At 49.4% G+C, this 239,792-nt stretch overlaps 9 protein-coding genes, 1 long non-coding RNA gene, 1 other non-coding gene and 1 pseudogene across 48 annotated transcripts; 7 read left to right on the top strand and 5 right to left on the bottom strand.

Moving 5' to 3' along the window:
- Positions 1 to 4,482: 4,482 nt before the first annotated feature.
- TRAP1 (TNF receptor associated protein 1) lies at positions 4,483 to 54,374 on the top strand. The gene is made up of 18 exons (XM_015104052.3): positions 4,483 to 4,591; positions 34,526 to 34,693; positions 35,458 to 35,540; positions 36,950 to 37,090; positions 40,188 to 40,259; positions 40,578 to 40,738; positions 41,579 to 41,688; positions 42,069 to 42,142; positions 42,840 to 42,995; positions 43,687 to 43,807; positions 44,232 to 44,301; positions 47,251 to 47,398; positions 48,800 to 48,985; positions 49,307 to 49,445; positions 50,001 to 50,086; positions 51,294 to 51,439; positions 53,884 to 53,956; positions 54,120 to 54,374. The coding sequence occupies exons 1-18, from the start codon at positions 4,516 to 4,518 to the stop codon at positions 54,219 to 54,221; spliced, it is 2,112 nt and encodes a 703-aa protein (XP_014959538.2). The 5' UTR covers positions 4,483 to 4,515; the 3' UTR covers positions 54,222 to 54,374.
- On the bottom strand, positions 54,315 to 88,325 carry DNASE1 (deoxyribonuclease 1). 5 transcript variants are annotated; one of them, XM_042239934.2, is made up of 10 exons: positions 88,079 to 88,325; positions 63,347 to 63,775; positions 62,190 to 62,406; positions 56,747 to 56,894; positions 56,326 to 56,418; positions 56,121 to 56,204; positions 55,759 to 55,874; positions 55,252 to 55,406; positions 54,817 to 54,913; positions 54,315 to 54,677 (listed from the first exon to the last, which is right to left on the bottom strand). In XM_042239934.2, exons 2-10 carry the CDS (start codon positions 63,724 to 63,726, stop codon positions 54,630 to 54,632), a joined length of 1,338 nt encoding a protein of 445 aa, XP_042095868.1. In that variant the 5' UTR covers positions 63,727 to 63,775; positions 88,079 to 88,325; the 3' UTR covers positions 54,315 to 54,629. The 5 variants fall into 5 exon arrangements, with proteins under 5 accessions (XP_042095868.1, XP_042095867.1, XP_042095869.1 ...); XM_042239933.2 differs by lacking the exon at positions 88,079 to 88,325 and having other exon boundaries at positions 63,347 to 85,006; XM_042239935.2 differs by lacking the exons at positions 63,347 to 63,775; positions 88,079 to 88,325 and adding an exon at positions 55,492 to 55,604 and having other exon boundaries at positions 56,330 to 56,418; positions 62,190 to 62,297.
- Positions 69,528 to 85,732, top strand: LOC101121905 (G2 and S phase-expressed protein 1-like; annotated as a pseudogene).
- A 92-nt stretch (positions 88,326 to 88,417) lies between the features above and the next one.
- On the top strand, positions 88,418 to 107,430 carry SLX4 (SLX4 structure-specific endonuclease subunit). 10 transcript variants are annotated; one of them, XM_042239916.1, is made up of 17 exons: positions 88,418 to 88,822; positions 90,371 to 90,508; positions 90,832 to 90,935; positions 91,036 to 91,440; positions 92,834 to 93,055; positions 94,795 to 94,984; positions 95,835 to 96,047; positions 96,473 to 96,681; positions 96,794 to 97,110; positions 97,589 to 97,823; positions 98,199 to 98,287; positions 99,120 to 99,266; positions 100,232 to 100,401; positions 101,212 to 103,418; positions 105,000 to 105,102; positions 105,666 to 106,082; positions 106,536 to 107,430. In XM_042239916.1, the coding sequence occupies exons 4-17, from the start codon at positions 91,095 to 91,097 to the stop codon at positions 106,927 to 106,929; spliced, it is 5,259 nt and encodes a 1,752-aa protein (XP_042095850.1). In that variant the 5' UTR covers positions 88,418 to 88,822; positions 90,371 to 90,508; positions 90,832 to 90,935; positions 91,036 to 91,094; the 3' UTR covers positions 106,930 to 107,430. The 10 variants fall into 10 exon arrangements, with proteins under 10 accessions (XP_042095850.1, XP_042095846.1, XP_060261933.1 ...); XM_042239912.1 differs by lacking the exon at positions 90,832 to 90,935 and having other exon boundaries at positions 88,418 to 88,443; positions 90,936 to 91,440; XM_060405950.1 differs by having other exon boundaries at positions 88,418 to 88,443; positions 90,832 to 91,440.
- LOC132658579 (uncharacterized) lies at positions 103,803 to 109,979 on the bottom strand. Its single transcript, XR_009598408.1, has 2 exons — positions 109,867 to 109,979; positions 103,803 to 107,476 (listed from the first exon to the last, which is right to left on the bottom strand). It is a non-coding gene; the product is annotated as an uncharacterized LOC132658579 (long non-coding RNA).
- Positions 109,484 to 140,140, top strand: NLRC3 (NLR family CARD domain containing 3). Of its 12 annotated transcripts, none has more exons than XM_042239920.2 (22): positions 109,484 to 110,111; positions 110,664 to 110,853; positions 114,719 to 114,757; positions 120,221 to 120,313; positions 121,030 to 121,091; positions 121,307 to 121,557; positions 121,648 to 123,397; positions 124,409 to 124,495; positions 126,161 to 126,244; positions 126,880 to 126,963; positions 128,304 to 128,387; positions 129,933 to 130,016; positions 130,578 to 130,661; positions 131,244 to 131,327; positions 131,870 to 131,953; positions 132,500 to 132,583; positions 133,044 to 133,127; positions 135,121 to 135,280; positions 135,673 to 135,756; positions 136,429 to 136,512; positions 136,898 to 136,981; positions 137,283 to 140,140. In XM_042239920.2, the coding sequence occupies exons 3-22, from the start codon at positions 114,755 to 114,757 to the stop codon at positions 137,400 to 137,402; spliced, it is 3,534 nt and encodes a 1,177-aa protein (XP_042095854.1). In that variant the 5' UTR covers positions 109,484 to 110,111; positions 110,664 to 110,853; positions 114,719 to 114,754; the 3' UTR covers positions 137,403 to 140,140. The 12 variants fall into 12 exon arrangements, with proteins under 12 accessions (XP_042095854.1, XP_060261935.1, XP_042095857.1 ...); XM_060405952.1 differs by having other exon boundaries at positions 109,484 to 110,552; XM_042239923.2 differs by lacking the exon at positions 109,484 to 110,111 and having other exon boundaries at positions 110,555 to 110,853; positions 135,197 to 135,280.
- CLUAP1 (clusterin associated protein 1) lies at positions 138,838 to 170,459 on the bottom strand. Of its 8 annotated transcripts, none has more exons than XM_042239940.2 (13): positions 170,383 to 170,459; positions 167,857 to 167,968; positions 166,751 to 166,835; positions 164,397 to 164,576; positions 161,558 to 161,653; positions 159,322 to 159,405; positions 154,836 to 154,969; positions 152,628 to 152,769; positions 150,703 to 150,775; positions 145,747 to 145,854; positions 144,562 to 144,617; positions 144,223 to 144,279; positions 138,838 to 141,842 (listed from the first exon to the last, which is right to left on the bottom strand). In XM_042239940.2, the coding sequence occupies exons 1-13, from the start codon at positions 170,402 to 170,404 to the stop codon at positions 141,696 to 141,698; spliced, it is 1,296 nt and encodes a 431-aa protein (XP_042095874.1). In that variant the 5' UTR covers positions 170,405 to 170,459; the 3' UTR covers positions 138,838 to 141,695. The 8 variants fall into 8 exon arrangements, with proteins under 8 accessions (XP_042095874.1, XP_011959425.1, XP_004020787.1 ...); XM_012104035.5 differs by lacking the exon at positions 144,223 to 144,279 and adding an exon at positions 149,762 to 149,839 and having other exon boundaries at positions 140,765 to 141,842; positions 169,946 to 170,459; XM_004020738.6 differs by lacking the exon at positions 144,223 to 144,279 and adding an exon at positions 149,762 to 149,839 and having other exon boundaries at positions 140,765 to 141,842.
- Positions 156,055 to 156,127, top strand: TRNAG-CCC (transfer RNA glycine (anticodon CCC)). The gene has a single exon. It is a non-coding gene; the product is annotated as a tRNA-Gly (tRNA).
- A 9,565-nt stretch (positions 170,460 to 180,024) lies between the features above and the next one.
- On the top strand, positions 180,025 to 181,511 carry C24H16orf90 (chromosome 24 C16orf90 homolog). Its single transcript, XM_042240668.1, has 3 exons — positions 180,025 to 180,070; positions 180,434 to 180,856; positions 181,252 to 181,511. The coding sequence occupies exons 1-3, from the start codon at positions 180,025 to 180,027 to the stop codon at positions 181,407 to 181,409; spliced, it is 627 nt and encodes a 208-aa protein (XP_042096602.1). The 3' UTR covers positions 181,410 to 181,511.
- Positions 181,512 to 183,174: 1,663 nt separating this feature from the next.
- NAA60 (N-alpha-acetyltransferase 60, NatF catalytic subunit) lies at positions 183,175 to 209,223 on the bottom strand. 5 transcript variants are annotated; one of them, XM_012104033.5, is made up of 8 exons: positions 209,118 to 209,223; positions 208,159 to 208,226; positions 190,394 to 190,509; positions 188,663 to 188,792; positions 187,565 to 187,661; positions 186,607 to 186,841; positions 185,246 to 185,597; positions 183,175 to 184,489 (listed from the first exon to the last, which is right to left on the bottom strand). In XM_012104033.5, exons 3-7 carry the CDS (start codon positions 190,501 to 190,503, stop codon positions 185,441 to 185,443), a joined length of 729 nt encoding a protein of 242 aa, XP_011959423.1. In that variant the 5' UTR covers positions 190,504 to 190,509; positions 208,159 to 208,226; positions 209,118 to 209,223; the 3' UTR covers positions 183,175 to 184,489; positions 185,246 to 185,440. The 5 variants fall into 5 exon arrangements, with proteins under 5 accessions (XP_011959423.1, XP_011959422.1, XP_042096495.1 ...); XM_012104032.5 differs by having other exon boundaries at positions 209,169 to 209,223; XM_042240561.2 differs by lacking the exons at positions 208,159 to 208,226; positions 209,118 to 209,223 and adding exons at positions 198,640 to 198,835; positions 200,389 to 200,492.
- On the top strand, positions 198,039 to 215,029 carry ZNF597 (zinc finger protein 597). The gene is made up of 7 exons (XM_042240667.1): positions 198,039 to 198,246; positions 200,055 to 200,351; positions 200,451 to 200,699; positions 200,788 to 200,845; positions 209,589 to 209,775; positions 210,932 to 211,313; positions 214,242 to 215,029. The coding sequence occupies exons 1-7, from the start codon at positions 198,039 to 198,041 to the stop codon at positions 215,027 to 215,029; spliced, it is 2,169 nt and encodes a 722-aa protein (XP_042096601.1).
- Positions 215,030 to 225,802: 10,773 nt separating this feature from the next.
- ZNF174 (zinc finger protein 174) lies at positions 225,803 to 232,619 on the bottom strand. 3 transcript variants are annotated; one of them, XM_012104027.4, is made up of 4 exons: positions 232,593 to 232,619; positions 231,444 to 232,117; positions 230,265 to 230,475; positions 225,803 to 226,829 (listed from the first exon to the last, which is right to left on the bottom strand). In XM_012104027.4, the coding sequence occupies exons 2-4, from the start codon at positions 231,849 to 231,851 to the stop codon at positions 226,228 to 226,230; spliced, it is 1,221 nt and encodes a 406-aa protein (XP_011959417.1). In that variant the 5' UTR covers positions 231,852 to 232,117; positions 232,593 to 232,619; the 3' UTR covers positions 225,803 to 226,227. The 3 variants fall into 3 exon arrangements, with proteins under 3 accessions (XP_011959417.1, XP_004020780.1, XP_011959418.1); XM_012104028.5 differs by lacking the exons at positions 225,803 to 226,829; positions 232,593 to 232,619 and adding exons at positions 226,837 to 229,798; positions 229,937 to 229,948 and having other exon boundaries at positions 231,444 to 232,509; XM_004020731.5 differs by having other exon boundaries at positions 231,444 to 232,619.
- Between the last annotated feature and the right edge of the window lie 7,173 nt (positions 232,620 to 239,792).

The following is a 239,792-nucleotide window of genomic DNA, read 5'->3' as shown; positions in this document are numbered from 1 at the left end:
TGGCCAGTGGGAAGTCTCTTAGGTCATCCTGGAGTCCCAAGCTCTGTACCAACCTCATCCTCTTGGAAGTCCCATGCAATCTTGTTGCCAAAGGATGCAGCCGAGGGTGTGGTCCGGATGCTAACCCGGCATTTGGCGCAAGGAAGTTTCTGTGTGAGCTGGGGAGCCCTGACACGGTATCTCACATGCTGTCTACTTAAAAGAAGATGAAAGCCCTATATTTGTGATCAAAAAGAGGAAACTTGAAATGTGTTGGTGTTTATAATAAAAGCTGGTAAAACTGCTTGGATTCAAAGATGGTTCCAGTTGGCTAATGACCCTGAGAATTAGCTTAGCAGCCACTCATAAGATATAGGGGTTCAGTTGATTTTGTCTAGTCATGTGTTTATGTTTCTGAGAATTGAGCATGTTAAAAACAGGAGTTGGCTGCAGTGTCTGGGTAACAAATGGTGAAGAGCCTTCTAATATCTCCGGCTGAAGACATATAACTTTCTTTTGATTGCCATTAAGTGGAACCAAAAATTTCATTTGAGCCAAAATATGCTTTTAGAACTACATGAGAAAATAAGCTACTTTTAGCAATTGCCTGGTCAGTGGTTAGGGCTCCCCATGTCCACTGCAGGGGGCACACGTTTGATCCCTGGTTAGGGAACTAAGAAACTGCAAGCTGTGCAGCATGGCCAAAGAAAGCTACCCTGAAAAAGCAAAACTGAGTGAAGGGGGCAGCCAGGAAGCCCTTGACCCAAGGCCAGTGTTGGGAAGTAGACGCTGTGTGTATATGCATAAGCGGGTGGGGCTGGGGTCAGTGTCCGCCTGGGATCACGGAGCCACACTGTTACTCAGTCAAGAGCATGGGAACTGGTCAGTCGTTAGATACTAACATGAGTGTAGCACCCAGGCTGACGCAGACAAGGCTGAGAAACTGACAAGGAGCTGGTGGTGCAGTGGTGACCAGGGAGTGCTCCCCTCTATACAGAGGATGGACTTGGATCTGGTGACTAGATTGTGACTGAAATTACTTCACTAAACTGAAGGATTCAAAGGGCACTGACAGAACACCCTGAGGAAGCGGTGCAGGTGTCAGGGGGTCAGGAAGAGACCTCGGGTGGGAGTTCCCTTGGCCGTGAGCAAGCCCTTCTGCCTTCCCAGCCTCGTGAAAGGTAGCAAATGCTATTTAGGTGTGTGTCCACCCCTCTGTAAGGTGGGAGAACAGAGGCAGCATCTGGCCTGAATTCATGAGCACCCAGGGTGGACATGAGCCCCAGTCAGACTCATGCCTTGTGCTGGAAAGGAGCTTTTCCAGCCTTGAGAATCGTCCCATGACCGCCCCCCCCACCCCGCCCCTCCTATTCCACAGGTTCGGTGTGAGCCCACTCTGGGGTACCCTGGCAAAACGGGCACTGTGGTACAGCATAGCCTCTTGAACATCACTGACTGGTAGGTGGTCACAGGTCCTCACAAAGGACCATGTGGCTACTTTGGCACCAGAGAAGAAATGATGACTGCTAGTCAATGGTAGTGCCACAGCTTCCAGTTCCCGGTGTAGATGACCCCCAACCTACCTCCCACCTGATGCCTAGACAGCGCTTAGGTGTGGAAAGGGGTTTGATGTCTGATCATGGGTCCCCATGGCTTGTAAGCTCTTTATAGTGGTGATATATAAGCAGATCAATGATATGGATCCAATAAAGCATCCTCAAGGAAGGTGGTGATATTTAGGGAATGTTGCAAGTGAGTTGAGGGCCCTGCGTCCCACAGGTCATTCAGGAAACTGTCCAGAGAGGATACTCCCGGAAAGGGTGGCAAGGGGCCTGTGGGGTCCTTTGAGCCCACTCAGGCTCCCCTCACACCTGGGCACAGGGTTGGAGCCACAGAAGCCTAGGGGTAAGGCCACAGAAGAGGGCTGCCTCTTGCCACTGCACGGAGGAGAGTCCTGGGGACCAGATGCCAACACTGCAGCTGCGCTCCCAAAGCCAAGAGATGTAGAGAAAAGAGCAGGGGGCCAGCGGGGCCACTCAAGAGGCACTCAGAGCTGACAGGAGCTCAGCTGCCAGAAATGGGATCACCGTGAGAGTGAGGTCTCCACCATCGAGAGCACTGGGGACTCTCGGGTTCCTGCGGGGCCGTTTCTCACTGTTCCCTGCCCTCCAGATACTTGAGTTCTGAGCTGTGGTTTTCTGGGTGAGGAGGAGGGGTCCTCACGTGGGAAGCGGGCAGTGGGTGGCATCGAGCCGCAGCCCCTTTCCCCCAGGAATGAGCATGCCTGCTGCCTCCAGCTGATGTTGAGAAGCACTGGTCTGTCCACTCAGGAAACGTTTATTGATTGGCTTCTGACCAGCAACAAGTGAGGCAAGGCTCAAAGACGGGTCCAGTTGGTCTCTGTCAGGTCGAGGATCGCAGGCTGTTCCACTGTTGAAGAAGCACACGATCCTCTATTGCCGTGTGTCCGGAGGGACAGTGCTTCCTTCTCAAGCTTAACGTGCGTGCAGATAGATTATCCGGGATCTTGCTAGCATCTTGATTCTTACTGGTGGATGGGAGTGTATGTCAGAATTTCCTTCTTGTCTAAATAATATTCCACTGTACGTATAGAGCATGTTTTGTTTACCCATTCATCCATCAGTGGACACTTGGGTTGCTCTCACTTGGCTATTGTATTGAATAAAAATGCAGTGGGCATCTTTCATGGCCCTCAGCTTACCTCTAGGGGAAGGCAGTGACTTCTGCGAAGGAATGAGCAGCCTCACAGTGGCCACAATGACGGAGAGAGATCGAGGGGTCTCCCTCTGCCTACCACTCCCTCCATTTCTCTCTCTGCTCTCCCCAAGCGACTCCCCACCGGTCTCCATCAATGCAACTCAAGTACTTCTGCTTCTACTCATTATTTTCCTTCTTCCATTTTTCTTATTCGCGTAGGGCCTGAAATCTGATCATGACCTCCTCAAGACTGGCTTGGATCCCTGAGCACTTAAAAAGCCACAGGTCCCTGGGTTACCAGGGGACTCAGTATCACAAAATCTGTGACTGAGGGTATATCTCTGAAGGTCACAGGCCAAGAGAGGACAGAGGGCCCTGGTAGGTGTGTCTGGAACCTAATAACTTTGCCCTGGGTCCCCCATGTCTTGGCAGAGGCCGGCCCACCCCCACCCCCAACTGAAGCCTAGGTTTCCCTCCTCCCTTTGCTAAATACCACTTCCTCTTTTTGTAATAAGAGGGCTCCCCAGGCTAGATACATTGCCCCATCGACCAATGTGTCAGCACTTATCAGAGACGGTTTCCTGAGTGGAGTGAACAACACATGAAATGTGAGGCTGAGATCCCTCAGTTCAGTGACTTCCTGGGAACCCTATGTCTGGGACTAGCTCTGTGTCTGGAGTGTAGTGAGGGAGGGATCAGGCAGGGGTCAGGTTATGCAGGACTGAGGCTGAGGGAGGAGTTTGGAATTGATATGTGCAGGGAAATCCTTGGAGTGCCCAGATTGAGGAGTCTACCATCTGTGGCTGTGCAGAGAATGGGGGCGGGGGCGGAGGTGGGGTGGTGGGGGGCGGGGTATGGTGTCAGTGAGGAGGCTGCTGGGGTCTCCAGGTGAGCAACCTCCGGCTCTTCCATCCAGATGGGCCAACATCTTCATAGTTCCCCTTCTCAGCTGCTTAAGCCTGGAACTTGGCAATCATGCTTGACACCTTCCTCGTGTGAGTATTCCCTGTCACATCCCCTTCTGCGCGGCCTCAGCTACGTCCAGGCCCCACTGGAAGACACTCTCCCAGCTCCTGTCCTTTGCAGATCCTGTCACAATCTCAACTCGTTTCTGTGCAGTTATTTACCCCTCTTCAGTGTACCTCAGTCATCAGGGGGCCGCCTGAGCCCCACTTCAGGTGTTACCAGAGAATCTGAGTTTTACATAGCTTGGAGCTCTGTGACCCTGGCGGTCCAAATCCGCAACCAAATTCACCTCCAGGAGAGCAAGAGAATTGGAAGGAATGCATAAGCCCAGTTTTCCTGGTGGGCCTTGGCTCCAGAGTTTTGGTGTAAGCAAGCCAAGCCTGAAATTCTCCTTTTTCACTCTTTTTGGCTATCTGGCCTGACTTGGATGGAAGAGACTGACTTCCAGCGGTCTGGACCAGAGGCCGGGGACAAAGACCCCGAAGATGTTAACTGCTTCTGCCCCGGAGCTGCCTTTTCACGGTGTTCGCGGTGGGTGCGAATATCTGCACCGGGTTTCTGGGACGCACATACGGAGGCCCGGTTGGCGGGCTAGTGCGCGGGCGGCCCCGCGCGCACGGCCGTCGCCCTTGACAACGTGACACAAGGTCGTGGGGGTCCCGCCCCCAGGCCCGACTGTCCCCGCGCGGGCCGGCCGCGCCCGAGCCACAGAGGGCCCCGCCCACCCGCCAGCGCGGGCGGCGGACGGGCAGCCGGGCGCGCGCCGTGACGTCACCGCGCCGCGCCCGGAGAAAGCCCCGCCTCTCCCCCGCCCCCGGCGCGCGTGGCTGCCCGGGACGCCGGAGGAACAACATGGCTCGCGAGCTACGGACGCTGCTGCTGTGGGGCCGCCGCCTGCAGGCGCCGGCGCTGGCGGCTGCCTGCGGAGGTGAGGGCGACCGGACAAGGGCGGGTGGGAGGTGAGCGGGGGCGGGGACGCGCGGAGCCTCCGGGTCCCCACAGCCCCTATTCTGTGTGGGACGCGCGGTGGCGGCTCTCCCTCACGCGGCGCGGGAGGTTCTGTGAGGATTATGCTCCCAGCACGCGGCGAACGCTGGGCGCTCGGTGCGTCCTGGGGGCACCTAACTCGGTCCGAGCTGCGGGTTTCTCCGGAGGTGAAGGGGTTGAGCCCGGGCCCGCGTGACTGCCTGCTGTAGAGGCTGCTCCCCAGCGAGCTGGTCAGGCCGGGTTGAGGCGGCGGGGCCGCCGGCAGTTTCGGGGAGTTGAAACCAAAGGGCGCGTGTGCGCTGGCAGCGGGCTTCACCCGGGGGATTATCTCAGCCCCTTGGCTGCGCTCGGTTCCTCCCCTCCCCCAAGTGGAATGGCCCCTTGTCCCATCGACACACCTGAGGGCCCGCTTGGCCCGGCGCGCGGCGGCGAACCAGAAAACCGGCCCCGGGCCCTCGCGCAGCCCCGGACTCTGGGTTGTTGACCTCCGTAACCCAGGGCTTGAAATTGGGAGGTGCTCAAATCAATGTTGGGAAAAAACCCATGACCGCAATCCCTTCTCTCACTCCCCACTCGAAAGTCACGGCGGGTGAACGTCTTGGCGTACCTTCCTGGTTCTGCACACTCAGTTACACACATATAAATACACACATCTAACGATTTTTACGTAAAATGGCCTAAACCGTTTATGCTTTGTGCTACAGATTTTTTTTTAAGCTCCAGGATGGCTTACATATGTTTTCTGTTTGTATGTATCAGTTTACAACTTTACAAGGCCGCGTAGTATTCTGTGTTACGGAGGACGTATCATCGTTTACTTAACATTGTGCTGTTGGCAGACGTTATAAAGATGATTTCTGAGGGTTTGGTTTGATTGGCGGGTTTTGGGTTGTTTAGGTGTTTTTTTGTTTGTTTGTTTTTGCTCTGGTCATTACAGTGCTGTTTAGAATGGGCGAGTTACCATGCATGGCATTTATTTAGAATTTTAGAATTGATGGTTCACAGCGTGTGCATATTTAAAATGTTACCTGATATTGCCAAATTACTGTCCAAAAAGGCTTAAGCAATTTATATTCCCATTAGCAGGGAACGAAACCACCTATAGCAAGGCATCTTCTCCAACACTGGGTATTAGCCCTTTTCCAAACTTGTATTATATATTGTTTAACATATTTGCATGGGTAACAGTAAGAGTGTTTTCATCTGTTTTACAGCTTTTTCTGTTACCTGAGTTTAAAATGTTGCAGTATCTTTTTTTTAAACAATCATACATTAACAGATAAGACAGCTGTAGTTTTATGACTGTTACTTAATATCCAACATCTTCCTTCCTTTGGAATTTATTTCCTGTTTTACCAGAGTATACCCTTGTGTTAGTTTTGCAGAAAAAGACAATGGGTTGTATATTTTTTTAAGCCCGACCATGTCTAAAGTTATTTTTATTTTGCCCTCATACTTATAGTTTGGATGGGTATTGCATTCCAGGTCAAAATAATTTCCTTCAAAGACTGATAGTTGTCTGTTGTCTTCTAGCATCTTCATTAAAGGGGAGCAGCCTTGTCAGTTTGATTCTTGCATTTTATGGTAGCTGACTTGTCTCTCCACCCCGCTCCCCTTGGGAGAGAAAGAAAGGGATTTTCTTTTCTTTTTACTCCTCATGTTCTAAGATGTTCTGATCATGTGTGTTTATAATTCATTCTCTGTACCATTCTTTTTTTTTAATTTATTATTTATTTACTTAGGTTGCGCTGAGTCTTTATTGCTGTGGGCAGGCTTTCTGGAGTTGCGGTGAGCAAGGACTTCTCACTGTGGTGGCTTCTCTTGTGGAGGTTTTAAGTGTGCAGGTTCAGGAGTTGTGGTGCAGGGGTTTAGTTGCTCCGTGGCATGTGGGATCTTCCTGGACAGGAATCAAACCCGTGTCCCCTGCATTGGCAGGTGGATTCTTAACCACTGGACCACCAGGAAGTCCTGTATCATTCTTACTCTTTTGGTTCGCATTGCAAAAACTAGACTGTGAGGCAGCCACAGTAAGAACAGTTGGTGCTTAAGTTGACTTTTCTATTCTCTACCATCTGGAGCCTTGGCTGGCATTGGCATTTTTCTTCACAAGAGTTCAGGCAGACTTCTGGAGTTCCAGGCTGTTTTCAGGATGTAGGGAGTCACTTGCCAGTCAAATTTCCCTCTCTCAGTAAAGCAGCTGTGTGTGTGGCTAATTTAACATGATGATAAAGGTGTTGATGGTTAACTGCTTAAACTCTGAATGGCAGTACCATCTGTTTAAGGTGCTGGGGCTTAGAGCCAGCACCAGAGAAGCCTGTGGACAGAGGAGGGATCTGTGGCCCACTGTCCAGAGGCGCCAGGTGGTCTTTATCCAAGGGGGACTTGGTTAGGATGAGGGGCCTGAGTGGTCTGCAGTCTGCAAAAGAGCAGACCAACCCAAGTGTAATAGATGAGCAAAGACCTAGTTAGTTTCTGGTGGAGGAATTGATCAGAACTAAGAAGGAAGATCCCCAAGCTTCTTGTTCCTCCTGGGCATACAGCTTCAGGCTGCAGGAGGTGGGAAGTTGGGGTGGTGAGTAAAACACTGAAGGAAAAATGAACAGTTCTCACGCCCCACTGTCAAAATACCAGGTTGTAACAGGACAGAGGAGGGACTGTTTCAGAGACCAATGGTGCTCCTCTAAAACCAGGATACCAGCTCAGGATCAGTGAAAATGTGTCCACTTCACTCTCAAGTGAGATGCTCAAGTTCAAAGCCAGAGGGTTTTCCTCTCCTGCATTCTTGGTACGTTCAGTGCAGCAGCTAGATTTTTTTTCTTTCTTTTTGAAAAATTTAATTATTTCTTTTGACTGCACTGGGTCTTCATTGTGGCATGTGGACTTAATTGCAGCATGTGACATTCCCCAACCTGGGGAAGTCCCCAACTCCCTGCGTTGGAGTGTGAAGTCTTAGCCGCTGGACCTCCTGGGAAGTCCCCTAGAATTTTTCTCAAACACCCTCTAATCAATCAGTCTTGATACAGAACAGTAGCGTTTTGCTAGGAAGCTGCTGTTCGCTTAGTCCACACAGAGATTTACCTGTAGTTCTGTAGCATTTAGTAAAAGTAGATTTCCGGATGTTTCTGCCATTGCTGGTTATATCTGCTAAAGCCACTAGAAATTAAAGGTGATGAAAGTTGTAGCTTGGAGAGCCAGTGTCTACTTGGGCGCATTATTTCCACTTGATTTTTGTTGCTCAGAGATCAGGTAAATTGAATTTAGGAGTACCTGAGTCGTGGGTGTAACTAATTTTGAAAGAATGGCTGTTATTTAACAGCTGTACAATCAAGAAACGTGATTAGGATATTAGGAATTAATTTGAGATAGCCAAAATGAATACCAGATTTGAGAGGAACAAGCTGAGGTTAAAGAAGGTGGCGCAGTGGTGAAGAAGTCACCTTGCAATGTAGGAGAAGCAGACCTGGGTTCGATCCCTGGGTCAAGAAGATCCCCCGGAGTAGAAAATGGCAACCCACTCCAGTATTCTTGTTATGGAGAATCCCATGGACAAGAGGAACCTGGCGAGCAGGCTACAGTCCATGGGGTCAAAAAGAGTTGTGCGTGCCTGCATGCACGCGCGCACACACATATAGCAATACTGTTGAGGACAAAATAGTTGGTGCGGGTCTTCCTAAAGAGCCGGGGTAGGGAGGTAGCGGACGTGTGCTGGGAAGGTGGAGTGAGCAAAGCCTGTCCTATGGTCCTTCTGAAGTTTGCACACACCGACATCCCAGCATTTGCAGGGAGTGGAGTCCTGGGGGGATTTTCCGTGAAACTTACTTGTAGAGTAGTAAAACATTTCATTTCAACCTTTGTGATGAGAAGTCTTTCTAAAAGACTTAATCACAGATGCAGCCTAACAGAATCTTTGATATTTTCAGGGTCGTTGTGAATGTTAATTTAGGGTCCTCTGTTGTAACACACAGACCCCTGCAGGACCACTGGGCTGTGACATCTCCTCTGTCTAAAACGTCCCACACTGAAACTGCGTCCTGCGTGTTTCTGATACTCATTTGAACTTGCCAGGCCTCTGGAGCTGTGTTCCCTGCTACTCTCCATTTTCAGGTGAGGGTTGGAAAGCTAGATCAAAAATTTGTGAGCAATTTTTTTTTTTAAAGGAGAGGAGAATTCTAGGCAGGAACAGGATATTCTTGTTTAACTGAAGCTCAGCATGTGGATTTTATGTGTTGTATTTTGGCTGTTCAGAAATGCCCTTCCCTTTTGGTTTTGTTATGTTTCTTTGTATTCAGCAGTCGATGTTTCTTGATAGTGTCAGTATTGCTTAGTAGTGAATGATTAGAACAGGTCATGAAACAGTAAGAAATAGTGAAAATGTTCAGGAGTGCTAGAGATAAGAACTAGAAAATTTTAAAGGAAATAAATCTTTATTTGATATATACATAGAAAGTGAAGAGATTTCTGTCTAGAATATTGATACACTTTAAACAGGACTTACCTCAAGTGGTTACAGAACTTAAGAAACAAAATTCAGTTGTGAATAGCTAACCTGAGTTATCTGGTGAAATTTGAGAGATAATGGAACCATCCAAACCAACTTACTGAAAAGCAGAGAATTTCATGGTTACAAATATAGAGCTTAAAACTATGGTAAAATAGTTGGCGGTGTTATGGAAAAAAAGCCTGAGGCTACATTCCAAAGAACTTCGTTTTTCCAGTATTGTATTTTCCCTTTTGGGAGAGGGTTAATTCTTCTTTTCATTGATCTGGAAGTACCTTTAGTTTGCAGAAGTTTAAACTTTACAAGTAAATTTATTAATTTTTCTTTTTATAGAATCTGAAGCTTTAACTTAGAAATGTTACGTTGATATTAGATGAGTGGATTTCAAACATTTTTGTCACGTTTTCCCAGTAAGAAATGCATTCATATCATGACCTACTGTACAGGTATCATATACTGTACAAATACATGTACATCCTTAGCTGAAAGAGTTTTGTAAATACTTAACTGTATTATGCTATGTGTTCTTTTAAAAATTTTTTATTAGAGTTTTATTTATTTATTGGCTGTGGTGGGTCTCCATTGCTCTGTGGGCTTCTTTCTAGCTGCAGCGGGCGGGGCTGCTGTCTAGCTGGGGTGCACAGATGGCTCACTGCGGTGGCTTCTCTTGTTGCGGAGCGCAGGCTCTAGGGCAAGCGGGCTTCGGTAGTTGTGGCTCACGGGCTTCCTTGCTCTGAGGCAGGGGGATCTTCCCATATCAGGGATCGAACCTGTGTCTCATTCATTGGCAGGCAGATTCTTTACCACTGAGCCATCAGGGAAGCCCTATGCATTCTTTTACTTTCTGTTTCATTAAACAAACAAAAATTCTGACCTAGCTCACTGAATTGGCTTCATAACCAATAGTCTTGACCTGCATTCTGAGAAACACTGTGTCCTGTGGCTGTACCTTCAGAGGAAATGACCGCGTATTTATCCAAGGGCTGTGACCTCAGACCGTCACGGCCACTGCAGAGTGTGCCGGCAGTGTGGCAGCAACAGTTCTGAACACACCCGCACAGTGCCTGCAGTGGGCCTGGGGCTGCCCGAGTGCTCTGGGCACCCAGGAGACGAGATGGGCGGGAGTCTTGGCCTCTGCAGTGCCGCCGTGGAGTGCGGTCAGCGCGGATGGGAGCGTGCTGTGGGGATGCCATGCGACAAGCCCCGTGAAGAGACCGGAGTGGGAAGGGGGTCCCAGTAGAAGGGGCGGTTGCGGGGGGTCTCACGAGCAGGGTGGCATTTAAGCAAAGCCTGGGAGGAGGTGTTGGTGTCTTGGGAAGGACATTCCAAGCAGAGGGAGTAGTCGAGGCCAGGGCCCTGAGACAGGACTGGGCTGGCGAACAGGGGGGCAGGGCACTCTTAACGAGGGGGTTAGCATCTCGCTGTTTTCCTCAACTGTACAGGGGAGATGCAGGCAGTTGGTAAGGGGAGGTATGGAGTTAGAGTTCAAGCTAATGTCATAGTAGTTTCCTGAGAAAACTGCTTTCTGTTTTTATTAGTGAGAAGGTAGTGATGGTTTCTGTAACAGCCTGGAACAATGAAAAATCTTCCATCTGGACTCTTAGCTCACTGCCCAGTGGTTCGGAAAAAAGTCTCTGTGGCAAAGGGGTGTCCACACCCCGCTTCCCTCAGGAAAGAAGAGGGGCTGCCCCAGGCAGGACCCTGTGCACTCAGCCCCTCCCACTTTGTGCTTGCTGGGTCTTGATGCCCAGAGCCCTGGGGCCATCATGTGGCGCCCTTTCCTTCACTTCAGTCTGTTCCATTCAGTGGCTCAGTCGTGTCTGACTCTTTGCGACCCCATGGACTGCAGCACGCCAGGCCTCCCTGTCCATCAGCAACTCCCAGAGTTTCCTCAAACTCATGTCCATTGAGTCGGTGACGCCATCCAACCGTCTCATCCTCTGTCATCCCCTTCTCCTCCCACCTTCAGTCTTTCCCAGCATCAGGGTCTTTTCTAATGAGTCAGCTCCTCACATCAGGTGACCAAAATATTGAAGTTTCAGCTTCAGCATCAGTCCTTCCAGTGAATATTCAGGGCTGATTTTCTTTACGATTGACTGGTTGGATTTCCTTGCAGTTCAAGGGACTCAAGAGTCTTCTCCAACACCACAGTGCAAAAGCATCAATTCTTTGGCAGTCAGCTTTCTTCACAGTCCAACTCTCACATCAATGCGTGACTACTGGAAAAACCATAGCTTTGACTAGACAGGCCTTTGTTGGCTAAGTAATGTCTCTGCTTTTTAATATGCTGTCTAGGTTGGTCATAACTTTTCTTCCAAGGAGCAAGCGTCTTTTAATTTCATGGCTGCAGTCACCATCTGCAGTGATTTCGGAGCCCCCAAAAATAAAGTCTCTCGCTGTTTCTATTGCTTCCCCATCTATTTGCCATGAAGTGATGGGACCGGATGCCATTATCTTAATCTTAGTTTTCTAAATGTTGAGTTTTAAGCCAACTTTTTCACTCTCCTCTTTCACTTTCATCAAGAGGCTCTTTAGTTCTTCACTTTCTGCCATAAGGGTGGTGTCATCTGCATATCTGAGGTTATTGATATTTCTCCCAGAAATCTTGATTCCAGCTTGTGCTTCTTCCAGCCCAGCATTTCTCATGATTACTCTGCATTTAAGTTAAATAAGCAGGGTGACAATATACAGCCTTGATGTACTCCTTTTCCTATTTGGAACCAGTCTGTTGTTCCATGTCCAGTTCTAACTGTTGCTTCTTGACCTGCATGCAGATTTCTCAGAACACAGGTCAGGTGGTCTGGTATTCCTGTCTCTTTAAGAATTTTCCAAAGTTTGTTGTGATATAGTCAAAGGCTTTGGCATAGTCAATAAAGCAGAAGTAGATGTTTTTCTGGAATTCTTTTGCTTTTTCGATGATCCAACAGATGTTGGCAATTTGATCTCTGGTTCCTCTGCCTTTTCTGAATCCAGCTTGAACATCTGGAAGTTCAGGGTTCACATATTGTTGAAGCCTGGCTTGGAGAATTTTGAGTGTTACTTTGCTAGCATGTGAGATGAGTGCAATTGTGCGGTAGTTTGAGCATTCTTTGGCATTGCCTTTCTTTGAGATTGGGATGAAAACTGACCTTTTTCCAGTCCTGTGGCCACTGCTGAGTTTTCCAATTTGCTGGCATATTGAGTGCAGCACTTTCACAGCATCATCTTTCAGGATTTGAATTAGCTCAACTGGAATTCCATCACCTCCACTAGTTTTCTAGGTAGTGATGCTTCCTAAGGCCCACTTGACTTCGCATTCCAGGATGTCTGGCTCTAGGTGAGTGATCACACCATCGTGCTTATCTGGGTCATGAAGATCTTTTTTGTGCAGTTCTTCAATACACCTTCTTCTTGCCACCTCTCCTTAATATCTTCTGCTTCTGTTAAGTCCATACCCTTTCTGTCCTTTATTGTGCCCATCTTTGCATGAAATGTTCCCTTGGTATCTCTAATTTTCTTGAAGAGAATCTCTAGTCTTTCCCATTCTACTGTTTTCCTCTATTTCTTTGCATTAATCACTGAGGAAGGCTTTCTTACCTCTCTTTGGAACTCTGCATTCAAATGGGTATATCTTTCCTTTGCTCCTTTGCCTTTTACTTCTCTTCTTTTCACAGCTATTTGTAAGGCCTCCTCAGACAGCCATTTTGCCTTTCTTGCATTTCTTTGTCTTCACGTAACCCTCTCCTGATGGACCTTTAGGTGGTTTGCTAGCTTCATTCCCTTTTTTTAAGTCACTGGCAGCACTGCCAACAGTTTTTTGCCCTTCACCGGTGCTAGCACAGCAGTACTTTATAAATGTTTGTCAGTCTGACAGTGAAAATGTTACTGGTTTGACTTATTTTTCTAAAACTTGTTTAGTTTTGGCTGTGCTGCGTCTTCATTGCTGCATTCAGGCTTTTCTTGGCTGCGGCGCGCAGGTTACTCCTGAGTTGTGTGCAGGCCTCTCACTGCGTTGGCCTCTCTTGCAGATCACGGGCTCTACGGCGCACGGGCTTCCGTAGTTGCCGCGTGCCAGCTCAGTTGCCCGGTGGCGTGTCCCTCCCGGGATCAAACCCGCGTCCCTCGCATTGGCAGGTGGATTCCTAACCACTGGACCACCAGGGAAGTCTTCTATCTTGCTTGAAAAGGCAGTTTCTTAGTTACGAGTGTGGTAATGCATCCTTTTCTATGATTCAAAGCTACTGATGTTTCTCTCTTTTGTGAGTTGCCATTCTTCTCTTGCGCTTGGCCTTCTCCTTGTGGGTCTGTTAGAGCTCTTGTTTATTAAGGAAACTAGCCCTCTGCCATGTGTTTCAGACTTTTTTGTCTCTAGTGTGTTTGCCCACTGACTTAAATTTTTTTAAAGTGTGGTTATTGCTAATTGATTTTGTTTATTCATTAAAATTTTGTATTTTTTTCTGTTGATATGATTGACATATAATCATATAATTGTTATATTAGTTTTAGTTGTACAACATACTGATTTGATATTTGTATGTACAAAATAATCACCATAATTAGTTAACATCCATCACCTCACACAGTCAAAATTTTTTTTACCCCCTTTTAAGGTCTACTCTGTTGACCTTAATTTTCATGTTGTCCATAAATGTGTGGGCTATGTGTCTTTTTCTTGGGCTGTGTCTTATTTAGACAAATTTCCTTACTGTCAGGTCATTAAGGAAAACTCTCAAATGGTCAGCATCGTTAGTCATTTGGCAGGGAAAGGCAAGTCCCTGTGCAGGGAGGTGGCGCATCACACTCACCGTGGTGGCTGTGATAAAAAGCACAGCAGAAACAAGCACTGACAACAGTGTGCGGAAATTGGAAACTTTGCCCACTGCTGGCAGGAATATAAAATGTGCAGCACTTTGGAAAACCAACCATCTTTCCGTCCCTCAAATGATTAAACAGGGGTTACCCTTTGACTGGCAAGTCCACTCCTGGGTTTACATCCAGGAGAATTTAAAAATTGAAACTTGTACACCAGTATTTATGGCAACATTGTTTATAATAGCCAAAAAGCAGAAATGGCACCATTGCTCATCAGCTGATGAGGTAAACATCATGTAGCCTATCTGTATAATTGATACTATTCAGCCATAAAAATGAACGACCTGTGCTGTGCCCTCCAGCATGGTTGAACCTGGAAGATAATCACGTTCAGTGACAGAAGCCACAGACAAAAGACCATGTATGGTGTGATTCCATTTATGTGAACTGTCCGCAGTAGGCAGATCCATAGAGGTGGAAGGTGGTTGCCAGGAGCTGGGGGCATGGAGAACGGGGAGTGACTGCCGATAGGTGTGGAGTTTCTCTCTGGGGTGATAGTTATGGTGATGATGGTTTTGTAAGTATACTAAAAGTCATTGAATTGTGCACTTTAAGTGCGTGAGTATCTCAATAGGGCTTCCCTGGTGGCTCAGAGGTTAAAGCATCTGCCTGGAATGTGGGAGACCCAGGTTTGATCCCTGGGTCGGGAAGATCCCCTGGAGAAGGCAATGGCAGCCCACTCCAGTGCTCTTGCCTGGAGGATCCCATGGAGGGAGGAGCCTGGTGGGCTGCAGTCCACGGGCTCGCAGTTCTTTTGCTTGCACACATGCTCAGTTGCGTCTGACTCTTTGTGACTGAATGGACTATATCCTGCCAGGCTCCTCTGTCCATGGAAGTTTCCAGGCAAGAATACTGGAGGGGTTGCCATTTCCTTCTCCAGAGGATCTTCCCGACCCAGGGACTGGCCCGTCTCCTGCATTGGCAGGCAGATTCTTTACCGCTGAGCCTCCCAGGAAGCCCAAAGCTATTTTAAATATTTCTTCTAATTACTTCTAGTACTTTTAGCTTTTATTTTCCCTTTTATAGTTCATCTAGAATTTATTCTGATATAATAAGTGAGGGGAGAAATTAATACTGTAGCTTGAGTGTGTTTTACCATTTTATAATGTTTCCTCATGTTTTTCAAAAATGTCTTGGCTGTATGTGCACTTTCATTTTTCCATATGAATTTTAGAATTTGCTTAAATAGTGAAAAAAATCCTGTTTGATTTTTCAGTGGGATCATGTTTTTAAAAATAGACTAATTTAGAGAATTGGCACCTTTAAATACTTACTTTTACTATTTAAGGGCATTTCCCCAAACTTTTTATATCCCTTTATAAATGTGTTGTATGTCTCTAGTAACTTCTTTTTAATGTTTTCTGTGATTGAGTACTTTTTATAAAGAATGTTGTAAATAGGTTATTTTGTAAATAGGTTATTGATACACATAGCACAATTCAAAAGATACAGAGGAGTGTGCAGTGAAAAGCATCTCTCTTCAGCTGCTACCCTCAGCCACCAATTCCCCTCCTGAGAGCAGCCCCCTCAGCCCATTTCTTGGGTGTCCTCACAGAGACACGCTTGGGGTATGAGAAGAAACATACACACATACGTGTATTTAATCACCATGGTAACAAATGTAGCCCACTGTTCTGGACCAGGTGTTTTCTTAGTATTTCAACCCACGTTGCCTCATTGTTCTGTGTTTCAGACTATTCTTTATATATATATTATAATGTATTTGCTAATCCTTTACTGATGACACTCTGCCTGGTCATTGGCCCCTGACTCCTGGGGGGACCCCTACCCCAGAGTCTCATCTGGTATGTCGTTTAGGGGCCTTCTCATGACCCCGACATTGACACTTGGTGGGAGGGGGCTACCCCTTTTTGACAGCCGTATTTTTTTAGTTTACTGTTTTGAGTAATTAAATATTTGATTAGAAAGATGCTGCTTGAGAAGTCTTGCTCGCAGTTTTGTCCCCCTTTCCTTCATTCCCCTCTTCATAGGTCATCACAGTCGTCCGCTGTTTGTGTATCCTTCGTCCACCCTGCCAGTGTCAGATGCAGAGGAGGCTTCCCAGGTGGCCCTAGTGGCAAAGAAGCCCCTGCCAGTTCAGGGGGCATAAGAGATGCAGTTGGATCCCTGGGTCAGGCAGATTGCTTGGGAAGGCATGGCAACCCACTGCTGTGTTCTTGCCTGTGGACAGAGGAGCCTGGTGGGCCACAGTCCATAGGGTCGCAGAGTCAGGCACGACTAAAGCGACTTGGCGCACAGCACACGTGCAGATACACGTTTTTCTTCTGTCAGGATATGCACTTCTCCATGTTCTGCTGTTCACGTCATAGATACTGGAGAGCATTCTGTATCAGTACACAGTTTGCTCAGTCTTTTTTTTTAATAGCCACATTATAGTAGTGGGCCCGTGTCGGGAGGCACCATCACCTATGAGCCCTCCGTTGATGGACATTTAGGTGGTTCCCAGGAATTTGCTGTAGTATATGGCCTTTCATCTCTCTTTGTATTCAGGTTCAGCTGTATCCACAGAATAAAGTCCCCAGATGGACTCTCCAGATTAGAGGTTTGTACTCTTGACTTGATGTGAGAGTTGGACTGTGAAGAAAGCTGAGCGCCGAAGAATTGATGCTTTTGAACTGTGGTGTTGGAGAAGACTCTTGAGAGTCCCTTGGACTGCAAGGAGATCCAACCAGTCCATTCTAAGGAGATCAGTCCTAGGATTACTTTGGAAGGAATGGTGCTGAAGCTGAAACTCCAGTACTTTGGCCACCTCATGTGGAGAGTTGACTCATTGGAAAAGACTGATGCTGGGAGGGATTGGGGGCAGGAGGAAAAGGGGACGACAGAGGATGAGATGGCTGGATGGCATCACTGACTCGATGGACGCAAATGTGAGTGAACTCCAGGAGTTGGTGATGGACAGGGAGGCCTGGCGTGCTGCGATTCATGGGGTCGCAAAGAGCCAGATACGACTGAGCAACTCACCTTCCACTGGCCTCAGACCGTTTCCCACACCCTGAGTGCTGTCCCCACAGGGTCACCAGAAGTACGGTCTGGAAAAGTAATAGCTCTGCGGACTTACTGTCATCTGAGCTGGTGAAGCTTAACCGTGGTTTGAAGTAGAGCAAAATGCCAAAGTGGGGGCCTTCACTCAGGAAGTATTGATTAGGTTGTTCAAGGCCTGCCAGATTCCCTTTCCTGCCGCTCCTCCACTTCCCACCTGCAGGCCGGGCTACACTGAAGGCTTATCCTGCCCTCCCAGCCTTCAGGGAGAGCTGGCCCTGGCCCTGGCCCCATTACATCGCACAGGCCTCGGGGAGCTGCTCTGCTTAGGCTGGTTTCCAGAGGCTCGTGTGCATCTGTTTGCAAGTCCAAAGTGACCCAGCGGGGTGGAAGCTGGTGGTTAGCTCCCCACCCCAAAGTCTCTCTGCTTCCCTCCCTCCTTCCTTACCCTCTCCCTCCCTCTCCTCTTTCCTTCCTGCCAACCTCCCTTCCACCTCCCTCCTGTCCTTCCTTCTTTTGGTGAAAGGCATGCCATCTAAAAAGGAATGCATGTTTCTAAAAGCAGCATAAAGGAATCCCCGCTGCCCACCTCAGGAACAGATGCCACCTTCCCTCTAGGGCACTGTGCGCCCTCCCGATATGTCCCTTTCTCTCTCCCCGCGGAGGTGACCGCTGACTTGAACAATCTGGATCTTATTCCCTTGCCTTTCTTCTTTCTTCTGCATGTGTGTTTATGGATAGATGCACATACGTACACACACAGTTTGTTGAAATCATCCTGTGTATATTCTGCTGTGACTTTCTTGGGGCAGCGTTGTTTTCGTAGCTTTATCCGGGGTAATGTGCATCGCCTGCTTCCTCGGTTGTGTTACTGTACCTTCACTTCTTTAGGTGTGATTCCTGCCGGAAGCGTGTGTGCTGTTGGATCGTTTGGTGTGCTCCAGGTGTTGGCTGTAAGATGCGCCCATGGCACGTTCTGTAAGATTCCCTCACGCGAACGTGCTGCCTCTGGTTCCTCCATCCTTGGCACAGGCATGGGGCTGCTGCTCGCCCAGGGCTTCTGGGTGTGTCCTTGTGCAGGCATCCTGCCCGCGGGCGCACGGGTGCGTTTCCATAGGGTGCGTGACTCATGTGGAGTTGCTGCGTTTAGGGTGTGTGTTTTTAATCCGCACTTGACTTTTTCAGAGTGGATCTGGGTTTACATTCCATCAGCTCTGTGAGACTCCCCACTGTGCTGTATCCTCACCAGAGCTTGGCATTTCCAGATGTTTTAAATGTTTGTCAGTTTGATGGTTATGAAATGATATTTCAGTTGTGATTTTTAACTGCCTTTTAATGGATTGCTAATAAAGTTTTTTCTATGGTTTATTAGCCATATTTCCTTTTCTGTGAAATGCTGTTTTTATTTCATGCTGTTTTTTTTTTTTTGCTTCTGTCTTTTTCTTCTTGATTGTAAAGAATCTACCTGCAGTGCGAAAGACCCAGGTTCAATCCCTGGGATAGGAAGATCCCCTGAAGAAGGGAAGGGCTACCCACTCCAGTATTCTTGCCCGGAGAATCCCCATGGACAGAGGAGCCTGGCAGGCTATCCAGTCCACGGGTTCGCAGAGAGTCAGACATGACTAAGCAACTAACACTTTCACATATGTATTTCCTATGGGTGCTGACCTTTTATCAATAATACCCTTTGTCAATTGTTGGACATGTGTTCTCCTAGTTTGTAGCTCACCGCTTCATTCTCGGCCCGATGTTTGTTTTTCAGAGGGAGATGGAGTTTTTGTTTGTTTTGATGAACAGAAGTTCTTAATTTTAACTTTGTTAAATACCAGTCTTTTCCTTTATGAATTATCTCAGTGTTCTGTGAATGAAGGTGCATGGGTCAAACTAGACTTACTATTTTTGTAAATAAAGTTATATCAGAGCATGGGTATGCCATTCTTTCATGTGTTACCTGTGACCACTCTCCTGCTGCAGCAGCAGAGTTGAGCAACAGGGCTCAAAACTCCTAAAATATTTACTGTCTGGCCCTTTAAAGATACCTGCTTCTTCTATGAGAGTTGTTCCCTAATTTCTACCAAATGGAAATGGATGAGCAAGTCTGTCAGCACCTTTTTCCCATCAGCACCTTCTTTTTTTAATATTTATTTTTGTTTCTTTTGTTTGGCTGTGCCAGTGCTTAGTTGTAGCACATGGGAGCTTTGCTCTTCCTTGTGGCATGCGGGGCCTTTAGTTGCAGCATGTAGGATATAGTTCCCTGACCCAGGCCCCCTGCGTTGGGAGTGCAGAGTCTTAGCTACTGGACCACCAGGGAAATCCCAGAAGCCTCTTATTTGCAGCTTTTATATTTCTCTCTTTTGGTAAACTTGCTCATGGATTTCATTTTCCAGATTAGCAAAGAGTTGCAAAGTAGCTATCACAGGCTAATTCTGGTTATAAAACAGTTATGTTTGGTTCAAACATTTTAAAAAAGTAAATGCAAGCGTTTAAAGTCAGATTTGACATGAATATTTGAGTTTCTGATTTCTTTTGAAAAATTAAAAGTTCAGAGAGTCTGGGCCTGCGTGCTACAGTGGTGACGCTCTCTGAGGGCGGAGGTTGGCTGCCTCTGCAGACGCCGTCCTCACAGCTGTGCTCCCAGTCGCTCCTTTATTCCGAGCCCGTTACTGCCATTTCTTTTGCTGCGTTATTTTTTGTGTAGTAGAGTTAATTATATTGATTGACTGTTTACAGGCCTACTTCACATTATAGTGCTTTGCTTCATTGCATTTCACAGATAATTGCATTTTTTACAAATTGAAGATTTGTGGCAACCCTGCGTTGAACTAGTCGGTTAGCACTGCTTTTTTGATAGCATCTGCTCACTTCATGTCTGTGTCTCCCAGTATTTCAAACCTTTTCATTATTTTTATATTTGTTACAGTGATCTGTGATTTTTGATGTTTTTGCTCTTGTGATCGTTTTGGGGTGCCACAAACCACAACCTGTAAAAAGTGTGATAAAATGCTATCAAATAGCATCACATACTACAGAGAAACCTTTGTGAAAGGGAGAGATTGAGAAATTGCCACAGGCACTCCAGCTTTCAGCACCACCACCCTTATCAGTCAGCACCCACCAACATCAGAGCAAGACCTCCACCAGCAGAGAGATTGGGACTTGCTAGAGTCTCAGATGATGGGTGGCATTTTTTTCTTCTTTTTCTTTTTCTTTTTTTTTTTTGATGGGTAGCATTTTTTAGCAATAAAGCATTTTTCAGTTAAGGTCCATACCCTGTGTTTTTAGACGTAATGCTGTTGCACACTTAATAGACCATAGTATAGTGTGAACATAGCTTTTATATGCACTAGGAGACCCCCAAATTTGAGTGACTATATCTCGGTAGCTGCTTTATTGTTGTGGTCTAGAACTGAACCTGCAGTATCAAACCAGCCTTGCATCTTTGAGGTAAACCTACTTGGTCATGATGTAGTATCATTTTTATATTTTAATGGGTTTTCCTTGCTTATATTTTATTAAGGACCTCCATGTCTGTGTCCATGAGGGATATTGGTGTATTATTATTATGGTGTGCGTGTCTATGTGATGTCTTTCTCAGGCTTTGATATCCTCAAAAATTGAAGAGAAGCAATTTCTTGTTCTATTTTCTGAAACTTTGTGTAAGATTGGTGTTATTTCTTCCTCGTAACTGATAGAATTCAGTAGAAATTCAGGGCTTCTTAGAATTTGTGACAATACCCTTTATGGTATTTATGATGGGTATTCTCTTCTTTCTTCATCAGTCTAGCTAGGAGCTTATCTTCTGTTGATCTTTGTCAAGAATCAACTTTGGCTTTGTTCATTTTCTCTATTACTTGTCCATTTTCTATTTTATTGATTTCTGCTCTTTGTCATTTCCTCCTTTCTCCTGTGTTTGGGTTTAATTTTGTACTTCTTCTTTGTTGTTGTACTTTAAGGTGATCTCTCAGGCCATTGGTTTTAAGCCTCTTTTCTAACATAAGCATTTAAAACTATAAGTTTCCTGCTACATGCTTCTCTAGGTGTATCCCACAACTTTTAATATATTGTATTTTCATTATCATTAACTATTAAATGTTACCTAATTTCCCTTGTAATTTCTTCTTTGACCCATGGATCATTTAGAATGTGTTAATTTTCAGATAATTGAGGTTTCCTAGATATTTTATTTTATATATATATGCTGCTGCTGCTACTAAGTCGCTTCAGTCGTGTCCAACTCTGTGCGACCCCATAGACGGCAGCGCACCAGGCTCCCCCGTCCCTGGGATTCTCCAGGCAAGAACACGAGTGGGTTGCCATTTCCTTCTCCAATGCGTGAAGTGAAAAGTGAAAGTGAAGTCGCTCAGTCGTGTCTGACTCTTCGCGACGCCATGGACTGCAGCCCACCAGGCTCCTTCGCCCGTGGGATTTTCTAGGCAAGAGTGCTGGAGTGGGGTGCCATCGCCTTCTCCGGTATATACACACACACACACACTTTTATTTATTCATTTTTGGCTGTGCTGGGTCTTTGTTGCCGCTCAGGCTTTCCTCTGGTTGCAGGGAGCAAGGGCTCTTCTAGTTGTGGTGCGTGGGCTGCTCGTGTTTCGGAGCGTGGGCTCTGGGGTGCGCAGGCTTCAGCAGCTACAGCACGTGGGTGCAGTCGTGGCTGTTCTCCGGCTCTGGAGCACAGGCTCAGCAGTTGTGGGGCACAGCCTTAGCTGCTCTGTGGCAGTGTGGGATCCTCCCAGATCAGGGGTTGAACCCATGTCTCCTGCATTGGCAGGCAGACTCTTTACCCCTGAGCCAGCAGGGAAGCCCAGTATTTTATTATTATTGATTCTAAATTAATTCTGTTGTATTTAGAGAGCTTACTCTGTATGATTTCGTTCCTTCTAAAATTTATTGAGACTCTGGCCCACTTTATGGTCCATCTCAGTGAATATACCATGTGTACAGGAAAAGAATGTTTTCAATAACTGTACTTTGCAGTTGCTAGGTATATAGTACTGGATGAATACCCATCAGGCAAGTGTTTCCTACTGTAACTCGGATGATCTGTGTCCTGATTTGTTTTTTCGCTCTAGTTCTGCCATGTATTGAGCCAGGTGTCAAAATCTCCAGCTATGATTGTGCAATTGTGCTTTTTCTTTTGATTCTTTCAGTTTTGATTTCATTTATTTTGAAGGTGTTATTAGGCAAATATGTTCATGATTAAGTTTTCCTGATGAACTACATCTCTTTAAAATTTATTTAGTTGGAAGATAATTACTTTACAATATTGTGATGGTTTTTGCCATGCATCAACACGAATCAGCCACGGGTGTACATGTGTCCCCCCATCCTGAACACCCCTCCCCGCTCCATCCTCACCCCATCCTGCTGGGTTGTCCCAGAGCACCGGCTTTGGGTGCCCTGCTTCATGCATCGAGCTTGCGCTGGGCATCTGTTTTACGTAGTAATATACATGTTTCAGTGCTGTTCTTTCAAATCATCCCATCCTCGCCTTCTCCCACAGAGTCCAAAAGTCTGTTTTTTAACATCTGTGTCTCTTTTGCTGCACTGCATGTAGGATCATCATTACCATCTTTCTAAATTTCATGTATATTTGCTAAAATACAGTGCTTGTGTTTCTCTTTCTGACTTCACTCTGTATAATAGGCTCCGGTTTCACCCACCTCATTATAACGGACTCAAATGTGTTCCTTTTTATAGATGAGTGATATTCCAGTGTGTATATGTACCACAGCTTCCTTATCCATTCATCTGCTGATGGACATCTAGGCTGCTTCCATGTCCTAGCTGTTGTAAATAGTGCTGCAGTGAACATGGGAGTATGTGTCTCTTTCAGTTCTGTTTTCCTCAGTGTGAAATCCTCATTGCCCAGCAGTGGAATTGCTGGGTCGTATGGCAGTTCTGTTCCCAGTGTTTTAAGGAATCTCTACACTGTTCTCTGTAGTGACTGTACTAGTTTGCATTCCCACCAGTAGTATAAGAGGGTTCCCATTTCTTCACACCCTCTCCAGCATTTATTGTTTGTAGACTTTTTGATGGCAGCCATTCTGACCTGTGTGAGATGATACCTCATTGTGGTTTTGATTTGCATTTCTCTAATAATGAGTGATGTTGAGCATCTTTTCATGTGTTTATTAGCCATCTGTATCTCTTCTTTGGAGAAATATCTATTCTTTTGCCCACTTTTTGATTGGGTTTTGTTTTTCTGGTATTGAGCTGCATGTATCAGTTCAGTCGCTCAGTCATGTCCGACTCTCATGCAACCCCCTTTGCAGCACGCCAGGCTTCCCTGTCCATCACCAACTCCTGGAGCTTATGTCAAACTCATGTCCATCGAGTCGGTGCTGCCATCCCACCATCTCATCCTCTGTCGTCCCCTTCTTTTCCTGCCTTCAATCTTTCCCAGCATCAGGGTCTTTTCCAATGAGTCAGGTCTTCGCATCAGGTGGCCAAAGTGTTGAAGTTTCAGTTTCAGCATCAGTCCTTCCAATGAGTATTCAGGGGTGATCTCCTTTAGGATGGACTGGTTGAATCTCCTTGCTGTCCAAGGGACGCTTAAGAGTCTTCTCCACACCACAGTTCAGCTGCTTGTGTATTTGGGGGATTAATTCTTTGTCGGTTGTTTCGTTTGCTATTGTTTTCTCCCATTCTGAAGGCTGTCTGTTCACCTTGCTTACAGTTTCCTTCATTGTGCAAAAGCTTTTAAGTTTAATTAGATTCCATTTGGTAATTTTTGTTTTTATTTCCATTACTGGTGGATGGGTCATAGAGGAGCTTGCTGTGAACTGCAACTTTTATTATTCTGATACAGTCTTCTTTTTCTCTGGTAATACTTTTTATTTTGCAGTCTACTTTGTCTGATCTAATGTGGCCACGCCCACCTTTTTTATCCGTATTTTTACCTGACTTTTTTTTTTTCATTTATTTCCTTTCCAAAAGGAAAATTCCGCCATACAGCATGTGGGATTCCCAACCAAGGATGACACCCACACACTCTGCAGTGGAAGCCTGTAGTCTTAACCCCTGGACCACCAGGGAAATCCCTGTTTTATATTTTAAGTGATTGTTTTGTGGTGGTGGTTTAATCACTAAGTCTTACCCAACTCTGTGACCCAGTGGACAGTAGCTCACCAGGCTCCTCTGTCCATGAGATTTCCCAGGCAAGAATCCTGGAGTGGGGTGCCATTTCCTTCTCCAGGGCATCTTCCCAACCTAGGGATCGAAGCCGTGTCTCCTGTGTTGTAGCCAGTTATTTTGTGGACAGTGTATAATTGGGTCTTCCTCTATCAATTCTGACAGTCTTTGCCTTGTAATTGGAGTGTTTAGTCCATTGACTTAAAATGTATTTATTGATAACATTCAGGTTTATCTCTATTGCTGTTATTTGTCCCTCTCTTCTACCTTTCCTGTAGGCTTTTGGATCAAGTAAATATTTTTTAGAATTCCATCTTGGTTTACTAATGCTTTTTTAGCTATACCTCTTTGTATCACTTTTTTTGGTTACTCTGGAGAGTGTAATGTTCACCCATAACTTCTCATAGTCTATTTAGAATTAGTATTGTAATACACCATAGTGAAAGTGAAGTCGCTCAGTGGTGTCTGACTCTTTGCGACCCCATAGACTGCAGCCTACCAGGCTCCTCCGTCCGTGGAATTTTCCAGGCAAGAGTACTGGAGTGGGGTGCCATTGCCTTCTCTTGTAATACACCATATAGACTGTAAAAACCTTGCAACTATATGGGTGCATTTCCTCCTTCCACCCCATCCTTTATGCTACGTTTGTTACATGCAGTACATATGTTATAAACCCCACAAGACAGTGTTTTAATTTTTGGTTTAAACTTCGGTAAAACAGTGTTTTAATTTTTGTATGTATTTTAAAGAAACTAGAGAAAACTTCTTTAGTGTTTACCTAGGCTACTATTTCTGATGTTCTGCATTCTCTTTGAAGATCCAGGTTTCCATCCCATAGCATTTACATTCAGCCTGAAGAACTGTAGCGTTTCTTTTAGTTCAGGTCTGCTATTTATGACAAGATACTGTACCATTGTCTTTCAGCCTCCATCATTTCTGTTGGAAAGTTAGCTGTCATTCAAATTATTGTTTCCCCAAATAATGTCTTGTTTTTTTCTAGTTGCTGCCAAGATTTTCTCTATTTATTTTGTTTTCAACAGTCTGATTACAATGTGCCTAAGTGTTTGTCTTTGATATTATCTTGCTAGTGGTTCATTGAATTTTTGATTCTGTAAATTTGTCTTTGACCAAGTTGGGGGAAATATTCCAGTTATTATTTCATCAGATATTTTTCCTGCCCTATTCTCTTTCTCCTCTCCTTCTGGGATTCCAAATGTTAAACTCCTTTCTGTTGTCCCACATATGTCTGAGACCCTGTTCATTTATTTGTAATCTATTTCACCTTGAATAATTTCTGTAAATTTATTTTCAAATTCATAGACTTTCCTTTGTTGTTTCCATTTGGTTGTTAAGCCTCCTAGTTAATTTTTAATTTTCAGATATGATATTTTCTATATGCAGGATTTCCGCTTGGTTTTTCTTTTATAGTTTATGTCTCTGAAATTTCTCATCTTTTATTTTGAGCATATTTTAGCTTATGACATGTAGTATCATTATGATGGCTGTTTTAAAACCCGCGTCCACCAGTCTCCATTGACTGACCCTTCCCTTGAGCAGGGGTTCCATTTCCTGTCTCTCTGTTTGCTGAGTGACTTTTCATTGCATCCCGGACATCGTGAATGTCGCCTTGTGGAGTTTCTGGGTTCTGTTGTGTTCCTCTGAAGGGTAGTTATTGTTTTAAAGGTGGATATTAATCTGGTTGGCCCCAGCTGCTAACATTTTCTCTTAGGCAGTGTTTGACCCAGTTTTCCTTAACTGGACTGCTTGCGGTTTGGACCAGAGGTCAGCCAGAGACTTGGAATTATTATTCCCCAAATTGGAGGCTCCCTCTTTCTGGGCTCTCCCCCCTGCACTGTCCATATTCTGTGGTTTCCAAATCTCTCCTCTGGCTCTTTCGGCCAGGAAAGCACACATCGTGTGTGTTCTCTCTTAGAGTGTCCGCCACCCTTTGTTGAACCTGCGCCTATTCTGTGCTCTTACCTTTGACTCCAGAATCTCCCTGCTTTGTTGACTCTCCTGGGCCTTCTGTAGTCTTCTTGTTCCTAAGTTCATGGTTGATAGGATACACGTCAGCCATACAGGAAGTGGCACTCCACGCGGTAAAGACAGAAGTGAAATTGTCTTAGCCACATCACACTTGAGAAAGTGGGAGATTTGGGGATATGTAATTCCAGAAAAACAATCAGTCCATTTCTCACAGCTTAAAATAGTGTGCGTGTATCTAAAGTATGTAACTTAGAGGCCATTATGAAGCAAAACCATAGTGAAACTATGGCTGATGCATAAGAAAGATAGATTTTTTTTTTTTTAAAGAAAACAATGCAAAAGAATATACCCAGTGTGTTTTGACTCACGTGCCTCGCTTCATGAACCCCTGCTGGCAGGTGCATTTTCAGTTGCTGCTTACTGGTCGGAATGGCCTTGCAGGATCACTACCGCCATCTGTTGGCTGATTAAATGTGCTTCTGCTTGACTATAGTCATGTTTTTGTTGATAAAAAGTTTCAAGACTTAAAAAAAAAAATTCTTCTGCATCTGGATGCTTTGGCCTATAGAGAAATATGGATGTTCTTGCCTTCAGAGAGTTTGACACTAAGCGATATAAGCTTGTTCCTGCCCTAATTCGGTGAGATGTTATATATTACGAAAAAGTTGATAGAAGAACTTACACAAACTGGCTTGTAACAAGTTTTAAATTAGTGGCATGGAAAATAAGTGCTCTGATTTATAGTAGAGAGAGATTGCTGTGTACTGGGAGGGAGGCCTGATGAAAGTGGGGGGCCTCACACTGCGTCCTGAAGCAGTTTAGGTGGAAAGAAATGGCAGGTAGAGGAGGCAGTGTGAGCACTGGCAGATGTGTGTCAGAGTCACACCGTCTGTGCTTCCCATTCGGTGATCCCAAACCACCAAACAGATTCAGATGTTGTAGCCTGACACTGAGGTTTGTGCTTTTTCCCTTAGGGTGTAGGGGGAGCGTGAGGACAGAGTGTGTTTGTATCTGGTTCAGGCAGGCTTATTGCACTGTTGGTTTATTCTTAAAATCACTGTAGAAAGTTCAGTTCAGTCAGTTCTGTCGCTTAGTCATGTCTGACTCTTTGTGACCTCATGGACTGCAGCTCCCTGTCTGTCTCCAACTCTCGGAGTTTACTCAGACTCGTGCCCATCGAGTTGGTGATGCCGTCCAACCATCTCATCCTCTGTCGTCCCCTTCTCCTCCTGCCCTCAATCTTTCCCAGCATCGGGGCCTTTTCCAGTGAGTCAGTTCTTCACATCACGTGGCCATAGTATTGGAGTTTCAGCTTCAGCATCCGTCCTTCCAATGAATATTCAGGACTGATCTCCTTTAGGATGGACTGGCTGGATCTCCTTGCGCTTCAAGGGACTCTCAAGAGTCTTCTCCAACACCACAGCTCAAAAGCATCAATTCTTCGGCGCTCAGCTTTCTTCACAGTCCAGCCCTCACACCCATGCGTGACCACTGGAGAAGCCTGAAGAAAGTTCAGTTAACCTGAAATCAGACCTGCTCTTGACAGCACTGTAATCTTGAGATCTAAGGGAAAGTCTTAGAATCCTGGTTGAATATATGGGTTGCTTTTTTTTCTTTTTTCTCTTTTCTCAACTCTGAGGATTTATATTATTCCAGTCATAAACAACATATTAAATACTCAAAAATATTCTGAATATTAAGTGGAAAGCAAAAGGAATAGGAAAAATAAGACATGGGAAATGTAATCTTGAAATAAGGAAGTCCTTTCCTTTTTTTTTTTTTATACTTTACAATACTGTATTGGTTTTGCCATACATCAACATGAATCCGCCACGGGTGTACCCGTGTTCCCAATCCTGAACCCCCTCCCTCCTCCCTCCCCTACCATCTCTAGGTCATCCCAGTGCACCAGCCCCAAGCATCCTGTATCCAACCTAGACTGGCGATTTGTTTCTTACATGATATTATACATGTTTCAATGCCATTCTCCCAAATCATCCCACCCTCTCCCTCTCCCACAGAGTCCAAAAGACTGTTCTATACATCTGTGTTTCTTTTGCTGTCTCACATACAGGGATATCGTTACCATCCTTCTAAATTCCATATATATGTGTTAGTATCCTGTATTGGTGTTTTTCTTTCTGGCTTACTTCAGTCTGTATAATAGGCTCCAGTTTCATCCACCTCATTAGAACTGATTCAAATGTATTCTTTTTAATGGCTGAGTAATACTCCATTGTGTATATGTACCACAGCTTTCTTATCCATTCATCTGCTGATGGACATCTAGGCTGCTTCCATGTCCTGGCTATTATAAACAGTTCTGCGATGAACTTTGGGGTACACGTGTCTCTTTCAATTCTGGTTTCCTCGGTGTGTATGCCTAGCAGTGGGATTGCTGGGCAAGGAAGTCCTTTTCAAACAAAAAGACTAATTCCCTTAATATATAAAAAGTTCTTACAAATCAATAAGGAACAATGTAGTAGAAAATGATCAGAGCGTATCAACAGTCCATTAATGAAAAAGGAAATAGAAAATATTTTAAAATATGAGTAGATGTTCAGTCTTACTCATAAGAGAAATGTAATAGGAGAGAAATAGAAAAACTACATTAAAATTTTTACCTGACTAATAAGCAAAGATCCAAAAGTTTCATAACAACGCCATCTTGGCAGTAGCATTTTGAAATATTTTGTACTTTACAGAGATGTTATAGAAATAGTACTCAGTCTTCCCCTAGTTTCCCCTAATACTGGTATCTTTGATGGCCATGGTGTAATTATTGGAAACTGAAATAACATGACACAGTGCTACTCAGCCATACGCCAGTCTCACTGGGCTTTCGCTGGTTTCCCATCCATGTCCTTTGCTGGCCCAGGACCCTCCATACTGTGTACTTGTGTCTCTTCAGCCTGTGTTGTTCCTTCAGGATCGCGACACTTTGGAAGAGTCCCGGCCCGTTACTTTAGAAGGTTTCCTTCTATCGGTGTTTGGTGGTTTCTTGATTGGCTTGAGGTGTGGTTTTGGTGAGAACACAACAGACAACAGGCTGTGCCCTCTCACGCCACCAGGAGTTGCTGTGTGGACACGTCTCATTCCTGATGGTGACGACGACTGTGGCCACTCGGTTAAAGCTGATCTGCCACTTACTGCACCGTGAAGTGCTGTTTCTGTCTTCGAAGCCGGGGCGGGCGGGCACGCTGCGATCCTGCAGGTTTCTGCTTGGTGGCCGCGCCTCGCCATCTGTACTGTCACCTGCCGGGCGGCGGTGGCCTGCTCCCATGATTCCTCTTACTTCTGCTGCTGTCAGGAAGAGGGCCTCTCCTCCGCTGACTGTTTCTGTGAGTGCGGACTCGCGTCTCTTCAGTTCGCCTGCTGCCAGTCCACCGTCACTGCTGTGTTGCCCAGGTTGTCCTGGGTTTCAGCACTGGGAGCCTGTGCCCTCCTGGCGTGTCCCATCACCGCCTCTGGCGCCCCAGGCATTCCAGGCTCATCCAGTGTGTTCTCCAGTGGCCTCGGTTCCTTCTGTGGGCGAAAGGCATTGCACACTGGAGGTCTGAGTGCCAGGGAGGGCGGCCGCCCGCCTGTTTGCCCAGGCTGCAGCGTCTCCTGGGAGCAGGCCAGGCTGGCCGCTCGCGCGCTCTGCGGCACGGTGCCGCTGCCGCTGGGCCTGTCCCTGGACAGAGTCAGCAGGTGCACGTGTGTGTGTCGTCACACACTTGTATGCACCGTGACGTTTGTGTCTACGCTACACTGGTGCTTCCACTTGCAGCATGACAGGCTCACCCTGGCTTCCCCGCCCTGGACTTGTGCTCCGCGCTTGGTCTGCGGCTGCTACAGTGATTGTATGCTGTCCTTTGTGAGCCTAGCTTTCCAGTGTACGCTTAACCCTTGAAGAGCCCCCTTTGAACTGCGAGGGTCCCCTTGTGTTTACCCGTGAGTAGGTACTGCAGTACTGCACAGTCCGCAGCTGGGTGGAATCCACGAGTGTGGATGTGGTTGTGGTGGAGGGCCAACTGGAGGGCCATACTTGGGTTTTCACCTTCACGGGGTGGGGGTTCTGTGCCCTTAGCCCCCCGCCACATGGCTTAGGTGGGCGCTCTCAGGGCGGCTATGTTAGTCATCGGACAGCTGTGCGCACTTGTTCCTGTTTGCATTTCATTTCATGTTCTCCACACACTCTGGTTGCTCTTAACTATTTACTCTTTGGGTTTGTGAAACACGACCGTGGTTCTAAGAGTCAGGAGGGAAGAGGATGCTCAGAAATGTCATTTCCCCTCAGCTCTGCTCCCTCATCCCCACCCTTCCTTTCTCCATTCTAGTCCCACACATCTGTTATGGGTCAAATCGCAAGTCCCCCAAAGATGATGAAATTCTGACCCCAGGACCTGTGAACACGATCCTGGTTGAAAGTGGCGTCTTTGCCGAAGATCCAGTTAAAGATCGCTAGGATGGGCCGTGATCCACTATGATGTGTCCTTATAAAAGGGAATTCCAACCCAGGGGCAGACACGAGCAGAGGAGGACACCGCCGTCTCCAAGCTGAGGTGCCCTGAGGCCCCTGAGGCGGGGGAGCAGGAAGAGCGGGTCCCCCTCCAGCCCCGCCAGCGCTTGGGCTTTATTCCTTCAGCCTTCAGAGCCGGGAGGAGGTAGACTTCTGTTGTTTCCGTGGCCTCGTCGGGGTGCTCTGCCACAGCAGCCCCAGGAGGCAAACAGCCCGGGTACCCAGTTTCTTGTGGTTTAAATCGTGTGCCCCAGAGATGTGTGCACGCCCTCATCTGTGAGCGTGACCTTATTTGGAAAGAGGGTCTTTGTCGATATAATAAGATGAGGTCATATTGGGTTAGAGTGAGCCCCAAACCCAGTATAACTGGCAACTCAGGAGAGAAATTTGGACACGGAGGAGACCCTCAGGAAAGAGAGGCTGTGTGAGGACAGAGGCAGAGATGGGGGCGTGGCAGCCACGAGCCCGGGGGAGGTGTGGACAGACTGCCCTTAGGGGCCCCGGGAGGACTCGGCCCTGCCGGCACCTTGGTTTTGCACTTCTGGCCTCTGGAACCAGGAGAGATGAAGTTTCTGTGGTTGTAAGCCACCCTGTCCCTTGTTATGACAGCCTTAGGAATTGAATACACAGTCTCATTAGCTTCTGGTTTATCCTTCCTGTTGCTTTTGCACAAACGAGTGGAAACATGGATATTTCCCTGTATCTCTTTCTTCCATGAAGGGTAAATGTGCGATAGATAACTCTTGATCACCTGGAGCATTGTTTTCAACAGCACAAGACAGGAAACAGTTTAAACATCCATCAGTTGAACACTAGTTAAATACTCATTCAGTACAGTGGATTATTATTTGTTCATTAAAAAGAATAAGCAGCTTTATATGTACTAAAACAGAGCAGTTCCTAAGATGTGTTCTTTCTTTAAAATGTCATTGTTTAGTTTTGGCTGTGCTGGGTCTTTGTTGCTGCTTGGCTTTTTCTCTAGTTGTGGAGTGCGGAGGCTACTCTAGTTGTGACGTGCGGGCTTCTCATTGCAGTGGCTTCTCATTTCAGAGCTCGGCTCCAGGGTGCGTGGACTTCAGTACTTGTGGCACGTGGCTCAGTTGCGACTCCTGGGCTCTAGAGCACGGGCTGAATAGTTGGACACATGCTTAGTTGCCCCTTGGTGTGTGGGATCTTCCTGGACCAGGGCTCAAACCCATGTCTCCTGCGTTAGCAGGTGGATTCTTTACCACTGAGCCACCAGGGAAGCCCTAAGATGTGTTCTTGGTAAAAATATTTATGCACAGAAGACTGGGAATAAAGTGTGCCGGTCATAGTCCAACAGCCCCTTCCCCCGTCTGGGAGCAGGTTTAAAACAGGTAGTTCCTGGGGGTCTGAAAAGGAGAGGCGCCGTTACCCACTGAATTGTTCAGGTTCGTGTGATTTCTGGTTTTCTTTGGGGGTGAAGATGGCTTACAACTGGGCGTGAGGGAATGTGACCTGTTCTTTCCTGACAGGACCAAGAGGCAGATGATGAGAAAAGGACTGAGAGTCCTTTGAGCGGGGGGTAGGACAGGAAGCAGGGCAGGGCTGTGGCCAGGGCTCCTTCCCCAGGGTGGGCGGCTGCAGGCCTGCAGGCCGGGACGAAGGGGTGCGCCCTGGAGGTCTTGGGTGCTGCTGGGTGGGGTCCTGGAAGGCCAGCCTGAGGCCCTTGGAGTTGGTGGGGTTGTGTTCAGGAATGAGTCCCCTGAAATCAGAAATACCGAGATGGAGTTGGTGTCAGAAGATGAAGATGTTGAGTTTAAGAGATGGGACAGGTTGCATGGAGCAGTGTGCAGGCAGGGGGCCACCTGGAAGGCCAAGGACCCTGGGTATGCCAGGGCAAGGGCGGCGGAGGAGCTGGGGAGGCTCGGGCCAGGGTCAGCGCGCCCGCGAGCCACTGCTGGAAGGAGGCGCCCTGGGACACCACACATGTGCACGCACACACACAGCCCTTTACACACACACACACACACACTGTCCTTTACACACACAGACACACAGACACAGACACACACACACTGTCCTTTACACACACACAGAGACACATACACAGACACACACACACAGCCCTTTACACACACACACTGTCCTTTACACACACAGACACACATACACACACTGTCCTTTACACACACACAGACACACATACACACACAGACAGACACAGACACACACGGACAGACAGACACACAGGCTCTCTCATTCTCTCTGTCCTTTCCTGAGGCCCCTGAACAGGGAGCGGTTGTTTGATGTAAGAATCTCTAACATACTTTCAGTGTCCTCGGGCTTACGTGGGAGCATCAGGAACACTGCCAGTCTGTGCTTCCGGGGCTGCCTCCCGCCTTCCTCTGGGGGCCTCCCTGTCACTCCCAGTTTCAGTGGTCCAAGTGCTCGTACGTGGAGGGCGATGCTCCACGGAGAGCTGAGTCCACACTGCATCCTGAGGCCCAGCCAGGTCTCGCATCCCTCACTGATTTCAGCCTGAAGTCCCCTCAGTTTAAAGCAGAGGGTCCCCAGCTTTTGTGGGGAGCCAGGAGCACTGTCCCGGGAGGGGAGGCGGTGTGGGTCACACAGTCTGCTGGCGTCGTACGTCTTGCGTCAGCGCCATCTGGGACCACGGGGACCCCAGCAGCCCTGCCTGGGCTGGTGCAGACTTGAATGCTATAACCAAATGCCACTTAATTCCAGAAGAAATACCCCAGTTTTTTAGGGGGAACAGGTTAGCTGTATGGAGTAAGTGAACAGTGCAGCTAGGCCAGAGAATTAAATATTCAAACTATCTGGAAACTGAATGTTTTCTAAATTAGGCTGGTTTTAAAGGTATTCCTCATATAGGTAAAGGCTAAAGTGTGTGTTATCTATAAATCCAAAAATAAGCTTAAACAGAAGGCAGATATTTACACCTTGTAGGAATGTGGAAGCTGATAACATTGATTTTGAAAGCCACGAGTTACTTCTAACTCATTCCTCCCTGAGCGCCACACGTGCGTAGTGTGTAACCGGCAGCCGCAGCTTGTCGTGGCCTAGACTTTGACACAGGGTGTCCTGTGTTAGGAGCCTTCAGAGTGCTGGGCAGTGAGCCCCTCTACACAGCGCCGGCCCCCGGCCAGTGTCTTCAGGGTGCTGGTGAGGACTGGCTGAATTCTGCCTGTTGGGTGGAGGGGCCGTGTGTCTTTCTGTGGCGCCGGCAGCCACGCCGGGCCGGGGTGCAGTGTCATGGGGGTGGGTTTTCCTTCTCCCCGCGCAGTGGTTCCTCGATCCACTGTGCTGAAGGGAGTTACTGAAAAGTAACTGGAGAGACACTGAATCCCATTCCTAGTTATGAGGCAGAGGAGATCATGCCCTGGTTTGCAGACTTTAAATGCACTAATTTAAAAGACTCTTGTGGACAGGAGAAGAAAGGACTCAATGAAGATTTTTTGGAAGATGACGGGACAGTTTTGGAACATGCACATCTAAAAATTTGTCTCCTTCTTAGGGAGTATTTTTTCTCCTTTTTCCATGTTAGTTACACAGTAAGGAAGGCTGGCCTGTTGTTATTTCTGGCTCTGGGAGGGGCTGCGAGCATGGAGGCACATTGAGTTTGGTAGGTTTGTGCACCAAATCGGGGCGCACGTGGGAAGTGGCGTCATAAGGTAGCTGCCTGTTCCTGCCGTTCTGCCCCGAGTTCTCTGCGTTCTCGGTATTTGCCATGTGTGGGGCGGTGTTAGCAAAACTACCTGCCGACTACCGGCTAGATGCACGGAGCTTGTCACTTCCGATTTCTCCAGGGTGACACTGGTCTCTGGAGCCGGCTTTGGTGTGAACAAATCAGGGTATTCTGTCCTGATGTCCTGTTAATTCTTTCTTCCTCATGTTTGTCTTTTCAGGAAAACCAGTTCTGTGTCCCTGGAGGCTCCCAGCTCAGTCCTGGGGTCCCCAGCGAAGCCTGGCCTCGAGCTTCCACGTGGGACGGCCTTTCAGCTCCCAGGCTGCTGAGGACCAGGCGGAGGCGGGGCCCCTGCACTCGGTCATCAGCAGCTCGGAGACCGTGCAGGGTGAGGCTGGTGCAGGGTTGGGGCGTTCGGTCAGGGGCCCCGGAGAACGCTGGCTCCCGCGGGGGTACTGAGGCAGAAGCCGTGCTTGAGGGAGCCACGCACTCACTTCAGACGAAGGAAGGGCTTGGTTGGAGGGAGGGGTCCCAAAACAATGCCTCCTGCATTTCCGGCTTCCCCGGCGCTTCTGACTTCCATCCTGGCGCGTTTGGCGCCCTCTGGTGGTCACCGGGAGTTGGCGCAGGCGCCTGCACATCTGCTAATGATCACCAAGCGGACGGAAGCTCAGCACGGCCCTGCGTTCCCGGGACGTGTGGAGGGCAGGCTCTGGAGCCGGTCCTGCCGCGAATCCGTTTCTGGCTTTCAGATGAGACAGCAACAGAGTATTTAATGCTTGGGTTAAGAGGAGTGAGGTTTTCTCCTTTGCTTTCTAAATGATTAATCTGGAAACCACCGCATTCAAGAATCGAATCCGGGGTCTGGTTGTGGAGGCAGGTCGGCAGCTTCTCCAAGCAGCGGGACCTGAGGCCTGCAGGCTGCGGCGGGGAGGGTGGGTGCTGGCTTGTCGGCGCTTCTCGGGGAAAGGGAGCCCCTGATCTGCTCTTCTGTCTGAGCCCCAGATGGTTGGGGTTTTTTTGTTGTCGTTCACTGTTTTGAAAAATGTTTAAAACTCCTTATCTTAAAGATTTTTTTGAATGTTGCAAAGCATGTTCTTCTGTGAAAAAAGACGTTAAACTTCCCTGGTTGCGTCTGTGGTTCGTTACTAGGTTCTGCTACCAAACACGAGTTCCAGGCTGAGACGAAGAAGCTCCTAGACATTGTTGCCCGTTCCCTGTACTCAGAAAAAGAGGTGCGTGCCTGCTAATCACTCCCAGCGCTGGCTGGTTCTGTTGGCAAGACTGTTTCTGTGCTGTCCTGGGGAGATGCCAGCTAGTGGGTTAGCAGTGAGAAGGCATTAAATTTGGACAAGTACTGATCTTGGCTACCAATGAGAGTATTCTTACCAAAATCCATTGGGGTTTATGGACAGATATATCCAGGTAATTCTTTGAGCCACACTGAACCTGGGAAGTTATGCATTTTGCTGTTAATTTTAAAGTCTCAGGTGTTGGCGTGGGGCCTTCCCTACTGAGGTCCATTTCTGGGGTGTTGCCCACGGGCTCTGGACCCCAGATTCACCTCCCTCGTCACCTGGCCTCACCAGCCATGGTCTGTGGGGCTGAAGGAAGAAGACCCCCCTGTGTAGAGCAGAGCAGCAAGGAGCGCTTGGGGCCTTTGTGAGGAGACAAAGCTGCTCCAGGCTGATAGGCTGTGGTTCCATGCTCGTTGTTGCTAAAATGCAGAGAATTTGAGAGGGGTAAAGCGCAGCTTGGAGAAGGCAATGGCAGCCCACTCCAGTACTCTTGCCTGGAAAATCCCATGGACAGAAGAGCCTGGTAGGCTACAGTCTATGGGGTCGCAAAGAGTCAGACACAACTGAGCAACTTCACTTTCACTTTTCATTTTCATGCATTGGAGAAGGAAATGGCAACCCACTCCAGTGTTCTTGCCTGGAGAATCCCAGGGACAGAGGAGCCTGGTGGGCTGCCGTCTGTGGGGTCGCACAGAGTCGGACACGACTAAAGCGACTTAGCAGCAGCAGCAGCAGCAAAGCACAGCTTTCCAAAATGAAAAGACTTCCAGGAAGTATTTCCAGGTCTCGTCCTGCTCAACTCCATCCCCAGGTGGCCCCGTGACACCCAGCTGCTTCTCTCTCGGGGCCAGGTCAGCCCTCCCATGTGCTGCATCTGACTGTAAGTGGAGCTTTATCAGAGAAGGGCTGTGCACACCCAGGTCGGTCGTGGGGCCTGAGGCCCCCTTTTCTCCTGAACATGGGAGGTCTGGTTTGTGGCAACCCACTAGATTAAGTGAAGCTGGTGAGCCCTTCATGGAGAAGAGAAAATATGTTTTGAGGATATTTTGACATCCCTGGGCAAGAGTTGAGAAGTCGTCTCACGAGTCCCTTGCAGTTGGCAGTAACAGACTCCTAGCTCCAAGCTGATGCTGAGGAAGGGGCAGTAGAGTCAGAGGTGACAGAAAGCTGGGTCAGGGGAACATGATCCACCTCCAGTCATCCTGTGGGCGGCTCTGGAGAAACTGGCTTTGAGTACAGCGGGAAGTCTTTATCTGGTTAAATGCTTCCCCCCAGCTGGTAACACTGCTGCAGAGGCTGCTGACAGATAGGTCCTGCAGCACAGCGTCTCATCTCCATTTCCATAGGTGTTCATTCGTGAGCTCATCTCCAACGCAAGTGATGCCTTGGAAAAGCTGCGTCATAAGCTGGTGTCTGAAGGCCAAGCGCTGCCAGACATGGAGATTCACCTGCAGACTGACGCCGACAGAGGCACCATCACAATCCAGGTGCCTCCCCCGATGGGCCGGGAGACGGGCTGCCTGTCTGTCACGCCTCTAGGCTCCCAGTGGCCTGCTGACCACCTTGAACTGAATATAGTTCCCTGTGCTGTATACAGTAGGCCCTTGATGTTTGCCTCCTATATATTCCCATTTGCATCTGCTCACCCCAAACTCCCAGTCCTTCCCTTCTGCACCTGCCCTGTCCCGTGGCAGCTGCAAGTCTGTTCCCTATGTCTGTGATTCTGTTACTGTTTCATAGATAGATTTGTGTCTTATTTTAGAGTCATATCTAAGTGATACTGTGTGATAATTGTCTTTCTCTAGTCTGTTAGTCCATCCATGTTGCTACAAATGGCATGGTTTCATTCTTCTTCATGGCTGAGTAACACTCCATTGTGTGTGTGGGGGGGGGTGGGGCACACACGCCACATCTTTTCCATCCATCCGTCGATGGACATTTAGCTTATTTCCAGGTCTTGACTGTTAGGAGCAGTGCTGCTGTGGGCATGGGGGTGCGGGCATCTTCTTGAGCTGGAGTTGTATCTGGAGATATGCCCAGGAGTGGGACTGCTAGATCATGTGGCAACTCTAATTTTTTTTGAGGAACCTTCATACTGTCTTTCATAGTGGCTGCACCAACTTATATTCCCATCCACAGTGTAAGAGGGTTCCCTCTTTGAAGAGGAGCCCCATCGTTCAAAGATAAGTACTGTTAACATTTCAGTATATGTCTAATAGGGTTTGTCTGCATATCCAGACAGGTTAAAAAAGTTTTTTTGACCACTCTGCGTGGCTTGTGGGATCTTACTTCCCCAACAAGGGATTGAACCCAGGCTCTCAGCATTGGGAGCATGGAGTCCTAATCACTGGACCACCAGGGAATTCCCTTAACAGATTTTAAACCACGTAGTATTTTTTATGTAAGGTGACCCTTGAACAGCACTTGGGTGGGGGGCAGGCCCTCCTCACAGTCAGATCCACACAGAACGTGCAGTCTGTCCTGTGAGCACCCAGTTCCTCCACGTCTGCGGGTCTCGCTCTGTGTCCTCTATACCCACAGTGCAGAGTGGAGTTGCATCCCCAGACTCAGCCAGCTGCTGCTGTTCCGGGGTCAGCTGTGCTCTTCCTCGCATTCTGGACCGTACTTTTACGGCATGTTATTGTATATTCTCTAGTGCTGTATTTTAATTACAGCTGTTTGGATTAACGGTCTTACTGTAGACACAGCAATACTTTTGGTGGCTATTACAGTTTAGGGTCAGAAAGTTAGAAAGGCAGAGGTGGGTTCATCAGGCGGTGGACCTGAGGGCCATGTTCCCGAGGTAGCTGCTCTAGGCCCTGCTGCCCGCGTCTCTGGGGGGCGTCCGTCCCTGTGGGCCTCTTCCCAGCAGGCCTGGCTCTGCTTCTCAGAACGACCGCTGGTTTGTGATCTTTGGTCTGCTCCTCTCTGCTCTGTGCGTGTGTGCCTTTCTTGCCGGCCGCTGCTGCTGTTTTAAAAGTATGTTTACGTATGATCAGGTCCCTCAGGTTCACGTGTTCAGGGAGTTTGGACTAACACACACAGTAGTGGGCCCACCATACCACTGGGGTCATCACCCAGCATTCCCCACCCTTCCTAGCCCTCGTCAGCCACTGGCCTGCTTTCTGTTGCTGCGGTTTCCTATTTTCTACAATTTCACACAAACATAGTTGCACAGGAGGTGGTCTCTTGAGTTTGGAGTGTCTCTTGTCACGGTGGTTTTGAGAGTTCGCGCAGTCAGACGGATCAGTAGTTTGGGCCTTTCTGTTACTGAGAAGTGTTCTGCTGTGTGAAGGCACCACAGCTTCACCAGTCTCTCCACCAGCTTCTCCAGCGAGCGCTGGAGATGATAGGGATCGAGCTGCCATGAATATTTCAGTCTTTGTATGGACACACGTTTTCATTTCTTTTGGGTAAATACCTTGGAATAGGACTGCCGGGTTGTAAGGAAAGTGTCTATTTAACTTTAGAAGAAACTGCCAAGCATTGCCAAAAGCTGGTGTCCCATTCTGCGTTCCTCCTGGCAGCACGTCCTTGATGCACTCGTCACTGTTGGTCTTTAAGGTCAGCCATTTTAGTGAGCGAGCAGTGTCTCAGTGTAGGTTTAGTTTTCGTTTCACTAATGGTTGGGGACCCTGGTGGCTCAGAGGTTAAAGCATCTGCCTGCAATGCGGGAGAGCCAGGTTCGATCCCTGGGTCAAGAAGATCCCTTGGAGAAGGAAATGGCAACCCAGTCCAGTATTCTTGCCTGGAGAATCCCATGGACAAGGAGCCTGGCAGGCTATAGTCCATGGGGTCACACAGAGTCGGACACTACTGAGCTACTTCACTTCACTTCACTTCCCTAATGGTTATAAGTGTTTGCCATTCATGTATCTTCTTTGTGAAATGCCTTTCAGGTTTCTGCTCATTTTTACTCAGGTTGTTTGTCATTTTTTTGCATTGTAAGTTCTTTGTATATTCTAGATTCGAGTCCTCTATCAGATATACTTTGCAAATATTTTCCCCTAGTCCCTGACTTGCCTTTTAATTTTCTTAGGTAGTGGCTTTTGAAAACCATAAGTTCTTAATGAAATGCAGTTTATCACTTTTATGTTTCATGCTTTTAGTGGCCTATTAAAGGAGTCACTGCCTGTTCCGCAGGGATAGAAAGGCTTCTTCCTGTCTTGTCTTTTTTTTTTTTTTTTTGTCTTCTCTTTTAGAGGTTTCACGGCCTCGGCTCTTACACGCAGCCCTCTGATCATGTGGTGTCTGCGTGAGGGAGACGTGCTGGGTGCTGCTCCGCCTGTGGCTGCTGCTTGTCTCGGCACCGTTTGTTTTTCCCATCCACAGTGGTTTGTCTTGGAACCTTTGTCACAAATCGTGTGACACTGTGAAGCTCTTCCTGGACTCGGTTTTGTCCCTGTATCTAAGTTAGTCTGTCCTCTGGTGAGGCTTCCCCAGTAAGGCCTGGCTGGTGTGACTGGAATCCGCCTTTCCTGACAACCCTGTTGTGATATCACGGGCCGTGAGCAGGTCCGACTTGGGTGCTTGTGCCTGGCGCTCCGCACACGCACCCTGGTGTTCAGCCTGTCTGTCTCCTAGGACACCGGTGTCGGGATGAGCCAGGAGGAGCTGGTGTCCAACTTGGGAACCATCGCCAGGTCCGGGTCGAAGGTGAGGCCCCCGCCTTCCCTGGGGTGCTACCGCCACTCCCCTCAGGTCAAGCATCCTAAGGGCAGCTCTGACCAGGGCTGGTCCCAGATGCTCTAGATGCCAGCTTGAGAGGACTGTCCACCAGCGCGTTTGTGCCATTGGGGTCCCTCTGTCCAGGATTTCCCTGCATCATCATGGGGCCCTCAGAGGTAGTTTGTTATTTGTTGGATGGACCGGCTGGAGTGGGTACTTTTCCCACAGCTAGAGACTGGCTGACCCCAGGTTCAAAGCCAGTCCATCCCCGCCTGACACGCCCCTCTGACCAGCCTCACCCTGCAGGCCTTTCTGGATGCACTGCAGAACCAGGCGGAGGCTGGCAGCAAGATCATCGGCCAGTTCGGTGTGGGCTTCTACTCGGCCTTCATGGTGGCCGACAGAGTCGAGGTCTATTCTCGCTCGGTGGATGCAGGCAGCCTTGGGTACCGGTGGCTTTCAGATGGGTGAGTGAGTGAGTGGGTCCCATGTCACCCATCGAGTGTCCCCCAGGCCCTGGGGCCACCAAGGCAACTGTCACCCGCCACGCAGAGTGGGACTCCAAGGCCTGGTCTGGAAGCCCCAGCAGCTTCTTGGGCTTCTGTGGGAGGCCTGAGCCCCCGCTCAGGGTCTTGACTCCTTTTGCTGCTGGGTCCTGCGCTGCTCCAGGGCACGTGCCTCTTCTGAGGACATGTCCTTGATTCCTCGGGAGTGTCAGGGTCTGGCCCCTGGCCACCCTACCTCCTGCTGGCTCACCACATTCTGGGCTTGCCTCATGGGTGGATGTCCAGGAGCATCTCAACTTTTCACAGAGGCTGGCACCTGCCATGGCTGAGGTCAACTGTGTGTTTCCTAAACACCCAGACTTCATTTCTGAACCTGCATTCCTACCCTGCCGGGGCACAGCCCGTGTCCCTCATCAGAACAGAGATTTCTGTTTTGTTCCATGAAAGTGGGGCCAAGTCACTTGGGATGTGAGATGACAGGGTGCCCCCTCCACTCCAGCCCCCACGTGCCCCTGCTCTCCAGAGGCAGCACCCAGCCGGGGCTCCGGAACGTGGAGGTCTCACAGGAGGAGGTCTCCCGGGGTGTGGCGCTTGCCGGCCATCACAGGGTACTTGAGGCCCAGAGGTTGTGCTCATGAGCAGGGACCCCGCACCCCAACCCCAGCACCACTGTCCCCGGGGGAAGGGGTTGCAGCTGGGTTCGGAAGCAGCGAGGCTCTGGCTCCCTTTCTATTCGAGTCCTGGGGCCACACGGGCCTTGTCAGCACTGACGAATGGACTCACTTCCCCTCTCCCTCTCAGCTCTGGGGTGTTTGAAGTTGCTGAAGCCTCAGGAGTTAGAACCGGGACGAAAATCATCATCCACCTCAAGGCTGACAGCAGAGAGTTTGCCAGCGAGGCCCGGGTTCGAGGTGAGCATGAGCCTGGGCCTCCGGGACAAGCTTGGTGGGGGCTCAGGGTCACATCTTCGTCCCACTGCAGTGTGGTGTCGCTGGCCACCTGCCTGGCCTGAGTCCAGGCTCCGGACAACCAGAGTGGACGCAGTGCCGGGTACACCCTGCTGTCCGGGTCTCACTGATGCTACTGAACGTGCCCAGTGCCTTCCAGTGGTCACGTTACCCCGTGAAACCCTGATTAGGCTGCCAAGAGGTGTGGGTGTCTCACGGTGGCCTAGGCCCCCTGACCCGGTTCTGGAGCAAGTTCTACTCCCCGTGGGGGAGGGCAGGGATGAGGCCTCCTGGAGCTTTTGTGTCTAGAAGCTTCCGGTATTCATTGTTTCTGTGTCTTCCAGATGTGGTGACAAAGTACAGCAACTTCGTCAGCTTCCCTTTGTACCTGAACGGAAGGCGCATGAACACCCTGCAGGTGAGGCCAGCTGCCTGCGTGCTCGGCCGCCATGGAGCTGAGCCGCTGTCTGTCGGGTCGGCCAGGCAGATGGGCCTGCGGTGGCTGTCCGAGCCCCAGCGTGGGATGTTCTGGGCAGGAAGGACAGTGAGACCTGTGGGTGCAGGTCCATGTGCGCCAGGAGTCACCTTCACGGCGCACGCCCCGCGCTTCTGGCTGTGTTCAGTCACTCTGCCCTCAGCATCGTCAGTTCTACACCGTCAGTTCTAGAAAAGGTCACCCCTGCCCACCCACCCCAGAAAGAGACCCCCACCATCACCAGCCCCTTCCCTGAGCCCCCAGTAACCACAGTCCACTTCCTGGTTGCTTATTCTGGACGTTTCATAGAAATGGAATCAGACATCACGTGGCCTTCTGCATCTGGTGTCTTACTGTGTTTTCAGGGCTCGAGCTGGTGGGAGTGCCTTGGCGCTCTCTCCCTTTCCGGCTCAACCGCCTTCCCTGAGCCTCTCACCCCCCAGCAGTTGGTGCTGGTCATGTGCAGCCTCGTCCAGGTTTTGCCTCCTGCTCGCTCTTCCTGATACTGCTGGGCACGGGGCACTGGTTCCAGAGCCGTGTGTGTGTCCATGTGTCTGTCCAGCACTGGGCACCGCAAGCTCCGCCCACACGTTGTTGGGAAGGTGTGTCTGAAACAACATCCCTGTTCCTCCATTTCCAGGCCATCTGGATGATGGACCCCAAGGACGTGGGCGAGGGGCAGCACGAGGAGTTCTACCGCTACGTCGCGCAGGCCCACGACAGGCCGCGCTACACCCTGCACTACAGGACGGACGCGCCGCTCAGCATCCGCAGCATCTTCTATGTGCCGGACGCGGTGCGCACCCCCACCTGCCCTGGCCCAGCCCTCAGCTCGAACCCAGCCTTTCTGGCTTTGAGAGCCTGGAGCCCGTTTCTCTCTGCTGAGTGTGCACGCGCGTCCCCGGGACCTGTCAGGAAAGCAGAGCCCTGGGCACCCCCTTAAGCAGGTCCCCGCAGGGCTGTGTGCAGACTGCAGTCCTGGTTGGGAGTAGGCTCGGCAGACGGTGACCCTCTGGCACGCGCTCCACTGCCGATTCAGTGCAAGGGCCCATGGGCCACACTGAGACAGGCACGTGGGGCTGGGTTCTAGAAGCTGCAGACGTGGAAACTTGAATTTCTCTTACTTTTCACATGTCATAAGGTGCTCTTTTTTGCTTTTTTCCTGCCATTAAAAAATGGAAGGAAGAACTGTTCTAAGCTGCGTGAACAGTTGATTTGGCCTGTGGGCTCTAGTTTGCTGACCCCTGGCCGCAGCAGGTTTGGCTCTGTTCAGAGGATCAGACCAGTCATCGTGTTTATGGGGGGGTAGCAGCTGTCCAGAGAGGCCCCGCCTGGTCCAGAGCCTTGGTGTCAGGGCCAGCCTCTCTGGGCACCACATGTACGCTCCAAATCTCCCGGGCCAGGCAGCCTCAGGAAGGGCCCCTAACTGTGGCGCTCCACCTCTGCGGGGCCTGCTCCTCCTGACACTGTCCTTGCTTTGCCTCCAGAAACCATCCATGTTTGACGTGAGCCGGGAGCTGGGCTCCAGCGTGTCGCTGTACAGCCGCAAGGTCCTCATCCAGACTAAGGCCACAAATATCCTGCCCACGTGGCTGCGCTTCGTCCGAGGTTCGTATCTGTGCCCAGCCTGTGGCTGAGGCCCTGCAGCCCTGGGAACAGCTCCTCCTGGGAAGGCTCACCTGTGCTGAGCTCGGGGGCGGGGGGTGGGGGTCAGTGGGGGAGCCGCATTCTCACAGCCCGGGGCCTCTTCTTGAGCTCCCCATCTCCAGACACTGGGTTCAGTTGATTGATCCATGACAGTTTTATGATTTTGAGCAAAAAACCTAGGAGGTGGCTTTCAGAGAGTTCAGTGGATGCTGAAATTGTAGAAACTGTCCCGGCAAAGGCTTGCTGGCCTTGTCTGCTTTTCTTCCGACCCCATGACCCAGGTCATGACCTGGACACAGTGTGGGTGAATTCTGGGACGAGGGGTTGGGCAGGGACGCCCCTGAGTATCCGCTGCTCTCACCCACGCGTGGCCACCTGTGTCCAGGTGTGGTGGACAGCGAGGACATCCCCCTGAACCTCAGCCGGGAGCTGCTGCAGGAGAGCGCGCTCATCAGGTGAGTCAGCAGACGTGGCGCCGCCTGGGCAGGCCTGCCTCTGCCACCAGAGGTGTGCTGGCTCGAAGCTGCCCAGCCTGGAGCACAGGTGCCCGCGGAGCTGTGGCGGGGGCACGTGCAGGTCGCCTGTGCTCTGCCTCGTGGTTCCCTTCGGTTTTCGTGATGGGTTTGGGGACCGACGTGCGGAAGCGCAGCCACTACGTGTCCCTCCCTCAGCCGAGCCCCGGCCCCGGGGTGGCCGCAGCAGGGAGGCTCCAGAGGCTGTCCTGGACGGATGAGGCGGAGGACAGGCCCAGAGCCGGGACGTCTGACCTCAGTCCAGGAGGTCACTGATGGTGGAAAGGAAGCAAGGGCTGGGCCTGGGACCCACCTGGAGACGTTGCTGTTGGAATCCATGTGGGCAGGGGTGGCCATCCTTCTCATCTCCCATCCTGATGGCAGCCACAGCTTCGATCTGCTGAGTGTTTATTCTCCCCCAGACCGTCCTGAGCCCCTCCTGGGTGCAGCCCCTGTCTCCTCGGGGGTGCGACCCACTAGGTCTCCATGTCACAGTTGTGGAAACCGAGTCACAGGGAGGTCACTGCCACCAGGGAGTGAGCCTGGATTTGAGCCCATGTCTTCTGACTGCAGCCACGTACACAGCCGGAGCTGGGCTGACCCAGACGCTGGCGGGACCAAGGCTGCAGGCGCGGGCGTGTCCAGCCATTTGGTCACTGCTTGCAGTCTTCCAGGGCTGGGTTGTCATCTTTACCAGCAGAGTCAGCCTTAAGTGAAATTTTTTTACAAGAAGCATGACACAGAATCCATTTTCCCTAAGCCCTGGGAGAGTCAGCTGTCCGCCGCGTGCCCACTGGCCCCGCGTCTCAGGTGCGCTTCTAGAGGACGCACGGCAGGGTGGACCTGCCAGGTCTCCACAGACCGCCCACGCTGCACACCCGTTGTATCCTCTGCAGCGAGAGGGTCCTGTCCAGGGTCATGCACACCTTTAGCTGTGGCGTTTCTCTGGCCTAGAGGCTGGCTGAGCTCCAGTCATTCCCTGACTCTCGAGACCTGTGTGTGTCTGAGGTCCCCGGGATCTCCCAGGTGGCCCCGGCATGGGTCTTGATGCCCCACGTGCTTGGGTGCAGAGGGAGCACCGTGTGCATCCTGTCAGGCGGCGAGACGGGAGCTGTCCCCTCACTGGCGCTGACATTTGACTAAGGGGGTGTCTGCCAGCCCTCGCAGGTGAAATTCCTCTTTTTTCCTCTATAATTAGTAATGATATGTGGGACTGGTATTTTGTAGCTGTGGGTTCATTTCTTATACTTTTCTTAATATTTTTACAAATTATTTGCGTGATTGGATTTCCGTTTTACTCAGGAGTTGTGGTCTGCTACTGTCATTGATGCCCGAACTGCCCCAGGTTTAGCGGGAGCTCGCCCGGGCTGACTCCTTTGCCACCATTGTGCTTTGTCTTCCACCTTCCCATCTGCTCCCAGCGGTGTGGAATCTGCCTGATTATCCCCAGAGTGTTACCTCTCCGGTCCTCCCCTTAAAAAAGCCTGCCCTCCCCAGCTCCGCAGCTCCCTCACTGGCTCAGGCCCTGATGCCACCCGCTGTCCCCAGCCTGTGCCCTCTTTTGGGGTCCTTGGGCTCTGACACTGCACGCCAGGCTTCCCCAACCCTTGCCCTGCACGGACACCTCTTCGTCCCATCCAAGCTGCCGTGGCTCCCCTGACAGACGCAGGCGCTGCCCTGTCCCATTCTCCCCTGTGGCTGATGGACTGAGTTATTCAGGATGAGAGGAAAAAGAGGAAAAGCTGAAATGAACGTTAAATGTTACTGTTTCCCTACCCTGAAAAGCAGATGGTAATTTTACCTTTTTAAAGGACGCGCAGAATACTGTTTAACCACGTGCTCTCTCGGTCGCGGCCGCGGCGCACAGGGTCTTCTGTTGCAGTGCGTGGGCACACAAGTTGTGGCTCAGGCTCCGCTGCTCCATGCCATGTTGGGGCCCAGCTCCCTGACCAGGGGCTGAGCCTGTGTCCCTGCACTGCACAGTGGGTCCCCAGCCACTGCACCACCGAGGAAGTCCTGAGGCATAATATTAAGGAAGTAAAAACACCCCCTAATCCCACTAAAAAAGTTGTTCAAAATTTTATGCCATTATGTAATGTTCTGGTAAATATCCAGATGCAAAAATTACCAATTTTGTAAAACTGTAGGCACGTATAGTGTGTCCAGGATGAAAAGTGAAAGTATCAGTGTTCAGTCGTGTCTGACTCTTTGTAGCCCCAAGGACTGCAGCCCGCCAGGCTCCTCAGTCCATGGGATTCTCTGGGCAAGAATACTGGAGTGGGTAGCTGTTCCCTTCTCCATGGGATCTTCCCGACCCAGGGATCAAACCCAGGTCTTTGCACTGCAGGCAGATTCTTTACCATCTGAGCCACCAGGGAAGCCTCTATCCAGTATAAACCAAAATTAAAATATACACGCGTGGATCATAATTATGAAAAATATAACGTACAGCAAGTAGTTTTTTGCATACTTAGTACATATGTGTACTCTGTAATTTATCCATACTGGGATCTTTCTGGTTTTTCTTTCAACTCAGGCACTTTTTCATGTCATTAAGAATCATGTTGAGGGTGTAATTTTTAATGGCGTGCAGTTTTCCATCATTCATTTCAACCTGTTCTCTCCTGTTGAACACACGCTTGTTCATAATTGTGTTTTATATGCTATGGTGAAAATCCTGGTCCATAAATCTTTACCAGCTGAGCCACAAGGGAAGCCCTAGGGGTTCCTGCCTCTAGGGGGCGCCTGTCCCCTTAACTGGAGTTGACCACAGGTCACCCTTCCTTTCTGGGATGTCTTCACTCTTCTGATTATTAGGTGGCTAAAGTCCTTCTGTTTGATGGTATTCCGTGAAAGTTGCTTTCTTGTAATAAGTGCTTTTCTGTTCTGTAGAAAACTCCAGGGCGTTCTGCAGCAGAGGCTGATAAAATTCTTCATTGACCAGAGTAAAAAAGATGCTGAGAAATATGCCAAGTTTTTTGAAGATTACGGCTTGTTTGTGAGAGAGGGAATCGTGACCACAGCTGAGCAGGAGGTCAAGGTAGGGTCTGGGTCTCAGGCCTTCCTCTAGGTGGCCTCGGACCATGACACCACTGAAGAGCAGACACCTGCTGGGACGTGAGGATGGCCAGCCGCACTCCCAGGGGTCAGGCCTCTGGACCCCACAGGTGGTCCCGGCAGGCCCAGCTCCGCCAGGGCCCCTGCCTATGGCCAGAGCGGTGGAGGTGTGCACCGCCTCCTCCCACCAGGGCCCAGGGGACCTGAGGTCACAGAAGCCGGGACAGGCCAGGCGCCTGGTTCACGGGTGGGGAGGGCAGCTCATGCGATGGGGCAAAAGTCCTTCAACATGGGCCAGGGGCCAGTTAACTACATAATTACTTAAAAACAGTAAGATTGTTCCATAAACATTTTGGGGCCACTTTTAAGTTGTAATACAAAAGAAGGAGGGTGACTGACTGCCTGGGGTCTCGGGTGCTTCTGCAGGCCAGTGAGGGTGGGACGGGCTGAGTGCCCAGGCTGCCAACCTGCGCACCCCCCAGCACCCCGGTTGTCCAACAGCTCAGGCACCACCTGCTTGGGCTCCACATGTGCCCTCTGTGTCCGTGGGAGCGGCACCCAGGTGGGGCCAGAGGCTTGTCTAAGCCCTTTATTGGTGTCTCGTGTTTGTTAGGATCTGTAACGAGTACCAGAGCATGAACTGAGCCTCTGCACTTAGTCTGGCTTGCTGGGGGGGGCTCCGCGATCCCTGTCCGCTCCCCTGGCATGTCACCCTCGTCTGGACTGTGCCCTTTGGGCACCGTGGTTTGTCAGATGAGGCGGTAGTGTAGACATGGCAGGGTTTATCATCAGGACACGACCAGCAACTAGCCTGTTGCTGCTTCTCCGTCCTCATCGATGACTCCACCCGCGGTCACATACACGTCTCACCCAAGCAGAGACAGACACACCCCTCCTTCCAGGGTCTGTTCTCCGAGTCACACACCCACTTCGGTTTGCACACTGCTGTGAGGAGGGCTGGGGAGCATGGACTTCACACCCACGTGCCCTGCTCCGCGAGAGAGGGTCTGTGATTCGGGACAGAGGGAGGCTGCTGGGTCTGAGAGTAGCTCTGTCACAGACAGGGCCCAGCCACTCCTGCGACCGTGCACGCAGCTCACCCAGAAAGGCCCGCTCACCGAGGCCCTGGGCCAGCTGGAATGGCTGGTAGGGGGTGCCCAGGGCCCTGCACTGGAGTCCCCAGGTCCCCCAGACCCCGGGTCAGCCCAGTGTGCCACCCCAGGCCGGGCTCCTGCAGCAGCTGCCTCAGCTGCAGACACGGTGGGTTACCAAGCCGGCCAGAGCCGTCCTCTTACTGGAGGGCCCTGAGGTCTGTGCCCCTCAGTCTGGCGGCTTCCAGAGCCAGGACCCAGAACTCCAATGACCCAGCCTCTGGCATGTGCAGGAGGACATCGCGAAGCTGCTGCGGTACGAGTCGTCAGCACTGCCTGCTGGGCAGCTGACCAGCCTCCTGGACTACGCCAGCCGCATGCAGGCCGGTACCCGCAACATCTATTACCTGTGTGCCCCCAACCGGCACCTGGCGGAGCACTCGCCCTACTACGAGGCCATGAAGCGGAAAAACACGGAGGTGGGTGAGCCGGGCCCCACCTCTGTACCTGCCCTCCCCTCCAGCCAGGTCAGAGGGCGGGGGCCCTGAGCCCTGAGCCCTGAAGGAGGGGCGTGCTCACAGGGACCAGGAGAGCCACGCGGTGAGCCGTCCACGGGCAGAGGCAGGCCGGGGCCGCCGTCTGATCCCCTCTCTAGGAAGTGACACGAGGGTCTCTCTGTGAACATCCTCCGCGTTCCTGCTTGCTGAGGGCTGTCTCTAAACCACTCACTTTATCCAGGAGCCCTGCTCCGTCGCGGGCGGAGGCTTGCCCACCTGATGACGCCATCTCGGCCCGGACAGGTTCTCTTCTGCTATGAGCAGTTTGATGAGCTGACCTTGCTCCACCTGCGTGAGTTTGACAAGAAGAAGCTGATCTCTGTGGAAACGGACATTGTCGTCGACCACTACAAGGAGGAGAAGTTTGAGGATGGCGCCTCAGGTCAGCTCGCTTCCCTGCCCTCTGGGCTCAGGTGTGGCTGGTGGCCTCGGGGAGGGTGAGGCCGAGCGGCCTGGGGAGCTGACTGTTGGCCTCACGGCCTCTTCTGCTGCAGTAGTGGGTGTGAGAGGTTTTCTTTTCAATGTGTCTTCATAAGACTGATAAAGCTAATATGCATATGGGCCTCAGGCACCCAAAAAGCATCCTTTCTGAGGTATGAATCTATCAGCTGGTTTTATTTTTTAGTATTTATTTGGCTGCACCGGGGCTTAGTCGTGGCACTCAGGACCTTCAGTCTTCGTGGCGGCATGCAGGGAACTTGTAGTTGCAGCATGTGGGATCTGGTTCCCTGACCAGAGATTGGACCCGGGCCCCCTGCATTGGGAGCGTGGAGTCTTAGCCACTGGACCACCAGTGAGGTCCCTCATCCACTTGCTTTCAGATGCAGACCGTTTTGGTAGCTCCGTGGTTGTGCCGGTCGGTGGCCAGCAGAGTGGAGAGAGCCCACGGGCAGAGGGTTGCGCAGACAGCCCGAGCTCACCCTGTGCTTGCCTGTAGCAGGAGACCGCCTGTCAGAGAAGGAGACAGAGGACCTGATGGCCTGGATGAGAAACGCGCTGGGGTCCCGCGTCACCGACGTGAAGGTGAGGCTCTCCGATGGGCCACCAGCCAGCCGCCGTGACCCTCCATGACCACACAGCTGGCCAGCCTGCCATCTCTGGGCTGCTGGCCTGGCGGGTGCTCTCCCAGCAGTGGTTGGAGCCATGGTGTGAGGTGGAGACCAGGCATGTCACTGCCACCCCTGCACTCCTGTGCCCTCTGTCTCACGTGTAGTCACGAGTGCCCAGGGGTGCTGCTGATGCGGGATGAGCAAGCTCGGCTTTGCCTCCACTTTGTAGAGTAGATGGAACCAGGAGTGGAAGGTGAGCAGTTGAGAGCCTGGTGGGCAGAGAAGAGGGCTCCCAGTTGGTCTGCCTGGTGCAGGCCTAAAGGGGCTGTAGTGGCTGAGGCTACGAGAGCATGCCATCCTGCCTGGGCTCTTAGTGGGGGTCTGGGTGGGCTCTACTGAGCTAGGGACCCACCAGCCCAGCACAAGGCTGCGGGAGAGTCACCAGAGAACAGCCATCCCTGGCTGAGGGACGTGTCCAGTGCGGCCGCAAAGCAGGGCAGGAGTCCGGATGACCGAGAGCGGAGGGCAGACCAGGGCCCTGTGGGAGGCGGCAGGGGGCCTCTGGGCCGCTGGGCAGGGAGCAAGGCTTCTTGACACAGCACACGTGTCGTGCCTGTGCTCTGCAGCAGCGGCTCACTGAAGGTGGCCTGTGAGGGAGGCAGAATTCTTGTCCGTTTCCTATGAAAGAACAGGCACGGTGCTTCCCTAGGTCAGCAGGCTGTGAGCCCAGCAGGCCCAGGAGTCTCTGGTATAAGTCAGGAGGCCTGTAGCCTGCAGGGCTGCTGGGAAGAAGGTGTATTTGATGAAATAAAGGCCAGAGGGAGCCACAGGGCAAGGCCGGTGAGAGCACTGTCTCTTGGAAGGACAGAATTAAGAGAGAGGGGCGGGGTCTGGAGATACAGGGTCGCTGTAGGACTTGGCAGCAGCCCCTGTGAAGCAGAGATATACAGGTAGCACCAGGCAGGATGGACCTTGGAGGCTAGTTGATAGGTTAGAATTTGGCAGCTTTGGAGTGTAGATAAGGAAAGTTCCCAAGCAGTGTGCAGTCAGGCCTCCTCTCCTTAGGGGGTGATGGGGAGACAGGGAGGAAGGCACGCGACTGCCCTGGCTTGTCACCTGAGGAAGCCTCATGTCTGTCAAGACCCTGCCAGGGCTCCCCTCACCTCTGGCTGTGCCTGCAGGTGACTGTCCGGCTGGATACCCACCCTGCTATGATCACGGTGCTGGAGATGGGAGCCGCCCGGCACTTCCTGCGCATGCGCCAGCTGGCCAAGACCCAGGAGGAGCGCGCACAGCTGCTGCAGCCCACGCTGGAGATCAACCCCAGGTGAGGCCGCTGGGGCCTGTGTCCCGCTATGCCCAGGGAGCGTGCGTGCTCCTTTCTGACCCACCGGGTAGTCTTTGAGTTGTATGAATCCGTGTTCTTTCACTTATAACACATAGAGAAGTACATGAGCTAATGAATAGTTTGGTTAATATTTGTAAACAATCATGTTTAAGAAAATTAGACCTTGCCTGCGCCCAGAAGCTCCTGTTTTCCTCCCACTAGAATTGTTCCGCACCCCCCCCCCCCGCCCCCCGGCCAGGGGGAGCTGCAGTCCTGACTTTGGGTACCTGTGCATCGTTACACAAGAGCTCAGTTCTCCGTTTCTGAGCGGCGTGTGAAGGTCAGTCAGCCCGTGAGCCCACCCCGTGGTGGGGGGGTGACTGTGGTTTGTGTTCACAGCTGAATCGCATTCCAGGTACAAGTCTGCTCGGCACAGTAACTGTTCTGACAAACGCTGGGGTAGTTTCTGTTTAGAGGCTGTTGGGAGCAGGTTGCTCTGAACGCCTGTCCTCCACCTGGGGCGTGGAAGGGCTGTGTCCTAAGCTGGGCTGGACCAAGCCCAGGGCTTCCAGAGGGCAAAGTGTCAGAACCTGGTCCTGCGAGCGAGCCTTGGGCTTGGCTTTCTCTCAACAGTGCCGCCTTTGTATATTTCATCAGCTGCAAATATCTTCACTTACTTTTCACTTGTCTGAAGGTATCTTCTGAAGAGAAATTCTTTATGTAATTAATTTTAATATAATCAAATGTATGCATGTCTGATGCTTTCTGGGGTCTTAGGAAATCTCTATTTCAGACATGTTTCTTCCCCTGTATGCCTTTCGTGTTCGTGGAGCCTGTCTGGGATCCATGTGGGGGGTGGGCAGGGATACACTTCAGGTTCATGGAAACATCTGTTGCCAGGACTGTTAACTGCTTAATATCTCCACTCCTGCTGATCTGTGCTGCCTTCTCAGAAGAGTATTTTTTTCATTAGCATTCTTGTACATTTTTTATAGTTATTTGATGTCTTTTTTTTGGGTATTTTGAAATTTCATTTTCTAACTGGTGCTGTTGTATATGGAGGCATTTTTTATTTGGAAACTAACTTTGTACGCAGCAGTAATCTTTTAAATGAAGTACTTAAGTTACCAAAAATGTTAGAAAAAGTTTCTGACCACCACAGTCACTGCCCTATTTGGTGTATTTCTTTTGGACTTTAAACTATGGGAGCTTTGTTTTTTAATATAGTATGTGTCTGATTTTTTAATTTACCACCTTAGCATATTTTTCCTCCTTTTTAAGCATTAATTTCCTTAAAACTATTAGGGAGTAGGGGAAGGTGCCTTTTCCAGCTTCTGAGCCAAATTACTAGCCACACAATTACTAAGTGGAAGATCTGAATTGGCTAATGGCTGGCCACGCTAAGTGTCAAGGGCCTCTCCACAGCCACCCCCGTTGACAGGTAGGCATAAGTGATACAGGCCTGCGTAATGGGTGTGTGGCTCCCAGCTGAGTCCAGCAGAGATGGGCACTGACTGGACACCCACTGGCTTTAGCTAGTTCTGGCACAAATGTGGTTTTATAAGATAGCTGTGCAGAGGGCTCATTTTCTATTGCCAGAAGACTTTAACGCATTTGCTCTAAAATTTGTTTATATGTTCCTTGAGTCTTTAGAATTCTCAACCATATGGAGTTCGTGGTGGGACACCTCCAGTGTGGGGTCCTCACCTTGCAGATATTGCTGCTGTGAACAGCGCTGGGAGGGAGGGAACCGCAGCATCTCAGACGGGGCACCACAGATACTGCCGTCCTCGGTACCTTCCCCCAGTGCCTTCAGTTTTATCAAACACACACCATTTCTGCCATTCAAAAAATGAAAATTATACCTTATAATTTTGATCTTTCCTATTTTCTGCAGAAAAAATTTCAATTGTTATGTAGCCAAGAGTCTTTTCTTTCTGACTTCTTTGTATTTAGTCTGAAAAGGCTTTCTTTCCCCTTTGAAGATTATCAAACACTTCTTTCCTGTTTTCTAGTATTATACTTTGCTTTTAGTTTTTACATTTAATCCTTGATTGGTCTGGAGATTATTTTGGTTCTTGGTTCAAGGAATCACACAGGAAGAAACTTGCTTCCTGGGTGCTGCCCAGTTATCCTGTCTTATCAGGTACTAATAAAATTGCTGTATGGATTTGACCATTTATACATTGTCCACTTTCTTTACCTCAGGAGTATATATAGTTTTTATATTAATAGCAAAACTTTTGCCAGGTTTTCTGGGTATAATCTATAATCAATTATAGAAGTTTTTGTGTTTTTTGACACTGAACTATTCTTTATTACCGTTATTGTTGATGCAATGTTCTAGTAACCCCAGCATTTCAGAAGAGTCACTCCAGGTCACAAGCCCTTGTGCTTGGTGTGCACCCCAGCTCTGGCTAACGTGTGGTTTCTGTGTGTTGCAGGCACGTTCTGATCAAGAAGCTCAGTCAGCTGAGAGACAGTGAGCCTGACCTGGCCCAGCTGCTGGTGGATCAGGTGAGGCTGCTGGAGCGGGCGAAGAGCAGGCTGAGGCTTTGAGGTTTCCTCTAGAACCCTGTTTTAAATAGAACTCTCTTCCCTTCTCTTTGCATTTGAGGTCCCTGGGTTGGACCCAGGCCTTGCTCCCCCTCCCACTGACAAGGTCTGCCCTGCCTTTCAGATCTACGAGAATGCCATGATCACAGCGGGACTCGTTGACGACCCTCGACCCATGGTTGGACGCCTGAACCAGCTGCTTGTCAAGGCCCTGGAGCGACACTGATGGCCGTGGACAAAGGGACAGATACAACCGTGGGGCAAGGCGGCCTGCAGCCAGTCACTAGGGAGTAGGGACACACACGGGAATGACTGGGTGTGCAAATGACAACACCTCCTTTTGAGCTTTATTTAAATTAAAAGGCATTTCTTAGTTTTACACTTTCTTCCCAGACTGAGGAAGTGGGGCGCTCTGGTGACACAGCTGCCACACTTAACAATGGAAGTGGGTCAGGTGAGGAAAAGCCTGTCTTCCATCCCTCTCCTCAAATTCCAGCTGCTGCAGGGGGGTTGGGGACACGGGGAGGGACGGCACTGGGTTCCTTAAGCTCCACCCTCCGCTCTTAACTGTGACGAGTCAGTTGTCGTCTTCAGCTCCTGGCGTGGGACAGAGGTTGTGGACCCCAGAATGGACTTATGTCAGCGTCACCTCCACCGGGTAATGGTCACTGATGGCCAGGGCCTGTGGGAAGACGGCAGTGAGCGCAGGGACCCCAGACACCTTTACAGTCGTGCGCCTGAGGTGGGGTCAAGACTGGCCCAGGGCCATTGGTTTTCTCAAGTCAACAAAAAAAAGCAGTGTGTCCAGGACAGATACTTACCATCTCGTTGCTCAGTCCATATGCAGCTTGGAAGTCAAAGGGAACAGCCGAGCCAGGAACCACAGAACTCTGGAGCAGAGACCCTGCGACTACGATCCTACAGCAGCAGACATGAGAGGGCGTCCCCTCGAGCCCAGGGTGCGGCACACACTGCACTCGCACCTTGGGTCCTGGCCTGTCCCCCCAGCTCATCTGGGTCTGCTGAATGTCACACAACCTCAACCACGCTCAAATGCCACTGTGGAGTTGGTCGGGCCCCAGCTCAGTGTTGCCCCAAACTGCACACCCCTGACCAACCTCCATTATCTGCCAGTGTCATATTCTCCCTAAATGTGCTCCAACCCAAAACTAAGAAGTGCCTTTCCTAAGTCAGGAGGGTGAGTGTCTGGCCTTGGGAAGCACTTCTGACGCTAGTCGCAGAGGCACCCCGCTCACCTGTCATAGGCGCAGTTTGTGGACGTAGCCGTCGTGTCGGCACTGTCAGGAATCAGCCACTGGAAGGTAGAGCTTGTGCGCAGGCGGATGGATGACCACTGCGAGGAGGTCACGTAGCTGCAGTCAGCGTTGAAATCTCCCATCAACATGATGTCCTGCCAGGAGACAGCCACAGGTTGGCCCAGGGCATGATGCATGATGGAGGCCCCAGAGCCCAAGGCAGGGAGCGGGGGGGCTCACATTCAAGTCCCACTTCTGCTGGACATCCAGATAGACGTCGTAGAGAGAATTAATCTCAGCCACTGCATCTGATGGGGCCGAGTGCAGGGGAACAATGGCAAATGCCTTGACCTCTGTGGAGACAGCAGAGCGGGTGTTGGCTGGGGTGGAGGACAACTGAGACACCCCCCCCCGAGGGTGGACGTCTTCCTAAGCAACTTCAGTGCAAGACCAAAGGGGCTGTGGGGTGCAGCGCAAGGCCAGTGCGTCCGGGGCGGGTGCACTCACTGGTGGAGGGGGATGAGAACTTGACCACAGCGGGCTCCCGGCTGAAGCTGTCGTTTCCGCAGGACTCGCAGCCGTCGTCGTACTGGTAGGTGTCCAGCACGGACACCTTGTTGGGTCTGCAGAAGGCCAGGCCGGAGGGTGGTCAGCCTGGGCTCAGGCAGCACGCAGACCCACTGGCACAGAGCTCCCACCAAGGCCTCCTGCTCTGCATGGGCTCAGGCCTCGAGGGGCACAGCCCAGCTCAGACCCCTGCTCTGGGGGCCCCAGTTCCTGCCCCCAAACCCGAGGGGAGGGGCCCACAGGCTCTAGGCGACATTGCAGCCTCCTGTGTGTGCCCACGAGGCAGAGGCCTGCAGCGTTACCTGAACACAAAGAGGTAGCGCTCCTTGTAGCTGTTGCGGCCCAGCGGCTCACTGACCACGTAGTGGTAGGAGTTTGGGTCATCCCTGGATTGAGGAGACAAACGTCCCAGTCAGGAGTCTGTGGTGGGGTGAGTCCCAGGGACCTACCCCACACCTGTGTCCCTGTGGCTGGGCTCCCCCCGGGCCTCCTGGGACTCCACTTCACCCACTGGTTGAGATCGTCCAGGAGCTTCCCCACGGCCACCAGGTGGCTGTCTCTGACCTCCTGGATGAGGGCGATGTCGTAACGACGCAGGATCTGGGGACAAGGCCACGGTGTTGCTGAGCAGGCAGGCGGAGACCGATGTGTCCGAGCCTGCCTGCTGTGGGTCCCAGGGCTGAGCTGCTGCCCTCGCCCTGGACACTCCCTGTCACAGCCTGGCCTGGGACCCTAACACCAGCCAGGAACACCACAGCAATAACAAGGGCCTGTCCCCCGACAGGTGGGCTGAGACCTTGATGCCCCCATCACCACCACTGCCAGTCACCCTCAGGACTGACCACCGGCCCAGGATTCCAAGGGCCTGTTAGACGGCCCACCTCCAGCTTCCCCACCCTGAGGGCCCTGGGGACAGATCTGGACTTACCCGCACAATATAGCTGGAGAGCGTAGCATTGGACATCTTGGTCTCCCCGAAGGTGCGGATGTTGAAGGCAGCTATCTTCAAGGACAGGCCCAGCTGCAGCAAGCCAGCGAGGGCGAGCAGCAGCCCTGTCAGCCTGGTGCCCCTCATCCTGGAGCAGGAGGGAGAGCCACTTGTGGGCTGGGGCGGCACACTGGGCACCCTTTCCTCCCTGAGCCCAGCTGGACAGAAAAAGACCAGCGCGAGCGCCAGATAGTAAGGACCACGTAATGGGCCCTAGAGCTCCTCATTCCTCACCAGCCTGCAGATGAGCTCCACGAGGGCTGCCAGCCCAGCAAGCCCCTGGCAGTGTAGTGCCAGCTCACTGCCCATAAAGGGCAGACACCCCCTCCACGGGACTGGCTAGGGTTCTCACGGTCAGGCGTCCTCCACCTATGGACCACAAGTCACCCAGCCTTTGGGGCACCGGGCACACTCACCTGAAACCTTTCACAAAGAATTCTGCCAAGAATTGGTATTCTTCAGTACCAATTTTCTCCTTTGGCTGCTTAAATAATATTCACGAAGTGTTAAGAAACACAAGCGGGAGCTGCTGCAGCTCTGCACAGGAATGTTCATCCCACCTGGGGTTTTAAAGGTTCAGGCAGCTGTGCCCTTTCCCAGGGCATCACCTGGAGGACACGGAACAATAGCCCTGCCTGTGTGCCTTTCTCAGCACGTGGGTGACTGGCATGTGTTTATTTTGAGAGGCACAGGTCCTTGCTTCTGTAAAAAGCACCTGATATTTGCACTTGATTTTAAAAAGTCATTCAACACAGCCAAAGGCTCTCTGGCTTTTGCACATGTTGCTCTCCCAGGGATGGAGAGCAGGTGCCCTCGCGGGCAGGGCCCCAGGAACACTCCAGCTGCAGGATCTGAGGTGACCTTGGTGCCAGCACAAAGCTCAACTGTGCCTGTTGCAAATGGAGCCCATGGCGGCGGCTCTGTTCCATAAACCCCTCTCCCCAACTCCAGCTTTCCCTGTGGGGGCTTCAGGGCGGTGGGCACCAGGAAGGGGCAGGGGCTGCAGAGCCCACCTTAACTGCTAGCAACGGAGAGCCTGTGTGTCCAGCAGCAGGTGACAGGAGAGGTCACAAGAACACAGTCAGGCAGCAGATCAGGGTCAGGCCTTGGGTCCAGACATTTCTTCTTGGAATCCTTTGCCTTCCTATTTGTATTCACTTCCTGTGGCCGTTGCAACAAGTCACTACAAACTTGATGGCTTAAAACTGTAAGAAACTTACTGTCTAATAATTTCAGAGGTCAGAGATCCAAATCACTGCCCTGAGCTGAAATCAAAGTGTCACAGGCTGCACACCCTCTGGAGGTTCTGGGAGGCCCTTCCGCCCTCTTCAGCTTCTGGAGGCTCCTGGTGTCCTTGGCTGTGGCCGCATCAGTTCACTGCCTTCTGTGTCAATTCTTCCCCCTCAGAGAAGTAGTTGAGTGAGTGTAGGGTCCTCCCAGATAATCCGGGACCATCTCCGTATCATGAGATCCTTTTTTGCTGTGTGATGTTTCCAGGGATTAGGACATGGGTGTATTGGAGGGAGGGTGGCATATTCAGCCCGTCACCCCATCAATGGGGGCTCTGCCCCATTAGGGAGAGGCTGTGGTCTCCAACAACAGCTCTGCAAGTAGGAAGCCTGGGTCCCTCCCTGGAATGGAAGGGCCTTGCTGTGGCGGGCGTGTGAGGTGTGTGTGTGCAGGGCTACAGGGGACTGGGGTTCAGGGAGCAGGAGTAGCCTGAGAAGAGCGGTCTTCAAGGACCAAGGTCAAAATCACAGAAGTGTCATGAAGGAGGAGGACATAGGGGATTAAAAACAACTCAGAAAGTAAACCAAGACCAGAACTCCCTGAAGTAATGAGAACATGCTGATGGACAGCTCTGGCCATCAGCAGGAGTGCTAGTCAGCTTGAATCGGCATCTACAATGCAGGTCACATGGCCTTGCCCTCAGGCTGCCAGGAGCCCCCCTGTAGCCTTATGCAAAGGTTGGATTGCTGACTCTCCTGTTTAAAATCTCCAAGACTGCAAGAGGATCAAAATCAAGATTCTAACCACTAACCAAGACCATCAATGCATCCAGAACAGGTGCCTTCCTTCCATGATTTCTTCCCTGGACACACAGGTGCAGATCTTTGAGGGGAGCATGGGAATAAACCAGTAGGTGGCAGCCATGGCTCACACAGAGGGTACCTGGACCCCCCCCAGTTTTCAAGGACACAGGCACCTCATCAACCAAACACTGCCCCTTACGTGCCAAGGAGCTGCCCTCCCTCACCAACCTGCCAGAAAAAAGGTCCCAACTATGGCCTCACTTGCACCAAGTGCCCAACTCCGCTGCCACACCAGTGGCCCTCAGTTAGGCCCACAAGAGAGGCAGGCAGCTCAGCCCAGGAGGAGCCCAGCCAAGAGTCAGGGGTGTGGGGCCCAGTCCAGGCTCACCCACTGCACCTTCAACCACTTTGAACTTCAATATTTTCAACTCTAAATAAAATGGGGATAAATCCATCACTGCTTTCCTCTTAAGTTTGTCTTAAGGATCAATAGAACAAAAACACCATCTCACATCTTAAAACTTCATCCTATCCTAGACCACCACTTCCCTGGTGGTGGTGTGGCTAAGACTCCACGCTCCCCACATAGAGGGTCCTGGTCTGATCCTTGCATGCTAAGACACGCAGGCAAAAAAAAAAACCACCCAGTGAGCACCCCCAAGAACTTGGGGGTGGAGGGGCGTGACTTGCACAGCAGCATGTGGCCCAGGAGACGAAGGTCCACAGGCCCAGGGGCAAGAAGCGCACGGAGCAGCAGGGCACGGAGGCACCCGCAGTGAACCTGCAGGATGCATTTTACTTTGGGGGAAAACGGTGACACTAACCATCTCCCAACACTCCAGCGTTTCAATATGACATCTTGAGACATTGCTTTGTGTGGTTTCATGTCTGCAAAGCTAGGTTTCTGGCAGTTACTGAAAAGGCAATTACTGTGTAAGTCAATACGGAAAAGGCAACGAGGGTAACCATGTCCAGTTTGATTCCAAAATTCAAGAAGAGCCTGACAGGCAAACGTTCCACTTCTAAGTAATTACGGTTACTTAAAAATGCAATGAAAAAGATTTATGTTTACATTATTTTCCAAATATCTATTATAAGTTGTTAAGATATAAATACTGTACTTAAACTGTTTGGACTTAACTATTTAAAAATGAAACTGTTACTTCTTTGGCCTGTGGGTCCCTTAAAACATTCGCTGACCTAACCAGGGGCACTCGCAGAGCCTGGGCACTCTCAGAGCCTGGGCCTCTAACACACACCGCGGGCTGCCCCTCCCGCGGTGACCCTCGCCGGCCCAGACGCCAGACGCCTCAGGCTCCCCTGGGTCCCTGCTTCCCCTCAGCTCCACCCACTCTGGTTCTGCAGTGCCTGTGCCTGCCCTTCCCCGAACACAAGCAAACCCGCCCACTGGTCTCCTCGCTCCCAGGTTCCGCTCACAGTGCCACCTCAGGAAGGTCGCCCTCCCCGGACCTGACCCTGCCACCAGCATGGTCCCAGTGTCACCTTTTCCGTGACCCTTATCACTGGTTTTCTTTGTTTTAGTGTGTTTGCTCTTACCTGCTTATACTCACTGAAGGCCAGCCTCTACTATTAATAGAACATAAGATGCACAGGAGCAGGGACCTCGTCTGTCTCATCCCCGAAAGATGCCTGAAGGGCAGAGGCCCTGTGCTCGCCTGCCCCCCACCTCCCACATGAGAGAACATCCCGTCCTCACGGACCCCCCCCAAGAGAACCTGGCAAGGCCTCCTGTCCTGAAGCACAAGGGACACTGCAGGGCGTCCAGGCGGCTTCTGGATGCTCGGCCTGAACTCATCAGAAGCTCCCAGGAGCCAGTGGCTGTTGTGCCCGCCCTCAGCCAGGTCTGACGTGGATCCCTTCTCTCCTCTCGAGAGAGGTGCTTGCCGGCTCCAAGACAGCACTCTGAGGATGAAGGGGCTTCCGACTTTTACCCGAGACAGTCAGTGTCTCTGCTGGGACACTGCTCTAATCGGGGTCCAACAGAATCGGTGTAGCTCAGCAGTCATCACTCAGCTCAGCCACTGGCCTTGGCCCATGACCCCACCTTAGCTCACCATCCCTCGTGAATTTATTTCTGTTCATTATAAGGAAACCATTAACCCAGGACGGAAAGTTTCTCAGAACAGCATGTGCATGAATTGCTATCATCCACAACAGTTTCAGAGTCACGCTCAGCACAGCCCCGACCCTGCCCCCTCACCCAGCTACGCCAGTGCCCACTGTGCCACTGCCACAGGCCACACCTGGGCTCCGCGGCCCACCGGCCTGGGGGCCAACGTGCGCACCTTCTGCACGTCACAGACAAGCCTCCCCTGGCTCCTCATCCCACCAGAGGCATCGTCCAGGGTGTGTGCTGTGAAGACTGGCATACCTTTAGCCTGAGCCCACGAACAAACAGGTTCAGGTTCCAACGCCTGAGGCCCTGAGAGATTTAACGAGAGTCACGGAGCTCCACTGACCAGATGCCCAGTGAGCTGGTACCATTTCCAACAAGGCAGAGTGAAGAGCGTCCCCTGAATGTCCAAGCCCCCTCAGTCTCTCCCAAGCACAGAATGCCTCCTCAGCAGGCTCTCCCCCATCCAACGGGTCTCCAGAAGGGTTCAGAGTCCAGGACAGTGTGGGTAGTAGCGGCCAGTCATGGCAGGGTCTAGAGAGATTTTCTACTGATTTATCTTCCAGTTCACTGGTCCTTTCTTCAGCTCTCTCTCATCAACTTTTAAATCCACCTAACTGAATTTTAAATTTGCTACTGTACTCTTCTCTTTTAGAATTTTCAATCTTTTATGAATTCTAATTCTCTGTGAATCTCTCCATTTTACCTGCTTCAATGTTAATCAGTTATTTTAAACTCTATGTCTGCCAACTCCAGCATCTTAATCTTCCATGGGTCTCTCACTCTTTCCTTTCTGTCCCATTTATCAGGGTATGTAACGACTAGACGCAGAGTCAGGCGCTGTGTGTGACATGACAGACCGGGGAGGCCGGGACAGTGTCTCCCTCCAGGGGGCAGCGGAGAGGGCCGGCCACTCAAAGTCTGAGCAGAGAGACTGGCATTTTTAGGGCTGTTCCTCCTGGCAGGCTCTCAACTCTTCCTGGCACCATGAAACTGCCAAAGACCCAGCTCTGCTCCATACGCACCTTCTGCCTCTCTGGCCTGCTCCCTCTCAGGGATCTCTCATAGATCCCACTGCCTCCACAGCTCCCAAGCCCCCAGAGCTCAGTCTCCCCAACCCCACAAGATTACCTGGAGCTTTGCTGGGTTCTCTGCCTCTGGGCAGCTGCCCCTGCCCAGCCCCCAACAGAGAGGCTGGTGTAGGAGGCAGACTCACCTCTTCAAGCTCCCCTCTGTGTTGCGGGTCCCAGGGTGGCGCTCCAGTCCTTTGAGCAGGTGCCTTGAGTCCTCGGCAGGACCGGTCTTCTGTGAGCAACTCCATAGCCAGAAGCAGTCTGTTTGCTACCTGGAATGCGTCACTGAAGTAGAGAGCTGGAGGCTCTGGTGGGTAACTAGGCAAGCTGGTCTGACTAGCAGGCTGTGTGTGGACATCTCTGAGGTAAAAAGCAAGAGAATGCAAGCCAATGAGAGAAGATCAGAAGGAAACAGACCATCCTCTCTGCCCAACCACGTCTTTGGGACTGAAGATCTCTGTATCCTGTTTGAAATCTAGAGTATTTGTTCTCATCACCCCAGTCCTAAAGGTGAAGATGGCGCAGGGCGTGCGCTACAGGCTGTCCTGCAGCCCTCAGAGAACGGCAGCACCTGTCCTGAGCTGAGGTTCACCACCTCGCTCCTAGAGAAGGGGCCTTGGGGCCTGCAGGCGGCCAGCTCCAAGCCTCTTTCCTCTCTGGCAACTCGGGGGCAGGTGGCGATGCTATTTTCTGAAAACTCCAAGTACCTGCTGTGCTTCTCCTGGGACCAGCCTGGGGCTTCTCTACAGACACTAGAGTGTTTCACACTGACGGTCTCCACACAGGTGTCCCGCGGCTCCTGCGTCAGGGCCTCTGCACTGCTCCTTCCCTCAGACCACAGGGCTCGCCCCTCCCTTGACTCGAGCCTCTGCCCAGACGCCACCCACTGCGGCACCCCACTCAGCAGCAGGCTTCATCCCATCACTGTCTCCCTGCTCACTCTCTCCTGCCCATGGTCACAGCCAACAACCGCTGTACACTCAGCCTCATCCCCTGGGGCCGACGCAGCAGCACCTCAGCACAGCCTGGCTAAGTGACGAGATGAAGGCCAGTCAGCGGCCTGCTGGACAGAACCAGGGCTGTAGCTGCTGCAGCCTCTTCAGCCCACTTAAGTGTGAGCATCTCACCCAAGAGGAACCCAACGTGGTCCTCCCAGACGACTGAGTAAAGGAAGCTTCTGCACTGGGCCAGGCTCCTCAGCCTGGCAGAGATGTCCGCCTCCTCGGGAACTGCAGGGCTCTGGGCAGTGGCACTGATCTCACCCCATGTCTATACCAGCATAGAAAACACGTCCACTTACCTGTGAGGCTGGCTTTCCAGACGCTTTCCCCCAGGGCCTGCATAAAGGCACAGTCGCGGGTCAAGGGACAGGGTCTCAGGCAGGAGCAGCGATGACCTCAGGAGACCAGGAATGAGTCCAGTCCGGCTCATTCCGGCCAAAGCCAGAGTGGCCTGAGGTGGGTGGCCTTGTCGGTCTGGGTCCCCAGTGCCCAAAGACTGCTGAAGTCGTAGCAGGCCGCAGAGGCAGCCTGTGCAAATGCCTTGATAACCGGTTGTTTCCTCACTTGGGCTCCTATGAGGAGACACTGATCTTCGCAGGAGCCTCAGCCCACAAATGACACGGCACAGGAAGCTTCTAAAATGCAAATCTGCTGCAGGAACAAAGCAAGCTGCCACCATGTCACTCCCTCACGGCCTGTGCCACCTCGCTGGTCCCATTCACACGTGACTAGTTTAAAAAGAAGGAAAAGGGGAGCGTTAATAACGTCAGCTGAGCGACAGGACACCCAGCTGTCCTGAAGCTTCATCAAGCTCCTGACAGGCTGTTTCATGTGTGTGCTTCACTCACCTTTTCAAGACAGAGTAAGAGGGGCCCCTAAACATCAGGAGGCCGGGCAAGAGGCAGTGTGATGTGTCCTCAGCCAACGCATGAGCGCGAGACAAGGCTCTGAGAGGGGAGGGAGACCAAGACCCCGGGCCCAGCGGCGCAGGGTGGGAGGGCCCGCGCGGGGCACCCATGCAGCTCGAGGGATCTCAGCTCCTTTGAGCAGGGAGCGAGCCCAGGCCCATGGCAGTGACGGTGTCACGTCTTCCCCACTGGACCTCCAGGGAGCTTGAGGCTCCGTGACCAGCCACAGCCGACGTGGGTTCCAGGCTACAGCGCAGGGAAGGGAAACAGACCCAGCTGTCCTGTGCGTGGAGGAGACACGGGGAGGTCAGGGAGGCCCAAGCGGCTAGAATGTGTGGAACAGAATAGTGGGGAGCAGGGACTGTAAAGAAAACAGAGCTCCAGGATCTACAGGGCACCCCCTCAAGTCTTCACCTAAAGACAAGTTTGCACCTGTGTGAGAAAAACTGAGGAGGCTGGAACAAGAATCCCTGGAAAGGAGCGGACAGAACCACCTCCGGAGCTCACACAGAAACAGGAATAAACTGTGCCCCCACAAGCCACCAGGGAACGGCTCCCGCATTCACACAGTACTGCCTGGCATCCCCAGAAGGGCTTCACCCTTAGTAATGAGGCTAAATTATCTGTACACCAAAGGCAGCTCTGGATCACCCTAACACAGCTCAGGAGCACTTCTCCAAAGGATCAACTGATGACAAGGAACTTAACTGCGTGCCAGACCAAGATAAATACTCTTTGAAGGAATGCGACAAAACAACATAAATACATAACGTCCAGCATCCAAAAAGGAAATGGGCAGGCCTATTGGTCAGGGGACAGAAACCACAAGGCATTCTAAACAAGGAGAGTTTAGCATAAAGAGCTATTAACTATTCATAGGAACTGACTAAAATGAACCAAAAGGGTGCAGAGAGGATTCAGAGCTGGGAGACAGCAGTTTACGGGATGGCGAAGCTCACCAGGCTGAGAACCATCTGAGACGCTGCCAACACAATCAGCCTGGAAACTGTCGGCAGAGTTCTGCACAGCCCCAGGGTGGAAGGGCTGATGAACTCACCAGAAAGCTGCCAGGAGACCAACTCAGGTACCCACGGAACATGCCTGGCAGTGCCTGTTCCCTTTCAAATATATGAAGAGCCTCATCACTGGCACTCAGGCAAGTGCTGCTGAGTTGGTCGCTAGGACACTGCCTGAGAAGGTGCCACAGAAGCTCTCTAGGGCTCAGCCGATGTCACAGAACAGGAATGAGCAAAGCGCAAAGGACCAGGACACAGGCCCTTTCTCCTTCAGCCCCTCCAATGACAAAGGCTGGCATCAGGCTAGCTGGCAAGGAGGGTAGTAACGCTCCACTAACACAAGCAGGCAATGAAGGGCGGATAGACCAGGCATGTGAAAAAGAAGAAAACATGACTCAGGACCACAGGAAAAAGCAATCAACAACAGCTGACCTGGAAGTGACAGATACAAAGGCACTATCAGACAAGGACACGCTCCGTATGCTCAGGAAAGCAGAGGGGATGTGCCCATAAGTGAGAAACAGAAACTACAGAAAGGCCTAAATGGAACTTCTAGAGACGATAATAGTGTCTGAAATGCAAAGCACACAATCTGGGATGAACATCAGATCAACACTGAAAAAGATCATACAACTCAAAAACAGCAACTGCAAACTGTTCAAATAAAGGCCATAGAGGAAAAAACGGCATCAGACACTGACAAGCAATCCAATGTACATGAGTTGGAATCCCAGAAAAAGGACAAGGAGGCTCTTTAGTTCTTCATTTTCTGCCATAAGGGTGGTGTTATCTGCCTATCTGAGGTTACTGATATTTCTCCCAGAAATGAAGCTTCTGCTTCATCCAGCCTGGTATTTCACATGATGAACACTGCATATAAGTTAAATAAGCAGGGTGACAATATACAGCCCGGATGTACTCCTTTCCCATATGCTCACTACAAAAATGTACACAAAAATGTATCACTACAGAAAATCAACTAAAGGCCAATCAACACACGAAAAGATGCTCAACATCAGTCAGGCATTATTAAAGAAATGCAAATCAAAACTACAAGAGGTATCATCTCACACCAGTCAAAAAGGTCATTATCAAAAAAGTCTTCAAACAGTAAATGACAGAGAGGGTGTGGTTGGTGGGAATGTAAACTGATACAGCCACTATGGAGAACAGCAGGAAGATGACTTAAAAAACTGAAACTATCCTATGGCCCAGCAATCCTACTACTGGGCATACACACTGACAACACACAGTTCAGAAAGACAGGCACCCCAGTGTTCACAGCAGTCAGGACGTGGAAGCAACCTAGGCGTCCACTGAAGGGTGAATGGATAAAGAAAACTGGAAAATCCACAAATATGTGGAAGTTAAACAACATGCTCTCATACAACCAATAGGTCAAAAAGGAAATCACAAGAAAAATTAGAAAGCACACTGAGACCAATGAAGACACACACACCAGAACTTTGGGATGCAGCAAGAGCAGGGCTAAGAGGGAACTTCAGAGCTATTTATGTTTCCATTAAAAAAGAAGAAAAGTATCAAAGCAGTAGTCTAACTTGTACCTTAAGGAAATAAGAGCAACTAAACCAAAGCTAGCAGGAGAAAGGAAATAATAAGAGTACAGCATCAATAAACAAAGAAAAGGAGAGTCCAGTTGTATTTCTACACACTAACAGTGAAAAGGCAGAGGAACCAGAGATCAAACTGCCAACATCCGGTGGATCATCGAAAAAGCAAGAGAGTTCCAGAAAAACATCTATTTCTGCTTTATTGACTATGCCAAAGCCTTTGACTGTGTGGATCACAACAAACTGTGGAGAATTCTGAAAGAGATGGGAATATCAGACCACCTGCCTCTTGAGAAACCTATATGCAGGTCAGGAAGCAACAGTTAGAACTGGACATGGAACAACAGACTGGTTCCAAATAGGAAAAGGAGTATGTCAAGGCTGTATATTGTCACTCTGCTTATTTAACTTATATGCAGAGTACATCATGAGAAACGCTGGGCTGGAGGAAGCACAAGCTGGAATCAAGATTGCCGGGAGAAATATCAATAACCTCAGATATGCAGAGGACACCACCGTTATGGCAGAAAGTGAAGAGGAACTAAAAAGTTCCTTGATGAAAGTGAAAGCGGAGAGTGAAAAAGTTGGCTTAAAGCTCAACATTCAGAAAACAAAGATCATGGCATCTGGTCCCATCACTTCATGGGAAATAGATGGGGAAACAGTGGAAACCGTCTCAGACTTCATTTTTGGGGGCTCCAAAATCACTGCAGGTGGTGACTGCAGCCATGAAATTAAAATGACCAACCTAGATGGCATATTTAAAAGCAGAGACATTACTTTGCCGACTAAGGTCCGTCTAATCGAGGCTATGGTTTTTCCTGTGGTCATGTACGGATGTAAGAGTTGGACTGTGAAGAAAGCTGAGCGCTGAAGAATTGATGCTTTTGAACTGTGGTGTTGGAGAAGACTCTTGAGAGTCCGTTGGACTGCAAGGAGATCCAACCAGTCCATTCTGAGGGAGATCAGCCCTGGGATTTCTTTTGGAGGGAATGATGCTGAAGCTGAAACTCAAGTACTTTGGCCACCTCATGCGAAGAGTTGACTCACTGGAAAAGACTCTGATGCTGGGAGGGATTGGGGGCAGGAAAAGGGGACGACAGAGGATGAGATGGCTGGATGGCATCACTGACTCAATGGACGTGAGTGTGAGTGAACTCCGGGAGTTGGTGATGGACAGGGAGGCCTGGCGTGCTGCGATTCATGGAGTCGCAAAGAGTTGGACATGACTGAGCAACTGAACTGAACAATGAACAATCCTGAAAGGAAATTAAGAAAACAATTCCACTAAAATAGCATCAAAAGATTTAAAATACTTGGGAATAAACTTAACCAAGAAAGTGAAAGACTTAACACACTGAAAAGTAAGCATTGTTGCTGAAAGGAATTGAAAAAGAACACACGAAGACACAGAAAGACGCCGTACCTCACCGGCTGGAAGCTTTAATCAGACGTTCAGCTCAGTTCAGTCGCTCAGTCGTGCCCAACTCCTTGTGACACCATGAATCGCAGCACGCCAGGCCTGCACTACCCAAAGTGATCTACCTATTTATGCAATCCCTATCAAAATCTCAGTGACTTTTTTTTCACAGAAATAGAAAATCCTATCTTATCATTTTCCATATGGAATATCAAAGGAACCCCCCCCCACCGAAGTATTCAAAACCACCTTGGAAAAGGACACAGTTGGCGGTCTCACACTCCGTGACTTCAAAACTTTGTCCAAAGCTACAGTAATCAAAACAGCGTGATACTAGCATAAAGACAGGCGCACAAAGTGCGCAACGTTGGGACTGGCAGGGATTTCTTGGGTATGACACCAAAATCACCCACAAAACAAAATACAGCTAAATTGGATTTCATTAAAATTAGAAACTTTTGTGCAAAGGACCTATCACAAAAGTGAAAAGACAACCACAAAAGGGGAGAAAACACCTGGAAATCATTTATCCCATTAGAGTCTGGTATTCAGAATATACAGAGAACTCCTACAACTCAACAACAAAAATCAAACAACCAAATTTTTTAAACGGGAAAAGAGAAAAACTTTTTGTAACGGGCAAAGGACTTGAATAGACATTTCTCCAAAGGTAAGCAAATGATCAATAAATACATGGAAAATGATGAGAGAACTGCAAATCAAAACTGTGACGAACTATCACTATCTTCCCATTACAATGGCTACTATATTTAAAAATTATAAGTTTTATAAGGATGTGGAGAAACTGGAATCCTTACGCACCACTGATAGGGATGCAAAATGGTACAGCCAGAGCAGAAGACAGTATTGAGATTCTTCAAAAAAATTACCCAGAATTACTATGATCCAGCAACTTCACTCCAAGGTACCCAGAAGAACAGAATGATAAGAAAGTTCTGAAAATGGATACTGTGCGGGTAGTGGTGATGGTGGTACAACAACGTGAAAGCATTTAATGTCACTGAACCGTACACTTAAAAATGGTTAAAATTGTAAATTTTATATTACATAAATTTTATCACAATGAAAAACCATACAGCTAACAGTATACTTAATGGGAGAAATTAAATGCTTTCTCACTAAGATCAGGAAGAAGGTAAGAATGTCTATTTTTACCACTCCCATGCATCATCATACTGGAAGTCCTAGGTAACACAACAAGAAAAGGAGATAAAAGTTACACAAATCAAAAAGGAAGAAATAAAATAACATGACATGAATTATCTATGTAGAAAATACCAAAGAATTAACAACAATTAAAAAAAACCTCCTCGAACTAATAAATTACTATGACAAGGTTGGAAATATAAGATTAACTGACAAGGGTCAACTACTTTCTTATCTACCAGCAACAGGACTTCTGGTTTCTAGTTCCGCACGTAAGGAGGTTGGACGTCACCACTCTGTCCTGACAAGTAGTAAAAAGCTGAACTGACTGAAAATCAACAACTTTTCTTGGATCCATAAAGAGGAAGACACAGGGCAAATCACTGTCCCCAAGTCTGAGAGACAGACACAGGAATACAGGAACCTTAAATGCACATTACCAAGAGAACAAAGGCAATCTGAAAAGCCCAGCTGCCTGCTTCCCTGGTAGCTCAGATGGTACAGCATTTGCCCGCAATGTAGGAGACCCAGGTTCGATCCCTGGGTCAGGAAGACCCCCCTGGAGAAGGAAATGACAACCCACTCCAGTACCCTTGCCTGGAAAATTCCATGGACAGAGGAGCCTGGCAGTCTACAGTCCACTGGGTCGCAAAGAGTCAGACACGACTGAGCAACTAACACACACACACACATCTGAGTGTGATCAAGGGAGGGCGGGGGACACACACACACACACACACACACACACACACACACACCCCATCTGAGTGTGATCAAGGGAGGGCAGGGGACACACACACCCCATCTGAGTGTGATCAAGGGAGGGCAGGGGACACACACACACACACCATCTGAGTGTGATCAAGGGAGGGTGGGGGACGCATACACACACACCCCATCTGAGTGTGATCAAGGGCGGGCGGGACACACACACACACACACACTCACCATCTGAGTGTGATCAAGGGAGGGCGGGACTCCCGTATTCTGCCCAGCCCCTAACTCAGAGGTGAGCTGAGTGGACCCCAGGCTGCTGCCTTCCCTCTCCCAGCTTACCACTGTTCTACCCACAGCTCTATAGCCCTGGCTTAGACATTTTTGCCTGGGGTAGAAATAGGCCAGAAAGCACTGACTCCTAATTTCCTCCAAAGGAACTGATTTCATTTGCAACAGACAGGGAATTAGTTCAAGCTCAAAGGTGCTCTCAAGAAAGTAGAGGGTGTAGTGAAAGGCAAGGGACAAAGACAGAGGCTAAACCACAGACGACGACACTACACACTGACAGCACCAGATAGTTAGTACCTAAATCAGACTGATTATAATCTTTGCAGCCAAAGATGGAGAAGCTCTATACAGTCAGCAAGAATAAGACCTGGAGCTGACAGTGGCTCAGATCATGAAGTCCTTACTGCAAAATTCAGACTTAAAGTAAGTACTAAAAACCACTAGGTCATTCAGGTATGACCTAAATCAAATTTATGATTATATGGTAAAGTGACAAATAGATTCAAGGGGTTAGATCTGACAGAGTGCCTAAAGAACTATGGACAGAGGTTAGTGACACTGTACACGAGGCCATGATCAAACAGTCCCCAAGAGAAAGAAAGGCAAAATGGTTGTCTGAGGAGGCCTTACAAATAGCTGAGAAAAGAATAAAAACAAAAAGCAAAGGAGAAAAGGAAAGATATACTCATCTGAATGCAGAGTTCCAAAGAATAGCAAGGAAAGAGAAGAAAGCCTTAAGTAAACAATACAAAAAAATAATAATAATAGAGGAAAACAACAGAATGGGAAAGACTAGAGATCTCTTCAAGAAAATTAGAGACACCAAGGGAACATTTCATACAAAGATGGGCTTAATAAAGGACAGAAACGTAAAGACCCAATAGAAGCAGAATATACTAAGAAGAGGTGGCAAGAATACAAAAAATTGTACAAAAAAAGGTCTTAATGATCCGGATAACCAAGACGGCATTGGTCACTCACCTAGAGCCAGATATTCTAGAGTGTGAAGTCAAGTGAGCCTTAGGAAGCATTACTACAAACAAAGCTAGCAAAGGTGATGGGATTCCAGCTAAGCTACTTCAAATTCTAAAAGATGATACTGTGAAAGTGCTGCACTCAACATGCCAGCAAATTTGGAAAACTCAGCAGTGGCAACAGGAATGGAAAAGGTCAGTTTTCATTTTGATACCAAAGAAGGGCAACACCAAAGAATGCTCAAACTACCACACAACTGCACTCATCTCACATGCCAGCAAGGTCACGCTCAAAATCCTTCATGCCAGGCTTCAAACAGTACGTGAACCAAGAGAGAACTTCCAGATGTAAAGCTGGATTTAGAAAAGGCAGAGGAACCAGAGATCAAATTGCTAACATCGATGGATAATCGAAAAAGCAAGAGAGTTCCAGAAAAACATCTACTTCTGCTTTATTGACTAGCCAAGGCCTTTGACTAGGTGGATCACAACAAACTGGAAAATTCTTAGAGAGATGGGAATGCCAGACCACCTGACCTGCCTCCTGAGAAATCTGAATGCAGGTCAAGAAGCAACAGTTAAAACTGGACATAGAACAACAGACTGGTTCCAAATGGGGAAAGGAGTACATCAAGGCTGTATACTGTCACCCTGCTTATTTAATTTACATGCAGAGTACACCATGTGAAATGCCAGGCTGGATGAAGCATAAGCTGGAATCAAGATTGCTGGGAGAAATACCAATAACCTCAGATATGCAGATGACACCACCCTTATGACAGAAAGTGAAGAAGAACTAAAAGCCTCTTGATGAAAGTGAAAGTGGAGAGTGAAAAAGCTGGCTTAGACTTCAATACTCAAAAGAATAAGATCAGGGCATCCATTCCCATCACTTCATGGCAAATAGATGGGGAACAATGGAACCAGTGACAGGTTTTATTTTCTTGGAATCCAAAATCACAGTGGGTTGATTGCAGCCATGAAATTAAAAGACGCTTGCTCCCTGGAAGGAAAGCCATGACAAACCTAGACAGCGTATTAAAAAGCAGAAATATTACTTGGCCAACAGAAGTCCATTTAAGTCAAAGCTAATGGGTTTTCCAGTAGTCATGTATGAATGTGAGAGCTGGACCATAAAGAAGGCTGAGCGCTGAAGAATTGATGCTTTCCAGTTGTGGTGCTGGAGAATATTCTTCAGAGTCCCTTGGACTGCAAGGAGATCAAACCAATCAATCCTAAAGGAAATCAACCCTGAATATTCATCAGAAGGACTGATGCTGAAGCTGAAGTTCCAATACTTTAGCCACCTGATGCCAAGAGCCCCCTCATTGGAAAAGATCCTGATGCTAGGAAAGATTGAGGGCAGGAGGAGAAGAGGACAATAGAGGACGAGCTGGTTGGATGGCATCATCAACTCAGTGGACATGAGTATGAGCAAACTTCGGGAGACAGTGAAGGACAGGGAGGCCTGGCATGCTGCAGTTCCTGGGGCTGCAAAGAGTCAGACACGACTGAGCAACAAAAACCATATGCTGGCTAGTTTACAAGAGACAATGAGGGAACAGCACAAGCGGGGAGGAGCCATCCCAGGGTTATAAAAAATATCAATAAAATATATCACCGACTTTACAACCTATCCCTTTAAAGAAACCAAAATTTTGTAGGATTAGCTGGTAGAGCAGTTTGGGTATCCTAACTGTGTTTAGACCATTGCAAACAATGGCAGGAATATGGCTGGTGGATAAACAAGGCCCATAAGACAGAAATGGGCCTCAGGGGAAAGAGTTGCCAGTCCAGGCATTATGAGATGAAATTAATTCAATTTTAATGAGAAATGGGATTCAGAGGAACATAATTTAGTAAGTAGAATTAGCAGATTAGAGGGAGTTCTCCTGCAGAAGGAAAGCAAAGGATGGGCATCAGCCTGGAAAGATATAAGACTATAGCAAAGTGGGCCTGGCCAATCCAACAAATAATTTGGGATAAATTCAACATCAGGACCAGCATGGATGGGCCTCTTGACTACTTTAATACAGATGGAGCGGAATAGGCCATGGGACAATGGCCCTCCAAATCCATGGAGTTCTCTGGGAGCACTTATTATAACCCTGAAATAAACATTAATAATAAATAGCACATAAAAAACCCTACAAGCCAAACTCAATGAACATAGATGCAAAACATTCCTTTAAGAATTATATATGCAACTTCAAACAACAGTTCATTGAAAGATCAATAGTTGGGCTCTGAAGATGGCTGTAGTGGTTGCATACTTTCTGAGTGTTAGTCGCTCAGTCACGTCCAACTCTTTAGAACCCCATGGACTGTAGCCCGCTAGGCTCTTCTGTCCATGGGATTTTGCCAGGCAAGAATACTGGAGTGGGCTGCCATTTCCTTCTACAGGGGTCTTCCCGACCAAGGGATCGAACCAGGGTCTCCCACGTTGCAGGCAGATTCTTTACCTTCTGAGCTACCAGGTAATTCCTTTCATACATTCTGGTTCTTCCCAAATTACTACATAACACAGATTTGAAAAACAAATGCTTATGAAACATTTATAGGCCCCAAAACACAGGTAGATTTATTTTGTATACCTACAATACAGTGTCCACTATAGATAGATACATAGCCATACCCCACGTGTGTTAAGTGCCCATGTTAGAGAAAGCAGAGATAAATAACAGCATGTCACAATAAATCTGAGATGATGAAAAACCCAAATAATCAACAAGTGTTCACCGAAAAGTATACTGAGCCATTTTGAGAAAAGCCCCTGAAACTGGGAATGATTTTGCCTACTCCAATCTGCAGTATAAATGCAAGGGGCCAGTGGAAAGGCCTAGAAGGGTCTAGCATCTATGACTTCTCAAAATTGGTCCACCAAGGGCTTCTGTCCAAGAAGGACCCCACACTGAGAAGAAACTACTGGCAATGGAATAAAAACAGGGCAGGAAGCAGACAATAAAGATGAAAAAAAAAGAGAGGGTCCAGATAAAAGTGGGCGAGGGAAACAAAACTGAAATCTCAGAAAGTCACTATTTTTCTTTTTAACAATGCCTGAACACAACAGAAGAGAGAGCTCTGAAAAGAAAGGAAAGCTATCTGAATCAAGCTTCCTTCTAACACTTCAGGAAAATTGAATATACCCAAAAATGAAGTATAATGATGTGAAACACCATATAATATTACTATAAGGAAAAAGAAATTGAAGAGCAAAATAACATCCCTGCAAACAAAAAAGCATGTCAGGAGGAGGACACACTCCAAAAAAACAGATCAGAACTGTAATATACTATTTCAAAATAAGCCTAAAATCACTAAGAATATTATACAACCCATGAACGAACATCATAACTCAGGTTTTCAAAAATTCAGAAATGAAAAGACAATTTAAGAATTAGAAACAAAAGGAAAAATTCATTTCAGAAATAAACGTTAAAGTAGAAGAACAAGAAAGCAAACACAATGAACACTAACTCATGAGGAACAGCCAAGAGTTTTCCCACAGTGGAAACCCTCGTGGCTCAGCTGGTAAAGAACCCGCCTGCAATGTGGGAGACCTGGGTTTGATCCCTGGGTTGGGAAAACCCCCTGGAGAAGGGAAAGGCTACCCACTCCAGTATTCTGGCCTGTGTAGTTCATGGTGTTGCAAAGAGCTGGACACACCTGAGCGACTTCCACTCACATGAGGAATAGCAGGTTTAAAAAAAGGAAGACTTTAATGAAAAACAAAAATAAACGAAGAAAGATAAAAATTATTTAAAAGAAAGTGACAAATGTTGAAGGCAGGCAAAGAAGAAACCACACACAGACAACAAGTCGCTGGGGAGGAAGCTGAGGCCGGAGCAGAGTTAAACGCTGGGGACAACAATGAGTGCATGACTCAGAAAGAGATTACCTGCACACATTTCAAATAATTTTCATCAGAATTTCTGTTAACATTTTATGCAAGAAAATGGAGTCACAGATTTAAGATCTCAAGGAAAAAACTGTGATCTAAGGATTTTCTATCTAGCAAAAGTGACCTTCAAGTATCCACAGCACCAACTGTTCCCAATATGCCAAAACTTAGGGAATATTGTCCTCTTGAGTCCTAAACAAAGACAATACTAGAGAACAAGCAAGAGTGAGTAGAACACATCAACATAAGGAACTGATGAGTCATATATGTTCCTTGTAGATCTAAGACTAAATGAGGGTTAGAAGAAAGATAATATTATATAATGGCTACATAATCTGACAATGTAGATAGAATACTTTGTAAGAAAAAAAAGCGAGACTGGAAATAGCACATGCAAAAAATTTCTGTAATGTTTTCAGTAATCATAACCAGTTGTGGTAGCATTTTATAAATAAATGCTGTACGTGTAATGTGGGATAAAACTAATAAGTAATTCCAAAATGTCTCATTCCTATCCACCCCATGTCCTTGAAAATCAGGATTCCTAACATGGAGATACATATATCAGAAGTTGTTAAGTAAAAACCTTGTAGTCCTGAACTTAGAAACAGCATGAAGAACTCACAAGGTATTTTATCTTAGATATACTTCTCCTCTCTAATCACTAAAAGGTCAGGAAACAACGGCCAGCCCAGTAGCAAATAGCATGCCTTATACCAAGATTGAGGTCTTGAAATACCATTTCCTACTAAATGAAACCAAGGTTTCTTAGAGAATTAGCTGATTCCAAGTCTGGAAGCAAGAAATGTGTAACATGAGTCCAAACATCTAAATATATGTGGAGGAATTCAGAATGTGCCACCCAAAAAGAAGCCACATTGGCATATTGGATATTTTGAGTTAAAGGCATTCGAAAACATTAAATAGAAGAAAAACACCCTGACCTTCCTTCTTTTTCTTAAAAGCAGGAGATGAAATTCCCATATGAGAGATGGCCTCCCTATACCAGAAGGAAAAGTAACATTCTTTTTTTATTTTTGGAAAGTAACATTCTTATTCTCAAGGACAAGAAGTTGAGACAGAATTCTACACAGACAGGACTCTTCAAAAATAACTCTCTTTTAGCCTCCCCATAAACTGTAGTCATCTTTCTAAATCACCTCCCTTTGTTCAACTTAATATAAAAGCAAGTTAAATTTAATAATTTCTTTGGGTCGTCACTCCCTAGGAGGGCTCCAGGGTCGCATAAAGTTTATATTAAATAAATTGTGCAGACTTTCCTCCTGTTCATCTGTCTCATGTCAATTTAATTCACAGGCCCTGCCAAAAAAAACCCTAAGAGGATAAGGGTAAAATCTCCCTCCTCTACAACAGATACAGGAAGCGATCAATGACTATGAGGACTGTGTCAAAAGGATCCAGGAGTCAAGTTAGAGAGGCTTCCACTGGCCAAAGAAGAAATAATTTGAGTTTCAATAAGGATAGCTACTTCAGTGAAGTGAATGAAGTCCACCAAATAACGAATCTATAAAGTGATAATGGTATTTTAAAAACAGGAATCACAAGCTGGATGAATCACAAGCTGGAATCAAGATTGCTGAGAGAAATAACAACCTCAGATATGCAGATGATACCACTCTAAAAAAAATGAAGAGGAACTAAAGAGCCTATTAATAAGGGTGGAAGAGGAGAATGAAAAGCTGGCTTAAAACTCAACATTTAAAAAACTAAGATCATGGCATCTGGTCCCATCATTACACGGCAAATAGAAGGAGAAAAAGTGGAAGCAGTGACAGATTTTATTTTCTTGGGCTCCAAAAATCACTGCAGATGGTGACTAGAGCCATGAAATTAAAACATGCTTGCCCCCTGGAAGGAAAGCTACGGCAAACCTAAACCGTGTATTAAAGAGCAGAGACATCCCTTTCTGTATAAAGTCTGTATATTAGAAGCTATGGTGTTTCCAGTAGTCATGTACATATGTGAGAAATGCACCATAAAGAAGCCTGAGTGCTGAAGAATTGATGCTTTCAAATTGTGATGCTGGAGAAGACTCTTCAGGGACCCTTGGACTGCAAGATCAAACCAGTCAATCCTACAGGAAATCAACCCTGAATACTTATTGGAAGGACTGATGCTGAAGCTCCAATACGTTGGCTACCTGACGGATGAGATGATTTCCTGGAAAAGACCCTGATGCTGGAAAAGGTCAAAAGGGAAAGGTTAAAAGCAAAAGGTGAAGGGGATGACAGAGGATGAGATGGTTAGATAGCATCACCGACCCAATGGACACGAATCTGAGCAAACTCCAGGAGACAGAGGACAGGGAAGCCTGGTGTGCTACCGTCCATGGGGTGGCAAAGAATCAGACACAACTCAGTGACTGAACAACAAAAAAATTTTAAAAAGAAAACTAACTGGTAATCTTCTGAGAATGACAGAGAACCAATTCATTAATTTGAAAACTGGATAAAGAAAATAATCAAAGATTTATCCTGCCTTTCCTATATGAACTATAGCACAAAGAACCCAAATACTAGCAGATAAGGCTGTCCTTACAAAATTATTCCAGACAATATAGGAAACCAAAGTCATAATCAGAACATCACCACTTCTTGTGGTTATGGTGCAGCTGGCTTAGCAAATATCAGCGTTATACAATGTCACACGAGGCAGAAGCCTAGGCACGGAGCACGGAGGGCTGCTGTCATCTAAAGAGACCAAAACCCAACACTGTAAGCCTTCTGATAAATAAATTAGCTATGATACTAGGAGTTAATCTATTGGCAAGACTATAAAGTCTCTGGATCCAGCTGGAAATTTGCAGGAACTATATAAGACAGAGCAACATGTCAAACTATACTACAAATATGCTAATAAGCAAAATCCAAACCTATGGAAAACTCCACAAACCAACCATCTAATGTGCTTCAGCAGACACATTATAAGGAAAACAGAGCAACTGAGGGGGAAGAGGTAGACTGAGAAACTGCGAAGTCATATAAGGGTCTTCCCTGGTGGCCCAGTGGTTAAGACTCCATGCTACCAACGCAGGGGTTCCAAGTTCAATCCCTGGTTAGGGCACTAGATTCCACATGTTGTAACCAAAAAAGTTAACATGCTGTAACTAAGACCCGGTGCAGCCAAATAAATAAATACATAAATATTTTTTTAAAAAAGATGAATATGATGTAATGGTTGGAAAAGGTCAAAGAAGATGCCTAGGACATAACTCATAAATGTTCTTTTCTTCCTAGAGGTAAATTCAGTGTTTATTTGGGGCCAGTTCAGGTTCGAAATTAAAGGTTCCTTTATTAATCACATGGAGCTTTCAATCTATGAAAATGTTACCCAGTCACATGAATGTGACTTAATGTGATAAATGATATGACCGAATGAATGTGACATCATGTGACAATATGACATGCGAATTTTTGGAAAGTCATATTCATGAATTTTCTGCATATTTATTACCAATCTACCTGATGAAATATGAAGGCAACAAATGGAAATTAGAATTTTAAAACACTGAAGATAATGCTCTATTTCTTAGGTTGGATGGTAGATACACTTTTATTCATGAACATTCTTTAAACTACTTATTTTCTTAGAAATGCACATCACAATAAATGTTTTAAATTGAAGAACTGGCCTTCAATCATTAGTGCTTTCTCCTAAGAACTGAAAGTTGATTCTTATTACATCAACTGGGCAAACTTTTAAAATTAAAAGGTCTATTAATATAACCATCAAAAATAAGCAAATATACACTGTAACACGTATTCTATTATATGTATCACCTGTATAGTCCATATTTTGTCCATCCATGCATCCACTGATGAGCATTTGAGTTGTTTCTACCTTTTGGCTATTGTGAGCAGGAGTACACATTTTTGATTTAACACCTTTTTTTTTTTTTTTTTCCAGTTCTGAGCAAAGACCAAAGAATAGAATAACTGAGTCATAAGGTAATTCTATGATCACCCTGTTAAAGAACCACCAAACTGGTTTCCACAGCACCTGTACCATTTTGGACCTCTAGGAAAGAATGAGGGTTCCAGTTTCTCCACATCCTCACCAATATTTATTTTCTGTTTTGGAGGTCTTGACTTTTTTTTTTTAATTTTTTATTGAATACATCAACATGAATCCGGCACAGGTGTACAAGTGTTCCAAATCCTGAACCCCCCCTTGGCTGTCCTAGTGAGTGAGAAGTGGTATCTGATTGCAGCCATGAAATTAAAAGACGCTTACTCCTTGGAAGGAAAGTTATGACCAACCTAGATAGCATATTAAAAAGCAGAGACATTACTTTGCTAACAAAGGTCCGTCTAGTCAAGGCTATGGTTTTTCCAATGGTCATGTATGAATGTGAGAAGAAAGCTGAAGCGCCGAAGAATTGATGCTTTTGAACTGTGGTGTGGGAGAAGACTCTTGAGAGTCCCTTGGACTGTAAGGAGATCCAACCAGTCCATTATAAAGGAGATCAGTCCTGGGTGTTCTTTGGAAGGACTGATGCTAAAGCTGAAACTCCAGTACTTTGGCCACCTCATGCAAAGAGTTGACTCATTGGAAAAGACTCTGATGCTGGGAGGGATTGGGGGCAGGAGGAGAAGAGGACAACAGAGGATGAGATGGCCGGATGGCATCACCGACTCGATGGACATGAGTCTGAGTGAACTCAGGGAGTTGGTGATGAACAGGGAGGCCTGGCGTGCTGCGATTCATGGGGTCGCAAAGAGTTAGGACACGACTGAGTGACTGGACTGAACTGAATGACTAATGATGTAAGCATCTTTCTATATGCTGATAGCCATTTGTAATTTGTATATCTTCTTTAGAGAAATGTCTATTCAAGTTCTGTACCCATTTTCTAATTACGTTGTTCCTTTTTGTTGTGGAGTGGTAAGAGTTCTTTGTGTATTATGGATACTAGACCCTTATCAGATATGTGATTTTAAAATGTTTTCTTCCATTCTGTGGGTTGTCTTTCCCATCTCTTGACAGTGTTCTTTGATGCACAAAAGCTTTAAATTTTCATGAAATCCAATTTATGGATTTTTTTTTCTTTTGTTGCTTTTTTGTATTTTTAGTGCTCTATCTAAAAACCAACTGTCAAATCCAAGGTCATGAGAATTTATCTGTTTTCTTCTAAGAGTTTCATGGTTTCACTCATAGATTTAGGTCTTTGATCTGTTTTGAGTTAATTTGTGTATATTCTGTTGTAACACCATCCATTCAAGAGATTCTTCTTTCCCCACTGAATGGTTTTGGAATCCTTGTCTAAATCAAATGTCCATGATGCATAGGTTTATTTCTGGGCATTTAGTTCTATTTCACTGCTCTGTATTTCTATTCTTATGTCAGTAGCAAAGTTTTGATTACCATAGCTCTGTTGAAAATTTTGAAATCATCCCCCAACTTTGTTCTTTTTTAAGATTGTTTTGGCTATTTAGGACCTCTTGCAATTTCATATGAACTTCAAGATCAGTTTTTCTGTTTCTGAAAAAAGAATATTGGGATTTTTGTCAAGTATTACACTGATCTGTAAATTACTTGGGGGAGTATTGTTATCTTAACAATATTATGTGGAAGATGATCTGACTTAATTTTAACATCAAAATTATCAACTTTATTAAGGAAAATGTTGTTTTGCAGCTGAAGCCGGTACATCTGCATGGAATCTCCCCTTAAATTCATCAAGCAAAATTAATAGAAACATGTGTCACACAAAAAGATAGCAGTGGTAGACAGAAACGCAGTATAACCTAGAATGACTTTAGTATACTTTGACGTGTAAAGCAATCATTTCCCCTCTGGATTTCAACAATTTTGGCAGTGCAGCAAACAGGATTATGCAATAGCAAATAAAACCTTATATGGGGACTTCCTGGTGGTCCAGGGGTTGGGAATTCGCCTGCCAATGCAAGGGACACAGGTTCAATACCCGGTCCAGGAACTAGGATCCCACATGTTCCAAGTGTGCCACATACTGAGCCCATGTACCCTAGAGCCCATGTTCCAAAAGAAGCCAAAATGAGCATCCCCTGCTCACCACAACTAGAGACAGCCTGCGCACAGCAATGAAGAGCCTGTGTGCTGCAAAGACCCAGCGCACCCCAAATAAATAAAATTTTAAAAAGCTTATATGATCAAAGAACTGAGAATGCAGACAACTCTTCCCTTGTTCTGCCCTCTCCCTAACCCCTGCCAAGACAAATGAGAGGAAGCTATGTAGGTTTGGGGATTTACAGCCAAACCACAGACCTGGGAAAAGAGCCTTTCACTTCTTCCACAGAACTGTTTAAAATATTAACTCAGTGGAAGATGTCACAGTTTCCAAAAAGGAACATATTCCAGGAGGGTAAGAAAGTGATAATCATAGCATATTCAACCTTCGCCTGTTTCCCCTGGATCCCAAAATTATCTACTCCTATGGGCTTAGAAAGCAGCCTCTCCTTGGAATACCAGTCCTTTCACTGGCTCTACATTTTCCCACAAACTTCTGCACTTGCTCTCTTTCTGATATACCTTGTAAAGTTTATCAAACATAAGGGCAATTCTGACCTTTTAATATACTAAATGTCCTTTCATGACCCTGGCAGTAAAGTTCTGCCACAAATGCTAGCAGGGAACAATCACAAAGTATTACCACTGAACGAACAGGGACCCAGTAACATTGTTTTTGGACACTGCCCCTCAGCTTAGTCACACTCGGGGACTCCTGCCTCATTTCAGTGGGAGACTGTGAACCTCAGAGCTTCTGCTAGAGCTAAGTCACAATTGGGTCCAGGTCAAGGGGGCTCCCATGGTTCATCTTGGGTCAAAAAAAATTTGCCCCAGAACTTTGTTTCTTGAAGGGAGGAATCATGTCTAACCCTAAATTCCAATCACCTCCTTGCTCAGTTTTTGGCATCTCTTTTATGTTTAGCCAATAGGATTTGCTCAGTAGGTATTGGCTAACCATAAGAATCATCTGTGAAACTTTCAAATGACAGGTTGGGAAACCTATCCAAGACTAATTTAGCAGGTCTAAGGGTGGTGTCCAAGCATTCCAGTTTAAAATATTCCACAGGTAAATAAGTTGAAAAGCTAAGGTTTAAGGAACACTCTCCTCTCTAAACTACACTTTGATAACTCTTTTGTTTAAAAGAATAATATGGCCAGACTTGAACAGGCGGCAGGAGAGAGAAAGGCAGGGGGGTTTTCTTTCCCAGGCTTCCAAGAGATTTAAATCCTAAATGAAAAAATAGGTACCACCTTCACAATTGTCCTTTCTTCACATCATGCCAGCCATGTTCCCATGCATTTATCATTTTTTTCCTCAGTATAGTATGATGTTTTGCCATCTTAAAAATCTTGCTAGGAAAAAAAAAAAAATCTTGCTGGGGGAGGGAGAGACTATCCTTTCCAAGACTAGCTAATTCCCAGTGATAGTAATCACTTTCCTAGGGAGCAGTCTCTCATATGCAAATTCATCAACACATTTATCTCTCAAAGATGAAGTCAATATTGTCCCTGCCTTGGTCATCCCAGGCCAGGTGCTAAGCAACTAGAGACCATCTCTATAGACCAATACAGTCCATGGAATTCTCCAGGCCAGAAGACTGGAGTGGGTAGCCTATCCCTTCTCCAGTGTATCTTCCCAACCCAGGAATCAAACCAGGGTCTCCTGCATTGCAGGCAAATTCTTTACCAACTGAGCTAACAGGGAAGCCCACAGCCCAAAGTCCACGGGGTTTATTCAAACTGGCCAGTCCTAAACCCTCTACCCTGCTCTGCTTTGCCTTTTTCAGGTAATAAGGCTCCAACCTAGGCTTTCCTCTCATTCCTGCTTCTGACCCCTGACCAAAACCTTCCCTATGTGGCATGACATGTCCTCTCATCTCTGGAAATTAATAAATTTTTCTTTCAATGGCCCTGGCTTCTCCTTGTTGTCACCCAGTCACCTCTTACAAATCAAAATCCCTCTAGTACAAATGAGACACTCCACTGCTACCACATTTGCGATGTCTACTTTACTAATTCAATTGGAACCTATATTACAAACTAACTTAGGTTTCCAAAAGCAGACAGCAAATACCACCTCCTAACTCCTTCATATGGAGAAAGTTCTTGAAAGCCCTATTTGCATTTCACATTTGAAACTCAACACTCAGAACTAAATGTAGTATGACCCAGCAATCACACTCTTAGGTACAAACCCAAGAGTTCTGAAAACACACATACATACATGAAATGTTCACACGGTCATTAGTTATAGTAGTTATAGTATAAAACTATAGTTATTAGCGGGGTGTCGCGGGGGCTCTGGGCCGGTGCTGCAGCGGCCCGCACGGTGGGGGCTTCCCTGGGGGGCTGGGGGAACCTGGGCTCCGACACCCGCCCCGCTTCTGTCTCCTGCTCCTTGCTGTGACCTCTGATAGCCTTGGCCGTGGAAGGAGGAAGCGACATGCCTTCAGCCTGCCTGCCCCTCACAAGAAGCGGAGATGGAGGCTCCCAAGAAGGAAGACATTCTTCTGTTGCCTGATGAAAAGTTTGACTGCGACCTTTCGTTGTCTTCTTCAAGTGCCAATGAAGATGATGAAGTCGTTTTTGGACCTACTGGCCATAAAGAAAAATGTATTGCTGCCAGCTTAAATTTAAATAATCAGCTTCCCGAAGAACCTCCTCTGCCAGCTTCTGAAAGAAACTTCACCTGGAGTCCGCTCACGGGGGAAAAGTTTGTGGAAGTTTATAAAGAAGCTCACTTACTGGCCTTCCAGATACAAAGCAACGGCAGAACCAAGGCGGCCCAGGCTGCCCAGTCTAAAGACCCTGGGAGCCAGGAAGTGGAAGGATTCATACAGGAGTCTAAACTCAAAATAAACCTCTTTGATAGAGAAAACGAAGTGAAGAAAAGCCCCAAGTCACTTAAGCAGGAGACATACTGCCTGTCCGACGACCTCTGGAGGGCATCCCTGCTCCGGGGCACTCAGCCCGCCTCCAGCGCAGCCCCACCAGCCGCTCCTGCCCAGACCAGCTGCCCTGAGACGTCGGGGCCGCTGCCCACCTCGTGCCCTTCTCTGCCAGCAGAGCCCAGTGCTGTTCAGCCTCCGAACCAGGCCGGGGCTCAGAAGAAGGTCATCAGCAAGTTACTGCCGCCCCAAACCTCGTCATTTCGAGGAAAGAGCCTTCACTCGGCCGTGGAGAAGCCTGCGAGACAGAAACCAGCTAGTCCTCCCAGGATGAAAATCCAAAATGAAAAGGACACCCTTGGCAGCATGCCCCTGGACAAGCTCAGCACCACCCGGGACGTCGCCAGCGTGCCAGCCAGTGGAAGCCACTTGGTCCCAGGCAAGCGGTTGCTCTGTGTTCCAAACAAGTCTGGGCCAAAGAAAACCATGCTAAAACCACGTGGGTGTGCTGGCGGCCTGGCAGGAAGGTCCTTGTCAGGGTCTGTCTCGGGCCTGAGCTCTGCTGCGTGTGCTTCTCCTGAGACTGGCAGAGCTAAACCAAGTGAACGTCCAGGCATCTCTGCAGACAGTGCCCGGTCAAGCTCCAGCCAGATGGGCAGAATGGGGCTCACCCTGCCACGGCCGTCCCTGAAGGCGAGCCCCAGGGGCATGGCCTGCAGGCAAAGCCAGAGGCCAGGGGCTGTGGAGTGGACAGCGGAGCAGCCCAGGGGGGCCCCCAGAGCATCTCTTCCCCAGCCCCAGACCCCGGAACAGGGAGGCTCTGGGCTGAGCTCTCACTGTGGTTTGTCACAGTCTTCTCAAAGGGATAAGACCGGGAGTACAAGAAGGCGCGATTCCTGCCTAAACTCCAAGACAAAGGCTGTTGCTACCCCTATGAATCAATTTAAAATTCCCAGGTTTTCTACTGGTGAGCCCCCGGCTGGTACGACACCAAAGTCCTGTCGGGCACAGTGGCCGCAGTCCTGCACGTTGGTGGGGAGGGTGGCCCATAGCACTCCCGTGAGGTGGTCCTCAAGCCACGCAGAGCCTTGTCAGCAGCGTGAGGACCCCCATGAGCACGAGATGCCTGTCGGCCCTGCCCACGCCTGCCGGCCACTGGCTCTCCAGCCTCTGGCAACCCCGACTGTGGCCAGGCTTCTGGCTTCTCCCCTGCCTGCATCTGCTCGGCAACTCTCTTCTGAGCCCCAGAAAAAATCCATAGTGAGAACTGCACCCGCCAGGGAGGGCGACAGCCAGCCTGCGTCCAGGCGCCCCGACTTGTCCCTTGACGGCAGCTGCTCACCATCTGCTGTGCCACAGGCACTGGACTTTTCTCCAGAAAAGAGTGACTCTACTTTTTCACAAAGTATCACCACAGAAGTCCCTGGACGAGGAGCAGCCCCCTGAAGCCACAGCCCTCAGTGAAGCTCTCCTCGTGGACCTCAAACTGGATCAACTCAGCCTCGCCGGGGAGGCTGTGGCCACAGCCCTGAACGGCCGCCCGCTCGCTGACTTCTACAGGAGCCCCGAGGCAGCCGTGGCCCTGCGGTCTGAAACTGGGCCCCTAGTCGACCTCCTGACAAACACCCCAGAGGCAAACAGGAAGGCCGTGGCCAAGCCCCCAGACAAGGTGGGACAGCTCACAGACTTGGCTTCCCCTCTGATCCTGCTGAGCCCCGAGGCGGACAAGGAAAACATGGAGTCTCCGCTCCTCAAGTTCTGAGTGGAGTGAAACAGTTCTTTGCACTTCACTCAGTTACAACCACAGTCTTAAAGTGGTATTCAACTGTCAGAGATAAATTTTAGAAGAATTTGTGTTGGAAAAGTTGTAAAATGAAACAAAAAGCTAAAAGCTAAGTAAAGTTACTGTGCCTGGAGCAGGCTATGGGGTTGGGGGGCGGTGTCTGGCCACCTGAGGTCGCTGCAGGCCACTGGCCTCCATCCTCCCAGCCCCGCTTGCGTGCTGGGTGCAGAGTGAAGAATGGGTACGCTCCAGATGAGTCTGGATATTTTGCATGTAAAATAACAAGTGACCATCTTTAAAGTTAAGATTGTATGAAAAGTTAAATATTCTAGTTTAAGTTAAACGGTAAAGTAAATGAAAACGGATTAAACCACCAAAAAAAACCAAAAAACCTATAGTTATTAGTTATAGTAGCCAAAATGTAGAAACAACTGATAAATGGATAAATACAATGTGGTATATCCATACAAGGAAATACTATCCGGCCTTCAAAAGAAATGAACTGATTCATGCTACATGGATGACCCTTAAAAACACTACATTCCTTAAAACCCAGTCAGAAGGCTTATACGATACAATTTACATAACATATACACAACAGGCAAATGCAGAAAAGGAAAGGAGATTGGTGGTTGCCAAGGGAAAGAGTAAAGGGGAATGAGGCTCATGGGTACACAGCTTTCTATTTGGGGTTATAAAATGTTCTAGAATTAGACTGTAATGACAGTTCCTGCCTCCTGAAAAATTTGTATGCAGGTCAAGAATCAACAGTTAGAACTGGACATGGAACAATAGACTAGTTCCAAATGGGGAAGGGAGTACGTCAAGGCTGTGTATTGTCACTCTGCTTATTTAACTTATATGCAGAACACATCATGTGAAATATCAGGCGAGATGAAGCACAAGCTGGAATCAAGATTGCTGGGAGAAATATCAATAACTTCAGATGTGCAGATGAGGCCACCCTTATGGCAGAAAGGGAAGAACAACTAACTAAAGAGCCTCTTGATGAAAGTGAAAGAGGAGAGTGAAAAAGCTGGCTTAAAACTCAACATTTAGAAAACTAAGATCACGGCATCTGGTCCATTCACTTCATGGCAAACAGATGGGGAAACAACGGAAACAGTGAGAGACTTTATTTTCTTGGGCTCCAAAATCACTGCAGATGGTGCCTGCAGCCATGAAATTAAAAGACGGCTTACTCCTTTGAAGAAAAGCTATAAGCAAACTAGACAGCATATTAAAAAGCGGAGACATTACTTTGCCGACAAAGGTCCGTCTAGTCAAAAATATGGTTTTTCCAGTAGTCATGCATGGATGTGAGAGTTGGACTATAAAGAAAGCTGAGCACCAAAGAATTGATTGATGCTTTTGAACTGTGGTGTTGAAGAAGACTCTTGAGAGTCCCCTGGACTGCAAGGAGATCCAACCAGTCCATCATAAAGGAGATCAGTCCTGAATATTCATTGGAAGGACTGATGCTGAAGCTGAAACTCCAATCCTCTGGCCATCTGATGTGAAGGACTGACTCACTGGAAAAGACCCTGATGCTGGGAAAGATTGAAGGCAGGAGAAGGGGATGTCAGAGGATGAGAGGGTTGGATGGCATCACCGACTGGACAGACATGAGTTTGAGTACGCTCAGGGAGTTGGTGATAGGCAGGGAAGCCTGGAGGGCTGCAGTCCATAGGGTCACAAAGAGTTGGACACGACTGAGCAACTGAACTGAAGTGACGGTTCCACAACCTTGTGAATATACTAATAACCAACACTGTGAGAGTGAATCTTATGATATGTAAATTATAACTTAAAAAAAAACAAACCTAACTGTATCAGTTTCCCAACAAAACTACTCCTGTATTCGTCACTTCAGTAACTGAAACCACGTTCCCAGAAACTTAGAAATTCTTTTCCAGAAACCCACAAGTATTAACAACTAATTTGGTCACGGCAATTCAAACGCCTCAATATTTCTCCTTTTCCCCAGCTTCAACTCCTAAATCCAGGACGCCCTCATTTCTTGCCTGCATCACCGCAGGCTTCTGATGAGCCTTCAGGCTTGCCTCTCCAGACCAACTTCCACACTGCAACTAGAAACTCCTTTAAAAACAGTATCTATGTCGGCTCCCAAGGACCCCAGGTTGAAGTTCGAACCCTTAATACGACTTAGAAGGTCTCTCAGACTTCAGTCCGCGGCGAACCTCTCCGGCTTCTTGAGCTCCTCAAATCCTAACAACGTGCACCTGGGAGCCTGGAGAGGGTGGGCATCGCTTCACCTTCCCCGCCCGCATGAGAAAACCTGCCCCTCAGGCCTCAACCTGCTCGCAAGCGTCTCCGGGAGGAAGCCCGCGCTCGGTCGCTCGGCTCCCGGTCTGGCGCCCGCGTTTACCTGTCGGCTCCTGACGCAGATGCGCTCAGGGGCCGCCAAAGAACCGGCATACATTTCCTGTGTGAACCGTGGTGCGCCCAAACTTCAACTTCAAACTGCGGCGGAGCCCGAAACTCTTCCTCAGCACTTAGTAGACTTCGCCGGGAGCCGCCTACATAACCTCAGCCGCGCGGTCCTCTGGCGCCGCGCTCCGCCTGGTCCTGCCCCGCGCGCTTCAGGAACGCTCTCAGTCGCGCGCGCCGGCCGCAAAGGAGGATGGGACGCGAGCCTCAAGGATCCCCCTGCGCCCGCGCAGCCGCAATTATCCGCCGCGCATGCGCAGGGGCTTGGGTCGCCGTTGAGAAGGTGCTGCGGCCGCGCCAGAGGTAGGAGGAGTCGGGCTTTGAGGCCGGGAGTCTGCACCGGGGAGAGGAGGTCCGGCCGCCTCAGGCCTTTCTCGGTCTCCTGAGAGAAAAGAGCCTTCCTCGCCCGCTGCCAACCGCGGTTAGAGGCAGGAGCCGGGCTTAGGTAGAGGGGGCCAGGGCTGTCTGAACGGAAGATGGGTGGGGGGATCCGGATACCCATGGGTCACGGCCCGGGCGTCCGACTGGCGATCGGAATTCGCCATCTGCCTTTGTAGCCGCCAAAGTCCTTCGCAGCCCCTCCCCAGATGGCAACCCGTGTGTCGCTGGATTGGGGGAGGCGGGGGGTCCGCCCCGCACCTGCCCATTCATTCTTTCCGCGTCTGCAGTGAGCCTGGCCGCGGTAGGTACCAAGCTGAGTAGGCAGAGTCCCCGGCCCTCTGGAAAGTTGCCGTCTCGTTCGGATCTGTTACTCCTTAGCAAATACCGATAGAGCGCCTATGGCAGATACACTGCTTTAGACTAATACCGGCAGAGATGTCGCGACTCAGGGCGGTGTGGAGGCTGGAGTTTGCTCCAGCTACCACGTCCAACAGTTTGCTTGGCTTGATGTTCCAGGCGCTCAGACACGCATCTCTGCTTCTCTGTGCAGTCTTTGCTCCCACCACTTTCTCTGGTGCTGTCAGTCGTACCAAACTCAACAGATTACTGTCGAGCACTTAAGTCAGGCACCATGTCAGCCAAAGAGAATACAAAATGAGTGCGTGCCCTCCTGAAGTTTTGAGCTTAGTAGGGGACACAAAACAAGCTACTGAATAAAAATATAAGAGCTAATGCCCTGGAACCGCACTGCCTGGGTTTGATCCCAGCCTGCCTCTTGAAAGGCTGTGAGAACTTGAGCCAGTTTCTCATTCTTGTGCTTGGTTCCTTGCTGTAAAGAAGGGGTGTCAATAGGTCCTACCTAGTAGAGTTGTAAATATTAAACTAGTTAGACTTGTAAAGCACTTGGGACGGCTGCCTGCACAGTAAGCATTCAATAAATCTATTACATGCGATTATAACATGATAAACGCCACTGTGAAAACAGTGTGTGATGCTAGAAAATAAATGGGAGTGGAGAGGGTTCAATTAGATAAAGACTGAGAAAACAAGCTTCTCTAAGGAGATGGAAGATGAAATGAGCTAGCCATGCAAAGTAGATTTTAGGTGTGTGTGTCTGCCCCACTCTGGAAAACTAGATGATCAATGGATTACCTGGACCGTGGAAACTGCCTTATGGTATCTGAAATGAACACTCTACCATTGGGTTATTCAGTTTTGATTTTCAGAACTCCACTAAACTGTGTCAATATAAATAATCATGCCGGTAAGGCCCAGCCTTTGCACATGGACAGCGTTCTGGTCACGTGAGTTAGGAGAGTTGCTGGGGTGAGAATAGAGAAAAGTGACCTTTTTCTGATTTGGAAACAGTGGTTCTGTCAATGAAGGATGAGCCTGCTGTATTCCTGTGTTTGGTTTCTTCCTGAGCGTTCAAGTGCACATTCCGTCTTTCTCTCTGTTATTATATTGCTTGCTGATAGAGCCTCTGAGAGCTGAAGGCCTTGGACCAGAGATAGTTTTTCTGGATTCAGGGACCATCTTGATTCTGTGGGTGACCGCTCTTCATGGGATTCATTCCCCAGACTCTGGTTACTCTTCCAAGATGCACACATTTTTCTGCCCATGGAAGAACACGCTTTGACAGGTCTTCAGGTCCCTCTCCCCTGTTGCTTTGTGGTAGCCTGTAGGATGATTAGTTTGTGTTAACCAGGCTATAGCTGAGTATTTGACAGGGCTATTGTTACCCTGAAGACTTTTCCATACTCCACATGCTCTTGTACCTTCCTGGGAGAAATGGCATAAAATGACAATATCTATCTAATTACACTTAAATGCTTTTGGTTTTTCTCAGGTGAAAACTTAAATGGACCAAATGTGCTTTATCACCATGGAGATCCTGGAGAATCACCTGAGCACCAGGGCCACGTGTATTCTCTCTGGGAGGTGTCTACTGGACAACAGACCCTTTCAGATGTGAACTTTAATAAAGGTAAGCTTTCAGTGTGCTGAACAAAGGTTCATTTTGAAGAAAGACATTTTTAAAAATTTATTTATTTATCTTTCTTGGTTGTGCTGGGTCCTCACCATTCTTGGACTTTCTCTAGTTGCTGTGAGCCAGAGCTACTCTTCATTGCGGTGCATGGGCATCTCATTGTGGTGGCTTCTGTTATTCCAGAACCCAGGCTCTAGGCTCACGGGCTTCAGTAGTTGCCGCATGTGGGCTCAGTAGTTGTGGCCCATGGGCCGAGTTGCTCTGCGGCACATGGGATCTTCCCAGACTGGGAATCAAACCCATGTCCCCTGCATTGGCAGGTGGATTCTTATCTACTGGACCACCAGGAAGTCCAAGAAAGACATTTGAAATCATTATGGAGAGAGGGAACAATACATCCTGCTCAACTGTGCAAACTCTCCAGGTACTACAGTGAGAAGCAGCAAGGAACCATAATGAAGCTTCCAGTGTGAATGAGGCCTGGCGAGGCTCACACTCGGGTTCACTTTCTCACCTGTGCACAGGCCCGCACATCGACCCTCACTTCTCCGAAGACCAGCCTGAAAACCTTCAAACCCGTCAGATGATGGATGAGTCAGATGATGACTTTCAGGAACTCTGTGCCAGCTTTTTCCAAAGGGTGAAAAAGAATGGCCCCAAGGAAGTGTCAAAGGAAAAGAAGACACAAAAGGCCTCCAACAGCACCCAGATAAGAAGCAAACCAAAAAGGACCAAACCAACTGCTTCTAAGAGCAAGACCCCACAAGGCCCCACTGAGAGGAAAACTTGCCCTGGCAGCCAGGTCCCGCGGACTCAAAAGCACAGGGCACCCAAGAGGCCAGAGACTGAACCAGCTCCCCCTGAAAACACCGAGGGAGGTGTACACACTTCTGCTGTACTCCAGGATAGCGCATGGAGCACCCAGACAGGTAACGGTCAGAACCTCTGCCAGAGAGGACACCAGAGGTGATTTGTACCATTTTAAACCAAGGATCAGAAAACTTTCTGAAAGCTAGTAAGTTTCTTTGGCTTTGCCGGCCATACAGTCTCTGTCACAAACTATTTCTTAGACGATGTGTAATTGAATGGGCTGTGTTCCAGCAAAACTTCATTTACAAAAATAGGCAGCCTGCCCAAGACCATAGTTTGCTGACTCTTGTTTTAAACAATAGTCATTAAGAAAATAATCATAACCGTTGTATGAATTCTCTACATGATATATTTGGGGCCATCTGCTCTTTCATTTTCCTATTAACGTTTACATCATGCAGTTAACATGAGTTTGTGGTGGTTTTTTTTTTTCATGAACATAAAAATAATGCTACTTCTCTCATTTTCTTGGGTTCATTCCAAAGTGGGTAAGTTACAATGGGTGAGCCAATTTGGTTAGACTGCTGAGAAGGTAGAAGGCATATGCTATGTGGGTTTAGAGTCCCAGGAGACTCTTCTTGTCCTTCCTATCTGTTCCAAACACCTTTTATTCTTCTCTGTTTATTTGTTTAAAGCAACTTGCTCACCCTGCTGCCCTGGTGTATTAAACCACATGCTCAACATATATTCTTCATGCAGAACTGAAAACCAGCCTTGCGTATATAACACAGCGCAAGATCTTTGGACTCCTGAGTTCTGTTTCTAAATTTTTCTCACCTTCACTTCCTGATCTTAAATAATGTTTTTTACCTATGTGGTCAGCAAGGCCTCCCCAGTGCAGTGGTGGTAGAGCCTTAGCTCACAGAGACTGTTGTAAGGCTTCATTAATGTTGCCGAAACGTTTTGGTCTTTCACGCTTCCTTTGAGAGTATAGTGAAAGCTATGCTTGATTTCCCCCAGAACACTGCACTGCTCCCCCCAAAAACACACCTGCGAGGGTGACATGCAGCATCAGGGGCTGCATGGGTCCCCCCAGAGGTCATCTTCAGACACCAAGTTAAAGGAGAACTTCTGACCTAGAAAGATATGTGTCTGTCATTAATAACTCTTTAATAACAGCTTTATAGGGATATAGTTCACATTCTATAAAATTGACCCCTTTCAAGTGGATGGTTCAGCGACTTTATTCACAGAGTTGTGCAGCCATCCCCACCACTTAATTTTTAGAACATGTTTATCACCTCAGAAATGTGCCCCCTCCCATCACAGATACATATGGCAGGGGTGTTTTTATCACCACAAACAGTGAGGCTACCAAAAAACAATCAGTACTTTAGAGTTACACCTAATGTAGTCAGTAAAGGACCCATTTGAAATCTGAGGTCTTTGACACTAGAAGAACCTTCGGTTTCTCCTGCTAGAACTGATGCGTGTGAATGTTCTCCTTGCCAGAGGCCACCACGGACAGCCTCTCGCAGCCCCCTCCTTCCTGTCTGACTGCAACGGCGCCAAGTCCCTCCAAACCCAGGGCGGCAGAGCTGGTGCTCCAGCGAATGCAGCAGTTCAAGAGAGCAGACCCCGAGCGCTTAAAACATGCTTCTGAAGGCTGCTCGCTCGAGGCTGCACCTGAAGAAAATGTCCCAAAGGGCCCTCAAGATGTGATGGCGGTGAACGGTATGAAGGAAGCGCTGTCTTCCCAACAGGGATGATGTTGGGGGAAAGGGGTCAGGAAGGAGCCTGCCTTCTCAGCCAGGGGTGGGCCTTCTGCCCCACGCTCTGCCTTTGCCACTCTGGCCAGAGAACAGAGGGTCCCCTGGGTCATTTCTCACTTAGCTTCTTTGAGAAGGTACCACTTCCTCTTTTTTCATTTTGACTTATTACAAAAATTTTCCCATTCAAAAGAATCAGAAAAATATATTACAATGAAATCCCTATGCCCTCAACCTAGATTTAACAAACAGTGGACATTCTGCCACACCTTTTCTTGTCTCTATAGATGGACACTTCTTCCGTACCATCAGAAAGCAAGTCACAGACATCATGATGCTTCACCCCTAGACTCTCCTACATAACCGCAATTCCATAAACACACGTGGGTCCAGAACACTGCCTGCTCACATTCACATTTCCCCGGCTGCCCCAAGGACTGCTTCTGTAGCGAACTCTTCCTGAACGAGGGTTCGTCACACGCTGCTTATAGCCGTGGCTCAGTAGTGTCTCTGGTCTAGACTCTGTAACAGTCTCTTATCTTGTCCTTGTTTTTTGTGATACTGACTTCTTGAAAAATCCAGGACAGTTGTCTTTTAAAACTCCCCACTTTGTGGATCTGCTTGTTTCTGCCTGATGTCATTTAACCCTTTCCTGCAGGGAAGTGCCATCTGCTGCACATTGTACCATCCCAGGAGGCTCGTACTGTCAGTGGCGCTTTATCCCCTAAACAGCAGGAATCCTCACCCCTGGTGAAAATACACAAAAGGAAAAGAAATAGGAAGAAACCATTGACAGACCTGCAGCCAGTAAATCCATAGTTTCCCGGTATTTACTTGCAGGTTTCACCTCAGGACTACTGAGCACTGTCAGGCCCATGCAGGTGACACAGTGATGTGGCATCAGTCCTTGGTCCACGGGGCACCAAGGGGTGCAGAGGGGTCACTCAGCCAGTGCATGAGCCCAGCCCCTGCCCTGCATGTGACTGAGTTGTTTCCATCAGTCTTCTTCACATCATACCCAGTAATCAGGAGAGAGAAACCATTTCTTTGTTTAAAAAAAGTACTGGACCAAAATGAAGTGTGGTGCTTTTCTGGCCTTGTTCTCAGGGCACATCCCGCATGAGTGCCAAGGGTCTGCTCCAGCAACATCAGGTATGACAGGGCCACAACAGTGGGCACAGCTGCCTTGGGCACCATCCCAAGATTAGAATCAGTCCATCCTCTGGTCTGATGCCAAGAAAAACCAAGAGCAGCATTTGGCTCTGACCTGGAGGGGCAAGAAAAAGTCAGAGCAGTAGGAGAGGTTGAGCTTTAAAGAGGAAACCTAGGATTCCTTGCAGTAAGAGCCTTACAATCCTGGGATGCCCAGGGTTGCCACTTTAGCAGAAATGGGAAACCAAAGGCAAATTCTTCAGGGCTCTGGTGCTCAGAGAGTGGTCCTGGACCAGCAACAGTGGCCTTGCCTGGAAGTTGGCCGAAATGCAGAGTCTCAGGCTCCACGTAGCCCCCCCAGAGTGTCAGCCTCCTGACCTGCACTTTAACGAGCTTCCTGGGGGTCCTTGCGCCTGTTACAAGTTTGGGGAGTACCCTGCTTGGTGTCCAGTCTCCCTGGGCTGGGTCTGGGCTCCTCACGCCCCACCCAGCGTCCTTGCCCTGTGAGGTCCAAGGACGAGCTGGTCCTCATGGGTCCTTGTGTCTCCACAGGGTGTGGACCCGGGCTCCCCGCCACAGAAAGCGACACTGCAGTGGCCTTGGCCCTCCAGCAGGAGCTTGGGCAGGAACAGGCATCCGCACCCAACGACAGCCTGGAGGAGACGGGGTTGTTCTTTTGCCAGATCTGTCAGAAGAACCTCTCAGCCATGAACGTGACACGGAGGCAGCAGCATGTGAACCGGTAGGAGCAGCTCGGCCGTCACCTGACTGTGCTCACCTCGCCCGTAGATGTGACCAGCTCCAAGGCTCCTGTGGAATCTCCTGGGCTCCAGGGGGGAGTCTTGAGATTAGTACTTCAGTATCAGGGTTGGTCCAGCCTTGCTCTTTTTTTAAACAACAGCTTGAGAGAGAATTTGTGTGCCGTGCGATTCAGCCATTTAAAATGAGCAGTGCAGTCATGTTGACTTAGTGCATTCAGAGTTGTGCAGCCGTCACCACGGTCAGCCCCAGACCCATGAAGCAGGCACCCCCACTTCCCTCTTTTCCTCAGCCCCTGGCAGCCACTCACCTGCCTTCGGTCTCCAGGGACTTGCCTGTTCCAGACATAAGTGGACTCACAATCTGCGGCCTTTCGTGTCTGGCTTCTTTCACTCAGCAGAGTTTGTGCCGTCCGTGGTGTGCTGTCTCAGTGCTTTCCTCCTTTTTATGGTTTGATGATATTCTGCTGTATGGATGGACTGCCTCTTGTTCATCCATTCATCCACTGATGGACATCTGTCTCCACCTTTTGGGTTTTGTGAATAGAGCTACTGTGAACACGCTTTTCATGTATTTGCTTGAGTATCTGTTTCCGGTTGCTGGGTCATATGTTGACTCTGGTGACTCTGTGTTTAATATATCCTAGCTTTCCTCAGGCATCTCTGCTCACAGAAACCTAAATGCAGTGTCTGGAGGCCGACTGCAGGCTGTGGGGAGGGACCAGCTTGTGGGGGGAGCAAGCCTTGGCCCACAGCACGACCACACTGACCTGAGCCCTGTCTGTAACCACATGGCCAGGGAAGGGTGGTCCCACCTTTGCTGTCTTCCTCCAGGTGCTTGGATGAGGCTGAAAAGGCACTGAGATTCCCCACGCCTCAGATCCCTGAGTGCCCCCTCTGCGGCAAGCCATTTCTCACCCTGAAGAGCAGAATCAGTCATCTGAAACAGTGTGCGGTGAAGATGGAGGTCGGCCCGCGGCTCCTGCTCCAGGCTGTGCGCCTGCAGGGGGCTCAGCCCGCAGGCACCTCAGGCACTCCAGCACCCAGGTAAGTCAAAGGAAGAGGAAGAGAGATCAGAGTATGTTGATTTTTTTTAAAAAAAAGAAAAAGGCCTTTTGTAGTGGTGGAGGACAACAGAGCGCTGATTCTGGAGATGAAACGCTTCAGAAGAAAACTGGGCACAGTCTCCACAGGGACCGGGAGGGGACAGCGCTCCATCCTCAGAGGCTCGGGAACAGACCAGCTGGCGTGGACTGGTTTCCACGAGTCCTTCCTGAGATCCCCCTGTCCCTAACAGTTTGAGCACAGAAACTGCTGATCCTTCTGTATGTTGAATCCACGTTTACCCATCTCCTCTCATTCCCCCCACCGAGGAGAAGGGGTCCAGCCCTCCCAGGTCGAACAGGGACCCTCAGAGCAGGAACTGCTCACCCCTCTAGCTCATTCACCTTTCGGTCTGGTTGCCATTTTAGCCTCAGCAATGGAGCTGGCTGTCTGAAGCGGAAGGGAGCCACCACCAAGAAGGAGCCACGGAAGAGGCGGAAGGTCCCTGAGCCCGAGGCGCCCTCCGAGGACCTGTTGGTAGCCATGGCTCTGTCCCGCTCAGAGACGGAGCAGCAGGCGGTGCCGGCCGCGCTCAGGCTGGGGAACGCTTTTGCAGAGAGGACAAGGCTAGGAGCAGGTGCGGCAGCTGAGTGGGGTGCTGAAAAGCCTGGCTGCGCGGCAGCTGCCAAAGCTTCCCCTGGGGTCCCCGGTGGGAGGACGACTCCGTGCTGCTTCTGTTTTTTCTCCAGAGAAGAAGACCCACAAGAAGAAAGCCCCCACGTCCCCCCCACAACTGTTAGTCCAGGATGCGGAGACCACGGGCCGGCAGATACAGGACCGCCTGGCCCAGCTCCTGTCGGAGGAGGTGGAGCCGTCCAGCACGCCGCCACTCCCCACCAGCAGGATTCTAGAGGAAGAGCTGGCCAGGGGCAGCCGGGTCCTGCGACCCCCCAGGGGGGCACAGAACCTGCTGTGGGAGGCCAGTGCCCTCACCGGGGCTAGGGCCCTGGAGTCCTTCTACACGGCCAGCCTGGTGCCTCCTCTGGTGCCCCAATGGCCTGCCAAGGTGTGCTCCCTTCCGGTGGGGCAGGTGGGCTCAAGGGGAGAGGGTGGCGGCTCCAGCTGCGGCACCAAATGCAGAGGGGAGGAAGCCGGGTGCCATGGTGTGGACTCTAGTGTGTTGTCTTTGCAACAACCAGATGGTTCGCACAGTAGGAACAGGGAGGCCCACAGGTTTCTAAGCGTTAAGATTCTGGAGAGTTCAGAATGCAGGGTCCCAGGTCCTGCCCCGGACTGGTATAATCTGCCTGTGATGGGACCCAGGAACAAGACAGGCCTGTGTACAGGAATTGGCACTCACCTGCTTGAAGCAATTTAGATGCCACTAGGAGGGCGGGGGCGCTGCCAAGACAGAGGTGCCTACTGACGGGTAACAGGGACAAGCTTCCCAAGTGGCTCTGGCTGGGGCTCGCTTCCCAGGGACTCTCAAGGTGGTGGTGGCTGTGGAGGCCACATGCTCACTCTGGTTCACCTACTTCTTTCAGGGTCTCACACAGGAGCCCATGCGGCTGCCACAGCCACCCAAGCTGCCAGAACTGAGTGTGGGAGCACCCGCTTCTGCCCCTGGCACCCACCCCGTGAGCCACAGCCTCCGGAGCCCAGCACCCTCCGCCAGCCAGAGGGAGCGCCAAGCCCTGCAGGATCTGCTGGAGCTGGCGGGAGAGGGGTTGCCTGCCAGCCCATGCAGCAGGGACCTGGCCAGCTCAGGGGGGGCTGCAGGTGAGACCCCGACCCTCAGGGCCTCCCCTCCCCGGTACCAGGGCCGCGATGGCCACTTGGGTCCACAGTCCCAGTTCACCCTGTCTGACGGGAGGAGGTGGTCTCTCTGGGTGCTTTCCTGTCTCCTCAAAGGTGAATGTGACTCAGGCGAGTCCGTCAGTTTTCCTTCAGCTTTGACTGAGGACAAAGCCTTCTGCCAGAGCGAGTGGTCGTGAGGGTTGATTTCGGCTTTCTCTCCAGAGTACAACTCTGTTGGGCAGGGGTGGCGGTGCAGGTGGCCTCTGGACAGTTCGCCTTCCATGACGACATCCTCGGGTCGGCCAGGTGATGCTCTTTCCCAGGTGGTTGATGATTTTAACCTGCAAATCCTTTTAGGGATGGACTTGTCGCTCGGTGGCCTTCCACTGACTGGGTTTGTCCTGCCAGCCAAGGAGAAGTACCCGGAGGAGGGCGGCCAGGCTTCGGTGAGCACGTCTGGTCCTGCTCGCGGCTCCGTGGTCGTGGCTGCAATGCTTGTTGTATGTTCAGTGCGGCTGGCTCACAGCCAGCCTCCAGGCCCCTGCAGAGTCCACGGGCACCCCTTGACGGCCTCTGAGCTGAGCCAGGTTCTGTCCCTTCCGTTGTTGAACCCCAGGGGCACCTCAGTAGGCTCCCAGGGCCAGGCCCAGGGAGCACCCTTGCTCTGTGAGGGTGCTTCATCCAGCCAACGGGACTGACCAACTAACTCGTGAGAATCCTGGAGGCCTCCAGCTAACAGTTCGTGTTCTGTACTGGTGACTTTCTGGGTTAGAAACTGGTTTTTCCTTAGAGAAGGTGTCATCCCGTGAGCACATTGGTATCAGCCGAGCGCTTGTCACCAAGTTCTCCCTGGGGATGTGGCACCTGTCAGAGAAGGGACATGGACTCCTAGCCAGCCCCACAACTGCTTGGGCTCAGGTCCCACCTGTCACATCCGGCTGGGCTGATGGCTTCCTCACGGAGACCTAGCAGCTGCTGACCCTGCCACCGCGTCCTGGCGAGGCTGTCACCCACGCCTCTCCACGCGCCGGGCCTCCGTCTTCACGGGCCAGGCCTCCTGTCTAGGCCAGGGAATTGGGTGTGACAGAGAACTTGAAAAAGGACTGGGTCTTGCTGTTCCCTGTCTCTGAGGGCCTGAAGGTAACCTCAGGGTGGAGCCCGACATTGGACCTGGTGAGGCAGGAGGCCCTCACTGGCTGCCTCCTCCCCTTGAGTTGGGCACCTGCATGGTTCGGGGGCCCACAGGTGGGAGTGGCCGCTCTCCCCCTCTCGTTGCAGCTCGCCCTTGGTCTGCTGGTGGCCGACTTCAGTGCCATGGTCAACAACCCTCACCTGAGTGACGTCCAGTTTCAGACAGACAGTGGGGAGGTGCTCTATGCCCACAAGTTTGTGCTCTATGCCCGATGCCCACTTCTCATGCAGCATGTGAGTGCGTGGCCAGGCGGCCTATTCCCCCTTTGCTCTTGTCCCTCCTCCCTCCCCTCCCACTCACCCCTCCTCCCCCTCACCCTCCCCTCTGTGCCCAGCCTCTCCCTCTCTTCCTGCCCCTTTCCTCCCCACACCCCCACTCTCCGCCCACTGCCCCTGACCTGTTCTTCCCCTGATGCCATAAAGGTTGTACTTCCCTGGAGAAGACAGGTTTGAGGTCAAGAAGTGCTATGAGGAGATGAGCTCAGGGCTGGGAAACATCAGATTTCTTGTTCCGTTGAATAAAAATCCTGTTTTCCCTAGAACTGTTTCCTTTTCCTCTATTTACATATCAGTAAAGTCTTATGGAGAAGGAAATGGCAACCCACTCCAGTGTTCTTGCCTGGAGAATCCCAGGGATGGGGGAGCCTGGTGGGCTGCCGTCTGTGGGGTCACACAGAGTCGGACACAACTGAAGTGACTTAGCAGTAGCAAAGTCTTATAATCACCTTCTGTTTTTTTCTGCCATGCTGTGTGGCTTGAAGAATCTTAAATTCCCCAACCAGGGATTGAACCCTCACCCTTGGCAGTGAGAGTGTGAAGTCCCTAACTGACCTCATTAAGGCTGAGCTGCTATGACATTTCTGTGTTGTCATATCTTGACTTGAACGTGTCATGGACTTGAACGTGGCATCACAAGAATCCCGGAAACTGCTGTCAGTCTCGTCAGAAAGTTCTAGTGCCTTTGATAGGCTTGTCAACAGAGGACTGACTGGCTCCTTAAGCCTCTATCGCTGACTTGACTTTGGAAACAGACAGGTTTTGTGCCCTAACCTGAAGAATTCCTGGTCAGCTAAATGGAGCGACTCTGGCTAATGCCCGTCCTAGGACGAGATCCAAGGCACCAGAACCTCCTGAGTCCTGTTTTGCCCCAGGTCACGGCTGTCCCGTCAGTAACTCTTCCATGTGCATCTGTCCCTCAGGTAAACAGTGAAGCCTTCCTGGCCGAAGAGGATGGTGACTTGAGGCGCCAGCGCGTGCTGCTGCGTGACGTCAGCACCGAGGCCGCCCAGGCATTCCTGCATTACCTCTATGCTGCCGACACCATCCTGACTCCCCAGCTGGCCCCTGACCTGCGCTCTCTGGCCCAGAGGTCCGGGCTGTTCTTTCCACTTACTTCTCGGTTTTTGACAGTAACCGACAGGGATTATCTGGTTGATGGCCCATGAGAGGTCAGGGCTGAGTCCTTCCTGTACCTTTTAATCCCAAGTTTATGGCCAGTGGTGACCTTGAACAGGGTGTACTGACCAAGATTCTGGCCACAGGGAATGCTTGGAGGGGAGCCCAGTGGCTTTCACTCGCTGGGAGTGACGAAGGGGTGGTCTCAGGCCCCAGCCCCAGCAACACCACCCCTCGGCAGTTCCGCCACCAGAGCTGCCCAATGGCCGCCCCTCCAAGTCTGAGAAGGTGGACGTCGGCAGGATGCTTGCTCTGACGCCCCTGACGCTGCAGCTGCCTGGTCTCTCCACCCCTGTGTCCTGCTCCCACCTCTGGGGTGGAACCTGGGGAGGGGCGGGCTTGGCCTCCGGGGTCTCCAAGGTGCCGATGAGATGGCAGAGCTCCAGGCAGGCCGGCGCACGTGTCCGGGCTGACCCAAACCGGCCTGGGCGACCCCGTGTGTGTCAGTCCCGGTGCTTTGGGTCCGGTCACAGAACCACCCAGCCCCGCGCTCCCACCTCAGCTCACGCTCAGGCTGCACAGTGAGGCTAGTGGACCCTCCCCAGACGCTGTTTCTAGAGCTGAGTGGCCTGGGGCATTGCTGGGCGTGGACATGGGCACTGTCTCTGCAGGGGATTGGGGAAGGGCCAGGGAGTCACGGCTGTGGGGACTCCTGCCCCGAGCCTCCCGAGCCAGGGCGCTGCCTCTGCGCAGGGGGTGGTGACACGTGACTTTCCTCTTGCAGGTTTGGGGTGAGTGAGCTTGTTTACCTGTGCGAACAAGTGCCCTTTGTGATGGATGCAGAAGGTGGACAGGCAAAGGAGCAGGAAGACGACGCTGACGGCAGAGTGGAGACTTTCCGAGAGCTCCTGCACCTTGTGTGGCTGGGTGAGGAGGAGGGAGCAGAGGCCCTGCTGAAGCCGGAGGGCCGCGAAGAAGACAGAGAAAAGGTCAACGAGGAGGAGATGGAAGAAATTTATGAATTCGCAGCTACTCAGCGAAAGCTGCTCCAGGGGGAGAAAGCTCCAGAGCCAGAGGAAGAAGCTGACCTGCTCGGGGAGGATGGTCCAGTTTCGGGGGAAATCCTCACAAGTGAACAGGATAAAGAACAGCCAGAAAATGCAGAGCAGGTGGAATCATCCGGGCAAGGAAGAGATGAGACCCCAGCCAAATGGGGAAACACGAGACAGTCCACACTCCTGCCCCCCAGCGACCAGGCTTTGAACGGGGCAGAGAGAGCAGAGGCCCCAGAGGGAGCACTGGCTCCTCCCTGCTCCTCCAGCCCCGCCCAGGGCCAGCCAGAGAGGCAGGAAAGCGCCCCTCTGTGCTCAGCTGATGATGATAACGTTCAACAGCCTTTTTCATCACCTCAAGCTGGATACTCTGAACTCTCCCGGGTGACGAGCGATTGGGAAGAAGGAAACAGGACCATCCAAGAAAGGGAGGTAGAGGGGTTCCATCCCCCTGCACACCAGCAGGCACCCCCCTCACGCTCATGCTTCCCACCGCAGCCCCATCAAGGCCAGAGTCCTCGCCAGCCACGTCCTCACACTCGTTGCCCCAATGACCTGTCCCCACCAATACTCCAGTTGCAGGCCACAGCTTCCAGCATGGCCTCCCAGAACTTATCACTGAAGCCAAAGAAAGCCAGGCGCCTTCCCTCGTCACGTGAGGATCCAGGCCAGAAAGACAAGGAGTGTAGTTCCGCACTGGGATGCAGAGGTAAAGGGGTCCTGATCTTCCCAGAAAAATCTCCACCCATGGATCTAACCCGGTCAGGACCTGGCCGCCGGAGCTCCAGGCCTGAGACCTCTCCCCGCAGCATGAACAGAGAAGACGAGGTGATCCTGTTACTGGATTCAGATGAAGAGCTGGAGCTGGAGCAAACCAAAGCAAAGTCATTTCTGAACAGTCCCTTAGAAGACAAGAAAGTTCTGGAAGTCAGCGCCAAGTCCTCTGAACTGTTTTCCATCATTGACCTTGACGCGGAGCAGGAGCCTCCCCAAAGCCCACCAGGAAGCCAGGCCCTGCTGCCGCAGGAGGTGGAGGGGCGGCTAGGGGCCAGCACCGACGACAGCACCACGGACACCTCGTGGCTCGTGCCCGCTACCCCGCTGGCCGGCGGGAGCTGCGACTGTTCCTCGCAGACCCAGATCACAGGCCTCGGGGCCAGGCCGCCAGCAGACCCGCTGGCTCTGCCCAAGCCCAGGGCCCTGTTAGAGAACAGGGACGAACCCGAAGCCACGAGTAAGTTTTCGGTCATCATACCCCAGATGTCGTCCCCACACCTGGGACCCGCCCCTCCTGGAGGCTCTGACGGGAGAAGGCAGGCCTGCAGCAGCCCATCCAGCCCCCGCCGCAGACTCCTCCCACGTGCTTCTCCTCTGGCTCCCCGGCCCATCTTAGGAGGCCTCGCCGACCTCCCCAGGCAGCTCCCGAAGTGCCTGCCTCCTGTGCGGAGCCCGGCGGCTCAGGCTCCCGTGAGTGAAGTGGTGGAGGTGGAGGACAGTGAGGACGAGCAGGAGGCAGCCTCCCAACAGGCAAGCAGCAGCCCCCTGCTGGACGGTGACCCCCCGCTTCCAGCCGAGGACTGGTGCTGGCACATGGAGCCCCTCTCACCGATCCCCATTGATCACCTGAACCTCGAGCGGACAGGGCCCTTGAGCACCAGCAGCCCCAGCAACAGGGCAGAGGGTGCCCCAGACAGCAGAGACTGCCACTCCCCGGCACTGCTGGGCACCACCCCAATCCGAGGGAGCTACACTGGCCGGAGGAAGTCTCAAGAGAAGTCCTCTGGGGCTGGCTCCCCTGGGAGCCACCAGCAGAGCTTTCTGAACTCAGCTCTGTGGGATGACTGGAACGAAGAAGATCAGAGGTCCTCAGAGGCAGCTCCTCTGCCCCAGACGCCGCGCACAGATGGAGCCCAGAGGTCATACAAGTTACAGACGCCAGGTGAGTAGTGGGAGGGTGTTTGTCTCTGTTTCATGCTGAGGGGCATGAAGTCATAATGACAGCGAGGGGCGGCCAGCCCTCCCCTTGCCTGCCTGACCTTCTCCACGGTTAGGGAGGAAAGGCCTGCGGTCAAACATACACTTCTTAAGCTAGTAAGTACGGGGGCGTCCTAAAGCTGCCTGGATTCTGCACTCACCTGGGCACCTATTGAGGACCCCTGTCTGCGGCCCCGCTCCAGAATACCTCACCAGCACTTCAGGGAGACTGTGATGAGCCTCTCAGGTTCATCTTAAGAGCAGACACGTGTGGCTCCTCAAATAGTCAAACAATTGCCATTATCACCAGGTCATTGCACTCCAGCATTCAAAGACTTGAGATCGGGACTCAAACACATCCTGCACACTCATGTTCACAGCAGCACTATTCACAACAGCCAAAAAGTAGGATCAACGCAAATGTCCATCAGCTGATAAGTGAATAAAGGGGGTCCATCCCGACAGTAGAGTCTTCTCAGCCATACAAAGCTCTGACACAGGCTACAACATGGACGAACCTTCAAAACATGGTGCTCGGGGAGAGAAGCCAGACTCAAAAGGCCACGCCGTATGATTCCACTTGTGAGCTGTCCCGATGGACAGGTCCACAGAGAGCGAAAGTAGATGAGTGATCGCCAGGGGCGGTGGGGGCGGAGAACAGGGACAGACCGGCATGGAGCTTCCTCTGGGGAGTGAGATGTTTTACAACAAGAAAGAGGTGGGGGCTGCACAATGCTGTGAATGGTCTGAGTGCTACCGAATGGTTCACGTGAAAAGTTACGTGACCGTCATCTCAAAAGAAAACCAGGCCAGGTTCCACCCCAGGGCTGCTGCTTCAGGAGATCTGGGGTGTGACCAAGAATTTGCATTTCTAACAGGTGCCCAGGTGGCATGTGAGAACCACTTCGGGAGACTTGAGACCTGGGTATCTTAGAATCTGAGGGGAGATTCACGGGGGTGATAGACTCTCTGAAATTGTATGATGAACCTTGTGCATTTTTCAGGAGACAGAGCCTGTTGTTTTCATTGGTGTCTCAAAGGGCTCCATGCTCATAAAATGATAAGAACCAAAGTCCAGATGTACCTAAATTGTCCCTAAGTTGTCTTTTAAATATTGATTAAAAAAAAAAAAAAAGAGCATTACTAAGATGTTATTCACATACCATAAAATTCACCCTCTCAAATGTACAATTCAGTACTTTTAATACAATATTCTACAACTGTCCGATTTCCAGGATGTTTGTATCATCACCTGAAAATAAATCCTGTCCCCATAAGCAGTCAACCCACTGCCCCTTCAGCCTGACCCCTGGCCCCCACTTACCTGCCTTTGAGCCCCTAGCAGCATCAGCACCACGGAGCCCTGGCCTTCCCCAGGTTCTGTGTGATGCTTCCTGACGGGAAGGCAGGATGCCAGAGTCAAGCGGGGAAGGGTGGACATCCCCGCTCTCCCAGAGCGAGGGCAGCACGAGCAAAGTATCTGGGTGACACTCCCAGAGTCAGAAGAGGCCCTCCTGCTGAAACGTGTTTCTTTTGTTCTGTCCAGAAGGTGCTGATCGGAAGAAGAACTTGCCCCCGAAAGTGCCCATAACCCCAATGCCAAGGTACTCCATCATGGAGACTCCAGTGCTGAAGAAAGAGCTGGACAGGTCAGTGTCCTTCTGGAAAGCTCGTTCCGAGCAGACCCTCCCTCCCATGTGTGTCCAGGCTCAGCGAAGTGGGAAACAGGAGGGTCTGCTGTGGGGGTCCGCTTTGGGCTCTGGTGGCAGGAGCCTCTGATTGGTGGGGGCTGTGCGTGACTCCTGGCTCTTTACCTACTGTTCCTCATGTGACTCAGGGCTGAGAAACATGCTCCTCCAGGTCACTCGCTGGGGACAGGCCTCCACTTGCCACGTGGGTGGGAATGGGACTCTTGCCTTAATGGTCTGAGGATAGAGACCCGGTTTTTTAAAAGAACATCACAATTATCACATTCCAGTGAATTCCGCTGTTCATCCTGGGTCCCAGGGAGGTCCTTGCTACCCCGCCACTCACAACTCAGAGTGTGGTCCTTCTGGAATATTCCTGAGTCTGCTCTATGGGTATTCAGGATGGATACTGAGCTCTGAATGCTCATGAGTCAGGCATTTAAGATTCAAGTACACAAAGCCACCAGTTTAATTTGTTGATAACTGTTTGCTCTTTGCTGAAGTGCACCTGTTTCCCCATTAAGGTTTGGGGTCCGCCCTCTGCCCAAACGCCAGATGGTCCTGAAACTGAAGGAGATATTCCAGTACACTCATCAGACGCTGGAGTCAGACTCCGAGAACGAGGGCCAGTCCACACAGCTGCCCTTGGAGGCTCCCTGCAGCCAGACCTACACCACCCAGACCGCTAAGGCTTCAAGGGCAGCTGGCCACACCCAGCTGGAGGCCCCTCCTGGCCGCGTTCCCCAGAGGTCCAAGGGACTTGCCAAGACCAAGGGCCCCCAACATCACAAGCAGCAGCCTGGTGGCAGCATCTCTGCCCTGAGTGTGTCACCAGCCAAGGAGGAGCCTTTGGACCCTGGTGGGGACGCCCAGCTCCCGGCCTCACAGGAGTCCACGGCCACGTCTGTGGACAGCGGGGACAGCTGCTGCAGCTCGCAGAGGTAACCGCATGAGAACACGGCCGGCGTTCATAGGCCCTCTGACCCCGAGCCTTGAGAGTTGGCATAAGTGAGGCTTGACAGCCAACACTCAGAAATCCCAGTGGCCTTCTGGCTTTGGACGACAGGAGACTGCGGTGGGGTTAAAGGTCAGCCCCCTGGGCCTCCCAGGCAGACCTCTGGGGCTCCCACACACTCGCCCACAGGTGGGGCCAGCCTAGTGCAGCTGCCCTCGGCATGAGATCCTGGCTGAGGGCGTGGTCCCGCTCAGGCCAGCAGCTACAGTGCCAAGGACATAGCAGCCTGGGGCTTCCTGCCGCCCCAGGGTTGTCCCTGCCACATGCTGGGCTCGCAGGGGACACAGACACACACTCCTGCCCTCAGAGAGGCTCCTGGTCTTGGGGTGGAGGTGGAAAGAAGGGGTGTTGCAAGGTGTTACCGTCTGGTGCTTTTCAGCTCATCCTGTGAGTTTGGAGCGGCCTTGGAGTCTGTGGGAGAAGAGGAGGCAGGCGAGGAGGTGGTCAGCACCTCACACGCGGCCGTCCAGGCAGTGGCCACAGAGGAGGCCGTGCGGCGCTATATCCGCTCCCAGCCGGCCCTCTACCGCAAGGTCCTGCTGTACCAGCCCGTCGAGCTGGCGGAGCTGCAGGCTGAGCTGAAGCAGCAGGGCATCCACGTGGCCTCGGGGAAGCTGCTGGACTTCCTGGACACCCAGTGCATCACCTTCACCACGGCCGCCACCCGCAAAGAGAAGCTTGGGAGGAAGAGGCGGCAGCCAGCGGGCAAGAAGAGGGGCAGAGCCCGCAGGCCCGCCCCTCACTCCCCAGTCCCAGCCGTCAGCAGCCTGTGAGAGCCTATGGCCCCTGTCCATCCACAGGCCAGGCCCCCGCGGTGCTTCCGGGTCTTCTGACCACACTCTTCCCCTATGAGTGACTGTCCTGGAACAGCCTGCTTTCAATATCCTGGAGTGTCCTCAGAGTGGTCTGCTAGATTTAGGCCCCAGCCACCCCCCTCCATTGGTGCCCACTGTTTGTCTCCACGTGTGTCAGGAGGGGTGATGGGCCACTGCCAGCTGCCAGGGTGAGGCCTGAGTCGGGCGTGTCGTCCCCTCTGTCCACCAGTCACAGGTGTCCGTGTCCTGAGACAGGCGGCAGGTCTAGCCTGCCCCAGCTCTATCTTCCTTCTCAGTACTTGGGCCTCCACCAGCAGACCGACTGTCCACAGGCTCCAGGTGCTCTGCTGGCCCAGCTGTCCTGCCCAGTCACCTGTCATTGTCACCAGCAGCCTCCAAACCGAACAGTCCCGAAGGCCAGCACAGCGTGTAAGCCCCCAAATAAACAGTTCTTTGTTACCTGGTTTTGCCAGTGCGTGTGGTAGCTGCGGAACACAGGTGAGGGCTGAAAAAGAAGAAAAGTTTGGTCTCTACGTCCTTGTGAATGTCTCATCTGTTTCAAGTACAGTGTGGTTGATTTTATATGATGTGCAATAAAAACATAAAGGCTTTACTGAAAGCTTCTAGATGCCACACTCCAGTAACGGGCTGTGGGGAGGGGCCCCCAGCACCCCCACACGTCTCCATCTCTGGGGGACCCAGGCCTGCTGGTTATTACTAATAGAGGTTTGTTCCCTCACTCACGCACACACTGCCCACCCACACGCCCACAGTCAAGAGTCCTCAGCAGGCGCTGAGCTCTGCCCTCTATGCTCCCCCGCTGGTTTGTTACCTACAGGCTCAAGCCACCCACCTGCAGGGTCCTTCCCCCTGGGTCGGAATCTGCATTTTAACAGGGTGTTTGTGAAGCTTGCTCTGGCCCAAGTGCTAGGCCCTGTGGAGAAGTGGGAACAGGCCAACACCTCTGGTCACCTAGGGGAGGCCTGTCCTGTGCTGGCTGTGATGGTCAGCGCTTGGGGCGGCCCAAAGGGACAGCTTCCCGGAAGAGGGGTTTATGAGCTGGGCCTCAGCAGCATGCAGCGTTCGGGGAGGTGAAATGGGGCTTCTTGAACATGTATTGTGTGTCCTAATTCATGACCAGGCAGAGGGGGACCTGGCCTTCCCCGTGTCTGCTGCCTGGGGGTGGACAACGAGAGAGAGGCCGGGGCTCAGATCCCCACTTGATCAGACCAAAGAAGCTACCTTGTGTTTCCTGTAAGAAGGGCCTGAGGCCTCCTCCCCTGTGGGCTGTGTTAGGAGAACAAGATGAAGTCGGGCAGGAGGGAGCTGACCAGGTCCTCACCTGGGTCGCTGGATGGCTGGGAGACCCTGAGGCTCAAGTGCACAGTCCAGGGTCGGGGATGGGGGTCCTGGGAGCCTCCCTCCTCAGACAGCATCCCAACTCACATAACACTACCAACTCCAGGTGGATAAGGAGGCATTGGGGGAGGGATTAAAGTTGATAAAAAGCCACCAGCTGGTGAAGCCAGGGAAGGTGGGCCTGGGGGCCAAAGACCCTTGAAGACCCTGGCCTATGTGGTCTGGCTGGGGCATCCCTGCAGGCCAGCAGGAGTCAGCAGTGGGCCTGGCCAGGCTCAAGGCACAGACTGAACTGAGTGCAGAGCATGGAAAGGCGGGTAAACCAGCCCCTACAGGAAAGACCACTACATCCAGATAGTCGGTGGCACCTGGGACAGCATGACATTCAGGCATGAGGGACTAGGTCCAGCTAACTGACTGAAAAGGAGCCAGGGATGAGGAGCTGTCCTCTCCCACCGCCCACAGGGAGCCGAGGCCCGGCTGGCCAGGGCACAGGAAGGACGCACATTGAGCTCCAGGCAGCGGAACGTTCGCCTGTCGGAGGAAATGATGGGACGCCCACGCTGCACTGTGATGTGACCTCCCGGGTGGGTTCCACTTCCTGCGGCCTGGCCTCGGCCTGGACAGGGCCACTCACAGCAGTCGAAGGAGGCCCACAGCCCAGCTTGAGCTGGGCCCAGGCAAGGGGGCCCTGGGGGCCCGCACAGCCCCAGAGAGGCCCCTGCAGGCAGGAAGCCTCAGGCTGTGGGCAAGCTGGGAAGGGCCCGTCCGGTGGACCTCAACTCCAGGTGGATGGAAAGCCCCAGAGTGAGAACCACCATGGGAGACGCCCACCCCAAACACACAAACACCCCCAGGAGAGCCAGGAGAGGGCCCTGAACTTGTCAGAGCAGCCAGAGGAGGCAGCCTGGGGTTCCAGCCCTGCCAGTCACGTGCCATCCCTTCAGGGGTGGGTGGGGGATGGGGGAAGGAAGTCGGGGGGCAGTGCCTACGCAGGGTGATCCCGAGATCCCCACAGAGGATGGTGTTTCCACCTGCCTGTGCCCAGGATCCTGAGCGGTGGAGGGAGGAGCCGAGCAGCCTCCCGGCCTCTGCCGCGTGACAGGCACCCCCAGGCCCCTGTGGTCCCCACATCCTGTGGGCGCCTGCTCTCAGACGCCTGGGCTGCGCCGCCGGACGAGGCTGCAGCCGCCAGTCTGCACTCTGCCTGCCTGCACCCCAGGGGCGCTTCGAGGGCAGCCTCTGTGTGTCCCTCCAGCACCCAGCTGGCATGTGAGAGGGAGGGAGGGAGGGGAAGGGTGGCCAGGAGGGTGTCCCTGTACAAAGCACTTCCGATCTGCCGCCCTGGTTCCCCCTCTCGCCTCCATCACCCATGCAGCTCTTGACAACACATGCCCCCTCCCACCTCCCCTCACACACAACCTGCTGCGCTTATCTCAGCCTACCACCCTCCTGCTCTGCAACCATCACTGGCTCCCACCTGCTCGCAGAGGGAAGCTGAGGCCCCCTCCCGCCACTCTGCCCCCACGGCATCACCTGCTGCTCTCGGTGGCTTCCCATAGAGTGGTTTGCTCCCTGTCTGTCACCAGAGGGTGTCTTGTATTTCTCCTCCTTTGTAACTTTCTCGAGTTCACGCTGGGCCGCGTCCTTCCCCATCGAGGCAGCACGTGTGCTGAGGTCCACCTCCAGGGGCCTGAGTGAACCGCCACAGCCTGGTGTTTCAGGCGCAGCTGGCCTGCCTCGGGGACAGGAAGACACCGCGGGGCACGGCTGAGGCAAAGGTGCTTGTCGGGTGCTAGAGAGAAGGAACGTGGGTGGGGGTGGGGGAGGAGGGGTGACCGTGCGGCCCAGGGCAGGACGCAGCTCCAGCCCTGGCCCGTTGGCTGCCTGCCATGCGGCCTTGGGCAAATCCCTGAATGCCCCACACGCGCCTGGTTCCCTACCCTCACCCCCCCACCCCACCAAAGGCAAAGGACTGCTGCTGTGAGCCTGTCTCCTCTATAGCCTTGGCTGGACCACTTTCCCCTGAGCATCAGGTCCGCAGGGGCACTTGGTCCTCGGAAGAAGCCTTGGCAGAAACCCCTGCCTCTGGCTTTTGGGGTGATGACGAAACCAGAGAGCTGGCCAGAGGCAGCCACGACTCACTCATTTGTCTATGAGGCCTGTTGGCTTTTGAAATGAGACAGGAAGGAGGGTTGAGGTGGAGCCCCGCACAGGAAGAGGTGAGGAGCGCTGGCTGCCGTGACAGCCGGTGGGCTCGGAGGAGTGCAGGAGCTGGCGGGCCACGTCCCCGCTGCCCTGCACGGTCAGCAGTGCCTGATCCCTCTGGACAGGGATCACTCCCGCCCTGGACGGATTCTGTCGGCTGAGGAGCCCGGCTGACCGGCCGCAGAGATTTCCAGGACATCCTGCCCTCCACCCAGCTGCCTCAGTCCACTGGAGCAGGGTGGAGCCCAGAAGTGCCAGGATGGAGCACCCCCAGTCCCCCAGTCTTGGCCTCCCTGGGGAAATGAGGCCCGGCAGGTAAGTTGAGTGCAGAATGGGGGAAGAAGAGGAGACAGCTGACAGGAAGGACCGTAACTCTTAAGGCCTGAACTGCCCTGCGGAGGGCTGGCTGGGGCAGCCCTGGGAAGGTGTCCCTGCGGGTGCCAGGAGCTTCTGGTCAGGATGAGATCAGTGTGGATAAACAAACACATGCCCAAGGGCAGCCCACCACGGGCGAAGGGGACAAAGCCCAGCTCCCCAGGTACCAATGACAGGACGCCAGGAGGAGCAGGAAGTAGCTGGAAAGCGCTGCAGACAGGCAGAGGTGATGCTGAGTAGGGCAGCCCGTAGTTAAGCTTGAAATCAGCGGACCTGGGCCCCATCCAGGCAGCCCTCTTCCTCCCTTAAGATGGAGGGGACAACACCAGACCTGCCCGGTGTCCTGAGGACCCAGGGGGGTGGTGCAGGGAGGATGGGGTCGGTCACCCAGAGCCTGCTTCCTAAATGTCGCCCTCATGTTGGGTGAGCTGCCTGCAGGGGCCTCCCCCAGCCGCGCCCACGGATGGAGACGAGGCTCATCATTCTGAGAGGGACAGTAACCATAGACTCCTTCTCAGAAGAGGCGCCACGGAGCGGGTTCGGGGTGGCTGTTGGCCTGGGGTCTTTTCCATGGCCAGGCTCCTGGGCTCGGGGCTTCCTCCCTGTCCCCTCAGTGCAGATCCCTACTTCCCCAAGCCCTGGGGCTCACCTTTAGCCATTGCAGGCCACCCTGCAGCGAACGCCCCTCAGCAGCCACTGCTGCTGGCCCTGGGAGGTCCTGGGAGTGGGGTGGTTCCTGGGCTGCCTGCTGGGCTCCCCTCCTCTGTTCTTACTGGTCCAAAGGTGGAGGCCAGGTTGCAGGGGGCTCTTATCTGAGAAGGGGTGCCAGATGATAGAACAGTCTATTAATTTTGAATCTCAGATTATACAATGAGGTGTTCTGCTCTTTTAAAGTTTAAGTATGTCCCAAGTATTACATAAGATATACTAAAAGAATTATTTGGGGACTTCCCTGGAGGTCCAGTGGTTAAGACTCTGTGTTCCCAATGCAGGGTCACAGGTTTGATCCCTGGTCAGGGAACTAAGATCCTGCATGCTGCTTGGTGCAGCCAAAACCCCCCCAAAAAATTGAAAAGAATTACTTGTTTAGCTGAAATTAAAATTTCACTAGGTGTCCTGTATCTTAATTTGATAAATCTGGCAACCCTAGGCAAGGCTTAGTGGGACAAGAAGGATGGGTGTCTGATGAGGAGGGAGTATCTGCCCTGGCGACTAATGGGACCCAGAGTTGGGGAGCTCACCCCGCCACTTTCCCAGGTACACGCGGCCAGCCTCTTCCTCCCCGCTCACTCCTGCCTGCTGGTGTCCCTTCTTTGTCACTTCCCCAACCGCTCTCTGGCCCAGGGGTTCTCCATTCTGGCTGCTCATTAGAATCATCTGAGCAGCTTTACCATGTGTCCACATAGGCGCCCTACCCTAAACCAGTGGAGTCTCTGTGTGGCCGGACTAAGCAGTGGCTTTTCTAAAGCAGTGCTGCAGAGAATAGCCATGTAGTCCAGCCACCCCACTTCTGGGTGGACACATGGAAGAGCTGAAGGCAGGGCCCTGAACCGCTCATCTGTCTTCCCTTGTTCACAGCAGCATTGCTCACAAGAGCCAAAAACTGGAAATAACCAGCGTCTGCCTACGGGTGGAGGCCTAAACCAAATGCGGTCCGTCCATGAAATGGAATACATTCTAATACACATTACAACATGGATGAGCCTGGAAAACATTATGCTCAGTGAAAGAGGCCAAATATACTGCGTGATCCCACTCACATGAGGAGCCTAGAGTCATCAGATACACAGGAACAGAAAGTGGCCTGGTGGCGACCAGGGGCTAGGGAAAGAAGGATGGGAGCCAGAGTCTCCATTTGGGAAAATGAAAAAGTTCTAGAGGTGGATGATAATGATGTTTCACAACACTGTAAATGTACCCAATGCCACTGAATAGAATGCTTTAAAATGGTTAAAATGGTAAATTTTATGTTATATACATTTTGGTGGTGGTGGTGTAGTCACTAAGTCATGCCTGACTCTTCGGGCCCCCAGGCTTCTCTGTACATGGGATTTCCCAGGAAAGGATGTCGGAGTGGGTTCCCATTTCATTCTCCAGGGGATCTTCCTGACGCAGGAATCGAACCTGGGTCTCCTGCACTGTAGACGGTCTCCTGCGTTGCAAGCAGATTCCTTACCACGGAGCCACCAGGGTACACTTTACCACAATAAAAATTTTAAATTAAAAAAATATACAGTGCTCCAGACAATGTTCTAGAGGCAGTAAGCCTGGCCCTTCTCCCACCTGGTGCTGCGTACTCCTGGCCACCACCCCGTCCCCACCAAGGCAGTCAGTTACCCGGTAAGTGCACCTGGACATCCAAAGCAGGGGGGCTGTGTCCAACCTGGGCATCACCCTGACATCACACCGAGAGCAGGACATGGGCCTGGGTGTCCCAGCTCGTGTAAGAAGAGGCTGCAGGAGCAATTGCTTTGTTTTGGTTTACGTATATTTGAACTTTTAGAGAGCTGCTAGCATAGCCGTCTCTAAATTGAGGTATAACTTACCAGTAAAGTGCGCTTGGAGAAGGCAATGGCAGCCCACTCCAGTACTCTTGCCTGGAAAATCCCATGGACAGAGGAGCCTGGTGGGCTGCAGTCCATGAGGTCGCTAGGAGTCACACATGAGTGAGTGACTTTACTTTCACTTTTCACTTTCATGCATTGGAGAAGGAAATGGCAACCCACTCCAGTGTTCTTGACTGGAGAACCCCAGGGACCGGGGAGCCTGGTGGGCTGCCGTCTATGGGGTCGCACAGAGTTGGACACGGCTGAAGCGACTTAGCAGCAGCAGCTGCAGCAAAGTGAGCTCGGGGCTTCCCAGGTGGTCTAGTGGTAAAGAACCCACCTGCCAATGCAGGAGACATAAAAGACACTGGCTCGATCCCTGGGTCGGGGAAGAACCCCTGCAGGAGGGCATGGCAACCCACTCCAGTATTCTTGCCTGGAGAATCCCATGGACAGAGGCGCCTTGCGGGCTACAGTCCATAAGTTCACACAGAGTTCACAACTGACGCAACTTCAGCATGCACGCACAAAGTGAGCTCAGGGGATTTTTACATATGTGTACGCCTGTGTGTGCTCTGTCCGAATTAATAGGTGGAGGTGTCCAGCACCTTTGAAGGCTCCCTCACACCCCTGTCCAGTCGGAACCACCTCCAAGGGTAGCCACTGTGTTCACTTCTATCTTTTCAGATTGGTCTGCCCTGATTTTAAACTCCCTACAAATGGAATCACAGAGGGTGTCTCTTTTGCATCAGATTTCTTTCTCTCACAATGTCTGTGAGAGTCAGCCATATTGTTGAGGATATCAGTAGCTTATTCTTTTTCTTTATTATGTAGGATTTCATTATACGAACGTTCAAAAAAAAATTTCATTCTTATGTTGATGGACATTGGTTGTTTCCATTTTTCTGGGACTTTGTGAACAAAGCTGCTGTAAATATTCTGATCTGTGATTTGGTGGACATAATCACTCATTTCTGTTGGGTTTATACCTCAGGGGGAAATTACTGGGTCACAGAAATATGCATATTTAACCTTATTACTAACAAACATTTTCCCAGAGTGATCTTAACTTGCATTTCTCTAATGACTACTGATATTCTCTTTTGTGACATTCTTCAAGTTTTTGGCTCATTTTATCGTTGGGTTTTTGTTTCTTACTGATTAATTAATGTGTTTGGGATGTCGTCTCCTAGTCAGTGGTTTGCTTTCTTGCCCTTTTTATTATGTCTTCTAACAGAATTTTATTTTATTTTATTCAGATATTCCTGAATCCCAAAATACTGCTCTTTCCTTTCATGGTTAGTGCACCTTATGTTCTGTTTACTCTTGACCTAGGCCAAGTTCATAAAGATATTCTCCCATGTTTTTTCTAAGGCTTGACTGTGTCAGCATTCACACTTAGATCTATGATCCAGCTTAAATTAATGTTTTGTGTATGCTGTGAGGTAGGGGTCATGGTTCCTTTTTCCCACATGAACATCCCATTAGCCAACACAGTTTAATGCAAAGACCACCCTTTCCCCACTGAACTGCAGTGGAGCCCCATTATAAACCCAGTGATCATATATGACCAAGTGATCATATATATGTGGGTCGGTTTCTAGACCCTCCATTCTACTGCACTGGTCTATTTGTCTGCCCTTGTACCAATATCTATAGCTTTTGTGCTTTTTTTAAAAAAGAAGTTTCTTTAAAAATTATTTATTTTGACTGTACTGGGTCTTTGTTGCTGTGTGCAGGCTTTCTCTAGCTGCAATGAATGGGGGCTACTGTCCAGTTGCGGTGGGTGGGCTTCTCACTGCTGGCTTCTCCTGGCTTGAGGGCTCAATAGCTGTGGTACATGGGTTTATTTCCCAGTGGCATGTGGGATCTTACCAGACCCGAGATGGAACCCATTTCCCCTGGATTCGCAGGTGGATTCTTAACTACTGGAGCACCAGGGACGTCCCTATACTAAGTCCTGATACTGTGTACTATTAGTCCTCAGGCTTTGTTCTTCTTCGAAATGATTTTGTCTATTTCAAGGTTTTCTGTTTATGTTTTACAATCAGTTTGCCTCTCTTCCCCCGCTCCAAAAAGTCTGCTGGGATTCTGATTGAGATGTCAATCTACTAATCTATTTGGGAAAAACAGACATCGTAATAATATTAAGTCTTTCGATCTATGAACATAGCAAATCCCTAATTTTAAGTTTTCTTGATTGTTTTATAGTTTTCAGCATAGAGGTCATGAAATTTTTTTTGCTAGATTTATTCTTATATATTATATATTTTTATGGCATTTCAAATTTTTACTTTTGATTTGAGTGTTACTTAGTAAGTAGAAATATAACTGATCCTTTTTGTGTATTGATCTTGTGTCCAGAAAACTGAAGTTCATATATTTGTTCTAACAGTTCTATCGTAGATTCCTTTGGATTTTCAATATATACAATAATGTCAATTATGAATAATGATCAAATACATTTATCTTTTCCTTTTCTAATCTTGATGTCTTTTCTTTCTTTCATTTGCCCTATTGCACTAGCACCTACTTTATTAAAAATAAAAAATAAAAAAAAGCAACCATCAACCAGGATAGGTTACCCCTGAGGAGTAGAAGTGAGGTTTATATTTTACTTACTTTGGTGTTACTTCCGTGATTTTAGTGTTTTACTTTTATAATTCTATAAGCGATCTTTTTAAATGAGGGGAAAGCAATACATATCAGTTAGCAAATTCTGAAGCAGTTGAGATTCACAAAATAAGAAGCACTTCCTTAATCCCACTGTCATATATTTCCAGCTATCCTCTAGCCAGACAAAAATGGTATCCTATTTTTTTTAAGTATCTTATATTAATTCTCCTTTGCACATTGATTTTTTTTCCCACATAGAAATACACTGTAAAACATACAGGAAGTTCAACAAACTCCAAGTCAGATTAATTCAGAGACCCACATCAAGACACATTATAATCAAACTTTCAAAAAACAAAAAACATATTGAAATCAGCAAGAGAGAAGCAAATCATCACATACAAGGGATCCTCAATAAGATTATCAGTAGACTTCTCACCAGAAACTTTGGAGACCAGAAAAGAGTAGGCTGACATGTTCAAAGTGCTCAAAGAGAGGAACTATCAACCAAGAGTCCTAAAACCAGCAAAACTGTCCTTCAAACCTTAAGGAGAAATTTTGTATTTAATGTGATGTACAATTCAAAAAAATTTTTTCATGGGCTGGCCAAATCCATTGACTTGAAATGTTATTTTTGTCACATTACCAAATCCCTTCCTATATAAATAATATAAATATATACTTGTTCCTGGATCCTATATCATGTTTTATTGACTTATGATTGTATTTTTGTGCTATCCCACCCTGCTATATACATAGCTTAATAATAATGGAAGATTATGTTCAAGAATGCAAGTTCTGTTGGGAAGAAGGTGGGGAAGGGATAGTTAGGGAGTCTGAGATGGACATGTACGCACCACTATATTTACAATGGATAACCAACAGGATCTACTATATAGCACAGGGAACTCTACTCAATGCTATGTGCCAGCCTGGATGGGAGCGGGGTTTGGGGGAGAACGGATACATGTATATGTACAGCTGAGTCCCTTTGCTTTTCATCTGAAACTACCACAACATTGTTAATCGGCTGGACCCCAATACAAAGTGAAAAGTTTACAGTCTGGAAAAAAAAAATTATGGAAATCTAAATAAAGTATGCTGCTGCTGCTGCTAAGTCGCTTCAGTCATGTCCGAGTCTGTGCGACCCCATGGACGGCAGCCCACCAGGCTCCCCCGTCCCTGGGATTCTCCAGGCAAGAACACTGGAGTGGGTTGCCATTTCCTTCTCCAATGCATGAAAGTGAAAAGTGAAAGGGAAGTTGCTCACTCATGTCCAACTAGTAGCGACCCCATGGACTGCAGCCTACCAGGCTCCTCTGTCCATGGGATTTTCCAGGCAAGAGTACTGGAGTGCGGTGCCATTGCCTTCTCCGAAATAAAGTATAGATTTAGTCAATTTAACAAAAAAAATGCAAGTTCTTGCCACAACAAACACCCGAAGCAACCAAAAGAGAAAAAAAGACTGCAAGTTCGGTTTGAAGTTAGGAAATCCACAAGTGCAGCTCACAGTTTAAAGGCAAGATCAGTCATGGCACTCCCTCCCGTGGCTTCACACACTCACTGAGATACGTCCACACTCCTGAGGACCAGGGCTCAAGCCCCACTGACCTTGCCTCCTAACCCCGTGGTGAGCCTACTTGCTTGCCGACTGTGCTCTGGCAACTGGCAGGGAAGTCCACACTGGCCTCGTCCTGCCTGCTAGTCTCCTGGTTCTCTGCATGACTCTCTCCCACCTTTCAGCTCTCTGGCCACTGGGACTCTCCCTGCCCTCTCCCCGGACCCTGACCCTCTCCATCATGTGCACGGTTTATTTTATTCAGGCACTAACTGCCATCAGAACTGCCCTGCTTAGTCACTTGTTTTCTTCTTGTGCCATTATCTTCCACTCCCACCACACTCACAAGGTAAGGACTTGGTCTAATTGTTCACCGTGACAGCGCCAGTGCCTACAGCACACATCAGGCTCCCAGCAAACATCTGCTGGCTGGAATGAATGACTGGAAGGATAATAAATCGTGCGGTTAGATCAATGCCGCTAAAAAGTCATTTGCTCATTTAACAGACAAGCCTAAAAGTTTTATAAAATGTGGGAACATACCTTACGAGGCAGGTAGATTATACAGCGCAAATCCTATTGTCAGCGAAACCATGGTTTTTAGTCCAATTCAACGGCTTCCTGGTCATGCATCCCTGGGCAAAGTCGTTGAACCTCTCTGAACCTCTATGTTCTCCTCTATAAAATGGGAGAAACAACGGTAATGAGAATTCTTACAGAACATAAGGAAATGATGTGCGTCCAGTGCTTAACAGAAGGTCAGGAACACAGTAAACCTGCAACAAGTACGACACAGTGTTAACCTGAATGGCGAGAAGAAAAGAGAAATTGAAGGAATCTTTTCCCAAGAGGAGAACTAATTAGAAACTGGTCATAGGGACTTCGTTGGCAGTCCAGCACTTAAGATTCCACTGCACGGGTTCCATCCCCGGTCGGGGCACTAAGATCGCACATGCCGCTCGGTGTACCCAAGAAGTTTAAAAATAAATAGAAACTTTTAGTTAAAGAGAAATAAAAGAAACCAGTCAAAAACATCAGGTCTAACAGTTTGGCCTAGAACTCCTCCTGGGAGAGTCAGGAGTCGGACAAGGATGCCTGCAACAACTGCTGTCCTTCAACACTTCTGGCAGCAACAGTGAGGTTTGGCCACGCAGAGCAAGTGTTCAAAATCAGAGTTGTTTTCAGAGAAGAGATGAAATTATTGTGTTGCAGTCATTCAATAGCCTAAAGAGAGGGGTTTTTTTTTCTGGTTTATAAATCATTTATTTTTGGCCATGCTGGGTCTTTGTTGCTGCCTGGGCTCTTCTCTAGTTGCGGTGAGAAAGGGCTGCTTTCCAGTTGTGGCTTCTCACTGCGGTGGCTTCTCTTGTTGCAGAGCAAGGGTTCTTCGGGCTCACAGGCTTTAGTAGTTGCAGCACAATCACCCAGTAGTTGTGACTCACAAAAGGGTCAGGAGGCAAGGTCTGAGAGGCTCTAGAGCACAGCTCAACAGCTATGGGCACACGGGCTTAGCTGCTCCTCGGCATGTGGGATCCTCCCAGGTCACGGACGGAACCCGTGTTTCCTGCATTGGCAGGCGGATTCTTTACCCCTGAGCCACCAGGGAAGCCCCTCAAAAGCCTAGAGAGAGTTAACTGAGAAATGATGAAAACTCCTGGGAATACTTAACACCTGGATGGGATAATGAGACTAAAACACACGAAATCTGTCTTCTTTAACACCAAAAAAATTCATAACAACAACAAGAATTATTTAAAAATACTCAACACAAAGAAGAAACTGGCAAGATCTAGATAAGGAAAACTATAGTTTAGCAACGGATCTAAAGGAAAACCTCAATAACAGCTCCATTAATCCATGCACATTAACACAACTTAAACCAGTATCCTAGCCAGTTTCTTTTCCCCTTGGTTCTTAACATTTAGAAAAATGAAATAAAAGAGCCAGAAGGGACCTGGAGAAGTAGAGGGAGTGTGGCCTTGCCCTGGCCTATTTCTGAAGTCCCAGCGTAGTTCAGCCCAGTTGGACACTATCTACCTCAAGTTGGCTGCACTAACTCTTCAGTGTCAACATGAACTGAATGCTTGGAAAATACTGTTTTACATATTGCCAAGCTTCTTTTGTGCTTCCCAAGTGGCTCAGTGGTAGAGAATCTGCCTGCCAATGCAGGAGACTCAAGAGACTCAGATTTGATCTGTGGGCTAGGAAGATCCCCTGGAGGAGGAAATGGCAACCCCCTCCAGTATTCTTGCCTGGAGAATCCTATGGACCGAGGAACCTGGCAGGCTCCAGTCTGCTGGGTCACAAAGAGTTGGATGCAACTGAATACACACACACACAAACTTCTTTTAGTATTTTCCAGGTAGAAAGATCCATCCCAAATAAAATGCCTGGGAACCCCAATTCAAATCCAAGGTAGAGGAGTATGTTGGATCCTGGGGTCTATTGCCAGTGGATCTCTCTTAAATGAACCCTATCAGGACCCAGAGAGCTCCAGGGCTGGAGGGTGTGGGTCAACCACTGCCTCTGCCACCCAAGGCAGCAGGTGTAGCCTTTGCCCAGCCTCACGTCCTGTTTTCTCTCCTAGGCCCATGGACAAAGGATGGCCGACCCCTGCCCGCTGAGCGCCTGGGGCCCTGTTGGAGGGGCTGCTGAGGGCTGGACACCCTGCCCACTGCAGGTGAGGAGGGGGTCCTCCGGTGCCCTCCTTGGTTGAGGGAGGGACACACGGGGGCGGCCAGCTTTGGCCATGGGATCCACTCCAGTCCCCAGGGAGGAAAGGGAACGTGGGCAGGTGGGGCTTTGCCTCTCAGCACCTGCATCGCTGTCCCTGGCAGAAAATATGCAGTTCAGGAGGGGCCCCTGTGCTTCCCGGAGACAGGACACGAAAGGAGCTGAGTGGCTGCTCTGAGAACCAGTTCTCCCCTCCCTTTCATCTCCTCCTTTCTTCTCTTCTTTTTAAATTAGCAGACTTTAGTTTTTAGAGCAGTTTTAGGTTTATAAAAGAACTGAGTGAGAAAGACCGAGATTTCCCCCTCCCCGCCTACACACACCCACCCCACCAGAGGGGCACATTGGTTACAGTCGGTCACCCACACTGACACGTCACAGTCACCCAGAGTCCAGAACCGGCATTGTTCCTTCTACGGCTTTGGATGAGCACATACACCGCTGCAGTATCACAGAGTCGCTTCCATGCCTCGGCAATCCTCTGTGCTCTGCCAGTTTGTCCTCCCCAGACCCCTGCCAGCCACTGTCTGGTCACTATCTCCGTGGCTCTGCCTTTTCCAGAAGGCCATGGGGCTGGAACTGTACCGCCCGCAGCCTCTCCCCGTCGGCCTCTTCCACCCTTCCCTTCTTGCCAGTGGACCTGTTCCTAATTAGCCCCATTTCCAGGTTACAAATGAGGACACCACAGCACAGAGAGCTCAGGCGGCCCGTTCAGTGTCGCACAGACGGTAAGTGGCAGAGCTCGGATTCCAGCCTGGGGCCCCCTGCCCCTGGCGATGCTCCTGGCAGCAGGGCCTACTGTGGCCACGCAGGAACAAACCGCGCCCCCCCGTCCAAACCCGTCCTGGAGGCCAGACCGAGGGCCGGCTGCCCACCATCTGGGGAGGGAGAGAGAGTGGGCCTTCATCCCACCCGGGCCCTGAGGCTCTGTCACCTGTCCCAGGCCACTGGGCGGGACGACAGAGGCCGCAGGCCCAGGCCTCTCTCCACAGCCCCTGGCCGCAGTCCCCGACTCCATGAGGAAGCAGGAGTTGCGCCCAGGCGGGGAGACCGGCCAGGGCCACACCGCCAGCTCCCCGGCCGAGCAGGTGAAAGCCCTGGTGGACCTGCTGGCCGGGAAAGGTGGTCAGGGCTCCCAGGCCCTGCAGCCCCCCAGCAGGACACCAGAATGCCCACTGAAGCCCCATGGCAATGGTAGGCCTATGGATGGGGATCCCCAGGCCTTTTCCCCCTCCCCTTTCCCCCTCCCCTGTCCCACCCTCCCCCATGGCCTCTGTCCCGCAGACTTGAGGATACAGAGGCACCGGGAGGCCCTGCTGAACAGGACTGGGGTCAGCCCCGAGCTGGGCAGCCCCTCCCCAAGGCTGACCAGCCTCCTGCTGGTGGAGGGCCTGACGGACCTGCAGCTGAGGGAGCACGACTTCACACAGGTGGAGGCCACGCGCGGGGGCTGGTGCTCAGCCAAGACTATCGCCCTGGACAGGCTCTTCCTGCCCCTGTCGCGTGTGTCCATCCCCCCCCGCATCTCCATCACCATCGGGGTGGCCGGAGTGGGCAAGACCACCCTGGTAAGGAACTTTGTTCACCTCTGGGCCCGGGGGCAGGTGGGCAAGGACTTCTCGCTGGTACTGCCCCTGACCTTCCGGGATCTCAACACCTACGAGAAGCTGTCTGCAGACAGACTCCTCCGCTCAGTCTTCCCACACGCTGGGGAGGCGGGCCTGGCATCAGTGGCGCTGAGCAAAGTCCTCTTGGTCCTGGATGGCCTGGACGAGTGTAAGACACCCCTGGACTTCTCCAACACTGTGGCCTGCACGGACCCCAAGAAGGAGATCCAGGTGGACCACCTGATCACCAACATCATCCGGGGCAACCTCTTCCCGGAAGTGTCTGTCTGGATCACCTCCCGTCCCGGCGCGGCTGGCCAGATTCCGGGGGGCCTGGTGGACCGGATGACCGAGATCCGGGGCTTCAGCGAGGAGGAGATCAAGACCTGTCTGGAGCAGATGTTCCCCGAGGACCCTATCCTCACGGGCTGGGTCCTGAGCCAGGTGCAGGCTGACCGGACCCTGTATCTCATGTGCACCGTCCCGGCCTTCTGCAGGCTGGTAGGGGCAGCGCTGGGTCACCTGCACCGCAAGAGGCCGGGGCCCCCGGACGCCGAGCTGTGGCCCCCGAGGACCCTGTGTGAGCTCTATGCGTGGTACTTCAGGATGGCCCTTGGCGGAGAGGGGCAGGAGAAGGCCAAGGCGAGCCCCCGCATCGAGCAGCTGGCCCACAGCGGCCGCAAGCTGGTGGGCACGCTGGGCCGGCTGGCCTTCCACGGGCTGGTCAGGAAGAAGTACGTGTTCTACGAGCCTGACCTGAAGGTGCTGGGCGTGGACCTCACACTGCTACAGACGGCCCTGTGTGGCCGCTTCCTGCAGCGGGAGGAGACTCTGGCCTCCGCAGCCGCCTACTGCTTCACCCACCTGTCCCTGCAGGAGTTCGTGGCGGCCGCGTACTACTGCAGCACCTCCAAGAGGGCCATCTTCGACCTTTTCACGGAGGGTGGCGTGTCCTGGCCCCGGCTGGGCTTCCTCACACACTTCCGGAGCGCGGCCCAGAGGGCCATGCAGGCCGAGGACGGGCGGCTCGACGTCTTCCTGCGATTCCTCTCAGGCCTCTTGTCCCCGAGGGTCAACGCTCTGCTGGCTGGCTCCCTGCTGACCCAGGGCGAGCACCAGGGCTACCGGGCCCAGGTGGCCGAGCTCCTGCAGGGCTGTCTGCGCCCCGACGTGGCGGTCTGCGCCCGGGCCATCAACGTCCTGCACTGCCTGCATGAGCTGCAGCACACTGAGCTGACCCACAGCGTGGAGGAGGCTGTGGCCAGCGGGGGCCTGGCCAGGCTGACCAGCCCCCCGCACCGCGCCGCCCTGGCCTACCTCCTGCAGGTGTCCGACATCTGCGCCCCAGAGGCGTCCCTGCCCCTGTGCCTCAGCCCGGGGGTCCTCCAGAGCCTGCTGCCCCAGCTGCTCTACTGCCGGAACCTGAGGTGGGCGCTGGGGGCAGGGCAGCGCAGGGGGGGCGGGAGGAGGGTACAGTGAGGACTGGGCAGGCTCCTCCCACCCAACGCCCCACTGTGTCCCGTCCTGGGGCCGCTGTCACCAAGGACCACAACCCAGGCGGCTTCAAAGGACAGAAACTGCTTCTCTCCTAGTTGCGGAGACTGGAGTCTAAGAGGATGTCATCAGCAGGGCCGTGCTCCCTGGGAAACCTGTAGGGACGGTCCTTGGGTCATTCCTGGCCTTCCCAGCCTGCGGTGTCTGCCGGCAGTCCTTGGCTTGCAGACTCAGGCTCTGCCTCTGAGGTCACATGGCTGTCTCCTCCATGTCTGTCTTCTTGTCGATCTCTCTCTCTCATGGGGACACTGGTCCCCACGCTGGGTTACAGACCACCTCACTCCGCTATGACCTCATCCTCACTCATTATCTGCAACGACCCTATTTCCAAAGAAGGCTGTATTTCTGAGGCACAGTGTTGGGGGGCTATAAACACCAGTATGTCATACAGGGGGACACCACTCAACCCACAACACCCCATATAGCACCTCATTGCTGACAGAGGCCACGCCCATTCATCCACCCTCAGCCTGTTGTCCTCGGCCCACTCTCTGGACTTCGGTGGTGGGGAGGGGAAGGCTGTAGGACCAGGGCCACTGCAGACCTCAGAATAGTTTCTACAGTCCTTAAAGGAGGGCAGCTGCTGTCCAACTGACACACACAGTGTGGGGGCTGCAGGGAAGACAGCCCTGTGGGTCAGAAGCCCACCATTTATGCCACTGAACCTCCCAAGTCGCCTGGTGGGAGAACTCTGAGCACGCGGGTGTCCTGGCACAGATCTGTGAACCGCTCAGCTGGGGCTTCGCTGGGATGGAGAGGAGGGGGCGGCAGAGGGTCTCAGCTTAGGTGTCTGAGCTTAGCCCCTACTCCGGTGCCAGGGGCCTCATCCCACCTGCCCACGGGCAGCGGTAGGACCACTCACTACTGCTGTTCCTCCTGACCAGGCTGGACACCAACCAGTTCCAGGACCCCGTGATGGAGCTGCTGGGCAGTGTGCTGAGTGGGAAAGACTGTCGCATTCAGAGGATCAGGTAACACAGACCCAGGAGACCCCACGTAGGGTGCTCACCTGTCTCTCCAGGTCTGGGGCTCTTTTCACATCCTCCTCTCTGCTCAAGTGGCCTGTGATACTTTCCGAGAGAGGTATCTACGGGGCATGTGGCTCAAGGTGCAGACTGCTTGTTTCCACCCATTCCAGAAAGTTCCAGAGGCCCAGGTACCTCACTTGTAAGGAGAGAGAAAGGATACGGCAAGAGTCCAATGCTACCGTAGATACATTTTTCCCAGTACTGTATGCGCGGATGTACTGCCAGGCCGGATCCACTCTACATTCCCCTCAGAGTTTGCCCTCAGATGGTATTCTGAGCACAGGATTACAGCTTTAAAAAAAAAAATCCAAACTTTTAAATTAAAAAATTCATATTAATTAGAACAATTTTAAACATCGCATCTTTACTAATTAATGACAGTTTATATACTAACCGCAGAGCAGATCTATATGCTCATGAAATCTCTCCTATAAATAACATAGCCAAGTCTGAATAACACCTGATTTGAATCAATGTGATGACCGGCAGCTGGCTTTGGGAGAACTAGGGAAGTGGATTTAGTGAAAGTAAGACTCAGAGAGTAACTTTTCATAAGCCTGACATAAGCTTCCAGCTTTTGAAATCATCTTTACCTGAAAAGACAAAAATATGGACTGAGTCCAGACTAAAAGTAAGCCATTGAGGATGGTGGTCAGAGTGGCGAGTTCTGTGTGACCTTCAACCTCTGTGTGACATGTGTGACCTTTGTGCCTAAGGAGGGTAAACAGTAGGGGTTCAGGGTTCCCTGGACCACTCCTCAGTGTGTTCGGGGTGTACCCTTTCCAGGTAGATAGAGATGTACATTTTGTTAAAGTCAGCGTCATATCTCAACCATTTTCCTTCCTTGCTTTAGAGGAAGGACGGGGGCCACGGGTGTGCTGGAGCCACAAGCTCATGAGAGCCACCAGGTCATGAGAGCTGACTGTTAACGTTCTCAGGAATTTTTACATGTTGACAGTGCTAGAAATTGGCCACAGTGGGAGTATGTACACCATGGAAATTAGCCAACACAACAAATCAGGGCTTTTGTTATTTTGCTTTTGCCTGAGAGGTGGTTCTCCAGCACAGCCCTGGCTGGAATCCCCGTGGTCGTCTGCAGTCCCATCCTCTCTGCTGCACTGTTTGTGCGGAAGCTGTTGCACTCAATTCTGGTCAAACTTCTCCCTGGGGCCCTCTGCTGGGCTTCCCAGATGGTGCTAGTAATAAAGAACCCGCCTGCAGGTGCAGGGCACATGAGACAAAGGCTAGATCCCTGGGTCGAGAAGATCCCCTGGGGGAGGGCATGGCCACCCACTCCAGGATTCTTGCCTGGAGAATCCCATGGACAGAGGAGCCTGGCGGGCTGCCGTCCATAGGGCTGCGAAGAGGCGGACACGCCTGAAGTGGTGGAGCACCCACACATGGGGCTCTCTGCTAAAGTGGAGGAAAGGCCACCCACTCTGGCCCTACCATGCCCATCTGCTGGGCCTGGCTCATCTGGTCTCCACCTGCGTCCAGGCCCTGCTGATGCTATGGTGCCTGACGGGTTTGCATCACAGGCCTGGAGCTGCAGAAGAGGTGATGAGGTTACAGACCTGCATTAAGCACCCTCTCCTTCTCTTCGGGCAGCTTGGCTGAGAATCAGATCAGTAACAAAGGGGCCAAAGCTCTGGCCAGATCCCTCCTCGTCAACAGAAGCCTGACCACCCTGGAGTAAGTAGGACCCTCATCACTGGGATGGGGGGAGCCTGTGAGCCGTCGTCTGAAGCCCCCTAGGCAACACTCTCCCCAGGGTGGGCCGGAAGGACAGCTGAGCCAGCCAAGTCTTGGCTCCTGCTCAGCGGCTGGGACTCGCTCACGGAAGCACCAGAATATCGGCCTTGAACCTGGAGTTATCATCTCCTCTCCACACTCAGCCCAAGCCCACTAGTTCATCAGACCCTGCTTTCTTCCCCCCTTCATGTGGGGCCATCACAGGGAATGCCTCCCTCATTTGCCTAAACAAAGATCTCTGCCCCAGTCCCACCAAACAGGGCTTTCCTGGTGGCTCAGGCGGTAAAGAACTCCTGCAGTGCAGGAGACCCAGGTTCGATCCCTGGGTCAGGAATATGCCCTGGAGAAGGGAGTGGCAGCCCACTCCAATATTCCTGCCTGGGGAATCCCATGGACAGAGGAGCCTGGCGGGCTGCAGTCCATGGGTCACAAAGAGTCAGACCCGACTGAGCAACTAACACGACAAACCCTGGCACATTCTCTTCGAGGAGCATGGATTTAAAGATCTGAGTAACTTCTGTTCTGCCTTCCCTCCCCGGGAGCTGGATAACTGGTCCTTTCTCTTCCTCCGCCAGTCTCCGCAGTAACTCCATCGGACCTCAGGGGGCCAAGGCGCTGGCAGATGCTCTGAAGATTAATCGCACCCTGGCCTCTCTGAGGTACGTGTCACCTGCTTGCTGCCTCTCTGCACCCAGGAGGTGGCTCAGAAAACCATCTCCTCAGGTGCCACCCGTGCAGCGGGAGGTAATTCCCAACAGCAGCCCCAAGATACTGGCTCCCATCCAGTGGATGCCAGGGCATCCTGTGTGCTGAGCAAGTTTCCAAGTCTAGCTCTTCACCGCGCCTGTGCTCAGGGTCTGAATGGGGGAGGGAGGAGAAGAGGGGCAGAGGTACGAGGAGGTCTGACAGGCAAAACAGTCTTCGAGGAAAAGCGCTTGTCTCCATGAGTGGGAGGTCCCCAAGGCCATGACATCAGGATGATCCCTGAGGTGCCTTCCAAGACACTGAAATCCCATCTTCCAGATGCTTCCCATGGCTTGCTGAGGTTTGCTGGGCTCCTTTAAGGGGCCAGTGGCTGTATCCATCCTTAGTTGATGGATACAATGCCTTGATGCCTACTGTCTGTCTGTTTTGCTCATTTCCTTCTTTTTACTGAGGCAAAATTCACATAAAATTTACCATTTTGGAGTGTACAGTTCAAATGTACATTCAGTTCAAATGCCACCAACACCTCGATCTAGTTCCTAAGTATTTACATCCCCCTAAAAGGAGTCCCTCTACCCATCAGCAATCATTTCCCATGCCCCCGTCTCCCCTCAGCCCCTGGCAACTACCAATCTGCTTTCTGTCTGAAGATTTCATGTAAACGGAATCAAACAGTAAGACTTTTTGTTCCTATCTTCTCAACACCCGGTGGAATGTTTTCAAGGTTCATCCATGTCGAAGCATGTGTATTCCATTCCATTTTAAGGCTGAATAATATTCTACTACATGGACCACGATTTGTGTATCCATTCGCCAGCTGCTGGACACGGGTTGTTTCTAGCTATTGGCTATTGTGCTGTACGTATTTGTGTACAAGCATTTGAGGACCTTTTATTCAGGTCTTCTGGGTGGATACATAGCAGTGGGATCTGCTGGGTCACAGGTGACCCTGTGTTTAACCTTTTGAGGAAACAGCCCGGCCTGCTTTCCTCAGAGGCCACACCGTCTAATGTTCCTACCAGCAACCGGGATGAGGGCTCCAATTTCTCCACGTCCTCACCAACACCTGGCTGCTATGTTTCAGCTGTAATTCAGACTATCGATGACCTTTGGTCCAGTTATCAGGGGCTCCTTGTCCACAGCCAGCAGGCAGGTGCCTGGAGAACCCAGGGAAAGCCTGAGGCCAGAGCAGTGGCGGGAAGGGCCAGTTCCCCCACTGCCTGGGTGTGTGGGGTGAGGGCCTGCCAGGCACCCTCCTGGGCTCCACCAGTGATGCCTCTCCTTACCTCCACAGCCTCCAGAGCAACAGGATCAGGGACGACGGTGCCAGGTCCATGGCTGAGGCCTTGGCCACCAACCGGACCCTCTCCGTGCTGCAGTGAGTGGGCATGCTGGCTGGCAGAGAACAGCTTTCTCTCCTCTCTTCTCCTCCCCCAAGGGCCTCTCTGTTTCCTGCACAGAGGGGTGGATGGGACAAGGCCCGGAGGCTTTCTGAGCCATCTGCATGGCCCCTGGAAAACCTGACATCCACTGCTTTTCTGGAGAATGGGTGTTGGGGGAATAATTACAAACAGAGCCTCCCACCAAGGTGGGAAATCCTCTCCACAAAAGCAGAAAAGTACGAAACAGCTTAGTTACTGGAGTAAGCACTCAGCTAGCCTGCAGTGAGCATCCCAGGTGATCCGCCAGTGGGATGGCAAAGACAGAAAGGAATCTCACCCTTTCCTGCAGCCAAGCAGACACAACCCTTTACATGGGGGTTTTCAAAGACCATAGCTTGTCCTCAAACAAGAGAACTGGAATAGCACCGTTTGTCATACTTAGTTATCCTAAATTTGCCTGTCGTTTGGGAGGGGGAGCCGTCCATGCCTGCCTCCTGCCTTCATGCTGAGGAAAATGAAAACACCTGCCTTTATGACAAGCAGGCACTTACAGCCAGACCAGGTGTTCCCTTCCTTGATGCACAGGGTTCAAAGAGATGGCACAGAGGCCCTTACCAAAGACATTCCTAGGCTGTAAGTCTGGCAAGAGGCTAACTTCTATTAATAGCTCTTAAAAAGATTTACATACTCTCAAAGGGACAGGGAAAGGATTTATAATCCCTAGTTTCCTCAAGGAAATACTCTACGGGAGGGGAGGGTTTTTTCTCCCCCTGCTCTTCTGGGACCAAGGAAAGTTCCATTTTGTGTAGATCGTAGTTAGCTTCATACAGATGAGGTCCTGGCCTGCCTGTCCTTCCAGGATGAACATAGGGCTCCTCCTGAAGTGTCTTCCTCCTCCAGAGTTAGTGTAAGAGGAAGTAGCTTCTGCAGACAGGAGCCTAAGCCAGGGTCTGCCCTCAGGAGGACTGTAGGGTTGGGGGGAAGGCTGCTGGTTGGTCTGAATGGAGGCAGACTGCTGAGTGTTGAGAAGGCTGGTCAGGTGAGGGGCTGGTGGGACTTGTATGTAGAAGTCTTCAGAAAGTCTCCAGTTTAGAAGTTGATGGATATTGACAGTGTCCGCTGGTCACTGCTTTCTGGCCCCTCAAGGGAAGGCCCAGCTGTCCTTGCCTCTTTTTTGTTGTTTAGTTGCTAAGTAGTGTGTTACTCTCTTGTGACCCCATAGACTGTAGCCCGCCGGGCTCCTCTGTCCATGGGACTCTCCAGGCAAGAATACTGGAATGGGTTGCCGTGCCCTTCTCCAGGGGATCTTCCTGACCCAGGGAAGATCGCACCCGCATCCCTGCATTGTTAGCAGGGTTCTTTACAACTCAGCCACCAGGGAAGCCCCCACCAGTAGCCTCTTACTCTTCACATCAGTCTATTAGCAACATTTTGGCAACAATCCAAGGACCCCTCCCCCATGCTGCGGTAAACTTGAACCAGACTGTCCTTGGCCTGGGAATGCCTGTGGCCAGCTTTACCGAAGGACCCTTCTCCTTCAGCCTGCAGAAGAACTCCATCGGGCCAGTGGGAACCCAGCAGATGGCAGATGCCCTGAAGCAAAACAGGAGTCTGAAGGAGCTCATGTGAGAAATGCAGAAGGGCCAAACTGGTACCCTTCGTGCCTGGCACAATGCTGAGCTTATCACAAATATTTGTGAGCATGGGGTGGGTAGATGGATGGATGGCTGGCTGGCTGAATGGGTGGATGGATGAGTCAGTAAATGGATTGATGGATGAATGAGTGGGTAAGCGGATGGATGCGTGAATGAATGATTGACTGCATGGGTACTAGATAGCTGGTTTTGGACTCCAAAACCCTGAGCCAGGAGAATGGAGATCCAGATTCCCAGGAAAGAGTGACGTCCAACTGTCTCAAGCTCACCTTTACTGACATCCCAGCCACATTCATATAAAGATCACAAATGCCTCTCACTGAAGAGTTGGCCCTGTCCCCGTCAAGGAGTCAAGGACATTGCTACCTTGATCTCTTACAAAGGCCACCTGCCAGCCGGCCTCAGGCAGAAGAGACTGTGTACTGGGCACCCTTGAGACCAGAGACAGCCCTTCCCTGGAGGGCTCCCGGACTCTGACCCCTCCTGGCCTCATCCCGCCCAGCTGCCCCACCCATGTCCCTTCTCTTGCAGGTTCTCCAGTAACAGCATTGGCGATGGAGGTGCCAAGGCCTTGGCAGAGGCCCTGATGGTGAACCAGGGCCTGAGGAGCCTGGAGTGAGTCCCCCGGGGTTGGCTGTGGGCAGAGGATGACTCCCCGCCCAGGTTCCCTGGCCAGCAGAGGGGCGGGTCCTGGTAGAAGTCAGTCAGAACCCACCAGCCCCCAACCCCAGGCACTCTGTGCTCCGAATGTCTCTCCATCCAGCCCAACCGGCCAGCTCCCTCTCCCTGGACAGTAGGTTGGTGTTGGTTCTAGAGTTCTCAGAGTGACAAGCACCGAGTGCCCTTTAGGAGCTGGCCTAGGTGGCTGTGGAGGGGGCTGGCTCCCAGGCCTATGGTGGGGAGTGGGGACACCTGGCTGTGCCGCTTTCTCTGGGGGCTGCAGACACATGTACCCTCAGAAGTCATGCGGAGCCGCCCAAATCAAGGCGACATCTAAACTCTGGCACTGGTGGTGCTGCACCCACCTGCCCTCACCTGGCAGAGGCTGGACTGAGGGGCACGGGAGAGGAATGAGGAGGGCATGGGGGTGGCACAGGGCTCCCAGCCCCCTGCTGCACTCAGTGCCCATGACCCCGGCTGGACTCCCCCCGAGTCCTGAGGCGGCCATGCCCAGGGCACCCTGTCCTCTGTCCGCAGCCTGCAAAGCAACTCCATCAGCGACCCGGGAGTGGCAGCGCTGATGGGGGCCCTCTGCACAAACCAGACGCTCCTCAGCCTCAAGTAAGCCCCGCCCTTCCTTCCGTTCCTTGGCTGGGGGTCTGAAGGGACTCTGGGTTATGGAGGGAAAGGCTGGTGTTGAGAAGTCCCCACTGCCACCCCCACCCCGAGGGCCTGGGGGGAGGAAGAGCCACGGTTGGGTAGCTTGGCGCTGGAGCCCGGCCGCCTGCACCCCTGCTCAAGGGGATGGGGGAGGAAGGCAGCCTCAGTGGGCAGGTCTGCCACCCCCTTCCTGAGGGCAAGCCTACACCCACCAAGCACTCCAGCCTGCCCCTCCCCTCACACCTCTGAGGTCCTGGCATCTCATCCTCTTCCTCCTGGACTGTCTGTCCTCCAGTGGACACTCCTGGGCAGGGGAGCACGTGGCTGGCAAGCCTTGCAAGGGGGGCTTCCTGGAGCGGGCTCTTCCCACCTCCAGCCAGGGCCCACCTGGGGTTCCTGGCTTCTAAACAGCCTGAGTTACCTGGGTGCTGCGCCACCCACCCCCCAACCCCACCGAAGGCCTCCCCTGTCTATCAGCAGCTCAGGGTCTTCTCTTTCCTCAGCCTTCGAGAAAATTCCATCGGCCCGGAGGGAGCCCGGGATCTGGCAGGTGCTCTCCGCACCAACAGCACCCTGAAGAGCCTAGAGTGCGTGAGGGGCAGGAGGGGCTTCCTAAGGCTCTCTTATGCCACCGGGGCCCTGCTACCCCAGGCTGGGAGCTGATGGGAAGGCCCTTGGGAGAAGGGTGTGGTTGGGGGCGTGGCCGGGAGGCCTGGCGGTGACCCTGACACATCCCCCTCTGATGCCGCAAAGTACATAAGGATGGAGTGAGTGGTGACGGTTGCCCTGCCCTGAGCCTGCCCCCCTGCAACAATATAGGAGCGGGGTGGGGGGCTCCCAGCACAGGGGCCAGGAGTGAGTGAGTCACCAGGCAGCTCTGCCACCTCCTGGCAGGTGACCAGGCATGGAGGCCCACCAAGCAGAGCCTGCTCCCTGCCCACCCCCAGGACGCACGGCAGGCGCGGTGCCCGGGAGCGCATTCAAGTGCCCCGAGAGCCTGAGCCGCAATCTTGGGGGACAAGACGCAGCCCTGGGGTGGGGCTGGGGACCCAGGAGTAGTCTGGATCCCCAGGGAGCAAGGATGGGGGCTGCACTGCTGGCTCCAGCTCACTTGTCCGCTCCCCTCTGCCCAGCCTGACAGCCAACCTACTCCACGACCAGGGCGCCCAGGCCGTCGCAGAGGCAGTGAGGGAAAACTGCGCCCTCACATCCCTTCAGTGAGTCCACGGCACCCCCAGCCAGCCCTGTCCTCCCAGAGCGGCAGGGCCCCACTCAACCAGGGGAGGCAGGAGGCCAAGTCGGGCGCAGGGTCCCCACCCTGGCACGGCTTCAGCAGGTTGTGCCCGGCCCCCTGCTCTGTTTCCTGGGGCCGATCCATGGAGAGGCCAGTGGTGGGAGGTGGGTGCCCATGTCATACATACACAGCTGTCATACACAGCTGCGCTGTGTCATACGCTCCATGCAAGGGCCCCTTCACTTGCCGGAGTGCACACTGACCCCCTGGGACCAGCCTGGGTGGGGGGCTGCAGGAGCTCTGCCCACCCTGGCCAGGATCCTAACCCCAAGGATTCCACCCCCTCTGGTCACTCTCCTCGGAGAAGCCCCTTCTTTCTGGAGCTCTAGGACCTCCTGGCTCTGCCCTGGGCCATGTGGTCATGTGTGTGTGTGTCTGCCCAGCCTGCAGTGGAACTTCATCCAGGCCGGCGCTGCCAAGGCCCTGGGACAAGCACTACAGCTCAACACAAGCCTGACCAGCCTCGAGTAAGTGGGGCCTCCAAGGGGGTGGGAGGTGCAGAGTCAGCCACCCTGCTGCCCACCAGCTCTCCTGCCCTCAGCACACAGCCTCCTCTGCTCTAGGGCCAGAGAGCATGTTTCCATCTGACTTAGTGTTATGTGTGTGTGTGTATATATATATATATATATATATATATATATATATATATTCTTTTTAACAAAATAACAGCTTTGCTGAGATATAATCCACTCTTTAAGGTGTACAAGTCACTGGTTTCTACTATATTTACAGAGCTGGGCAACCATCGCTAAAATCAATTTTTGAACCCTTTAGTCACCCCATGAAAAACCTCATGCTTATCAGCACTCACTCCCCACTTCCTCCCCAGCCCCCTAGTCCTGACAAACACTGATCCAGTCTCTGGATTTGCTTATTCTGGACACTTCACAAAATTTAAGTCATAGAATATGTGATCTTTCTGACTTAGGTCTTTCATTTAGTGTAACGGTGTCAAGGTCCATCCACACTATAGCATGTATCAGGGCTTCGTTCCTTTTCATGAGTAAATAATACTCCACCGCATGGGCAGACATGATGCTTATTCTCTCACCTGCTGATGGACATTTGGGCTGTTTCCACTTCTGGGCTATTATGAGTAACACTGCTGGGAACGTTCATGCACAAGTTTCTGTGTGTGGATACACGCTTTTAATTCTCTCGTGCACGCCTGGGAGCAGACCTGCTGAGTGAGGTGCTCGCTCTGTGTTTAACCTTTGAGCTTCACCTGCTTTTCATGCTCCCACAGCTTCCAATATATGCCATCTGGCAGGTCCTTCTGTTTGGCTCTGAGCATGCTATTCCTCAGGGTCTTATCCTGGGTCATCTTCCCCTGAATGATGTCTCTTTCTAGAAGCTCCTCCTCACCCAGGGCTCCAATTCCCCTTGAAGTCCTCTCTCTTGAGCTTCAGACCCCCATGTCCACTGCCCACTCAACTTCTCCCTGGGGGGACCTGGTTTACCTCCCCCACAAGCCTGCTTCTTGGTTCCTCACCGTGTGAGGTGTTCTGGCCACCAACTGTGCAAGCTAGAAACGTCACCATCCTCACTTCCCACCACAGCTCATCTCCCAAGTCCTGTTGCTTCTCCTCCCAACATCCCACCCAGCCCCCTCCACCCGCACAGCCGCTGTCCAGGCGGCTAGCGTCACTCACCTGCCTCACCGCCGCGGCCTCCACATCCAGTCGCTCCTCTCACACTGCCAGCCAAAGATCTCTCCCAAACGTCAGTCTATCCCGTCCTGGACAAGTTTAGCTGGCTGCCCAGTGCCTGCAGAGTGAAGTCCAGCCCTCAGTGTGGCTCCCACAGCCCTGAAGTTCTGCTTCCTCTGCATCCCTGGGGCCTCACTCCACACTCCAGCAACTTGACCCAGTTCCTCTGGGTTCCTTGGATGTGCCAGGCCCGCCCCCATCTCACCCGCAGGCTTGGTCTAGACCTATTTCTGCCGAGCAGCCTCTGTGGCCACGCTGGGGAGGGCACCTCACGCTTGGTGACTCTCATCTCACACGTTCCCCCACCTGAGTTCCAAGAGGCCAGGATTGGGCTTGATGGTCCCCAAGGCACTTAAATGTTTGCTAACATTGTCAATGCAAACTGCTCCCTCAAATGTGCCAATGTCCACTTGAACTGAACTCTTAGTCATTTATTGCTCCAGAGCCTGCCACTTTCCTCCAATGTGGAAGAAAAATGAGTGAGGGTGGGGGTGGAAAGCTGAAAACACTGACCAGCAAGAATGGCTTGAGGACTAAGGGCTTTGATTTTGGGGATGGCTTTGAAAATCACACCAGTTTCTTGTGGACAGTATTTCCATGTGTCTGTTTCTGTTTTGCCTAATGGTCTAGACACGTGCAGACTCCAGACCACTGAACAGTCTTAGGCGGCTATGGGGCAGTGGCCACACAGGAAGTGCAATGATCCCCAGAGATCATTTACTATGGGGTGTGTGCTCTGATTTAAATCTAGAAGGTCCAAGTTCAGCACATCCTGCCAGAGCGTTGGCTCGGGTCCCGTGCACCCAGGGGTCAGGCTCTGCGTTCAGTTTACAGGAGAACGCCATCGGGGACGAAGGTGCTTCTGCGGTGGCCAGCGCGCTGAAGGTGAACACAGCCCTCACTGCTCTCTAGTAAGTCCTGACGTGCACAGCTGGCCCTTAGCCATCCTTCCACACTAAACATCCCTGTTTTCCCCAGGCAAGGCAGGTGGGTTTGATTTTCTTAATGTTAGTGATTAAGACATCAGACATCTAAAAAGTAAGAACTAGGGGTTCCGGGGGTGTCCCCCAAACTCTCCAGAACACCTGCACTTCCTGTGTCCAGATCTCTGCCTGGCATCAGTGTGGGCAGGAGATGCAGCATTCTCTGGACACACCACAGGCCATCAACTTTCAGCGCCATTTCACCAGTTTCGGCCCTAGGTCAAGGGGGTGGAGATGAAGGGTGAATGCGGATAGAGCTGGGCCGGCGGGTGTGCGGGCTGGGGGCTACCCATTTGCACTGACCGCATCTCCTCTTACAGTCTCCAGGTGGCCTCCATTGGTGCTCCGGGGGCCCAGGCACTCGGGGAGGCCCTGGCTGTGAACAGAACCTTGGAGATTCTAGAGTAAGTATTCCAGTCCCTGGCTACAGCCTCCTGCTCACGAAGTCAAACTGTTGACTCAAGAGTGATCATATATGGAAGGGGGACATGTATGTGGAAACTCCCAGGTCACTTCAACGCCTTCAGAGAGATCAAGTAGCCCCGGCCTCTCCAGCCCCGTCACCCTCTTTTCCTGGGGGTCACTTGTGGGTCCTCTTCTCCTTGGCCTTGCCCAGACTGAACATGTCCCCAGGCCGTTTAGGGGCCCTGGGGAGGGGGCAGTGGCCACTGACCCAGCCTGAGAGAAGATTCGAGCTCCAGCCCAAGCTCTGTTGGGCTCTTGGGCATGTCTGGTCCTCGCTGCTCCTGCAGTGCTGGGGTTCCAAGCGCACGTGCGCCTCCGGGTGGAGGGCTGCGTCTCTGGTCTCCGCCCCTTTCTTTGGAATGAACATGGAGGACGAGGGCTCCAACAGACCCCCAGCTTGGGCTGGCCTCACCCCTCCCACGTCCTGCTCCCCAGAGCCAGTGCCTGCTCTGTGCCCGGGAGCGAGGGAGGAGCAACCTCACCCCCCACAGTTGCTGAGTCCACACTGCCTCCACCCAGGCACCTACGCTCACCTGAAGGGGTGCCAGGCTCCCCTCTCGGCTGTCACTGTGCCTGAGATTGCGCCTCAGGGTTCCCGCCTTTCTCAACAGCTTAAGAGGAAACACCATCGAGGTGGCTGGAGCCAAAGCCCTGGCGAATGCTCTCAAGGTCAATTCCAGTCTCCGGAGACTCAAGTGAGTGGCTGCACAGATGTACCTGTGCCTCAGGGCAGCCGGTTTCTCTTCTGGACTCCCCCTGTAGCATAATACTTGCTTTCCGCTATAGCTGCTCCCTTCAAAATACAAACAGCTGATACTACAGTCATTATTAGTCAGTACTGTGGATGGGTTTGTTCCCTTTCGCGTTTTTGGTCATACGTCCTCTGTGGCACCTGCACGAGACAACCTGGCTGCGTACAGACTTGGGTCTTGAGGTTAAATGCCACTTGGCTGTTGCTATGGCACCTGAGGACCAATGAGGCCCAGACGGGTCCCTCCAAGAGAGTGCTGTGCTGCTTCCTGGGCGTGTCCTTCTGTCCTGAAGGGCTCACTGTGGCATCTCCATCTCTTCTCTGCCTAGTCTTCAAGAGAATTCCTTGGGAATGGAGGGGGCAATATGCGTTGCCACTGCACTGTCTGGAAACCACGGGCTCCGGCACATCAAGTGAGTGGGGCTCAGCGGCACCTGCCCTTTCCCACCAGCTTGGTTCACCCTTAGAAGTGCGTCCAGGTCAGGCCCTGCCTCCCCCCTGAACCTTGGAGTCAGCTGACCCCAGTCCGCCAGTAGCTCTACAGGGAACTCCGCATACAAGGGGGCCATTTGGAGCCTCGTCCATGGGACAGTGGAAGCACGGAAGTTTCACCTGGGTTTAGTGTTTCAGGTAGCGGCCACCTGCTCCTTACTGATGAGGACCTTCAGGCCTCCAGCCAGTTTCTCAAGCCCTATCCTGATCCTTCTCTTCCAGTCTCCAGGGAAACCACATTGGAGAATCTGGTGCCAGGATGATCTCGGAGGCTATCAAGACAAACGCTCCCTTGTGCACTGTGGAAATGTGAGCAAAACAAGTTCCTGGTGGATCCGGTAGACACACAGCTGAAAGCTTTCCAACAAAAGGACCATTTCTCAAGGGTGCCCTCCTGCGGTCTGGGAATGATGCTGACCCACAAGAGCGCTGGTCTCCTGCAAGGAGGCAGGAAAGGTGCTGCCAGAGGAGCATACGAGCCCCTCTCCTGGTCCAGGGTCAGTCCAGGCAGGGGAGAGATGGGACGCTCCGCTACAGCACGGAGAACAGACGGTCTTCTGCAAGGGACTCGGGGATGGGTCTCAGAGCTCAGCAAGAAGCCAGTCAGCGCCTATTTATATCCTGGGGTCTTTAACGTGCCCCTACCTTTTCTTATCATGATTGCCCTGGATAAAATCACTCCCTCACTCTGAAATGAACTGCCATCTTCAAGCCCACGAAGAGTGTCAATTTGGCATCAGTGACAGAGGGAACGTCTTTTTTCAAAAAGAAAAGGCTACAGGAGTATGATCTTTAGAGTCATATGGAAAAAAAATCTGAAGAGAAAGGAAGGCTTTAATTATAGGATTCTGGAGCACAGACAAAAAAAGTTATCCAAGGTTTCTGTCATCTTTCACCCATTACCAAATCTCTCAAAGGCAGAGATTATGTCCACTGTATGTCACCTGGAATCTGGCATGGTGGTTATCAATAGCATGTTAAATATCGATGTCTTCATACTATCTTTCTGTATCAGGTTCCCCAAAGCACTTCTGCATCTACAGCTTCCCCATGAGAGCAAGACAACTGAGCTTCCACGTGGCATAAACTCCCTCAGATGCCTTTCAGTGTTGGAAGGAAAACTATTCCAAATGAACATCAGGGGTTCTTCAACTACAAAACCAAGGAAAATGGTTATGGAAGCTATAATTATCATTTTTAAATTTGAACAGGAACGATTGTTCCATATGTTTCTTTAAAAATGAGTACTTGGGCAAGAAACATCATTGGATGATATAACCATGAATGAAATCCTATTAAGGGAGGAAATCATACAGTCTCTGAGTATCACCCCAGAGAGGTATTTACAAAGGCTCCATAAAAATGGAGCCATTTTGGGGATTTCCTTGGCATTCCAGAGGTTAAGACTCTGCGCTCCCAATGCAGGGGGCATGGGTTAGATCTCTGGTTGAGGAAACTAAGATCCCACAAGCTAAAAAAAAAAAAAAAAAAAGAATATGCTGGTTAATATTTTTTTTAATGGAGACATTTTGCAAATGTCACCTTGTCAGTGATTAAACGCCACATCACTGATGATGGGGAAATGGACACCCTGTGCCCCCAGTGTGACGGCTGAGAAGGACGTGTCACTGATGTACTATTCCTGCCAAAAGTATTTATCTGAATCTAATCATGAAGGAAGTCAGACAAAATCCAAATTGAGGGGTGTTCTGGGAAAAACTAGCAGGGCCTCTTAAAAATTGTCAACATCATGAAAAAAACAAAAAGGCTGGGACTGTTTTATTATTAGAGAGTCTTAACAACTTAAGAGCTTTAATTGGATCCAAGACTAGCGGGGAAAGAATCAGCTATAAATAACATTATTTGGAAGGCAGGGACATTTGCTGTTAAGTCTTATATAATCTTCACTAGATTACTGGTTCTGAAAGGTACTGTTTCTGGGTATAGAATTCCAGGAGGATAGCCTTCTCTTTCAGCACTTTCAAGAGGTTGCTATACTGTCTTCTGGTTTGCAGTTTCTGGCTGAGTTAAGAAGGTGATGGACAAGAGTCACAGCAGTCAAGTGCTGGAGACAGCTGCGCCTTGCAGGAAACTAGCCCTGGAGAAACCTCAGGGGCTAAAATGTGCTCTCCAGGGACCTCAACACAAGTCACACTAGAATTGGAAGGAGAGCCCCCTCCCTCCTTCAAAGTCTCTCAAGCATCCTACTGATCGTGCTTAACATGTTGTCCAGTCACCAAGTTGTGTCCAATTCTTTGCAACCCCACAGACTGCAGCATGGCAGACCTCCCTGTCCCTCAATATCTCCCAGAGTTTGCCCAAGTTCATGTCCATTGAATTGGTGATGCCATCCAACCATCTCATCTTCTGTTGCCCACTTCTTCTGCCCTCAATCTTTCCCAGAATTGGGGTCTTTTTCCAATGAGTTGGTTATTCACTTCAGATGGCCCAAAGTATTGGAGTTTCAGCATCAGTCCTTCCAATGAGTATTCAGAGTGGATTTCTTTTAGGATTGACTAGTTTGATCTCCTTGCTGTCCAAAGGACTCTCAACAATCTTCTCCAGCACCAGTTTCAAAGTGTCAATTCTTCAGCACCTGGCCTTCTTTATGGCCCAACTCTCACATACATACAAGACTACTGAAAAGACCACAGCCTTGACTACTTGGACCTCTGTCAGCAAAGTTATGTCTTTGCTTTTTAATACAGCCTAGGTCTGTCATAGCTTTCCTTCCAAGGAGATTGACAAGCAATAGCTTCACCAGCATAGAGCAGACCAGAAGGTGAGTTTGAAGCTGAGGCAATAAATGGATAACCAACACAATGGGACTTGGGGGGTCTTTTTGTATTCCATATTGGAAAACCTGCCGTGTCTTCAGGGTCAGCACGTTTTCTTCTGCAGTGTCTAATCTGCTCTTATCTCAGTGTGTATGGTTTCCCTCTTGGTTTTTAAACCTCCAGTAGCTCTCAAAGTCTAGAGACTTTCCATCTTCCACATCTCACAGCCTGCTCACGCTTTCCTCTGTTGTCTGAATATACGGAATACAGTCATAATTGTCTGTCCTTTTCCACTGCCTGGCATTTCTGGGTCATTTCTTGACTTTTCTTACACCTGGTAATTTTTGATACCAGACATTGAAAACATTCTCTTGTTGGGGACTGATGATTTTTATATTCCTTAAAATATTGTTTTGTCTTGAGCTTCATTCTGGGACACAATTACCTAGAAACACTGGACACATCCTCTGTGACTTGGGCAGGGTTCCCATGTGAGAGCCCATCAGAAGAAAGAATCACATGAGGGAAACAAATACATTTTTGTTTTTTTAAAAATAGAAGTCAGGTCAGATTCAGCTAAACCATAGCTGTAACATCCAAGAAGATGCAACTTGTGCTTAAAAGCCATGGCCTCCAAGTAGGTTCATGTGACTCCCAACACACTTACTCCCCAGTCAGCTTATCAAAGATGGGATAGCTCAAATTATTGGTGAATCAATTGAACACTGAATGTTTAAAAAAAAAGAGTAATCTCTTATGTAAAATTTAGGGCAAGACAGAAAAAAAAAGCAAAGACAGAAATAACTGTCACACTGTCTCCTAAAAGTCACACATCCAGTAATAATCCATGAACTTTTCTTGAAGAAGTATTTATATGTTACAGGTACAAATAATTATACTTTCAAATAAAACTTAATAGTATAAAAATATGGAATAAAATACATTTATTGAGATAAAGAACTTCACAAGTCTTCTGACTTTATAATTGAAAAGTAAACAAAAATTCCTCTGTGCTTGTTCTCTGTATTAACAAAACCAAAGCAAAGCAAAATCCACATACCTGTCACTTCTCGCTCCACAAAAGGGAAATTCTTCTAGTGCCATTCTATTAAATTCAATATGGTTTATTATTTTAAGTCAGAAACCTGAATACGTACCAACACTCTTCCCTTAATTTCCTCCTTCCTAAGGAGGAACGTCAGCCTTCTGAAAGAAAATGAAGTGTGTGTGACCTGGAGCATGTCTCTGTTGCCTGATTTTCAAGGAAAGCTGGTTTTCATCTGAATTAACTACTTTCTTCCCGAAAACTTTAGTTAGGAAAATACATTTAAAGCTTGGAATTGTGAACGTGCAGAAGGAGGAAAATAAGACTACAGAGTGAATTAAAGCCTAGACTCAAAGCTGATACAACGTAAATGTCCTGACTGCCCTCCAGTTCCTGAAATGAGTCCTGTGCCGAGTTTCAGCCCCAGGTCTGGGAAGGTCCCACTGACTTTTAGAGAAAAAGTGCGACAAACATAACAGCCAAGACTTATATGGTGTTGGCTGTTATTTCTCAAAAGCTTTTGCCCTGTGGATGTGAATCACTAGGAAGACATGCATTTCCAAAGTTTTAGGAGATAGAAAAGGCAAAAAAAAAAAAAAAAAAATTCTCTGGGGGGCTGGGTCTGGTTCTTGTTTAAGCTTTGGAATGTGTGAGCAACACCCAGGAAACAAAACCAGAAGCAGGCTTTGCTTCATTAACAACAAGTCCAGCTGGCTTGTCCAACAAATGCCTGTTTTCTTCTGCCTCCTTAATCCCCCCTCTCCCTACAAATCTGAGGGCTTTTTAATCTGCCTAGGTCCCTTGGCACGACGGTCAGAAGTCACTGTCACTCTCCTCCAGGGGCTCGGGTTTCCGGCCTCTTCGACTGGGCTTGGCTGCTGAGAGCGCCACGCTCTCGTCCTCCAGGTCGTCGTCCTCTTCGTCATCCTCCACGTCAATCTCACTGTCCTCCAAGTCTTCCTGCAGGAGAGAGAGTTGAGTACAGCGGAGGGACCCCTCCAGTTGCTGATGTCACATCAGCAGAGACCCTACCTTGCGTTTTCACTAGCAGCTCAATAACCAGCAAAACCTATGCGAAGGGAGAGCCTGGAAGAGAAACAGTCAGACTGTGGGGCATAAGCACAGGGCCAGGATCTACGGACCGCTGGCTGGGACAGTAACACATACGTAAGGGTGTCCTGAAACACCAGCATGTGAGCCGAGGCTGCTGCTGCAGGTGGCTTTCCTGCTTCTGTCTCAGGAGCAGCATGGAGCTCCTCCCCAGCGCCCCTCGTCGCAGCAGCCAGCCAGGAGGATGGGGGCTTGGGAGACAGGCGGCGGGGCTTACTTTGGCTTTTGGATGGAAAGCCACTCAGGAAATGGGTGTAAGGAGCAAACTAAAAGAAACATTCTCTCTCTCTCTCATCATCTGGGTAAGGGTCACCAACTCAGCCAGCTTGTTCAAAGTGCAGGTCCTGTACCCCTGGGGAAACCAGAATGGTCGGCCACTCCATACAGACCATTCCCACCAATGCACAATTTCCCTCTTTAAAAACATAAAACACCCTAACGCGTCGCCCGTCCTCCTCCGCAGCTACTCAGCCCTGCTCTCCTGTGGCCTCACAGCAAGCCCCTGAGCGAGTTCTGAGCTCACACAGGCCCTGCTCTCTGCCCTCTCAGCACCCTCCAGCCACACTCTCCCATCGAGGCCCCCAAGACTGAAACAGTCAATGGACTCAGATCCTACAGGTAATTAGTTCTCCATTCCTGACCCGAACACCAGACTGCTCCCTCCCCCGAGACCCTCTTCTGTGCTCGCCCCGCTCACTCTCGAATCTTCTTAGTCAAGCGTGCAGACCCGCTCTCCCTCCCTGCCCACTGCGATACAGAGGTGGCTCAGACCTCTGCTCTTCCTCGCTACCTCCCTCCCCAAGCAATCATGTCCCCCCTCATGGTGGTCTTAAGGAGGTTCCCAAATTCAGTCTCCAGCTTAGACCTGAAGTCCAGACCTGAATACAACTGGCTTCTCAGCACCAGCATGTGGACGCCTAGCAGGTGACTGACTCAGAATGACCAAGCCAGACCTCCTGCCTGCTCTCCAGGCCCGGCCCTGAGGTCTGCCCGCCTTGGGAATGTGAGAACTACACTTTCAGCCAACGAAGCCACAACCAGGGCATTTCTAACACTTCATGTCCAAGTAACAAAACCTGACGGCTCTAACCTCAGAAACACCGCTTCTCAAGTCTGCTGCTACCGCCACCCTCACTTCTGAATAGACCCCTGCAGATGCCCTCCACCCAACTCCTCACAGGCCCTCCCAAGCGCAACCCTCCCCTACCACTCAGTCAGAACCCTCATCCCTGTTACTCTTTTCCCTGAACCTGCTTTATTTTTCTTACCACAATGACCCCTGATGTATCTGCTTGATGACCATTAGAATATAAGCCTCATGGAGGCAGGGATTGGTTCTGTTCACTGCTGTATTCCCCAACCCCTAACGGTGCCTGGGATGCAACCAGAACTCAACAAGGACCTGGCGAGTGAATGAGTGGGACAGACCCAAGGTGTTGCATGGAAACAGCCTCCTTGAAATTAACAAGCAGCAATAGGCACAGAGGAGACTTTAAACTATAAAACAAGGTGATCACTCAGAAAAGTAGAAAGCTAAAAAAAAAAAAAAGAAAGAAAGGAAAGTAGAAAGCTATACCAACGATCAAACAAATCCTAAGAAGGGGGGCCAGACAGTGTTCCCCAGGCCACACTGCTGGGACCCAATCAGGGCATCTTTTGAAGAATATCGGCCTAGGCTCTGTGCTAGAGCCAGGCTCCAGACACACGCAGCATTCACCTGGATAGAAGGCCTCTGACTCCATCAATCTAATCACCCTTCACCTCTTGGGCCTCACAGCCCTGCCAGGGACTCAACACAGCAGCAGGTCCAGAGCAGTGAAGGGTGCAGCCCCAACAACCAGACCCCATTCCGTTGGCCCACAGTCAGTTATTCATTCAATAACGCTGAGGGCACCGGCAGCCTCATGTCACAGCCTCTCTGGGCCCTGGTCTCGGGAGAGCCTGCCTTTTATGTCCTCTCCCAAGAATGGAGCTGGTCTTGACCCCAGCCCTCAACAGCAGCCCTTCTTTTCTAGGATACGGTTCAGAGGCCTGATGACCTTTCATGGCTCAGCATCCACCCCCCCACCCTCATTAACACAGGGACCTTTAGGTAACTCCACCACCCACTGTGGAAACCACATAAGTGGCTTCCTGCCCTGGACACCAGGCGTCACTCTTGGGGGAGGTTCTCTCTGGCCCTGAGCAGCTCACACACACACAAATGGATGAGGCAAAAAAGGAAACCAACCTGCTTCTTGGAGCTGGAAGTCTTGCATTTACCTAAGAAAGCTGGTGCTACTTCCATCTTTGGAAAGCAAGAATGGAAAGAACAATGAGAAGGAAAAAACCAAAGTAGGGCAAGCAAGTTCATTTGAAAAGAAAAGAAATGAGCCATCAACAAGCAAAGATGAGAGGTCAGCTCCGTGGGAGGCCAAGCTCTGCCACAGACCCAGCAACGTGCCAGGTTGAGAAGCAGCTCTTTATACTAAACTGGTGAGATGCATTCAGCTCCTTGGTCAACCTAGTCTACAAGGCTGGCCCAGGACCACCAAGACCAGGGCTGCTCAAGGGGCTGGTCAGGACTCACATCATCGTCCGTGTCTCCACCCTGCATCGTGCCCACGACGTGCTTGCTGGGTTGTCCTGAGAAAGAGAAGTGCGAAGAGCATGAGAACCTATGAGACAGGCAGGAAGTGGGCACCAAGATCTGCTTTCCTTTCAGAAAGTGGAAAGAAGAATTCACACTAAAAAGTTGACTTAGGGAGCATCCAGCTACTCAGAAGCAGACCAGGAGCAGATCTGCTGCATCTCCACTTCGGAAAAGAGGAACAAGGCTATGAAATCTGAGCATGAGTTGTGGATTGGAAAAATAAACATGCATCCTATAAATGTCCCAGGGGGAAAAATAAAATCCCTGAACCCTGTCACTAGAATACATGGAGGTGTGTGCTCTCTGCTGAAGAGACAAGTTCTCGCTTTGTGGGCCAGAGTCACTTATACTGGGATCCACACCTGGGCTTCAAAAAGTAAAAACAAAAGTATCACTCTATCTTATCCTTCAAAACAGCATCATTAACCAAAGTGGTTCTCCACTCTTCCTCTGGAAGTCAATGTCACCTACGTGTGACTTCTGCAAAAACTCAAGAGCCATCCTTCCCACGTAGAGGCAGAGAGCTGCACTCCCCTGAAGGCTGAGAAAGGCCCCTGGTGATGGGTGTATGTGTGTGATGTGTATATTTATGCGTGTTTGCATGTGCAGAAAGGCAATTTAGAAGGACCCAGCCCCAAGCCACAAGCCCTATACGGTAGGCAGTGGGACATGAGGAAGGCCCCGTGGAAGCACCCACATTCACTCCACATTATTTTACTCCTTGAATCTTTTGCAGTGAGAAGGCAGAAACTAAAAACAGGTTTTAACAGCAGAGATGCTCATGTAGGTCCCTTATCTGTACATTAATTCTCTGAGCATAAAGGACGTAATTGCACTGAGACCAGTTTGGACCCAAAAAGGAAAGAATTCAGCTCCTCGGTGGAGGCAGTATGTTCCGTGGCCTCTGTGAGAAGCACCAGACTACAAGCCTGGCTCTTCTTGGGGCCAAAGGTAAGAGTATCAGCAGCAAAGATGATCACTAGGCAGGTTAAGAGCAAGATCCTGATAAACAACAGGGCAGGTGCTTACGGGCCTGGAGACCCAGCAGCCCTGACCACAGTCCGGCTGTGGTTTCCTGGGCCCGGGGGCAGGGCAGGGGGTGAGCGAGCGAGGCTGGGGTACCTTGCATGAGCACCTCCATGGCCGTCCGCAGCTTGGACAGCCGTCTCTCTTCCAGTTCACTGTCGGATTCATCGTCCTCCTGGATGTCAATGTCAGAGTCATCGTTACCTGGCAGGGACACAAGGAGGCAAAACAAAAGGGCAGCTCCATCATCCCTCTAAAGCAGCCCCTGTCCAGTGAGGCTCTTGTGAAGAGCCATCTGTGCTGCTCAGCTTTACCTGGGATGCATCTGACTCTACAAGTCTCTTGGGAATTGCCTATAGCTCCTTAGGGAAGGGTTCATGCAGACAAGGATAGGCTAGTTTTTTTAAAAAACAGTTTTTTCAAAACAAGAAAATAGTGGGTCAGTTATATCAGAAACACTATTCCAGCATGTAAAACTAAAACACTGACAGCCATCTGTCAAGGGAGTTGGAAGTTCTTTGTTAGTTTGCGGGTTGGGGGGGGCACCATTCTCTGTTCAGCAAAACAAGCCTGGAGGCAAGCCAGGAAGGGCCTGAGTGGCTGCCTGGGACAAACGACTGCCTGGTAACTGGCAATGAACACTGGGGACTGTGATATTCTTAACTGGAGAAAATTCACTACAAAGATAAAAAGAGGTGGTTCTCAACGAAACAGTCTTTTACATTAATCTCCTAAACACCCCTCTGGAGTCTTGTGCAGGTCGAACATTTCCTATAAACCTACAGGAGTTTCCACAGTGGGGAGGAAAAGACGTCACTGCCCAGCCAGACTTTTTTGTGCCCAGAGAGTGGCAGAGGTTTCAGAAGGATGGAACTGGAAGAATGCAGTTGCTGTTCTGATCACTGACTCTTAAGACACTTTGGAAGTAGAGTCACTGTTCATCTGTGATAATGCTTTGTGTATGAGGCCCTGCCGTAGACAGTGATGACACGGCAGCTGCATCTGGGTGGGCTCCGAGGAAACGCTTTCTGCTTCCATCCACCCTGGAGGAAAGCGCTGTGCTCTACAGCACGGAGGCCAGGGCCAGTAGCTGTAGAAAGTGTCAGTAAGAGCATCCTGAGAAGACCTCAGCACCATCAATCCAAAAACTACCCCCTTATAAAAGCCATTACAGAGAATGGGATTAGACATTAATACGAATTAATGAGCGTAATGTGAAATCACTCCTCAGATTATTTCACTTTTTACTTCCTCCAGAAAAAATGTGACATTAAGTCTTCACCCCATACAATACAAAGCAAATGATACTATGGATTTTAACCCAACATTAAAACAAGCACCTCAGACTCAGTATGATTTCTTCTGACAACTCACAGCAACGGACTGAGGGTCAAGCACGTAAAGTTAACAGCGCTAACACAAAAATCACTGAAGTCGAGTTGTCAGCGACACATTAATATGAGTACAGCCAACAAGCGTGCTGGGAAGATTCACCAGGGAAAGAACACACTTCGCTGCTGGGACAAGTAGACAGCCACGTGCAAAAGAATGGAGCTGGACCCCTACCTCATACCACACACAAAGGATTAAGCTGAACTGGGTCAGAGGTCTAAATGTAAGAATTAAAATGATAAAATACCTAGGAAAAAAACACATGGGAAAATCTTGGTGACCTGGAATTCGGCAGTTTCTCAAACATGTCACTAAAAGCACAGCAATAAAAGAAAAAAAAATTAATAAACTGAACTTGATTAAAGCTCTGTAACAACAAAGGGCAGCATCTAGAAAGTGAATGACAGAAAATATTCACAAATCACATAAGGGTCTACTATCTAAAACATATAACTCAATAATAAAAAGACAACCCAGGGACTTCCCTGGTGGTCCACTAGTTAAGACTCAGTGCTCCTAATGTAAGAGGCCTGGGTTTAATCCCTGGTCAGGGAACTAGATCCCACATGCCACAATCAAGACCCAGTGCAGCCAAATAAATAAATAAACATTAAAAAAAAAAAAGATAACCCAATTAAAAAATACACAAAGGTCTAGAATAGATTTCCCCAAAGAAGATATACAGACAGCCAAAAGCAGACAAAAAGATGCTCCATTTCATTAGCTATTTCAGAGAAACTCAAATCAAACCCCCAGTGATTAAACTATAGGCAGTTTTTTATTATAGGTTTCTTTTAGATAAGCACTGCCCAACAGAAATATGCCAGCCCCAGACGCAACTTAAAGTTTTCCAGGAAGTACATTAAAGCAAAAGGAACAGGTGAATTAATTTCAATAATGTTCTATTTAACTCAATATACCTAAAACATCATTTTAATAAGTAACCAACATAAAAAAATGTTAATGAGTAATTTTACTTTCCTTTTATATCAAGTCTTCAAAATCTGGTGTGTATTTGCTACAAACAGTGCATCTCAATTTGGCCTAGCCATGTTTCAAGCGCTCAAGAACACGAGCTCAGGGCCAGGAACAGCCAGGGCTTCAGGACAGGGCGCTCCCTCGGCGCCTCCTCCATCGCTGGGCGCTGGGGCAACACCTGATGCGGCAGGCACCCGGGGAGTGTGCGCACCGTGTGTGACTACCTGCTCTCCACTTCATGGCAGGGCTACTCAGCTATGTTCAAGACATTCCTGGGTCACTTTTATAAAGTCAGAGGAGGCCTTCAGTCCTAATGCTACAGTGCTTGAATTCTAAGAGGATCCAGTTAGACACTTAACCACCAGGAACAAGGTTTAAGACGCTGCTGGGGAGATGAAGAGTCACCCTTGACTTTTATTACTGGGCATCTGAACAAAGTACTTAATCTTTTTAATCTCTGGGGCCTGTGGCACTTTTCCATCTCTAATTACTCAGCCTTTCTCTCCCTCAAACCCCTCACTCCAAACCCCAAAGCCAAACCTGAGGTGACTTCCCTTCTTGCTTAACAGAGAAAACGGTCTCCATTGGATGTGAGCCCTCAAGCACACGACCCACCTTGAGCCCTGTGTGTTCATATGTTACCTGGCTCAACGAAACTCACCCCTGACCCTAGGCCCGGCTTGCCAGCCTTTCTGGACTTTCCCTCTCTGGTAGCTCCCACCTTCCCAGCTCCTCTGATTTAATCTTTGCTTAAACAGAGTCTCCTCGTGGTCTCCCCTGACCCCTCTTTACAACTGCAATTCTGTGACGCCCTCCCTACGTCCTGACCTGCTCCACTTCCCCCCAGTGGCATTCTTCACCTTCCACAAACAGCTTGCTTGTTTGTCCCCAAGCATGTCGCCAGCCTGTCAATTCATTTAAGGCAAGGATCCCCATTTACTGCCCACTGAAACGTCCTCAGCACCCAGAATCTATACTCAGTAATGCTTTGCTGGGTTAAATCAGCTACCCACAGAGTAGCCTGAACAAAATGATCTCATCCAGATCTTGGATTTTGCTCATCCTCACCTCCGATTCAAGTCTATGTACTATTGGATTGTTCTGTTCAGGAGGACTTTTTCACAGATAAAGAAAAGTTCAGGAAGTCTTCCTTTCTAGCTCTCATTTATATCCCTGGTGGGCTTCCCTGGTGGCTCAGATGGTAAAGAATCCACCTCCAATGCAGGAGGCCTGGGTTCAGTCCCTGGGTCAGAAAGATCCCCTGGAGAAGGGAATGACTACCCACTCCAGTATTCCTGCCTGGAGAATTCCATGGACAGAGGAGCCTGGAGGCCTACAGTCCATGGGGTTGCAAAGAGTTGGATACGACTGAGTGACTAACACTTTTAGTTCCACTATGGGCAATGTTCTTCACATGTGTAGAAAAGCAAAGACAGACAGGGAAGCTTAAGTAGCTCAGGATGAGCGGAACTGAGAATGGCACTTCATAAGTTATTTTCCTGACTTCTTTGCTTACCACAAACTAATTAAGCATTACCCTTCATTAGGCTGGTTTAAACTGAAAATTACTTTACCAGAAACACTAAATCACACATACGCATGAGAATCTCTTTCATAAGATGCCAAACCTATGAATCACAAACTTAAGGTCTGAGTTCAGAAGAATAAAGCAGGCTCAGTGAGAAAGGTCTCTATGTGCTGGTCCAGGGCGGAGCGGGATGCAGGGGAACCAGGCTCTTACCTGTGCCGGGCCTCTCGGAGGGGGACACACTCCACGCAGGCTTATCACCGAGGGCCGCGTCAGGCACTCCTGGCTGACCTGGAACCATAAAGGTGAGCAGCTGCTTTGGCTAGAGAAGCCCAGGGAATTTTCTAAGCTCACCCCATAGGATTCCCCAGCAGTCCCCTATGCTTCTTCCAGACAGAGTTTCCTAAGATTCAGGAGAGAGAGGCACATAACAAGTACAATAGCAAAGAGATACAGAAGGAAAAGACACAGAGAGAGAGCACACATGCCTGCTGTCCCGGGGACACTTCCTGTGAGCACGCGAGAGAAGCCATCACAAGAAGAGAGCAATAAGTGAGAAGAGAGTCTCGGAGATGCAGTCACCAACCCCACATGACAATCGGGTGCTGCTACTGTGCCCAGGGCTGGCCTGACACCCTGGTGAAGTTTGTGGATGAAGCGGGCTGACCAGCCTCGGGGACAGCTCCTTCCCAGAATCTAGGTCTTACATGCAGGTCGCCCCCATTTCTCTGTAGGTGAGGGCCTAGACAAAGGACTCTGGACTTTGGGGGGACATGTGCTGGGGGTGTGGTGGGGGCTACCTTCAAGCAGATGCACTTGTACCTCATCACAATACTTGCTGCCCCTCAGTTTGCCCTAAAATAAGGAACCCTACAGACTGCTGAAGACAAGATTCCTTCCATAGTTACATATAACTCCAACTAATAACTATCATTTAAATAGGGGAATATAAGATTTTAGTTGGTGTGAAAACCAAATGTGCTTTAAATGGTAAGTAGTTTTTAACACACTCTCTTAAGCTCCTGAATTAAAATGGTACTGATATAAAAGTTGTGAGGAAATCACCTTTTGAAAAAATAAAATGTGCATGTTAAGTTTCCCAAGGCTGAAAACTAGTCCAGAAAAAGCACGTCTGTTTAAACGTGTGGACTCACTTCCGCTCTTGAGCAGGCGTTTTCCTTCTTCCTTGAGCTTGTTCTGCATCAGACGGAGAGTGCTCTCAGTTTCCTGTGGAGCAGGAGAAACAAGAGCCAGGAGAAAGGACCCTTTTGGACTGTTTTATTCTGCTTTACCATGTAAGTACTGCTAGACTTGTGATGCAAAAGCAGAAAAGACTGAGCTACAGGAAGGGGAGGGAAACTGACTGCAGAGGAAACCTGATACCCCTTCTCCGTCATCACCCCCGGAGCCGGATGGAAGTGGGGGGCTCCCAGCAAGGACACATTTGGCCAAGACGGGCCTGTCCAGCCTCCAAACCCATGCTCCTTCCATCACACCCAACTGCCTCTAAAGAAAAGTGATGACACAACGAAATGTCTGCCACCCGTGCTGGTGTGGGATGTGGACACACAAACAGACGCATCAACTCTGGGCCTTTTACTAATAAAATAAAGCATGAATTTTACCACTTTCCTCCCCTGCACAATTCTAGCCCTGAGAGGTGCTAAATGGTGGAAGTGATCAAATAGGAAAAGAAAGAAAGAAATACTCATCTTCATTCCTAGGATATTTTTTTAAAAAGCCAATACTTGAGTTAGGTTATAAAATGTGAACCTGATTATTCTCAAGAGAAAATAGGAGAGGAAATCGGCTTTAAAAAAGGTGCTGTTGTTCTAAACATTACAAAGGAAGCAGTGTTCCACGATGAGATGTTCCGAGGGACAAGGTACCAGAAGCCCAGGAGCAGGTGTGAGCCGGCAGGTGTGAGCCGGCAGGTACTGCTGAAAGGACGGTGGGCAGGGAGGGGCCCCTCAGAAGTTGCCCCAGCTGCCCACTCGCATCCCAAGGCGTGTTCTTCCTTACGTTCTCCGAGCCCGGGGTGGCCCAGAAACAGTACAAAATGGTCAGCTTATTTTCACTGTCTCTTTACTGCTCTTTCCAAGACGCTTAGTGTTTAAGATTTCCAGAACCCCAGGGGCTTTTCACTGTCCTCAAAATGTGCCTGTCCTGGGTCCCCCACTCCTGCCTCTGCCGGAAGCAAGAGTGGTAACAGGTTCCCTGTCCAGATAAACGTGATAAGCCACACACAGCCAGCTCTCTTGGACAACTAAGTACCGTCACCTAATTCAAATGTCCAGGTTTGTAAGAAGGCAAGGATGACCTTTATACCAAAAGTTGTCAAGGACAGCAGGGGAAAGGGAGGTTGCAGACCAGTTTCACTGTGAACACAGATTTCAAATGATGATTCCTGGGTTAAGGAGAAATATTCTTAGGGGATAAGGACAATTCAAAATGACAGCGATCCAACTTCCTTAGTTCTGATTCCATATTTATCAACTGAGGCTGGGACCTGAAATACTCTTTCATAAATGACTTTACACACTGGGATGAGAGGAACCTGTAAAACAACTGGTCAGGTTCAAGGTCATACCTATTTCCCACAATACTCAATAAACTACAATTCTTTATAAAGCAGTTTCTGAAAAGCCAGTCTTGGATGATTCGATTAACCAGGGCTTGAAAATCTTCCAGTGAATTAACCAAGCAAGTTTTTAGATCTTTCCTCAGGATATGTTACATAATTTGTGGGACTCAGTGCAAAATAAGATGCAGTTTAGAATTATTAAGAATTTCAAGACAACACAGCATTAAAGCCAGCCCAGGAATTTCTAAGCCCGCACACGTGGTGGCCCTGTCTGTAGCCCTGACTGACCAAACCTGCCATCAAAAACCTGACAACTTTTGAGTCCAGGCTATACAACCAGGAAACAGTAGAAACACATGAGCCTGATCAGGGAGAAAAAACACTCATCCCATATTTTTTTTTCATGATGCTCTTTATAAATCGGCAAGTCAACAAGTACAAAGCAACACACCGGAACCGAACCAACGGTCTGCGCAGAAGGGACTTGGCACTCACCTCAAACCTCTCCTGCTCCATCCTGTGATGATCCTCCAGCTGCTGCTCCAGATAAGCCAGATTCCGAAACTTCTCGAGATAAATTCCATACTGCTTCTGCAATTCCTCCTCGATCTTCTCATATTCATCCATAAACGCTGGCCTAAAACAACAAAATGAAAAAAACACAAAAACGGAACGGTTAACCAATACCCAAACATACAGTAGTCTGAAATGGGTATTCAGAGCTCCAGATTCCATCCTGGCTTTCTCTGGAAAGCCTTTAACTAGGGGAGGTTCTTCATTCCTGTAACAAAAGCTAATTTCTCCTTTGCTCTTCCCTCCCCACAAAAGGAAGATACATTTAATCAAAAATTAAGATGGGCTCTTTGTAAAAGCTAGAAAAAAATCCTGAAAATACTAAGAATAAAATTAAAATGATGCCTAATTTCATCACTAGGTGTTACCACTTAATATTTGACATTCATCCTTCCAGACTTTCTGGTGCATAGGTATGTACAGAAATGCATTTCTCTTTAACAAACATTAAGTATATCATCTTTTTTTTTTAAAGTATATTATCTTAAATGAAGCTCTGGGGTCTTTTTTTCTCACTCGGTATGGCACAGATTTCAATACAGAGTTAAAAAATAATCACAAACTGTATACATCTCTAAAAATCAATAAATTAAAGGTATGCATTATCTTGTGCGTGCATGCTAAATTACTTCAGGCATGTCTGACTCGTTGCAACTCCATAGACTGTAGCTCGCCAGGCTCCTCTGTCCATGGGATTCTCCAGGCAAGAATACTGGAGTGGGTTGCCATTCCCTCCTCCAGGGGATCTTCCTGACCCAGGGATCGAACCCCTGTCTCTCAGTCTCCTGCACTGACAGGAGGGCTCTTTACCACTAGCGCCACCTGAGAAGCTCCATGCATTAACTTAGCTGGGCACAATACTCTGCTGCCTGCATGTTCCAAAATTTAATCAGTCCCCTATAAAAAGAAACAAAGGTTGCTACAAATTAAAGCTAAGTGTTAATTAAACCAAAATAAAGAAACTTAAAAACAGTGACTTCCCGGTTACTAAGACTCCCTGCTCCCAATGCAGGAGGCCTATGTTCTATCCCTGGTCGGGGAACCAGATCCCACAAGCCACAACTCAAGATCCCACATGCTGTAACTAACACCCGGTGCACCCAAACAAATAATACTTTTTAATAACTTAAAAAAAAATGTTTAAACTGGTTTGCTGAATTTTCTATTTTCTATTGTTCATCTTAAAGAGAAACCTCTCTTCTTTTAAAACTATAAACAGATAAACTAGAAAAATTATTCAAAATCTCTTGGAGTAGAGGAAAACAGATCTGAGGCTTAACAAAACTGAGTTTAAACTTGAAAGGCAGAACTTCTAACGAGACAAGTCTATCCAGCGACCCTGAATCCGGAGGCAGAAGGGGCTGGGTGTGCCCTGGGGAGGAGAAGCCTGGTGCTCTCGGGGCTGCTGGCTGCTGTCCCCAGGGGCTGCCTTCCCCCAAGTCTCAGGACAGCAGCCCGAGTGCAGACCAGATGCCAGGTCCCAAACAAGGAAGGCATGCTTAGAGCGGACGCAGCAGCTGGACAGAGGAGGAAGGAGAGAGAAAAAGAATGGAAGAATGAACAGGGACGAAGAGCAACAGGGCAGAGCAAGGAAAAGCAGATACAGAGCTGGGGGGGAGGGGGAGGGAGGAGGGGAGATGGAAGCGGGGAGGGAGGCAGAGAAAAAGAAAGAGGTGGGAGGAGGAGAGAGTGAACCCCAAGAAAATGTGAGGCACACACTGGAAAGGGAAGAGGATGAACTACCAGTGAGGAATTACAAAACTCTAAAACCAGCTCTAACCAAGAAGCATGAGTGTTTCTGTTCCCACCTAATTTATGGCAGGACACAGGTCTGGGGAGCCAGGCCTTGTATAACAACTTCCACCATCTGGATTTACTTATTTTGCCTTGCATTCCAAGAAGCCAGAAGGCTACAAGTGGGGGTTCAAGAATAAAGCAGTTTTCCAGACATATCGAAAGCAGCCAACAGACGGAGCCCAACAGTGTGCTTGTTGGAACAAGAGACACACGTACATTCTGCAGCAGAAGCGTCCCGCGGCCTGAAAGGCTAACACCACTGACCGCACACTCCCTCGATCTGCTCTGACTCCCAGGGGCAGCCCTCCACTCGTGCCCGGTGTTCACACCTACCTGACGCTCTGCAGAGTCTGCAGTCGCTTCCGGTTTCTTTCCAGCTCTAATTTCCTCTTTTCGATTTTGGCTTCTAAGTTAGCTTCGTCAGAGGCCACGTTATTGAGCAGGTCTTTTGTCTTCTGAACCTGTGCCTATATTTAACAGGACATGAAGGAGACAAGGTCCAGTAACGACCTCGACCCGACTCTGAAAGAGAAGGGCTTCTCAACTCCTCAGGCCCAGCAAGACCTCGGGAAACAGAAACAAAGGGAAGCAAACAGATCAAACCCTCCCTCGAGCCATCGCTCACTTAACCCACCATTTCCAGGAGGAACATCACAGAGGCCCAGGAAAAAAAGTATCCATTTTTCTTCCATGAGAAGGTGTTTCTGCCCAGGGAAACAAACGCAGGTGGAAAGAATCCTGCGTAAGAAAGTATCCTATGCAGAGCCTGAGACCTGTCGGCTCACCTGTTACACCTCACCTGCAGGCGATGGTCTGCCTTCATCTACCTGGTTCAGGCTTTTCCCAAGCTACAAAGAACTGACTTACAGAACAGATGCACAAACAAGCTTTATCTCAGCTTCACTTCCCTGGAGTTTGCTCAAATTCACGTCCATTGAGTCAATGATGCCATCCAACCATATCATCCTCTGCCACCCCCTTCATCTTTTGCCTTCCATCTTTCCCAGCATCAGGGTCTTTTCCAATCAGTTGACTCTTCCCATCAGGTGGCCAAAGTACTAGAGCTTCAGCTTCAGCATCACTACTTCCAATTCAGGGCTGATTTCCTTTAGAATTGACTACTGGTTTGATCTCCTTGGAATTTATACATGTGTAGTCTGTTTACCTGCAGGCCTCTGAAATGCTATGTGGTCCACAGAGAAATTGCCTAAGGAGACTAGACACATTTCACGACTCTCAAGAGTCAGCACACACTTGGAAGCAGTCACTTTCATTGATAATTTATGGCTTAATTTTTTTTGTCTAAGTTCACTAACCATTTCCAAGGTACCTTCATGAAGACTAAATCTCATACCTAACCACTAAGTTGTTGAAGGTACTCACAAAGCCCAAGCAGGGATCCAAGTTTACTCTCAGAGGAAGATAAGGTGGGTCTCCGTTTTGAACAAACTACTCAAGCTAATGGCAACACTTTTCTGAATCAGTCAGATTAAAACCTAGTAAATCATCTATCTGACCTCAAAAGTAAAGTTTTGTAAAAGGTTCTGGGACGTCCCTGGTGGTCCAGTGGCTAAGACTCTTTGCTCCCAATGCAGGGGGCCCAGGTTCGATTCCTGGTCAGGGAACTAGATCCCACATGCTGCAACTAAGACCCAGGTCAGCCAAATAAATATATATATATATATATATTTTTTTTAAAGGCTCTTTTTTTAATAAATGGCCTGTATTTTAAAATCCCTTTTAAGTGTCCAGGTTGTTTCATTTTTTTGAATATCAAATATCATGGATATTTTCCAACAATGAAAAGACACCTTAAGAGATTTTCACCAAGAAATGAACTGTGCCCTCATTCAGCAGCCTCAGTAGGCTGCCCTCATTGTTAATACACTTAGTAGAAAAGGCACATTTATGCCATGCTAACTTGATTTAGCCAGAACACTGACAAGCACAAGAGTATTATCATTAAAATTTTGTTTTAAATTAACAATTACAAACTTACAAAGAGCTGAAGTATAATAAAAAGCATTTTTCCCTGATCTAGATGAGAGTGAGCCGCTGACTTGATGCTCCATCACTTCAAAATACTTTAACGTATATTTCTTGCAAATAAGGACTTCCTCCTAAACATCCAGACAGAAGATGAACCCTGACACAAAACCTCATCCAACCCACAACCCACTGTGAAGGCCTCAACAGCAGACAGGAGTGACCCTGGGCATTCATTCAGTTACCAGGTCTACCTGGTCGCCTTTGGTCTGGACAGCTCCTCAGCCTCTCCTGGATGTTCAGGGTCTTTCCACTGCTGAAGAGTAGGGGTTGGGGAACTTCAGAATGCCCCTCAACCTGCCTTCATCTAATTAGCTTCAGATGATGCACCCTTAGCAGAACAGCACAGATTATCACTGGCCCCTGCCTTTCAACAGGCACACATTATTCTGACCTGCTCCATCACCGAAGATGTTCCCCCTGATCGCTGGATTAAGGGAATGTCTGTCAAGCTTCTCATATATCACTCTCTTCTTCTTTGTAATTAATGAGTATCTTGTAGGGAGCTACTTCGAAACCATGTGAAAAATCTGCTTTTCATCAGTTTGCAATGCATTCATTTATCTTTTGTATCTGTGAGCATTCATTCAACGGTCTATAATCCATTACTGTATTTGTTTTGACACTTAAACTGTTTCTGATGTGGCTGCGGGAAGCTCATTCAGGCTGGCTTGTGTATCCCTTTCACATTCTTTGAGTACTTCCATGCTTTCTGGCACAAGAAGACCTTGCATTTTCTTCTCCCAGCTCTGTAATCAGTCATTTCTCCCAAGAGCTCTGCTTCCCTTTAGTGGAAAATGGCATTTAGAAACCAAGATCTGGGGGGGCTAGGTGTGCTTGGAGCTAAGAAACATATGAATCCATGTGTGGGTATGCATGTGTATGTATATAAACGTCATACATAAGGTATATGTGCATTAAGATTTATTCTCATAACTATCTATCTATATTGAAATGCATTTAACCATCAATCAACACCTATCTCAGGGTTCGCTCTCATTTTTTCCCTTTCCATATCTGTAACCCCGTCTCCAATGGTGAGAACCTTGGCTTCCGCATCTTTAATATATTCCCTCATTTGGTCAAGCTGCCGATAAGGAACCGTCTCCCGTCTCGGCTGCCCTGCACCTCTCCCCCTGCTGAGGCTCGGCCTCTCTGTGCTGGGCTGACCAGGGAGCATCACTGTTATATGACAAGCGGACTATAAAAACCAATCCATCTTGGAGTTCTGTACAACTCTCAGCAAATTTTGTTTTATAACTACTCCTAATTTACGTAATGCCCCTCATCTCTGTATACTGAATAAAATGAATCTCTAATAATGACTGAATACCTACTATGGAAGAAACACAAGCTGGAATCAAGATTGCTGGGAGAAATATCAATAACCTCAGATATGCAGATGACACCACCCTTATGGCAGAAAGTGAAGAGGAACTAAAAAGCCTCTTGATGAAAGTGAAAGAGGAGAGCGAAAAAGTTGGCCTAAAGCTCAACATTCAGAAAATGAAGATCATGGCATCTGGTCCCATCACTTCATGGGAAATAGATGCAGAAACAGTGTCAAACTTTATTTTCTTGGGCTCCAGAATCACTGCAGATGGTGACTGCAGCCATGAAATGAAAAGACCCTTACTCCTTGGAAGAAAAGTTATGACGAACCTAGATAGCACATTCAAAAACACAGACATTACTTTGCCGACTAAGGTCCGTCTAGTCAAGGCTATGGTTTTTCCTGTGGTCATGTATGGATGTGAGAGTTGGACTGTGAAGAAGGTTGAGTGCTGAAGAATTGATGCTTTTGAACTGTGGTGTTGGAGAAGACTCTTGAGAGTCCCTTGGACTGCAAGGAGATCCAACCAGTGCATTCTGAAGGAGATCAGCCCTGGGATTTCTTTGGAAGGAATGATGCTAAAGCTGAAACTCCAGTACTTTGGCCACCTCATGAGAAAAGTTGACTCACTGGAAAAAACTCTGATGCCAGGAGGGATTAGGGGCAGGAGAAGGGGACGACCGAGGATGAGATGGCTGGATGGCATCACGGACTCGATGGATGTGAGTCTGAGTGAGCTCCGGGAGATGGTGATGGACAGGGAGGCCTGGCGTGCTACGATTCATGGGGTCGCAAAGAGTCGGACACGACTGAGCGACTGAACTGAACTGAACTGAACCAGAGTCTCTGTAGGACAGACTGTCATAATGAATGCCCATGACGACCCCACGTGGCAGGGACTGCCATTCCTCTTGTTTTATGGATAAGGAAAGTAAGGCACAGAAAGGTTAAGAAACTGGCCTAACGTCACACGGTGGGGGGTTCAAGGCCAAGTAGTCTGAGTTTCCGTCTCTGTCTTCCAAATGAATGATTCAGATGCAATGAGCTTATAACAACTAACCATGGATGATCAGTAAAGGATGACGATCATTCTATTTATTCAGTGTTTAGAATTAAGATAACCTAGAAATAATCTAGACGCCCAACAGTGAGGAACTGGTTAAATAAGTTGTAAAGAGTCCATAAAAAAGTATTTACTGAAAAACTTAAAAGAGAATTATTAAATTAACAAAACTGACAAAATTTTGGTAACACGAAAACAACAACAAGAGGAAGACAACAGTAAGTCACCCAGCTATTCCAGAACGTGCTCTACACTTTTCACTCCCCACTGACACGCTCTATCTTTGTTACGAGGCCCAGCTTGCTCTGTCCTGTAAAACCAGGAACTCACTATTTTCCAGTTCTAGGCACAAAAACTTTAAATAAAAGTAATCTTACCAAAATATCTTTTATTGCAATTCTCATCACTTTTTCAGTCTCATTTATTTCCAGAGGTCTGGCAACTGCTTCTGTTCTCAGTTCCTATAGGAAACAATGAAACGAAAAAAATTTTTTTTTTAGAAGAGGAATTCTCAAAACCAATTCCCAGCTCTAGATATGGCTTATGGACTAGTTCTCAAAGCTTCATTATGACGTGGGTCTCCTAGGCAGAAACACTCCTGCCACCACCTCCTCCAAGTATCGTCTATGACTCTCTGCCAATCTGGCCTCTCTCCAGAGCTCAAGGCCCCACTCTTCAGCTGTGGGCCCCCAGGACCCCAACACCATGGGAAGCAGAACTCACCACTCAGAATCTTTTCTCTCCAAACCTGCTTCTTTACCTGCATTCCATTCAGAGACCCCAAACCAAGTGAAAGTGAACTTCCTGTCTGAGTCCTCTGCCAGCCTGTACTATTTTCCCTATGCTCACGGCCCTCTAAGTTGCTTATCACTGACAACTGTACCCACTGAGAAGAGTCTACGCGGCCCTGCCCCAGCACTGGCCACTAACTGTCAAGGGGGGCATCTGTGCCTATCACGTCAGTACTGGACAGTTCCGAAAGCTGGAGCTTTAACGTGCATGCGGTTATGGGGGTCCGGGAGCACCTCCTCAAACCCTGTCCTGTACTTCTTTTAATCCACGGTGCACCTTGTCTCCCCGCCGGGGAGTAGCACTGAGCACAGGGACGCGACCTCAAGGACACAGAGCACAGAGCCTTCCTGGTCTGAGGCTGGAGCTGGCCCTCGGTGAATGTCTGCTGAGTGTACTGGATGGGAGCTTCTGCAGATCACAACTACATGGAATTTGACAAGTCCGACACCCAGGGCCTCATGGCTCCCACGGCAACAGCTCAGCCTCTGCTTCATCAATTCACTACAGGTTGGAGTGGAAAGAGCCCCTCAGAATTCTGGTGAAGCCTCATAATGAAGCCAGAAAACTCTGCTGGCGAACAGCGAGTGACCAGCTCTCGTCTCTGGGTCTGCAAGAACACGATCAGACACACAGTCACTGCACTATCAACAGAAAACATGGGACGCCTGGCACTGCCTTGCTGCTTATCTAAACCAGCTGTCAGACACCACTGGCAGGTTTGTTCTGCCAACCACATGGCACCAGGTGGCAATGCATCCAGAGCCGGGATGGTGAGCTGGCACCAAGTCCCCGCATCCAGTCTGCCTCTAGGGCAGAAAGGGACAATACCATCACACTGAGACAGCAATGCCAGGACACGGGCGAGGCAGTGAGAGCAGCCACAGATGACGCACCTGACGGGAATGCAGTCAACTAAACGCATTTAATTCAGAAATATTAGATGTGAGCCTCTAGGCTGCACATGCCATAAATCCTCACAGGGAAGAACCAACCAACACTCCCGTTTCTTCTTCAGTCAGTAGCTAGGTCCCAAACTCTGCTGCACACCGGGATCGCCTGCAGAGCTTTAAAAATCTGGCTCTCACTTGCAGACATTTCAATCCACTGGTCCAGGGGACGACCTGGATGCCGGGTGATTTAAAAGCTCTATAGGAGCTTCAAGAGCGTTTTAGGAACCCACTCTTCAACAGCTCCTTAAACACAGAGGACAGAGCATCCACCTTGACTGACAGGGGCTAAAATAAGGACTGCAAATAAATTTCAACTGTAACATCAACTTCAACTGACTGCCTAGATTAGTGACTGGTTCCCAAACTGGTAAGTGTTAGAATCACCCAGGAGACTTAAAACTCATGATGCCCAAGTCACATTCCATATCAATGACATCAGCATGGAAGCCAGTTATCAGCAGTTTGTTAAGATCCCCAGGTGATTCCACTGGGCGGCAACAGGATTCGGGAGCCACAGGCTGGGGGGGGGGAGCATTTTGTTGGGAAGCATGCCGAGGCTGAAGGCACCAGGGGGAAAGCATCGTGATCAATAAAGTCTGCCACAGGAACAAGAGGGAGAGCTGAGGCAACATGGCACACGTGCGCCATTCCTGAATCAGATGCCAAAGGCATCAGAAACACACCCAAGGCCACCAGGCAGAGGAACTGCAGCTTATGGACTGTACTTTCCCGCACAGTATCTCACTTTATCAGGTATTGTTTAATAAAACCAAGAGAACGGGAAAAAACTTAATTGGTAAAGAAACCCTGGAAGTCTGCTCAGCTGAGGAGGTAATTAGGGAGGTAACGGAGGTATCTGAACACCACTCACCCTCAGCTCCACCTCCTTGCCCAGCAAGTCATACAGAGACGCTCCTTTGGAAGTGATTTCAGAAGCAAGCTGCCTTGCTGCTTTTAAATCTGCAATCTAGAAGGAAGACATCAAAAACAGAAACCTCACTAACAGGTTCTCGGCCTGCAGAAAGAGCCAATCTTCTGCTGTCATTCCTTCCTCCAGTCAGAGTACTGATCTAACTACAGAACGTGTTCCCCAAGAGACACATTTACACCCCATAGAAGAGCGCTCCCAAGACACCAGTTTAGGAGACACTGATCTAAGTACAAATTAGATCAATTCCAGGCCCCCTGGGTCTCTCTGAAAACCCCAATGTCAAGTCAAATGTACTCTGCAAGCAGGAGGTGTGTGGGGGCGTGAGGCTGGCATGCCTCCTACAATGAGGGGCTCTGGCAGCGGCGGGGTGCAGAGGAGAGGCACCCTGAGGACACAGCCCCACGCAGCCCCGAGGCCCCGTGTTCACCCTCCCGCCCCGCACTCAGGGTGCACTCCACGGGCTGCCGAGAGCCTCAGAGGAGCTCACTGGCACAAAGCGCTCACAGCGAGCCGCTGCCACAAGGCTCTGCCGTGAGGATGGTGAGGACGACTGAGCGCTCAGCCCGGGGAAAGCTTCTCTCTTAGGGTACGCATGCCACAGCCTCCTCCGTGAATGTGCTACATTTCCAAAGAGCCAAGTATTTCCCAGTGCTGCTCTCTTCCCCTCTCCCCCAGTCAACAAACTCCCACTGCCTTTCAAGCCACCTGCGACAACGCTCCTTCTTCACTCACAGCGGGCGACTTGTCCGTTTCCTGAGTCCTCAGGACTCCGCTTCCACCAGCAGCAAGCTTCCGGCTTCCCCTGCGGAAGCCTTCTCACCAGCCCCCTCCACTTCTCAGCACTAGAATCAGCAGAGTTCAGCCCCTAACCTCTTCCCCTCACACTCCCCACAAGCTCCTGGCTCGGATGCTGAGATCACAGCTGCGAGCTGAGGCTCCATGTCTCCACTAGGACACCTCAGAGGTGCTGCACAAGCAACGTCCCAAACCAAACCCCTCATCTTTCCTGCCAGACCTGCTCCTTCCGAACTCTCCTCCGTTTCAGCGGATGGCAACCCCGTCCTGGCAGGAACTCATACCCACACTCTAGAGCTGTGACATCTAACACATGCCCACCAGTCACGTGCCAGTTTCAGCGTTAAACCGTTGAAATTAAGTAAAGCTTAAACTCAGTTCCTGAGTTGTACTGGTGAGACGTGGCTAGTGGCTACCGTGCCGCGTAACACAGACCACATCCACCAGCACAGGAAGGGCGACTGAGCCGTTTCAGACCTTCCTTCCAGCGTCCACTTTCGCTCAACCTTTTGCCTCCTGGAGCAAGCTGCCCCCAACACCAGTGCCCCCAACACCAGCCTCTGAATAGAGTTGCAGTCAAGGACCCAGGCCCTCTGGCCAGTCATGTTCTTATTAAGAAGATCTGCACCCTAGGTCTCCTTATCCAAGACCTTGGGCCCGGGTCCTCTTCAGTGCCTCTGCCGAAGCCTCCTGACTTGGGAAGGCGGGGCAAACACCTGATGACCCTCTCTCCCCATTCAGTCCCCACCATGTTCCCATGCTGAGCCTCCCACCCCTTGGTGTGGCAGGGGGGCCGTTAAAACTGCCAGAGCAGTTCTATGAAACAGGGAGTCGACACTCCCTCTGGGTCTAGCCCCTTGCTTACACCACACCAGCTAGTGATTAAAGACGCAGCTTTCACATTTGGCTCGTTGCTTTAACCGGGTCCTCCGACACCTCACAGCTCCCACTCCCTCCAAGCTCAGCGGAGCGCTCACTGGCCGCTCAGAATCACAGGCACCATCACCTCGGGCTTTCTCATAGGTCTCTCTGCTCCCACCTTTGCCTCCCCACTCAGTCTGACTCAATCCAGCAACCACAGGGATCCTTTTAATATGAGGCTTCAAATGATGGACTTCTCTGCTCAAAACTCGACCACTTTCCACCTCGAAGTCTTGGCAGTGGCTTTCCAGGGACCCCAGGACCTGTGCTCTCATCACGTGGCCCTCCTCGCATTTCCTCACACCCCCAGAACACACCCTCCACTGAACAGCTTGCTCCTTCCCTCCCTCAGATCTTTGCTGAGACATCACGCAGTCCCTGAGGCTGTCCTATATCCCCATTTAAGGCCCTCCCCCAGCACCTCAGCCCCTCCCTCTTCACCATCCATCCCTCACTCAGCCCATCTGACGTGCTGCTCCTTCTGCTGCTCCCCCAACGGAGCCGGAGGAATAGGGGAGCCTGTGCTTGCTCACGCCTGTACCCCCAGCACGTGAACAGTGCCTGGCAGACAGCAGGCTTTCAATAAATAGCTGAATTTATTGTCCCTTCTGCTTTGATCCAAATGCTGACAAGCACAAAACTGGGTCTTCCCTGGTGGTTCAGTGGTTAAGAGAATCTGCTTTGCAATGCAAGCAACGCGGGTTTGATCCCTGGTCGGCAAACTAAGATCCCACAGGCTGTGGAGCAACTAACCCCGCACCCTGCAACTACTGAGCCCACGAGCTCTGGAGCCCAAGCGCCACAGCTAGAGAGTCCATGCACCACAATCAAAGATCCTGCTCGCCACAGCGATGATCCCCTGAGCCACAGCTGAGACCCAACAGGGCCCAACAACTGAAGCTTTTCAGTAATCAAAAAGCAATGCTGACTAATGAGCACAAAACTGACAAATGGCCCTCGGTCAGGGAGTGAGGAAAGAAGTGCTCCTGAATTGCTATATTCCACTTCTGAGTCTGAGAAAGAAACATTCCATCTCTCACTACAAGCCCTGCACTGTCCTCACCTTTGAGCCAAGATCAAACTTGAACTTGCTGACATCTTCCTCTGCTAGTTGAGAGCCCTCCATGCCTTTGGTCTTCATAGCGTTGTAGAGGACAGAGGTGATCTTCAGTAGTTCTTTCACTGCATACCCGTCTGCCTGATAAAGCTTCTTGGTATTGAGTTTTATATGTGCCTTGGTGGCCTATTTTCAGACAGAAAAAAAAATGCTGAAGATCCTTTCCATGTAAAATTAAACCGAACCCCATGTAGGTCAATTGAAAACGTCTCTGCCAACAATTGGTATATAACCAAAGCATATTAAGAGTCAAACTTTCAAGTCACTCACATTGTGAGTGGGTACATAGACTGGTACAATCCTAATGGAAAGCAATTTGGTAAATGACAAGATTATAAACGCACATATCTTTTGACTAAGAAATTCCAATCCTGAGCACTTATGACAGGAATACATGTTGTCACACACAAAACTATGTGTACAGGTTATCTGTTACAGAACTCTTTCTAAGTACAAAAGTTACCAACAACCTAAATGCCAACCTGTATAAATTATACAACTTATGGTATAAACAGGCAAGCAACACTACTCAGGTGTAAGAGAGAATGAAGAAATTCTATCTTCATTTGAAAAGTTCTCCAAAATGTACTATTAAAGACAAGATTCTAAACAGAGGTGTAGAGTATGCCACCACTGGTGTAAAAGGAAGGAAAAAGAAGATATATCCTATTTGCTTAAATATGCCTAAAGAAACTGAGAGATATTAAAAACAGTGATTAATGGCAATGGAACTGGGCTGATGGCAGACAGAATAGAAAGTCATTTTACTCTGTATTGTTTCATGATTTAAAAAAAAATTTTTGAGCCATAAAATATATTGACTGTTCAAAATAAGTAAATAAAATTCTTTTTAAAATCTGCATGCTATTTTAATCACATTAGAAAAATATTATCTGGCAGCAGTTCTTTACCTGTCTGCTCTCCCTCTGAGAGTGTATCCTTGCTTAAATCAACTATCACTTTACTTTCTTAACCTCTCCAAAAGAAAAATATCTGTATAAAATTTTGGTCCAGTTTCTTCTCCTTTAGATCTACCATTCAAACTTATATAATTTTATTAAGTAAAAGCAGAGGCATATAGTATCTGACATGAGAAATAAATACTCCACGTCACTAAATTAATAGAGCTTAACTGAATTAGGTGTGGTCTTTATTATTTCTCAGAAACAGTAACTCATCTTTCCTAGGTTATTTTCCTTTACTTTTATGTATCTAAGTAACTATGTAACATGCGTCTCTTTTCCCATACCCAGTAATACAAATGTTATGTAAGCATAATTTATAACATCAATCACTAGATTTATCATGAGTCTTCATGTTCAGTTCCTCTTATCATATGGTATTTCCGTAATAACTTCATCTATTTCAGTCAACCTTATGCTTTCCAACAAAAATTATAAAAAATTAAGACGTTAATTTAAAAACATTATTAAAATTCCAGACTGAATAACACTGGGCCCATCATTGGGAGTGACGTCACGAGATGCCCTTGGACATCACGTCACATGAGGCCCTCGGACAGCTACTGCTTCAATCTCAAAACAGCTTCCTTTGGGCAAAGCAACAACCTGCGAACCTTCTCTTACAGAAAAGCTACCCTGGAAAAATTATTTGCAGGTGTCACTGACAGTATGGAAGTCACTTATGTCAGTCGGCCAAACAGCTGTTTTTACATTTGAGAAATCACAGGCTGCTGCTCCCAGGATTTTACCCGTTTGTCAGAGCATGCCCAGCCTCTTCTGCCACCCCTCTCTGGCAGACGCTGTCCACCTGCAGGGCACACATCTAGATCCAGCGGTCCTGAAATGTGTCCTGTCCTGTCATAACACAGCCCGACTGTAGGACGAATGGCCTTGGGGCTTTCGCAGCGCTGATCGCCCTTCTGGTCAAGGGTGACATGGCTAATCCTTTTCTCTCACTGCCCCTCTGAGACAACTACCCTGTATACTGCCACCACTGGTGTCTCACGGGACTCTACAATTCTTAACAAATCATGAGTTAAAAACAAAAAACTCAGAAACCTTTGTTGGTAAAACGACTCCACAGATAGTGCTTGCCATCACTAGATGAGAAGTTAAGAAGCAGCCTTTCTGTAGAGAGTAAAAATAATTGAATACAGAGTAGAGAACTATCCAATTATGTGATAACCTTTGTGTAGTAAAAATTGTTTAAAATTGTAAAAATGGCTCCACAGAAATCTGGTAACGGAGAGTGTTAAGAAAGCTGAAGGTAGCTCTAATTAGGCTCCATCTCCTTCTGATGTATTTAATTTTACAACTCCATCAAAAAACTGAACTAACCATGAACTGGGCAATTGCCTTAATGAAGAAAACTCGGTCTTGTTCAGTCTCAACATCAGAAGGGATGTCATTCTGAGGTTCGTACCTGTCATAGAGACAAAGAGAGAGAAAGACAAGTTAATTAAGCTGAAAGTTTACAAAACAGAAAGTAAACTGGGAGGACAGTGGATCTGTAACAGGAAGCTCTCTGAGTCCCCAGCTAAGGTAGTAAGAGTAAGAAAGACCTCAAAGGCAACACAAAATACCAAACAACCAAGAGAACAAATCCTCACCAAAAAATAGGTTTCTTCGCTCAGTTGTGTCCGACTCTTTGCGACCCCATGGACTGCAGCATGTCAGGCCTCCCTGTCCATCACCAACTCTCGGAACTTACTCAAACTCATGCCCATCGAGTCAGTGATGCCATCCAACCATGTCATCCTCTGTCGTCCCCTTCTCCTCTGCCTTTAATCTTTCCCAGCATCAGGGTCTTTTCAAATTTCAAAACCAAATCTGGGGCTTACAAAATTAAATCTATATCAGACAGCAAAGTTTAATTAAAATATCCAGAACTATTACTCTGGCTGACAGCCCTTGACTCAGCAGAGGGGCCAGAGTTCCTTTCTTCGAGTTTCTGATGACATGCCGGGGTCAGCAACCTGCAGCCCTCGGCCTTCTCCTGTACAGCTCGCAAGCTAAGAAAGGTTTTTACATTTTTAAAGGGCAATAAACAGTAAAACACAAGGAAGCCTGACAGAGATCTTATGTAGCCTGCAACGCCTAAAATCTTGATCATTCCCTTAGTAAAAAGTTTGCCAATCCTAAGCCAGATGCTCAGCAGGATGTGTGAGGAGGTCCTGTCAGTCCCTGAGGAAGGGGAGGGGATGAGTGTGGACCAGCACCCCTGTCAGCTTCCCGCTGAGAAACAGTCTTTCACCACCTCCTGGTGTACTCCCTTTTCCCACAGCATTCCTTAACACTCCTCTGACTTCTAACAGGTCATGGCCTATTCTGTCCAATTTTGTTGAACTTTTCCTTTTCCTTCACAGAAGTACCCTGTTTCTAGGTGGCTAATGAATAACATCTCAGATCTATTCTTAAACCACAGTAAAGTGCCCAGTTCTAACCTTTTCACAAGCCAGAGAAGCACTTCAGATACAAGCCCAAAATTGGGTGTGCGGAAGTTTTCCATGGAAATGTGTCGAGGGTATCCCAAGGCTCTCATCATCTCTGTAAAATCTGTCCAAGGTAAAAAAAAAAACACAGTGCGGTCAGCTCCTCCTCAAACATCAGCTATTTATCAACATAGATACTTCCTTCATTTTCCTCTTCTTACTCCCAACCTACTGACACGTTTATGGACTATTTATCACTCTCTAAGAGAAAAACAAAAAGGAGATAAAATTGCTAACCTGCTTCCTGAAAAACATTTATTTGAGTTCAATGGAAGAACTGGAAACTACGTTGAAATAGGGTTTAGGGATTGGCTGTGAATTTAATTTCTCTCTTGGGTATCTCAACTATCTCCTGCATATCTTTCTCTTCACTACTCAAAATGTCAAATATCTGGTCTTACAAAATGCCGTAAAGAAAAATATTTTAAAATGTTAATCTTTTTTTTTTTTTTGCGGAGGTGAGTGGTAGGGTAAAATTGATGTGTCTGTGTTACTTAGAGAGATGTTCAAGAGAATGATTGAACTACAGAGCAATACTCAGCTGTACTATGAAACAGACTAAGGAATAGTAATACTAACACTTGTTCTTAATACTGCAATCACTAAGTTTTAAGCAAGACTTGCAAGTAACATCCTTTTAGTTCCCATGATGTGCCAAGAACACTTCCGACTAAATAACGTCTGTCTTCACTCTTCTTGAAGGTGGATATTCAAAATGTCCCAGTGACATTCACAACAAGCTACCTGGTCATTGGAGAGTAGGCTGAATTTCACCAGACAACAGAAGAGAAGGTGTAAGCAGCGGAAAGAGCAGCAGAGAGCCTCTGCCATTGTTTGGGGGTATATTTAAATAGAGCAATGGAAAATAAAGCAGCAGCCTTCCCACCACACGGTGCCGCCTAAACACGTCCTCTCACTAAGTAGCAGCCAAATTCTGTTAATTCTGCAGTATCATCATCAAAAGGAGACAAGTAAGATTGTTATCATGAACTGCCTAAAGTAGGCATTCATTTAAGGTCAAAAACGTTCAGAAATCCTTTTGTATGCTTTTCCCAAAACAACTCGATTCAGTGTCCCTTAGCAGAAGGCTGACCTCCCTCAACTGTGAGGGAGGAGAAATGTGTCTCTACAACACAAGATCTCCAAGAATGTCCAAGTCCCAGAGGGCAGAGATTCACACAACAGTGCTGCTGCTACTGCTGCTGCTGCTAAGTCGCTTCAGTCGTGTCGGACTCTGTGCAACCCCATAGACGGCAGCCCACCAGGCTCCCCCGTCCCTGGGATTCTCCAGGCAAGAACACTGGAGTGGGTTTTGCCATTTCCTTCTCCAACAGTGCTAGTAGGCATCAATAAACTGTGATGCCTCTTCCTATATATTTACATTATAGAAAGAGCCCTTCACAACTGAAAGGAGTAATCTTTAGTGGGGAAATTTCAGGCACTGGCAATTATTACAAAATTGGCCTTAAAGAGGCCCCGCAAATCACACTAAATTGGCTACACCTGCTACACCTGTGCAGGTGGAGCCAGTTCCCTGAACTGCTTCAGATTCAGAAAATGATAGCATATAAAAGGCAAGAGATTGATTCACACAGTCCCACGATTTGATCCTGATTTCCACCCAGTTCCAGCTGTATGATCTAAAGCAGCTATTTCACCTCCCTCAAAGTATTCCATCCAGGAATGACTCATCTCACTGTAACAGTGGGGGCTAAAATAAAATATTAAATGTAAAATATTTGCTTTGTAACAGATGATCCCCAAAGCGGTGATAACTAGTTCTCTAATCCACATTTTTCCACTTCCCCACGCTCCTCGCAAAGGTACTTGGGTTCCCTTCTCACCAGCCTCTTTTAGAAAGGCTGCAGGCTTTGGAGGTTAGACAACAGGATTTCATACTCCAGCGCCAGCTCTTACCACCTATGTTCCCTGACCGAGTGACCGGACCTCTCTGTGCCTATTTCCTCACCTAAACATAAGAGAATTGCTGTTCAGAGGAGTAAATGAAATGAAGAACACACATAGGATAGTGATTAACTACCTGACAGATCACAAAAACTCGAAAAATTTTAGCCTCAATCATTATTCACCAGCCCCCTCTTCGATTTTCTTGTTCGCTTCTCGGAACACTAAGCTAACCCAGCTCAAAAATGGTCGCTTTGGAAAACGGTGTTTTGCAATACAGTAGCGAACAGACCCGAGTCAATTAAAATTAGATAAAATTAAAACTTCTGTTTCTCAGCCGCACTAGCCGCATACACATCCACAGCCTCTCATCATAGCAGAAAGCGCTATGAGACAGACTGGGGCGCTCAGCCTGGCGGGGGGCGGCTCGGGTCAGGGGCGCCCCTGAGTTGCAGAGGCCCCGGAGGGGGACTTCAGCGCGAGAGCCTCGGCGGGGCTCAGACAGGGAGCCGGCGGGCCGAAGCCCCGAGTCTCGGGAGGACCGCAAGGTCACAGAGGGCAGGGATGCCTTACTGCGAAGATCACGGAAAGACATGGCGCTCAAGTGCCCAGGATCCCGAAGTCTCCACCTCTAGCTCCTTAGCTCTTCTGGGTTTCTATGGCAACGCACGGACTCCCCGACGGCGCGCAGCCGGGGCCAAAAGGACTGGAAGAAAAGCAGACCGGGCCGTGTGCGCATGCTCTGTATGTGCCGGAGCGAGGGCGGCCGGCAGGCGGCGTAAAACGCGACGCTGAGGATGTGGGTGTGGCGTCTAAATTCCCTTCAGACACTGCAGATATTTGCACTTGCCGGCACGTTCTGAGCACCTAAGTGACTGTGCAAGGCAGTCTATACTACTTTTCATTCCCGCCTAAACTCCTCCAGAAAGGATGTACAAGATGTCACGAAGCCAGGCCTCCCTTTTGAGTCCTACGCCCGGCACTCTTTTTTCTGGCATGTGTAAAATGGCTGGCCGCACCCAAGCGCCTGCAGCGTGAAGCAGTTGAGGCCACGGACTGCAAAGCGAAGGCCAGAGCGGACAGAGGGGCGGCGAGTAGGCCGAGCCGCAACCCGCGCGTGCGCAGCGGGCTCGGACTTTACGACAGGCCGGAAACCGGCGCGCCGTGGGGTTGTCCTGGCAACTGTGAGCGTAGAAGTTTGGAGCTGGTTTTTGCGCGCGGGGGAGGGAGGGGGCCGATCGGGGGTGCACCGCGCCCAGCCCTTGGCCAGATCAGCTGTGGCCTCGGTTGGGAGCACTCTCTACCAGGCTGCCACGGCGGGGACAGGCAACCGGAAGGGCTGGGGAGGTGAAGTGAGCTGAGCCCAGAATGTGGAAGAAGAAGAGAGACTACCAAAGCTAAGATGCCCTCCGCCCCTGTATTGGTTTTAGTGAAGTAACAGGCACATGAATACGCTGACCTTAAAGATTCTCAAAATAGACCCGCGCATATATGGTCATTAGGATAAATAAAGCCCTTTAGTAGAGAAAGAATAATCGTTTTAGCAAATTATCTTGGAACAATTGGAAATGCAAACAAATGAACTTGCATCCTTACATGTAAAGGGTAAAACCTAAAAACTGACTTTTCTGGAAGAAAACTTGGAAAGCTTTGTGACTGGGTTAAACAAGAGTCCTTAGATACAATACACTAAAAGTATCATCCTTTGAAAAATGTTTTTTGATGAATCGGACTTCATCAAAATTTAGAACTGCTCAAGACACTTTTTAAGAAAATGAAAAGTGTAAGAAACGCCGCGGGAAGAAGGAGCCACCCCTATGGACTGTTGATCAGGGCCTTTTATTGGGCGGTCGCTCTCGGGCAGAACTACCGGGGGCGGGTAAGCAAGGAAGCAAGGGGGGGGGGGGGGGGGGGGGGGAGCGGTCTGTGAAGCAAAGGGAGTCTGGGGGGTAAAGGGAGTCTGCAGAGTCTGTGAGGGTGGGGTGGGGAAGGGTTTTATAGCCCGGCCGGGCCTCCCATATAAGGAAGAAAACGCGGGCTCAGTGGTGATTGGTGTCCAAGGGCTCCGTGTCAGCTCCTGATTGGACGGCGAGGGCTTCATGTCGGCTCCTGATTGGTCGGCTTGGTTGCCGGCCCATCTCCCGGGCTTGTCTGCACCGCCCTCTGCCGGGACATGTCCCGACATGCCCAGGCATGCCTCAACACGCCTGACCTCGCCCTGAACCTTTCATCCTAACCTCACCCTGACCTTACAAAAAGGTAAACCCACAGTCTAAAAGAAAATATTCACAAAACACAGCTGATTAAAGACTTCTGAAATACATAGCAAACTTTCAAAACTCACTGAAGAAAACAATGAGAAAGCAGATCCCAAAATGCTGGGGTCCAGCCCTGGTGGATCCAGGGAATTCGAAGGGTGGACAGCGTTGGTGTGAGAAAAACTTATTTATTGATTGATATAAGATTAGATTAAGAAACGATAGTGTAGTAGGAAAATTAAGTGGAAGAAGAGGGCTGAATAACTTGGATTACACAGAAGACCAATAAAATTCCAGACAAGGAATTTGCACCATCTACGTTGGGCCACCAGCGCTCGCTTGAATATCTAAGGGTGCCTCACCTTAGGCTCCGTTTCGCGCGGGTCTTAACAGCCAGGGCAAGTAAGTAGACTTGGCGAGCCTCTGCGCCACAGATGGGAATTCAGCCTGAAATTAGAGTGGAGAGGAAAGAGAGAGAGACACGGGGGAAACCAGTCCAGCAACTAGCTCCGTTCTCTATTGTTCAGAAGGCCTTTTATACTTTTGATAAAACATGGAGATCAATGGGCAACACAAAGTTATGCAGCGTTAGCAGTCCAGACTCTTATCAAAACCAGGCTTTTCTTTCTGCACACCTAATTGTATACACAAGTCTTAGGTAATTTACATCATCTTCCAGCCAAAAGGGCCAATTAACATTTTACAGCCTTTTTTCTGATAAGGGTTTGTCAACCAGAAGACTTATTTGTGTTGATCTTCCCAAGGTCTAGTGCCACTCTCAGAAAGCACTAAATAAAGTTACATTCTTACACAGCAAAGATACAGCAACTTATAACAAGTAGAGGGAGTACAGTGATTTACAGCAAAAGAGAAGCAATTAACTCAAAAGTCTAGTGTTGCTAACATCAAAACTACAATGTATCTTTTTCTACATCCTGCTTACATTGAGTAACATCCTTCCAGGTGCCTAAAAGATAAAGAATATGGAGGTCTGGCAGCAATCCTTGAGTGAACACTGAAAACCCGTCACCAATATGATTTTTAACTCTTTAGAAAAGGCTCTGTATCTTTAAGATGCTTTCAAGCTTTGTGCCTCTCACAGTTGGGGGGCTGTAAGCAATTCACAGGCTGTAAGAAGTCTGGGGAACCTGTTAGGCAAGCTAGAGAGCTATCAGAGGGGTTTTAACTGAAACATCCCTTTCAAATGCAGAAGACTAAAGCCCTGATTTGACTTTTTCCAGAGAATATCAGAAGAGTGGAAAAGCAGGCAGATTCTTATTTTTTGGGGGGTGGATGCTCAGGAAATTCCAGGGGGAAAACCTGAGGTCTGATTAGCCTTGCCATCAGAGCTCTTGCCGCATGACCTTGTCACGGGTGGAATTCCTCACGTTGGCTCCCGGCACGAAAACTTAGTTCACAAAAGATATGGCAAATGTCAACCAAAAACTAGTCCAGCTAAGAAATGCATAAGTTTATTCGAGCCAACCTGAGGATTATAATCAGGCAAGGAGTCTTTCAGAAAGCTCTAAGGATGGTCCAAAGAGGAAAGCGGTGAGGCTAGTATCTATGTGATCTTAAGTAAGGGGTAGGTGCAATCAAGGGTACAACATTGTAGAGGTTTATTGCTATTAACAAGGAACAGATATTTTAGTTAATGGTTGTAGTTCTTTTCTAAGTAGGCAAGATATAAGAAACTGAATTCATACAATTTCCTCCTGAAAATACCTAACTGTCTGAGGGCAGTTCTGCCAGTCTTCCGAGAGCACAAAATGCCTCGTCCTGATCTTGGCCCTGAAGTTCCTTCGCTGTGTGTTGTATGTAGGTCAGTGACTGTAGTGGCAAATGACTCAATTGTCGTAGAACTGGATGGTGGGTAACATTCTTGGTTTTACAATCTCCTCTCTTTCAGTTTTAATTTCGACCAAGGCTTGGAGACATTTCATGACCAGTGTGTCACACAGCAATAGGAATGTTCACACCCAGGTCAAACAAGGATTTCACCGACAGGCCACTCAATGTGCTATTATTGGACTGTTGACAGCAGCCAAAAGCATCTGGACCATCTTGCCTATCTCTCTAGTCTGTTATGGTTCAGCAAATGGTTTTCTTTTATTGCTTCTTCCCATATCTAGAGTTACACTATTAAAGTCATCAACTTTGGGAATTCCCTGGTGTTCCAGTGGCTGGGAACAGAGGAGGGAATTCCCTGGCGGCTCAGTGGTAAAGAATCCACCTGCCAATGCAGGAGACATTAAGACTTGGGTTTGATCCCTGGGTCACGAAGATCCCCAGAGAAGGAAATGGCAACCCAGTCCAGTATTCTTGTCTGGAGAACCCTATGGACAGAGGAGCTTGGCAGGCTACAGTCCATAGGGTTGCAAAGAGTTGGACATGACTGAAGCAACTTAGCATGCACAAGTAAGTATTTAAACCAAGAACTTCCATTAGGTGTGGCCCAGTATCTCCCTAGGTTGTCTGACCCAGTCTGTCGGCACAAATCGCTGTCTTTAAAGGAACTGTTTATATTGGCCTTGCACATAAAGTTCACCAAACATACCTGCATAGTGATCCCTGACAGGACTAAGAAAGGAACGTTATCTCCTAAGGAGTTATGTGGCTGGTATTAGAAGGAGAAAAATGAATCTTTATAGTTGAGCAGTTTTTCTGCTGCTGCAGAGGTCTGGTTAATGCATAATGTAGACACATAACGCACACTTGAGGAGAGAAGAGGAAGCACAAACGGGGAAAAAACTTATGTTTAAATTTTCTTGCCTTAAAATAATGAGTCTTATTTTCTTACAAGTAATAAACAAAGGAAAGGATGCTTAAGATTAGTCATTAGAGAAATGCATATTAAACTATAAGATATCACTAGGCAGTTATTAGAACAGCTAAAACAACAAACCACCACAAAAAAACCCTGACAGTGCTAAGGGCTTGTAAGGATGGAGAGCACCCTGGACTTTCATACCTTATTGTTGAGAATATGAAAGTGTACATCCACTTTGGAAACAGCTGGTACTTCTTACTAAAGTTAAACATACACTTAACATACAGTTCAGCAATTACTCTCCCAGGTATTCACCAAAGAGAAATGAAAACTACTTATGTTCACACAGAAACCTATACACAAATATTAAGAGCACCTTTATTTATAATTGCCCCAAACTGGAAACCACTTGGGTGCCCCTCAACTTAGAAATGGATAGACACACGTGGTACGATGGATTACCATTCATTTAAAAAAGAAGCAAACTGCTGAAATACACAAAGAAAAACGATGGCTCTCCAATGCCTTATGCTAAGTGGAAGAAGACAGACTCAAAATCCTTCATACTATTTGATTCCATTTATACGACATCCTGAGTAAGATGAAAATATAGAGATAGAAAACAAATTAGTGGTTCCCAGGAGGAGCTGGATACATAATAATGTAATAATGTGTGGGGGGAGGGAGTAATGAAACTGTTCTGTATCTTGTGGTGGTAATTACGTGACAGTATCTGTTTGTCAAAACTCATAGATCTGGGGCCTCCCTGGTGGCTCAGTGGTAAAGAATCTGCCTGCCAATACAAGAGACATGGGAGATGACGGTTTGGTCCCTCATCTGGAAAGATCCCATGTGGTTTTTAATTATAGGCATCGTCAAGTTGTGTGAGGTAGTGGCTTAAGTTTGCATTTCCCCAATGATTCAGGACACTGAACATCTTCTCACGTGCTTATTGACCATTTGTGTATCTTGTTTGGGGAAATATCTATGCAAGTTCTTCACCCATTTTTAAAGCTGATTGTCTTTTTGTTGTTGAGTTGTAAGAGCTCTTTTTGTGTTCTAGATACTACGCTCTAATCAGATACATGGTTTGCAAGTATATTCTCTCATTCTGTAGGCTGTCTTTTCACTTCTTTAGAGTTTGTGCTTTTTTGCAGCACAAAAATTTTCAAATTTTATAAAGACCAATTTATTCTTTTTCTTTTTTTGCTTGTGCTTTTGTTGTTATATCTACGAATCCATTACCAAATCCATGGTGATGAAGATTTCTTCAAAGAGTTTTAATTTTTGTATGCGGTGTGAGGTAGGAGTCCAGTTTCATTTTTCATTCATATATTTTTTAATATTTTCAATTTATTAATTTTTTAATTAAAGGATAATTGCTTTACAGAATTTTGTTGTTTTCTGACATGAAAACAACATGAATCAGCCATTCAGTTCAGTTTAGTCGCTCAGTCGTGTCCGACTCTTTGCAACCCCATGGACTGCAGCACGCCAGGCCTCCCAGTCCATCACCAACTCCTGGAGCTTGCTCAAACTCATGTCCATCGAGTCGGTGATGCCATCCAACCATGTCATCCTCTGTCATCCCCTTCTCCTCCTGCCTTCAATCTTTCCAGCATCAGGGTCTTTTCAAATGAGTCAGTTCTTCGCATCACATGGCCAAAGTATTGGAATTTCAGCTTCAACATCAGTCCTTCCAATGAATATTCAGGACTGATCTCCTTCAGGATGGACTGGTTGGATCTCCTTGCAGTCCAAGGGACTCTTAAGAGTCTTTTCCAACACCACAGTTCAAAAGCATCAATTCTTCAGTGCTCAGCTTTCTTTATAGTCCAACTCACATCCATACACGACTACTGGAAAAACCATAGCTTTGACTAGACAGACCTTTGTTGGCAAAGTAATGTCTCTGCTTTTTAATAAGCTGTCTAGGTTGGTCATAACTTTTTTTCCAAGGAGCAAGCATCTTTTAATTTCATGGCTGCAGTCACCATCTGCAGTGATTTTCAGTTCAGTTCAGTTGCTCAGTCATGTCCTACTCTTTGCGACCCCATGAATCACAGCATGCCAGGCCTCCCTGTCCATCACCAACTCCCGGAGTTCACTCAGACTCACGTCCATCGAGTCAGTGATGCCATCCAACCATCTCATCCTCTGTCATCCCCTTCTCCTCCTGCCCCCAATCTCTCCCAGCATCAATCTTTTCCAATGAGTCAACTCTTCGCATGAGGTGGCCAAAGTACTGGAGTTTCAGCTTTAGCATCATTCCTTCCAAAGAAATCCCAGGGCTGATCTCCTGCAGAATGGATTGGTTGGATCTCCTTGCAGTCCAAGGGACTCCTTCTCCAATAATGCAGTGATTTTGGAGCCCCCCAAAATAAAGTCTGCCACTGTTTCCAGTTTCCCCATCTATTTACCTTGAAGTGATGAGACCAGATGCCATTATCTTAGTTTTCTGAATGTTGAGTTTTAAGCCAACTTTTTCACTCTTCTCTTTCACTTTCATCAAGAGGCTCTTTAGTTCTTCTTTGCTTTCTGACATAAGGGTGGTGTCCTTTGCATATCTGAGGTTATTGATATTTCTCCCGGCAATCTTGACTCCAGCTTGTGCTTCATCCAGCCCAGCATTTCTCATGATGTACTCTGCATATAAGTTAAATAAGCAGGGTGACAATATACAGCCTTGATGTACTCCTTTCCCAATTTGGAAGCAGTCTGTTGTTCCATGTCCAGTTCTAACTTGCTTCTTGACCTGAATACAGATTTCTCAGGAGGCAGGTCACACAGTTTGTTGTGATCCACACAGTCAAAGGCTTTGGTGTAATCAATAAAGCAGAAGTAGATGTTTTTCTGGAACTCTTGCTTTTTCGATGACCCAGTGGATGTTGGCAATTTGATCTCTGGTTCTTCTGCAGCCATAGGTATACACATATCCCCTCCCATTTGATACTCCCTCCCATCTCCCTCCCCATCCCACCCCTCTAGGTTCATACAGAGCCCCTGTTTGAGTTTCCTGAGCCATACAGCAAATTCCCATTGGCTATCTATTTTACATACGGTAATGTAAGTTTCCATGTTACTCACAACATACATCTCACCCTCTCCTCCCCTCTTCCCATGTCCATAAGTCTATTCTCTGTGTCTCTTTCTCCACTGCTGCCCTGTAAATAAATTCAGTACCATTTTTCTAGATTCCGTATATATGCATTGGAATATATCTAATCTAAGACATTTATCTTTCTTGTTCTGACTTACTTCACTCTGTATAATAGGCTCTAGGTTCATCCACTTCATTAGAACCAACTCAAATGCATTCCTTTTTATGGTTGAGTAATACTAAAAAGCAGAGACATTACTTTGCTAACAAAGGTCCATCTAGTCAAGGCTATGGTTTTTCCAGTAGTCATGTATGGATATGAGAGTTGGAGTGTGAAGAAAGCTGAGCCCCGAAGAATTGATGCTTTTGAACTGTGGTGTTGGAGAGGACTCTTGAGAGTCCCTTGGACTGCAAGGAGATCCACCCAGTCCATTCTAAAGGAGATCAGTCCTGGGTGTTCTTTGAAAGGAATGATGCTAAAGCTGAAGCTCCAGTACTTTGGCCACCTCATGCGAAGAGTTGACTCATTCATTGGAAAAGACTCTGATGCTGGGAGAGATTGGGGGCAGGAGGAGAAGGGGACGACCGAGGATGAGATGGCTGGATGGCATCACGGACTCGATGGACGTGTGTTTGAGTGAACTCCGGGAGTTGGTGATGGACAGGGAGGCCTGGCGTGCTGCAGTTGATGGGGTTGCAAAGAGTCGGACACGACTGAGCGACTGAACTGAATAGAATATTCCATTGTGTATATGTACCACAACTTCCTTATCCATTCATCTGTTGGTGGACATCTAGGTTGCTCTTCATTCATATCTTTTTATGTCCAGTTATCCCAGCACTCTTTGTTGAAGTGACTGTTATTTCCTCCATGGAATAATCTTGATAATACTGTTGGAAATAAATTGTCCAGTGATGTACGACTTTATCCTGGGCTCTCTATTCTGTCCCATCGGTCTAGATCTCTAGTCTTGCGCCAGTTCCACACTGTTTTGGTTACTGCAGTGTTGAATCGTATGTAAGAAGTTTTTAAATAGAAAATCTTAGTCTTCAAACTTTTTAAGGTTGTTTTTGGCTTTGGGGTTCCTTTGTAATTCCATATTAATTTTAGGATCAGTTTTCCTGTTTCTGCCTTCGAGGCTGTTGGGATTTTTACAGGAATTGCATTGAATCTGTAGATGACCTTGGAGAGGACTGCTGTCTTAATATTAAGACTTCAATCCACAAACATGGTCTTTTTCCATTTAAGTTTTCTTTTTTGTTGTTTTCTAGTTTTTTAGGGCTGTCTTGCCCTTCCATGATTGATTTTATTCTTTTTGTTCTTTCCTAGTGTATACAAATATAGTTCATTGTGTGTTGATCATGTGTCCTGAGACTGCTCAACTAACTTATTAGCTCTGATAGTTTTACTAGCTCAAATAGGTTCTTTTTTTTCCCCTTTGAGTGTGAATTAATTTCTCTATATAGGACCATGTCATTTGTGAACAGAGAGAATTGAAAAGTTTAACTTTTAAAGAAATTGTTTCCCAAACTGGTGGTATCATTTACATCCCCCCATCCCCAGCAGTGGTTTCTCCAAACGCTTCCTCACACTTGGTGCAATCCACAGGATACTCCATGGCCTACTTATGGGAAAATGGATGGAAGAGTTAAGGGACCTGCCCAGTCACCCAGAACCACCTTCTTGGCATGCTCAAACCACTGATACAGGTCTCACCATGTCTGTGTCCCTAAACATTCATTTTCCACCCACAGATGAGGAAAAGGACACCCCAAGAGGTCAGGTCACCCCAGGGAGTGACTCCCCAGACTGCAAGAGCCAAATTTGTTTTGCGTGCCTGTCCCAAGCCAGAGGGACCAGGGACCTCCCCAAGGTTGTGCCCCGTCCCCTTGCCCACCTTCCACCTTGCCCCTGCTCTGTACATCATCCCTGCCAAACCTGGAGGTCCAAGAGATGAGGGAGTCTTCCCTGTGACATCACAGAGCTGGTTGCCAAGGGAGCCCTGCAGACCCGCCCGCTAGGTGGCGGAGAGCAGAGCCCTGCTGCACATGAGGCCCAGCCGCTCCTCCCCACCAGCTGGCCCTCCATGGAAGCCTTGGTCTGTGCGTTCTCTGAGCTGCGCATAAGAGAAGGTGCCGGGCTGCGGGGAGGAGAGGCAGGAGGAGAGATGCCCTCCTGTCCTGACCTGGGCCCAAAGCCACCAGGGTGGCCCCAGGGACAAGCGTGCTTGGGAGAAGGGAATGGCCATGGGTCCAGGCCACTTGACCCTGGACACTAGAATGCTCTTTTTAGGGCAGGGGACAAAAGTGGGTGGCAGAAAGAGCCTGAAGTCCTGAAAAGATCTTGGTGCTGAGACCAGGTTTCTCAGCCCTCCCTATGGGCTGGGAGGGAGGAGTGCTAAGTTGGATGAGGGGGATGGGAGGCAGGGGGCGGAGTCCACATGACAGACAGGTAAGCTGAGGCTCTGCAGGCCAGGGTGGGGCTCATCCCACCAGCATGGGACTGTTCTCCCCTCACGGGCACTGGGGCCCACCGGCCACACCCTTCTGCTCTCCCCTCCACAGACGCAGTGAGCTGGGCCCAAGGACACACCAGTCACCCCGACACACCACCCAATATCTACGAGGCGGGCCTGGGGGCCCAGCAGCAGCAGTGCCCCAGTGCCCAGGGAAGCAAGCCCAAGAACTTCCGGCTGCGCCACCTCCGGGGCCTGGCTCTCTACCTGCCAGGCCACTTGCAGCCTGCTGGCCAATGTGAGAGCCACTGGCTGGGTCGGCTCCTGGCTGGGGGCTGCCTGCCACAGCCCGAGGGCCTCGTCTGGCCCCTAGACTTAGCACAGGGGACTGTGGGCCAAGGTAACAGCCACCACTCAGCCCTTCTGGAAGCTCAACTGCCCAGGGACAGCCGGGGAAATACAGGTGAGCCTGTCCAGGTGACACAGAGCTAGGGCAGGAGTGCCAGACCCAGGGCAGGGGTGGGCTAGGCACTCAGACGGACCCAGGTAGTCCCCTCCACTCCTGAGCTGCCTGGGTACCTGTCCTAGCTCTCCACTCAATGAGGGACCTTAGGCTGCTTTCCCCCACTGGCCATGCCTCAGAATCCTCATTTGTAAAGTGAGGGGTGTAAGTTACAGAAGGGTCTTTCCTGCTTGAACCATGTCTCCCTCTTTCTCCTCCCCTGTGGGGTTTTCTTTAAGGAGAACTGCCCCCCTCCCCTCTGGCTTGGAAGGATGCCAGGTTCAGCGGTCACAGGGTGGGCTGACAGCCTCCCCTGGGTCCCTCTGATCGACTCCTCTCTCTCCCTCTTTTCTCAGCTTCCAGTTCCAGCATAGACCCAGCCAAGGGTGCCCACTCCCAGTCTGGTTCCCCTGAAGGCTTAGGGCTCAGGCCTAAGAGATCCTGGGGGACCCCAGAGGAGACCACATGTCCCTTGTGCAAGAGAACCCGCTCTGGGGGCCTGGAGAGGCCGTAGGGATCCGAGTGCCAGGGCTGGTTCTCCCAGCTCAGGACAGGAGGGGAGAGGGTGGCACCAGGAACAGGAGGAGACAGGTCCGGGGTGGGGGGGAAGGGCACAGCCCCCACCAGTAGCACCCCCACACCGAGACACCCGGGCAGCTGCCCAGCACCAGAGCCTGGGCCAGCCTTGGGAAAGCTTGAGGGTGGAGGGAGGGAGGAAGAGGTCCCACGAGAGGGACAGAGAAAAAGAAAGCAGCCAGGGCATGCCCCTGCAGCCTGCTTCAACTCACGTCAGCCACGGGTACTGCGGAGGCTGGGTGGAGTGGAGAGCTGGGCTCCCGAGGGGCCGGGGAGCCTACAGATCTAATGTCAATAAAAGCCAAGGCCTGCGCTTCAGTCCCTGGGTTTGTCTGTCATCTGGCCACTTGGGTCAGAGAAATGGCCCCTTCGCACGTGTGCTCTGAGAGCTAAGTTCGGTGTCGCTCCCAGGAGAATCCGAGGTGCTCCCACCCCAAAGAGGGTGCCGTCCTCCTCTGGGTGGGCAGGGTCCCGGCAGGCCTACCAACAGGGCGTGGTGTTCTGGGTGAAGAGGGCAGAGGACAGAGAAAGTTAGGTCCGGCTCAGGGAGGATGTCGGGAAGGAAAGCAAGTTCCCAACCCGGACAGAAATGTTGGCCCTGGCCCCACGCCACCCACCACTGAGGCCACAGTGGAGCTCACACTCCCTGGGGACCCCGGCCACCCTGATTCTCCAGGCAGAATGGGCACAGCCCTTCTCCCCGCAGGGCGAGACTCCAGGCACCCAGGCATGGGGTTGCTGTACCGGGAGGTCCTCACCCTGGCCCTGCTGCCATCTGGGCTGGGCCACTCTCTGTCTTGGGGGCTGTCCTGTGTGCTGTCCCTGGCCTCCATTCACTGGATTCCAAGAGTACCCTCCTCCCAGTGCGGCAACCACAGCCTCTGGGTGGTCTCATGTCCCCTGGGGGGGCAGAATCACTCTGGCCAAGACGCCCCGCTCCACATCACTGGGCTTTGGCCTGTGGAGATTGGATGGGAGGATCCGGGTTTGCCTCCATGATCCTCGCCATCTCTGGCTTCCTGTCCTGGCAGCCCGAGCGGGGCCAGCACCTACCTGCCCCTCTCATGGGCCTCTGTCAGACCACACATGATGGTGTCAAGCACATTCTGGACGTCGGAGAGCAGGCACCCTTCCAGACACAGGGGAAGGCTCCCTCAGGCCCTGCCCTAGACCTGTATCCTCGGACGGCAGATTCTGGAGACGCTGGTCCCTAGTTGTGGGGGGGTGGGGGTGGGGGTCCAAGTTGGAGCCACCAGCCCCAGGCCCTGTCCCACAGGAGGGCCATCTGGAGGAGGACCAGCTCTTGGGGACCAATGCACCCAGGCTGTGGAGGGGCCCGACCTCCACAGGCTGGGCTCTCAGGCCCACTGCTCACAGCCGTGTGGCTCCTGGGCAACTCCCAGCCCCTCAACCAGTTTTCCTCATTTGTCTGATGGAGGGACAAGCATGACCCCTGTCCCCAGGGAGGCCAGAGGCAGAGCCCCCGCCTGACCACTGCCTTGTCATCAGTTCTAAAGCCTCTTCCAAGGCTACATTCCTTAGCAGGGGAAGTTACAACTAAAATTGTAAAAAAAACAATTGCCCATTGAGCTGGAAGCTGGCCTCGGGACTTGCCAGGGGACAGGCAGCTCCTGGGCCGCCCTCAGCCTCAGGGTGGGCCCAAGGAGCAGGGCCAGGAGTGCAAAGAGCTGTCAAAGACCGAATGTGACCAACTGAAGTCTATTTATTTGTTTGTAATGAGAAAAAACACTACAATCTGTTCAACACTGGGCTGGACACTGCAATGATTAGGGGGCGGGGATGGAGGGGCAGGGCAAGGCCTCTGAGCTCATTACCAATGTCCAAGGTGGAACCTTCTGGAAGACTCTTCCCTTACCCCAAGAGCCAGGAAAAAAAAAAAAAAATCACATGGTCATCGTTGATTCAGATTAGGGAGGACACCTAGCTGGGCCTCAGCGTGAAGCTTATGTCAGCTCAGAGGAGGGGAGGCCAAGGCCCTTCTGCCCAGATGCCCTTCATCCCAGGAGCCCTCAGGCTTGGAAGTTCCAAGGGAGGGAAGGACGCGGTCACACAGCCCCACCTGCCGTGTTCCCTCTCCAGCTCTTGGGCCATGCACAACTCTGCACCACCCCATCTGTTCCAGAAGGCAGGGCGGGCAGCGAGTAGCTCTGGGGGATCCGTGCACACTCCTCCCAGAGTTTCTGCCCCAGAGGCGGAGGGATCACAAGGCACGTGACTGCCCCCAGCCTCAAAGGCCGGGTCTCACTTGGTCAACGCGGTGTGCAGCGTCGTCCCGTCCCTTCTGTACCCAGCCAGGTCTCGGAGCTGCAGCTCACAGGGCTGGGGGCCTGGGGGGCGAGGACCCTGGAGATCCTTGTCAGCACACATCCTCAGCCTGGCTCCCCATGGCAGCTCAGGTGAATGGCACGTCCACCGTCGGCCGGGCAGCTCCGGTCACCCGGGACAGAATGGAGCCAGCCCGTGGGAGGACTCATCCTCCAGGCAGGGGTGTGAGCATCCAGCCTGTTATCCTGAAGCCCATGTGGGGAGCAGAGCCTGAGAGTCGGAGCTCAGGCTGTGGGTGAGGGGCCTCCCTGGCTGTCCCCCAGGAGCCCCAGCCCCAGGTGAAGGGATCAGATTGCTCCCAGCCCCCGGGCCTCTGGGGGCTGGTTCTGGACGAGGGGCTGGTGTTCCTGCTATTCGACCCCTTGTTGTTCTCAGGCTCCTGTGTCTTTAGGGTCAAGTGTGTCTGTAACACTTGGGTTCCTCCCTCCGAGAAGTTAGTTCTGGCTTTGGAGGAAGGAGCTGGAAGGAACGGGCTGAGTAGTGGGGGAGGCCGGTGAGGGGCACAGAGAAGAAGCCCCTTCCCAAGGCCTTGCGCCCCGGGGCAGCGGAAAAAACAGACCACAGTGAATGCTGCCACCAGAGCCGCCCGTGAGGCCGGTGTGCACACGCAGGGCCGGGCCAGGGCTCAGCGGAACTGAAGGTTTTCAGAGCAGGTAGGAGGCCTGGGAGAGCCTGTGGGGTAGACAAGAAGGGAGCAGGGTGAAGGCCAGGGCGGAAATGCTCTGCCCCTACCCCGGGGAACTGGCCTAGGAGCTCCAAGCCAGGCACTGGCACTCCTCCAGGCCCAGAGTCCCTTCCAGGGACCACCAGCTCCCCTCGGCCCCAGCACAAACCATGGCACCAACAGGGGTGCCAGCCCAGGAGGCCGCGGAGCCCTTCTGTGTGGGCTCGGCCCCCATCACAACCTGCTCCAGGTCGTGTCCACGCATGAGTGCACCCTGGTGTTCCCATGGTTCTCAGAAGTGGCCGTGTCCAGACTGGGCACTCAGCCAGAGCTCAGAGAGTGCACGGGTGCCACCGGCGCTGTCAAGGTCACGTGTACACCCAGGGAAGCACGGCCGGGGACACGGTGGCACCACGGCCCTGGGAAGAAGCTGAGCACCCGGGGCCCAGGGGAAAGAAACTTGATCTTTCGGTAACTTTTCAACTTTTGAACTGTGTAAGTATGTTTTTTTAAAAAAGAAGTTTAGGACGTGAAAAGACAACGCTCTGGCCAGGGCTTAAGGACTCTGCTTTTCCTCCACAAGTTTCCGAGAAGCGGTCAGGGACCCCCCTGGCCCTGGGCTCTGTCACCCATGACCTGTGTGGCAGATGCCCACCTGGGGCTGCCTGTCCTCACTGCTGACGGCGTGGGACCCCCCCCCATCATTTCCCTGACCATCACCCCCTAGGTTTTGCTCCGCTTCCCGCACCCCCTGCTTGGGGTACCTGGGGAGACAGGGCATGCCCCACGTTGCTCTGCTCCCGAACCCGCGTAGCACCGGCCTGCAGCTGGAGCGGGCCGACGGGCCCGGCAGGTGGCCGCCAGTTCCTCTGCAGAGGACAGCCGCAGTCAGATGGCCAGGAAGGCGGCGTCCGCCAGATGCCGGGGGGTGGGGCCCGGCGGAGGCTGCCTGGCTGGCGTCACATGGTCCGGCTGTACTCGATGCCACCCTTGGCGGAGATGCTCGACCATGGCAGGAAGCTGCAGAGCAGGCTCTGGGCCTGGCGGTAGATCCTGTGTGGGATGGAGCAGGGGCTCAGGTTCGCTAGCGCGGAGCCCAGGTGCTGGATGTAGTCCGTGCGGCTCCGTTAAGGAAGATTCCACCTCGCCTGCCCCAACACCCTGGGCCACTCGGTCAGCACGGTGACCCGCAGGGGCTGCCTGCACACAACACACCGCTGCTGTAGGTGGCCATAAGCCTGCACGGCCTCTGCAGGGCTGGGAGCCCCACCAGATGGAGGGGGCTCTGCTGTGCAAACACAGGACCTTCTGAGTGCAGCCCCACACACCCAGACCTGACTGAGGCTGGACGTGACTGGGTGCCGTGGGCGGGGTCTGGTGGAGCAAGAGCTCCTGCTGCCCCTAGCAGGGCCCTGTCCCTGTGACGAGGAGGGGTCTGCAGTCCTGACCCCGTGGATGCCTACAGAGAGCTCCCCGCTTCACGTGAGCCAGGCCTGCAGGCTTTTGGGTCACCCCTGTCTTTCCCGTTTATCTCCCTATGAGATGGATAAAGCCTGGACTCATTCGTTTCACTTCCGTCTCTCACATACACACATTATTTTGTGGGCCGCTCCCTGTGACTGTTAGGAAGTCTCCTGGCCTCCATCGAATCTGTCAAGGGCCAGAGAGAATTGGCCCTTGAAGAGGAAGGTTGAAGAGGAGGGTGGAGGGCAGGGAAACCCAGCTGGGTCACGCACCCGATAAGGAAGGTTTGAATCCAGAGTTCAAAATCAACAAACAACTCTTTTCGCCTCCCGTGCTTGCTTTCTCCCCTGTCAGCACTAGAGCGGGGGTTTCTGTCTGCCTTAGTCACTGCTGTATCCCCCTCGACCTCAAATAGGTGGCTCTCAGGAGATACTGGACGGATGGATCTTGGGCCAGGCTGACGTCCAGGAAGCACCTACTTTCCCAGCATCCACACCCAGACCATTATATCCTGTCAAGAGGTGCTGGTCAGAGTTGCCCACAACACTTGGGTCCCATGAACTTGGCCCCAGGGATGCCACGTGAAGGCAACCGTGGCTTCAGTTGGCTCACAAACCCCACTAGGAAGCCACCACCCCTCACCCCACAAGAGAAAGGATATAGGATGGTCCAGGGCGGGTGGCCGCCGTTGATGTAGAGGACATAGGTAAAGCCATCTTTGAGGACCCCGCGGATGGAGTAGTAGTAAGGGAGATAGTGATGCTGCTTGAAGTCTCTGTTCTCGTAGAAGCTTATGGCTGTGCTGTTGGTGGTGAGGACGTGCAAGTAGATGGCTTTGCAGTGGTCCTGGGCAGTGGTTGATATGTGATCCTTTAGACTCTCAAGTAACAGGGACCCTGAGGGGTGAGAGGAAAGGGGTGGTCGGGGGAAGGGAGCATGAGGCAAAGGCTGACCTTCCAGAACCACCCATCGCCAGAGTCCCTAACATCTGACCCCCTGGTGGGGCTTGTCGGGTGAGGCTCGAATGTCCCGGACAAGGATGTGAGCCGGCCATGGTCCCTCCCAAGGGCTGGGCCTACAGCGAAACTCACTGCCCTCTTAGCCCAAGAAAGCATGGAATGGATGGGCCTGGGTTACGAGGGAAGACCCTGACGCTCACTGGCAGCGTGGGACAGGAGTTTGGAGCTGTGCTGGCGGCAGGGCCCTCAAGGGTGGCAGGCATCCGATAAACCATGGTTGGGACTGTTCCTTCAATTACACTTCTACTCTTAGTCAAGAAAACCCTGGGGCCGGACGTGAGCTGGGGGTGTGGTGAGAGGGCACGGTAAGAGGGGCCCACTGTCTAATGAGGATGCCCGGGAGGGGTTATTCATCTGATCTCACCGGATCTGGGAAGGAGGCCACAGCAGAAAGACCCGGCGAAACGGGAAAAGAAGACAGGCTGAAGGCTGAGAGAGGTGGGGCCGGCAGACTTGTCAGGGGCAGGGAATGAAGGAAGGGTACGAGTCTGGGCCTGACAGAAGGCCAAGGGATAGAGCAAGAGAGAGACCGAACAGGTCTTATGAGAGAGTCGGCAGGGAGCAGGGGTGAGCCGGCGGGGCTCACAGGCCTCCCCTTACCTATCCCGTGCTTCCTGAACTCCTTCACCACTCCCAGGCTGAGGATGTACGCGACCTGTGTGTCCACGGAGAAGCTGGAGGCCAGAATATCTCCGTCCTAGAGAGAAAGTCAGAGACGGGCGGGTCAGCAGTGGAGGCCCCGGTCCCGCTGCAGGACACGCACAGCTCCCAGGCCGACTTCCGGGACACACACCCAGGGGAACACCAGGGCAGGAGACCCCAGGACAGGGGACAATGGAGAGCCACCCCACCCCCATGGAGGCGAGAGGCTGTGGGCCCTTCCGTGAGAAACCGCTGCTAACAGAGCACGTGCAGAGCTGCTTTTCTTGGGGCGGGTGGCAGACCACGTGGGAGGGTTAGCAAAGCCGGACCAGAGCTGTCACGGCGGGAAGAAGCGCCGCTCAGGGGGCCCTCGGTCCGTGTCAGTCCACGTGCCAAGAGACAAGGCGGCCCCATGAGGCGCGGGCGCTGTAACTGAAGGACCCCACACAGTCCCATGGGGTCCTGGAGTACAGGGGGAGGCAGGCGGGGGCAGCCGAGAGACATGACAGCCCACGTGGCCTCTTGGTTCCAAAGATGGACCACCGGACTGAGAGTCACGCCTCTGACCAGGACCAGGTTCTCATGTTCTTCTGCCTCACGAAGAACCGGAAGGCTCTGCTGTGTGTGTGGTTTTCACTCCTTCACTGGAAAGGACACTTGTGACTCGGCCTGTGTCCCATCCCGTGCTTACTAAGTGGCTCCAGGTGCTGGATCAGGGGCGGCCAGGCCCATTCTCACCCCAGCCTCCGCCCCACAGTTAACCTGGATGCAGGCGGACACGCCTCCGGCCTCAGGGAGGAAGCCTCCTTCCGGCTCTTGTGACTCGAAGCCACAGGAAGCCCGGGTACCGATCACCCTCCTCCCTACTTCACAGTGGTCACTGTGAAGCCCACGGTCAGGTTGTGCAACTTAATGCATGTATGACTGTGTCACAAACACACAGAATGAAACCAACCACTTAGGACTCTCACACGCTATCTAGGCTCCCGAGGATGGGGCCCAGAACAGGCAGCGTCCAGAGGTGTCAGCCCCTAAGCCATCACTGCAGACACTCACCTCCTTGTGTATCTTGGTCCGATTCTTAATTTCAGCTACAATCATCCCCACGATGTCACCCCTGTAGGTTGCGGCGAGGGAAAAGAACTTCTTGTTGGAGGTGATATCACGATACCATGAGTCTGGGTACCTGAGGAGGAGACAAACGCAGGTGGACCAGCCGAAGGTCAGGTCCAATCACCGCTGTGCTTCAGAGAGTGGAACCACGGGGGACCCTTGGCTGCTCCGTCCACCACTCAGGGTCTGCCCACCACCCAGTCTCCACCAAAGTGCATCACCCTCAGAGGTGCAACTTCTGATAGCCGTTATCTGTCCAGATGGGACCGTTCACTGCTGAGTGGCCTTTGAATTTTGGGCACACGAGGGTAAGGTGTGTCCAGAGCTGCTGGGGCTGCTCAGCAAGAGCCCCAAGGGCAGCAGGGAACAGAGCAGCGAGGCAGTGCTGAAAAGGCAGAATCAGCTGCAAGCCAGGAGACTCAGACAGGTGGGAGTGAGGGGTGGTTTCCTGATGGGCTAGGTTAGCCCGGGATTCGTTTCTTGGGACCAAGAGCAGAAGAGGGTCTCGGACCCCCCCTGCAGACCCAGGGAGGTGCTCTGCTCGGGTCTGCTCTGTAGAGGCCACTGCCCCCTCCCCCCGTCAGAAAGTTCCACAGAAGCTGAGCATCACCCTGCCTCCTCTCCTGGTCCCTGTCAGTCCCACCTTCTGACCAGCAGTGTCAAGCTGGCACAGTGGCCAGGAGTGAGCCATCACACGGCCCGAGGGGACTACAGTTCTGTCCACCGTCTTTAGAACCTGAGGCCTCCAGCCCAGCCATCTCCAAGGAGGCAGGAAGGCCGGGCTCCTCAGAAGCTCAGAGACTCCGGCCGGTGAGGCTCCAACTGCCCCAGGTCACCCTCAGCAGGGTCTACTCCACAGACTTGCTGGATTCCTGTCCAGTGGTGGGACTGTTGGGCTGATGGTCACTTTCTATGAAGCCACTGCTAGCCCACAGCACACTCCCATCAGGGAAGTAAGGGGTGGGCAACCGGCTTCAGCAGGTCTGAGGCTGAGACTCATGGAGATGTGATGCTGGCAGGATCGTGTTTATTTTCAATTTTTAAGAGTTTGTACTATTTTTCCTCACTATAAATGCAGGAAACAGAGACAAGCAAAACCAGACAAAACTTGTAGTTGCTAATCACCCAGCCAAAGAATTACCAAAAACATTTGCTACATGGCACATCTCCTCCTAAGCTTTTATCTTGCACATGCTTTCAAATAAAAGAGGGATTGTGGTATATTCTGGCTTCTGGTCTGCTTTTTTCACCTACTATCTCACACATACACACACAAACATATAAACCTCGAGGACAGGTTTCTTTGCCCCTGGCTGGATAATATTGTACTTCTGCGTGTACATCCCCTGATGTAGGGAACCAATTCCTTTCTGTTAGGACACTTAGGTTGCTTCTCGGTTTTCTGAATGTCATAAGCAGCACTGCATGAAGCTGTCTTGTAACTGAAGATTCTCAGCAAGGCCCTTCCCGATCTCTGTATAAGAACACGGTGAGGGCCAGAGAGACCAGGGGCCCCAGGGAGCAGGGCCTGGGGCCCCGACGCGTGAGGGGGCTCTCGGTCACCAAGGCACCAACATAGCGAGCCCCCCAGCTTCAGCACTCTGTCCACAGGACCCCTGCCACCCCCACCCCAATCCCCACTCCAATCCCCACCTGCAGACCCGCTGGACTTACTCGATGGGGAACCAGTCGCCGCACAGGTGCTTCACGGTGTCTATGTCATCGTGGCAGAGGAGGCGCAGGCTGACCTCGCTGAGCGCGCTGGACGGCACCGCCTCTGTCATTCACACCTGTGGGGGAGGGGCGTCAGGAGGGCGGCGCACCCCGCCGAACCTCCTCCTCAGGCAATCTGCAAGGCTGGCGGGATGGGAAGGCTCACAGCGGCCCCACGGGTGGAGGCCTCTCCCTTCCTGAGTGTTCCTGCACCAGGCATCACAGACACCCCACCCTGCAGAGAAGGCCTGGGCGGATAGGGATACCCAGCGGCCCCCTCCCTGCTCACCGGGGACGCTCCTGAGCCCCGTGGAGGGCAGCTGGCCTCTGTTCTCTCCTGCCTCAGCCCCACTGAGCTGCACACTGAGTGCCCACACCCACCCCGCTTCCCCTCACCCGCTGTTCCTCCACTGGGAGGGCACACGGCCCCGCCTCTCTGCCTGGGTCAGTGGTATCCTATGACCCAGAGCTCAATGGCCCCAGGCCTGGGCATGGGGGCCCCAGGGACCTGCTGGATTCAGAGTGGCACTTATGGGGTGGGCTGTTTCTCCTCCCTCATCCAGGAGATTTAAGATTCATGTACAGAGAAAGACTTCGAGAGATGCCGAAGTTCAAGTCAAGGGCCACGAGTTGCAACGACGAAATCAGGAAGCTACGCTCAACCCAGACAGGAGGGTCAAGCGTGGGCTCTGACGAAGCACCTACATGCCCAGGACAAAGCAATCGCCAAGGAAAAGCCGAACCCTGCGCCCCCTGAGATCCTGCAGCCACAGGACCCCCAGGGATGGAGGCCAGCTTGCCAGTGCCTCTAGTAAAATACACAAAGCCCTTAGGGCCCCCGCCTAAAGTGCTGGGTCTGAAGCAGATCAAGCCTCCAGGCCACCCGGTACATGGGCACCATGACCTCTGACACACACAGAATGGGTGGCATTCTACATGACAGCTGCCTGCTCTCTTCAAACACTCAATGTCATTAAAAAAAACAGAAGTAGAATGAAAGAGACAGGGAGACCTACAACCAAACATGATGTGCAAACTCCTTCTGGAAAACACAAAAAGTCAAACAACATTTGGGAGAAACTTAAACATGGGCTAGACGCCAGAAGATGAATTTATTATGAAATGATCATGAACCTGTTACTGTCTCAGATGTGGAAGGTGGAGTGCTCCTGTAGACCGTCTTCGAGATGCTCTGCTGAAATACCTGAGAGCGAGGCATCATCGGGTTTAAAACTAAATAACTCAAAATCTTTTCAACTGCTTAGGAAGCAAATGTGACAAAATGCTGTTAGCGGTTGCATCTAAAGTGGCAGGTTTATATAAAACAAGAACTGACTGTTTATTCCATTTTTCTATGCATTTGAAATTTTCCTTAACAAAAGTTGCAGTTGGGGCAGGGGAAATGACAGTTCTGTGCAGGGGACACCATGAGGGCCCAGGCAATGCCAGAGGCCAAAGGGTGCCCAAGGCCAGAGCCCTCCTGCTGCTGGAAGCGCCACACCCTCCTCTTCCCTGAAGACCGGCTCCAGGAGGCTGGTCTGGGGTTTGATGAGCACAGGCCAGCCTGAGAAATGGGGTGACAAGACTGCCTGCCCGCATCACCCTTGACAGAGCTCCAGGTGTCTCACTGGCTGTGCCCACCAGGCTCTCGACCAAGAGCTGGGGTCCTCTGAGCTCTGCAGGAGGAGCTGCAGGACAGGAGGCGTGGGCTCACCCTCCGCAGTCTCTCCCCAGAGTTGGCAGGACAAGTGCCAGCGACCAACAATCTCAGTTGCAGAGCGCGGCCGCAGGCAGATGCTGGGTACCTGGGGAGCTGGTGCCACAAGGAGCACCAGGAAGCAAGGCTTTGACCTGTGGTACCTGCACCAGGGGGCTGACTACAAAGAGGCTGGAGTGGGCACTTCCTGAGAGGACGGAAATGTTTTGCACGTTGACGGTAGTGGTTACGTACACAAACGTATATACACGTATATTGAGCTCATTGGGTATATTCTGTTGTATGTATATTAAACGTCAATAAAGTTGGTTTTAAAACATTTTAAAGGTTGAGGAGCGACAGCAAAGGGAGAGACTGACAATAAGTGAGCAACTTGCCCGTCCTGGGATTTACACGTTTTCACCCTAGTGTCCTTGTGACAATGCTCTTGACCAAAGGGGCAGGATTCCCCTGTTCAGTGTTCACGAAGAACACTGGCCTCAAAGACACACAGCTATTTGTGGATTCTCACATCCCTATTAAAAGTACTTGGATGTTTTCAAAGGCCGTTCTTTAGATGTCTCGATTTAAAAATAGAGACATGTCACATCTAACTAAGGGGAAATGTAATATATTATTGTGCCTGATCTGCCCGAGCCCAACCGACCGGAGTGGAGGAGGGAGAATCCGGCACCCACGTGCCAGAAAGAAAGGGATGTTCGGGGGGTTGGGGGTGGTCAAGATGGAAGGGGTACGGTGGGCAGTGCTGGTCCACCACTGGGGGAGAGGCCGGGAGACTGACATCTGACACCTGTGGGGACCCCCCTTGTCCACCTGGAACCTTCAGCCAAGCACTGACCTCCTGCTGCTATGTGCTGCCCTACGGGCTTAAGGGACAAGGACTCAGAAGACTCACTGGAGGACAGAGGCGGCAGGTGAACCGGAGCAAAGCCCCCGAGTCAGCCCTTTGTCCCGAGCCCCAGGGGGCTGGAGGCACAGGTACACAGGCCACCTTTCTGTGCATTTCCCTACGAAGACACAGACACACAGATCCTACAATAGCAGGGACACGCTGCGCAGAAGACACAGTTCAGGCCTGCAGCAAGAGTTCTCCTGGGCTTGCCAGGTCTGCCTCCTGCCCTTGGCCTTCGGGGGTGGGCGAGAGGAACATTTCTAGAAGGGACAGAAATTGGATTCTCCAACACGATGAAGGACCAGCCCTCTTACCTCTCCATCTGTCCTTTCTCCTTCCCTAAACCTCGTCCCCATGGGCTGTCTGCAAGAGTCATCTTCCTTCTGAGCTGAAATGACCTCTCGGGTCCCTGTGTTGACACCACGCGGTGGCTGGGGATGATGCCTGATCACCTGGGCGTGAGCTCCCAGACCCCACTTCCCAAGGGACTGCGCGTGCCCAACCAGAAGACAGAATTAACTCCAACATCTCAGGCGTATCTTCCACCCTACCCCCCAGCTGCCAAGTGCTGGGGATTCAGGACCTGGGGACTCGGGATGGGACTGCTCTAGTTTTGGGAGGGGTTTCCTGGCACCATCACAACGCCCATGGGGCAGAGCACCACCCTGGCCTGTCCCTGTACTCTGGGCCCCTTCTCAAACAAAGCACGGCAAAGATCAGTGCATACTCGTCCATGGTACAGAGTTAAAGACCACCAGGGCCCTCCAATGTGAAATTCTGCAGGCACCAGGCTTATTGGCTCGACAAACCCAACAGATTCCAAGCTCTTGCCTTCAGGATGGATGGCGCAAAAAAGCAAAAATAAGCCAGTGATGGACACACGGCACCACCCTGCTCATCAGTAAAATGGGCTGAAGGGCTCAGAGCAGGGAGTGAGGGAAACCGTGAACGCTCAGCTCAGCTCATTTGTTCAAGTGAGCAGCCATCTGGGGGCGGGGGCGGTGGGAGCTGTCTCTACAGCAGCCTGGGAGCCTTTCAAAGCCTGAGAGTGGGAGGAGAAATATGAATAATTTACGGGAGACAAGACACAAACACCCAGCACAGTGGGTTCAAAGCACCTCCCTCTTACAGCCCGCCATATGACGCCCCAAGGGGAGCCCACAGGCCCCTCACACACAATTTAAGACACATCACTTCACCCGCGAACTGTTAACAGTGGGGGATGCCATTTGTGTGATATTCTAAAACTGGCTAAAGAAACTGATGGTAAGGGCAATGAGAATGCGGTGGGGGACAGAGGACCTCGATGGGGGGGCATAGGTTGACTCGCGGGGCAGGTGACAATGTTCCCATGTCCCTTAGGGTCGTCAACCACGTTCACCTGCACACTTCAGATCCGCCAGCTGGGCAGCACGTGAACCATCTCTCGACTTAAAAAACAAGACAACAACCAGTGGTCCAGAGCAGTCCCAGGGTCAGCCCGTGCTTCCCTCTGGGCCAGAGGTTTTATGACCACTGCCCCCATCGCAAAGAGAATCCATTCATTTTTTTATCAAAGTTGTACTGAAAACCCAGGCCCTGCACTAGACACTGTGGTTGTAGTAAAGAGCAAAGTGTGATCTCTGATCACTGGCGGGGCTGGAGCGGGTGGGGAAGGTGTGTGTTTTCTTGCTCTTTTACCTAAATACTCTCAGAAACACTTCCTTTGCTTGAGGAATTCCGAGGCAAACAGCACATCAGTGAACACAAAGAATGCCATCCAGCAGGCTGGGCAGGGAGGGGTTAACACACCTGTCAGAGGGGATGCTCCCCTCCCAAGGCCTCAGGAGAAGGCAGGAGATCCCCAAGCATCACTCAAGGTGTTTTCCTTGACTATTTGATCCGCCTCCTTGAATCAGGAGTTCCAGGAGGAGAAACAGAGTCCTGAACCCTCCCACGTGCGTCAGCTCATGCCCTCCCTGCCAAAACCAAGAGGGATCACTCGCTCACAGTATTTCTTACAGCAGCGGAGTCCAAGGGAAAGGCAAGGCTTCAAGGCCACACACGTCCGGTGCACACACACTGTCTGGCTCCCCCTGCCACGTGCGGGCCCTGGGTCCTGGCAGGGCTGTGAAGCGGGGACTGAAGTCCTCACAGGACACGTGCAGAGCACCTGCCAGGCGGGTAGAAGTAAGCCCTCTGCAAACGGTGGCCGTGACTGCCAGGTGCCAAGTTCTCTTCCAGGGACTAGTGAACGTGCGGGATCCGCACTTGAAACTTGGGCCGTCACCAGATTCTCGAGGATGAGAAGGAGAATGAGTTCTTCCAGAGACAGGCCCCCTCAGCATTGCCCGGGTCTGGGGCTGAAATGGACGCTGCTGGCAGCTCAGTTTGAAAGGGAAAAGCACAGCCATGGCAGTCTCGGGTTCAGAAACCCTGCCTGCCTCTCACCGCTGCCCCTTCAGCAAATCAGCTCCCCACCAGCCCTTTCCAGCACTTGTGCTTTTTCCACCTGACTCTGCTGGGCTTTGTTGTTTTACATTTGACTTTTTAATCTCTGCGTCCCTGGGTCTGTATTTAAGATCCTTCAAAATCCAACAGATATTAAATGTGAAAGTGGGTCAAATTAGGTATAAATTAATACTAGACCATGTGGTTAACTTTCATAACAAAAATTATTTTTAAAAAGAAATTCAACCTCCTCTCAGCATTTGCCTGTGGAATTAAGGCAGACGTCTGTTTTACATCACTCACTTCTGCCTCATATGAGTTTTTTTCCCCCTAAACAATGAGCTTGTTTTTATTATCAGAAAAAAAAAAAAAAAAAGACTTCCAGGTGATATGTGAAAATTCAGAACACATTTTTTATATTACAATAATCTGTTTTTAATTGTAACAACTTGGGAATTTTATAATGTCTCTTCAAATTATAAGTAGAATGGTTATCCATTTTGCCCCAAAATAGACTCTCAGTGCCAATGTTTAAGCCCCATCCCCTTGGAATAGCACGGCATTTATGCACTGATGCCAGAAATAAACATTATAAACACAGACCCATACCTGTAATGAAGCAAAGAGGAGGCAGTTGTTGGTAAGAAAAATATTTTAAAGAGTTCCTGTGCAATTATTACAAAGAAAATTCAGTGGCCATATAAAAATCAATTTAAAAAGTATTTAAAGGCTTCAGGACAACCATCTAAAAAGACCGAAAAAGGTTTGAAAAAGAACATCCCCCATGTTAAATGCTGTTTAAAACTCTGTTCATGGTAAAATGAGAATCAGCACACAACATGAAGCAAAAGCTCAGAAGCCCACTCCTCACTTCATCCTCAGTGAAATGAAGGTGAACAGATTCTTGAGTTTCCTACTAGAAAGCAAACGTTTTAAAATAGGAGAGGGCTTAGTGGGTACGGGGCCCAAGGGGGCTTCTGAGGTGGAAGTTTCACTGGCACACAACAGCATGACCAAATGCCAAGCAGAGTACTTTTCTGTATGTTTCTGAATATTTCCACAAAGAAGTGAAACACAGGAGGCCAGAAGAGAAACAATACTGTAATTTGAAGCTAAGAGTAGAAAGAGCAGCAAATATCTGGCCAGCAAGACCTTCTGAATAGTTTACAACTAGGGTCACAAGGAAGCATCTAAAAAGAAACAAGTTGTTAGGAGCAAACAACTCAGTGCTACCGGAACTACGGAAACACTGTTGTAGCAACACTGTCCAGATAAAAATCCTTTCAGCAGCTAAGGGACAACTACCCAGAGGCTATTTTAGAAAAAGAAATTGCTTTCTTTTCAGTTATTTTTAAGATGGGCTCAAATTTCACTACTTTTCTGCCCAAATACTTTGCTGTCCTATTTCAAGAATGCAGGAAATAGAGGAACACAATTTACTGTTTAATAACAACAAGAAATAGAACTGGAAGAATTTCTTTTTTCAGTATGGTCTGTGTTCTCCGGTCTTCCTGTGGAAGCAAGTGCACAAACATTTGTTCTGAGTCCTTTTCCCCAATCAGTTCCTCTTTACTTCTTTACAAATGCAAATCTTTTTTAATTTGGCAATGTGGCATATGGGATCTTAGTTCCCTGACCAGGGATCGAACCCACGCCCCCTGCATTGGAAGCTTGGAGTCTTAACCCCTGGACCGTTAGTAAAGTCCCTACAACTGTGAATATTATTAGAATGTTTATGTCTGGCATCAGTGCGCAAGAGCTGAGTTATTTCACAGGTATAGACCTTAAACGTTGACACTAAGAGAGTCTATTCACTGGAAGAGGCATTTTAAGGTCTCTATGTGGTCACACTCATAGGTGCCTCTCATCATCAGTATTCCAAGTATTGGCCCTGCCTGAGCAGGAAGTCAGCCTCAGGTGAGGAGATGGGGAGTATGAGAGGCCCTCAGGACGGGACTAGGGACTGACGGGCCCTCATGTGAGGTGACACCCTGACCATCCAGACTCTGCTGTGGGTGCCTCGAGGTGACCGTCACATGTTGGCCAGCCTCTGCAGAGCGGCACTCAATGGACCACTGGTTCAACTGTGACACAGACCCCAAACCACTACGTGCAGAAAGCCCTGGCTCCCTGTTCAGATGTCCTCCCATCAACCAGAGGCACTGAGCAAACATTTCAGGTTCAGAGCAGTGTCAACCCTACTATGCATGTGCTTACTGGGTTTTTAAACACACAGGTCTCTCTTTAGCCTCTCTTTAATCAGCACCAGGCTTCAGGGAACCCTGACCTGGCCCGCCAGCCAGCCTTGATCAGAAGTCACGCTAAAATCATCATATTTCGGAAAGGAGGTCTGATCCCAGAATTATCAAAGACACTTAGAAACATTTGTTGAATGAAATTCAACCTTAGAACTTGGCCAGAAAGAGACCCAGGAGTTCCAGCATCACTTTGCAGATCAGTATTTTACTCGAAAGCGCTGCACGTGGACGGAAGCAGGATGCACGATCTAGATCCTAATCTTCATTTCGGCAAACGAGGAACTGAGGTGGAAGAGCTAGGAGGACTCCATGGGTTTCTTCCAGAAAAAGAAGTCAGGGGAGGAGGTGGTGGAGGCGAAGACGTGGAGAGGGAGGAACCTCCATTTAAAAGGCCTGGCAGCTGACAAGCAGCCAGCTTTCTGTTCAGGTAGGAGAGCCATCAGCAGCGAGCAGAGAACTCGAGGCATTTTGGCAGAGATCTGCACTGCCAATACTCAATACCTGTGGCTGCTGCCAGGTAAGGATTCTGGGCCCACCTGGTCTAAACATATCTCAGCTGCTAGAAGACAAACTGCTACGAGCCAGTCCACTGAGGCTGGGACAGTCTGTGGGGCAGAGCACCAGGTGAGCAATGATGGCCCCACCCTTCTTAGTTCTAGTGTCTTCATTTCTCTAACATCCAGGACTTTTCTTCCAACACAGGCAGAGGCCAAGTTGCCAAACAACATCAACAGGTCACATCTGAAGTCTGAGAGTGGGTGCGGTTAAAATAAACATGGTGATAAAGTCACTGTAAGTGACAGTGGGGAGAGGCTAAAGGTAAGACACACACACAGACCTTTTAAAATAGTGTGTGTATTTTTTATTTTGGCCTGTGAACATCACACCATGCACTGACTCTGTTACTTACAGGTTTTAACCATCTTCATAGAAATCCAGCTCTTCTGGAAATACAGTGAGATGGAACTTCAGCAAACTGTGGCCCAAAGGAGGAGCCCAGGCACACTGCTTCTCAAAGGGCCAAGTGAAGTGTAAGTGAAGTCACTCAGTCGTGTCCGACTCTTTGTGACCCCATGGACACCAGGCTCCTCCGTCCGTGGGATTTTCTAGGCAAGAGTACTGGAGTGGGTTGCCATTTCTTTCTCCAGGGAACTTCCCGACCCACGGAATGAACCCAGGTCCCCCACATTGTAGACAGATACTTTACCGTCTAAGCCACCAGGGAAACCCAAAGGGCCAAAGTGCGCAACAGAGGAGATGAAGACCTATGTCATGCTCAGCCATGACCACTTGTTAAATGACAGGGACTTCTATTTCAGCCACCCTTAGAGTTTCTTCTGGCCTTGAATCCTTTCTTCTCAAACTGAGCTTAAAGCAATTCAGGGATTTTTGCAAGAAGAGAGGATTTGTTTTGCTCCAGCTGCTTTTAATTCAGTGCTGTCCAAGACTACCCTTTCTCCCTGCCTCACAAGCCAGTACTGTTGGCCAAAGGACTTCTAACACTTATCTGTACATACAAAGTGCTTCACAGAATGTGGTATTTCTACCACTGACCTGCAGTCATACTGACTTTCCCGGTCCAGGCAGTTAAGCGTTAACATTAAATTTTCTGCTTTCTGTGCTCCAGTAAAATATCTGCACCCAGCAAAGTTCTCTTCAGTTCTGACTCTCTGATTACAACCAGTCCAGGTACCAAAGGGCTGTAGGGCTGTTATCCTTTTCCTTCAAGAGAAACTAACAAAATGGTATGGCTTAAGGACTGGGCAGAGTGAAAACTGACCAAGAAAGCAGCCAATAGCCACGTTTATGGCGGAGTGACTCCTCCTCTCATCCCCAGACCCCGAGGTCCATCATTTCCTGAACACACAGATAACTGCTGTTAGTGGTCCAGGGAAGGCGCTCAGCCTCCCTGAAAACCTTCCCAGGGGAGCAAACCACAGAGGCTACAGAGTCCCTCTGTTACGTGGGAAGCGCCCAATCAACCGGGCAGAGGTCAGAGGTGGTGCAAGGGTCTGCACGGCCAACCTTTAAACTACCCCAAAACGTAAGGAATTGAGCTGTCTTAACCAACATATACAGCTTAAGGAGTAAGAAGTGGAGACGACTGAGAAAGAGTTCCAGAGTTTCCAGAGTTCACGGGAGGGCAAAAAAGTCGCCAAGTAACTACAACCCATGCAACAAGTACCAAAGCAGCGGTGAGGCCCGGCGAGGCGGCAAATCGCTGGACTGTGAAAAGGACGGGCCCGGCACCTCCCGCGAGGCCCGGCGGGCAGCAAGGGGCAGGCTGCCCTCTGCTTCCAAATCTCCCCGCCAGCTCGTCCCGAGGCCTGGCACGGAGGCAGCCCAAGCAAAAGGATCGGGATCGCGCCCCTGGGGCGCCCCGAGACTGGGGCCTCGGCCCCCTCCTCGCCCCGGGAAACGCGAGCTCTGTGATCGCCCAGAAACTCCGCGGAGATGTCTGGGTGCTGGCTGGCGGGGGCCGCTCCCCGGCCTACCTCGAACCGACGGGACGTCCCACGCACCGCCAGGGCCGCCTCGGGCCCCCTGCACCCAGGCAGAACCCCGAGACGGCGCTGCCGCCCCGGGCCGGAACTGCTCCCCTGCCTCCCTTGACCGGCCCAGGCGCTCCGCCGCAGGCCCGAGCCCTGGGATGCCTCACCTTGGGCGGGAGCCGGCGGCAGCGGACGGCGTTCTAGGGCTCAGTGCATCCTTGGTTCGCAGGGAGCCAGGAAGTGGAGCCGCGCGGCGCCCGCAACCAGTTATGTAACCGGCAGGGGCCGCAGCCGGGACGGAGGCAGCGGCCCGAGGCACTTCCGCCTCCCGTGCCGGGCCGGCGGCACAAGCGGAAGCCCATTGGCCAGCGGCGTCCACGTGGGGCGGCACCTCGCGACGCCGACGCCGCCATCTTAAGAGCGGGCGGGCCTCGCGCGAAGCAGGACATCGGAGAGTGGACACTGGAGAAGCTGGGACGTCAGCGGTGGAGCAGCGGAGGCATCTCTAGGGGGCGCGTCTGCTAGAGGCTCGCGAGGCTCTGAGAGCCGGCTGAGGGGCTGGACAGGTCGGGCCGACCCTCGCGGCTCGAACCTGGCGGGCGTGGACGCCGGGGGCGCGGTCCGGTTGGTAGCCGGCGGGCTCGGGTTCTTGGGCTGAGCGCTGAGGCTCGCAGCCGTCCACTTCCTGGCCAGCGGTCCTCTCGTTTGGTTTGGGGCTGGAGCTTTTCCATCCGCAGCGTCTGACGGGGCTTCCAGCTAGGGAAGCGTGATCCGGTGGCCAACGGCGGCTGGAGGGCAGCACCACCCGGCTCAGCGCCGGACGTCCGCGGCAGCCAGAGTCCAGTTTCTCCCGTGTATAGTGGGAGAGGGGGGCAGGGGGAGGAGTGTCAGTTGCCCTCAAGTTGGAGGAGGCTCTACTCAGCGGTCCCCACCCCATTTGGCACCAGGAACCGGTTTTTATGTTAGACAGTTGTTCCACGCACCAGGGATGGGGTGGTTTTGGGGTGACTCAAGCATATTTTTATACACTTTATTGCTATTATTATTACATCAGCTCTACCTCACATCATCCAGCATTAGATCCTGCGGACTGGGGACCCCTGGTCTACATCACAAAACCTAACTCAAACTTTGTTACTAAGGGACTTGTGTTGAGCAAAATCTGATGTTAACTTTAAAGGATATATTTATCCTTTGCCTTCAAATACCTTTCACTGGTAATATGGCCAAAGGATGGAGTAAGAAGGCTAAAATGATCAACCCTCAAAGGACCTAATTCACACCCAAACAGACATTATGACAGATTAAAACAGTCTAAAATCACACTATCTTATAAACGTTAAATGCATATTCTTTAACATTTTGACAATGAAAAGGTACCTAAAGAGATTAGAAGTCTGAAAGGTAAGTAAACAGATCAAGAGTAGTGTAACAAGGGGATATGTAACAACCCAGAAAGTCTACTGTCTACACAATAAGATGTTAGTGGCTGGTGGAACCTTGATTTGTGTAAAGCAGCTTATATAATATTTATATTTTCTTTTAGTAACAGTTTCTCTAAGTTCCTATTTTAAAAGCTGAAAAATTATGGACAAAATGAAAATATAATACAATTTACAACTCTGTAGAGTTACAGTTTTAAGTACAGCAAACATGCTGTTGTAAGCAAAAATGCTGTGGTTAATGTGTTTTGGTCCATTCAGGGCATTTCAAGCATTCTATATATTTAGTGTGTCGTTATTAACTTATAATCAAACTTGTAAAAAAAAAACTTTAGTGTGTCTATTAACTTATAATCAAACTTGTTAAAAAAACTTCAATAAGTTTAAAATAACTATAAACTTTAATATAATCAAACTTGTAAAAAAAAAAACTTTTAGGATAGAATAATCAACAGTGAGGAGGGTATAAAATGCATACTTGAAGTCCTACACATTTTCTAGAGATGGGCTGCAAATATAGCTGCAGTCTTTCCAAAATTCACTTTGAAGTGAGTACTGGTTACAAGACCCAGCAAGTCAGTGTGTCAGAGTAATTGTCCCCTAGTATCCACTGTCTTCCTCCTCTTTTTTTTTTTTTTTCCCCCTAATGTAGACCATTTTTTAAAAGTCTTTATTGAACTTGTTTACAATATTGCTTTTTATTTTATTTTATGATTTGGGTTTTTGGCTGGGAAGCCTATGGGATCTTAGCTCCTCAACCAGGGGCTAAACCCTTCCCTTCTGCCTTGGAAGGCAAAGTTTAACTACTGCATTGCCAGGGAAGTCCGTCCTCTCCTTTCTTTTTTAAAAACAACTGATTAATCACATCCTCATGTAGTAGTAGAACAGTACCCGCTTTAGCAGGCAAAGAGCTAACAAGTTAAGCTTGTACTTCTTAGCCTCCTTTGCAGCAAGATGAAACCATATGCCAAAGTTTTTACCAGTGAACAACAGTGGAAGTGATGTGAGCAACTTAGGTTCTCAAGCATGTCCTTAAGAGGAAATTGTTTAAATATTAATAACTGGTGATGCTAGGTGAAAAGTACATAGGTGTTTACTGCATTATTCTTTCAAATATTCAGAGGTTTGAAATTTTTAAATTAAAAAGATGAGATTTTAAAAAAGGAAAATTGCCCGTTTAGGGCTTTCTTGGTGGTCCAGTGGTTAAGAATCTGCCTGCCAACGCAGGGGACATAAGTTTGATCCCTGCTCAGGGAAGATCCCACATACCGCAGGGTAACTAAGGCCACGTGCTACAACTACTGAAGCCTGAGCACCCTCGAGCCTGTCCTCCCCAGGAGAGAAGCCACCACACCACACCTGGAGAGAAGCCCCACTCGCCACAACTAGAGAACGCCTGTGTGCAGCAACGAAGACACAGCACAGCTATAAATAAATATTTTTTTTAAAAAAGAAAAGTTGTTTATTTTCCTCATCCTTTCTCTTGCCTTCCATCAGTTCATATCAACAGAATGTGGAGACAGTAGTAAGCCCTTTCAGTTACACAGGAGGCAAACCCTGCCAAGGTTCTTGCTACTCAAAGTGCTGTCTTGTGGTCCAGCAGTATTAGCATCACCTGGGTGTACTTAAAATGCAGGCTCAGACCTTAGAGACCACAGGCAGGAAGGGGCATCTCCTGACCACAGGAACTGGCTCAGGGAAATCTGATTGGCACTGAGCTCAATATGGATTGGTCCTCTTAAGTCTCTGCCTTCCTGGTTTCTTTTTCTGTTACTGGTGTGTTTTGAGATATTTCTTCCAAGTGATCTAAGAGATCACTGGCTTTAAGATGATCATTCCCTCCTTCAATTTAGTTACTGAATGTAAATTTAAAAACAAAACGTGCTTTTCAGTTCCAGATTCATTTAAAGCCATGATGCACTGGGACTTCCCTAGTGGTCCAGTGGTTAAGACTCTGCCTTCGAAAATAAAGGAAAAAACAAAAAAAAAGAGAAGAATCTGCCTTCCAATGCAGGGGATGAGGCTTCAATCCCTGATCGGGGAACCGATCCACATGCTATGGGGTAACTAAGCCCGAGAGCTGCAACTACTGAGTCCACACACTCTAGAGCCCAAGCTCCACAGCAAGAGAAGCTCCTTCGCACCCCAACTAGAGAAGTCCCTGCTCAATGCCCATGCGCAAACCAAAATAAATAAATGAATAAACAAACTATGATGCATTCTCTTGGATCACAACCTTCCTGACACCCAGGAAAACAACTGGGTTTCCAAAACCAGACTTTCCAGGTAGACCTCAAAAACATTTTTTCAGGATCCCAGAAACAGAGCATGAAGAAGCCACTTCATGGCAAGTTCTACACACAGCTTGTTGACCAGCATCTGCTTTGCCTGAGAGGACACGGGACTATCCTTGGAGCACTCCCAGGAGAGGAGAAAGGCTCCAGGAGACTGGCTTGAGGTGAAATGGATTGTTCTGACTCATGGTTCTGATGGGTTTATTAACATTTGCATGGATCAAACAGAAATCCACTGCATTTCTTCACACTAACAATGAAAGGGAGAGCAAAATAAAAAAATCCCTTTTGAAACTGCCCCCCCCCCAAAAAAATATTTAGGAATAAGTCTGACTAAGGAGGTAAAAGGCTTAGATGTTGAGAACTATAAAATAATGATAAAGGAAATTGAAGACTATTCAAATAAATGGAAAAGAGATTCCATGCTCTTGGATTAGAAGAATTAATGTTAAAATGCTTGGGCTACTCAAAGCAATCTATGGATTTAATGCAATCCTTGTTATTTAATTGTGATATCTTTCACAAAATTAGAAAAAGTAATCCTAAAATTTATATGGAACCATAAAATACCCCAAATTACCAAAGCAACCCTGGGGGAAAAGAACAAAGCTGGAGGCATAATCCTCCCAGCAACAGTAATCAAAACAGGGTAGTATTTGCACAAAAACAGACACATGGATCAATGGAACAGAACAGAAAGCTCAGAAATAAACTATATAACTATGGTCAATTACTCTTCAACATAGGGGCAAGAATATACAACGGAGAAAAAACAGTCTCTTCAGCAAGTGGTGTTGGGAAAGTTGGACAGCGGCATGTATATCAATGAAGTTAGAACACACCTTTACACTATACACAAAGATAAACTCAAAATGGCTTAAAGACTTAAATATAAGACACAAAACTCCTAGACGAGATCATAGGCAAAACATTCCCTGACATACATCGTAGCAATATTTTCTTAGGTCAGTCTCCCGAGGCAATAGAAATAGAAGCAAAAATAAAAAACAAATGGGACCTAATCAAGCTTACATGTTTTTGCACAGCAAAGGAAACCATAAACAAAATGAAAAGACAACTAGGAGAAAATATTTTAAAATTATGTGACTGACAAGGGCTTAATTTCAAAAAATTTACAAACAGGGACTTCCCTGGTGGTCCAGTGACTAAGACTCCATGTTCCCAATGCAGGGGGCACAGGTTCCATCCCTGGTCAGGGAACTAGATCTGGCATGCCACAACTGAAGACCCCTCATGCCACAACTAAGTCCAAGCACAGCCTAAATTTAAAAAAAAAAAATTTAAACATACAAACAGCTCATACAACTCAAGCCACAACTAAGTCCCAGCACAGCCTAAATAATTTTTTTTTAATATACAAACAGCTCATACAACTCAACAACAACAAAAACAACCCAATCAAATGGGGAGGAGATCTAAACAGACATTTCTCCAAAGAAGACATACAGATGGCCAATAGGCACATGAAAAGATGCTCAGCTCTGCTAATTATTAGAGAAATGCAAATCAAACCTACGAGGTACAATCTCACACAGGTCAGAATGACCCTCATTAAAAAATCTACAAATAAAAAGCCAAATAATTGCATTTCTAGGCATATATCTAGAGAAAACCATACTTCGACAAGATACATGCACCCAAATGTTCATTGCAGCACTATTTACAATTGCCAGGACATGAAAGCAACCTAAATGGTCATCAACAAAGGAATGGATAGAACTTCCCTAGTTGTCCACTGGTTAAGAACTGGCCTGCCAATGCAGGGGACATGGGTTTGATCCCTGGTCCGGGAAGATGCCACATTCCATGGAGCAACTAAGCCCATGTGCCACAACTACTGAGCCTGTGAGCTGCAACTCGTGTGCCTGTGTGCTGCAACTACTGAAGCCCACGCAACTGGAGGCTGTGCTCTGCAACAAGAGAAGCCACTGCAATGAGAATCCCATGCTCTGTGACGAAGAGGAGACCCTGATCACTGCAACCAGAGAAAGCCTGTGCGTGGGCAATGAAGACCCAGCACAACCAAAAGTAAATAAAAATTTAAAAATTTAAAAACCAGAGGAATGGATAAAGAAGATGTGTACCATATATACATTGGAGTATTATCCAGCCATAAAAAGGAATGAAATTGGGTCATCTGTAGAGATGTGACTGGACCTAGAGATTGTCATACAGAGTGAAGTAAGTCAGAAAGAGACAAACAAATAGCATATATTAATGCATGTATATAGAATCTAGAAAAATGGTACTGATGATCTTATTTGCAAAGCAGAAATAGAGGCATAGATGTAGAAAATAAATGTATGGACACCAAGGGGGATGGGAGGTGGGATGAATTGGGAGATTGGGATTGCCCATATATACACTATTGATACTGTGTATAAAATAAGTAACTAATGAGAACACTGTATAGCTCAGGGAATTCTACTCAGTGCTCTGTGGGTGACCTAAATGGAAAAGAAAGCCAAAAAAAGAGGGGATATATGTATATATGTAAAGCTGATTCACTTTGCTGTGCAGTAGAAACTAACAACATTATAAAGCAACCATACTCTAATAATTAAAAAAGAAAAGATACGTGCAGCTCAGTGTTCACTGCAGCACTGTTTACAATAGCCAAGACATGGAAGCAACCTAAATGTCCATCGACAGACCAACAAGGACCTACTGTATAGCACAGGAAACTCTATACTCAGTATTTTGTAATAACCTATATGGGTAAAGAACCTGAAAAAGATTCAGTGTATGTATAACTCAATCACTGTGATGTATACCTGAAATTAACACAACATTGTAAATCAACTACACAATTTGAAGTCTTGTTAATTGTCATTGTTCAGTCACTAAGTCATGTCCAACTCTTTGGACTGCAGCACACCAGGCTTCCCTGTCCTTCACCCCGGAATTTGCTCAGATTCATGTCCACTGAGTCAGTGATGCTATCTAACCACATCATCCTCTGCTTCCCCCTTCTCCTTTTGCCTTCAATCTTTCCAAGCACCAGGGTCTTCTCAAGTGAGCCGGCTGTTCACCTCAAGCAGCCAAATAACAAATTGGAGAGGGTGTGTAGAAAAGCAGAACCTCCTACAATGTTGATAGGAATGTAAATTATGCAGCCACTACGGAGAACAATATGGAGGCTCCTTAGAAAACTAAAAATAGAGTTGTCATATGACCCAGCAATCCTAGTCTTGGGCATATATTACCAAAGGAGAAAGGGAGTGGTGGAGGAATAATTTAAGAGTCTGGGATTAGCAAATACAAACTACTATATATAAAGTAAATAAACAATAAGGTCCTACTGTATACGACTGGGGAATATATTCAATATTCTGTAATAAACCACAATGAAAAGAGAAAAATCCATAAAATAGATTTACATGGGCAAACAATCTCCCTAGGGAATTTCTGGTGATCTAGTGACTGGGACTTGGTGATTTCTCTGGGTTCAGTCCTTGGTCTGGGAACTAGGATTCCACAAGCTGGGCGGCATGGCCAAAAAACAACTATCACCACCACAACAAAAGAGCAACAAAGAAGCCCCCACAACTCTCTGGATACACGTAAGTCTAAAGAAGCAAAGACTTTATCACATTTGTATTGGAAAATAAGTGAAAGGGGAAAATTTGCATGGATCAAAGATAGTTCAACCAGGAATCAAGTAAGTTGCTTCCAAAAAAAAATTCCTTTGGCTGGAAAATGATGCAAGTGTATAGTTGGATGACAAAGGATGATACTGATTTCTGCAATTAAAATTGAGACAGAGTCACTTAGCCTGGACTAAGAGGGTCAGGACAGTATATTGGGAGGATCTGATTCTCCATTTTTCTGTCAGTGTACCCTGAGACTGGGCTTACCCACCAGAATCACAGAAGAGTGAGGTTTAAACCAAATTCTGGCTTACTTTCTGATAGTTAAGAGTCACTGGACTGCTCCTATTCCTGCTCCAGACACCTCTTCTCTTAGTGTTCCTGGGAAACTAAATCGATAACCAGAAACTTGGTAAGCAGGTTATAAGAGGAAGGGAAACAGTCTTTAAAAAAAAAAAAAAAAATTAACCTGGGGCCCTGGCTTTGGGAGTGTGGAGTCTTAACCACTGGACCACCAGGGAAGTCCCTCAATACATTTTTAATTATGTTGGCATTTTATGTACAACTTGGTATCACATTTTTAAACTTACATTGGAAACATTTCCCCATGTTATCAAAAACTTCTATATAGCATCTTAATTGGCTGCAATGTTTCCTCCTGCAAAAGAGGAAAAATACTTAGAAAATAGGTCATTTCCAATTTTTCTCTACTGTAATTCTTCATGTCTTCCCATCCATTTCCATTCATCTTTTTCCATTTTCAACATATCTCCATGGCACTTACTGCCAGCTGTCTCCAATATCTGCTTCCTCCTTCTCTGTCACTGTAATAGCACTTGTGCTTTTTAGCTGGGTGTGGGCTGCTCTGTACTACTAGCTTACTTGCCTCCTTTGAGCTAGGTGTGGTTATGTGACCTCTTGACTAAGATCTAGAGACTGGAATGTGAACAGAAGAGGTAGGTGCATTCTCCCAAGAAAATATATTGAGACGTACTCAGAATTTTCTATGAAGATAATATCATCCGTGTTTTTGCAAACACATTTGTAAACTGAAAACTTCTTTGAAACTGCCCTCTGAAGAGAGATATTCTGAGATCTTCTGATATTTTTTCACCTGGAGAAGGCAAAGCTGTATTGATATACAGGCCAAAAGGTCACAAGCAATTAGTGCAGAGCTGCGGAAGGAGCTCAAATTTCTAATACCACACCCCTACACTACGGCACCCAGTGCCAGTAAAGAGGATATATGCGGTAATGGGGCAGATCGACTGTGAAGTTATTAGGTGGCCTACAATGTCCACTGAAGCAATCGGATGGCTCTACTGCCGCTTGAGACCCGTTGTGGCTCTGAGCTCAATCTGGGACGGTTGGGCTGCATTCCCCGGGCACAATGCCCCTAGAATACTTTGGACATATCAGCAATCCCGCCTATGCCGACCTGAACTCTGCCCACGCAGATGATACCCTATTTACATTCCACCGCCTCGCAGTCCACCCAAGACACAGGTCAAGACTAGAACCCATACTCCTGGCCACTCAGAGACCTCACCCCGGCTCGACCGAAGTTTAGGACCCATGGGACAATGCCTGCCGAACCCACATTTCAGAGCCGATTCTCCTCATCTGCTTGCTCTCCTTCTTCCTTGAAACATTACGCCCCTCCCTCCGTGGTCAAGCTAACGTTCCACTTCCTCAAGTCGGCGGGTAGGGAGCTCACAGAGGAGACCCAGGTAGCGGAACCGGAAATGCTTGGGAAAACCGAGGGAAAACTATATCTCCCAGAATGCCCGGTGAGCCTCAGATCTTCTGTTAAGGCGCCCGATTGGTCGATATTCAAAAGGGACTAGCCCCTCTGAGATCACGCTAGCCAATCACAGGGCAGAGCTGCGGAAAAGCACGAGGATGGACCGCGTCTCGCGGATTTCTCGGCGGGTCTAGCGTAAGGGAGCGTAGGAGCTTAGTTGTGCCTCGGCTGCCCGTCTCCAGTTTCAGCTGCGTGTTGCTATTGTTGCTTTTGCAGGCTTTCTGAGATTTTTAGTCTCGGAGCCCTAGGTGGGGCCCGACCAGGCCGGGAGTCTGCCTTTCCGAAGCTGAGCCCGGAAGAGGAGTTATCGCCTAAGGTCTTAAAGGATTCAGGGAAGCGAAGGGGGTGCGTGGAGGAGTTCGACAGCCGAATTGGCCCCTCCAAGGACTGTTCTCCGGAGAAGGCAATGGCAACACACTCCAGTACTCTTGCCTGGAAAATCGCATGGATGGAGGAGCCTGGAAGGCTGCAGTCCATGGGGTCGCTGAGGGTCGGACACAACTGAGCGACTTCACTTTCACTTTTCACTTTCATGCATTGGAGAAGGAAATGGCAACCCACTCCAGTGTTCTTGCCTGGAGAATCCCAGGGACGGGGGAGCCTGGTGGGCTGCCGTCTATGGGGTCGCACAGAGTCGGACACGACTGAAGCGACTTAGCAGCAGCAGCAGAACTATTCTCTCCCCTCCCTTATCTGCCCTGAGGTCCCTGTGGCGACTGAAAGAATGCACTACCACCACCCCACCCACCCCCCAAGATGGCATCCACACTCCCTACAACCATGGCCCAGATGAGACCAGGTCCCTTCTCTTGGTCCAAGGTCCGGTCGCTCCTTTCTGGCCTCCGCCTGGCCTCTTGTAGAAGAGGGTTAGGCTCCTGATCCCCGTGAGCGCTTTTACCAAGCTGTCTTTGTTCCTACCTAAGACAGAAGAAATGGCTAATCAGAACCGGCCTTTTAGAACCTCCAACTGGGAACAGGGCGCATAGGAGACTACGTAAGAGTACCTCAGAGTATTTCTGAAATGCTGCTCAAACTTAAACAGTTTTCTAAGCTTTATTCCACACCTGTTGAATGAACAGAAACCCCAGGTGGTTCTTAATCACACTAGAATTCTATAGGATTTATAGAACTGGTGAATTTAGCGAAGGAGAAATAGGCCTGGATGTGACTGCGCTTAACAATTAGTGTCAGGAGGAAGAAGGAGAGGGAAAGATAACTGGGAGAATCCTAGACCTCGTGTTCGCTTTGTGATTCTTCCTGGGCTGCTCACTCATCTCCTTTCTCTTAGAGCAAGAGTCCCCAACTTCCAGAATTTAATGTCTAATGCCTGATGATCTGAGGTGGAGCTGATGTAATAATAGGTGTAGAGTGCACAATAAATGTAATGTGCTTGAATTATCCCCAAACCCACCACCTCCCCATCCCCCCACCTCTGGCTGTGGAAAAGCTGTCTCCCACGTAACCAGTCCCTGGTGCCAAAAAGAATGGGTAGCGCTGCCTTAGAGCAACCCTACTTAACTCCCTTGCTGAGAGTTGTTCCCTCTATTCTCTTCTAACAGACTCTTCCAGAACTTCTCAGGGTTTACTGTTTTGGTCCTTACACTACTGCCTCCAAAATTACATCTATTTTTACTCCCTCCTTCCTAAATCCTACCTCCAGCCCTCAGAACCCACTCATAACCCCACCCCAGCGGTCAGGTACCTTTTCCAACAAGCTCTTGCCTCTGATATTTCTAGCTTTTCTCAGCATTCCCAGACTGAGTAAGGTAGTAGCTTTCTGGCTTGGCCTGAGATGGGCTGTCCTGTTGTTTCAGGGACCAGTGTTGTTTGAGGACCTGGCTGTCTGTTTTTCTCAAGAGGAGTGTGTGAGTCTGCACCCTGCCCAGAGGTCCCTCAGCAGAGAAGCGACACAGGAGTGTTTTGAGGACAAGGCCTTGATTAGTAACACAATTGTTTCCTGTGTTTTGGAACTTTCTAGGATTCAGTTTAGTTGAGTTCAGTCGCTCAGTCGTGTCCGACTCTTCGACCCCATGAATCACAGCACGCCAGGCCTCCCTGTCCATCACCAACTCCCGGAGTTCACTCAGACTCACGTCCATCGAGTCGGTGATGCCATCCAGCCATCTCATCCTCTGTTGTCCCCTTCTCCTCCTGCCCCCAATCCCTCCCAGCATCAGAGTCTTTTCCAATGAATCAACTCTTCGCATGAGGTGGCCAAAGTACTGGAGTTTCAGCTTTAGCATCATTCCTTCCAAAGAAATCCCAGGGCTGATCTCCTTCAGAATGCACTGGTTGGATCTCCTTGCAGTCCAAGGAACTCTCAAGAGTCTTCTCCAACACCACAGTTCAAAAGCATCAATTCTTCGGCGCTCAGCCGCCTTCACAGTCCAACTCTCACATCCATACGTGACTACTGGAAAAACCATAGCCTTGACTAGATGGACCTTAGTCGGCAAAGTAATGTCTCTGCTTTTGAATATGCTATCTAGGTTGGTCATAATTTTTCTTCCAAGGAGTAAGCGTCTTTTAATTTCATGGCAGCAGTCACCATCTGCAGTGATTTTGGAGCCCCCAAAAATAAAGTCTGACACTGTTTCCACTGTTTCCCCATCTATTTCCCATGAAGTGATGGGACTGGATGCCATGATCTTCGTTTTCTGAATGTTGAGCTTTAAGCTAACTTTTTCGCTCTCCTCTTTCACTTTGATCAAGAGGCTCCTTAGTTCCTCTTCACTTTCTGCCATAAGGGTGGTGTCATCTGCATATCTGAGGTTATTGATATTTCTCCTGGCAATCTTGATTCCAGTTTGTGTTTCTTCCAGTCCAGCGTTTCTCATGATGTACTCTGCATATAAGTTAAATAAGCATTGCATATCTCATCCACTTGGTATGGGAGAGTGGGACCTATCCTTGAATTATTTATGTGGAAATGACAATAACTTGAATGAGAGTGTGATTTTTCAAAGGGTGAGATGAGTCTTAGGCAAAAATCAGTAATTCCCTGGTGGTCCAGTGGTTAGGACTGCCCAGGTGGAGAACTAAAATCCGGCAAGCCAAAGGGTGTGGCCAAAAAAGGGGCAAAATTCCTGGCTATTACAGTGACTATGGTTTTGCATAAGACATGGCAGTACCTGGTAATCATTCCAAATATTTGTTATGGTCAATTCATAATTTTACTTATGAAGTTCCATTAGTATGGGTTACTATTATTTGGAAATTTTTAAAAAGTTGGAAATTGCTTTAATCGTAGGGAATGGTGTGCCTTTCTCACTTAAAAGGAGCTATATGTAGAAATGTCCCCATGCCTGAGTAAATTTTATCCTTGACTGGGGTTGACTATTTGAACTTCCCATAACTCACATTTTATATTTTCTACTTCTTTCTTCATCATGTTGTTTTCCTCTAACTTCTTGAACACATGAAGCACATTTATAATAGCTCTTTAAATGTTCTTTCTACTAGTTTTGTCATCTGTCATTTCTGGGTCTGCTTTTGTTGACTGATTTTTCTTCTAGTTCAGTTCAGTTCAGTCGCTCAGTTGTGTCCGACTCTTTTCGACCCCATGAATCGCAGCATGCCATGCCTCCCTGTCCATCACCAACTCCAGGAGTTCACTCAGACTCACGTCCATTGAGTCGGTGATGCCATCCAGCCATCTCATCCTCTGTCGTCCCCTTCTCCTCCTGCCCCCAATCCCTCCCAACATCAGAGTCTTTTCCAATGAGTCAGCTCTTTGCATGAGGTGGCCAAAGTACTGGAGCTTCAGCTTTAGCATCATTCCTTCCAAAGAAATCCCAGGGATGATCTCCTTCAGAATGCACTGGTTGGATCTCCTTGCAGTCCAACGGACTCTCAAGAGTCTTCTCCAACAGCACAGTTCAAAAGCATCAATTCTTCAGCGCTCAGCCTTCTTCACAGTCCAACTCTCACACCCATACATGACTACTGGAAAAACCATAGCCTTGACTAGATGGACCTTAGTCGGCAAAGTAATGTCTCTGCTTTTGAATATGTTACGGGTCATATTTTTCTGCTTACTTCCATGCCCGGTAATTTTTTTATTGGATGTTGGCCATTGTGAGATTTATGTTGTTGGATGCTGGGTTTTGTTTTTTCAGAACAGTTTTCGGACTTTGGTGTGGGGTGCTAATTTAAGTTACTTGGAATAAATATGATCCTTTCAAGTCTTGATTTGTGTTCTGTTAGGGTGTGTTCAGAGCAATCTTTAATCTAGGGCTGATTTGGCCTCCTGCTAAGGCAGTGTCTAAGGATACTGCCTGATGCTTTGTGCAGCAGGGACTGTCTCCACTTTGGAAGATGAACTACTGAAGTGTTTTGTGAACTCTGGAGATTGCTCTTTCTATTCCTTTTTGGTGGTTCTTTCCTGAGCCTGGGGTTGTTTCCTCACATGCATGTACAGATTAATATGCAGCCAGTCTTAAGGGGATCCCATCTAGATGCCCAGAGCTCACTGCCTGGACATCTGCCCTCTTCTCTGGTATTTTGCCATCACATTCTAGCTGCATTGACTTTCCTGAATTTGGTTTTCTTGAATCAGCAAAACCACTGAGGACTGGGTTTCCACACACTGCCCTGCAGCCCTGAAATCCTTTCTAGGCAGCAAATTGGGGCAATCGTAGGGCTGTTGCTTTGGAAGGAAAAGAAAATCCCTTTTGGATTGACATATTGGCTTTATAAATTATGGATATTTGGGAGAACACTAAAAAGGAATGAATTTTTTTTTCTTTCTGGCAGGCCTGAGTTTTGTCAGCCATCCTACAATTTCCTGGTCCTCTGTGTAACTATCAATAGTTTGTTCTTACCCTAGTACTACTTGAGAGTGTTTATATTTTGTTTTGTTTTTATCAGCAGAAGATGATAAGATTGAGATTAATCAGCAGCTACATCTAGAATCTATGGGACTTGAAGAGCTTGCCCTAGAAAAATGTTCACTTGCTATACCCCTCATCTATTACCCAGAAAAATGCTCTGAGCATGGAGCTGGAAACTTTGAAGGGAAAATAGCAGGTGGAACTTCTGCTTGCAAGAAAAGGTTCAGAAGCCTTTTAGTTACCATTGAAAACCACACCCCAAAGATAAAACTAGCTCAAAGTTTAAGAACCAGAGCCCTTCTCAAAATTCTTCTATTTCCCAAAGAAGAAACCAAAAAGTCATACAAGTGTCCTGAATGTGACCAAAGCTTCAGTGATAGTTCATACCTCGTTTGGCATCAGAAAACACATGTAGGAAAGAAAAAGTGTAAATGTGATGACCGCAGGAAGATTTTCAATCACAGATCCAACCTGAGAGCTCACAGGAGAAACCACACTGGCAAGAAGCCATATAAGTGTACACAGTGTGGCAGGAGCTTCCGCCAGCCCTCACACCTGTCTCAGCACAGGAAGACCCACCTGAAGGAGAAAATCCATAGGTATGGCATATGTGGAAGGGGGTTCACGCAGCTCCGGGGACTGTCACAGCATCAGAAAACCCACACTGCCACAAAAGCCGGCGATAAATATGTTGGTCAGAAAACAAATCTTGCTTTGCCCGAGGAAAAGCACAGGTCAGCCGCCCAGCAGCTGTGCAGTCCCAGCAGGAAATGCTTTGGGCAGCCCTCGTATCCCTTCCCGGGAGAGGCCACAAAGACAATCTGAACACTACAGCAATTGAGGGGAAATTGCTTTCATTCTCAAAATTCAAACCCTTAAAGTGTCCCGAGTGTTCGAAGACCTTTCATTCTACCTCTGAGCTTATCTCTCATCAGAGCACTCACAGAGGGGAAAAGCCCCATGAACCCAAAACATGCACGGAAAGTTTTATTTTGGACTCCGAGCTTGCATGCCACCAGAAGAGTCACACAGGAGAGGAACCTTTTAAATGTACCAGGTGTGGGAGAAATTTCAGGTTGAAAACACATCTCACTCTCGATCAGCAAACCCATTCACAAAACACTGTGTAGATATAGCAAATTTTCATTAACATTTGTGTTTCTCAGTATATGTACTGAAAACTGGGGCACAATTACCCTTTATGTGCCAGGCACTGTTCTAAGTACTGTACACACATTCCATGTAATATACCATTTAATTTTCACCACAGCCTTGATTTAGACACCAAGGTTTCTGTTTTATAACCAAGGAAGCCTAGTCAATTTCACAGCCACTGAAGGAAGGCAGAATTCTAACTCAATTACTATCCAGATTCCATTTGTATGAACCAAAGAATGATACACAATTTCTAACTCTTGTTTAGTCTGTACACTCGATACTTTATGTTTATCATTTAATTTACTCTTCAGAATAAATCTGACAGTAAAGGACTATCCTCACTTCATAAAAGGGAAGTAGAGCCCACAGAGGGTAAAAGCAGTACCTTGCCCATACACAAAAATAGCAAGGTACTGAAGCTAGCATTTAACCTTGGGTCTCTCAGCCACATTGTAAGTTGGCATTTGCACCAGGTGTTAAAACTGCAGGCAGCTGGGGACTGAGACAGGCGGGGAAGGATGCTCATCATGACGGCTGCCCTGTGCACATGCTTCACTCCCTTAGCACTTCATCCCAAGCCTGACTTACATGTATGGTTACAAAGCAACAGAGAGACTCCCCAGGACTTCAGGTTCAAACCCCATCCCTATAATCAGAGATTGCAGACTCTACAGAGTACAGCCTTTAAGGTTTTAGTTGAGTTTTGGTTTTTTAAAAAAAGGTTCTCTTCCTCAAATCTAAAGGAAGATACGTATAAATTGTTTAATCAAAATACTTGAAAATATATAGGTCTCTAGATACTACTGTTACATATAAATACTGGAGCAAAATATTGTTAAATGGAATTGTCGTTAACGTTAAAGAACCAGAGGTTCTGAGCCCAAGGAGTTGAAGGAAGCAGTCCATGTCCATCAGTGAGACACATGCTGTTTTTATGATGATGGCTTTTTTACCCTTCTGTTTGCAGTGTTAACTGACAGAGTCCACAGATGGTCATTAACGCAGAGATATCATTAGCCTACCATGTTAGTTTTAATGAATATTCGGATGAAAGTTAAGGATGAAAAACTAAGTGCAGAAGTTTATTGCTAGGAACAATTGATTCACAACATTTTGCCGCATGGATATTGACACATGCAGAATGAAAACTTTGTACTGAGGAAATCAACCACTGAACAAATGTCATGGGTTTTGTTATTGATGTAGCGGTGAAAATGTGTGTCAAACAAGTCCTTAATGTGATTGCTAGAATATCAGGTTTGTAACAGCCATCACTGATGAAAACAGCATTATTCCAATAACATTCAGATGTCAACGTTTGACGTTTTGTAGTTTAAAAAACGATGGAATTGTTATTCTTGAACTAAAAATAATTTTGTTTACAGCTTTACTGCAGTAGGTAATAGTCTATTCACATCTCCCCATTTAACACAGACAATGATTAACACGGTAATTCAGGGAGTTAAAACTAAAAACAAGTGACATTTCACCACAACTGACATTCTGAGTCTGACCTTGCAGTTCTGTATAATTAAGTAGCATTGTTCTGATGACTACAACATGATGTATAATGATACTGCAGATTTTGCTCGAATTAATCTGCCAAATTACTGCATATATGTGCTAAGCAGGTTACAGTTTATCTGAATAAAGAGTCTATTTGAAATTGTTCATTAAACTTGTTATGCCTATAGGATTTCAGTTGGAAAGTGTTTTTGCTTGGACCATCTGTTTAAAAAGTGAATAAATTATCTTCATTAGAAATGTGTATATCCATTATTTTAGTTTTGCAGGTTGAGAAAGCTGTTGATCTGATGACTTGATATTTGATCCATCCTTTCAGGGCCCAATCTGACTGCAGGAGTTCTGTCTTATTTTTTAACATCTTTCCTTGTGAAGTCTGAGGAGGGTGGGGAAATGACTATATATATATATATATACACACATATATATATGACTATATATATATTATATAAACCTGAGAATATGCTGCAATCTCTAGTTCCTTTGGACCCCTTAGAAGTATGTCTGTTGGAGGCACTTGTGCTGTTTAATATTTTGACTTTTACAGTTTTTGGTGTATTCGCATCAGTGCAGGCTCTCACTGGGCAGTGCCTCTTATCTGATGTGCCAATTTGACATCTAATAAATGGTTTTTTAAAATGAACGTTGGCAATGAGGTGAACTTTAATAAAAAAAATTTTCTGTACACTTCCATAGTTTTAGATGGCAATGAGATGAATTTTGAAGACCGGCGGGATTGTGGTTTGCAGGGGGTTAACGAATGACTTCGGGCCATTTAATAATGGAGGTAAAACGGAAGTCAGAAGAAAATTCCAGAGCTACTCCAGGAAACTGCATTAGAAGTCAACTTCCTTTGCAGTCTCTGCTCCACGGCGGCGGCACCGCCGACCCCGCAGGCCAGCGAAGACCCGCGTGCGCCTCCACCTGGAGCAAGGACTAGAAGCAAGACTCGCGAAGTGGGGCTCGCACGTGGGTTTGCGCGGGCTCGGAACAATCTGGGGCCTTTGAGCCGAGCTGTGCAAGCCCGCTGCAAATACCAACGAGGCGAGACGCGCTAGAGCGACCCACAGGCTGGGAACCGGAAATCGTGCGCTTACTTCCGGCGCTCTCTTTGGGCGGTACATTTGCGCGCTCCTAGAGCAACCTGAGTGTGGGGAGCTGCAGGCTCAGTGAGCGCTTTGCCTGGCTCCCGGCCAACCCCTGCTACCCAGGGAGAGGAGGCCTCTGCAGGGGCTGGGCGGCCGGGTGAGAGTGTTTGCCGAGGTTCATGGTGCCCAGGCACCTGCGAGAGGGTTAGGCGGATGTGATTATCCGTCACCCCCACCCTGGGTCTCGCACGACTATGCGCCGACTGCCCCGGGGACGGGAAGAGCTTGATGCCACCTCCCTGGCCCTAACACCGTTTTGGCAACGCGAAGTTACGGGCGCGCCCTGCCTGTTTGAATTGTCAAAAGGCATACTTTGACCTCACTTGCCCTGGGTATGGTGTAGTCGGCCAGCTAAGGAGTATTGCTGCCTGTCCAGTGCTACAAATCTTGAGTGTTTAGCCAGGGTAGTCAATGACTTTGAACAAGCCCTGAAAGGAATTCAGGGCGGAGCTCAGGAATTGGGCACTCTGCTATGGGAAAACTGGCAGAACAAACCTTCAGATAATTAAGATATTTTTAGGAGAAAATTCTATGAATCCAAATTCTTATATCTTACCGTACTTAGAAATACACTAAAAACATTAAGATATCTGTTCCTTTTGAATTAACAGTACTTTCTAAGAAGGGGTGTGCTGCATACCCCTGTGTTAAAATCACATATATCGTGACCTCACCCCTAATTTCGCCAGAACAGTTTCTCAGAGCTGAGAAGCTGTTTCCCCAGCTGTAGTCCTTAGTAAGACACTGAATAAACTTGATTCACAACTTTTAAGTTGTGTCTTGTTTTAAAAGTTGACACTTCTTTCTAGAATTAATGCCAGTCTTGCATGACTTCTGTGTGCTCCCAGCCGACTTCTAGCATCCTTCTGGTTTGAATGTAGCCTGGGATCACCTGCGTGCATGGTTCCCTGCTTCCATGACTACAAATACCTCCCTTTATGTCTAGCTCCAATTATTCCTGTGTCCTGCACCCTAAATCCCTGTATTCAACTGCCAATAAGAGATCTTCCTTTGGGGTCTCTGAGGCATTAAAACACATGCCCAGTGGAGTACTACTCTGCCATAAAAATGAAATGATGCCATTTGCAGCAACATGGATGGACCTAGAGATTGGCATACTAAGTGAAGTAAGTTAGAGAAAGACAAATGTCATATATTACTCATTGTGGAATCTAATTTTTGTTTAAAGATACAAATGAACTTATTTAGAAAATAAATGTTACATACTCACAGATGTAAAAAATAAACTTATGGTTACCAAAGTATGTGGGGGGATAAATCAGGAGCTTCGGATGTGCATACATTCAGTTCAGTTCAGTTCAGCTCAGTCACTCAGTCGTGTCCGACTCTTTGCGACCCCATCAATCGCTCACGCCAGGCCTCCCTGTCCATCACCAACTCCCGGAGTTCACTCAAACACACGTCCATCGAGTCACTGATGCCATCCAGCCATCTCATCCTCGGTCGTCCCCTGCTCCTCCTGCCCCCAATCCCTCCCAGCATCAGAGTCTTTTCCAATGAGTCAACTCTTCGCATGAGGTGGCCAAAGTACTGGAGCTTCAGCTTTAGCATCATTCCTTCCAAAGAAATCCCAGGGCTGATCTCCTTCAGAATGGACTGGTTGGATCTCCTTGCAGTCCAACGGACTCTCAAGAGTCTTCTCCAACACCACAGTTCAAAAGCATCAATTCTTCGGCACTCAGCCTTCTTCACAGTCAAACTCTCACATCCATACATGACCACAGGAAAAACCATAGCCTTGACTAGACAGACCTTAGTCGGCAAAGTAATGTCTCTGCTTTTGAATATACTACCTAGGTTGGTCATAACTTTTCTTCCAAGGAGTAAGCGTCTTTTAATTTCATGGCTGCAGTCACCATCTGCAGTGATTTTGGAGCCCCCCCAAAATAAAGTCTGATACTGTTTCCACTGTTTCTCCATCTATTTCCCGTGAAGTGATGGGACCAGATGCCATGATCTTCATTTTCTGAATGTTGAGCTTTAAGCCAACTTTATCGCTCTCCACTTTCACTTTCATCAAGAGGCTCCTTAGTTCCTCTTCACTTTCTGCCATAAGGGTGGTGTCATCTGCATATCTGAGGTTATTGATATTTCTCCCAGCAATCCTGATTCCAGCTTGTCCTTCTTCCAGTCCAGCGTTTCTCATGATGTTCTCTGCATAGGAGTTAAATAAGCAGGGTGACAATATACAGCCTTGATGTACTCCTTTTCCTATTTGGAACCAGTCTGTTCTTCCATGTCCAGTTCTAACTGTTGCTTCCTGACCTGCATACAGATTTCTCAAGAGGCAGGTCAGGTGGTCTGGTATTCCCATCTCTCAGAATTTTCCACAGTTTATTGTGATCCACACAGTCAAAGGCTTTGGCATAGTCAATAAAGCAGAAATAGATGTTTTTCTGGAACTCTCTTGCTTTTCCATGATCCAGCGGATGTTGCCAATTTGATCTCTGGTTCCTCTGCCTTTTCTAAAACCAGCTTGAACATCAGGGATTTCACGGTTCACGTATTGCTGAAGCCTGGCTTGGGGAATTTTGAGCATGACTTTACTAGCATGTGAGATGAGTGCAATTGTGCGGTAGTTTGAGCATTCTTTGGCATTGCCTTTCTTTGAGATTGGAATGAAAACTGACCTTTTCCAGTCCTGTGGCCACTGCTGAGTTTTCCAAATTTGCTGGCATATTGAGTGCAGCACTTTCACAGCATCATCTTTCAGGATTTGAAACAGCTCAACTGGAATTCCATCACCTCCACTAGTTTTACTATATATAAAATAGGTATATATATATAGCACAGAGAACTCTACTCAGTATTCTGTGAAAATCTATTTGAGAAGGGAATCTGAAAAAAATGAATATATGCAGATGTATAACTGAATCACTTTGCTATACACTTGAAACTAACACAACATTGTTAATCAACTATACGCCAATAAAATTTAAAAAACAAAAAGCAAAAAAACCCCAGATATCCAAAACCAGACTCACACTATTAGCCTTTGATCTGTTTGCCTCCAGTACCTGGCGCCACGTGCATACAATTGCTCATACTGCCAACCAATACTCCTTCCTTTGTGCCTTAAACTTTCAGTCATCAAGTCCTGTGAATTCTACCTCAAACCTATCTCTCAAATCTAACTTCTTCGGTATCCACCCTTATCCAACAGCACTGGCCTGGACCGACAGGAAGGCAAGGACAGGCTTTCAGAGTTGTGGGGTTGACTGTAGCCAGATGCTGCAGATTAGCACAAGCCCGGAGATGACAGACACTCAGGAGATTGCTGCAACAGAGTGAGTGAAAGATGAGGGTCTGAAGATGAGGAAGATGGCGTGGCTTCGAGACAGATTGAGGAGGAAAAAGTGATGATTTGGTGGAGTGAGAGAGCAGGGAGTCAGAGATGACTCAGAAGTTTTTGGTTTGGGTGATTTGGTGGTTGGTGGCTTTGTGGAGAGAAAGGTTGCTTCTCATGAGTTTACAGTTTCTCTAAGCTTTCTAGGGAAATTGTTAATCACAAACAAGGGGGACAGCATAGCTGTGTTCAGTGCAATAGAGAAGAGGTATGTTATGCTGTGAGAGAGGTTGCACCTGGCCAGCAAGATGAGCTGACAGCTAAACACTGACTTGACATCATGATTGGAGGATTCTGGAAAGGGCACAGGGTCATAATGGAGAACTCTGCAAAGGTCTTAGCTAATGTGTCAGCTGACCCCATGTATAGTAAGCTTTTCCTGATCACTTGTACTGTTTTTGGTGAAAAAGAGCCAGAAATGGGAGAACCTATATGCCCAAGCACACCTGACAGAGAGACCAGGTTCAGTCCCAGCTGATATGAGGCTATCCCTTGAGCCATAAGATGGTTGCAAACTCCGATGCCCTGGAATTCCATTCCCCAGGACTGGAGAGCCTCCTGATAAAAGATACCACCTGGGGGCAGGAATCCAACCTGCAAGCCCACCATCCTGGTCCTGAAAGGCTCCTGTCAGTGCATTAGGCCCCTCTGCCAGGATAAGGCAACTGGGCCAGAGAGGCTCTTAGTCACCTCCGGAGACTGTGCCATCAGTGGCTAAGGCCAGAGATGCCCACCCAGGAGCAGATGCTGGAGCTCCTGGAGCTGGAGCGCTCTGACCCGTCCTAAGAGATCCACACGGGTTCAGTGTCACACCCAGAGGGTGACAAGAGGCAGCAACCCGGATGGAGGATTTGCAATGACAGCCCAGGAACCAGGATGCTGGGCGAGAAGGGCCAGAGACCCAGAGAGTGAACACAAAGTGGGTGATAAACTCCTCTCCTTGGGATGTTACCCCTCTGCTTTCTCTTCCCTGGGGATCCTGTGTCCAAGGCCTCCAACAAGAATCTACACCATTGATTTGAGGGTCACCTTTATTTTGGTCCAAGAAAGAACCAAATTTTTGAGGTTTGATGGGCAGCTCAGAGTAGACCTGAAAAGAAAACTAGGAAGCATTCTGTTTACACCCTCATTTTACTGATAAGGCAACTGAGATGAGAGCATCACAGAGCTCAGTAAGTGGCTGCCTGCAGCACTGGAAATGGCCCCAGGCTCTTCAGTCTCCCCCAGTGCTGACCTTATTGTCCCAGGCTGTCTCCTGGTCAAGTTCAACTGCAGCAACACGTGTGTGATTAGCCAACTCCCTGTGAAGAAGCAACTTTGGCGTCTCTCAAAGACATGGATCTGTTGTACAACTTTGTGACTATAATTTTTTTAACAACCCACTGAACTTTGTACTATAAAGGGATGAATTTGGGGCTTCCCTGGGGTCCAGTGGCTATGTATGACTCCATGCTCCCAAAGGAGGGGGTCCAGGTTCAAACCCTGGTCAGGGAACTAGATCCCACATGTTGCAACTAAGAGTGTGCATGCTGCAATGAAGATTCAAGATGCCGTGTGCTACAACTAAGACCCAGTGATGCCAAATAAGTAACTATTTTCAAAAGAGGATGAAGTTATGGTATATAAATTATATCTCAATTGAAAAAATTGTCTTTGAAGTAAAAAAATTGAAATAAGTATTTTAAAGCTGCAGTAAAACATTTAAATGTAATATACAAAATAATGTATCAGAGACATAAAAATAAGTTATGCTATCAGCATGGCATATTTTTGTATTTGTGTGCAGACCTTATAGTAAAGCTGCTTTTGCCTTTTCTGTGCAGAGTATCTTGTAAGATGAGCTATTAGAACCATCAGCATTCGCAACTACTGATCTATGTGCATTGCAATTTTCTCAACAGTATGCAACCAAACTAAAAATTAAATAAACCAGATGTTAATATAAGAATGCAGTTCCCAAAAGGATTTTTAAAAATACTGAAAAGACATGTGTCCTGGTTTAGGCACTATTTCCTTGAGTAAAACCCACCTGTTGCAAGGGGAAAGTGTCTTACAGTTTCAAAGGACTGCGCATAGGAGAGTTTTCCCTGGGGTTTGGGGCAAGGCTCCAGACTGAGCGGGAAATCAAGATGAAAGAGGAACAGGTGCATGAATATGCTGTGGAGGAGCACTTCCCACTCAGCTCCTCAGCAGACTCAGGGTGAACAGTCCTTTGGGATCTAACTAGTTGCCCCACCGCCTCCGCCCACCCCTTACTCTTTATTCTTATTTTTTTTTAACATTTATTTTTATTTATTTATTTTGGCTGCACCCGGTCTTAGCGGCATGCAGTATCTGGTTCCTTGACCAGGGATCCAACCCAGGCCCCCTGCATTGGGAGCTTAACCACTGGACCACCAGGGGAGCCCCCCTGCGCCCTTAACTCTTTAGAAGCAACTTCTCCATCAGAATTTTCTCCTTAGCTCCGATTTCTCCCCGTGAGGGCATGTGTCTGACTCCTGGTGTGATCCTTGACCTCCGATTCTCACAATCCTGGATCAAAGAGGATTCTTATCATCTCTTCCAGAAGAGAGCCTGTTTCCCAGGAAATCGTCCTGCTCAGTCTGGTAAGTGCCTCAGAAGTGGACACACAGAGGCATGTGCTCTGGAGGTGTCTGGGTCACTGAGGTACCCTGAAGACACATTGCGCTGGTGGACTTCTTCCCTGCATTCAGGAGTTCAGATGGACCGATGTTTATGGAGCCTTCCTGTGGGTCTGTAACATGAGCCCCCTCCTTCCTGACCTCTGCACCGGCCCATCCCCTCTCCAAGGTATTCACAGAAGCAACCAGGGCTCCAGGTGCACAAGCCTGAGTGGCTGGAAGTCCAGCTTCTTAGAACTTAAAGCAACTAGGATGCCCCTCCAAATAAAATGTTGCACCTTATGATGAGTTCCCCTGTCCATGAAAACTTCTAACAAGAGCTCAGATGACAGCTCATCAGGGTGTGGAAGAAGAAACTACGCAACAGGCAGTTTGGAGAATCTTTGTTTTTCCTCCAGTAAGATGCTGTGATTTTTGAAAAGGTTTGTAAAGAGGAGTATGGAACAGTTCACCACCTCCCACTTTTTCTGTTGGTCAGTTCTGCCAGGGACAGCCGTCCCCACTGGTCCACACTGCCATAGTGGCTGGACCAGACCTCAGAGCCACCCTGAGGGGTCCAGATCTCTTAATGGGTGAGGCATTTATGCCTCATGGAGACTTTTGCCTTCGAGTGCAGGGGCATCCACCATGATGGAGGCAAATACCTCGGATCCTTGCATTTAAACTTTACAAAGTTGAAGAAACAGGTTTGAAAGGGGAACAAAAGTTGGGGTTGAATCTAGGTCTGCCCAAAGCCAAATTTCATGCACACTAGGTGCTTTGATCTGAATGTCTGTGTTTCCCCTAATTCTTGTGCTGAAAACCTAACCCCCAACATGATGGTCTTAGGAGGTAGGTCATGAGGATGGAGCCCTCATGAATGGGATTAGTGGCCTCAAGAGAGATCCCCTAGAACTCCCTCAGCCTTTCCACCATGAGGAGACACAGCAAGAGGACAGCCCACCTGTGAACCAAAACGTAATGTAAACACCTGAAAACTCTTCTGAACACTGTCTCTAGCCTGGACAGCCCCATTTCATATGAACTATGCAGCTCTCTGCAGCATCACCTCCTGGGCTCTGCCATTTCCTGAGACTGTGCCTCTCGCAGGCTTTTGTGGCTCTGGCCTCCCTTCCACTACTGAAAACACACTGCTCCTGTTCTCCCAACAAGGCTGATGTAATTTTTGGGAAGGGGACCTCAGGCTAGTCTGAAGGGCCACTGAAAATGATGGGACAGACCACTGGGCTCCCATTAATTATCTCTTAGCCCAACAGACGAAGTGTTTTGTCCTCTTGCATTCAACATACTGCCACCTTTTGTCATTCCTGGAAACTTAACTGAGACATAATTTACATGTCGTAAAACTAATGAACGTGTCAGTGATTTTTTAGCACATGTTCTGAAATAATTTGGTTTTAGAATATTTTCATCATTCCAATCATTTTGTTGTGCTTAAAGCTACTGGCCTGAGTGAGAAAAGACACTAGGAAGGACTCCCTTTGTGTCTCCTTAGCAGTCTTACTTCTGGTAGCTTCTCCCTATCGCTACGGGTGAGGGCTATGGCAGCCATGATTTTATTTCACCAAATCCACAGTGCTTTGATATAAAAAGATCCCTCAGTGTGTGTGTTTATTTTGTTAACACCACCAATACTTGAAAACCCCTCCTCACACAAACCAGATCCACACTTCCACTTCAGGCATCTTTGTTATGAACAGCCAGGAATGAGAGGAAGAATATTAGGGGATTTACATTCCAATGAACTTCTGCTTTGAAATTCTTGCCGATCACTCATTTTTATTAAAAGAGTACGCGCATGATAAAGATTGTCAGGTATGGAAGCAAATGCATAACTATATGTAAGATTTATCCTTGAACACAGTTAGAGGATATATAAAGCAGCAGGGGGAGAGTTAACATCAAGGTGTGGGGCACACCTGCAGGATTGTCCTGATTCTCCCTCAGTGGGACTCCCCGCTCTCCACCAGACACCCCATTGCTCTCTGACCCAAGGCCCAGATCTACCACTTCTTGCCCGTCACCAGACATGTCAGGTCCCCTTCAGCCTCCTCCTGGACAGGCACCGCTTGCTTTCTTCCTCGTAAGTCACACAGACAGTCTTTGTGATTTACATGCGAGCAAGGGGAAGGAGGAATGCAAGTACCTTCCTCATGAACAGCGAGGACTCAGGCCTGCTTGCCCTCAGTCCCCATGGTGAAGCCTGTGATGCTGGTGAAGGTTGGAGCTCTGGCGAAAGCTTTTCCCACACTGACCACACTGGTATGGCTTCTCCCCGGTGTGGATCCGCTGGTGCAGCTTCAGGGTGGACTGCCGGCCAAAGCAGTTCCCACACTCTCCGCACGTGTAGGGCCTCTCCCCCGTGTGGACTCGCTGGTGCCTTTTCAGCTCTGAATTCCATGTGAAGCTTTTCCCACATTCATCACATTTGTAAGGCTTCTTTGCCGAGCGGGCCGGCTGGTGACTGAGACGCTGCAGGCGGCTGCTCAGGCTCCTTCTGCTCCCCTTGCTCTTCTTCAGCTCTCTCAGTGCATGGCTTTTCAGTGGGGCACCAAGGTACTCCAGTTCCCTGCAATGTCTCTGGTAGTGAGCAAAGGGCTTCTGGGCGCTGGGGGGGCTGACCTGCCTCTGGGACAGCCGGGGCTCACTCAGACTCGCCCCTCTGGGTTCGGGACTCTGCAGGCCACTCCCTTTCGGTCTGCCCACTGACAACACACATGGCTTTGCCCCTTTAGCCCCTTCCTGCTGTGGATTCTCCTTGTTGTCACTTTTCGTCCTGGGGGTCTCTACAATTAGAAAGAATATGCTTCATTTCTGGGCTTTGAAGAAAGAACCTTAGTAAAAGAGCTCTGAATACACACACAGTTTCTCGATATTCGGTTCTCCACTGGGCTGCTCACATTAGATGCATCTGGGGCACCTGTCAACCAAGCAGGCTGCCCCTGCCTCCCCACAGCTGCCGGGTCAGAAGCTCTGGAGGTAGGACCTGGAAGTCTGCAGGTAACAGGGGGAGCCTGGGGGTATTCTGATTTGTACTAAAGTTAGGGATCATGTTCTCCAACCCCTGCCTCCTTCCTACCTTTGGGAAAAGGTTTAGGAAAGGAGAAATAGGGGGAAGCAAGCCCATCAGAAACTTCAACACTACAAATACACCCTCACTTATATGGACACTGACCACCACTCTCTCTTCAAATAATGATAAATCTAGTGAGTGTGGTGTTTTTGCTCATTACAAGGTTGACAGATAGCATATGTCAACTGGGATATGGGCCAGTCATGTACCCTCATTACAGAAACTCTGTAACTTCTGACTACCAGGATTAAGGATCAGGAGAGAAATGAGTCCGAGTGGCCTGTGGGCAAGTTGGAGGATTCCTGCCATGTAGAAGACCTATTCAACATGGCAGCCACTAGCCACATGTGGATACTGAGTACTTGGAATATGGCTTGTGTGACCGAGAAACTGAATTTTTATTTAACTTTAAATTAAGATTTAAAAAGCAGCCCACACAATTACGGTCAATTGCTTTTCAACAAGGTTGTCATGGTAATTCAATCGGGTAAAGATGTCTTTTCAACAAGTGGTGCTGGAACAACTGGATTTCTATATATAAAAGAATGAAGTTGGACCCTGACTCACAACACAAAAATTAACTCAAAATGGATCAAAGATAAAAATGTAACAGCTAAATCTCTCTTTGAATAGAACAAAGGTGTAAGTGTTTGTGACACTGGATTAGGCAACGGTATTTTAGATACGTCACCAAAAGTACAAGCAAACAAAAAGATAAACTGGACCTCCTCAACATTCAAAACATTTGTGGTTCAAAGGACACTATCAAGAAAGTGAAAAGATAATCCACAGAATGGGAGAAAACATTTGAAAATTATATATGAGGGGACTCCCTGGTGGTCCAGTGGTTAGGACTCTGTGCTCCTAATGCAGGGGAGCGCAGGTTTGATCCCGGATAGGAGAACTAGAGCCCACATACTGCAACTAAGACCCAGTGCAGCCAAGTAAAATAATTAAAAAAAAAAAAAAAAAGAAAATTATATATGAGAGTCTGGTGTCCAGATTATGTAAAGAACTCATAACAACAATAAAAAGACCAACCTAGTTTAAAAATGAGCAAAGGATCTGAATAGACATTTCTCCAAAGAAGATATATTAATACAATGGGCCAATAGGCACACAAAAAGATGCTCAACAGTGGTAGTCATGAGGGAAATGATTCAAAATCTCCAAGAGAGTCCATTTCACACCTAATAGAATGGATATAATCAAAAGCACCAACAATAACAAGTGTCAACAAGGACGTAGAGAAACTGGAATCCTCACAGATTGCTGGGAATAAAATAGTGCAGCCACCTCGGAAAAGTCCAACATCAAAAAGTTAAACAGAGAGTTACCATAGGACCTGGGCTTCCCTTGAGGCTCAGCTGGTAAAGAATCTGCCTGCAATGTGGGAGACCTGGGTTCAATCCCTGGGTTGGGAAGATCCCCTGGAGAAGGGAAAGGCTACCCACTCCAGTACTCTGGCCTAGAGAATTCCATGGACTGTATAGTCCATGGGGTCACAAAGAGTCAGACACAACTGAGAGACTTTCACTGTCACTTTCACCATGCTGCTAAGTTGCTTCAGTCATGTCTGACTCTCTGCGACCCCAGAGACGGCAGCCCACCAGGTTCCCCCATCTCTGGGATTCTCCAGGCAAGAACACTGGAGTGGGTTGCCATTTCCTTCTCCAATGCATGAAAGTGAAAAGTGAAAGTGAAGTCGCTCAGCCATGTCCAACTCTTAGCAACCTCATGGACTGCAGCCTACTAGGCTCCTCTGTCCATGGGATTTTCCAGGCTAGAGTACTTTCACCATAGGACCCAGCAATTCTGCTCCTGGAATTGGTACTGGAATTTCTCTTGGTATAGACCCAAGAGAAATGAAAACAGACACCCACACAAAAACTTGTACACAAATGTTCACAGCAATATTATTCATAACAGCTAAAAAGTGGAAACAACACAAGTGTCTATCAACTGAAAACACACAAAATGCCCACAGAGTGGAATATCATTCAGCCCTAAAAAGGAATGAAGTACTGACACATGCTGAATATGGTAATTGCGCAGTTGTGTCCAACTATTTACAACCCCAGGGACTGCAGCCCACCAGGCACCTTTGTCCATGGGATTTCTGAGGTAAGAATACTGGAGTGGGTAGCTATCCCCTTCGCCAGGGGATCTACCTGACCTAGGGATCGAACCCAGATCTCCTGCACTACAGGCAGATTCTCTGCATTGCAGGCAGGTACCATTTTAACCACCAGGGAAGCACACTGCTATAACACGGGTGAACCTTGAGCATTTAGACTTCATCCACTCTGGAATCAAATAAAAGGAGACAGAGACAGCATGCAACCCAGCTGCCTCTGCTAAGGCAGAAGGGAGTACATATGGTCAACTTTCTTCAGGATCATGAAGGCCAGGTTATGAGGCAGAACCTCAGCCTGGACCACAGAGCCTTCTTGCTGGATGCTCTAGGTCTCCATTCTTGAGTTTTGAGAATAGTCAAATCAAAGTGTTTCATTAACATCACAGGAGGAAGAAGGGGCAGAAAATAATACCAACAGAGTCTTTTTTTTCTAATGAGCAGAACCTTGTTTAGGGCCTTTCTAAACACGGGACCGTTTCAAGTGATGAAACTCAGCCACAGCTTGAATGGAAGTTCATCAGTGGTCATATGTGAACTTGTCTTCACTATGGCATCATTGGCTCAATGAACATGAGTTTGAGTAAACTCCGGGAGTTGGAAGTTGGTGATGGACAAGGAAGCCTGGTGTCCTGCAGTCCATGGGGTCACAAAGAGTCGGACATGACTGAGCAACTGAACTGAACTGATCAGCAGCTCTGAAAGGGACCAAAAAGCAGGCACTAAAACAATCCTCTGTGTACTGGACTGTCAAAGAGTCATGAGAAGAAAATGGTAATAGCACACTTACATATAGTATTACTACAATTCTAATTAATGAAGTTTGTTAGGGAATCAAGGTCTACTATTACATACCATGGAGCAAGCGTCTTTTCTCCAGATGCTTGCTCCATATTGCTCCATACAATATTGAAGAAAAGCTCAATACCTAGTCTGTGGCTTTTCAGAACCCTCAGATGCTTTGATAGAGACAAATCGCTAATGAGAGGGAAAGAAGACACACAGAGTGTTTACCTGTCTCAGCCAATCTGGAGGTTGGTTCCTGGAGGAGCAGGGATTTTTCCCAATGAGGGGGACTCCGCTGATCCTGAGATCCTGCCTGGGATGTCTCCTCCCTGGGATATCTCCTTGGAGTTTGTGGTTGAAAGTCTGGCAGTTCCTGTTCTCCCAGCTGGGATCCAGTTTTCTCCAAAAGCACCTTCTGGCCCTCCATACAAACAGCCACCTAGGAACAAGTCCCTCGCGTTAGAGAATAACTGGAGGACTGACTGAGGGCCGCTTGACCTCTCACCGCTCTGTAATGACTGTTGTTCCCTAGAAATTTCTGATATGTCTGGGGCGGGGGCTATGCGGGGGGAAGGTGTCAATCTTGATAGAGACTGCTGAAACTCTCTAAGGAAGCAAAGGGAAGGATGTGTAGAATGACCAAAAGGAACCTGCTCCAAATCAGCTGATACTTCTGAGTAAATGTCCCCACAGCTTGGCCCGTTCTCAAGGTCTGGGTCAAAATCATCAGAGAGCAGGCACAAATATGAGGGTCAACCATGACACCCATCCAGCAGGTTCCTACCCTATACTGCCCTGCTTCTGCTGGAAACAGGCTCTGTAGGATTAGGAAACAGTATGGGAAGAGGCATTAAAAACCACCCTTATCTATAAATTATTCCGCCCAAGACACTGTTGATTAAGGAAATCTAAGTAGTGATAGGGCTCTAAGAGAACTGCCCTAACCCTGTTCCCTAACTGCTTTCTCCCTAGGCCCCTACTGGGGTCTAACTTGGGGGTGGGAGTTGGAAGGAATACTGGCCAATTGAGCTGGAGTTCCCTGAGTCAAAGGCAATATGCTGGGACAAGAGCTAATAAAATGCCCCCAAAATCAAATTCCTACCAACAGTATGACCCTTGTCTACCAAGAATCTTGATTGTAGGAAAGCTTCAAGAGGGATGGGTTGGGCGAGATCTGTCAGCAAAGATTCAAGAGCTCTACTTTCTCACTGGAATGCCTGTAGCTGCGTTTTCTGAAAACTTGTTACACTTCCCCTCCCAGTAGGGGTGAGGGGAGTAGGGTTCCAAACAGAGGCCAGAAGCAACGTTTGAAATTCTGGACTCCTATCTCTAGGGAAGGGTCCAGAGACCAAACACGAACCAGATGAGAAAGAAATCCTGGGGACGACAAGAAAGTACCCTCCTTACCCACTGCTTTGGTCCCTTGGCTGCTCGATGAAAATCTTCCACAAGGGTCACGATCTCCTTGCTGCTCACTGGACATCGATGCCTGGCCCGGGCCTGGATCTCCGCGGGCAGGATGTTCAAGAACTGCTCCAGCACCAACAGCTCCAAAATCTGCTCCTTGGTGTGCACCTCGGGCTGCAGCCACTGACGGCACAGATGCCGGAGGTGGGAGAGTGCCTCCTGGGGTCCAGACGCCTCTTGATAACAAAACCGTCTAAAACTCTGGCGGGAGAGCTCAGGATCCGGCCAGTCTTTTTGCAGAGCGGGCTCCCGTTTTTCTTCTAACTTTGCTATTATATGTCTCTCCTGCTTGGAGGAAGCCTGAATATGGGACTGTGAGCTCAAAGTTATTTCCATCTTAGCCGCCATTTTTGGGCTCAGGAGCCAGCGTCTCTCTCCTTGTAAACAGGTCAAGCCTTCGAGACCATGGCCCTGAATACTAGAAAGATGCTAGCAACGAAGGTCCTCTGAGGATGTTGGAAAGGAAAGGATGCAGACAGAGGCTCCTCGTTCGCTGGCCTTGAGCCCAAACTTCTGACGACAACACAGTCCCTGGGAGTGGGAAGTTTTTGTTTTCCTGCCAGCGTCTTGAACTGTCTTGCAAAGGCGAAAATTCATAATGTCCTAAAAGGAAACTGGGGGAAATACTGCTTTCATTTTAGCGACAAGCACAACAGGTCTCAGGGGAAATGCGCAACGGAACCAAATGGGCTGGCAGGAATTCCTGGGAAAACTTCAGATTGTCATCCAGGTAACCTACACCAGCTCTCTCGCATCCTCCTCAGGCCGACCTCCAGCATCTCGCCGGGAGCTACAGGGCGAGCCCAGGCAAGCCCCGGCGCACGCCGAGGGTTGGGAGTTAGCGGAAACCTCCTGCGGGCGAGCAAGGTACCCGGAGGCGCGCCGGCTGCTCGCCCCCGAGGCACTGAGGCCCAGCCGCTCCGGCCTCTGAGGACGCCGGGCTTCGCACCCCAGCTGGCCCGAGCTCGGCGAAGCTGCAGCACTCTGGCGCGCGGCTCGATTACGTGGCCGGTAAGAGCTGGGGGTGGCGCCTGCGACGGCAGCGCGATCAACAGCCCTGCAACCCGCGCCCACCTGCACGGAACTCACCTCTCTGGGGACCCGGGAGCCACGGCTGGGGGCGGGGCAGAAGCCTCTCGTCGCGGACACTCCCACGAGCTGCTGTGGAATTCTGTCACGGGAGGGCCCGCCTCCCCCGCAGAGGGATTGGCTCCTCTGAAGCGTCCTACCTCATCTATTGGCTTCTGAGTCTACCGACGCTAGCCGCTGTCGCAGTGCAAGCCGGGAGTTGCAGTCCGTTTGCAAGACTCGCGAGCAAGCGCAGTGGACCGATCCGAGCCCGCGCTCTGGGCACCGACTTCCGGCCCCGAGGCTGAGAGAGTCTGGGGAGTCGTGGGTGTGTCTACCCGTGATCGCTCAGCTTCCTGGCGGCCCGGGGCTCTTCGCTGGCAGTCGTCGCACAGGCAGTTGGGCCGGGACTGTCCCGATCCCTGTGCTCGAGTGCAGACTCCCTCCGGCCAGTGACCCTGCCCGTCTCGCCCCGATAGTGCAGTGGCCGTCTGCGGTCTTGTTTCCTAGTCTTCAGCTGCAGGTCCTAACCCAGCACCGAGTGCACCAGGAGTGCTCAGGGGGGCATCCTGGATGACGAGTGAAAAGTTAATCGGCCCGACTCCACATCCTTATTCTACTTTCCGCGGAGCGTTTTGGCTGTCGCCAGAGAGAAACATTTTTGAGAGAGTATTTTTAAATGAACTAAGAATGGGATATTAGGAATCAATTAGAGTGCAGGCTCCGCCTTCTGCATGGAACTAGAGTAGCATTCATTGAATTATTCTTCATCGAGAGAAGGTGTGGGGTGTATGGAAAGGTGTAAGACAAGGAGTGTAGTTTCTAGTCCTGGCCTTGCTGCCGAGGGACTATGCTCGGTGATGCTCCTTCGTTAAAAAGCACTGCTCACAGTACAGTGCTTTGGAAGAAAGGCAACCTGAATCCGTTTTTTACTCCTATAAACAGACTTGGGCCTTTGGAGGAGGCGTGGAATGGAAAGTGGCACATAATTGTAGAAAGCTTCTCTCTTACATCCTCCCAATTTAGCAATTTCCAGGAAATTTGGAAATTTTCTCACCCCAGCTGTATGTAAAATCCCAGAGAATTCTGACAGGCCCAGCCTATGTGAGTTGCCCACTCCTGGGGTTGAAGGAAGGGTACTGTAATGATAGCCCCACCAGAGACAGTGGAATAGAGAGGGACTTTTTCACAAAGGGAGAAGCTGCTTCTGTCAGAAGTGGGGAAGGAATGCTGGAAAATAAATACGTTTCTTATCCACACTGTGTGTGTAGCGGTGGTGGTGGTGGGAGGAGGGTGTGATATTAATGAAGAGGTTAATACTTTTCCCTCCTAAGAAAATGAAGACTTGGGAAGCTGGGTCCAAGCGTCTGGGAGTAGGCAGGACAGGGACAAGCCACAGGCACGTGGGGAGCATGAGTAGGGACAGATGGATGACACTGTGAGGAACCATTTGGGGAATTCATCCACAAAAATCGGGCTAGTGAGAAAAGGATGCTTTTTGATATTTTTGGTGCTTCGGCTCCTTGGCTTGGATTGGAGAAGGAGTAGAGGAAAGGACAGAAATAAACAGTAAGAACTAGAGTGAAGGAATAGGGGGTGATTTTATGTTGTCTTTTCTTCTATTTTTCTCAGCCTCGCTTCAAAGTTGAACCTTTTTCAACTATGAGTCTGGGTCTGCCCGTCTATGACAGGCTCAGGTCTCTGATTCCAGAAAGACACATTTCACTGGTATCTAGGAGACCTGCTTCCCAATGATAAGAGATGGAATCTGAACTGCAGGATGGCAGTGACAGCCAGTGAACCAAGCAGGTTGAAGCAAAGCGTGATTGCAATCAAGACCCCCCAGGCACAACCCTTCCCACAGGACAGCAATCAGCCCTGCATGGCAAGCCAGAGCCCTATGAAGCTTGCCATCAGCACTTTGGGCAGTGCTGCTTCCAGGAAGTGGAGGTGAGGAGCACCTGATCCCCGTGAGAAGGTAGCTAGTCCCCATAAAGGTTTTAGCAAACTCTGAGAACTCTGCTGCCAGTGGCTGAGGCTTAAGACACACTCAAAAGAGCAAATCCTAGAGCTGCTGGTTATGGAGCAGTTTCTGTCAGAAAAGGTTCAGAGCTGGATGAGGGAGCAGTGCCCAGAGAATGGTGACAAAGTTGTGGTTCTGGTTGAGGATGTACAGAGAGCCGCCAGGCAACAGGTGAAAAAATGTAGTCAGAACCCTGTGGTTTTCGTCATGAGGAAGTTGGTGTGAGCAGCACAGGAATCCAGTTACTGGAGAGGTGCTTAGTTGAGAAATTCCAGAATTCATCTGCTGCCCAGAGAGTATTATTAATAGCTATATTGCATTGATCTTATGCCCTTCGTCAATGTGAAGAATTTCTCGAATTTCTCATTTGCTGAAATAACTTAGACATTCATATATTCAGTGAATGCTTAGAGTCACTAATTAAAGTGGTAAAACACTCATCAGAGTTCTCCAAAACAAGACCAGGGAAAGAACAATTCTTCACTCAGCAAGTCAGGAAAATTAGAGATGTTTGTGAATTTAAATCTAATCTCTCCTGCTAGAAGGTTCCTTTAAGGAGTGTGCCATGTGTTGTACACTAAACAAAGTCACACTAGAGCCAGTCCCTGCTGTCTGGATTAAGTGGTCAGTTTGAAACAGTGATGAGTTTCACATGATACCTGCGTGTGGAGGGAGAGATTCAGTCTGAGATCTGATCAGTGTAACATTCTTGTATATTTCAGAAGAAGGGGGCAGTGTGAAAGGCATAGGAAAAGGAAAAGTAACATGAAACCTTCAGTTGTGGGTCAGGGGAGGGCTAGCCTGAGTGTGACTGTGTCTGGAGCAGGAGGCAGCCCACTGGCGCTCCAAGTCTGCATGGGTGGATTGGGATGGGCTTGTGTTTTCCAGGGAGGAGGCAGATGTGCATATCAGCCATAGGAGGAAGAGTTAGGGGGTGGGGTTGTAGATAAAATTTCATAAGATTGAGGATTGAGAGGTTCTGACATAATTTGGAGGGAGGAGCAGTGTGGTGACGATACATCAGAAATGGGGGAGCTTAACATAAAAGCCGTAGCTGGGGGACTGTTGATAGTAACTAGGCTGGATGTAGAAGGGCAGGAGAGCATCTGCATGAAGTCAGAGTTTGGAGAGGAGACTAAGCATGGCAGAATCCCTCTGTTATCACAGTCATCCTAGACCCCTTGCCACTTACGTATGGACCATGTCACCACCACCTCAGAACCACACGCTTCATATAAATGACAGCAGCACAGGAATGTAAGTGTTAAAACAGCTCTTTGAAACCCTTTAGGGAGGGGAAAGGGAGCAGGAAGTAGAAGTGAGACTCCAGCTGCCTCTCATCATCTCTCCTCTGTCACTTTAGGCAGGAATTTGTAGTGACAGATGATGGGGTCTGTCCCCAGGTCCTGGAATCGGGGAAGGATCTGAAAATGCCCATCGAGGAGACACCTCTTTTGGGGGCAGCAGAGAATCACTGAGATCCCACCCCAAAAGAGTTGGACTCGACTTAGTGACTAAACAACAAACACCTGAACAGGGGGTTCATCCAGGGGAATGGACTGTGAAGGGGTCATGGAGCTCAGCCCAGAGACTGTGGGGGCAGTCAGAAGCTTAAGCAGGAGCCTCCGCCCTCCCCTGGGGCAGGAGGGATGATCTTCTACCGGAAGTGCAGGTCTGAGCTCCAGCTGGACCCTGGCCTCTAGGTTAAATGCCTTAGAGATACATCCAAAAATCAATACTTCAAATTTTAGTTGATGGTACTAGCAGTTAAAATGGGGGCAGAGATCCTTTGTGTGTTAACTTAATTTTTTTATTACAGTTTAATGTTACTGCCTCTGAATCAGGTATTATTAAAGCATGTTGACCTCACCTTCTGCAAAGCAGTTCTTCATGAACTTGAAAACATAACCCCCTTCTTCATCTAGCTTAATTTCTTCCTAAATACATTTCTTCTACTTTTTTTCTTCCATGGCTCTTTTTTTTTTTAAAATTTGTCTTAGTGTTTTAGAAAAATTTTAATCAAAAATTTAACTAAAATTAATTGAGGTGAAATTAATCACCTAATGTAAAATTAGTCATCTCAAGTGAACTATTCACTTGCGTCTAGTACAGTCACAATGTTGTGCTATGATCACCTCTATCGTGCTCCAAAATAGTTTTCACTCCCACCCCCTCCGCCTCTCCCAAATAAACCCCATTAAACTGCTTATTAAGCAGTTGCTCCTCATTCTCTCTCTATGGATTTGCCTGATTTGGACATTTTACAGGAAGAATCCTACAATATATGACCTTTTGTTTCTAGCCTCTCTCATTTATGTTTCCAGTCTACAAAGTATCACTTCTTGGTCTGTTTTTAGGGCTGTGTAATATGTCACTGGAGAAGGAAATGGCATCCCACTCCAGTATTCTTGCCTGGAGAATCCCATGAACAGAGGAGCCTGGTGGGCTACTGTTCATAGGGTCACAATGAGTTGGATATGACTGAGTGACTGAGCACAATATGCCACTGAATAGCCAGACCAAGGCTCTGTCTTTGTAAATCTCCTGTGAAGCACTTTGGCTACATACATTTCTAGATGAGCTGAAGACTACTGCTGCCTTTTCTGCTTAATTCAAAACTGTCATTACAGGTTACTAAGTAATTTTTTAAAGCCACCTCATCTTTATGTAACTGAGATCCTACAGAAAAACACTGTGTTTTCATGTGGTTTAAAAAGGCAAGCTTCTGTTGATGAAATGGAAAACCTTCTAAGAGTTTACCTGCTTTGGTATTTTTCAAGCAAAGTAAATACACTATCAGTACCTCTGAAAACTTTGCCGTTTAGAATTTATTTTACTTTGAATCCTTGGGACCATCTGTGCTCTTTGGTGGCTGATTTCTGAGGCTCAGGGGTCTGAGTAAAGGGGACAGGACTCACCATGTTCTACGTTCGGCTCTGACAGCTCGCTGTACCCGCAGGCGGCTCAGATCCCATGTGGTGAAGCCCCCCCAGGGGTCACAGAACTCTGAGTGTCCTCTGAAGTTCTGCTAGTAAGTTAGCAAAATGTACCATTTTCTTTGTAGTATTCTTGAAGGTGGGGGTCTGAGAAAGAGTTCATTCTCTTGGTCTGAAAAAATAAAAGGATTGAGTTCCTGTGGCATTTTTAAGAGCGTCATGATTATCTCTGGGTGGTTGGGCGAGGAACCATTCTCTCCCCCGCTATATGTATATATACCATGCACATATTTCTTTAAAATGAAAAAAAAATCTTTTTATTTTAAAAAAGCTATTGTGTCAGGAGGGATCTAGTAAAAGGAACTTTTTAACACACAGGCAGGCCATTGGCTATGGCAGTGGTCCTGAAACCTGACTGTGCACCAGACCACCTGAGGGCATGTTAAACAGAATCCCAGGCCTCACCCCAGAGCTGCTGATTCTTTAGATCTGAGGTGGAGCCCAGGAATATGCATCTCTGGTGCACTCCCAGGTGCTGCTGGGGCTGCAAGCTTTGGCACCTCACTTACAACCTCTGCTCTGTGACTGTTATGTGGAGACTGCCCTCTGGCAGTGGCTGTTTTCTCCCCTAGTACTGGGGTCCAGCCCCAGTTGGATCCAGGGTATCCGAAGCGTGGACGGCGTTGGCGATGAGAGATTTGTTTATTTAGAGATATAGAAGGAGATAAGGATTTACTTAAAGATATATATAGAGATAAATATAGAATGTTGCAGTTAAGAAAATAGACAAAGAGGCTGATATTCCTTGGTTTACACAGAAAGCCAATAAAGTCCCAAATCAAGGGACTTACACCGTTCACATAGGCCACAGGTGCCTGCTTGAATAGCAGAGGGTGCCCCACCTTGGGCTCCCTCTCGCGTGGGTCTTAGAAGCCCGGGCAGAGAAGTGAACACAGCGAGCCCCTGTGCTCCAAGGGATCAGTTTGAAAAAGAGAGTAAGAGAGAGAAAGAAAGAAAAAGGGAATTGACACGGGGAGCCAAGCAATGATGAGGCAAGGCCCAAAATTTTATTTTTCCAGGGGGCTTATTTACCTTAAGCTGTACATAGAGAATAATGGAAAATACAAAGTCATGCAGGTTCAGCAGCCCTGATCCTTATCGAGACCAGGCTTTCTCTCTGCATACCTATCTGTATACACAGGTCTTAGGTGATTTACATCATCTTCTGGCCAGGAGGTCTATTAGCATTTTATGGACCTTTTCTGATAAGGCTCCGTCAACCAGAAAATTTATTTGTCCTAAAAGTGTTGTTCTTTCCAAAGTCTGGTGCCACTCTCAGAAAGCACTAAATAAAGTTACATTCTTACATAGCAAGGATACAATGATTTATAACAAAGAAAGAGGAGTACAATGATTTATAACAAAGAGAAAATTCATTAACTCAAAAGTCTATTGCTAACATCAAAACTACTATATTCCTATTTCTGCATCCCAATTACATTGATTAATATCCTCCCAGGTGCCTAAAAGATAAAGGATAAGGAGGCCTGGTGGCAATCATTAACTCAACAATGAAACCCTTCACCAATATAATTCTTAGCTCTTTAAAAGGCTATATATCTTTAAGATGTTTTAAGCTTCCCATGCCTCTCCCAGTTGGGAGGCTGTAAACAATCACATGCATAGTTGTAAAAGTCCGGGGAAACCTGTCAGGCAAGTTAGAGAGCCATCAAAGGGGTTTGAGCTGAAGTTAATTTTCCAGAGAAAGGTGGTCGGGGATAGCCCCTTGTTAATGTCAGAGGAGTTGGTGAAAGTCATGAAATAATAAAATAGATTCTGGTTTTGGGGTAGTCCCTCGAGACCTGTCTTGCCTTGCCCACCAGGTCTCTCCGCATGACCTTGTCATGGGTGGGATCTCCCGTGCTGGCTCCCGGCACCCTAGCCTGGCTTACTCCAAAGGTCTCTGGGAACCTTCCACAGAAGAGGGGTCTCGGAGACCAGGAGACAGGTGCTGGGGCCCAGGTGAGCTGTGTTTGACACCTTCTGTCTCTTTAATTTCCCATTTCACCTTGCACTCCTACTCTCCGCCAAAATCTTTTTTTCTGGCGATGTTGGAAAGATTATCATGTGCTCCACTGAGTTTATCTTGGGTTGTCCCCTTGTTCTGTCTACTGACATCATGACATGGCTCTTTACCCACCCTGATCCTTTTCTGGGAGGCCTGACCTCCCCCTGCTTTACTCTGTCCCTGAGTTGATAACC

The sequence above is a fragment of the Ovis aries genome, chromosome 24, assembly GCF_016772045.2.
Source record: "Ovis aries strain OAR_USU_Benz2616 breed Rambouillet chromosome 24, ARS-UI_Ramb_v3.0, whole genome shotgun sequence".
NCBI lineage: Eukaryota > Metazoa > Chordata > Mammalia > Artiodactyla > Bovidae > Ovis > Ovis aries.
This window is presented reverse-complemented; position numbering and strand designations above follow the sequence as displayed.

Excerpts from the sequence above, each read along its gene's own strand:
- ZNF174 (XM_004020731.5), bottom strand. The coding sequence starts at position 231,851 with ATGGCGGCTAAGATGGAAATAACTTTGAGCTCACAGTCCCATATTCAG. Across the intron at positions 230,476-231,443 it reads CCAAGGGACCAAAGCAGTGG|GTGGCTGTTTGTATGGAGGG; the intron begins GTAAGGAGGGTA and ends ACTTGTTCCTAG. Across the intron at positions 226,830-230,264 it reads CTCCAGATTGGCTGAGACAG|AGACCCCCAGGACGAAAAGT; the intron begins GTAAACACTCTG and ends TTCTAATTGTAG.
- TRAP1 (XM_015104052.3), top strand. The coding sequence starts at position 4,516 with ATGGCTCGCGAGCTACGGACGCTGCTGCTGTGGGGCCGCCGCCTGCAG. Across the intron at positions 44,302-47,250 it reads CAGGAGAGCGCGCTCATCAG|AAAACTCCAGGGCGTTCTGC; the intron begins GTGAGTCAGCAG and ends TCTGTTCTGTAG. Across the intron at positions 48,986-49,306 it reads TGAAGCGGAAAAACACGGAG|GTTCTCTTCTGCTATGAGCA; the intron begins GTGGGTGAGCCG and ends CGGCCCGGACAG.
- DNASE1 (XM_042239934.2), bottom strand. The coding sequence starts at position 63,726 with ATGGTGGCAGCTTGCTTTGTTCCTGCAGCAGATTTGCATTTTAGAAGC. Across the intron at positions 62,407-63,346 it reads CTGGAAAGCCAGCCTCACAG|AGATGTCCACACACAGCCTG; the intron begins GTAAGTGGACGT and ends TTTTTACCTCAG. Across the intron at positions 55,407-55,758 it reads GTTCTCATCCCCCTCCACCA|GACATCATGTTGATGGGAGA; the intron begins GTGAGTGCACCC and ends GTCTCCTGGCAG.
- NLRC3 (XM_042239920.2), top strand. Across the intron at positions 120,314-121,029 it reads GGACACCCTGCCCACTGCAG|GTTACAAATGAGGACACCAC; the intron begins GTGAGGAGGGGG and ends CCCCATTTCCAG. Across the intron at positions 132,584-133,043 it reads TGCGCCCTCACATCCCTTCA|CCTGCAGTGGAACTTCATCC; the intron begins GTGAGTCCACGG and ends GTGTCTGCCCAG.
- C24H16orf90 (XM_042240668.1), top strand. The coding sequence starts at position 180,025 with ATGGAAGCCTTGGTCTGTGCGTTCTCTGAGCTGCGCATAAGAGAAG. Across the intron at positions 180,071-180,433 it reads TGAGCTGCGCATAAGAGAAG|CATGGGACTGTTCTCCCCTC; the intron begins GTGCCGGGCTGC and ends TCATCCCACCAG. Across the intron at positions 180,857-181,251 it reads GGACAGCCGGGGAAATACAG|CTTCCAGTTCCAGCATAGAC; the intron begins GTGAGCCTGTCC and ends CTCTTTTCTCAG.
- ZNF597 (XM_042240667.1), top strand. The coding sequence starts at position 198,039 with ATGGGTTTCTTCCAGAAAAAGAAGTCAGGGGAGGAGGTGGTGGAGGCG. Across the intron at positions 200,846-209,588 it reads GACGCCGGGGGCGCGGTCCG|GCTTTCTGAGATTTTTAGTC; the intron begins GTTGGTAGCCGG and ends TTGCTTTTGCAG. Across the intron at positions 211,314-214,241 it reads TGAGGACAAGGCCTTGATTA|CAGAAGATGATAAGATTGAG; the intron begins GTAACACAATTG and ends TGTTTTTATCAG.
- SLX4 (XM_042239912.1), top strand. The coding sequence starts at position 91,095 with ATGATGGATGAGTCAGATGATGACTTTCAGGAACTCTGTGCCAGCTTT. Across the intron at positions 94,985-95,834 it reads AGGCAGCAGCATGTGAACCG|GTGCTTGGATGAGGCTGAAA; the intron begins GTAGGAGCAGCT and ends GTCTTCCTCCAG. Across the intron at positions 97,111-97,588 it reads TGCCCCAATGGCCTGCCAAG|GGTCTCACACAGGAGCCCAT; the intron begins GTGTGCTCCCTT and ends TACTTCTTTCAG.
- CLUAP1 (XM_004020738.6), bottom strand. The coding sequence starts at position 170,404 with ATGTCTTTCCGTGATCTTCGCA. Across the intron at positions 164,577-166,750 it reads AGGCAATTGCCCAGTTCATG|GCCACCAAGGCACATATAAA; the intron begins GTTAGTTCAGTT and ends GTCTGAAAATAG. Across the intron at positions 149,840-150,702 it reads ACGCCTGCTCAAGAGCGGAA|GTCAGCCAGGAGTGCCTGAC; the intron begins GTGAGTCCACAC and ends TTATGGTTCCAG.
- NAA60 (XM_012104033.5), bottom strand. The coding sequence starts at position 190,503 with ATGACAGAGGCGGTGCCGTCCAGCGCGCTCAGCGAGGTCAGCCTGCGC. Across the intron at positions 187,662-188,662 it reads GGACCAAGATACACAAGGAG|GACGGAGATATTCTGGCCTC; the intron begins GTGAGTGTCTGC and ends CTTTCTCTCTAG. Across the intron at positions 185,598-186,606 it reads CACCCGCCCTGGACCATCCT|GGACTACATCCAGCACCTGG; the intron begins ATATCCTTTCTC and ends ACGGAGCCGCAC.